The sequence below is a fragment of the Procambarus clarkii genome, chromosome 67 (genome assembly GCF_040958095.1).
Source record: "Procambarus clarkii isolate CNS0578487 chromosome 67, FALCON_Pclarkii_2.0, whole genome shotgun sequence".
Lineage (NCBI taxonomy): Eukaryota > Metazoa > Arthropoda > Malacostraca > Decapoda > Cambaridae > Procambarus > Procambarus clarkii.
This window is the reverse complement of record NC_091216.1, coordinates 20,788,401-21,076,758: the sequence shown is the minus strand read 5'-3', so window position 1 is coordinate 21,076,758 and position 288,358 is coordinate 20,788,401. Positions and strand designations below refer to the sequence as shown.

Genomic DNA, 288,358 nt, shown 5'->3' with positions numbered 1-288,358 from the left:
GTGCTGCTACCATATTCTATATGACGGAGATATAGACAAACTGATTTTTTTCTTTTTTACTTAATTTAAGTAAAAACTTACTTTTTTAGTAAAAACTTACTAAAGTTTGAATGTACCTATATACCTAATATATTCATTTACGTACTATAATCCTTTAATGATAATGATAATATATGTGTAATTAATTTGTTTACTTTATTGTGTCAGTGTAGAGGCAGTTGGTGTATGATAATGTTTATTCAATTGCCTGAAACGTTATCCGTGCTCTGTAATCCTTTACACCACCGCCCACGGGATGGGTATGGGGTGCATAATAAAGAAAGCAGGCAGGAATTCATACAGTTGAGGAAGCTAACAGCAGTAGGGTGTTCTGGCTCGCAGAGGTCAATATTAAAGTCCCCTGCGATAATTAGGTGGTTTTTGTTCAGTCTGAAATCTAATACTTGATAACAGACTGAACAAAAACCACCTAATTATCGCAGGGGACTTTAATATTGACCTCTGCGAGCCAGAACACCCTACTGCTGTTAGCTTCCTCAACTGTATGAATTCCTGCTTCCTCATACCCTTAATCACTAGACCTACTAGAATCACTGATAGCACTGCCACGACTCTAGATCACATCTGGACAAACATAACCTCTCCGCTTACTTCAGGTATAATCACCGATAGCACTACAGACCATTACCCCACATTTCTCTTAACTAACATTAGCAAACCACCTCTTGAGTCAAGAGAGATACGTTTTAGACTACACAATGAAACTGCTATAGACAATTTTATAACTGCTACTGATAATGTCAACTGGGAGTCCGAGTTAGGTAACATAGAGGACATCAACCTAGCAGTTCAATCTTTTCTTAAAAAAACTCTTAGCCTTTATAATACCCACTGTCCTATGCTTACAAAACAAGTCACAACCAAAAGGCTTAACAATCCCTGGCTTACAAAGGGAATACTTAAATCTATTAATAAAAAACATGACCTTGAGAAGAAGTATAGGTTAGGAATTGTCTCCAAAGAATTCTCAAAGAATTACTCATTATTGCTATCTAAGATAATTAGACGAGCCAAAACTAAATACTACGAAGATAAATTTACCCAAATAAAGAGCAACATTAAACAAACTTGGAGAACAATTTCACAAATATTGGGATCAAAGAAGTCTTTAAATAACAAACCGACTCTCCTGTCTAATAACGATGGTCAGCTTTCAGCCTCTGATTCTGCTATTGAGTTCAATAGGTTCTTCTCTTCCATTGGTTCATCCCTTGCTAATGATATTCCATCTTCCAGTACTGACATTAAGGACTATCTTACAGGGAACTATCCCCAGTCTCTGTGCCTAAAGCCTATTAATTCCATTGACGTCAATGAGATAATCCTTTCCCTTAAAACCAAGTCTGGTGCCCTTGAGGAGATACCAACTTTAATCTACAAAAAAGCCTCCAGATCTTTAGCCCCTGCTATTGCTTTGCTCTTCAACAAGTCACTTGAACTCCAAACCTTTCCAGATATTCTAAAAAAAGCGAGAGTAACGCCTGTCCACAAATGTGGTGATCTCACAGATGTTAACAACTACAGACCTATATCAATCCTGCCAAACTTGTCAAAAAATTTTGAAAAACTAATCTATAAGCAGCTTTACTCATATCTAGCCAAACTCAATATACTTAGCCCTTGCCAATATGGCTTCAGGCCCAAAAAAAGAACTAACGATGCACTTATTAGTATGCTTAACTCGATTCATACAGCTCTTGATAAAAATGAGTTCCCTGTTGGGTTATTTGTGGACCTGCGTAAAGCTTTCGATACTGTCAACCACCAAAACCTTCTTCTTAAATTACATCATTATGGTGTCAGAGGACACTCCCTACAATACCTCAAATCCTACCTTACTGACAGGCTCCAATGTGTTTCTGTGAATAATACAATTTCTCCCACCCTACCCATCAACATTGGTGTTCCCCAGGGCAGTATACTTGGCCCTCTCCTCTTTCTCATCTACATTAATGACCTTCCAAATGCCTCCCAACACCTCAAACCAATTCTATTTGCTGACGACACAACCTTCATTTACTCCAGTCCTGATCCCCTTGCTCTAAATGCCACAGTAAATACTGAGCTAAATAAAGTCCATCTGTGGCTAACTGCCAACAAACTCACCCTTAACATTGACAAAACTTTCTATATTCTGTTTGGCAATAAATCCTCTAATCAAATAAATCTCAAAATAAACAATACCCAAATTTGTAACAAATTAGATGGCAAATTCCTTGGCATTCTCATTGACCACAAGCTGAATTTCCAGGGACACATTCTAAACATATAAAAAAAAGTTTCAAAAACTGTGGGCATTCTTTCTAAGATCAGATATTATGTACCACGCCCTGCCCTGGTGACTCTCTATTACTCCCTTATCTATCCATATCTCAACTATGGTATTTGTGCTTGGGGCTCTACTACCCAAAATCACTTACGTTCTCTAATTACTCAACACAAAGCTGCTATTAGGACAATATCCAATTCTGGCCCCAGACATCACTCGGTACCCCTACTCAAATCTCTGAATATGTTAGACATTAAGTCACTGCACATTCTCTCGTGTGTATTATACATATATAAAACGCTAAACTATAATGCCAATCCTGATCTCAAAAGCTTCATAGAAGGTTGTAACAGAACCCATGAGCACCACACCAGAAATAAATACAGTTTTGATATTCCTAGAGTACGACTTAATCAAACCAGAAATGCTCTACAAATCAAGGGGCCCAGAATGTGGAATGACCTTCCCAACCATGTTAAAGACTGTACCTCTCTCAACCAGTTTAAGTTAAAAACGAAGCTATACCTAATAAATTCCCTGTAACCTACCTTACCCCTCTATTGTCAACCCATGTATGTTTTTTGTTTTTTTTTGTTTTTCAAATCAACGCTGTTTGAATGTAATTTTCTGTAATAATTTGTAATTGTATTTGTGCTGCTTTTTCAACAATGTTCCCCCCTCTTTTACCTCTATTTTTATTTGTACTCAACGCATTTTTTTCTTTTTACCCATTAGTTTTAAGCTTTAGTCATTAATGTTTTTTCCTGCCCGAAACGCTTTGCGTAATAGTGGCTTTAGGCATTGTATGTACTAGCTCTATCTATAAAGCCAACAAACTTTGTAAAATCTCTTTATGTATGTACCTTTACCTAAATAAAAATTATCATTATCATTATCAAAGAAATTAATTTTTTTTTTAATTTTGCCCCGTTCTGGGAGTTCTACTCCCCAAGCCCGGTCCAAGGCCAGGCTTGACTTGTGAGAGTTTGGTCCACTAGGCTGTTGCTTGGAGCGGCCCGCAGGCCCACATACCCACCACAGCCCGGGTGGTCCGGCACTCCTTGGAGGAAACAATCTAGTTTCCTCTTGAAGATGTCCAAGAGAAATGTCAGCACTGTGGAGAAATGGTCACTGCTTGATCGCAAGCGGGGATTTTTCTGGCGGGGGAGAAAGAAACAATTGCGCAGCGCGTCCCGCGGCGTTGCGCGGGCAGTTTGGGGCCGTATAAATACGGGCGCACACTGGGGCTCTGCCTCACTCCGCCTGCCCTCGCCGCTGCCCTCGCAAAACCCCACCCTCCCCCTCCTTTGCAAGCAGCTGCTTTTGTATCCCCGTCATGCTTTGCACAGTTGTCCCGATTGTCTCCCCACTGCATGTGGGAAGGGGGGTGCAGCGCCGGTCCCCAAGTGTCCCGCTGTCCGCAGCTAATACTTTGCCCAGTCTAGGTGCTAGTAAGCCCTACTTGTAGTCACACCCCCTTCTCCTTATCCATTAGGTCTTTTACGGCCTCTTGGCCGGGTACATTACGTGTTATGTGGTCTCTCACTTATTAGTTATTCTTTGTGTCCTGCCTGTTATATCCTAGTGTTATATAATTACTACACATTTGCACTCGGCCTTAATTCTAGTACCAGTTAACCTTTAGGTTTCTGCAGAATTAGTTTCCATGTCACTATAGGCTAAGGTCTCATACTTACTACGGGTGTACCTTAAGTTAAATCTAGTCCTCGGACTTGGAATTGTTACTGTTAATTCTTATTTTATATATTTACTTTATATATTTTGATATAAACGTTATATATTTACTTTATATATTTACATGTTCAATATTAAGTTTAATAATATCAAATATAAAATATAATAAAAATTATAATATAAAATAATGTAATATAAAATTACTTTATATATAATGTAATATAATGTATTATAATGTAATATAAAATTACTTTATATATTTACTTTATATATTTTAATATAAACGTTATATAGTCCTTAAATTATATATTTTGAAACTTTATATATTTACATGTTCAATATTAAGTTTAATAATATAAACTTTGTTATAAGTCTATAATATAAACCGTGTTTAATATAAACTTTATATAATTACTTACTTTATATTTGAACTTTATATATTTACATGTTCTGCAGAATTTAATCTTCAATAAACTTTAACGCCCCATACTGCCAGTATCTTTCTCCCCCTGGTCAGAAAATGCCCGACAGACCACTGGAACATTATCTAACACAGTTACAAAGCCATTAAGATTTCAACTTAGATTCAACAGAGCAGAAGTTGTTAAACACATGGGACAAAATCTTACTGAAGCGACCATACGAGTCATAAATACTCATACTCCGCCTAAGTAAAACAGAAACAAGCAACACTTAGTGGACCGGCCAGAGGTTTAGGGCCCGCGCAGGAATATCCCTGAAAAAACTTATTAGTCTCCCTAACAATAGGCTGAATACTCTAGAGAAAATAAAAAATGAAGCCATGATGATAATTCTTGGAGCTCCCAGATGCACAAGAATCATCAACATGAGGGAGGAGCTGAAACTCCCAACCATATGTGAAAGAATTGAGCAGCCAGTACTACCTTCTGTGTGAAGGTGATGAGAGAGCAACTATCACCCTTACTACTTAAGAGAAAAACTGACTAGTGCTGCTTGTAGGCGGAAAAGTGTTGCCAACACACCAGCGGGCAACCTATATGCAAGCTGGTTGAGTAGAAGTTGCCAGTCTCATTAAACTAAATATTCATATTGTATGCAAAGTATTAGCCAATGATATTCCATTATATCTGTACCCTGAAAAACAAGTGTCTTACACGCCCATCAGCAAAAAGAAGAAGGAAAATCCAGCACTCCTGAAAGCAACAACACTTGAAACTATTGATTCTTTTATAAATAACTTACGACCTCGCGAGCACTATGGTTACGCTGATGGGTCTGTTCAAATGTCAACAGGTCGCACTGCAGCAGCCTGTAGAATATACAGACATGTGTACACAGACCACAAGTGTGCGAGACTGGATAACTGGCTTAGCTCCACACACATGCAGAATTAGCTGCACTACAACTTGCCACTAACGCACTGAAGAACAGTGGAGGAGTAATGTTCTGAATGTTCTCAAGCCATGTCATTAAGTTCCGGCCCCATGGGGTAAGAGGCCTTCAATAGTACATTCTTTGAGACCACTACCCAGTCATCCAATCCTCAGAGTAGTTGGTCTTTGGTTACAGGTAACAAATTGCACACTCTTAAAAGTAACATAGCCCGTTGGTCTTCCTCCTACCACCGAGACGATGGGAAACGGCTTTATCTAGGTTACATATTAGAGAATGTACAAGAATGTAACAACTCTTGTATATATCTCAAAAAAAAAAAGAAAAAAAAACATTAGCCATACATGTTTAACTTGAACTGCATTCGGCATGCTCGTAGATAGGACCACAGCGACACCCAAGCCCAAACCACCTACCTCGGAAGACTCTTGACTCGGACTAGGAAATCCACGTAGGAGGTACACCACACCAACGAAACGACACCCACAACCCGCAAGCCTCTTCAACGACCACGCACGACAGACCTGCCATGTCAACACGCAGCTAGTACTGCACACACACGAAGAACTAGAAACATGATCACCTCTTGTCCAAGAGGTGTAAAACTACATTCCTCTCATTAGGGGGGGTAGGGATCTAGATATGCCCGTTTAGAACATCGAACGAGGATCAAAATTTCATCTCCATCAGAAGAACCGCCACAATTCGCCCTTGAAGACGACCTTCCCCGTCTCGCCACAATGAAGTTAATTAACATAGTCATCCCCTGGTATGCAGCTCGGTTAAACCTTGGCTCTTTCTATTACAACTTGAGCGCTTCCTCTCACCGGCTTCTCTTCAATGCTCTCCTGAATGGGTGCCTTATCTTGTATCATCGTCGTCGTCGTAACTTGGACATTTAAGCCCAACCATTTGGGCTGGATGGTAGAGCGACGGTCTCGCTTCATGCAAGTCAGCGTTCAATTACCGACCGTCAAAATGGTTGGGCACCATTACTTTCCACCCGCCCCATCCCATATCCTGACCCCTTCCAAGTGCAATATACATGCACATGCACTCGGCCCCAGGTCCAGACTCATGGAATTCAATATTTATAAAGAAATGCAAAGTGCCGGAAGCACAGGCACTCAGTATAGTGTGGAGGAAGAGCTTGGACACGGGGGAGATACCAGATGCACTTAAAGTAGCAGACATAGCCCCTCTACACAAGGGAGGGAGCAAAGCATTGGCAAAGAATTATAGACCAGTTGCACTAACATCGCACATCATAAAAGTATTTGAGAGTGATTAGGAGTCAGGTCACCAATTTCATGGAGACCAATGACCTTCACAACCCAGGCCAACATGGATTTCGAGCGGGAAGATCCTGCCTCTCACAGCTACTTGAGCACTACGACAGTCACTGAGGCATTAGAAGAAAAACAAAATGCTGATGTGATATACACGGACTTCGCAAAGGCTTTCGATAAATGTGACCATGGCGTGATAGCACACAAAATGAAGTCAATGGGAATAACCGGTAAAGTAGGACGCTGGATACTCAGTTTTCTGTCAAACAGGACTCAGCGAGTAACGGTCAACCATATAAAATCTAGTCCAAGTGCAGTTAAAAGCTCTGTACCTCAGGGTACAGTCCTTGCACCGCTGCTTTTCCTTATTCTCATATCAGATATAGACAAAAATACAAGTCACAGCTTTGTATCATCCTTTGCAGATGACACAAAAATCAGTATGAAAATTACCTCGGCTGAAGACATTGAAAAACTTCAAGCTGATATTAATAAAGTTTTCGACTGGGCATCAGAAAATAACATGATGTTTAACAGTGATAAATTCCAGGTACTCAGGTACGGTAAAAATGAGGACCTTAAACTTAATACAGAGTACAAAACACAATCAAATGTACCCATAGTAGGAAAACAGCATGTAAAGGATTTGGGAATAATAATGTCTGACGACCTAACGTTTAAGGAGCATAACTAAGCAAATATTGAGACAGCCAGAAAGATGATAGGATGGATTACGAGAACTTTCAAATCCAGGGATCCCATCACAATGGTTGTACTCTTCAAGTCCCTTGTGTTGTCCCGTCTTGAGTACTGCTCAGTACTCACTTCCCCCTTCAGAGCAGGAGAGATTGCTGAAATGGAGGGAATACAGAGAACATATACGGCACGCATAGACGCAATAAAGCACCTAAATTATTGGGATCGTCTCAAAGCCCTCCAAATGTACTCACTAGAAAGAAGACGAGAGAGATATCAAATAATATACACCTGGAAGATACTGGAGGGCCAAGTACCAAATCTACACAGTAAAATAACAACGTACTGGAGTGAACGATATGGAAGAAAATGCAGAATAGAACCAGTGAAGAGCAGAGGTGCCATAGGCACAATCAGAGAACACTGTATAAACATCAGAGGTCCGCGGTTGTCCAACGTCCTCCCAGCAAGCATAAGAAATATTGCCGGAACAACCGTGGACATCTTCAAGAGGAAACTAGATTTATTCCTCCAAGGAGTGCCGGACCAACCGGGCCGCTCCAAGCAACAGCCTAGTGGACCAAACTCTCACAAGTCAAGCCTGGCCTCGGGCCGGGCTTGGGGAGTAGAACAACTCCCAGAACCCCATCAACCAGGTATACAGTAGTCGTAATGGCTTGGCGCTTTCCCTCATACATTTAATAGATCGTCGCCCTGCTACTTACTGTCCAAACAGTATCCTCCCACTTAGTCGTGCACCACCTTGTGGAATGTGTCGGTTATCAGGACATCGTGTCTAGCTTGCCTAACGCTCAGACAAAATCCTTGGTTACTCCGAAACCTTTGATATTGCTCGCCTTGTGTGCTCTTGTTCTCATATTTACATCCTCGGTGATCTTTAGCGCATTTTGAATATCTGCGACATCGGTGGTGCTACACGGCACCACCAACACACTAACGTGGGTGCGACATCAGCTTTATGTCCCTTAGCTTGGTGCCTTCTTTTGATAATTACTTACATTCCGGAGTAGACATGCAAGAAAGGTGGGTCAAACTGCATCCCCCACCAGACACCAATACATGGGCTAAAGCCCCCAGCAAGCACAACTAGGTGAGTACTTAAAGGGGTAACGAACAGTATACATGGGCCATCATGAAGAGCCCGAAATGTATCCCAGGGACAGGATACTAATGACCAAACCACACAGTAAAAGATGAAACTACGACGTATCGGTCCATCCTGGACTTGATAATGGTCCAGGATGGACCAAACGTCGCAGTCTCGTCTTCTGGTGTGTGGTTTGGTCGTCATATCTTCAGACACATTGTCTCGTCTGACAGGTATACTAACCCTCCAGTGCCGATAATGGCTCTGTAAAAACAAATGTTCTGTACTTTCTCAAACCCAATTGTACCTTGTATATATAAATAAAACAAAAGAGCTAGCTAAACTACCAGTCAGTCTGGTGGACCACACTGAACCTCACGTTTTACCTGTCCCTCCCACAAGCGTGTTTCCCTCCAGGGGCTCCAACCACTGGGAAGGCTAAACAACTAGATGAAGGAACATTGGGAGAAAGGTGGGTCGAACAGCTTTGCTGTGCATGAACAGGTTTCCGTGAACAGCAAACACATGGGAGTGTATTTTGCATGTGCACTGGGACTGATACAGCAAGCAGAAGTGGTAAAAACCTGCATAGATAATGGTTTAGAAGCAAGATCGATTCTTAAAACAGATTACTTTGTTTAATACATGTGGCTCTTTGTATTAATACAAAAATGTACTAATACATGTGGTTTAAAACCTGATTTGGCTCAAGCATAGGCTAGCCACACACTATACAGTATAAATAAGAGCTGTGTAAAGTAAGCTAATAGATTTTCTGCAGTTTCCATAATTCTGATGTTCTATGTGGAAAGTGGTGACTGGAAATACTTTCCTATTGAAGGTAAAAGAGAGGGGAACATGCATTTTAATTCCATAAGCCATGTTTAATTTTTCCTTCAATATAGTTATCATATATTATTCAATATATATGACAATACTGTAATATACTTGAAATTATAACCTGTCAGATACACAGGATATAGAAAAAAAGTTATTCTCTTTTCTTTATTAACAAAAGTTTATTCAGTTGTCTTCTTAGCAACATTGTGAATCCTACGGCGGGCTTTCTTGAATGGTTGAGCACGCTGAGAACGGAGAATAGCAGAAGCACGTCGAAGGGCAGCCTAGTGGGATTGATTATTGTCATTATTATTTACATGAATAAGCATGTCTTAAAAGACAAAATAATAAAAACCAATAACTGAATAAAGATCCACTAAATATTAAATGTTCATATAAAAGTAGCCTTTACTACAGTTTCTGGAGTGTTGGTTGAACAAGAATGCAAGATGTCTTATATAATCATTCAAGACAGATAATGATAGGTGGTGGTAGTAAAGGCAGAAGCGAGGTGAAAGCGAAGTGGGGGTTAATAGATAGTTTTGGAAGCCAAGCCAAGGGGCTCACACTTGTCTGGTGATAACCTGATATCTTAAGTGCACTTCCATTGCAACCCTACTGACCCAGCAATTCCTTCAAAAAGTGTTAAATTTCTTTTAAGCTTTTATTTATTTCTCTCTCCATTTCACCTGTTTTGTCATTTGGCCTTCTGCAGTTTTGTGTTTATATACTTCAACCTTATTCATTTACTTCTTTGTTATATTTTTACCTTATTCTTACATTTGTACATTATTCCCATACTTCAATTGTATTCCTATACTTTAAACTTATTTCCATACTTCAACCTTCTTGCCTATTACCTTATTTTCCTTCCTATCATCTCGCTCTCTTACCCGATAAATTTACTTAAATTTACTATTTTTCCATTACACAACTTGATAATGATCCAGGACAAATCAAAATGTAAATTGCTACATTTTCAGATTTGTTGATTGGGTGTCTAATTTTCAGCCAAGTTATTGTGACTTGCTATTTGCACTGTAGTAGTATCCCTGGATTTATAGGTTCCCCATCATCATCTATCTCTAGGCTTGAGGCTATGCTTGCCATTGCCCGATATGCACTAAACTTCATGTTGCCCGACATCATTGCGCCTAGTTATTTCGCACGTATAAGTGACCGGTTTTTGTCCACTCAAAATGTGCACAAAAGGAATTACCGGCAAATTAGAAAGGTGGATCTTTAATTCCCTACTGAACAGAACCTATCTTGGTTAGCGCGAGATGATTTCGGGGCTTAGCGTCCTCGCAGCCTGGTCCTCGACCAGGCCACCTTTTTGTTACACCCCCAGGAAGCAGCCCGTAGCAGCTAACTCCCAAGTACCTATTTACTGCTAGGTAACAGGGGCATCTGGGTGAAAAACATTTTGCCCATTTGTCTATACCTCCACCGGGGATCAAACCAGGAACCTCAGCACTACAAATCCGAAGCGCTGTCCACCCAGCTGTCAGGCACCCTTGTAACTAGTGTAATAGTTCAATAATGTAGAATCTGGATCATCCACTATGAAAAGGCCAGTCCCCCAAGGTTCTTGCTCTGATACTTTCCTCATACTGGACATCAACAAGGATGCAAACTATAGCTCCTTATCATACTTTTGCAGATAACACTAAGATGTGAAAATAGAAAATACAGTATAGAGGACACAGGAAACCTGCAAACTGATTTAAATTGGGTCTTTCAATTGGCCACAGAAAATAACATTTAATGAAATTTCAGCTCCTGTGCTATTATAAAAACAAAACTACTTAATTTCAGGTTGGATAATGAGTATCTTTCAAACAGGACATGCAGATCAATGATTATACCATTCAAGACACTGAAGCGCTCTAGAATGGAATAGTGTTGCTAGAACGGCGCTCTAGAATGGAATAGTGTTGCTAGAATGGCGCTCTAGAATGGCGCTCTAGAATGCAATAGTGCACACTAATAGTTCAATTTAAAGCTGGAAAAATAAAATTATTGGGAACTTACATTTTTAAATCTGTATTCTCAAAAAGCACAGGTGAGAAATGCATAATAATTTAAATTTGAAAAACACACTGGTTCCAAATCTGCACACGGAAATAACTAACTCTACATGAAACCAGGAGGCATAGCAGAAATTGCAAAAGAGAACACTGAAGACTGGAGGTGCAATAGGTATGCTAAGGGACAATTCTATCAACATCAAGGGCCCAAGACTGTTCTATCAAGACATAACTGTTCAACCTGTCATGGTGTTAAAGAATTTGTTAAAACACCAGACCATCAACCAGGCCTTTTCAGAAACATTGCTGTAGGGACATTGAGCCATGGAACCACTACAAAGGAACCACAAGGTAAGGTAACACTCCACTACCTAACCTGTTTTTGTAAAATATGATCTACCAACAATTTTACAAACAGGTCTCCTATTATTGCTAAGTGCACAGAACCAAATGGTAAAGGATCAGTGCTGAATCATTTTGTTTTGCTTAAGACTCTTACCTCAACCATACTTATATGATCAGTGGATACTTGCATAACCCTAAAATTGCCATTATACCTAGATGAAAAATAATTGGCAACTATTGTAAAATTCATTAGCGAAAAACTTGGAATAGAGTCAAGGAGTCGATACACTACTGTATTTACCTTTTTTAGATCCTTCCTGTAGTGGTTATAGCGAATGAATCTACGAATGGAGTTGAGAGCTCGGCGAGGTCCTGCCTTAATGGTTGTCTTCACTACATTTTTTGCTGGTTTGTTCTGCAATATAAAATATAAAAATTAAGCCTAATAATGTTATAACAGGTTGAGAAATAATTCAGAGTAGACCAATGAAGATTCATGAAATGCACTTTAATCATCCAGATAAAAATTTATGGTTATTTGTTGTTCCAACTATACTACCTTCTCTAAAACTTAACACTAGCGCCCTCTTCCTAACGCCCCTGGCGTCCAATTTTTTTTCGCAAGTCTGAGCATCGGACTGTGGTGGCGTCCGATAAATTGTATAAAATTCATTTGTTAATCCGATCGACTTCGGGATAGTTTCAAAATACGCTCCTTTAGATTGGGCACAATTTGATACCAAAATGAAAGATAACATAAAACGACGTCAGAACACTGGAAAAGATTATAAATACGGTTTTGGTCAAAATTTAAAAATATTTGTTAAAATTCTATTTATTGTGCTATTATTATGGGACTAGTTTTAAAATGTGTGTCTTTAGATTGCGAACAATTTGATACTAAAATGAAAGATATAACAAAAATTTATGTCAGAACACTGGAAAGAAATAATTTTATGATGAGGAGCGTCCAAAATTAAAATATTTGTTAAAACTCCAGTTATTGCTCTTATTATTATGGAATAGTTTTAAAATACGCACCTTTATATTGCGAACAATTTGATACCAAAACGAAAGACGTAACATGAAAATTGATGTTATCAAACTGAACGAGTATACATATTAGGCTGAGGTGTGCAAATTCGTGCTCGCACACGGGTAACTTCAGGCTTTGCTGCGGGGAGTCATGCCAGGCTTTTGGACATTATATGCATATACACCTGCAGGGAATTTAATTACGAACACAATGATACCAAAACGAACGACGTAGCACAAGAATTAAAGTGAGAAAATTGAAACGAGTATACACATTTTACTGATTTTGTGAGTTCACAGGTAACTTTTGCTGACTTTAGGCTTTGCTGGGGGGGGGGGGGGGGGGAGTCATGCCAGGCTTTTGGACAATATATGCATATACACCTGTAGGGAATTCTATTGCAAACAGAATGATACCAAAACAAACTACATAGCACGAGAATTAAGGGGAGAAAACTGAAATGAATATACACATTTCGGTTGCCACGCGCCGGGGGTATGACCTCTTAAGTTAGAGGAGCGCATGCCCAGGGCGTGAAAGTGTTAAGCGTCCCTCCTTGACTTTAAATTATACAATTTCTCAATTCTTTAAATAATACTATTAATCACAACACTGCACCAGCTGACATAATGTGTGTGGTGGTGTGCCAGCCAACAAGTGATGATGATAGTATATCATAAGATTCAAAACTCCCCATGCATACAAGGGGCTCTCATTTGCTTCTTCAGCCTCTAGTCCCTCACTTTTCTTCTATGGCCTTAGTAACGTGGCCTACGTTACCAAGGTCTACATAACGTTCAATTGACCTTAGGAACATGAAGGGGAGCCATACTATGAGGTAATAAAATTTAAAAAACAGCAAGTGAGTGATTATCATTATATATTTCAGACAAAATGTGTGTCATGTCCAATTATAACATAAGTGGTCATAATTGGGATTAAGGCCCTGCCTGGATGTGTGTTGTATGCCAGTATCTTTACAAGAATGTAAAAACTCTTGTACAAGATTTAGATGTATATAATTTTCTGTTATACATAATGAACAACGTCTGACACATTTAACTTGTTTCAGTGAAAAAAAATAACTAAGCGAGAAACATTGAAAAAAAATATACGTTATTCCCATGCAGCAACGCCTCGTTTTTACCAAAAACGTAACTGCTCCAGGCCACTACAGCTACTGTATTCTACAACAGGTAGAGACTTTTTACAAAGGTTTCATGCTTCCTGGGTGCTAATTAACAATGTCAAAAGAAAAAATTATTTAAAATTTAAATAATTTAAATAGCCATTTAAAATTACTACAGTATGGGGGTAAATTGTAAGGGTTAACAGGTGGCTTTTTTTTATGTAAATATACTATATTTAACCATTCTTACTATATTTAAAACTACAGTGGTACCTTGGGTTACGAACGTCCCCGTTTGCGAACTTTTCGGGTTATGAGCCCAATTTGTTAGGAAAATTTACATCAGAATACGTGTTTGTTGATACGCGTACGGCCAACCTAGTGCGTGGTGGCACGGCGATCGCGCCTCAGTTTACCAGTGCCTCGCGCTCAGTGACTATCATGCCTGGATTCTTCACAAGAATTTACAGTTTGTTGTGGAATTTTTGGCCATTTGAGCATAAAAGTTATTATATATCTTGCTATGGGTCCTAAGAAAGCCAGTGGTAAGGTTCAAGGCAAGAAATCACGTGAGAATGACCATAGAGGAAAAACAAGAGATCATTTGTAAGCATGAAAATGGTACTCATGTTGTTGAACTAGCTAGGCAATGCAACAAATCTTCAGGGGAGGCAGTAGAGAATGTTCCTTCCTCATTAATTAAGAAAATGTGTGTAGTATGGGAAGGACTGCAAAGTTTTGCTGAAAAGAATCACCCAAATAAAGCTGTAGTAGGCCATTGCAATGGTCTTTTTAATGACAATGTGATGCCTCACTACAGACAGGTGTTGCAAAGAAGGGAAAAACAATCTTCAATGGAATGTTTCCTTGTGAGAAAAGTGAGAAAATCAAGCAGTGAGCCACAACCAGGACCTAGTGGTATGCAGGCAAAACGTGCCAGTGTGCACTCCAGAGAAATCTCCACTGCCTGATGTTATAATGGAAGGGGACTCACCTTCCAAACAGTAACACCTCTCTTCCTTCCCCCTCCTCACCATCTTCCATATGCCAACAGGAGTCATCAGCAAGGGTAAGTAATAACTTGAACATACTTTTGTACAAGATTTGAGTGAATTAGGTATAAAATTTACTTTGAAGTGAAGTTTTTGGGGAGTCAGGAATGGGTTAATTCATTTCACATTATTTCTTATGGGGAAATTCGCTTCGGTTTACAAATTTTCAGGTTATGAACCGTTTCCAGGAACGAATTATATTCTTAAACCGAGGTACCCTTGTAATTGTTTCTTTTGAGATTGTGAACTAACCAAATAACCAGCCTGGTCCTCCTGCATCCTAATTTAACTCGCCCCCCCCTTCCCCTAACCCATTTGATCATGTTAGTTCAAAAGTTCCATTTGCAACCAAAAGAACTACACAGAATACACAGCTCATCGCCTGCAGAAAACACAAGCAATCAGGAAACTTAAAATTTATGGTGTAATTTTGCTACACCTGATAATTTGTTATGATAGCTCTAAATCCTCTAATCCAGGATCAATAACAGGAAGAGGCCTTCCTTGCACCACCACAGGTAACTTGTAAAGTTGGACGTTGACATCTTAATGCATTTTACAGATTTTAGATTACAAATTTACAAGAGAAACACGTACTGGGAATACCTAAAAATTTGAGGAGAGATTACCTGGTATTTTGAGGTCTTGTGGGAGAGAATGATACCCTTTCCACCTGGGGCAGGTTCAATGCCAATGACCTTCTTCTTGCAGAGGCCATTATAACGAGGACTGTTAACACACTTCAAGTTGTTTGGTTCCTGTGTAAAAGAATAGTTAAAAACATATACTGTAATTCAACATTGTTGCAAGATTCTAAATGGAAAAAATTTAATTTCTGTACAACTCAAAATAGTATTTATATCATGACTCAATAACCCCATCACAAGTCTGCATTTGGAAGTTTGAACGTAACCAAGGATAAGCCATCTGTGTAACTACATGTACAACAGGGGAAGAAAATTAAAGCATATCATAGCCATTACAAACTACATTTTTTAACTGCAATTGACAATAGTATCCCCAAGCTAGATTATTTTAACTAAAACAGTGGTGCAATAAATACAATGGCTGTAATGTTTAGTGCTGGAATGAAGTGAATTAGAATGACTGCATCCAAGCATAAATTGGCAACAAATATACCAGCTAATTTCAGTGACCTACTCTGGTACAGGTAAGCATGTTCAATCTTCTGTACCTACATTGCCATATCATAGCATTGCACTATTTATCTTCTAGCATCACATCACTTGCCTAACTTGCTTTTTATCAACCCCTATACCATATTTTGTACCAAGGCCTGTCCTTTTCAACTGCTTGGCAATGTCTTTTTGCTAACATCTGGGACAGTTTTCTTTGATGGTCAAACCACAAAAATGACTATGGTATCCATTGCCTTGCAGTTTTTTCCTGATAACTGGAGCTTTTAATGACCAATGACATTCTCTATAATTCATCCAAAATGTAAACTTCGTGCATAACAAGGATCAATGTTAACTGTAGTCTGACCCACTAAATCATACTTTAAAGTCATTAAACAAGCTAAATAGGTCTCAATTTTTACTCTATATAGATATGGAAACAATGTAACTGGAATACTGTTTATATTACAGCACAAAGTACTATGGTATAAAAATCAAGTCATGCAAATGAGATTTTGACTTACAGTGGAAAAAGGTTTCTTGACATTCCTCTTCTTGAGGAGATGTGCATGATTATCCCGAATGATTTGCCAACACAAGTCTGCAGACATCTTGACTTTTTACCTGCAATGCAAAAATTACAGATTAAGTCAAACAAAATTAAATGTGCTTCAATGAAGAGAAATACTAGGGATGGCATTATTATAAAAGAAATAACTAGGCGTTTTAACTGTAGCTGACCAACAGAGGTAGCCATAGAATATCAATCTTCAGGACACAGAAGTGCTTTAATGTACAGGGGTGCAATGATCACCTTAGGCCTATAACGTAAATAATGTTTATGGAATATGAATAGCATAGGCTTAACTCTCCACTGCGCGACATGCTTGTGTCGTTAACGAGGCTAATTATCTGCAGTCACAGCCAGAGCCGTTTTAAAGTACAGTGGAACCTCTATTTTCGTATGCCTTGTTAATATCACCAATTAAATTTGCGACATTTTGAGGCAAGAAGTGCAATAACTGGATCACTGTGTATAGGAGGCTGATATGCCAGCAAACACACTCCAGGCAACAATACAGTACAGTATTTCTTATGGGAAAAATTGTTTTGGTTTTCATAACCTCTCTGAGAATGGATTAAATTTTAAAACGGAGCTACCACTGTACCATGTAAGATTTAAAAGTCCCACATAAACAGGGCTTACATTTTTTTAGAAAATAAACTTGTGGGAAATTATTAATATTCATGATTTAGTGACAGGGTTCTAATATCAATAGCAATGCTGTGAGTAGTTAGCAATGTGGAATTTTGCAGTGTCAGGTGGCATCATCTTCTGGAGTGCCACTTTGTGCTTTAATTTTATTAAGCTTGTGCTTTGATTTTATTACCATACCTACGAGAACTGCTTATTGGTTCGTTATGGTGAATAAATGACTTGTATATATAATATGAAACTTATTGGTCCAGCATGTTCTCTTTTCTAGTTGGTTCTACTATTTGCTGGTTTAACCCTTAAGCTGTTAAGGGGTCCCTAAGGCTTTAACACCATGCGCAAGAAAATTTTTTTTTTTTTTTTTAAATGTTTGTGTTCCCTGAGCACAGGGAAAAGTCAGCCTTGGTGACATTTTGGCCGTAATAGGTTGAAGTCTGGCAAAAAGAGGCGTTGACAGAGCAGGCGTCAATAGAGGTTTGCTCTGCCCGAGATGTCAGGCGGGAGTTGCCACAAAGGTATTACCTGTATACACATAGAAATCACAATAGCGTGATATATCAAATGAATAAATCCACAAGGGCCATGATGAGGGTTCGAACTTATGTCCAGGATGATCCCAGATGCACCTTAATCGTCTGAGCCATAACATGGTAAAAAATCCAGCACTATTCCAGCACTATCCAGCACCCAGCACTTGGGAACCAGACAAGTTACAGCCCCGCTCCTGTGCCAGGTAAGTCCACTACGGGCTCACCATAGCCTGTGCTACTTGGAACGTTTTGTTCCCAGTAGCTGAATCTTGAACAATAGGAACCAGACACTAAGAATTCCAGAGAACAACATAGAGCACATAGTGTGTTTAGAGACGAAGTGGAAAAAATGCTCAAGGAGCTAAATAAGAACAAAGCAGTTGATCCAGATGGAGTTTCACCATGGGTTCTGAGAGAATGTGCACCCAAGCTCAGCATTCCACTTCAATTGATTTTTCAGGTATCCCTGTGTACAGGAGTTGTAGCTGATGTGTGGATAGTTCCAATCTACAAAAGTGGCAGCAGGGAAGACCCCCTTAATTATAGACCTGTATCATTGACAAGTGTCAATCAAAATATTGGAAAAAATAATTAAAACTAAACGGGTAGAACACCTGGAGAAAAATTATATAATATCAGACAGTATGGTTTTCAATCTGGAAGATCCCGTGTAACGAACTTATTCAGTTTTTATGATTGAGCCACAGAGATTTTACAGGAAAGATGGTTGGGTTGACTGCATCTATCTGGACCTAAAAAAGGCTTTCGACAGAGTTCCTCATATCTGACATAGACAAGGACACAATCTATAGCACTGTATCATTTGCAGATGACACTAGGATCTTCATGAGAGTAGGCAACATAGAGGACACGGCAACCCTCCAATCAGATGTTATCTTGAGGTTATCTTGAGATGATTTCGGGGCTTTAGTGTCCCCGCGTCCCGGTCCTCGACCAGGCCTCCACCCCCAGGAAGCAGCCCGTGACAGCTGACTAACTCCCAGGTACCTATTTACTGCTAGGTAACGGGCATTCAGGGTGAAAGAAACTTTGACCATTTGATTCTGCCTCGTGCGGGAATCGAACCCGCGCCACAGAATTACGAGTCCTGCGCGCTATCCACCAGGCTACGAGGCCCCCCGATCTACGAGGATGTAGATCAGGTCTTTCTATGGGCTACAGAAAATAATATGGTGTTTAACGAAGATAAGTTCCAGCTCATGCGCTATGGAAAAAATGAAAATTTAAAAACGGAAACCACATACAAAACTCAGGCAAATCATAACATAGAACGAAGAGGCAATGTAAAGGATCTGGGTGTACTCATGCCGGAAGACCTTACCTTTAAAGAACACAATAAAGTAGCCGTCACAACTGCAAGAAAAATGACAGGTTGGATAACTTTTCACACTAGAGATACTGTACCGATGATGATACTTTTCAAAATGCTTGTGCTCTCTAGAGTGAAGTACTGCTGCACAATGACAGCCCCTTTCAAAGCTGGAGAAATTGCTGACCTGGAGAGCGTGCAGAGATCCTTTACTGCTAGAGTCCACTCAGTAAAACATCTAAACTACTGGGACCGACTAAAGAGTCTAAATCAGTATTCCCTTGAGCGCAGGCGGGAGAGATACATAATAATCTATACGTGGAAAATAATTGAGGGGCTGGTCCCAAACCTGCACAGAGAAATAACATCACATGAGACCAGAAGACATGGCAGGATGTGCAGAATACCCCCATTGAAAAGCAGAGGTGCAACAGGTACTCAGAGAGAACTCTATCAACATCAGAGGCCCGAGGCTGTTCAACACGCTTCCATTACACCTAAGGGGCATAACAGGCAGTTCCTCACGGTGTTCAAGAGAGAACTGGATAATTCAGTTATCCATTACAGCAAGTTGCAAGTTATTCAGTTATAGCAAGATGATCTAAATAGGGTTTTGAAATGGTCAAAAGACTGGCAGATGCAGTTTAATGTTGATAAATGTAAAGTTCTGAGGCTAGGTAATAATGATAGTTACAAGATACAAGTTTGATGGTGTTGAGATTGCGAAGTCGGATTGCGAAAGGGATCTGGGAGTTATGATTAGTAAGAATTTAAAACAAAAGGATCAATGCCTGAATGTTCGTAATAAGGCAAATAGGACACTGGGATTTATTAATCGAAGTGTTAGTAACAAGACACCTGGTGTTATTCTTCGGCTATATCTTGCTCTGGTTAGGCCCCATTTAGATTATGCAGTTCAGTTTTGGTCGCCATACTATAGAATGGATATAAATTCACTTGAACGTGTACAGCGTAGGATGACCAAGTTAATTCCCCAAATTAGAAATCTTTCATATGAAGATTAACAAAGCTTAACTTGCATTCACTGGAAAGGCGAAGAGTTAGGGGTGACATGATAGAGGTTTACAAGTGGATGAATGGACATAACAAAGGGGATATTAATAGGGTATTAAAAGTATCGACACAAGACAACACGAAACAATGGGTATAAATTGGAAAAGTTTAGATTTAGGAAAGACTTGGGTAAATACTGGTTCGGTAACAGGGTTGTTGATTTGTGGAACAAATTACCGCGTAACGTGGTGGAGGTGGGGTCCCTCAATTGTTTCAAGCGTGGGTTGGACATGTTTATGAGTGGGATTGGGTGGTTGTAGATAGGAGCTGCCTCGTATGGGCCAATAGGCCTTCTGCAGTACCTGGTTCTTATAAGCACCTCCAAAGGATACCCGATCAACCAGGCTGTGACTCATACGTCAGGCAGTGAGCAGCCACGTCCAACAGCCTGGTTGATCAGTCCAGCAACCAGGAAGCCTGGTCAACGACCGGGCCGCGGGGACGCTAAGCCCCGGAAGCACCTCAAGGTAAGGTAACCAAGGTAAGGAAAGTGCAATTTATTTAAGAAGATTTGGCTTTCAGGAAAGCACTTTCTCCTGACATACAGTCCAACCTCCATATAATCAAACAGGGTCCCCTATTATTTTCTCAACCTCCCACCTCTGTGAATAAAGACTTCCCTCGCCCTTTTAACTCACAAGGCAATTTATTATGTTTTTGCAGTGAATGCAAACAGTCAAGGCACTTCTTCACTCACATTCTCTATTTAATTGAAAATTCTGAACACCAGCTGGAAATGGCGTACAGTGTGCATTACATTGTGCGTTTAATTGAAAAGTTAAATTGATAAGTCATGTAACAAAATGGGTCAGGATAAAGCAGTGGGTTGATAATGCTGTACAGGCATCGTACAGGCAGAAGCAGGATGAAATAAAAAGTATAAGACAATTCCCATAAAATAAATTACCATTGAGGGGGGGCTTGTAGCAATGGATGAATCTTTTGCAGTTCAACCTAACTCCAGTATCAGAAACTAAAGTTTCATTGAATGTTTCCACAACAACCACTTTCTCCAAACAATAATACTAACTCATTCCAAGAGCATTCAAGGAGAAACATGTTGAATATGAGTTAGTATCTTTGTTCACTATCAAAGTCCCCGTGGCGAAGTGATAACACACGCCTGGCATTTTGCGAGCACTTTGGCCTGGGTTCCTATCCTGGCCAGGGAGGATTGACTGGGTGCCAATCTTTGATTGTATGCCTCTGTTCCCCCCCAGCAGTGAATGGGTACCTGGTTGTTAAACGATTTGGCGGGTGGTATTTCAGTGAAAATTGTTATCAAGGACCTGCCTGAAACACAATGCATGTTAGTGGCTGTACAAGAATGTAAAAACTCTTGTATAAATAAAATAATAAAACATTTAAAACACCTCACTAAAATAGTAAAACACAACAAAAGTCTGACGTGGTGTAGTGATTAAGATGCTCGCCTGGCATTTTGCGAGCACTTTGTCCTGGGTTCGGATCCTGCCCGGGGAGGATTTACTGGGCACAAATCTTTAACTGTAGCCTGTTTAACTCAACGGTAAAATGGATACTTGGTTGTAAACGATTTTTTAAGGGGGTGGTATGCCAGGGAGCATAGGATTAAGGATTTGCCCAAAATGCTACGCGTGCTAGTGGCTGTACAAGAATGCATGAACTCTTGTATATATAAAAAATAAATAAAAAAAATGAATTAGTCCACAATTTTCAAAATTGAAAAAACTCATACTGCAAAGTCTAAAAGCATTAATATTTATATCACGGGTTAGATCACGTTTAAAAAAAACATATAAACTGTTTTCTGTATGAAGGTGTCTTTGCTCACTACTACGGGACAAGTTATCAATACATACAACATTTCCACCCACCACCACCATCATCATCTGTACGACACATGTGGCAGGCTCCACCTCACTTATATATCTATTTATTTTATCCTTTTCCAAGATTTGAGAGCCGATTATTATCTAAAACATAACTTAACAGCTTCCTGCAATTCAAAACGATATGAACAAATATGTAACCATATAAAAAAGTGTTCGAAAAATGGGGGTAAAGCTGAGGGCAGGAGCTCACCGCAGACGGCGTGTGGAGGTACACAGAGAAGGGAAGATGGCGGCCGTGTTGTGCACCGCCTGCCACAAACTCGCACGACATCCACACTGATACTTACATCGATAACAATAATTTATTTATAACATTATTACATTTATTAGTTTGTATTTATTTTTATTTTATTTTAAAGGCCTTAATCATGCGCAGCATTTTAGGTAAACCTTAGAATTCGTATGTGGGTATAATACTTTTATGGTCCAACTTAATATTATAAATAAATAAATAAATAAATTTTTATTCAAATAAAATTACATACATACAAGATGAGTTACAGACAGACTGTTGGATTTGTAGATAGAGCTAGTACATACTATGCCTAAAGCCACTAATACGCACATTTTCAGGCAAGATGTGGGAAAAACTCTTAAAAACACCTAAAACTTAAAACTAATTGAGATCAATGCATAGATTATTGTATTCCCCCTAGTTGTATTCAACTAATATTTTATTTGTTTTATTTAAATATTCAAGAGTTCAAGGAAATATTCAAGGAAAATTAGGTATACACAGCAATGTGCTGCTACCCTCTTCTATATGAGATATTACACATTGTACATCAAGAACTAGTTATAGGTTCAACTATTATTCCCATATCACAGGATGTTTAATTATACATGGAATTAGGGAAGATAATACCTACCTTAATACAAAAACAAACTAGCTCTGACTAATCAGCTAGCTATAAGTTCATCTAATATTCCCATCTTACAGCATAGTTAGTCATACATGGAATCATGAGAGAAAACTTCAATACAAAAACAAATCAACTATGACTAAAAAACAGATGAGACCATAAAATGTATGGCTGATCTATTAGTCCCCATTAGCAAAGTCTGGGTACAGCACAAGAATATCCTCCAATATTCCTGGGTGTATGAAGTAATTACAGAACTCAAAGTACCTCATACCATTAGGTCTGAAGTCACTTATAACAGGGCAATCACAGATATAGTGTTGGAGAGTATGTCCCAGCTCTTGTTCACATAGTTTACATCTGAAATGTTCACCGAGAACTTCAACAAGATCTTGTAGATCTGAGGCAAAGTGAAATTGACACCAGTAATTCCATCTATCATCATACTATCATGCAAGAGGAGCCACACATCTATGGATCATCCAATAAAATCAGCAGACTTCTAGATGTTACTACTGCTAGGCTTAGACTCGGTTACAAGTATCTCTGGGAATTCTCATTATCTGCTGATGTAGACCTGACCAAATGTAAACTGTGTCAACAAAATTATTCGCACACCCTCCGTCACTATGTGATGGAGTGCGAAAAGATACGTGAATTTAGAGACAATTTTATAACCAATGTTCCAGCGATGTGTAAATATTTTATTCAAAATGATCTGCTACCAGAAATTTTAGCCAAATATCCCCAGTTTGCTAACTGTAGGTAGTAACTAAGTGATTGTAACCTATCCACCGCTGCCCACTGGATGGGGGGCGGTGTGCAGGACAAACATATAAATTTTGACACTAGCTCTCTACATATGTCAGTTGTTTAATTTAGAATCTGTACTTGAGGTCGATCTCGAACCCATTGTTGATGTGACGACTTATATTGAATTTTGTAACTAGCTCATCAAGATTGTAACTAAATGAATTGTGGGGTTCAGTCCCTGAGCCCATTATGTGCCTCTGTAACCCTTTCCACTACCGCCCACAAGATGGGTATGGGGTGCATAATAAATGAACTAAACTAAACATTGGGGGATTCATTACCTGCAGCCACTTGCTATATAGATATCGATATCGTGCTTGTAAAGCCACAAGTACGCATAGCGTTTCGGGTAGGTCCTAAATCCTAATTTTCCCCGGAATACGACCCGCCAAATCGTTTAACAAATAGGTACCTATTCACTGCTGGGTAAACAGAGGCTTCAGTTAAGGATTGGCGCCCAGTCAATCCTCCCAGGCCAAAGTGCTCCCGATGCGCCGGGCGAGTGTTTTACTACTGTGCTACTGGGACTGCATATATTCCCTTTATATATTTACCTGAATTTATCTGAGGGCCACTAATACTAGTTGCCTCGACGAGGACAGGAATCCGGCGGCTTGTCAAAGGTCCCCCATTTGCACTGATGATCTTTTCCAGCTGTATTTTAAAACCCAGCAGAGTTTTGGCATTTACGGCTTCGGTGGGTAGGCTTACTACCTAGTGGGTAGGCTTCACTATAAACCACGGGTTTATAGTGAAAAAAGAATCTCCTGTTTTCTATCTTACATTGTGGCTTGTTGATCTTGAAACCTTGCTTCTCGTTCGTGTTACATCTGACCTTTTGAAGAAACTATCTGGATCGACATTCTCCAAATTGTTTAGTATTTTAAAGGCTTCGATGAGATCACCCCTGTCATGCCTGGATTGCAGTGTTGTTAGCCTTGTGGCCCTCAACCGTTCCTGTACGAGAAATGACTAAGCTCTGGTATGATTTTTGTTGCCCTTTGTTGCACCTTCTCCAGAGCAGCTATGACTTTCTGATGATGAGGTCTCCATGTCTGGGTGCAATTATTCAGGTGGGGCGCACCAAAGACTAATACAGTTGAACGACTACTTTCTTTTTCTCGAATGTAAAGGTACACTTGATTATTCCCAAGATTTGATTTGCTTTTTTTTACTGCCGCTCCCACTTGTGCAACTTTTATTGAATGATGTATTCTGATTACAAGGTCTTTTTCTTCATCTATCTGTTATAAGGTAGTGAAATCAGTTTGGTAGTCGTGACGTGGATTGTTATGCCCCACATGCAAGATCTTGCATTTATCGACATTAAAAATCATTGGCCAGTCATCTGACCATTTGTAGAGTTCATGTAGATCTCTTTGTAAAGTCTCAATATCACTTTCACTTTCCACTTTATCATAGATCTTAGTGTCATCTGCAAATTTGGATGTAGTTTGTAATGTCATCTGCAAATTTGATGATGTAGTTTGTAATATTCTCATCTATGCTATTGATGTATATGACAAAAAGGGTTGGCCCCCTGTGGCACCCCACTTAGCACATTTCCCCCGTCAGATTCATGCCCATTTAGCACGACCCTTGTTTTCTATGTTTTAACCATTGTTTTATTCATTCCAATATTCTCCCATTTATTCCATGTGCCTCTAATTTTCTTGCCAGTCTCTCATGTAGTACCTTGTCAAAAGCTTTAGCAAAATAAGTATGTCTATCGGAAGTCCTTTGTCTGAATAGACGGTTACCGTTTCCTGAAATGTGAACATATAAGTGAGGCAGGATCTATTCTTAACAAACCCATGATGCGTTGATTTTACAAAATTATTCTCTGTGAGATGTATGATTCCCTCCCTTAGGATTCTCTGCATGCTCTTGTAAATGTGCAGATAAGTCCACTATGGGCTCTCCAAAGCCCGTGCTACTTGGAACTTTTTGATCCTTGTAGGGGAATCTAAAATTACAAGCAACATGATGATTTATAAGCCGCCAGCTTCTTTTCCAGCTGCTGAATGCGGCGATCCAGAAAGAAAATGCCCTCTCCATCCTCGGTTCATGCCCAGCGTCAGAGGGAGATGATATGTTGGGAGATTTGGGAAAATTTATGTTGGGATATTGGGAGATGGTATGTTGGGATATTGGGAAGATAATATATTGGGGAGATATGTTGGGATACTGGGGAGATGCTATGTTGGGATATTGAGAGATGATATGTTGAGATATTGAGAGATAATATGTTGGGATATTGGGGTGATAATATGTTATGGTATTGGGGAGATGATATGTTGGGATATTGAGAGATAATATGTTGGGATATTGGGGTGATAATATGTTATGGTATTGGGGAGATGATATGTTGGGATATTGAGAGATAATATGTTGGGATATTGGGGTGATAATATGTTATGGTATTGGGGAGATGATATGTTGGGATACTGGGGGTGATAATATGTTGGGGAGATGAAAGTTGGTATATTGGGAGATGATATGTCGGGATATGGGGAGGTGGTATGTTGGGATATTGGGAGATGGTATGTTTGGATACTGGGGAAATAATGTTGGGATATTGCAAGATGATATGTTGGGATATTGGGAGATGGTATGTTGGGATACTGGGGAGATGATATGTTGAGATACTGGGAGATGGTATGTTGGGATATTGGGATACTGGGAAGATGACATGTTGGGATGTTGAGGAGATGGTATGCTCTAATATTGGGGAGATAGTATAATAATTAATGTAGGGATGTTGGGGAGATGGTAATCCGTACGTAGTTTGGGAATAAGGGCGTAATGTGGACATGGGGTATTTATTTATTTATTTATTTATTTATTTATTTATATATATACAAGAAGGTACATTGGGTTTGTGAGAATACATTGGATAGTACAGTATTTACACTCTTGTAAAGCCACTAGTACGCACAGCGTATGTTGTTGTATGTGTTATATTCAGCTACTCGGAGCAAAAGTTCCATGTTTACGGGCTCACATGGGGTATTCTGGCCGGGAAGATAAAGTGTTGCAGAGCTGAGGTGTGGGATAGATGGGGTTTTATGGGTATGTGGTGGGAGTGTGAGGCAGGAAGGATGAGGGGGAGCTCGAGGGCACGTCTGGGACAAGGCGGATGGGGCGTGGGAGAGGCTGAATGGGGAGTAATGGATAGGGGGGGGGAAGGGATGGCTAGTGATGGAGAGGCTGCTGGGAGAGTCGGGGTTGGGAGAGGTGAGGAAGAATTAAGAAATTGGGGAAGGGGGATACTTGAGATGGGTATGAGAATGAGTGACTGGGGGGTGGGGGAGAGAGGGAGGCTGGTGATGGGGGTGGTGGGGGAGGCAGGTGATGGGGGTGGTGGGAGGCTGGTGATGAGGGGGGGGGGAGGCTGGTGATGGGGGGTGCTGGGAGGCTTGTGATGGGGGGTGGTGGGAGGCTGGTGATGGGAGGTGAGTGGGAGGCTGGTGATGGGGGTGGTGGGAGGCTGGTGATGGGGGGTGGTGGGAGGCTGGTGATGGGGGGTGGTGGGAGGCTGGTGATGGGAGGTGAGTGGGAGGCTGGTGATGGGGGTGGTGGGAGGCTGGTGATGGGGGGTGGTGGGAGGCTGGTGATGGGGGGTGGTGGGAGGCTGGTGATGGGGGTGGTGGGAGGCTGGTGATGGGGGGTGGTGGGAGGCTGGTGATGGGGGGGTGGTGGGAGGCTGGTGATGGGGGGGGTGGTGGGAGGCTGGTGATGGGGGGTGGTGGGAGGCTGGTGATGGGGGTGGTGGGAGGCTGGTGATGGGGGGTGGTGGGAGGCTGGTGATGGGGGTGGTGAGAGGCTGGTGATGGGAGGTGAGTGGAAGGCTGGTGATGGGGGGTGGTGGGAGGCTGGTGATGGGGGGTGGTGGGAGGCTGGTGATGGGGGGTGGTGGGAGGCTGGTGATGGGGGGTGGTGGGAGGCTGGTGATGGGGGGTGAATGGGAGGCTGGTGATGGGGGGCGAGTGGGAGAAGGCTGGTGATGGGAGGAGGAGGGAGGAGGCTGGTGATGGGAGGAGGAGGCTGGTGATGGGAGGAGGAGGGAGGAGGCTGGTGACACAGATGTCTGAGCTACACAACACAGACTGTGGCCTGGCGCTCCTGCACGTGCTGCTCCTACTCCCTCTCTTCCACCACTCTACACACTTGGTGTTCTACACCAGCAAGTAGGAAGGTGTCAGTGTGTGTGGCTACAAGTTGGTGGCTGTGGGGTTTGTATATATTTTTAAGTAAATATAAATAAAACAGCCTGATGACTTTAAGGTAGAATACAGGTCACTTTGCACCGAAGACTGTTTGCCAACATTTTTTAACAGCTTCTTTTATAAGTGTTTGGCTGGGATGTGGTTGCTTTAGTTAATGTGGTTACGTTGGTGAACTGTCTTGGGTATGAAGCTAAATATTTAGTGCATGCAACATAGGGGTCTTCAGTTATTGGCTGGGTCAGTGTTTGAGAGTTACCAGTCTTCACACAAAATAAAATTATAGTACTATACAATGTTGTAATTATATTAAGTTAGGGGAGGTGCTATATTGTACAGCTGGGCTATGTCTATGGGGTTACCTTGAAGTTACCGTGTGATGTTTTCGGGGCTCATCGTCCCCACAGCCCGGTCCTCGACCAGGTCTCCTCGTTGCTGGACTGATCAAATCCTATATAAGATAGTTCAACAAAGCTCATTTTCTGATTGTTGAAATAGTATATATTCTTAGGTTAGGATATTGGGGAGATGTTAGCTCATATCTCCCACATCAGGGTGTATTAGCTGATGATCGGTTGGGTTTAGTTAGGTGAATTTGGGTTGGATTGGACTGGGTTAGGCTAAACAAGTTTTAGAATCTGTTGACAAACTATTGTATCTATACTGTATTGTATGGAGCCGGTCGGCCGAGCGATGGAGCCGGTCGGCCGAGCGGATAGCACACAGGACTTGTGATCCTGTGGTCCCGAGTTCGATCCCGGGTGCCGGTGAGAAACAATGGGCAGAGTTTCTTTCATCCTATGCCCCTGTTACCTAGCAGTAAAATAGGTACCTGGGTGTTAGTCAGCTGTCACGGGCTGCTTCCTGGGGGTGGAGGCCTGGTCGAGGACCGGGCCGCGGGGACACTAAAGCCCCGAAATCATCTCAAGATAACCTCAAGATATCTAGTGTGACTTGTATCTATATTGTATCTGTATATAAGGACATAAAAATCAAGGAAACTGCAGAAGGCTTATTGGCCCATTCTTGGCAGCTCCAATTTATATACACTCAAACTCATTCGTATACTGTATATATATGTCTAACCTATGCTTGAAACAATCAAGGAATCCTACGTCAGTTATGTTATGCGGTAATTGATTCCACAAATCAACAACCTGTTACTGAAACAGTATACTGTATACAGATGTATTTTAGAATGTTATATTTGTTGTTCTCTGTATCAGAGAAAGTATTATGCTTTCTCATAAGTAATTAAAGGACCTAATACTGTATAATGAATCTTTAACAAGTACAGATAAAGGTTATGAATATGTTGAATATTATCAGGTCAACTACAAACTATTTCCAAGTTGTAGTACACTAAATCTTAACAGTTTTATATAATAATACAGCCCATCCTCCTATTTAGGCAGTACTGTACTGTCCTTATAGTAACGATGAGGACCTTTGTACATATATTGACATAAATGACAATTAGAGTAAAAATCAGTACTGTTGAATTTGGACAAACCATTTTTGTACAACAGAGTTTTTGTACAAGTTTTTGTACTGATGCTGCAAAGAAAACTTAACCTAATCTAACGTTCCTAGGCCTAATACATCCTATCTGAGGCTTAATATTGTACATATATGTGCTATACAGTACTAGGTCTAGGAATATTTAAGTTTGGTTTTTAGCTTTATTTATTTATTTATTTATTTATTTATTTATGCATATACAAGAATGTACATAAGGAATGTGAGGATACAATTATGGTAATTACAGTCTTGTAAAGCCACTAGCACGCGCAGCGTTTCGGGCAGGTCCTTAATCTAAGAAAATTTTAAGGAGGTAAATACTTGCAAAATTTATAGACAAAAAAATGATAACAGATTACATGGAATGAAAAAAAAAAAGATGAGAGAAAATTATAGGTACAGTATATTAAAGCACATAGGTAGCTATGATTGATTGCAATGACAGCTTAAAATGGTAGTTGACAACAAATTGGTAGGCACAATACAGCAGAAACAATATAAGATTGATTGCAATGACAGCTTGAATGGTAGTTGACAAAAATTGGTAGTCACAATACAGCATATGGCTAGCACATAAAAGAAGACAGCAATGAACACAATGATAAGGTTGTTTGATATTACATAAAAATTAGGAGATTGGGTACCACTAGGTACAGAGCAAATTTAAAGCTCAGTGTAGGAAACTAAATAGATGAAGTTAGGTACTTTTTGGTTTTGCTTTTAAATAAGGCAAAAGTTTTACAGTTTTTCAATTCACTAGGGAGTGAGTTCCATAGACTAGGTCCCTTAATTTGCATAGAGTGTTTACACAGATTAAGTTTGACCCTGGGGATATCAAAGAGATATTTATTTCTGGTGTGGTGATAATGGGTCCTATTACATCTGTCCAGGGAGAGTTTCAGAGCATGGTTTGCATTTAAGAACAGGGTTTTGTAAATGTAGTTGACACAAGAGAATGTGTGGAGGGAGTTAATATTTAGCAAGTTTAGAGATTTAAACAAGGGAGCTGAGTGTTGTCTGAAAGCAGAGTTAGTTATTATTCTGATAGCAGATTTTTGCTGTGTGATGATGGGCTTAAGGTGGTTTGCAGTGGTAGACCCCCATGCACAGATACCATAATTAAGATAGGGGTAGATTAGTGCATAATATAGTGAGAGGAGAGCAGAGTTAGGAACATAATATCTGATTTTGGAGAGTATACCAACTGTCTTAGAGACTTTCTTAGTTATGTGTTGAATGTGGGTGCTGAAGTTGAGTCTCTTGTCTAGGAATAGGCCAAGAAACTTGCCATCATTTTTATTACTGATGTTAATGTTGTCTATCTGTAGCTGAATTGCATTTGATGATTTGCTTCCAAATAAGATGTAGTAAGTCTTTTCGATGTTTAATGATGTTTAATGTTAGTTTGTTCGTTGACATCCATAAGTGGACTTTTTTTAATTCATTATTCACAACATTATTTAGTGTATGTGGGTTGAGGTTTGAGTAGATAAGGGTAGTATCGTCAGCAAACAATATAGGTTTGAGAATATTAGAGACATTAGGCAGATCGTTTATATATATAAGAAATAGAAGAGGTCCTAAGATGCTGCCCTGTGGCACTCCAACGGTAATTGGTAGAGTGGAAGAAGTTGTATCATTGATGGTTACATATTGGTGTCTGTCACTAAGATAGGATCGGATGTAGTCAAGGGCAAGGCCTCGGATTCCATAATGCTGGAGTTTAAATAAGAGGTAGTTGTGATTAACAGTATCAAAGGCTTTTCTTAGGTCAATGAAGAGTCCAATCGGAAACTCATTTTTGTCAAGGGCTGAGTAGATAATGTCAAGGAGACTAATGATTGCATCATTGGTACTCTTTTGGGACCGGAAGCCAAACTGGCAGGGGCTGAGTATGTCGAATTTTACGAGGTAGGAATAGAGCTGTTTGTAAATAATTTTTTCAAATATTTTTGATAGAATGGGTAGATTTGATATTGGTCTATAATTGTTTATGTCCACCGGATTGCCTCCTTTATGGACTGGCGTTACTCTTGCTTTTTTGAGGATATCAGGGAAGGTGTGACACTCTATAGATTTGTTGAACAGTAGTGCTATGGGTGGGGCAAGGGCATGGGAGGCTCTCTTGTACACAATGGACGGAATTTCACTGGTGTTCCCTGCCTTGGTTTTTAGAGAGTGTATGATGGACACAACATCTGCCGGGCTGATTGGTGAAAGGAGAAGAGAGTTTGGATAGCTGCCTGAGAGATATGTGTTAATATGTGTCTGAGTCTGTGGGATTTTACTGGCAAGATTAGCACCAACCGATGAAAAGAAACTATTAAATTCATTTGCCATTTCTAAATCAGTTGACGGTATATCCCCATCCTTGTAGAGTTTTATTTGGTTATGTGAGTGTTGTTTAGTTCCTAGGATACTAGAGATAGTTTTCCAAGTGTTTTTCATGTTGCCTTTTGCTTCATTGAATCTATTCACATAATATGCAAGTTTTGCCTTTCTTATGATACTGGTAAGCATTGATGAGTACCTTTTAGCTACTTCCTTTGAAACTAGGCCAATCCTAACTTTCTTTTCATATTCATGTTTCTTGTTGATTGAGTTGAGAATGCCATTTGTGAGCCATGGATTGTTTAATCTTTATTTTTTCAGACATAAAGTGAATACCATCAAATTCTTCTGTACTAACTGTCCATTACATATATGTATGTATGTACAATGTTCCACAGAGTTACAGAAAGTACTATACAATCTAAGCAGGAGGATGGGTTGTATAATATTGCAGCATCACATATTAGTATGTATCCAGTGAATTGCTCCATAAATTGAGCTTGTATCCAACACAACCACAAGTCTGGTTAAATCAGGGGTTTGCTAAATTAGAATATATTGTACTGTACTGTTAACTGCATATGCTTGCAATAATTAAAAACGAACACTTAACTGTTGCATTGAAATTTGCCACAAATTGGTATGTTATGACTTGGGAGTTATGTATTTTAACACAAAGTAAAGTACATAACTTGAATTATGAATAGTGCACTGATGTATTTTAGAATTGATACAGATACTGTACTGGTTGGTGATCATATGAGTGTTTTGTGGACCATGAGTAACCAGTGTATGTTTATATTTTAGGCTAATGTGGGATTTCACTCTTTGGCTGTGTGTTTGCTTTTGTTATTAAGGGCTTAGGTGAAACAAACTAATATTTCATGTGGATATAGTAATAATTGCATGTATGGACATAATGTATATGTACATAAAACTCCAATAAAAAATTAATTTTATCCTTATTTCTTTTCAAGATGATGCAGATGTCCTTGGGAAGTTTTGTGTCGTTTTCACTGTGGTGCAGTTAAAAGTTAAAAAAATATATTGGATGAACAGAAATTTGTGATAACGCTTCTGTATATTGTAGTATATATTTATGTATATACTGTATACAGGTACTGTATGTGATTTGAAGATTAGTTAACTGTTTAGAAAAGTAAAAAAAAAAAGTTATGGAACTGATGTGGAGAATAATATGGTGGTTATATGCCTTTGTCTTTATGGTGCTTCTCTTATCAGCAACAGTTCACCATCACCTTGGTCTACGCAAATATTACATAAAATTTCTTTTAAGGCTGTTTGCTTTTGGGCAAGAGCGTGTGGAAAGGAGGCGCCCTAACAATGAAACGGAAGAGTCAGAAACACCTATGAACGAGTTGGATAGACCACTACTATCTCTTAATCATCCAAAGGCACTAGGAATTAAAGAAAACATCAAAGGATTTCACCTTGATAATGTACTTGAATACATAAGTGCAGGAATGGGAGCCATCATGGAAGATGACCTTACAAAATCTTTTCTACCAGAAGAGCTTTCTTCTTGGAATCTTCTCTCACGCACAAATAACCGTTCATATGAATTTGTATCATTCCGTCTTACTGTCTGTTGGGTAGTTGGCTTTCTTGTTCGCTATCTCCTGTTGTTGCCCATACGTATTGTCATTCTCGTCTTTGGCATACTGTTATTTTGGACATGTATGATAGCTGTTGGACTGCTGCCTGCTGGTAGCTGGAAATCTTGGCTTAATGAGAAACTCCTTGTGTTTTGCTTTGATTTCATAGCAGGATCACTGTCTCTAGTGGCAACCTTCCACAATGAAGAGAATGCTCCCAAGAATGGCATAGCTGTTGCCAATCATACTTCACCTATAGACTCCATGGTGCTGGCTACTAACAACTGCTATGATATGGTAAGTGTGATTATGTTAGCATTATGAGCATATAACAATTTAATTTTTTTTTTTTTTAAATTTTAGTTAACAGTGATAAGGAAAACTTGGTGGACTTAGGTGTAAAAATTATACAAAAGTACTGTACACTGTATCAGACTGGTAGAAAGAACTACTAATGTCTGCAAGCACAGTCAACTACTTAGCCTCATAAGCATGCACATGCATTTAAATGTACCCCACACATGTATCAACATATGTAATACATCCACATGTTAGGACTATGACACATGTATACCCATGCACATGAAGAGAGACATGAGTGCATATGCATGCAGACGTGTGGACACACATCTTCTATGTATGTGCAAGGATGTACACATGCATGCCTTGTACATAAGAGGATGCACATAGATATGCCATTTACATTTTAGAAAACACAGTTTCATGCTTTGAACATGCAGTGCTGTAAACAGTTTGATTTCACCTTATTGGAGACAGGGTTTATTAGGCATAATGAGATTTCCCCTAAGCCAATGACTGACGATATCGAGGATGTAACCCCACAACAGTTGCCTAGCTCCTGGGCAAAATACCACTACATATTTACTGATATGTTAACAGATGAAAGAAAAGGAGTTCAGTTGTCTGCATTCTGAGTGGGAATCAAACCAGGGACATCTTGGTTGTGAACTGACTGTGCTGACCTCTACACTACAGGTTGCATGTCACTTACATGTTGACTTTGTTCTCGACTCAAAATTGGGGATTCCAGGTTTGATCTCCACTCAATCAGGAAATGGTCGGGCATATTTCTTTTCACCTACTGCCTCTGTTCATCTAGCAGTAAATAGATACACAGGAGTTAGGCAATTGTTGTGGGGTTGCATCCTGGGAAGAGTCAGCAGTTCAACCTTGTAAGGGGACCTTAATGCAAGCTTAAAGTAGATATATATAGACTGCCATCTTGTCCCTCTCAAAATTATTTAAATTAAAATTAGATGTCATGGACATATTAAAAAATACTTGCACAACATGTACGTATGAGGATGCACACAGGTGCATACCGTGTATAGTACTGTACATGTGAGGGTTCACAGAGATGCATTATCATGTACATGTGAGGATGCACAGATGCATCCTCACTGGAAATTTGATTTCCAGATACAAAGGTACAAGTACAAAGACTAGATGGCCCCAGGCCATCTACCAAGCCACACCTTAACCAGCGGCTTGTTTGATGGAAAGACACCACCAACCGTCGGCTATTATTGGCTTAGCAGAAGCGAGGTCAAGTCACACGACCTCACCACTGGTCGGTTTGTAGTCATTAACACTAGATGTTTGAGTTCTTAATTACTGGGGCCAGACAACGTGGTGCCTCTCAAAATCCTGTCTGGCTGACTCATGTTCTATGTATACAGTGTATATTAAATACCAAACACCTTTACAGTGTTACAACATCTGTTCTCTGTAACAAAGATAATAAAGTTCACATTCAGTTACATGAATAGAGCTAAACTTTATATTTTCATAAACATGTACAGTACTGTATGTGGACAAGATGAATTTACTACCTCCACTTTACAAATTCTTGGGCAAGTAACTTAAGGCAAATTATATAATAATCATAATTTATTCACGAAAAAAGTATAATGTATTGGTGAGATTACATAAGATTGGTATTTGTACATTCTTGCAAGGCCACGAATATGCATAGCATTTTGAGCAGAGATATGCTCTCGAATGTACAGATTTAGTTGCAAAAAATTACAAACCCATATAAAGAGGCATCACATTGGTCAGTCAGTCAAGAGGCAAGACCCAGAAGCTAATACTCATTCTTCATAAATGCAATTAGGTGAATACAAGTGACTTTCATTAGGATTGAAGCCTTAGTAATTTAATATACCTTGTAAAAGATTCAGGAATTTTGGCATGATTTGAGCATTTGTGCCACCACATCTCTTACACATCACCACACCTCTGACCAATCACTGCTCCACCACATCTCTTACACATCACCACACCTCTGACCAATCACTGCTCCATCACATCTCTTACACATCACCACACCTGACCAATCACTGCACCCAAACCACCACTGCTCCACCATACCTGTGATGCATCTGTTCAATTTTCAGTGGCCTGATTTAATTCTAGGGAGTTATATATATTTTAAATAATTCAAGAATTCATATGTATTCTGTATCATTTTCATTTCTGTTTAACATTTATATAGCAGTTCCAAGAGAGAGATGTAGAGATGAGTGAGCATTGAGATGGGAAGAGCATTTGTGTTTTCCGATTATTTATTAACATTGTTCTATCAAGAGGACAAAATGCTGAAGGATAATTTGCATAAAAGACTAGATATCTACCTCAATTACCTCAAATGTGATTGAATCATATCTGCTTCCTTATATTCATTTTACAGGTTGGCCAGAAGCAAGGTGGATTTCTGAATATATTCATGTCAGCATTGAGCAAAGCGTCCACTCATATCTGGTTTGAACGTTCAGATGCCAAGGATAGATCACTTGTTGTGAGAAGGTAGGTAATGGACTTTTACAGATTGCTGGGGTAATATTGTGTAAAGAAGTTATTTATAAAGTTCCTCTGGTTCTATGTTAAATGGAATATGGGATCAAAATATAAATCCCTATAGTACTAGTATATGTTTTTATATAGGGATTATTATAGTCCAATTATTTATAGTCCTAAATCTCCAGTGCCAGCTAGCTTGTGTATTTGTGATAACCCATAGAGATTGTACTTCAAAGTGTTTCATCTGCAGTACAGTATCTGTATTTTCATCCTTTTTTTCTCATCTGCATTTATGGCTGCACACTGTTTCCCATTAGGCCATGCTTGACTTTAAGGCTTCGCTTTAGTTGCAGAGGCTGGGCATGTTAACTTTACGTTAGGGAATGCTGATACAGTATCTTTTTCTGAAATCATTAACAAAAAGGTATATACCACTACAGTATATTCAAACACCCCATGCTAATTGCCCACCTGACTACTACTACTACCCAATACCAGGTTGCAGTGCTTGTCATGTACAAAGGTCTAGACAACACTTACATTCATCTACACACACTTCAAGGGGGAAAAACCCACAGAATGAAAGACCAGGGAGAGACAGAGTAACTAGTTCAGAAAAGGGTATTATACTTTACAGAGCTCAATGTTTTATTTCTGAGCCAAAGCTACTCTGTCGCTTTCTTAGGCAAAAATAACCATAACTACTTAAATGAAGGAAAGAAATTCAACATTAAACAAATAGGTGAAATTTTGTGTGAATCTCTAAGTATGAGAAACATGAAAAAAAATGAATATAAACACTCAGGAAGCATCTTAGAAGAAATGGGCCACAGAGCAAAATAACCGTACTAACATCTCAAGATGAAGAAACTGTCACTGAACTGCACGAGGGGTTCTTGGTAACCTTCAATTTATACATGGGAGAGCACAAGAAGAAAGCACCAAGAGTGCTGGTTGCCTACCAGTGATGAGTGGCAATAGAAGCCAGATGGGCAAGTAGCAAGAGGGTATTTAAACAGTTTCAGCATAACATCTGGCAACATATTCGATTAAAATATCTGTGTCACATTGACCCCAAGCTGGTTTGTGATCTGACTGGAGGAGCATACATTTTTTTTTGGAGCAATCAAGTACCTTGGCTTAGAAATAAACATTTTATTAAGATACCTCCCCACCACCACTTCCTCAACAATCACCTTCCACCCATATTCTTTCCCTTTCTGTTACTGTATTTTAATACAGTACAGTACTGTACATTCATACATGTGGGGTAGGGATTTTTGCTTTTAGAATATTCATTAATTTTTTAAGAACAATACCTGTAGTATGAGATGTTGGCATAGGGCAGAGGTATTACCATTTAAATTATGATTTTCAGTCACAGTCCTCCTTTTATTTGAACATTTTCAGACTAAAGGAACATGCTTGCAATGACCAGCTTCCACCAATCCTCATCTACCCTGAAGGTGTGTGTGTCAACAACACATCAGTTGTGCAGTTCAAGAAGGGAGCATTCGAGGTAGGTATATCGGGGCCATACCTGAATTCAGGCCATACCCGAATTTTTTTGTACAGCACTTTTTGAGTTAGGTGCTGACATACATTTTCAGACTTCTCTTTGTCATACCAATTCACATAGAAATTAGTTATGGATCTTATGGAAAAGATAGGATACATCCAAGAACCAAGGATTGTTTATGTTAAAATTAAATAATGTTTCTAGAGAATTGTACTGCAAAGTAAAGTGTCATTGCCCTTACTCTGTAAAACAATACACTGCATAATAAACTTGGCAGGCTTTAAATAAACTGAGAAAATGTTATAGGTAGTCGAATATGGTTTTGTTGTTCTTGAGGTTTATTATCATTATCTTTTGAATGCCTTATTGTATTGACTTGAAACTTAAATACATAAATTTGACCATAAAACCAGCATTGAATGTAATTAAACAAATGTAATTTCTGGGTGAGCTCCAGAGGCTCCCTGAAGCTGTCTGAACTGGTATGTGCTATATTAGTTTCGGTTCATCAGTCACAGAAGTTCTTATGCCTACCGGAAACCACGAGTCAGAACCTGGTCCCCTCAGAGAGGCGCAGGAAGCAGTGGCCTATGAGCACTTTACATTTAAAGTATGTCATAATTGCCATCGACTGGGAAAAGACCCAGAAAGGCAGGTGAATCAAAAACAGACCATTGTCTGGTTAACCTGTGTAATCTACATCCAAAAATATCAAAATAATTCCCCTAGACAGAAACTGAACAAGCAACGCTTCATGAAACACAACTGTAATGCATACGCTATTACAGTATTTATCTATACTGTCGAACATTCATTTCCAAGTATGTACTAGTAATTATAACTCGAAATATAACTTGAAAACTTAAGGAAAAAAGAGGTACAGTACTAAATAAATATTTCACATGGTACTGAACAAAGTAAGAAGCATGGTAATTATCAGAAGAAAGTGCAAAGCCAGATCATTACCAGTCTGGCCTAGAGGTAAATGTCTGTTTTGTAAGAACTCTGTACTGTAATTTGGTTTCAGGTAGCCTGAATATCCTAATAATCAATTGAATTCACATTTGCATTTTTGACCTTTTAACCTGAATAGGAATTTGGATTATTGAGATTTCTGCTGAATGAAAACCTGAATAAATTCAAGTTCGAGTTTTTAACCTCTTCTCGAACACAAATTTGGATTACTTAACCTAAATGAATTTGAACTTAAATTTTTAGACACTCCAGGTAAAAATTCAGCCAACTCAAAATGGGTGGGCCACATAGTAATTTGAATTATCGAGCATAGACAACATGTTATGTTGGATGCAAGGTCAATTTTACCCATTGCCATATTTTCTCAGACCATATGGATAAAATTTTGTTTTTTGATCCTCTGTAGATTAGTAAATATTATATATGTTTTGAAAGATTAATTTATTGTATTCCATTATTTCAGATCGACTGTGTCATTCACCCTATAGCCATTCGTTTTGATGCACGTTTTGGTGACCCTTTTTGGTGGCAAGACAAGTTTTTTCATTATGTTGTGTATATGATGACATCCTGGGCCATTGTCTGCAATGTCTGGTATCTACCACCAATGAAGAGAAATCCTGATGAATCTGCCATTGCCTTTGCTGACAGGTAAAACACCCTAGACAGTACAATACAGTACTATACTGTAAACATGTATAATATGAGAGCAATAGATTAATAATACCTATATACCAAATATAAATGTTATTAAAAGATAGAAGTTAAGATCAAAGTGTGAACAATGTGTCCTGTAGGTTGCTCACCACCATTCATAATAGAACTGGAAGTGCAGATAATATACCTAGGTAGAAACAGAAGCTTGTTGAAACTGAATGATATGACCATTGGTGGCACTTTTTCCTTAATTCAAATATTTGTCTGAATGTAAAAAATAATTAAAAACACACTGTAATTGGGTTCTGCATACTATATTCTGTAATAGAAAAAACTAAATGTAAATATGGGACGCATGACTTATAGTTTCTTAACATCCCAGTAAGTCCTAGTCCCTGGCAGTTAAGCATACACACACACACACAAACAAATTTTACTTGCGTTGCTTTCACATAAAATGAAGAGGTGGAGGTGGGGGTGGGGGGGTTAATCATCAGCAGCTATTAAACTGAATCATAAAGTTACCTCAAAGTCAGCTGGTGCTATGGGCGAACCTCCTTCATAAAAGTTTAGTTCTGTACTCATATTTAATCAATTAGCCATCATTCGATTTATCAACCCAATTATCTGTTTTAACAACTGGCAAAAGTGATTATGTATTTAACATTACCTCTTCTTTACAGAGTCAAAGCAAAGATTGCCCATCAAGGAGGTATGATTGACTTATCATGGGATGGATTTTTAAAGTGCAACCCAGTGAAATCTGAATGGAAAAAGCGTCAGCAAGAGGAATTTGCAAAGCACTTGAAAGTAGAAGAAATAAATAGTAACGAATCAACAAAAGAGAAAGAGGAATAAAAGACAAAAACCATTGTTATGGTAAATTATGTGTATCAATGTTAACAAGTGTTTGTAATAAAGAAGAAAAGCTGCTCAGGCACAATTTAAAACACAAAGACACAGGCTTCATTGCCCATTAAAATTGTAACTGGATCATGAAATGTGTCCTCTTCAACAATGCTACAAATCAGTGCCTCACTGAGTTTATAATATAACCAATATTTACTATTGCTAACTATATGGCCTATAGTTAGTGCCATGATACTTGTATTGAACTGGTGTGAGGTGTGGTGTTACAGGCAACTTTGTGTGTGTATGTGTGTGTGTGTGTGTGTGTTGGGGTGAGGATAAGTTCCTGGCCATACTGAGATAATATGAAGCAATTATAAGCATGTATTTCACAGCTTTAAATAATTCCCATAGTTTATGACTAGCTTTTCACATCTGGTGTGGTATGTAAACAATGCCTCATTGCTTACTATACAATGGTTACATACAACATATTGCATGTTCTACTGTGGGGTATATGATAATATCTTAAACTGGACAAACAGCATATGACACGGTCATGTCTGGTACTGTATGATAGCCCCTTACCCAAAGTGATGAATAGCTCAGAATATAGGCGATGAGAACTCACAGTAAATGTGGCAAACTTCCCACATGATGGACTCCTTGCGCTTATGTTAAAATCAATTCTTTTTCATTACAGTTAGAAGTGTCAACCTCCAGAAATTATATATATATTTTTTTTAGTTGTCTCACCATATTTTCTTAATTTTATAATAATCAATGCATGTAGTATAACTATAAAACACTGATAGCTACCAATTTTTGGGTTAAAATAAAAAAAAAAATTAAATTCCACTGGGCTCTGACATAACCAAACATTGCAGGGTTAATGGTAGTACATGTAATTTAAAGTTCTTTAAAACAAAACAAATCATTGATGACAAATATTTTGGTAAATTCTTTTTACCCTATTTCACCCACTTGCACTTGTGTGACCAATTCAAACATGTACAGTGTATTTTAAAGAAATGTGCATTTATATTTGCTCATGAGAAATATAAATATATTTGCCATTAATGGCTTGTTTTATGTTTTAATTAATGAACTTTAAACTATCATCATTAAAATTATTTCAACAAATTAGTTCTACAAGTTTTGATTGTGTCAGTGACTATTGGCATTTAAATTTTAAAAATTTTAACTCATAATTCCTACCCACCAGTGTTGTATACATTTTGAATGAATGTAAATAAATGAACTTTATAATATACATAGACAGTTTAACAGCAAATCATCTAGGCAAGACTGGGAAGTGCCACATGCTGGGTAATGTGTCCCATGCACTCAAAGTAATAACTGAATTGTACTACTGTACAATATCAAAATTATTTTCGATCAACATCCCAGCAACTGTCTGGAATGGTTTGTGGATCATTTGTATATCATTGTTTCTATACAGTAAATAGGCTTTGTTTATTACATGCACATATAGTACTAAAACTACAAATATAACTTTGTATTTTAGATAATCAACTATCATATGCCCAATACTTGCTCAATGCAGAAAGTCACACTTTCCTAAGTGTGTGTAAATTAAGTTGAGTTAATTGTTCAAGGGTTACAGGATGTTATAGGAGTTACCCTATTACTAATCCCCTAACCAATGTGATCCAACATACAACATAATCTAATCCAGAAAGTCTAGGACAATGTGGTAGCTGGCAGGAGTATACTGTACAGTATTAGGAAAGGGGCAACTCGCCGTAATACTGCTTTGCCTGGAAATAGGTTGTATGTTTAAATTTTACATGTTACTATTTTAGTGATTGCTAAAGCATTCAATATCAAGGAATACAAGAGTTGTTAGAATTATGAACCCTGATCTAAACTTGTTGATAGAGATATGCATATAGGCTTAAAAATGCTGTATGTAATTCAAGTTTATGTATCTTTGGAAAAAGTAAAGTAAACTGCCCAATCTCTGATATGGTGCACTTCAATGTTGTGCAGAACAGAAACACCATCAGTTGCTCTGTTTCTAGCATTTATCTCCCAGTTAGCTACATTATTTTGGACAGCTTCTATCACATTAGGTTATTTGGTTCCCCATTGTATGGTATAGGAAGCCAGTTGGACATATCTAGATCTTCCTCCTCCAGGATGCTACTCACAACAGATGCCTAACTCCAGGCACCTATTTACTGCTGTATATGGCACATTTAAAATGTATAGTTATTAATCACAATTGCTTAGGAAGCTGCTCCATTTTTCTTGAAAAGTTGCTGTGCTTTTTGCAGCAAGTTGTAGTGCTTTCCAGTTTCTTGCTTGGATAATTTACTGTTTAAACTCTTGAAGTGAAAGATCATTAATGTAACAAAAAAGTAATGATGACTATAATTAGATAAAATTTTAGATAATTACTGACGTAATCAAAAGTTGCACACAGCCTTGCATGATTAAATAAATTGTCAAAGTTTGAGCAGTTAGAAAAGTTTATTAACATGATTGTTAGCACACCTGACTAACTCAAACATGTAGATTTGCTTATGAAACATTTTTCAATGTACTATAGTTTAAACTATATTTATATTTAGGAAACTCTGTAAATGTTTTTGATACTTTGCACATTTCTGGAGGTTGACTCGCACAGAGAAACACGTATGGCCATTTTGTGCCAAGTTATTTCACCAAAGGTTACACACTCATTATACAATACTGTATATATTATAATTTATTCACCATTTTATTTTTAAATCCCTGATATATTTTGTTTTTTTAATTAATGCCTTGCTGTAAAGGGGTATTTGGGTGTTTAAGATACAGTATATTAATTATGTACAAGGCATGATACTCATACCTCATGAAATTTATGCTTGTGAAATAGTTTTTAATGGAGCTTTAAGAATTGTAGTGATTAAGTTAAATGAGGAATTGCTTATTTTGTATTAAGAAATACATTAAAAGGCAGCTTTTCATTGCATTTTTTTTATCAAAGTATTGTTTTGTTATATTTTTATAAATATAACATTAGTGTTCATAATAGAAAAACATGATAAAAAATATATACAACCTCAAATAAATACAGCACTGCTGTAGTTCAGTACATTTAAGTAATTATCAAAAGCACTAGGCCAGCATGGCTAACACAAAGCCACAGGAAAAAGCATGGTACTTAAATATTTCTCAAGATGCTGAGAGAAGAGTAGAAAGATGCAAGTGTAGTGTAACAATTGATTTAAGAAGATTGGCAAGAAACAATATATGGCTGTTTTGAAATTCTGTGAATGTACAGAACAAGGCAATTCGTATACCAGTGGCGAAACAAAATTTCATATTTTGATGATACAGCGGCCATGTCATGTTCATTAGTACGGAGTATATTATTGGATATATACTTACCTATTTTTATTTCTATTGCATAAATAAGGCAAGTCTGAGAAAACTAGGGTCCCAGAGGAGGAGGTAGACTATTTTAGGTCAATACCAATATGACAAGGTACCCAGTAAAACCCTTTGTTTGCATTGACTAAAAAATAAAATACAGTGCATCAAATAAAGTACAGTACTCAATTTCTATAAGCACGGAGTTGAGGAATTAATAGATCTGATAACCAGTAAGGGACTTGTAATCTACAACAATGAAAATTACATGTATTTTAGTAATAACTTCTTACTAGCATATAAAATTACACATAGTATTTCAGCAGTAAAAACACTTCATTCCAAGGAAAGGTCACATACTTTATACTGCATATGGAAAAACTACCAAATTTGACACCAGTCATCGATTTAGAGCCATCAGTAAAAATAGCAAGAGACTGGAAATGTGTACTGAAATGTTCAAAATAAAGTTACTTTAGGCATCTTCATTAGAAACTGGCGTTGGTTGGGTGTCAGGGTTTAAACTGCTAGAAGACTGGTACAGCAATGTATGTATTTGGGGAGAGAAAGTACAGAGGAGGCATGCTGGCTGAAGGAGAATTGTAAATACAGTACAGTATGATAATCATGCTGGGAAAGTGGCTGAAAACTATTTGGTTGTTTTATGAAGAATTCTCAAGATGGTGACAACAGAAAGAGTAGCAAAAACATAGCATTGCCCTTAAGGTATTTTTTGGTAGGCTGATTGAAACAAAGACACAGGATAAATTTTTTAATTACAAGTAAAATATAAAGTAAATTAACTATACACTAAATGATAATATAACAGATGTATAATTAATGAACCACAAAAAAAGATTAAGTGAATTAACAGTAATTCTCTCTTGCTGGTAATAAGCCTAATGATAGAAATGTGTAGTAGCAGCTGTTAAAAGTATGTGATGAATAAAATAATTGTGCCACAGGAATAAGCATAATGAATTATGAGATGATTAAAAGTTACTGTAAGAAGTTCCTATATAATGCCTAGGTAACAGGTACAGAGGCCAGATTGTCCCCTGTATATGTAGTAACGTGAATGAGTAGCATGGGCCAGGCGTCATGGCAGTATAGTTAACAAACATCTTGGGCTACTAACAAAAGGTATATGCATGGCCCAAGCATTCGGGAAGGCACAGTGAACAGCAACTGAGAAACAGGGCACTATAGGAATAAGATGCCAGCAGCTACTAGCGTGCATGGCCAGGGGCTTGTGCAATGGGCACCAAGATGAACAAATACATAAATCTAATATAGTACTTCCCCTCCACATTAAGTGAGGGAGCATGCTAGAGCTAGGAATGCTTAACGTGAGTGCTTTGAATGACAATATACAACAAAGCTAAAGAGAAAATGGTGTGTGTGCTGCAGAGTCGGGGATCCAGAATAGCACCCCACCCCAATGCCAAGAGGCCCTGGCAAGAAGCCCCCAACCTGCAGGGCAGTCAGGGCTAGTTGGTGGCCCCGCCCAGAGGGCAGGAGAGTAAGGGCACTTTGATGTAGATAACCGTGGAAAGTGCCACTCGTCCACCACCCCACAGTTTTTATATTGACCTCGATGTGGTTATCTCACCTCAGTTGGGTTGTCCTCCCAATCCTCCCAAAAGGAATGGGGAGGGAGCGTTGTCCAAGGCTCGTGTAAAGTCAATGCGCATGAGTTTGCATCCTTGTATATGAAGTGGGGCTTGCACATCGTAACAAAATGTTGGATGGCCTGCACCGGGCAGTACCTTAAGCTGAGAATGGTGTGCATTTTCAACAGTGGCACCTCACCTCTGCTGTGCTTGTAGGTGTGGAATCAAAGTTTAGCCCAGTTGCGAGAAGCCTTAAGCTGGCCATACAAGCACACAGTGTTGTACTCAAAGGGGAAGGGGGGGGGAGCATGAAGCATGTGGGATTAAATTTTCCATTCTTTATCTGTACATGTTCAGGTGAATTTATTTATATTCTATAGTATGGTGCCCAAAACTGAACTGCATAATCCAACTGGGACCTAACAAGGTGGTGCAGAGGACGTACCAAGATTTGGGCCACCAAGTTAATTTACAGAGCTCGAGCTTCTCGTGTATATTATAATAATGCCAGAGCAGAATACTTCCTCACATATTTTATATCATAGAGCCTTGTAGTTCTTGCATGCAGAGATGTAGTATGACCATAACACTTTTAAGCTACTTGTATGTTGTCATACAACATAAAGCATCAGTACTGGACATCATAAATGGTTGCAAGTCTATTATCTACCAAAGAAATAAGCATACAGATCCTTTGTAATTATCTATTATGAGCATGCCAGACTGTTGGAAACATTAAGACCCACGTTCACAAACAGATACCTGTACCCTGTATAAAGCTTATACAGTAAATTTTAGAAATGAAGAAAAATAACTTGCAAGGAGAGCCAGTGGATTTGGAGTGGATGGCACATACTTAGTAGCTTACTCTTATGAGGTCCACTCCAAAACATTTTGGATTCAAGACTGTTATAGCTATATGTACTGTATTAGTGAGCTGTCATGACCAAACCACACAGAATATGAAGAAACGATGACGTTTCGGTCTGTCCTGGACCGAAATGTAGTCACTTCTTCATCTTATGTGTGGTTTGGTCATCGTATCTTCAGCCACGTTATTGTGACTCAGCATCTGCAGTGAGCTGTCATAACATGACTACTGCTACCAACTAATATAGTGTGATGTGCGTATACACACGCACAAAATTGGAATATGCAGCAGTTGTATGGTGCCCAAGCCTCAAGAAGCACAAAGAAACTGGAAAAGGTGCAGCGGCATGCTACAAAATGCCTTCCGGAATTGAAAAACATGAGTTACGAGGAGAAACTAGAGGCGTTAAACATGCCAAAACTAGAAGATAGAAGAAAAAGAGGTGATATGATCACCACTTACAAAATACTAACAGGAATCAACCAAATTGACAAAAAGGAATTCCTGAAACTAGCAATTTCACGAGCAAAAGGACACAGATTCAAACTATGGAAACAAAGGTGCCGAAAAAACATTAGAAAATTTTCTTTCAAACAGAAAGAAAAGTAGACGGCTGGAACAAGTTAAATGAGGAAGGTGGTGGAGGCCAAAACCATCAGTAGTTTCAAAGCATTATACGACAAAGAGTACTGGAAAGACGGGACATCACAAACGTAGCTCTCATGCTGTAACTACACTCACGTAATTACACACACACACACACGTCATACCTAATAGCAAGAACGCACTACTCTGCCTAGTATGCAAGAACCAATTTGCCTAATCGGCAGTGATTTTCATTAGATTTAAAAAAATTACAATGGATTTTATATTATATTATATTATATATATATATATATATATATATATAATCATAATTTCTTATGTTACAAAGCCTGACTACAATCAGTATGAAAACATGGAATTTTGTTATTCTCTCATTCATGTGTCGTGTAATAATATTTACATACTATACTTTATAAAAATAAATAATCCAGTATAAAAAGTGATAGATGATGTGTAGGGTCAAGCTGCCCTTACCTGTGACAGTCATTGGGTAGCATAATTAATAATTGTCACATGGATTCCCCAAAATTTTCCCAAGAAGAAAATACTTTATTGCAATGAGGGTGGTGTAAAAACCCAGCATTGAATGTAATGAAATGCCTCTTTCTGGTAGAGCTTCCGTGGCACCCTGAAGCTGTCTCGTTGAGATTGCTCCATGCTAATGGGTCACATCATTTGCACAAGTTCTGTCTGGTCTACCAGGACCAGAGCCAGAATGGGGACCTCTCACAGAGCCACAGGGAGCAAGTGACAATTCTCCACCCCTTTGGGAAAGCATCCAGAAAGTCAGTGAATTTATACTGACAATTGGAGGGTTCACATAAAATGAAGCCTAAAAACTGCTAAGTAAGTCTGCAAACACAGAACAAGACATTTACTCAAACTACAGTAGTTGGAAACTCGTTAGTGCTGACTGCCACCATCTGGAGGCCTGCAGCTGGCTTCCCAGGGTCAGCTCTGGAGCTGAGGAACTGGAGGGAAGGGAAGGAATCTGGGAGCCACTGGGGTTTACCAGAAAAAGGCATTTCGTTACATTTAACGCTGGGTTCCTGTGGGAGCCCCTCAGTGGCATCCTCAAGCTAACCACACAGAACAAAAAATGGGACCAAGGAAGGAAGGAAAGCAGCAGGCACTAGGATGAAGAAGAGACCCCAGGCTGGGGGAGACAGCTCAAACCAATACACAACCAACTGGGACCAGGAACACTGACTAAATACAGGGCCACAAGAACCCTGTTACAACGCCCAAAATCTGAATATCAGCCCAGATCATGTTGGAGAAGACTGCAGCTAAAGCTGAGTATTTGCAAACATCATGGCCCCAAGACTAGACCCTGCTGGTTAGTTTTGAGCTAGTTTGAGTGAATGTCTTGTTCTGTATGAATTGTTTGGCAGAATTGGTGGTGAATTATTACTCAATGTGGCTCTCTGAGGAGGAGGAGGAGGAAGGGGGGAGGGGAGCACACTGTGGCTCTGGTCTCCGGCAGGCAAAACGAACTTTTGCAATTGATGTGACCCATTAGCGTGCAGCAATCTCAGCAATATAGCTTCAGAGAGCCGCTGGGGGCTCTACCAGAAAAGTAGCACAAGCATGAGGAAGAAGTGACAGAAGAAACTTCATAACTTCAAAGAGCACCAAAATGTTAGGAGGAATAACTGAACTACCAGTAGGTACAGTACCTTCAAGGCCCCAAGTGAAGGGCTTGGGAGGCGACTCTGATTTATGCTTCCCTAGGGTCAAGAATGCTCATAAGTAAAGACAAGATTAAGGCTGATAAACATAGAAGTGATGACAAAGAAAACAAAAAAAACAAGCTCTCAGTCTAATGGAGAGGACAGGTAAGTAGAGGCCAAGGAAAGGTTCCAATAGGGAAATTATTTAACCTCTAAAAGAAAACACATTTTCTCTGTATAAAAGTGTAATTTCATGTCATTCCTGCAAAAGGTGCATGAATGAAATATTAAATAAACTGAGGTTCCTGCTATAGACAATGTGTTTTTCTTGTTATTCTCCATTCCTTTGCAACCAGTACTAAAAGTCCAACTTCATTTCTGAAAAAAAAAAAAAAAGTTACAAACTGGATGACAAAAACTGAACAGTAAATCAGCTGAAGGCAACAAGTATTTGTATTTAGGCTTGTCCATGCAACTATGGTATAAAAAAGCAAAGTTAACAAAAATGCTTATACTAAAGGATCCTTCATCGCATATAAAAGTTAAAGTTAGTTAAAAAATCATAAATACTGTAATTGTGGTCAATATGAAAACAGCACGTTGTATACAAAATGCTATATTGAAACCTAGGTTATGGGAATCATTTATATTTGGTTTCCCGTTGTTGGGTACAGGAAGCCTGTTAGGTTTATTGAAGTCTTCTTGGAAATGACTGACCTTTCGTTGTACCAATTTACGACTAGGTGAACAGCGGCATCAGGTGTAAGAAAACATGCCCAAGAAATGAACCCAGGACCAACTTTGCTATACACATCTCCTGTTCTGTTAATAAACTTCTCCCAATGAGCGAGTGCCTTTCAGAATATGTAACCTACTTTTCTTACATTGCTCTCTTATTTTTCTCCAGGTTGTTGTTGTTCTCCTACAAACCAGATCAGATGAAATGAGAATCTGTATGAATGATTGAGATATTTCTTACATTTTGTGTAATAATATAATCTACGTGTGTTATTGACTTACCATTTTCATCTCTACGCCGGGAAGCATTTTCCTTTGCCAAAGCAGACAGGAAGGATTCAAACACAGCCATAGATTCTTTCATTGATGTTTTTTTATATTCTGCCACAGCTCCACGTTCCTCATCTGTCTTTCCAGCATCAAAACTGTTGATCTCTTCTACTAATTGACTGCAAATAAAAAAAAATTATGCTGTATGATTATGAAGTGCTTAAAATGGAATATCTGAAGATTTTTATAAGAACTTAAGCAACCCACTTGTTAAAAAAAAAAAAAAAAAAAAAAAAAAAAAAAAAAAAGCCGTGCCGTGTATACACAACTAACCTTAAGTTTGGAACAGCCATCGGATCGAACTGTTCAGCTTTCTGCGGGTCAAAGCAAACACACACACGTCCAGTCTTTGGGTGGACACAGAATGGTGACTTCAGTAAGTGGTTAAGACCCTTTGTAACATGTATGTCCAATCTTGGATAAACAAGCTGAAGGATGATCTCTGTCAGAAGGTGTGGTCGAAAACCCTTTTTGTGGTCAGCCTAAAAAGGGAATATAAAAATAAATATATCTTGATTGTAATAAAAAGGTTTTCCAATGCCATTATTTCTAGATAAAAAAAAAAAAGTTTTGAGTGTATGTACAAGACACTTTTCTGAGCAGTATACTCAGCAAAATTCTAATCCCCAGTTAAGATATTGTGCAGTTAGGGCAGGGTGACATTCTACAATGGTACGGCAAATATAAACTACTGTACTAGGTCACAGGTTTTGTACTGTACAGTGGTACCTCGGAATGCAAGTGTCCCTGTATGCGAGTTTTTCGGAAGACGAGCAGGATTTACTCCAAAAATATGTCTCGGAAGGCGAGGGTTACCTCGGGACGCGAGTTTGTTGATACGTGTACAGGCCGACTGGCACGTGGTGGCATGGCGATCGCGCCTCAGTTTACCAGTGTCTCGTGTCCAGTGACTATCCCACCTGAATTCTTCACAAGGATTTACAGTTTTTTATCGTTTTTTTGGCCATTTGAGCATAAAAGTTGTCATTATATATCTTGCCATGGGTCTCAAGAAAGCCATTGGTAAGGTTCAACCTAAGAAAATAGCTGTGAGTAGAGGCAGTAGAGGATGTCCCTTCTTGATTAAGAAAATGTGTGAAGTATGGGAAGAACTGCAAAGTTTTGTTGAAAAAACTCACCCAGATAAAGCTGTAGCAGGCCGTTGCATTGACCTTTTAAATGATAATGTGATTTCTTACTACAGACAAGTGCTAAAATGTAGGGAAAAACAAGTGTCATTAGACAAATTCTTAGTAAAACAAGCAAGTCCTAGTGGTATGCAGGCAAAATGTGGCAGAGTGTGCATACCAGTGAAGTCCTCACTGCCTGATGTGATAATGGAAGGGGACTCCCCTTCCAAACAGTAACTCCTCTCTTCCTCCCACCTCCTCACCATCTTCCATACGCCTACAGCATTCAACAGCAAGGTAAGTAATAACTTGAACATAGTTTTGTAGGTTTATTTAGATGAATTAGGTATAAAAATTTAGTTTGATGTGGGGGTTTGGGGGTAGTCAGGAACGGATTAATTCATTTCCCTTTATTTCTTATGGGGAAATTAGCTTCGGAATGCGAGTTTTCGGAATACGAGGCGTCTCCAGGAACCAATTAAACTCTTAAACTGAGGTATGCCTGTACTGTACTTATGCTCGTAAGGTCAAACTGTCCCTATGGAGACAATTGGTACAACTAGAAAGTGCATTCTTACAAAACAAAAAGCTTTTAAATGCAATATTTGGCATCACAAGAACTGCTTGAAGATGGGAAGTAGTGTTCATGTTCTCGGAATTCTCAGTTGTGAGTCGAGAATGACCCTGACTGTACTACCAGGACTCTACTACTAACCAATCATATCATGATCACCTAATTGAAGCAGACTGTGGTATTTCCCTCTAACCCTAGGAGATATGTTAAAAGAATATTATTTGAAAATATTTGTTGAATACCTTATTAAGTGCTCTGGTAATCTCTGTTTGGATAGTGTTCCATCGCTGTTTTGAGTTGCTGCATTGTGGCATAGTCTTCTCTAAAGACTCGCGTAATGTTTGGTCAGGAATCAGGGAAAGAATTTTACTCCAAAGCTCAGGAGTGCCTAACAGATCTTGATCCTCTAAAATCAGATCATTAAAGTACTTCTTGGCAATTCCTTCAGCGCGTCTGTAAATTTAACAAATTTGTTCATTACTTCCTAAGGATACAAACTTGCACATCATAATATAAGTATTTTTTATCATAAAGTTATGCAAAATTAACATGAAAATACAATAATGAACACTGCAGATGTGTAACAAAGAACAAAAGTTTTAATCCAGTGTTCCTTAAGAACTTACTTGAGAGAAGGATGAAGCTTTTGAGAGATGTTAACTTTCTTTGTCATATTTTCACCTCCACGAATCAATTGAAGGTATTCAGCTAAAGCTGATCTAGCTGACTGTGACAATGTGCGGGCACTTTCATCACACACCCAACAATGTATGCCACGACGACCAGAGTACACCCACAGGATGTGCTGGTACCCAAAATCCTCTGTTAATAGTGATCAATATTAGATGTAAAGTTAATTTGTATGTATTCATTACAACATCTCCCATTAGCTAAAGAGTAGTTTATGTAAGCTCATTCATGCACGAAAATGTTTTACACAATTTTGATCATGGTGTCAAAGATGTGTAGAGACCCAACTGTGTGGTGCAATAAGGCAAGTATCACCTGCATCATTCCATACAAACAGCAAATTCTTTCACAATAATAATTACCAATTGTCCTGCATAAGCTCACCTATTCCATGGTAAACCCATCAAGAAACTCAAGATGGCATTTACCTGGCTGCACTGCTAAGTAGTGTTCATGTTCCTTAACTGTTTTCATTTACTATATTTCATTTCTTACTATGATGGATTGATGCAGTGGATGAGACTATACAAAAACAAGAGTAATTTTGATTGTATGTGGTGGGTGAGAATAGGTAATATTTAACCACAAAAGTATATTTCCTAGCATAAACTGAGAGTTCAGTATACTCCAGATAACTAAATCCCTAGTTAGTTAGAGCGAACATGACCTGGGATATCATAGCAAAAGATATGGTATGGCTCAGTTAAGGTCTCTAACTTCCACTGTACAAATATTTGTTGTGTAACCCAGGTTTTGAAATTGCCTCTGGCAAAGCTAATACACTTGCAATGGGAGGAGAAATGTTTTTCACAAGATTTTGTTAGCACATCCATGTGGAATATATTTAATAAAGTATTGAAGTCTTACCATGCCTTATGGTGAAATAATTATTACACAAATTATTGTGGAATTAAAAAAGAATGAAGGTTTCTTGGTATTTCAAGGAGTTTTATTTTAGTTTTGTTTTATTAATTTTTAATTTTCTTTTAATTTGCATTTGTTTTTCTTTTCAGCATGGACAAAACCCTTTCTTTTAGTGTGTGTTGACAATCAGATTCTCAGGGTAACAGAAAATCATGCTGCTTTGTTGGGAAGCCTGGCAATCCATGCCTCGTCTCTCTCTCTCAGGAGACTGTGATGAAGGTGACTTTGAAAGGAAATGAATGATGAATTGAGACTCTATAGTTCACACATTTAAATAAATGACAAATGTTTTAGGCAATAGAGAAAGAAAGTAAATTAGGTAAAAGCAATGGTAATGTGTTAGATATGAGCAACACATTTTATTGGGAACGATAAGTGGAAGAATGGTGAAAATATGGGATATGTATTTATACGTGTATATAATCCAGTGTGTAAGGAGAATGTTAAAGGAAAGAATGAGATGAAAGTATTATTGAATAAACTGAATGTGTAAAGAAGCTAAAAGATGGTAGGAAAGTTATTATACTGGGGAATATGTATGTTGGTGTACAAGTTAAAAATACATATTGGGAAATTGCATGAGGTTGTGTACTGCATGTGTTTTGTATATCTGCCAGCTGAGTAACCAGGGCAATGAGTGGCAGCAAAGACAGACCACATAATGTTAAATGTAATGTACATGGTGTGGCAGGAATGGGAGTTCCCAAATGATTGGATTAAAGGTTAGTAGAGAAGACTGAAAACTATAGGGAAATGAACTTACCTACTATCATAAGAAAAGTGAATGGAAGGTTGCAGACTCAAGGAAGAGTAACAGAGATAGCAGAATGTAGGATAGGGGAAGAACTGCCTAGTTTAAAAATGGAAAAAGATTGCACAGATCAAATGTTTAATGTGAGAATAGGTCTCGAAAAGTTTCTACCAACAAAGAGATGAAAGTTGTATGCTGCCTTAATTAATTTAAGAATATTTAAAGAATATGACTGGATAGATTGTGAAGCATTGTGGGAGGTATCAACGGGAGTTTATTAAGAAGAGTGAAATATGTTTATATAAATAGCAGAGGATATGCAAAAGTAATTAACAATATATAGAACTCATATTTAAAATTACACAATTCAAAATAATAAATTAATTCATCGCAAGTGAATAACTTACGTCTCAGAGCAGAATCCAAGATCTTGACAGCAATAGTCATGAACTTCCAACACTTGTGACAAATTTCTGCTCCAGAGCAACAAGTCCGTACCTGTGGAGTGTGTTTCTCTCAAATGCTGTACAGTGAACCCTCATATTGTGGAGGGTTGGTTAAGGTGAAATATAAATAAATATTATATTATATATATATACTGTATATATAATATATATATATATATACACACACACACACAGTATATTTATAAAAAAAAGCAAATCACAAAGGATTGTTTACTGTAACACTTGTCTTCAGCCATACAAATTTTCTTAGTGTTCAAATTGAATACGAATAAAATGATTAGCATTTTGGAAATGTCCATAGTTAGGAGGAAAAAAAAAAGAGTAGTTAATTAATAAAATGACAACAATATAGCCTGTAGTTACAATACTTTCTGATACATCACCTAAAGAATATAAGTGGTCTCTCACCATAATTTCACCCTCAACTTTTACACACAGAAGGCATAATTATGCTATGTTATAAATTTAATTGTTGCAGTATTAACTCTCAAACTGCGCAAAGCGTCATGTGTGTGACATTGAATGGGGTGTAATTCGAAAAATATTCATATTATGTAAAAATTTCTTACAAATGTTAAACAAATCTCCAACTTATTGGCTTCAGCTTTGTGAAACTTTCATCAAAATATTTTCAGAAATTAATTTTACATGAATATTTAAAAAAAAATAATGTTTTGTTTATAAAGAGAACAACTCCTATTAACTGGAACTGATGGATAATACAATAATAGAGAGATGCAAGCACCTGTCCACCGCACAAAGAAGAAGAATAGTAGTAAGAAGTGTCCACAAAGTAGATATACAGCTGGTGCCTTTATAGCATTGGTGAGTAATACATAATAACACAAATAATAATGAGTAATTATGTTATGCTCTATTTTGTTATTATATAAATACATTGCCCAATGTTGTTATCAGTTACTTTCAACAATATCCAAAAAATATTTTTTTTTTTTTTTTTTTTTTAGGATTTTAGGTTTTTATTCCTCCTTTGTTTATTATTTGAATTTGTTTTAACCTTTGCATCCTGGAGAACGCATACTCGTCCCTAACTATGTGAAGCCAGAAATAAATTGGTCAACAAATAATTCAGTCACAACTCTCAGAACTTGGGACTTTGAATTTTTTTGGGTGGATTTTTTCACAGATTTCAAACTCTATTTTCCTTCTTTCTTTAGGTTGTTTTGATGATTAGGGACCAGATTAGGGCTCTTTTACTTATATGAACATAAATATTGTGGCAATAAGTTGAGTGATGATAGAGGGTGGGAGGGAGAAGCAGGTTTCATCAATAACAGTCACCCTCGCATTAGGCAATACTGTACTACACTTTCTCATATTTTGGTTGCATACTGAAGACAATGGCAATATATTTAAACTATTGTCAACCTTTTACGTATGCTTCAACAAACTGAAGCATAATCAAACACCTTTCAGTAACACTACCAAAATCACAACACACACTGGCTCTGAACAAACAAAAGACCAGTAATAACAAAAGATTAGGGGGGAGGGGGGGGAAGGAATGTTATTGCTTTGACTGTTTTATTGTGACTTACCTCATCATAATCTGTCATGTCAATATCAAACACAAGTTCCTTCTCTTGGGGTGTAAATACTGAGACTGTGCGATGGTCCTTGGGTCTGAAATCGTGAAAATTTATTATAATACTGTACTGAAATTAGCAAGTACTGTACAGGTACATTTAAAAACAAATAAAAAATTATACAGTACTGTATGTTTTGATCTTAGTCAATCAAAAACCAGTGTTAATGTAATGAAATGCCATTTTCTGGGTTAGCCCTGGAGGCTCCCCTGGAGCTATCGGGCTAATATGCAATACATTAGACTGGGGCATTAGTCTATATAGTTCAGCCTACTGGGGACCACGAGCCAGAACCTGGCCCTCTCAGAGGTGTAGGGAACAATGACCCCTGGAAAACACCCTTGCGGTTGGGGGTTTTCCTTATCTGCCATCGACCGGGGTTAGGCACCCAGAAAGGTAAGCATAACAAAACAAACCACACATGGAAAGAAAAATTACAACTAAAAACTGAAAAGAAAGGCAGAACTCCCTCCGATCCCAGGGAAACAAGCAAATGTCACACTCCACCGGTGTGTTGCTCAGATAGTCTGGAGCCCAATAGCTCCAGGGAAAAGGAGCCATGCGAGCTCCCCACAGAAAAAGAACTAAAGTATAACAAAGCAATGATAGTAAGTAGTGCAAGGGTTACAAATAATGCAGGATGCAAGTGGTGCTTACCCATCAGTGTTTACAGGAAGGAATAATTAGTTTATATTAGTTCTTTAAACTGTCATCTCATTATCCCGATTTTGTGATATAAAGCGTGCCAATATCTGCCTTACTGGTCTAATGGCAAACTACACTTTATTTTTCTAAAATATGTAGAACCTTTCAAATTATAAGCTGAAAATGTATATATGCTGGTTAGTCTTGTAAAAGTATAACCACATCGTGCAATGTACATATAACCACAACCTCAATGGCTACCAGATATGATTTTTCAATCCAACTTAATATATTTTTCAGATTTGACCAGACTTAACAAAATATCAAATTTTGGGGGAATTTCTTGACATTTGATACCTGGATTCCAGAGCCTCGACTGACTAATTTTTAACATTATAATACATGATAGTCTGGATCATTATATAACTATCATGGTGTATTTAAATGGTTATATAATTATTGTTCAACTATGATACACAAATCAATATCATACCTGAACGAGTAGACTGCTCCAATATCAATCTTATGGGGACAGTGCTTCTTAATCTCCTTCTCCATGTCTTCTTCATCTTTAAATGACTGATAGCGCAGATATATATCATCAGCAAGGGTGAAGGAGAATTCACGTTTTTGAAAGTAGTTCTTAGGAGCTGAAAGAAAATGAGAAATTTATTTTGTTGGAACAGTTGAAATACAATCAAGATATCATCTAAGACTCATTTTAAAGGTTCTGCTACAACAGTTAGAAGGGCCAAACAAACACCACTCAACCCAATTTATGAACAATTGCTTTCCTAGCCACAAAATCTTCTCAAACACCAATACAGTGGAGTCTTAAAATCTGGTTCAACAGATTTTCAGATCTAGTGGAATGATCTGCTTCTGCTGACAAAAATGAATGGGTTCAGTTGCACTGGTAAACAGAACAACTGTGGTCAATGAGATAGTGTATGCCTGGACCAGAATTCCTGAAGAAAGACAATGTGTATTGTACTGTATACAAAAATTAATTAAACAAGCTATCACATACCCCTCAAAGAAGTAAAGTTTGATAAAAAATATTATACAGTGAAACCTCTTTAATATGCATCTCCATATAACAAATACCGTACTTCCGAATAACACAGAATTCCTATAGGCTCACCTCTTCATAATCAAAGTTAATCCATATTTACATTATCAATTCCAAATACTGTACTGAAGCAATTTCTAGCAGACTATCTTTCAGTACAGTATTTATACTATTCTCAGACTTTTAGTAGTACTGTACTGTAAATATTACAGTGGACTCCCACCATTATCTGGCTCCTTATTTTCAGGATTCTCATTATACAAATACTGTATATTAGTTCTCAATTTTACACCCCGTATTAACTGAAGGTTACAACATAGATAGGTACTGGAATATATCAGGTGAAGTTTTTTAGTGGAAAGGAATAGCATGATTTTATTTCAGGGAAAATTGAATGCTACTGTATAATTAGTGCTAGGTAAGTATGCAATTTTGTTGTTATTTATAGTGCTGATGATTGAACTGAACTGATACATTTACCAACTACCAGTATGACTGGCCAGTAGCCTAGAAGGGACTGCTGAGAAAAAACATTAGGAAAAGGGAGAAGGCAGCCTTGATAGGCCTGTGTGTGAATGCAGAAGACATGTACAGGACAGTTGTAAAAGTCTACAGATTTAACCCAAACAAACTTAACCTAATGCAACCTAGCCTAAACTACCATATTCTAACCTAAGTTATAGCAAGCAGTTATAGTTATAACTATAACACAGTTATAGCAAACAGCAACAAGCTTTTTCGAAATGTCTTGGGTATGATTTTTCTGTTCCCCACATGGAGGCACATGCATGGGGTGCCGACCTATTAAAACTAGCCCTAGTATGATTTATTTGGATATAGGCACATAAGCCACGTTTGGATAGACTCATAGGGCACTGCACTTCATTGTTAGAACTATGGGGTGCTCAACTACTTATAAAATTTCATATTATTATAATATAGGTGTTCAGAAAATTTATATGAACCTGAGATGCCTGAGCTAATTTGGTATAGGCCTACGAAATGCCTGTACTAATTTGATATAGACCTACGAAATACCTATACTAATTTAATACAGGCCTATGAGATGCCTGTGTTAATTTGATAATGACTTATGGGGCCTGTGCTATTTTGGACATGGCCCCAAAGACATTTTATTTGCCAATACTCGCATCAGTTTTTATCTCTAGTGACTCATAGAGCGAGTCTAAGACCAGCCAACACGCTCGGAAACCCTTTAATGATGTCATTGCTGACCTTGTCCATAGGTGAGCCAGGTGTAGTATTGAGAGTATGGGAAAAGCCTCCTGTAGTAGACTGGGAGGAGGTCAGGGAGGAGGTCCGGGTCATAAGACTGCACCATCGCCATGCTCACCATGTGATACAATAACAACAACACAACCTTCCCGCCAAAACCTCGCACAGTTACTCCACTCTCCCGCCACTTACACAGTACTCTTCCCACAGTTTATTATTTATTTATTTATTTATTTATTTATATATATATATATATATATATATATATATATATATATATATATATATATATATATACAAGAAGGTACACTGGGATTGTGAGGATACATAGCATAGTAATTACATTCTTGTAAAGCCACTAGTACTTACAGCGTTTCGGGCAGTTATACCTACAGCATTTGTGTATTATTAGCAAATTTAAGAATTCACAACAGTGTGCTGCTACCTTATTATATACGAAGGATTACAAAGTGTAAATAAAAAACTAGCAATAATTTCATGTAATAAATCCCCATATCCCTAGTTTAGTTCGTAAATTATGCACCCCATACCCATCTTGTGGGAGGTAGTGGAAAGGGTTAACTTACAGAGGCTCATCATAATGGGCTCAGGGAACATAATGGGCTGAACCCCACAATTCATTTAGCTAAGCAAGTTACAATCTTGATGAGCTAGCTACAAAATACAATTCACATCGTCACATCAACAATGGGCTCAAGACCGACCACTACTACATAGAAATAGAACACCAGTGAGCAAAGAAAGATACCAGAGCGCCAGGAATAAACACGTTAGAGCGAGAAGAGAGGCAGAAAGACAATATGAAAATAACATAGCAAGCAAGACAAAGACTCAACCTAAATTGCTGCACAGCCACATCAGGAGAAAAACAACAGTGAAGGAACAGGTAATGAAATTGAGGATAGAGGTAGACAAATTCACTACAAACGACAAGGAAGTGCGCAAAGAAAATAAGAAATTTCAGGAGGTCTTTACAGTAGAGCAAGGGGAAGTCACAGAGATAAGAGAGGAAATATCTAACAAAATACCACTAGATGAGTTTTGTGATTACCAGTGAGGAGGAAGCATCTGCTAGAGTTGGAAGTGACAAAGGCTATATAGGACTGGCTGGAATCTCACCTTGGATACTGAAGGAAGGAGCAGAAGCTATGTGCCAGCCACTCTCCATGGTGTACAACAAATCACTGATAATAGGTGAACTGTCAATAATTTGGAAGACGGCTAATGTAGTCCCGATATTCAAGAAGGATGATAGACAGGAGGTACTGAACTACAGGCCAGTGTCGCTAACTTGCATACCATGCAAGGTGACGGAGAAGATTGTGCGAAAAAGGCTAGTGGAACATCTGGAGCGAAAGAACTTTGTATCACAACATCAGCATGGGTTCAAGGATGGTAAATCATGCCTCACAGGATTAATTGAATTCTATGACCAGGCAACAAAACTTAAGCAAGCAAGAGAGGGCTTGGCAGACTGCATATTTTTGGATTGCGAGAAAGCCCTTGACACAGTACCACATAAGAGACTAGTGCACAAACTGGAGATGCAGGCAGGAGTGAAACGGAAGGTACGCCACTGGATAAGGGAGCACCTAAGCAACAGAAAACAGCGAGTCACTGTGAGGGGTGAGGTCTCGGAGTGGCGAGGCGCCACCAGTGGAGTCCCTCAGGGATCATGCAGTTCTTGGACCTATACTGTTCCTGATATATGTAAATTATTTCCCAAAGACAATAGACTCGTTTCCCTCAATGTTTGCCGATGATGCAAAAATTATGAGGAGGATTAAGACAGAGGAAGATAGTTTGAGGCTACAAGATGACCTTAACAAACTGAAGGAAGGGTCCAACAAATGGCTACTAAAGTTCAGTCCAAGTAGCAGCCCCCGTGGTGTAGTGGTTAAGACGCTTGCCTGGCGTTTCGCGAGTGCTTTGTCCTGGGGTTTGTATCCTGGCCGGGGAGGATTTACTGGGCTCAAATCCTTAACTGTAGCCTCTGTTTAACTCAACAGTAAAATGAGTACCTGGTTGTTAAACGATTCTTCGCGGGGGGTCGTATTCCAGGGAACACAGGATTAAGGACTTGATGGTGTTGAGATTGCGAAAGGGATCAGTTATGATTAGTAAGAATTTAAAACCAAAGGATCAATGCATGAATATTCGTAATAAGGCAAATTGGACATTGGGATTTATTAATTGAAGCGTTAGTAACAAGACTCCTGGTGTTGTTCTTCAGTTATATCTTGCTCTGGTTAGGCCCCATTTAGATTATGCAGTTCAGTTTTGGTCGCCGTACTATAGAATGGATATAAATTCACTTCAACGTGTCCAGCGTAGGATGACAAAGTTAATTCCCCAAATTAGAAACTTTTCACATGAAGAAAGATTAACAAAGCTTAAATTGTATTTACTGGAAAGGCGAAGAGTTAGGAGTGACATGATAGAGGTTTACAAGTGGATGAATATTCATAACAAAGGGGATATTAATAGGGTATTAAAAGTATCAACACAAGACAGAACAAGAAACAATGGGTATAAATTGGATAAGTTTAGATTCAGGAAAGACTTGGGTAAATACTGGTTCGGTAACAGGGTTGTTGATTTGTGGAACCAATTACCGCGTAATGTGGTGGAGGTGGGGTCCCTCGATTGTTTCAAGCACAAGTTGGACATGTATTTGAGTGGGATTGGGTGGTTATAAATAGGAGCTGCCTCGTATGGACCAATAGGCCTTCTGCAGTTATGTTCTTATGTTCTTAACGAAACGAGGTAGAGGAAATAGGAGTCCAGACACTGGATACCGAATTGAAGATGATGTGTCCTTCACGAAACGGACAGAGAAAAAGATCTAAGAGTTGATATCACGCCAAACCTGTCTCCTAAAGCCCACATCAAGAGAATAACATTAGCGGCGTATGCGAAGCTGGCTAACACCAGAAAAGCCTGCAGAAACCTGTGTAAAGAATCTTTTCAGAACCTTGTTTACCACGTATGTAAGGCCAATCTTGGAGTATGAAGAATGTTTGAAATAGAACATTCTCTGTAACTATAAGGTGTGACATTGTAACACATTGTAAAGATGTGAAGGATAGATGGAATTGTTTATGTAATAATCTAAGATGAGGTCTGATAAAGACCTTTTATGCCCTCTGTAATGCTTTATGCGCTACCACTCACAGGATGAGTATGGGGTGCACAATAAACTAGCCGCCTTCGGCGGCATCAATAAACTACGGGCTCACCATAGCCCGTGCTGCTTGCAACTTTTGGTTCCCAGTAATTGAATCTAAAACATCAACAATAACACTGTTGAATTTATACATAGCTAGGTGAGTACTGTCCATTCTCGAACCGAGAACCCGATACGTGTGGAGCCGAAACTCATCTTCTTCTTCTTGAGAATAGGTGCAGTTTGCATGAAGGGTTTACCCTCCCGATGACTGCACCAGGACAGATGTAGGGAGACGCGGTGACGTTGAGGACGAGAAGAAAGTCAAAAGTGTTAGTTGTGGCGGGCCGTGGAGAGAGGAGTGGCGACGAAAACAGAAGCGGACGCTAGAGGGAGACTCGCCGCACCGTAGGGCGGTCTGACCAGTTCACGGCGGCAGCTGATCCACGCACGGCGGAGCGGGGTGCCCAAGACGTCAACTAATATTTCTCCGGAAACTTATGTAACGGAAAGCGCAAGCAATACGCATCCCAAATCACCCACGTGTCAGGGGACACCCGGCGTGCCCTCGGCTGAGACATCTTATCCGGCACCCTATAAACAAACTCCTTCACCCGTGACACCCAGACAGTAGACGAGCACCACGGGATCGGAAGCACCCGGGCATCCCGATAAGGGCCCAACACCTGACCCTCACAGGGCACGACCCCAGTAGTCGGAACTAGGCAACCACCAGACCGGGGCAATGAAGGAGGGGGAACTGGAGGGAATGCAGGCGCAGCATCGACCCCACCACAGGGCACAGGAGCCGAGGCCCCCCGGCGCACATCTTTCCGCAACACCACGATGAGGTCCCGATCATCAGGGGCAACCCCCCACCGTGGGGATCCAACAGCAGAAGACGCAGGAGGGGGGGGGGGCACGGGCAACAACTTCGTAGCCCCGCACAGCACCATCATCCACGGCGGGGGACGCCAGCTGAGCACCATACTCCCCCACCTCCTCCCAAGGTACACCACGAAGGGGGGACACTCCAAGCCCGCCGCGAACGCTTCGAGACAGGCCGCACCACACCACGCCCAGCAGGCCCCTCCCAGGCACGGCCACCATCTTCACATCCACACCGTCCGAAGAGGCGACAGAGGCCACATCGCCCACACTGAGGGAAACAGCCTCAGAACACATCATCCAGGGAAACAGCCTCAGAACACCGACGCGCACGCTTCTGCAAAGGGATGGAAGTAGCAGAACTACAGTCGCCAACACACACAGGCACGGCAGGCACCTCCCCCTGCCGAAGCCCCCCTCCAAAACAGCAGAACCCGCGTCCCCGGGAGCCGGTACCACTCCACAGGTGGGGGTGGGACATGAACCTCCACTGGGACATCCTGCACTACACGCAGCGCAGGCGACGGTCCAACACCCACACACACCGGCTCAACAACCCCAGGGGCCACAGCAGTCACCAGACGTGTCGCACAGGCCAGAGAACTCGCCTCAACAGGCGGAGCAGCAGACAAACAATCAGGCGCCTCAGGCGCAGCACCTACACCGTCCTCAGAACTGTCCGAACGCAACAGGGGCAGAAAATCCTCCACACGAAAAAACATGCACCCTACCAGTCGCTCCCACGTCGCACGCTGCAGCCAGATGACCCTCATCACCACACCGATAACAGGTGCGCGGTTGACCCCGATACAGGCAGCGGAGTGTGTAACCCAACACGGACATCGACGACGGTACTTCACTTCAGCGACATCGTCAGGGTGCGGGTGCCGTCAAGCATACCAACACAGTGCCCGGCAACGACCTTGTTCCAACGAACATTTAACACTGTCCCAAATCGTTCAAAACAGGAGGTCAAGAAGTCGTCCTGAAATTCGAAGGGGGCACCATGCACCGTCACGGACGTCAAGGTGACACTAAGATTCACTACCTTAACAGAACCAGCAGTATCAGGGTGAGGGTAAACACGCCCCCTCACACCGCTCGAGAAACGCCTGAAAGGCAGCCTAGAGGTGGAACTTGACCACATCACGGTGGCCCTGAAGCAGCTGGACGACCACCAGGTCCGACAGCTGCACATGTAGCACGTCCACCAGGGCGACACCAACCAACGGATGGTCCACCGGCACCGTAAATGCCAGACCAGCTGACAATGTCTTCTTCACTGGAGGGCGAGAAGTCCCCATGGCTAAGTCAAACGTCACCCTGTCAGTGGCAAACCACCACCAGCAGGGCAAACCAGCAATCACCCAACGTAAACACTAGCCAGGAGCGGAGAGACCTCAGGAGCGTCCGACTTGGCCGGTGGTCACCACGCAACCGGCCGAAACTCTATCGACCGAGGTAATGAGTGGTAAGACGCCGTGGTGTGGTGGTAAGACGCTCGTCTGGCGTTCCGCGAGCGCTTTGTCATGGGTTCGTATCCTGGCCGGGGAGGATTTACTGGGCGCAAATCCTTAACTGTAGCCTCTGTTTAACTCAACAGTAAAATGGGTACTTGGTTGTAAAAACGATTCATCGCGGCGGGGATCGTATTCCAGGGACCTGCCCGAAACGCTACGCGTACTAGTGGCTGTACAAGAATGTAACAACTCTTGTATATATCTCAAAAAAAAAAAAAATGAGTAGACTAGCGGCCGCCTAGCAGTTACAGCCCCGCTCCGTACCAAGTATCAGGTGCTACTTGGAACTTTTTGTTCCGAGTAGCTGACTCTAAAACATGCAGCGGTTGGTCGCCAACGGGTGGTCCCCGAGAAAATGTTGATGGTCCGCAGAAAAATCCGCACATTATTTGTAGAGAGCCCCATTACCTAATGTCCCACAACTCTGATGAGCCTGTCGGTCGCCCAGACGGAATCACGGTGAACCCCTGGAAGAATGGCAGACAGTTGGTGTGGGACTACACTTGCGTTTCAACTTTAGCCAACACCTATGTTGACTTCAGTGCTACACAAGCAGGAGGTGCTGCCAATCACCGGGAAGCAGCCAAGTCACGTAAATACAGAGACCTTGATCACCACTACAATTTTGTCCCCATTGCCTCAGAGACACTTGGTGCCTGGGGTAAAAGTGCTGCTAGTTTTTTGAAGGAGTTGGGGGTCTAAGCTAATTGAAACAACTAGAGACCCTAGAGCTGCCAGTTTTCTCTTTCAGCGCCTTAGTGTGGCGATCCAGAGAGGAAATGCTAACTGCATCCATAGTTCCTGCCGCCATCTGAGGAGCTGGAGGAGCTCTACAACTTGTGACAAGTAGCCTTGTACCCTGCATGTAACCAATGTTGTAACCCTTTTTGTGTAATGAAATTTTCAAATAAAGTTAGATATATATACACACATACCAAAAGAATAGGGGTGGTAGGAGAAGAAAATATCAGTGTTCAGTGAGGATCCACAAGGTCTTCTCTGTACTCTTTATTTTCTTCTCCGAGGCTATGGGTCCCTACACTTGCACCCCTTCTTGGTTAAAAAAATAATAATATTTGGTAACTGTTATATTTAATGGCATCAAATAGTTTGACTTAAATAACTATCATTTCTTGTTTGGTTTCAGATTCGAATGCAATAAACCCATAATGAGTGAAAAAAGCAAAGGAATATTTTGCATTTCTGTAATACTACAATGAAACTAATTATACTAGTAACAAAGGAATAGTTGAGTGGATAGAGCCTTTGCCTCACACGCATGAGGTCCACAGTTCGAGTCTCCTAGAGCCCCAGCTGAATGAACAGTAATATGTGTACTTCACTTAACCGTGAGCTGACCAATGACTGAGAGCCTCTACAGTCCTCGTCAGCCGCCATTACCAAGATCATTCCAACTGGAGGCGGAGGGATGAAAAAACTCAAAGTATATATAAAAAAAAAGGTTTCGAAGTACTTGAAATTTGTATATATTCCAGAAGCTGGTAGTGAGCTGCATCATCCCCGGTCGCCATGTGTTGTGTGTCCTGAGCCACCAGCCATAGCAATATTGGAAGATATTCTTGGCCTGTACCTAGGTTTTGCTAGTGGAGGCTTAATAGCTCATGAGCAGCTATTAAGCTCCTCTTAAAAATAACGTCGCTTTTGGCCGTTTGCCCGTATGACCGAAAGTGGACGTAATTTGAAAATGGAAAAAATGAAAATAAAGTTGGGATTTTTTTTTCAACAGTAAGTTAAGGGTCCTCTAGTAGGTTAGGTGGGCAGGAAATTCTCATAAAGTTTTAAAACGTTAATTGAAAGTTTCCTCTCCTAACCTGTCCGAGTAGGCCGGACGACTCAAAGAGAAAACGGGACAGTACGTCACTTTTGTGAGTTGATTTCATTTCAAATTACGTCTACCTTTGGCCATAGCGCGCATACGAGCCAAAAGCGACGTTATTTTTAAGAGGACGGGTTGCTCATGATACTATTATCATGGTCACTCAGTGGTCACACATGGTCATGGTCACCATGTGTGTATACCATGGTCACAAATGATATACACACGCCTTACATTTCATGTTCTCTCCTGATTTTTAGTCAGAGTTGATTTGTTTTTGTATTGAAGAAGGTATTTGCTCCCCTGATTTCATGTATGACTAAGTATCCTGTGAGATGGGAATATTAGATGAACTTAGAGCTAGTTTTTGATCTACACTGTGTAATCTTTCATATAGAATAGGGCAGCAGCACATTGCTATGTGCAGCGGGATCATATTAATGGTCCGCGGGATCATATTAGTGGTCCGCGGGATCATATTAGTGGTCCGCGGGATCATATTAGTGGTCCGCGGGATCATATTAGTGGTCCGCGGGATCATATTAGTGGTCCGCGGGATCATATTAGTGGTCCGCGGGATCATATTAATGGTCCGCGGGATCATATTAGTGGTCCGCGGGATCATATTAATGGTCCGCGGGATCATATTAGTAGTCCACGGGATCATATTAGTGGTCCGCGGGATCATATTAGTGGTCCGCGGGATCATATTAGTGGTCCGCGGGATCATATTAATGGTCCGCGGGATCATATTAGTGGTCCGCGGGATCATATTAGTGGTCCGCGGGATCATATTAGTGGGCCGCGGGATCATATTAGTGGTCCGCGGGATCATATTAGTGGGCCGCGGGATCATATTAGTGGTCCGCGGGATCATATTAGTGGTCCGCGGGATCATATTAGTGGTCCGCGGGATCATATTAGTGGGCCGCGGGATCATATTAGTGGTCCGCGGGATCATATTAGTGGTTCGCGGGATCATATTAGTGGGCCGCGGGATCATATTAGTGGTCCGCGGGATCATATTAGTGGGCCGCGGGATCATATTAGTGGTCCGCGGGATCATATTAGTGGTTCGCGGGATCATATTAGTGGCCCGCGGGATCATATTAGTGGTCCGCGGGATCATATTAGTGGTGGTCCGCGGGATCATATTAATGGTCCGCGGGATTTAAATTTATGAATTTAGTTGTCAGTGAGGTCCGAAAGTCTACTACTGAGTAGACTACTCAATAGTTTGGTCGATAGAGCTTCGGCCTGACACACGTGGGGTCCAGGGTTCGAGTCACCTGGTGGATGGATGGACGAGTCGGCCCAAGTGAATGGAACACTGTCCATTGATGCCATCAGGAATCGACCAAAGTATAAATTAGGGCCATACAGGTAATACATAGATATGCATCAGCCTTCGATGTACATTACAATGCTGTAAAGCCTTTAACCGTCTTATGTGATTACTGAACTGATGTCATGTAGTCATTCCCAAATGAAATATCAAAATTAGTTAATCTAAGTATCAGTAAAATAGTACACACCCGCTAGACGAGCTGCATATTTCTATCACTTAACTTCACTATGAAGTTAAGTAATAAATAATAAGTAATAAGTAATAAAATAATATGGTTCGTGATATAATGCACTATATCAGTCGATTGAAGGTTCAGAGACAGTGCACAAGAGCTGAAAATCAACCTTGCAATCACAACTATGTAAGCACATTATAACACATTAGTATCTGTAATGTCTCGCGCAACACCCCAACATGATGTGACTTTCATGTAGTATGCCTGGGTTACATGCAACTAAAGCAATGCCAATATGGGTCAGTCCAGCAACATATAGGTCAATACGGTGCTGGAATGTGCGGGACCGTCTACAGCTCACCGGCTTGCATCCCTGTGTCCGCCCAGACCACTGGAGATAAGAGGCCAACAGGTAAATTCGGGTATCTGTTTTTAACTCTTCACCATCTATAAAAATGACATTTTAAGTCAACTTTATTATATATATTGGTTTGGTTAATATAAATCCAGTAAGGTACTGATGTCAGCGTAGAGACTGGGAGATGAGCCAATTACATGTAGAGTAGGTTAGATGAAGGCTTATTTGGTTCAAACCCGGAAGCTGTACCCAGTTCCAGCTTATTGATAGCCGTATACAGCTTATGTTGGCAGATTCTGATGTTTTATCTGATTCTACCTCCGTGCTGCTTGACATTTAGAAAATTCCAGAGAGGGAGAATGCTTTAAATGATTTTCAAGGTTTCTGCAGCTCCCTTACTCGTTGCTAGATCATTGAATTCATTGATATTTTCTTAACGAACAATGCAGAACTTATGGCTTCAATTATAATATGTCTAGTTTATAAAATAATTTTTTACCTGAAGGTGGTTGAGTGCGCATGATTGTGTGGTGTCCACCGGGGCTGCCAATACCAGTCAGTAGAGGCGAGGTGGCCTGCAGGACGTGTGCTCCTCCGTCGGGACATTCTCCCTCATACACCTCTGTAATCCTCCACCACCTCACCACAGGCAAATATTTTGTGGAATACCTGCTGGTTATTGTGCATTTGGATTTTTGCTTTTGTTTCTGAGCAGGAGCGTTATTTCATTAAAAGCCTAAAGCTTCATTAAATTTTGCTATAGCAAATAGTGTAGCTCTAGCAAACTTAAAACTGTTGTCTTGTTAAATAACTCACAATAAAATATATATTAATATTCAGGCAGACATTAGGATTAACAAATTATATAATAGCCAGTATATAGATAAACTTCGTTAAATATTTTAATTTGTTTGTAAATTAAGATTTCTTAATTAGGTATTTTTTATTGCAGCGTATTTCCCAAGTAATAAATGGCTTTTAGTTTAGTACCGAGTATGATATAAACACATAAGATTACCATTATAATGTAAATGCGTATTTAAGTGCTACCAAAATTTTGTTCGATATGTGTATGTGGCCATAAAAACAATGTTTTTATCAGGAATTAAAATGTTTTAGTCCCTGAAATATTATATTTAACGAATAATAAATATATAATGTTTTATTAGCTAATTCCTTGGCAAACAGTTGTATGGGTCTTCCTGTTCTGCAGTGTACACATGGACAAAATGAGCGCCCCGCGTGTTCTCAAGTTCAAGTATGTTTATTGAGACAAGAAAAAATACATCTCAAAGGGATAGAGTAGCTTAGGCTATTTCTACCCCCCCCCCCCCCTTGCCGCGTGTTCTCTTCCTAGGCTTCCACTTGACGTGGCTATGCATTATTTTCTTTATACTTGTCACTTTAATGTTGCTTTAGAAAGTTAAAAATAGATCCAATGTTGTAGTGAGAGGTGTACTAGCTGCTAACGAGAGTGAGTGCGTTGATGAGCTGGTGTTGCAGGCGGAGCAAGCAACGGAGGATTACTGCAAGTCTGGAGGAAGGTGCAAGAAGATGTTCAGGACGCCTGTTGAGATGGAGGAGGTGCAAGCCGCCGCCCTCAGGATTCGTCCCTTTGTCCACGCAACGCCTGTCCTCACATCGACCTCCCTCGACGCCATCGCCGGCAGGCAGCTCTTCTTCAAGGCGGAGAATCTCCAGAAGACAGGCTCCTTCAAGGCCAGAGGCGCCTGTAATGCGGTATGTCAAGTGATGTTATGAAGTTAGCCTGGCCATTGCCTGCCTGGGAGCAGGTGCCGTCCCGAGCCTCTAGGACGGTAAGATTTTTTTTATTTGTAATTATTTGCTACTTACGTATACTGAATGGATATACACATAACAAAGCCTAATTCTAAATTAAGTGCGACTGGCTTGCAACAATTTGCTTAATCTTCTTGGCCTAGCCACCAATATCAGGTAGATTCCTGTTTTATGGGCACCAAACTGTTGCTATACATCTTAAATGTTATTATACAGTTTAAGCTTACTTTGTTTACTTTATGTATTTGGTATACAGGCAACGCTTTTCACTTAAGACTTGTAGAAGAACAACTCATACATAACAGTTTACAATAATACACTTGTAGCACACACTGGAATATCATTGTCGGGTACACGAAGACTTAAGTATATCAACAATTCTCTAGCCATGTCTCTCCTAGTCGTCACCTATCCAGTCACTGGGCAGACACAACGGTGCTTAACCTGACTGGCTAAGTGACGCGCACATTTGCGCCACTGAAGGAAACAGAAAAGGTAGACTAGAGCAGCCTTTTATAAATAAGGTATATCTAGACAAGAGAACGTGGATGGAGGTTAGAAACACCTGGATTATAGACATAATATTCTATATAGAGTAGGTGTGAACCAAGTGTTTGTGATACACTGAGAGAACTTGTGCATGCCCTGCAACCTTCATTCACTTCTGCAAGAGCAAATATAACAGTGAACTACAACTTTGACACTTAAAAACACCTGGAATGAAAATAAGATACCACAGAGTCCTATCTTTCTGTCTGTACCCATTGATCTATAATATAAAAGAAAATGGCTGTTTGCCTTTATGGCTGTTCAAGGTTAAAGGCCAGATGCTTGGGGCTAATCTCACTCACTTTTCGAGATTACACATGGGATGGAGGGGAGGGGGGGGGTTATGGGAGTGTCATAGGTAAGTTGGGATCGGCCTCAGTGCCACTCTTTAAGATATATCGGCTCTTATAGCGACCCTCTACGATTTCCACGAAGACTGAATAATTTATTAACCCTAAAACCTCCCCAAGTACAACATAATACTTTACCATTTCGATCATACGTTACACCTCTGACTCCATCTAGGCAGGAGACGAGATTCACATACAGCAAACTAGTGTAAAGTCTACTTTTCCTTAAGGGATAAAACACTTAAATGAGTATAACAATATCAGACACGTGTTCAATGGCAAGTGCCTAGATTGAATTACATGGAACTCAAGGGTTTGACCAGGAAACACAGACAGAATTACACTTAGAACCAAAGGGTGGCACGTGGCATGGGTTACTTAACTTTGTTATAGTAAAGAAGTAGAGGAGGAAAGGAGGAAGGGTCGCCCAGCCAACGTCCGACCCAGCCCAAGGTTGCTGCAGAAGTGTAGCGCTTGTGTGCTTGTTCAGCTGATCATACAGTAACCATTGACTTATCCTCTAATACAATATTAAATTGCCACCATGCAGTTATAAATATAATTATAGCATCCTAGTTTTACAATACAATACAAAATTATTACCACAGTGTAACTACAAAACCAGCAGCCTCAAATTGCTCCTACGTCTGGCAAGGACGCAATCGCCCGCCATTTTGGGGTGAGCACAGCCTGTATATATACATATACACACTCTTTCCTTACACACAAACCTAACTGACTAGCCCTATCATATAATTATATATTTATTAAAACATTTGCACCACATAATCTCTCCACATTCAGGGCCTATCACACTAAAATTAATAATAATAATAATAATAATAATAATAATAATAATAATAATAATAATAATAATAATAATAATAATAATTTATTTACAAGAAGGTACAATGGGTTGGTGAGAATACATTAGAGTGATATTTTGACATTCTTACAAAGCCAGTAACACGCATAGCGTCTCTGGCAGGTCGTTAATCTAACATATCAGGTAAGATGAAAAGGTACATTGTAGAGAGGTTTTATATCAACATATAACTACAATATAAGTTGACACAAGTGACTACACTAGTGAAGATATATATGTGTTAAGTACTAATATTGGGAAGTGGGTAGTACAAGATACAGTGTGAGTTTGAAGCACAAGCTACGAAACTATCAGGATCACATTACCTACTTTGGGATTTTACTTTTAAATAGGGCATGAGCTGGACAAGTTGTTAATTCATCAGGGAGTGAGGTCCATAGACTGAGTCGTTTTCGCTGGGTGATCATGGACTTGAGGTAGTTTGCAGAGGATGAGCCCCATGCACAGATACCATATGTGAGATAAGGATAGATAAGCACGTAGTATAATGAAAGGAGAGCAGAGTGGGGAACATAATATCTGGTTTTAGAAAGTATACCATCGGTTTTTTGAGACTTTTTTGGTTATGTGTTCTATGTTGGTGCTGAAGTTGAGTCTCTTGTCATGTATAGGCCAAGGAACTTTCCAGCATTTTGATTGCTAATGTTAACATTGTCTATCTGAAGTTGAATTTGTTTTGATGAAAATAGTTGTTTACATATTTCACATGATGAAATTTTTTTACATATTTCATATGTAAATAATTGCTAACCAACCAATTGTCACAGTGCAATACTGGCCCCAGGGACGTAATGGGGAGGATGCTGGGTGAGAGGGAAGGATGCTGGGTGAGAGGGAAGGATGCTGGGTGAGAGGGAAGGATGCTGGGTTAGAGGGAAGGATGCTGGGTTAGAGGGGAGAAAGGTTGAGAGGGTGGGGTAGAGAGGGGAGAAAGGTTGAGAGGGTGGGGTAGAGAGGGGAGAAAGGTTGAGAGGGTGGGGTAGAGAGGGGGGGGGAAGTTAAAGTGGGGGGTGAGGAAGGGAAGGTTAGAGAGGGTGGGGCATTTGGGTAGATAAGGGAGGAAAGGAAGACAAGAGAAGAGGGAGAATAGAGGAAGAGAGGGAGAGAGAGATGAAATAGTGGGGTAATTGAGAGAGATGGATGACCAAACACATCATAAGATGGAGAAACGACGAGATTTCGGTTCGTGCTGGACCATTATTAAGTCGCATGTTAGCAAGGACTTGGTAGTGGTCCAGGACGGATGGAAATGTCGTTGTTCCTTCATCTTGTGGTGTGTGGTTTGGTCATTATGTCCTCAGCCACGACACTCATCGTCTGCGAGAGTGAGAGAGAGAGGGGAGGCGGAGAGGAGAAAGGTTGAGAGAGGGAAGAAAGAGAGGGTGAGATAGGGGAAGAGAGAGGGAAGGGAGGTGAGAGAGAGGGAAGGGAGGTGAGAGAGAGGGAAGGGAGGGGGAGAGAGAGGGAAGAGAGGTGAGAGAGAGGGAAGAGAGGTGAGAGAGAGGGAAGAGAGGTGAGAGAGAGGGAAGAGAGGTGAGAGAGAGGGAAGTGAGGTGAGAGAGAGGGAAGAGAGGTGAGAGAGACCGAGGCAAAGCCGGATATCCCATTAACTATGGAAATAAATCATATAAATCTCGGACAACTGTTTAAACCAGTGAACACGGCCTTACGTAGGAATTCTAAACCATTTTCATCTTGTCGCGACGAACTGTTCCCTTGTCCTCCAACCCAGAAAGGTAAATAGATAAAGCATGTCTACCTCAACCACATCGTTTTACTGGAAAACATTTTCCAGTCGCCAGTTAGCACAAACAATACGTAAGCGACCTATAGTGAGGAGGCTAGGCCTGTTTATTTGCCACCAGTGACTCATTCCAGGGCGCAGTGTTCGATAGGAAGGGGGGTGGGGGGGGGGTGGGGAGGAGGACGCTCTCATGACGTCCTTGGGCCTGAAGCGTCCGCGGGATGGTGTTCAATACTGCAGGGTGTTGGGGACGCCCGCCCGCGGAGGAGAGGGGGCATGTAAACATCAGAGGGAGGATGTGAGCACAAGTAAACATCAGGCGGCTTTATACTCATATGTTTGTCACTGTTGCTTAAACACAGCTGACCGTGGCTCAATGTACAGCGCTTGGGACTCGTCCGGGTTCGATCCCGGCCGCCGGCGGAAACAGATTGGCAGACTTTCTTTCACCCTGATGCTCTTGTTACCTAGCAGTAAATAGGTCCCTGGGAGTTGGACAGCTGTTGCGGGCTGCTTCCTAGAGGTGTGTGTGTGTGTGTGTGTGAAAAAAAGGTAGTTAGTAACAGTTGATTGACAGTTGAGAGGCGGGCTGAAAGAGCAGAGCTTTTTTTTTAAGAACTCCTTACTAGTCAGTATACTACTATGTAAAATCTTAGTACTTGCGAGTTCGTGACTATTAGTCATAGTAGGTACTATCTAAACAGGAGGATGGGTTTCAGCTAAACTGAAGGGAATTTCGAATGAGTTGACAACAGGGCAGTGATACCTGAGACATATAAATTTAACCGCCGACTGATGGACAACAGGTGAACCTGACAGACAATACCGATCACACTGACTTCACCTTTATAGAGCGTGGCCAAGCTGTCACTCTGCCGTGAGCAGACATTAATATAAGGCACCAACAAGAAAGGACTCGGCAATATGATGGTTTAGCAGCCACGGTGCGCCTGGGATGTGTGACTATCTCCCACCTTTCCTAAACTCACGTCAAATACGTCATGTGTCAACTGTAACCTGTAAACACACAAAATACATCCATACTTATACTCGTTTTGGGCGAGGTGATATGGTACAAAAGTTTTAAGTGAGGTGATTGACATTTGCACATGATAGAACATGAACCAATGGGTATAAAAACATAAGAATGGAAGTAACTGCAGAAGGCCTATTGGCCCATATTTCCTCTTGATGCTTCTATATTGGTACGGGGTCTTGAAGTGGGTAGAATATAGTTGTGCATTAATTGGCTGTTGATTGCTGGTGTTGACTTTTTGATATGTAGTGCCTCGCTGATGTCGAGCCTCCTGCTATAGCTGTATCTATCGATGATTTCTGTGTTGTTTGTTAAGACTTCTCTGGTGATGGTCTGGTTGTGAGAAGAGATTATATGTTCCTTGATGGAGCCCTGTTGTTTGTGCATTGTTAATCGCCTGGAAAGAGACGTTGTTGTCTTGCCTATATACTGAGTTCTTTGGGGCTTACAGTCCCCAAGTGGGCATTTGAAGGCATAGACGACGTTGGTTTCCTTCAAGGCGTTCTGCTTGGTGTCTGGAGAGTTTCTCATGAGTAGGTTGGCCGTTTTTTTGGTTTTATAGTAAATTGTCAATTGTATTTTCTGATTTTTGTCTGTAGGGATAACGTTCCTATTAACAATATCTTTCAGGACCCTTTCCTCCGTTTTATGAGCGACGGCTCATAAAACATATAACACGTATACGTTTACATAGGTGATGTATGAGTCACAGCCTGGTTGATCAGGTATACTTTGGAGGTGCTTATCGAGTTCTCTCTCGAACACTGCGAGGGGGTCGGCCAGTTATGCCCCTTATGTGTAGTGGAAGCGTGTTGAACAGTCTCGGGCCTCTGATGTTAATAGAGTTCTCTCTCTGGGTACCTATTGCACCTCTGCTTTTCAACGGGGGTATTCTGCACATCCTGCCATGCCTTCTGGTCTCGTGTGATGTTATTTCTGTGTGCAGGTTTGGGACCGACCCCTCTATTATTTTCCACGTGTAAATTATTATGTATCTCTCCCGCTTGCGCTCAAGAGAATGCAGATTTAGGCTCTTTAGTCGGTCCCAATAGTTTAGATGTTTTACTGAGTGGATTCTTGCAGTAAAGGATCTCTGCACGCTCTCCAGGTCAGCAATTTCTCCTGCTTTGAAAGGGGCTGTCATTGTGCAACAGTATTCCGCTCTAGAGAACACTAGCGTCTTGAAAAGTATCATCATCGGTATAGCATCTCTAGTGTGAAAGGTTCTTGTTATCCAACCTGTCATTTTTCTTGCAGTTGTGACGGCTACTTTATTGTGTTCTTTAAAGGTAAGGTCTTCCGACATGAGTACACCCAGATCCTTTACATTGCCTTTTCGTTTTATGTTATGATTTGAATGCGTTTTGTACGTGGTTTCCGTTTTTATATTTTCATTTATCCGTAGCGCATGAGTTGGAATTTATCTTCGTTAACACCATATTATTTTCTGTAGCCCATAGAAAGACCTGATTTACATCTGATCGGAGGTTTGCCGTGTCCTCTATGTTGTCCATTCTCATAAAAATCCTAGTGTTATCTGCAAAGGATGATACAGTACTATAGATTGTGTCCTTGTCTATGTCAGATATGAGGATGAGAAAAAGTACTGGAGCAAGCACAGTTCCCTGGGGGACTCTTCACGGTATATATTTAAAACTGAACTGTAATGCCAATCCTGACCTTAAACGGTTCCTAGAAGGTTGTAATAGAACCCATGGGCACCACACTAGAAACAAATGCCTAGCTTGATATCCAAGCGTGCGCCTTAACCAAACTAGAAATGCTCTACAAATCAAGGGACCCAAAATGTGGAATGACCTTCCCAATCATGTCAAAGACTGTATCTCTCTCAACCAATTCAAGAGAAAAACTAAGTACTACATAAAATCCATGTAATCTTCCTTACCCTCTAAATGTCAACCTATGTATTGCTATTTTCAAACAATATTGATTATTGACCAACTTGTATAACTGCTGATATCCGCCATGTATCATCTTGAAGAAAATTTTAGTCTTCTATTTATTTAGTTAAAATTACTTCTGCTGTTATGTTTCAATTTCTGCTGTTCCATCCATCATGTAATTATTGTCATTATTTTTTCTTCTTGTTTTCATTTTTCAATTCAATTTATGCATTTGATCTCAATTAGTTTTGTTTTAGTCTAAGTGTTTTTCCGAGATCTTGCCAGAGACACTGAGTACTAGTGGCTTTAGGCATAGTATATACTAGCTCTATCTAGAACTCCAACAGTATGTTTGTAACTCATTTTGAATGTATGTACTTTTACCTGAATAAACATTATTATTATTATGTTATATATTTGCGGGCTATTCAAGCCCATGCCACCTCTTGGGTGGCTCGATCTTTATCAATCAAGGGGTTATATATTCAGTTGCTCAAGCTTATACACCAGATAAATATAGTCAGGCAGAATGCACTTGAGATTCGCTTTCCTCTCAAAACAGAACGCATCCTTATACAATAACTAGCGCTCACAGGACGAGTATGGGGTGCACAATAAACTAGCTGCCACTGGCGGCAACAGTCAAATCAATAGTGTTGGTTTATGTATTCTAGCTCTTGTTGAGGGTTGATGACTGTTGTGGCGGCCTTGTGTGTTTACCTGCAGGCACCTGACAATCGATTGACTGTATATCAGTCAATCCCGGCCTGATTGTGGCAGCCACCACACCACTGTTTGGTCGGTCTTGTGCGCTCTTTGTACATATTGGTCTCACTTATCATCATATCTCAGCTGCTACTTTATTCTCATGCTCTCTCTACCTGGAATAGTGCGATTTTGACAACAGAGACTGGAATACCTATATCTAGTTCAATTTCAGATTCATTACATGCAGCTTTAGCTACCCTGCTTGTATCAGGTAAATTCAGGTAAATAATTATGTTGGATACAAACCCAATAACTGTACAATTCTAGTAATGGATTACTGCGAGTACAAGATGTAGTAGCCTATGCCATAGGTGATACTGCCGCTGGTGAAGGCAGCATTCAATTCATACACAGTTGCCAGAACCTAAAATAAAATTAAATTGATATATACTTGCTCAGTGAAGCGAGAATAGTAAAGGAACAACACAGGCGTTTTTGTAAGGTTTTATTGTGTCTTCAGGTGCTTCTTGAGAAGGAGAGGAACCCTGAGAGTGTGGGCGTCGTCACCCACAGTAGCGGTAACCACGCCCAGGCTTTGGCATACGCGGCTAGTAAGTTCCACGGCTTTCCTCCTTACCTCTCCTCGCCACATTCTTGTATATGACAAGTGCTGTACTTGTGTATGACAAGTGGTGCACTTGTATATGACAAGTGCTGTACTTGTGTATGACAAGTGGTGCACTTGTGTATGACAAGTGGTGCACTTGTGTATGACAAGTGGTGCACTTGTGTATGACAAGTGGTGCACTTGTAAGTAAACTGGAGACAACAGTATTGAAGGTACATATTTGAAATACATTATGCTGAATATGAATAATGCTTGATTTTTTTTTTGCAAAGTGTGTGGGAACAAATATTGTTCCCACACACAAAGAATTGTTAAAGTTATGTTAATTATTATTGAACATTTCATAGCAGATCAAGAGATGTCAGTGCATTAAAGCCTATTATGGATTAGAGGTTACTTATCCAACAGGGAGTCATCTATATATTGTTCCAAAGGCATAACAGTGTAACAAGACACTTTGTACTAGGCACCTCGGAGGGAGGAGGAATCTTACATACAACTTTATTAAATAATTTTAATAAATGCGCTGCTAATCTCTGTCTGTAGTAAACTTAACTTTCTTATTAATATGCTTAGGCACATACAACAATGTGCTGCTACCCTATTCTACGTGAAGTTTTGCAAAATATAGATTAAGAGTTCATCTAATATAAACATCATCTATTCTGACCTGAGCTTATCTAATATGAGTGGTACAGTAGGAGTCCTTCTCGCTCACAATCGAGAATTCCGGACGGTACAGAAATAGTTAGGCGTGTTTCCTATGACCTAATGGCTATTCTAGCAGTAAATAGGTTCCCAGGGGTTAATTTGTTGTGGGTTGCATCTTGGGGTGGCGGAGGGTCTGTGATTCATCACTTATTGAAATCCAACGGAAAAATATGAAGGCAAATAGAGGAGCTTTTGACAAGCCGCCAGCTACCTGTCCTCGTCGAGGCTACTTGTGTTAGTGGCCTCATGTAAATTCAGGTAAATTAAGAACGGCAGAGCAATTTCTGGAGACGATGGCATAATATACAATAGCATGAGGCTTCTTTCCGACATACCTAACAGTCCGCTGCAAGAACTGTAGAGACTACGGCTAGGTGCCCTACCAGATCGCTGGACTCAGGGCCTCATACTACCTATACCGAAGCCAAAAACGAACAATCTGTAACTTCCCGCATGTGTAAGGTCCTTGAGAGGATTTTCTCAGTAGGCTAATAATGCAAATCAAAGGTCAACCCACTTCAAACTTGTATGGCTCTCTTCCTGGGAGAAGGACATAATCTTGCTTTGCGGAGTTCTTCATCAGACAGGAACCAAAGACTCGCGTAGCCTTTCTTGACCTTCAAGCTGCTTTTGACAAAAATAATAGGAAACTCATCCTTTCCTAGAGCAAATAGCTTTTTTAGAGTCAGGTGAGATTTGTTGAAATAGATTAGGGGTTATTTGAGTAACAGAACTGCTGCAATCATCTATAAGGGGGGGGGGAGTTAAGAGTAGCTATAATGCTTCCTTTGAATTGGGCAAACCTCAGGGAGGAGCCCTCAGTCCTACGGTGTTCAATGTGCTGATGCATACTTGCTTGATCGGGTTCTGGGAGTTCTTCTACTCCCCAAGTCTGGCGCGAGGTCTGGTTCGAATTGAGAGAACTTGGTCCAACAGGCTGGTCGGAAGCAGCCCACAGGCCCACATATCCACCACAGCCCGGTTGGTCCGGCACTTCTTGAAGAAAACTATCAAGTTTTCTCTTGAAGATGTGCACGATTGTTCCGACATTATTTCTGATACTCGCTGGGAGGGTGTTGAACAACAGTGGACCTTTGATGTCCACTGGAGTGGACATCAAAGCAGAGGTGCCTATGGCACCACTGCTCTTCACTTGTTCTATTCTGCATTTTCTTCCATATCGCTCACTCCAGTATGTTGTATGCATAGACTAATAGCTGACCTACCTGCACAAGTCGATGAGGCTGTCATCTGCTATGCAGACGACATTTGCGTCATTGCAAACAGTGACAACCGGCTGCAGCCTCTCCTTAACACACTCCCAAATAAATGTATTGAATGTGGGCTTATTGTCTCCACAGGGAAAACAACGACATTATGCCGCCCAAAAATCAATAATCCTCCTGTTTTTAATGTCAATGATAAGCGCATTGAAAACTGCAGGCAATGCAAATACCTCGACGTGAATATAAATAGACATTGTAAGTGAACTACAGTTTAAGCTTAAAGAAAGGCTAAGTCCTCTTAAAACGCTTGCTGGAAAGCACATTGGTATTAATGTCAAATATGCCAGAATGTTCTACATGATGTTCATTAGGTCACTAGTCGACTACCATGCCCTGCACCTTATTAGTCACCCTAGTAATAGGCTGAAAGCTTTATAGAAAATTCAAAATGATGCCACGAGGATAATTCTTGGAGCTCCCAGATTCACAAGAATCATCAACATGTAGGAGGAGCTGAAACTCCCAACCATATGTGAAAGAATTGAGCAGCCAGTACTACCTTCTGTGTGAAGGTGATGAGAGAGCAACTATCACCCTTACTACTTACAGAAGAACTGACTAGTGCTGCTTGTAGGCGGGAAAGTGTTGCCAACGCACCAGCGGGCAACCTACAGTATCTTGAGGTTATCTTGAGATGATTTCAGGGCTTTTTTTTAGTGTCCCCGCGGCCCGGTCCTCGACCAGGCCTCCACCCCCAGGAAGCAGCCCGTGACAGCTGACTAACACCCAGGTACCTATTTTACTGCTAGGTAACAGGGGCATAGGGTGAAAGAAACTCTGCCCATTGTTTCTCGCCGGCGCCTGGGATCGAACCCAGGACCACAGGATCACAAGTCCAAATATGCCAGAATGTTCTACATGATGTTCATTAGGTCACTAGTATATGCAAGCTGGTTGAGTAGAAGTGTTGCCAGTCTCATTAAACTAAATATTCATATTGTATGCAAAGTATTAGCCAATGATATTCCATTATATCTGTACCCTGAAATACAAGTGTCTTACACGCCCATCAGCAAAAAGAAGAAGGAAAATCTAGCACTCCTGAAAGCAACAACACTTGAAACTATTGATTCCTTTATAAATAACTTACGGCCTCGCGAGCACTATGGTTACGCTGATGGGTCTGTTCAAATGTCAACAGGTCGCACTGCAGCAGCCTGTAGAATATAGATTTCAACAGATGTACACAGACCACAAGGGTGAGACTGAACACCTAGCTTAGATGCATACAAGTAGAATCAGCTGCTCTACAACTTGGCACTAACGCACTGAAAAACAGTAGAGTAATTTTCTGTGATTCAAAGTCAGCTCTTCAAGCACTTGAAAACTCAACATGGAATGTTATAACATTTATTATATACAACAATTAATGTACAGAGCAAGAGTTTCAGTACCTACTCAGTGCTATCAATATTTATAGCACTGAGATCTATGGTACACAACTAAATGCAAATTTCCAACAAATAATTGGAAGATGTTGTAGGCGTGTGTTGTTAAGAAGGTGTAATTTAACAGAGTGCGTGAAGTTGCCGTGCACAGTGGTGGTCCCCAGAGGTACTCCCAAAGTCAAGTGTGAGGCTATCCGCAGGCTCGGGGCTGACCTGGTCTTCTGTCACCCCACACCGCATTCAAGGTACATATATTTACCTGAATATGTATACACACATGGAGTTACGGGCTCACCATAGCCCGTGCTACATGGACATTTCGTTCTGAGTAGCTAAATCTAAAACAACAACAACAGTATACACATGTCTCTCAGTTACAGCCCCGTTCCATGTAAGGCAAGGTATAAGCCAGGTAAGTCCACTCCGGGCTCACTATAGCCCGTGCTACTTGCAACTTTTTTTTCCCAGTAACTGAATCTAAAACAACAACAATGTCGTCCAGTACCCATAACGAGGGAATCATTCCCTTGTCCTTTCCCAGTCATTTTCTCTATATGTTTTAATTTTTTGTTGTTGTTGCCATTTTAAAGCCAGGATCATTAACTATATTTTGAGCTATATTTGAATAAAATCGGTCAACTTTAAGTATTTTATTTATATTTTTAGTCACCAGTAAAGATGGCAATTAATAATGGTACGTTTCCAATTAGTAATATTTTGCTATTCAAGCATAAAACATTATCAGATTAATTAAATACAAAACACTGGAAACTATTATTCCTGCATTTATCCTTATCTCACATATGGTATCTGCAGTGCCTGAGGATCTATAACCTTATACTACCTCCTACCCCTAACCACTCAACATAAATTAGCAATTAAAACAATTACAAACTCCAGTCTCAGACAGTACTCAGCTTCCTCTCAATAATAATAATAATAATAATAATAATAATAATAATAATAATAATAATAATAATAACAATAATAATAATAATAATAATAATAATAATAATAATAATATATATTTTTTAAATGTACAAAGGAATATTATACAGTGGTTTAATAATTGTTACAGAGAATGTTTATTTCATAAGGCCACTTATAGGCAAAGCGTTTCGGGCATAACTTATAATAAATCAGTTCCTTCACTAAGATTTTTGAACATGTTAAGTACCAAGTCACTGCACATCCTCTCAAGTGTGCTCTGTATCTATAAAACTTTGCACTGCAATGCTAATCCTGACCTTAAGTACTTCCTGGAGGGCTGCAGCAGAACCCATGGACAACACACGAGAAACAAATATCTTTTTTATATTTCTTCAGTGAGACTTAACCAAAGGAGACATGCTATGTAAATCAAGGGTCCCAAATTGTGAAATTACTTCGCAAATGTAATATTACCTCCCTGGGTGGATGACCCATGCAGGATTATCATCAATGAGATGACAACCAAAAAGTCCAACATGATAACTCAAGAAATGAGGCACAATTATCTTGAGGAAATCTATAAAGAAACTGGAAATGAATTAGATCAAAGCTACACTAATGGGTCATCTAACCCTGTCAATGGCAGGGCTGGTGCAGCATACACTGTAATTAGGAATAATGTCTTTCAATGCTCAAATGAAGGAAAAGCACGTATTGAGAACTGTTTCTTCAACGCAAGCCGAACTGCCATTGTTATGGCGTTAAGAGTCGTTGAAGAAAACACTAAGAGTCAAGGAAACACGTTGAAAGAAACGTTAAGAGTCGTTGAAGGTGCAGTGATCAGCACTGACTCTAAAGCAGCGCTACAAAGCCTTAGTAAAAATCGGACAGAAAATCCTGCGATAGTCGCTGAGATCAAGAGAGTTATGAGGATACTAACCAATCAAGGAACAGTCGTCAAATTTATGTGGATTCCCTCCCATGTTGGAATCTGTGGAAATGAACGAGCAGATGTGCTGGCTGCTGAAGGCGCTGGAGATCATATTGAATACTTCATACCCAAGACCTCTACAAATTAGAGGCAATATCACCATGACAAGGTTACTGAGGAAAGGAGGATAGAATAACAAATCAGTGAATCTGTACGCTGGTACAATGTGGCTGCAGCTGGCAATCCCAATCATTATGGACGAAGAGGAGGTGGCCGCCGGAGAGAATTAGTAATAGCAAGAATCCGTCTTGGATACAAATATCCATTGAGATTCGGAATAGAAACAACAGTTGAGCAGCGGGGTTGCAGAATCTGTGGTGAGAGTGATGGACACCGCCTAGACCACTACCTGAGAGTGTGAACATTTAATAGTCATTACGAATATGTGTAGAATAATAAACCCCACATTGTTTGAGTTAGAAAAACACTATTTGTCAAATATTGATACTGTTCTTAAAAGATTCCCCCATATTGCACCCACAAAATAAAGTAAGTATTTAAGGGTTGACGAATGTTAATCTTCTTGTTTGAGGAGCTGTTCACTTAAGACAGTTACGAAGTTCCAGCTGTGTCTGGGTACAAGTGACAGGATGAACAACCCAGCGGGTTTTCTTCCTATTGGAGAGTGTTGTACATGCTGCTATGGCGGTATGTCCACTCACAGGATTGATTGATTGATGAAGATTAAGTCACCCTAAAGGTGGCACGGGCATGAATAGCCCGTAAGTGGTGGCCCTTTTGAGCCATTACCAGTATCAAGAGCTGATACTGGAGATCTGTGGAGGTGCGACTGCACCCTGCGTGACGGGAGATGTCTCCCCTGACTCACAGGATGAGTGGCGCTGCCTAATAAACTCGCCCCTCGGGGAAAAAATTTAATTTAAAATCTCACCTCATATTTCCCCATCGAAATTTGTTTTTGTGTGTTTTACGGTTATCTTAAATTTAATTTACTAAAAAAAACCCTATGCTATTCATCATTGTCATCTGATTACTGTAATGTATTAATTTTTTCTAAATTGCTTATTCAATTCATATATATTATCATACTTCCTGTTTATTATTAAATGTTTACCCCAATAAACATTCACATTTTACTGATTTATTTTATGTTACGCCCGGAACGCTTAATGTTCTAGTGACTTTACTAAGATGCATCTTTGTATATAAAAATATCATTGTTGTTATTAATAATGTTAACAACTATTTGTGTACTGTTGCTAAAACTACATATTCTATAATGTAGTAGTCTACGATATTATCATTATTATAAGTATCACCTTTATATTGTATTTCATTTGTTATATAAATCAAGGACATAGGTATTCCCTGTTCAAGAACATTTCTTGAACATCAAGAGATGTTCAAGAAATGAACAAATTAATATTTCTTGAACATGTCTCATATGTAGCTTACTTCTCAGTAAGTATTAAGTCTTTACCCATTATACCTATAAATTATTTGTATCTGAAAGATTCTAAGTTTTGGCAGAAACTGCGTACTTGTAGCCTCATTTTAAGTGCCACTCTTGTACATTGAAATAGACCTGTCATATGTTTTGTGTGCATACTTTTGTGAATAAAGTAGTAGTAGTAGTAGTAGTAGTAGTAGTAATAGTAGTAGTAGATGTGGGGAATTCTGACTCGTGGGATTTTATTATTTATTTTAGTTATTAATTAATTGATTAATTGAATGTATTATAATTTATAATTTAAATTTAATTATTATTTTATTTTTTACAATAGCTTAGCGGACTGTATGTCATAGTGAGTGGACTGTATAAATTTAAATTCACCCGTGAGTCATATCCCTATACAAGTTGAGGGGGTTTATTAGATGTAGCCTATCAATCGAGAATTATCGATTGACAGGAAAATTTATACTAATTATTTAATTGTTAATCTACTGAAGTTAGTTTGAGTACTCAATCACTTGATCTGATTTGAAGGCTTCAATATGGATACAAGTGTTGGACACGTGGACACACAGCCAGGTATATGGGCCTCGTGGCTATGTGTCACGTCCTCACCTCCCGCCACAAGTAGATGTCGCTAATTTCTTCGGGTTGCCACAAAATATCTCCTGGATGGATAGAATATAGCTACTGCAAATACCTTCTTAATCACAGATATGGCACATAAATTATTAATTGTTACGTGATTGACGCCCGCCTCATCACTGGCTGTCTATTATATTAATGAGCTCAGTAATAAAATGTTAATGTTTTACCCAACCGGAAACGAGGTACTCCCGTTATTTTGAGGTAGCGGCAGCAGAAGAACTTGAAGATGGCTCGGGTCACGAGTATAAACGTGGCTGCCTACAGAACTTCTTCACGAGAGATTTGCTGGTTAAACAAAAGGCGTCCCCCTCCTCCTTGCACGCTCTAGTGACGCCACGAGGAACGGTTCATTTTTTTTTAGATATATACAAGAGTTGTTACATTCTTGTACAGCCACTAGTACGCATAGCGTTTCGGGCAAGTCCTTAATCCTATGGTCTCTGGAATACGACTCCCCACGAAGAATCGTTTTTACAACCAAGTACTCATTTTACTGTTGGGTTAAACAGTAAGGATTTGCGCCCAGTAAATCCTCCCCGACCAGTACGAACCCATGACAAAGCGCTCGCGGAACGCCAAGCGATCATTTTTGTTCTTTTTTAGGTAACATAAATTATAAATTTCCTTAACCCAAATTATAAAACCTAGACCGAATGATACGATCAAAATGACTTTGCAATAAAATTGTTCAAACTTGAACTGAAAAATATTAAAATACTTTTGTGTTTATTATTATTTTTTAAGCTCAGTTTATAGTATCCATACGTATGTTTTGAGCCTAATACAAAAGAAATATAAATGTTAAAATATCTCTCACGAGTAAATTAGTTGAATCTGCCCCTTTATATATAAGATAATGAGTGTTGTTCATATTTAATATCATAAGAAAATGAAGCAAATATATATTGTGAGATTATACCTTCCTCACAGACTCTCAGTAGCACCTTGTTGGGCGCCAGAATGTGAGATTACAGGGTATTAGGGTGTGGACTCAAATGTTTGCCTTGGCTATTGTTGCCCCTCTACCTGCAACTGCATGCAACCGCACCAACACTAGTGGGAGCCACGCTGTAAGAGGTCACTTGGCAGTGGTCACAACAGCCAAGCGACGAACAAATGAATACACTCTGGAGGCGTAAGACGCCAGGGTAGTCCAGGTGGGGATGAAGGTCTTCTACTGCACATGCAATACCAGACCTTGCACACTTAGGTCGTTCGCTCTGCAACTTGCTTGCAAGCAAATCTAGCAGGTAGCGGATGGGTCATCACATTGAATTTGTATTCAATGCTTGAGGCTCTAGGCTGGATCCTGAGCCAACTCAAATTGATGACAATGTCAAGTAGCAATGTAGATGAAATATAGGGGCAGTACTTCAGCATGACGCCAAAGGCACGTGTATGAAAATAAATTTATTTAACAATTTAGTTACTAATACACAGTGAGTCACGTTCGTTACGTTATTGAAGAGTGTCACCTCAACAACTGTCAAACACCTGCTCGCAGCAGGAACCCGTTCCCACCACTCTCACGTGTGTGAAAGAGACTCCAGTCTCGACCCACTTGACAGGCTATGAACAAAAGTGAACTAACTGAACACTTCTTGAACACTTTTAGCAATTACTACACCCGCCACTGGCAGTATCAAACACTTCACCAACACAACAAATTTGCACACGTAAATGAATACAAAGAACACTGTCACAAGATGTCACCAAGACTGTCACCAAGACTGTCAAAACAATAAGTAATAACTTTACTTTAACAATGTCACCAATACATTAAATCACAATGAATTAATTAACACTCAATTAAATTACGTTAATCACGCTGTCACTCACACAGTCAACAATCAATTAATTAACAATTTACATTAATCACACTCTCACTCAGACAGTTAACAATCAGTTATAATCTTTCAATAATTATAATACCTTAGTATGGTTTTATCACACAGACGAAACAATAACAAAGTGTCACTTGACAACACAACAACACAATTGGATAATCAGACAATAATAATATGAAGTGTGCCGCACAGACAACCTCCTCTCATACCACTTACGTGCCACCAAGACGACCGTAGTAATCAATCACTGCCAACACTTGCTGTGACAGATGGTAACAACCTATCTCAAATGTGTATCATATAACTTTGTTCACACACACACATCCGTCGCTGGTCACTCACTAGCGACGCGACACTCGCAAGGTTAAGACCCGTCACTCCCTGAGCTGACACTTTAACACTTCCACAATCTCCTTGGATCCCAACAGGGAGGAAGCTCGTTGCCAGATATACTCTGATCGATCCGAGATTGGGTGATTACTGATCACCAAAATTAACATGTGCAAAACAATTTAACCCGGGTTTTAGTACTTATATTCAACCACCTCATTCATATTGTTGGCGACGATCAAGGTGACAGGCAGACTGCGGATTTAAGCGAGGGAGACCAACACTGTATCCACAACAATGTTGGATCAAGCTCGGACCTCCAGCTTTTTAGATGACAAGGTAAATCCAGGAGATAACTTGGTTTGCACCACCCGAGCTGGTCAATCACCTTGACACGATCATCAGTTACCACCCTCACTCCTTCAGTCTTTAGAATGCCGGTACAGTTAACCCCACTTCCTGAGAAAAGAATGTGCATGCCTCACGCTTCCTGCTTCTCCTTTTGCACCGCGCGGCTGATAAATGCATGAACGTGCGCACACACACACACACACACACACACACACACACACACACACACACACACACACACACACACACACACACACACACACACACACACACACACACACACACACACACGCACACACACACACACACACACACACACACATCCTGGGCAGGGCGAGACAGCTAGGCGCGTCTCCTTGCACCCGTTGCCTCTGTTCACCTAGCAGTAATTAGGAACTTGGTTGTTAGTCGACCATTGTGGGTCGCTTTCTGAGGAATGGTCAAATACCGTTCATATTCGAGAAAACTTCGAATTTCCCACAAAACATGGAACGTAGACAGAAGTACTAAAGTACAGACACACGCACGCACGCACGCACACACACGCACGCACGCACGCACGCACGCACGCACGCACGCACGCACACACACACACACACACACACACACACACACACACACACCGGGCAAGGGATACCACCTCACCTCCTTCTGACCTAGATAGCGAACCACCACACGTTCACTCTTTCAAAGCTCTTCACACTTCTTAGGATATTTCACAGTTGGTTGTCATCAAAGGTGTGTTTACGGGCTCACCATAGCCCGTGCTACATGGACATTTCGTTCTGAGTAGCTAAATCTAAACCAACAACAACATCAAAGATGCATCACTGCTTCACCGACAATCACTGCCTCTCAAACTCACACCTGACACTGAGTCTTACCAATGTGAATCAAGATACGAGCACAGGTGAGTTACACTGTTTCCCTTCGTCGATTACTCGAGCTTTCACCTCTATCTCGGGCTGCTATCTCTGCTTCCTGTGAAATCACACATGCAGGTATTTCACACTGCTTGTGCCTCACGTACGACACATGTGGCCTCGAACCGTTGCTGGTGTCGTAGATCCTGTATCCTTCTGACGGTAGGTAAATCCTTTGACACCTGGAATACCCAATGATTCGGATCTGGTGTATTACTGGTGTTAGGGTTAACTGTTACTCTAGGACTTAGGAGATAGAGGCCTTGCTTTTGAGCCCTTTAAAGCAATCCTCCTCCTCCTCCTGTCGCTGTCCTCGGCCGAATAACTCCTGGAGTGCCTCGAGGGAACCGCCAAGAATCCGTGACGCTATCACCTGGTAACCAATCACAGCCATAGGCGTCTCCCACCTTTTCTGAGAACTCATCTGATTTGTAGCGGCATGTTGGCACCTCGTAACGTCATTCCTAGTTCCACGGTGTCTCGCCAGTGGACCATACTGACTTCGAAGGGGATAGCCAAGCCTTGTGGTCAGCCTCCAACCGTTTCGGGAGGGGGGTGGGGGAGCCTGTCCTGCCCCCCCCTAAAGTTGTATCAAGAATTTCCCCCTTGCCAGAGGGTACCTCATCCCTGGTCTTATGCCTATTGCGACTCCAGTGCAACAGATCCAGATGACCCAGGTCAGAACTGTTGACCTCTGTAGACTCCTCGTGAAGAGAGGAACCCATAGATACCCCCACTTGACACACTTGGGATATAAAATAACAAAGTTGTGTCTTGCAAGCACTTATGCAAGCAATAAATTTGTGCACTGAGAGATTCAACTCTCACATATATGAATAGTTAAATTAATTTTACCAAATGATATACAGGTTTCTAAAGTACGTGAAAGACATAGACTATAAGCTGTATAAGCTTACATCACATACGTCTTGATAATGGTCCGGAATGGACCGAAACGTTGTCGTTTCTTCATCTTGTGGTGTGAGGCTTGGTCAGCATGTCTTCAGCCACGTGAATCATCGTCTGTATAAGCTCTGCCTCTCGCAATCACCCGATCTCTCCATTGATGATTTATAAAGATTAAGCCACCAAAGAGGTGGCACGGGCATGAATAACCCGTAAGAGCTGATCTATTGATTTGCCACTCCGTAAATATGAAACTTTTGAAACGTACCAACCCAGGCGACGTACCAAACCAGGCGACGTACCAACCCAGGCAACGTACCAACCAACCTAACCTATCGAGGCCGATGCATAGAAAACATCAATAATTCACTACCTCAATGTTTACCAATCCGGCACATTTTAACAGATTGCTCGATTCTGTAAAAAAAAGACGAATTAGGTGTGAGGACAGGTTGGCTTCACTCTGCCACCTATCATCTTACATCTCTAGTCACTCAACACGCTACAAACCTCCTCATAAGAAGACGTGAGTTAACACAATACAATACCTTTACACATTGTTTATGGTATGTAAATGTGGTGATTGTTTTTGTCTCCCAGACATGCGTACTTGTCCATGTGCTTGTCCTCAGGGTTGACACGTGCGCCAGTATAGCAGAAGAAACTGGAAAAACAATAATTCATTCATCTGACAATTACGATGTCATGGCTGGACAAGGAACAATTGCCCTGGAACTTTTAGAAGAGGTATGATGTTGTTCTTCTGTTTGCTACAATGTCGATGTGTTGTCAAGTTAGGTGTTAGTATATAAGGTATGATGTGTTGTCAAGTTCAGTATTAGTATATAAGGTATGATGTGTTGTCAAGTTCAGTGTTAGTATATAAGGTATGACGTGTTGTCAAGTTCAGTGTTAGTATATAAGGTATGACGTGTTGTCAAGTTCAGTGTTAGCACAAGTAATGATGTGTTGTCAAGTTCAGTGTTAGTATATAAGGTATGACGTGTTGTCAAGTTCAGTATTAGTATATAAGGTATGATGTGTTGTCAAGATCAGTGTTAGTATATAAGGTATGACGTGTTGTCAAGTTCAGTGTTAGCATAAGTAATGATGTGTTGTTAAGTTCAGTGTTAGTATAAGGTATGATGTGTTGTCAAGTTCAGTGTTAGTATATAAGGTATGATGTGTTGTCAAGTTCAGTGTTAGTATATAAGGTATGACGTGTTGTCAAGTTCAGTGTTAGCATAAGTAATGATGTGTTGTTAAGTTCAGTGTTAGTATAAGGTAGGATGTGTTGTCAAGTTCAGTGTTAGTATATAAGGTATGATGTGTTGTCAAGTTCAGTGTTAGTATAAGTAATGGTGTGTTAAGTTGTGTTAGTATAAGGTATGATGTGTTGTCAAGTTCAGTGTTAGTATAAGGTAGGATGTGTTGTCAAGTTCAGTGTTAGTATATAAGGTATGATGTGTTGTCAAGTTCAGTATTAGTATATAAGGTATGACGTGTTGTCAAGTTCAGTGTTAGTATAAGTAATGGTGTGTTAAGTTGTGTTAGTATAAGGTATGATGTGTTGTCAAGTTCAGTGTTAGTATAAGTAATGATGTGTTAAGTTGTGTTAGTATAAGGTATGATGTGTTGTCAAGTTCAGTATTAGTATATAAGGTATGATGTGTTGTCAAGTTCAGTATTAGTATAAGATATGATGTGTTGTCAAGCTCAGTATTAGTATAAGGTATGCTGTGTTCTCAACTAAGTATGATGTATGAGTTAACATCATACTTCAATTTTGAAGGAATTTCAAGACTTATGAACGCCAACTCCTAGAATCGTGTTCAGAACATTGAATACAGCATCTTGAGAAAGGATTTAGGCTGCATCCAAAAATTTGTTTTTTAATACCACATATACTGAGTCTTTCCTTCATCTCCATTCAAGCAATACGGCATTGTAGTAAGTTTCTCAGTATAAGGAATAAAGTGTTGTCAAGTTCAGCATTATTATAAAGTGTAAGGTGTTATCAAGTTCGGTAATAGTATAAAGTATAAGATGTGTTGTCAAGTTCCATATTAGTATAAGGTGTAAGGTGTTATCAAGTTCAGTAATAGTATGAAGAATGAGATGTATTGTCAAGTTCAGTAATTTCCTGCATAGTTATTCGTTTGAACTTTGATTTATGCATAAATTTTCAGGTTCCAGATCTTGATGCAATAGTTGTAGCTACGGGTGGTGGGGGCATGTTGGCGGGCGTTTCGGCTGTAGCACAAAATATACAACCAAAATGTCAGGGTAAGATTTTTGTCTGTGGGCACCAGAGTTGTATAAGGTGGCTACCACTTCCACCTAGACGATACTACCACCAGTATAGATGATGATAACAAAAAAAATTGAGCTTGTGCGTCAAAGAAACATTTAGTTAAAGCATTTCAAAGCTTAGTATTATTGTAAGAAAATTGAAGTTCTATATTTTGACCAAATTATACTTACAATAGGTAAGGGTAACTAAAATATTTGTATCATTACTCTAAATTGAAATTGAAATTGAAATAAGTTTATTGAGGTAAAATACACACAAAGGAATGAGGTAGCTCAAGCTATTCTCACCCTGCTCAGTACATCGTGTTAATATATACATAGACACACATCACAAACAATAAACATATTACCAAACATTCTGAGAGATAAACATATACATTTCCTACATTACTCTAAGTCTTAGCCTATAAACTGCTAAGTTTGAGAGTAAAATTTTTGCTGTATGAACAGAGTGAGCACTAATTGGCAGGTTAGACTTAACCCAGATGTTTACGTTGTGTGTGATTATTGCAGTGTATGCTGTTGAACCAGTGGGGAAAGACCTCCAGAGATGTCTTAAGGCAAAGCAGAGGCTATGGCCAGAGCCCTCGACCTTCCTCCACACCGTGGCAGACGCCATCAGGCTGCGAGCGGTAAGAATGTGCAAGTTGCAGTGTAAAATTGAATTGTAACTGGTTTCATTAATGTTTTTCTTGCAAAGGTTATTTTAAGTGATAACGGTATGGCACTTATAATATAACAAGTATAAATGATACACGTTACAGAAAGTTACATTTTGGTTTTCATTGTCGTTGTTACTTTGTCAGTATTATTACACTATTGTTAGTACGTCAGTATTATTACCTTAGTGTTATTACGTCAGTATTATGAAAGAAGGTATTAGCAGTGTGTAATTCAAATTCTTTGAAATTAGAAATGAAATTCAAATTTTCTTGATAAATTTGATGAGTGAGGCACCGTAAGGTTCAATCCTCAGGACCAACCCTAGTTGTCACATACATCAATGACATAGATGAGAGTATTATAAAACACATCATGAAATTTACAAACGACATCGAGACTTATAATAAAGTAGGAAGTGAAAATCATACTGAGGTCTTACAAAGAGATCTACATGAACTCAAATGGTCGGAAGATTGGCAAATGTATTTTAATATTGAAAATTGCAAGACCACATCACAACTACCAAATCAACATTACCTTGCAGCAAAATGATGAAGAAAAGGACCTAGGAGTCAAAATTTATCAGTCATTGAGAGTCGCACAACTGAGAGCTGTAGTAAAAAAATGTATAAGGAATAGTCAGACGAACCTTTGACTTCAAGAGAAACGAAAGTAATTTATTCAAATTTACAATTCTCTGGTGCGCTCCATTTTATTTATATTTATATGTACAAGAGTTCTTACATTCTTGTACAGCCACTAGCACTCATAGCTTTTCGGGCAGGTCCTTAATCCTAAGTTGACCAGACCACACACTAGAAGGTGAAGGGACGACGACGTTTCGGTCCGTCCTGGACCATTCTCAAGTCGATTGTGAGAATCGACTTGCATGCGCAGGACCTCCTCTCTCTCTCTCTGTCTCTCTCTCTTTCTCTGTCTCTGTCTCTGTCTCTCTGTGTCTCTGTCTCTCTGTGTCTCTCTCTGTCTCTGTCTCTGTCTCTCTCTCTCTCTCTCTCTCTCTCTCTCTCTCTCTCTCTCTCTCTCTCTCTCTCTCTCTCTCTCTCTCTCTCTCTGTGCCCATATGGATAGAAAACGTTCAAAATTGACCAATTACCTGTTAACCCATAGCGATGTATGTGTGCCAGGCGTCGCATCAGTCAGGGTTTTTGAAGAGTGATGCCGTCCGGCAGTATCAAACCCCAGCGGGCAAAGTTACACAAGAATGTAACAACTCTTGTATATCTAAAAAAAAAACAAAAAGGGGGGGGGGGATCGTGACCTGGGGAACCGGTCGGCTAAGCGGGCAGCACGCTGGACTTATGATCCTGTGGTCCCGGGTTCGATCCCGGGCGCGGGCGAGAAACAATGCGCAGAGTTTCTTTCACCCTTTTACCTAGCAGTAAAATAGGTACCTGGATGTTAGTCAGCTGTCACGGGCTGCTTCCTGGGCGTGGAGGCCTGGTCGAGGACCGGGCCGCGGGGACACTAAAGCCCCGAAATCATTTCAAGATAACCTGTTTTCCAGCGACCCTTCAGGCGCAGCAGGAGTCAGTTGTTCGTCCAGCGTCAAAGTTGGACCAGGCTGTCTAATCAGTAGAACTATGAAGATCTCCTTCGCCAAAATACTTTGTTGACATGCAGGTGCAAACAGTCTCCGTGGTCGTGGTGTAGTGGTAAGACACTCGCCTGACGCTCCGCGAGCGCTATGTCATGGGTTCGTATCCTTGCCGGGGAGGATTTACTGGGCGCAATTCCATAACTGTAGCCTGTTTAACGCAACAGTAAAATGTGTACTTGGATGAAAAAACGATTCTTCGCGGCGGGGATCGTATTCCAGGGACCTGCCCGAAACGCTACGCGTACTAGTGGCTGTACAAGAATGTAACAAATCTTGTATATATCTCCAAAAAAAAAAAAAAAAAAAAATCTAGTGATGGTTACACGTGTCTTCCTTGCTCCAGCATGACCCGGTGAGGATGGTATAAAACATCTCCACACCGGGCCGAAACGTCGATTTGCCTGCCTGTATTTTTACTTGAAGGCCACTATCGTTCTGGTGTCCTCAGTGAAGACCAACCCGTTCTCGCAAATTCGTAAAGTCAATATTGACTTATTAACTACGTGCATAGGTGATATACTAAACATAACAGATACCCTTAAAAAGATTCATAGAAAACACCGACCTTACCTAACCTTGTTAGTATCTTAAGATAAGCATCTTATTGCTTCGTAATTACAATTATTACTTAACCTATACCTATTATAGGTTAAGCCGCCAGCTTCCTGTCTTCACAGGAAGCTGGCGGCTTTTCAAAGGTCCTCCCTTTTTCCTGATGATTTTATAGAACTTGATCTTGAATTGCAGCAGTGTTTTAACATTTACGGCTTCGGCGGATAGGCGGTTCCATGGGTTTATAATCCTTTGGGTGAAAAAGGACCTCATGTTCTCAGTCCTACATTGTGGCATTTTGAGCTAGAAACCGTTGCTCCTTGAAAAAATCCACAGTTGTGAAGAAGATTCGAACCTACGCGCTGGGCTCCAAACGTGCGCTCTAAACGCAGTCCTCATCACGGCTCCTCTGGATTTTCGCATTAATATATATCAACGACAATGTGATCTCTCCCTGTGTTCCGTTGCTCCTTAGTTGTGTTACATCTGACCTTTTAAAGAAGTGGTCTGGATCAATATACTCCAAAATGTTCGGTATTTTAAAAGTTTCGATGAGAATCAGCCTTGTCATGTCTGGTTTGTAGTATTAACCTAGTTGTACTCACCTAGTTGTGCTTGCGGGGGTTGAGCTCTACTCTTTCGGCCCGCCTCTCAATTGTTAATCAATCAAGTGTTACTAACTATTTTTTCCCCACACACACACGCCCCCAGGAAGCAGTCCGTAACAGCTGTCAAACTTCCAGGTACCTATTTACTGATAGGTAACAGGGGGCATCAGGGTGAAAGAAACTCTGACTGTTTTGTTTTTGCCATCAGCGGGGTTCGAACCCGGTCCTTAGGATTACAAGTCCAGAGCGCTGTCCACTCAGCTACCAGGCCTCCAGGCAGTGTTGTTAGTCCTGCGGCCCTTAACCTTTCCTGGTATAAGAGTCAACTTAATTCTGCAACGATTTTTGTCGTTCCATTTTTAGTCATAATATTGCCTAACGAAGGAACTAAGTGATGCAGGAAACACCTCTTTGTAATAAATTATCAACAAGATTTGTACACTCATCTCTAAATCTAACCATTTTTTAATATTAAAATTTTGTTAACTCTCTGATTTTACTTAGTAACTTGTTCTTCACTGATGTTCCATATCAAGATTGGCCACCTAGCATTCCCCATCATCTGCAAGTATGCCAGCCCCAGAGTCTTCACTGTGACTGATCACCAAATGATTGAAGGCATGAAATTCGCTTTCGTACACATGAAGGTTAGTGGAACTTTGTTGAGGTTTGTGCCTCTTGCACAAAGGTGGACAGGACCGATTTCGAAAAAAGACCGAATTTCTGGGACTCGGTCCATTATGAGGACTGTGATCCGTAAAATCGCTCCTTTTTCCATACAAAACATAAATGGTGATAAGAGGTATATTTTAATGGGTAATGGGTGGGGGATCATGGGTAATAGAACCCATGATTAATACACCAGAAATAAATATATCTTTGATATCCCCAGTCAAACTAAATCTGTGCAAATACTTCATGTAAATAAAAGGAGCCAGTCTATGGAAGTCACTCCCTGATGAATTAACAACTTGTCCAGCTCATGGCCTATTTAAAAGTAAAATCCCAAAGTAGGTAATGTGATCCTGATAGTTTCGTAGCTTGTGCTTCAAACTCACACTGTATCTTGTACTACCCACTTCCCAATGTTAGTACTTAACACATATATATCTTCACTAGTGTAGTCACTTGTGTCAACTTATATTGTAGTTATATGTTGATATAAAACCTCCCTACAATGTACCTTTTCATCTTACCTGATATGTTAGATTAAGGACCTGCCAGAGACGCTATGCGTGTTACTGGCTTTGTAAGAATGTCAAAATATCACTCTAATGTATTCTCACTAACCCATTGTACCTTCTTGTAAATAAATTATTATTATTATTATTATGATTATTAAAGCTATACCGTGAAGTTCGATGTCCGTCTATTTTTTTTTAATTTTGGAGAAATAGAGGAATAATGGGGATGTCAATCAAACATTGGGTTATACGGTGGGCGAGGAGAATTCGGTAGAGATGTCAACATTAACATTATTTCCCGTTGTTGTTGTTGTTAGATTCAGCTACTCGGAACAAAATCTCCACCGGGTGAGCCCGTAAAAATTACCATTTCATCCCTTTGTGTGTATTTTACCTCAATAAACTTATTTCAATTTCAATTTCAATTCAATTTGATATTTCATGTTCTGTGACTTAAACTTGGACTAGATGAAATAGTTGACCACATAACCGGAATGCACTCGGGCATGGGGTTGAAAGAGTTCATAGTCTCCTATGCTTTTATTGGGTGGTGGTACAGTGGTACAGCACTAGGCTTTGCATAACGCGAGCGGAGGTTCTAGTCCCATCAAAGGTATTTGGAACTTTCAAGTATTTAAAGTGCGGCCTGTGTACTATTCAGGTTTATTATTTGATATATACCTAGGTGTAGATACAGGATGAGAGGTACGCTCGTGGTGTCCCGTCTTCCCAGTTCTCTTTGTAGTATAACACTTTCAAACTACTGACGGTTTTGGCCTCCACCACCTTCTCACTTAGTTTCTTCCAACCGTCTACCTCTGTGTTTGCAAAAGAAAACTTTCTAATATTTTTTCAGCACCTTTGTTTCCTTACCTTAAATCTGTGTCCTCTTGTTCGTGAAGTTGCTGGTTTCAGAATTCCTCTTTGTCAGTTTGGTCGATTCCTGTTAGTATTTTGTAAATGGTGATCATATCACCTCTTTTTCTTCTATCTTCTAGTTTTAGCATGTTTAACACCTCTAGTTTCTCCTCGTAACTCTTGTTTTTTTCAGTTCCGGAAGGCATTTTGTAGCATGCTGCTGCACCTTTTCCATTTTCTTTATGTGCTTCTTGAGATTTGGGCACCATACAACTGCTGCATATTCCAGTTTGGGTCTCACAAAAGTCATGAACAGTTTTCTTCAGTATTTCACCATCCATATAATTAAAAGCAAGTCTGAAGTTGGAAAGCGACGCATACGCTCCTCTCACAATGTTCTTTATGTGTTCCTCTGGTGACAGCTCACTATCTAAAATCTCCCTAGTTCTCGTTCTTTATTAGAGTTCTGTAATTAATTTCCACATAATTTGTAAGTTGTGTGTGGTTTATTTTCTCCGAATCCACATTCCATAACATGGCATTTATTCACATTGAATTCCATTTGTCATTTGATGTTACTAACACTTATTTTATCTAGATCATTTTGAAGGGCATGACAATCGTCTGATGGCTACTTATTGGTGTCTGTCACTAAGATAGGATCGAATATAGTTCAGGGCAAAGCCTCGGATTCCATAATGGTGAAGATTAAGTAAGAGCTGGTTATGGTTTACAGTAACAAAGGCCTTTCTCAGTTCAATGAAGAGCCTAATTGGGAACTCATTTTTGTCAAGGGCTGAGTAGATTATATCAAACACAAACATATTGTGTAGAACACAAACAGACTAATAATTGCATCGTTGATACTCTTTTCGGAGCGGTAGCCAAACTGACAGGGACTTAACATGTTGAATTTTACGAGGTGGGAGTAGAGCTGTTTGTAAATAATTTGTTCAAATATTTTTGACAATATAGGTAGATTAGATATCGGTCAGTAATTGTTTGTCTGCAGTATCGCCTCCTTTATGAACTGACGTTACTCGTGCTTTTAAAGGATATCAGGGAAGGTGTGACACTCTAGAGATTTGTTGAACAGCAGAGCTAATGGTGGCGCAAGGGAATGGAAGGCACTCTTGTATACCATGGATGGTATTTCACTAATGTTCCCAGCTTTGGTTTTTAGTGAGTGAATGATTGACACATCTGTAGGGCTGACTGGTGAGAGAAGAGAGTTAAGATACTTAAGATAGCTGCCGGTAAGATATGTAGTAACATGTGTCTGTGTCTGTGGGATTTTTCTGGCAAGGTTAACACCAACTGATGAAAAGAAGCTACTAAATTCAGTTGACGGTTCTAAATCTGTTATTTAGAGAGTTTTATCTTGTTAAAACTTGTTATGTGATTATTGTTTAGATTCTAGGATGTCAGAGATGGCTTTTCATGTGCTTTTCATGTTTCCTTTTGCTTCTGTGAATCTACTCTCATAATAGGAAAGTATCGCTCTTCTTATTTTACTGGTAAACATTGATGAGTATCTCTTAACTATTTCTTTTCTAACTAGGCCAATCCTAAAGAACTGGCTTTATCAGTTAGCACCCATCCATTCAATTATCTCACTTTACATTTATATCTACAGTAAGGGGCTATAATTAATTACTTATTATTTAAATTATATTATACATTATAAATTTTCTGGTTTTCCACAGCAAGTTGTTGAGGCAGCAGCTGGAGCCGGAGTGTACGCCGGAGTCAAGTTAATGGGTGAAGTGGCTCCAGCAGCACACAAGGTCGGGGTCATACTGTGTGGCGGGAACGTTGACCTGGACAACCTCCCCTGGGTGACCCCTCTCACTACTTACTAGTCCACCGCCACCTCCTGCTAGTATAGTCCAGGACCCACCACGTCCTACTAGCCTAGGACCCACCACGTCCTACTAGCCCAGGACCCACCACGTCCTACTAGCCCAGGACCCACCACGTCCTACTAGCCCAGGACCCACCACGTCCTACTAGCCCAGGACCCACCACGTCCTACTAGCCCAGGACCCACCACGTCCTACTAGCCCAGGACCTACCACGTCCTACTAGCCCAGGACCCACCACGTCCTACTAGCCCAGGACCCACCACGTCCTACTAGCCCAGGACCCACCACGTCCTACTAGCCCAGGATCCACCACCAACTAGCACAGGACCAACCACCTACTAGCACAGCACCCACCACACCCAACTAGCACAAGACTTACACGTCCTACTAGCCCAGGATCCACCACCTCTTACTAGCCGATCGGCCAAGTCTTATTAGCCCAGTTACTACTACAACAACTACTACAACAACTACTACTACTACTACCAAGTTACTACCATTAACCCGCGACGCCGCACACGGTACTGTACAACCCAGCCTCATATTTAGCTTGTGTAACTGTGTGTACCATAGTTACAAACATTGACGTACTAAGCAATCAGACAGTAGAATTTGGTGCTATTCACTTTAATGCGTCCGAAAAAAATGAAGCTAAATAGAAACTTAAATTTTCCTAGACCTAGTATAGCACATATATGTACTATATTAGGTTTCATATAGCGTATATTAGGCCTAGGAAGGTTAGGTTAGATTAATTTGTTTTTGCATCATATATACAAAGCCTCTTCCGCTCTTTCTAAATTCAACAGAACAGAGTTCTTTCTAATTGCGTTGTACGTCGATATATGTACTATGGTCCTCATCGTTACTGTAAGTACTACCAAAATAGGAGGATGGGTTGGCTTCTTCTATTTAGGTATTTTTGGTATTTAGGTATTTTTTTCTAGAGCAGTCAAATCAGAGCTGTTTTTATGATCTTATAGTGTCAAATGTATGTCTAACACGCTCAGTCTTGCAGCTATAGCATCTATTATAATAATTCTGGGAATAGTGTCATTCACCTTCAATTACAGATACATCTTGCAACTTTCCTTATCTTCTTCCTCAACATCAGGATGATAATAGATAAAAAAATTGTATTAAATATACAGTACTAGATTTAAATTTTTAGGCTTACTCTTTATTGTATGTGTCAGCAATATACACAAGACTTGTGTGTGAACGTGTTGTGTAGAATATCTGACGGCTTTTGAAGTGTGCGCTACAAATACAGTTTCTGACCACTATCCTACCTTTAACATAGCACATATGGACATAACACCACCAGATACCCAGAAACTTGCATTCATGTTACACAGTGAAGCAGCAATGGTCAACCTCACAAATGCACTTCACAATATAAACTGGGAATCTGAATTCAATAATACACAGGATATAAATTCATTAACTAACCTCTTTCTTTCCAAAACTCTAAGCCTGTACAACACTCACTCTCCTCTCCTCACCAAGCAAGTAACTGCTAAAAGATTAAACAACCCCTGGCTCACAAGTGGTATACTCAAAGCAATCAACAAGAAACATGAATATGAAAAAAATAGCATTGGCCTAGTTACAAAATAAGTAGTTAAGAGATACTCATCAATGCTTTCCAGTATAATATGAAGAGCGAAACTTTCCTATTATGAGAGTAGATTCAAAGAAGCAAAAGGAAACATGAAAAGCATAAGGAAAGTCATCTCTAACATCCTAGCATCTAAACAGCAAACACATAACAAGCACATTAAACTCTCTAAGGATAGTTATACATCTGCAACTGATTTAGAACCGGCAACTGAATTTAGTAGCTTCTTTTCATCAGTTGGTGCTAACCTTAATAGAAAAATCACACAGACTCAGACACATGTTACTACATATCTTACAGGCGGTTAGTTTAGTTAGTTAGTTTAGTTCATTTATTATGCACCCCATACCCATCTTGTGGGCGGTAGTGGAAAGGGTTACAGAGGCACATAATGGGCTCAGGGACTGAACCCCACAATTCATTTAGCTAAGCAAGTTACAATCTTGATGAGCTAGTTACAAAATTCAATATAAGTCATCACATCAACAATGGGTTCGAGATCGACCTCAAGTACAGGTTCTAAATTAAGCAACTGACATATGTGGAGAGCTAGTGTCAAAATTTATATGTTTGTCCTGCACACCGCCCCCCATCCAGTGGGCAGCGGTGGATAGGTTACAATCACTTAGTTACTACCTGCAGTTAGCAAACTGGGGATATTTGGCTAAAATTTCTGGTAGCAGATCATTTTGAATGAAATATTGACACATCGCTGGAACATTGGTTATAGAATTGTCTCTAAATTCACGTATCTTTTCGCACTCCATCACATAGTGACGGAGGGTGTGCGAATAATTTTGTTGACACAGTTTACATTTGGTCAGGTCTACATCAGCAGATAATGAGAATTCCCAGAGATACTTGTAACCGAGTCTAAGCCGAGCAGTAGTAACATCTAGAAGTCTGCTGATTTGATTGGATGATCCATAGATGTGTGGCTCCTCTTGCATGATAGTATGATGATAGATGGAATTACTGGTGTCAATTTCACTTTGCCTCAGATCTACAAGATCTTGTTGAAGTTCTCGGTGTACAGCTGCTCTCAGATTGCTCATTGACAATCCAAGGTTACACTCAACGGCTCCTTTAAAGGCAGATTCTTTGGCTAACTTATCAGCTCTATCATGCATTCGGAGGCCAACATGAGATGGAGACCACATGAAATGGACTCTGTTACCATCCTTAATAATTTTGTTGTATTTGTGTCTAGCTTCGGACACGAGCATGTTACAGTTATGTCTTAAAGAGTTGAGAGCATTTAAGGATGACAAGGAGTCACTTACAATTAATGTATCAAGTTTTGAGACTTGTACACATTTCAGTGCAAGGATCAAGGCAAATAGTTCAGTCTGAAGGGTAGAGGCCCAGTTGTTTATACGGACTCCCCACTCAAAGTATAGGCCATCGCCCATTGTCAGGACAACTGCACTTCCAGCTGCACCCGTGGTGCGGTGTAGGGAACCATCAGTGTATATAATTTGAGAGAGAGAATGCTCTGTGGACAGAGCATCAATATGGCTTAAGGCGTTGAGCTTTGCCTCAAGACGAAGCTTGGGCTGATCTCTAATTTGCTTCTTGGGTGGAAAGGGAGGGATTAAAACTGGAAAGGGTGTAACCTCCCACGGTGCAGGAAAGTGCCGCTGTTGTTTCTCTTGGTACAAATCATGAACCTGATACATTCTGAGTTGAGTTCCAGTTTTTGTTATCCATTTGGAACAATGCTGATCTTCAATAAAGAAATTCTGGAGGGCTTCTGCGCAAGGATTAGGATGAGTTAGCCTAAGCATTTTTATACCAATTTGACAGTTAATTTCAGTAACACGATCAACAACGCTCAGAATATTAAGTTCCTTTCTCATATTAAGTATCTTTGTGGTACGAGGGCACCCAAGGATTATCAGTTTAGTTCGTTTAATATGCACCCCATACCCATCTTGTGAGCGGTAGTGGAAAGGGTTACAGAGGCACATAATGGGCTCAGGGACTGAACCCCACAATTCATTTAGCTAAGCAAGTTACAATCTTGATGAGCTAGTTACAAAATTCAATGCACATCGTTACATCAACAATGGATTCGAGACCGACCACAAGTACAGTTTCTAAATTAGTAAGCAAGTGACATGTGGAGAGCTAGTGTCACAATTGGTATGTTTGTCCTGCACACTGCCCCCCATCCAGTAAGCAGCGGGGGATAGGTTAGAATTACTTAGTTACTACCTACAGTTAGCAAACTGTGGATATTTAGCGAAGACTTCCGGTAGCAGATCATTTTGAATTTTGAATTTTGAATGTGAGTAAATGGTATACAGTCTGTTCCTTTTTTCTCCCCCAATATCCCACGTTCTCTTCCTGTTCTTAAACATCTGTTGGACTCCTTACCAGAGCCAGTGCTCCTGTTGGGTGATTTTATATGTCGCCATACCATCATGGGTTATGTTCTGATAAACACCCGGGGCCGCCTTCTAGAACTATTTGCCCTCTCTTCTTCCCCGTCTCTTCTGAATTCTGGTGAACCCACTCATGTTGACTCTCGCACTCCCACCCTCTCCTGTCTTGATCTTTCTCTCTGCTCGTTTTCTCTTTACTTAGATTTCACATGGTGGATTCTTGACGACCTCCATAACGTGACCATTTCCCCATCCTTGTCACCTTTTTCTCTTTTCACCTTCCCCTCTCCTTCCCTAGGTGGCAGTTTACCAAAACTGACTGGAATCTATTCACCCTCCATGCTACTCTTTCTGACCTCTCCGAGGTGCAGGTCTCTTTGCATTATACCCCCCATCAGTGTAAAACAAATGTATAACACTGAAATTTTGAGCTGTATAACACTAGTAGATATTGACAGTCATCTTCAAAATCTCAAACCGACTGAATCCTATGCCTTTACTGATGGTTCTGTGCAGTTAGGCACTGGTAGAACAGGTTGTGCATGTGCAGTATAGAAAGGGAATGAAATGATCATTTCTAGTACACAGAGATTGAACAACTGGGCAAGCACGACACAGACCGAGCTATTGGGCATTTATCTACCCACTGAATACCTTAAGCTCAATGGTGGTGGAGTTATTTTCTGTGACTCTAAAAGTGCCCTGCAATCCTTAAATACCCCATCACAATGTATGTCTGAAGTAGCTTGTAATATTAAATGGAATGTAATTTTTGCCAATGATAATAACTACTGTATAAAATTTGTGTGGATCCCATCCCATGTTGGAGTTGGAAAACATGACTTTGTAGAGCGATTGGCCAATGAGGCTTGCAGGAAAGAAAACATTGATTATGACTTTGGACTATCTAATGCAATTATTAGAAACATACAAATTAAAGAAATTAATTCAGATTTAGAAGAACTAAGAAATGCCCAGAAACCTGAAAGCTGCAGTATTAAAAGTCATGACAAGTTTTGTAATAATAGGTATTTGTATGGTCAGCACAGTAACCGGACCAGACAATGTGATGTAGTCATTGCGCGAATTCGCCTTGGCTATAGGCACATCTGGCAGGTTAGTGAGGCTGAGCCACTAACAGAATATTCAGATTATAAACTCTGTGATAAACCTTTAATGCATTCCCTAGAATACTATAGTGTTGAATGTGAAACCGTAAAAGACTTTAGACCTCCTGGCCTCTTGTACCACCAACTGTGTAACTATTTCATTGACTCAGGTGTTCTGGACGACATCCTAACAATTTATCCAAAATTTGCTTGTCCATTTTAAAAAATGAACAATTTTTATTTATATTACTTCTAAGCTGCATCACTTATGAACCCATCCCTGCCCTTGTGTGGCAGTGCACAATAGAAAGTTGTTTTCACATATCCATAAATTAAAACATTGATTGTAACATATGTGCTTCCAATTCAATTCATTTGTTTTCTTTATTATGCACCCCATACCCATCCCGTGGGCGGTGGTGTAAAGGATTACAGAAGCACATAATCGGTTCAGGAACTGAACCCTCTAGTTCGTTTAGCTAAGCAAATAACAGTCTTTTGACGCCAGTTACAAAACTATTAATGTTATATATACATGTACACATACTCATGCATACATATACATACGTATAAATATATACATACGCATACATATTTAATCACACAAATACACACATCAATAATCTTTTGTGTCACAAGTGATTCAACAAGAGGCTCACAACAGTCACTATACAAGGCACTTTACATCTATAGTGAGTCACACAGTTACTAGTCTTGCTGCACACCCACCCAACTGGGCGGCAGCTTTACAGTCATGTGCATGCATTACCTACAGTATGTGCTACCGCCTACAGTTTAGACCTATTGTCTTGTGTATGACCCTGTCCTGCGTGACAGTGAATACCAGGATTATTCTCACTTTAATAAGACCTAATCGAAATCCTCAGATTAGGCAAATTTGTAATTAATTTTGTCAATAAAGATGTTAATAATAATAATAATCCCCTCGCGCAAACAAGGGTTCTTATTCCCCATTCTCTTCATGTTAACTATACTGTTAATGGAGTGCCCGTGGAGACTTGTGAGTCTGACGTTCGTTCGATAACGAACGAACGTCAACAACACCTGTCGGCCCTGCCCTCCCTCCTCTTTTATCAGCTGATCCTTGAGCTCTCGGCTACCAACAAATGATGTAGCATCACCCGAAGGCAGCTAAGTACACAGTGACCTATATGTGATTGAAAAAAACCAACAAGACCAACCCGTAATTCTCTCATTTCGACCTCATTAGTGTTGCTCCCTGGAGCTAAGAAGCTGTACCCGACGTTCACTGCTGCCTATCAACGAGTCTTCCCTATTTGTTCCTGCCTACATTTATCCTGCTATCATGCAAAGTAAGGCCGGTAAGACCCTTAAGAAAGATAGCACACCTAACAAGAATAACCCTACTAGCCAGGCTAACAACATGATTAGTTCAGCTATCTCCCCCTCGGTGGCCGCCGTGGGGGGTACCGACTCTCCCTCCGTCAACAATAACAAACAATCTCAGCTGGGCGCAGCGCCGTCTCTGACACGGGCCATGCAACAATTAGGTAGCCATATGGATCAACTTAAACGAGCTACTGCCCCTTGTTCTGACTTCAAGCGCTTTGCTGATAACCCTTGGCTCAAGTTATTAACTCAAGTACATGAAGATCAAATGACAGTAATCAAAGAGCAGTCGGCCTTAATAATGAACCTGCAAGGCTCATTATTATCTTTGCAGAATGAAGTTGTAGACTTAAACAAGAACAATCAAGATCTATCTACCACAGTCGTCAACCTCGAACAAGAATTAAACCTTCTCAAGAACACAGTTACAAACTTTAATCCAGATGCAACCACTAAAAAACAGGAAGAAATATTGCAACAGTTTGAGAACCATCTGAACAACCTACAACAACAACACACTGTTACCCAAGACGAGACAGACCAACATAAACTACTTGAATCGGTAATTATCTCTTCACGTGATTTTCCCCAAGAAACTGATGGTGAAGACTGTGCTGCCATTGTGATCAAAGTATTGCAGGATAAGTTAAATTATTCGATCCAAAAAAATGACATCAAAGCAGCTTATAGAGTGGGTACCAAATCATCTGGTACTAATAATAGGCGTATTCGTTTAAAATTAGATAGCTGCTCCCGCAAGACTGATCTTATCTCATCTGCAGTTGCTAGTAAATCCACTGTTTATGTGAATGAATGTCTGACCAGGTGCAGGCAAAATCTCTTTTTTAAACTGCGTGGCTTCTGCAAAAATTCCCCTACAATTAAACACTGTTTTGTGCGAGATGGTAAAATTATAGCTAGGAGGACTGACACTGGAAAAACCTATTCAATAACCACAGAAGCTCACCTTAATTCTTTCCTCAGTGACTGTGGGTTAGCTGCTGTATAGCCTGAATTCAGATTATAATCTCATATAACTACCTTTGTGTACTCTAGCTCTGCCTTTCCCTTCAAAAGGTTTTAACTTTAGTTTAAAAAAGAAAAAAAAAATAATAAAAAGAATAATATTGTCATCTTTATTATTGTCTTTTTTTTCTTTTTACTCCCATGTTCCATAGTACACTGGCTTTGCCTGTGTCCTCTAGTATTAACTTCATTATCCAATGTTCCTGAGTGTATCTCTATTTAAACTACCTCAGTTTGTTTTAGTGTAACTTTAGTATTCAATTATAGTGTACTTATAATAGTATAGTAAGCAAGCTTATTATCTTATAGATTTCATAATTGTTTTTTTTTTTTTTTACTTTTTTGGTCATCTATTGTTATTAATTATTCTAGTTAATTTTTTACATTCCTAGTTCCCATTAAGTTTTTTTTTTTTTCTTTTTACTTAAAATTACCATTAAGTTTATTTTACTTTAGAATTTTTAATCTGCTTTTTTCTTTGTTTTCTATTTTGTAATTTGCCATTCTTACCTTGTTTTCCTGCAATCAGCCTTTTTATGCAGACAAGTATAGACCCAGAACTAAACCTCTTATCCACTATCTATGACAATCATCACTTCAATGATCAAAATTGCAGATATTTTACAGCAAATGATGTAAACAATGTATTATCAGATAATCTCAATATCTCTGTAATCAACTTGAACGTTAGATCCCTAGGTAAACACTTCGATGATGTTAGTGCCTTGATTGAAACTATTGACAACAAATTCTCTTTTATTATACTTACTGAAACGTGGTTGAAAGAGGATAATACTCAACTCTTTAACATGCCTAACTACTCGGCAATTCACAACTGTCGTCAAATGCAGAGAGGTGGTGGTACTGCTCTTTACTACCACCAAGAACTAACATGCTTAAAAATAATTAGAACTAGAGACTGCTGTGGGGAGTATATTTTTGCCAGTTTCAGAGTCAAGGGTGCCGAGTCTGTCCTGTCTGTGGGTGCAGTCTATAGAATTCCTAACACTGATGTGTCTGAATTCAACTCAAACCTTAGAAATCTAATACTAGATAACAGATTGAACAAAAACCATCTAATTATCGCAGGGGACTTTAATATTGACCTCTGCGAGCCTGAACACCCTACTGCTGTTAGCTTCCTCAACTGTATGAATTCCTGCTTCCTCATACCCTTAATCACTAGACCAACTAGAATCACTGATAGTACTGCTACGACTCTAGATCACATCTGGACCAACATAACCTCTCCGCTTACTTCAGGTATAATCACCGATAGCACTACAGACCATTACCCCACATTTCTCTTAACTAACATTAGCAAACCACCTCTAGAGACAAGGGAGTTAAGCTTTAGGCTGCACAATGAAACTGCTATAAACAATTTTATAACTGCTGCTGATAATGTCAACTGGGAGTCCGAGTTAGGTAACATAGGGGACATCAACCTAGCAGTGAAATCTTTTCTACAAACAACTCTTAGTCTTTATAACACCCACTGTCCTATGCTTACAAAACAAGTCACAAGCAAAAGACTTAACAATCCTTGGCTTACAAAGGGAATACTTAAATCCATTAACAAAAAACACGACCTTGAGAAGAAGTATAGGCTAGGAACAGTCTCCAAAGATTTCTCAAAGAATTACTCGTTATTGCTATCTAAAATAATTAGACGAGCCAAAACTAAATACTATGAAGATAAATTTACCCAAATAAAGAGCAACATTAAAAAAACTTGGAGCACAATTTCACAAATATTGGGATCAAAGAAGATTTTAAATAACAAACCAACACTCCTTTCCAATAACGTTGGTCAGCTTTCAGCCTCTGATTCTGCTATTGAGTTCAATAGGTTCTTCTCTTCCATTGGGTCATCCCTTGCAAATGATATTCCATCTTCCTGTACTGATGTTAAGGACTATCTTACAGGTAACTATCCACAGTCTCTGTACCTAAAGCCTACTAGTTCCACTGATGTCAATGAAATAATCCTTTCCCTTAAAACCAAGTCTAGTGCCCTCGAGGAGATACCAACTTTAATTTACAAAAAAGCCTCCAGATCTCTAGCCCCTGCTATTGCATTGCTCTTCAACAAGTCACTTGAACTCCAAACCTTTCCTGACATTCTAAAAAAAGCAAGAGTAACCCCTGTCTACAAATGTGGTGATCTCACTGATGTTAACAACTATAGACCTATATCAATCCTGCCTAACTTGTCAAAAATATTCGAAAAGCTAATCTACAAGCAGCTTTACTCTTTTCTAGCCAAACACAATATACTTAGCTCTTGTCAATATGGCTTCAGACCCAAAAAAAGCACTAACGATGCACTTATTAGTATGATTAACGTAATTCACGCAGCTCTTGATAAAAAGGAGTTTCCTGTTGGGTTATTTGTGGACCTGCGTAAGGCTTTTGACACTGTCAACCATCAAAACCTTCTTCTTAAATTACATCATTATGGAGTCAGAGGACACTCCCTGCAATACCTCAAATCTTATCTTACTGACAGGCTCCAGTATGTTTCTGTGAATAATACAATTTCTCCCACCCTACCCATCAACATTGGTGTTCCTCAGGGCAGCATACTTGGCCCTCTCCTCTTTCTCATCTACATTAATGACCTTCCAAATGCCTCCCAACACCTCAAACCAATTCTATTTGCTGACGACACAACCTTCATTTACTCCAGTCCTGACCCCCTTGCTCTAAATGCCACAGTAAATACTGAGCTAGAGAAAGTCCATCTTTGGCTAACTGCCAACAAACTCACCCTTAACATTGACAAAACGTTTTATATTCTGTTTGGCAATAAATCCTCTAATCAGATAAATCTCAAAATAAACAATACCCAAATTTGTAACAAATTAGATGGCAAATTCCTTGGCGTTCTCATCGACCACAAGCTGAATTTCCAGGGTCACATTCTAAATATATCAAAAAAAGTTTCAAAAACTGTTGGCATTCTTTCTAAGATCAGATATTATGTACCCCGCCCTGCTCTGGTTACTCTCTATTACTCCCTCATCTATCCATACCTCAACTATGGTATTTGTGCTTGGGGTTCTACTACCCAAAATCATTTACGTCCTCTCATTACCCAACACAAAGCTGCTATTAGGACAATAACCAACTCTGGCCCCAGACATCACTCGGTACCCTTACTCAAATCTCTGAATATGTTAGATATTAAGTCACTGCACATTCTCTCTTGTGTATTATACATATATAAAACGCTGAACTGTAATGCCAATCCTGACCTCAAAAGCTTCATTGAAGGTTGTAACAGAACCCATGAGCACCACACCAGGAATAAATACAGTTTTGATATTCCTAGAGTACGACTTAATCAAACTAGAAATGCTCTACAAATCAAGGGACCCAGAATGTGGAATGACCTTCCCAACCATGTTAAAGACTGTACCTCTCTCAACCAGTTTAAGATAAAAACTAAACAATACCTAATAAATTCCCTGTAACCCACCTCACTCCTTTATTGTCAACCCATGTCTGTTATTTTATTTTATTATTATTATATTTTTTTTTAATCAACACTGTTTGTCAACCTATTGTATTTGTGCTGCTTTTTCAGTCATGTTCCCCCTTTTTTTATCTTTATTTGTATTTGTTTTCAACACTTTTTATTCTTTATGCTCAATTAGTATTAAGTTCTAGATATTAATGTTTTTCTTGCCCGAAACGCATTGCGTAATAGTGGCTTTAGGCATTGTATGTACTAGCTCTATCTATATATCAATCCATTAATGTAACATCACTTGTATGTATGTACCTTACCTGAATAAACATATTTATTTATTATTTATTTATTATAAATATCTCGGAGTTGAGGTTAATGATACATATCTCATCAGCAACCTTCGCAAAAAACTTGTTGAGTGTCATAAACCTCTCAAAACTCTTGTGGGCAAAGGATTTGGCATTAACAAAATATGTTCGTAGTTTTTATATTGCCTTTATACGATTTGTTGTTGATTATTATGCGTTGCATCTTCCTAAAATGTTTCTCCTATACAGTTACAAGGCCTAGATGTAGTACAGAATGATGCCATGCACATCATCCTGGGTTGTCCTAGAACCATCAGAATTGTTAACATGAGAAAGGAACTAAAATTACCTTCTATTTACGAGAGAATAGTTCTACTTAATTCAATGTTTTGTGCCAAAATTTTGAAAAATAATGGTCCCCCAGCTCTATTCAAATTAAATTGAGATCCATTCTAAACAATTCTGACTGTTCACTCAATCTGCCGCAAAAAACTCATTAGTGTGTGGCCCAGTTGTTGTGCCTATAATCTTCTGAAACTGAATGTGTCTCTTAGTTCTGATAAAACTGTTCACTATATTCCCCTCTTGGAAGGATGTGCAGGTATCTATACATTATACCCCCATCAGTGTAAAACAAATCTATAACACCGAAATTATGAGATGTATAACACTGGAAGCTATTAACAGTCAACTTCAAAATCTCTAACCAACTGAATCCTATGACTTTACTAATGGTTCTGTGCAATTAGGCACTGGTAGAACAGGTTGCGAATGTGCAGTATATAAAGGGAATAAAATAATCATGTCTAGTACACAGAGACTGAACAACTGGGCAAGCACGACACAGACTGAGCTATTGGGTATTTATCTAGCCACTGAGTACCTTAAGCTCAATGGGGGGATGGAGTGATATTTTGTAACTCTAAAATTGTTCTGCAGTCCTTAAATAATTCATCACAATTTATGTCTGAAGTAGTTTGTAATATTAAATGGAATGGAATTTTTTGCCAATGATAATAACTATTGTATAAAATTTGTATGGATCCCATCCCATGTTGGAGTTGGAAAACATGACTGTAGATCGATTGGCCAATGAGGCTTGCAGGAAAAAAGTGATTATGACTTTTGACTGTCTAATGCAGTTATTAGAAACATACAAATTAAAAAATTACCTGAAATTAAAGAGACATGAAAGCTACAAGATTGAAAGCTATGAAAACTTTTGTAATAATAGGTATTTGTATGGTCAGCACAGGAACAGGACCAGGCAATGTGATGTAGTCATTGCGCGAATTCGCCTTGGCTATAGGCACATCTGGTAGGTTTATAGGTAGGTTCTGTATAGGCTGTCACTACCAGAATATTCGGCTTGTAGACTCTGTGACAAATCTTTAATGCATTCACTCGAACACTATATTGTTGAATGTGAAACCGTAAAAGATTTTAGACCTACTGGTCTATTGTACCACTAACTGTGTAACTATTTAATTGAATCTGGTGTACTGGACGACATCCTAACAAAATATCCAAAATTTGCTTGTCAGTTTTAAAGAATGAGGAACAATTGTATTTATATTATTTGCAAGCTTCATTTCTTATGCCCCCATCCCTGCCATTGTGTGGCAGTGCACAATAGAAGGTTGCATTAACATATTTTTACATTGAAACGTGTATACAGTCTAATGTAGTTGATTGTAACTATGATATATATGTGCTTCAACCTACAGTTTAGATCTATTGTCTTGTGTATGATCCTCTGTCCTGCGTGACAGTGAATACCAGCATTATCCTCATACTAATAAGACCTAATTGAATTCCTCAGATTAGGCAAAATTGTAATTAATTTTCCTCAATAAAGATGTTAATAATAATCCCTCGAGCCCTCCTCCTTTTTCATTACACCATATTAGACGCTGCCCTCGGCTCTGTTCTTCGTTCAGCCTCCCGGGGCACGCGGAAGAGCGTTCCCTGGTGGAATGCAGACTGCTTGGGCGGTCCGCTGTAAGCATGCAGCATGGAAGAAACACCGACGCCGGCATGCAGACGGCTGCTTTTTTTCTTTTGTTTCGGAAGGCGAATGTGGTGACCCGTAGGAACAAACATGAGAGTTGGAAATCTTATATCTCCACCATTACAACCGACACTCCTCTGCCCCAAATCTGGAAGAAAATCCGTAAGATAGCGGGTAAGTTTGTTCCAGATGTCTCGCCAGTCTTCACCTCCGTGGTTCTCTTGTGTCGGATCCAATGTCGGTCGCGACCGAACTGGGTTCCTACTTTTAAACTGTTAGCTCCGGTTCTCATCTTCCTTCTTTCCTTACTCGTAAGCCTCTTCTTGAATCTTGTCCCTTAGAATTCCGCACACATCCCCAGCTTCCCTATAACGATCCCTTAATTCTGTTTCTCTCAGAACTCCAGTCTTGCTGGACCTCTGCGGTTCTGCGGCAGCGGGCTCAGGTGACATGCGTTATGAGATGATTCACCATCTCCCTCCATTTTCATCACCTACCTCTTTCTGTGCGGTTGTCTTGCTTGTAAGGTTCTCTTTCGGTTCGTGTTAACAATATTTCTCCTCGTGTTGTTCCATCCTTACCCCCATGGAAGTTTTACAAAGTCTTGTAAAACTTTGACTCGCGTGACGAACCCCTAGCTCCTATGGTTCTGAAACGCCTTTTCCTTGCACACTTTTCTCACACTCCCGCTCCATCTTCACAGATGGATCCAAGTTTGGAGATGGTGTAGGCTATTCTGTTGTTTTTCCTGACCACACCTATATGTCGCCTGCCTCTATGGAGACTTATCATCTTCACGGCAGAACTTTATGCTTTTCGGAGGTTTCAGCAAAAGCCAAGAAGGAGTTAAACATCTGAATTAAATAATTTATAATTATTTCCTTGTTAACATTTGTAAGACTTGAATTAACATTAATAAATAATAGTAACCATAAATCGTAATTTGAACAAAAGTTGACTTGTCTTCCAAATAATCCCACTGTACTTCTCAGCCTGGCCATTTCCTCTAGGGTTGTAAGGAGTCGTACGGCTAGTTGCTACCCCTTTTTATAGTAGAAAATCTTTCAACTCCTCAGACATAAAGGAAGTTCCCCTATCAGAGTGTATATATGCAGGCATACCAAAGATTGCAAACAACTGCACCAGGCACTGAATTACTGTACCAATAGTCATATCTGAACAAGGGAATGCAAAAGGGAATCTAGAGAATTCATCTACAACAGTAAGGATATATTTATTCCTTGAATGTGATGGACGTGGTTCTTTAAAATCTATGTTGAGTCTTTCAAATGGCTGAGTAGCTTTAATCAAATGCCCAGAGTCAAACTTGCAAAACCGAGGTTTAAGTTTAGAGCACGTAGAGCAAGAATTAGTCATCTTCACTTCTTCCACAGAATAAGACAGATTTCAACATCGGACAAAATGAGCCATATGAGACACTCCAGGGTGACACATTGTCAATAAAAGCAATTCCTCTAATTCACCCACACTGGTGGCACCACATACACGTGAGAATGCATCAGCTGGTATGTTCTTTTTACCCGGGCGATATACAATGTCATAGTGGTAACAGGAGAGTTCGACTCGCCATCTAGCAATTTTATCATTTTTAATCTTACCAGCTGATTTAGAGTTAAACATAAAAGCAACACTGCGTTGGTCAGTCACAAGACGAAAATGGCGTCCAATGATATAGTGTCGCCGCTTCCTTAGGGCTTCCACAATGGCATACGCTTCCTTCTCCACTGATGAGTGCCTTTGTTCACTATTTGAAAGTGTTCGGGAGAAGAAAGCTATTGGTTGTTCATTCTGGGTTACGGTAGCGGCAATAGCATGATCTGAAGCATCGATTTCCACAGCGAAAGGAGCTGTTGGGTCGATTGCTCGAACCACTGCCTCAGCAATGTCTTGTTTCAATCCTTCAAAAGCTTTCGCAGTGGCAGCAGATAAAGGAAAATCATTGGCATGAGAGAGAGGACGGATCTTCTCAGAAAACCCCAGCACCAACGGGAGTAATATGCAAGCATTCCCATTGTTCTGCGTAAAGAACCTGTGTTACTTGGTAGTGGAAGGTTTAACAGTGGCTCGAGGCGTTCTGGGTCAGGTCTAATTTCTCCTTCTTGTATAAGATATCCCAACAGCTTTATACACCTGAGTCGAAAACTACACTTTCAAGATTCAGGTTCAGGTTATACCTTCTCGCAACGTCCATAAAATGTTTCAGATTTTTATCATGGTCTTCCTCAGAATCTCCACACACACAGACATCATCTACGCAAGCGAAGGTACCCTCCACTCCTTTTTTTACATTAGAATTACATTACATTAGAATTACATTTCACTTTTGTAAATGTACATTAATGACACTATGTAAAAGACACATCGAACACTTTATGTAGGGCATACGTAAATCTGTATATCTATGTATTTACGTATGTAGGTTAGCTTAGCATTTTAAAAGCACCAAATCACCTTCTGTGGTTGAGTGTTCAATAAACCCTTGAACTATATGTTTAACACATCTCTAACCATGTCCATGGAGGACAGACGAAAATGTATATATGCTGGTTAGCATTGTAAATGTGTGGCCACGTCTGTGGTAAAAAATAATAATAATAAAAAAAAAACTCCTTCTTTCTCAAGGATGCCATCAATTACTCTTTGAAAACTGGCCACTCCATTAGTGACCCCAAATGGGATACGATTAAATTCAAAAAGCTTCCCACAAGCTTCAAAGGCTGTATAGGGTTTTTCTTCCTGTTAAACCCACTTGATGGTAAGCACTTCTCAAGTCTATTGTGCTGTATACTTTAAATCTAGCAACATTATTCACAATCTCATCTATATGTGGTAAGGGGGAGGCATCCAGCCCCGTGAATCGATTGTTTGTGAATAATCTACAACCATTCTTTTCTTGTGATGTTCTCCTTTAGTTACTAATACCTGGGCTCTCCATGGAGAATGACTGGGTCTAATTATCTCTTCACGTAGCATCCGAGCGGTCTCAGATTCAATAAACAACTTGTCAGCCTCAGAATAGCGTCTGGATTTTACAACAATCGGCTTGCAGTCTGGTGCTAAATTACTGAAGAGAGATGGAGCCGGAGCTTTGACGGCAGCTAATCCACATATTCTAAGGGGAGGTCTATCTCCTCCAAAAGCCATCTCGAGCACAGAATGATTTTGTAAAAAGTTATGGCCTAAAATCATATCAGCACACAAATCGGATAACACTTTGAGATTCACACCATGGTAAGTTTCTCCTTGCAATTCTAAGTCTACAGAACACTAACCCAGGAATTTTGAAGAGAACAATACAGTAGCCATAGAAACTGCCCTATTGTCAGGATAGACGAGTAACCCGCTCTGCTCGGCAATATTCTTATGAATAAAGTTCTCAGAGCTACCAGTGTCAATCAGTGCACTGACTGGAATACCATTGATCTTAGAGCTAAAGACTGATTTATTGAGGCATGAGGGCGAAGTCCCAGCTAAAGTAGCGAACAAAGCAGCAAAATGTTGGGTGTTTGAAGCACTGTTAGTCTGTTTCAGAGATCGGCAGACCTTAATGACCCATTTTCTTGCAATTCATACACAGAGCCTCTCTAGCTGGACATCGACTGCAAGGATGTCGAGTGTGACCACAAAAGAAGCACTTTAAATCACTAGTTGTAGCTGCAGAAACTGTGTCAACTTTTTCTTCTACACTTTCTTGTCCTCCTGAGTCCTCTAGGTCTAATGAGAGTGCCATTGCAGCGTTTGTAGCCCCTGGCTGAGCATAAGAGGCAGAAAGTTTCTGTGCCGTTTCTAGAGTGTAAGCCTGGTCAAAGGCTGACTGTAAGTCTAAAGTTTTACTTTCAAGAAAGCTCTGCCTTATTGTGGCAGAACCTAGCCCATTAATGAAAGCATCTCTCACATAGTTATCACTGGCTTCTACAGCAGTCATACTGCTTTGAACTGGCAATCTTTAGCTAATAACTTTAAAGCCTGAAGAAACTGATCAAGCGACTCACCGGGTTCTTGGCGTCGTGTTGCAGGCACATACCTTGCGAATACTTCATTCTTGGGCTTCACAAACAGTTCTGTTAGGGATTTTTCAGCAGCATCATACGTAGCGCAGTCAGCTATGTAGTCGAACACACGTGGAGCAACGTAGTTTATTAAGAGACGCAGCTTGTCCACGGTGGGAGTATTTTCTTCTACTGCTAGAGTGAAGTTTTGGAACATCTTGAGCCAGTGACGCCATTCCTGAGCGGCGTTGGTGGCGTTTGGGTCAGTAGCAAACCGCTCGGGCCGTAGTAACCGCTCAATGTTCACTGGCTGAATTATTTGCTCAATAAATTGAGGTAAAGGAGAAGCATTGCCAGACATGTGGCTTTATTCAACAAATAATTACAGTACAGTTACATCCTGTACACATGCACGACACAGCTGATCTGACAACAAAAGTCAAGCGAGCATCCAAACGAAAGTCAAGCGAGCATCCGTCCGGGTACAATAATATAATAACACTTTTACTACAATAATACATTAGCATATTGTGCATATATAGGCATAGGTTAGGTTAGGTGTTTAGGTTCTGTTGGCGATTATTTGTATTTGTAGTACGTGGGTGAAGCATTTCAACCCGTCCTCGACTCGTCCATTACATCCAGCAGTCGACCCCACAGACGCATTCATAAATTTGTACATGCTGTTCATTCAAAACTGGAATTTTCTCAAGTATAAATTAATATTATAATATATTAGCATATTGTGCATATATAGGCATAGGTTAGGTTAGGTGTTTAGGTTCTGTTGGCGATTATTTGTATTTGTAGTACGTGGGTGAAGCATTTATAGCGTTGTGATTCGAACAAAATTCGTCAGTGAAGCACTTGTTCCGGATATGTTCGAACGTCAGCAGTTGTGAGTCGTGTGTAAACCGCTTTTCATTCATAAACAGGGGGTTTGGCGGGTGCATGGAATCACTTTTGGATCTTTGTTTGGAGGACGGGCTGGGTTCGAATATAATTCGTCAGTGAAGCACTTGTTCCGGAAGTGTTCGAACGAAATTAGTTGTGACTCGTGTGTAAACCTTTTTTTCATTCATAAGCAGGATGTAATGGACTTGAGTCGAGGACGGGTTGAACTGTGGGCAAACTGGATTGACTGATGAAGATTAAGCCACCCAAGATGTGGCACTGGGCCGGTGGCACGGAGCCGGTGGCTGAGCGGACAGCACGCTGGACGTGTGATCCTGTGGCCCGCAGGCCTACATACCTACCACAGCCCGGTTGGTCCGGCACTCCTTGAAGGAAACAATCTAGTTTCCTCTTGAAGATGTCCACGGTTGTTCCTGTAATATTTCTGATGCTCGCTGGTAGGACGTTGAACAACCGTGGACCTCTGATGTTCATACAGTGTTCTCTGATTGTGCCCATGGCACCTCTGCTCTTCACTGGTTCTATTCTGCATTTTCTTCCATGTCGTTCACTCCAGTACGTTGCTATTTTACTGTGCAGATTTTGGACCTGTCCCTCCAGTATTTTCCATATGTATATTATTTGGTATCTCTCTCGTCTCCTTTCTAGTGAGTACATTTGGAGAGCTTTGAGACGATCCCAATAATTTAGGTGCATTATCTCGTCTATGCGTGCCATATATGTTCTCTGTATTCCCTCAATTTCAGCAATCTCTCCTGCTCTGAAGGGGGAAGTGAGTACTGAGCAGTACTCAAGACGGGACAACACAAGTGATTTGAAGAGTACAACCATTGTGATGGGATCTCTGGACTTGGTAGTCCAACACTATACCTGTGATTGCCCCTGTTATTATAAGTGACTTCAGACCAAATGGTATGAGGTACTTTGAGCTCTGTAATCACTTCATATACTCAGGAATATTGGAAGATATTCTTGTGCTGTACCCAGATTTTGCTAGTGGAGGCTAATAGATCAGCCTAACATTTTATGTTGTCTCCTGATTTTTAGTCAGAGTTGATTTGTTTTTGTATTGAGGTTGGTATTGTCTCCCCCCTGATTCCATGTATGACTAACCATCCTGTGAGATGGGAATATTGGATGAACTTATAGCTAATTTTTTATCTACACTGTGTAATCTTTCTAATAGAATAAGGTAGCAGAACATTGCTGTGTATACCTAAGCAATTGTTAACAAAAAATAAAACAAAAAAATATAATGTTCCTACTAATTTTCTTCAGATTTTCTTACACATGTACCTGTTAACATTTTTCAATTATGCTACAAATTACCTACTTAAAATTATCTTCTAGCCTGAAACGCCGGACCTGCCTGAAACGCCATGCATGTTTCGAGCCCATTGTTGATGTGACGACTTATACTGAATTTTGTAACTAGCTCATCAAGATTGTAACTTACTTAGCTAAATTAATTGTGGGGTTCAGTCCCTGAGCCCATTATGTGTCTCTGTAACCCTTTCCACTACCACCCACAAGATGGGTATGGGGTGTTTAACTATTGAACTAAACTAGAATTTAGCTGCGCGGGAATCGAACTCGGGACCATATTTCAGTTAATTGTGAACCGCGTGCGCTAACTACTGCCGTTTTATGTGTTTTACGTTTCGCTCAAAGTTCGTTTTCAGATTTTAATGAATTTATATCATTTGGGTTTGCTGTTAGGTTGGAACCATCTCTCACTGTCACAACAACTGCACTTCCAGCTGCACCATAGGACTGATGCAAGGATCCATCAGTGTAAATAATCTGGGAAAGAATGAGTGTGGAGCGGGTCTAAGTAACTGGGCCTCCACTCTTCAAACAGAATTGGTTGCCATAATCCTTGCACTCGAGCGCGTATATGAATCCAAAGTTGACACGCTAATTGTAAGTGACTCCTTGTCATCCTTGACTGCATTCAGCTCCCCAAGGCATAACTGTGACGTGCTTATCTCTGAAGCTAGACACAGATATAATGAAATAATGATGGAGTCAGAGTCTGTCTCCTATGGATTCCTTCCCATATTGGTCCCCGAATGCATGATAGAACTGATAAGTTGGCCAAGACTTTTGCTCGTAAAGAGGGAATTGATTACCATCTTGGACTGCCTTTGAGCAGCCTGAGGGCAGTAATATTCCGGGAACATCAACTAAATTTCGGAGACTTGAGGCAAAGTGAAATTCACACCAGTTACCCCATCTATCATCATTTTATTATGCATGAAGAACCGCACGTCTATGGGTCATCCAATAATGTTAGCAGACTTCTAGATGTTACCACTGCTAGGCTACAAGTACCTCTGGGAATTTGTAACACCTGCTGATGTAGATTTGACTAAATGTAAACTCTGTGAGCAGAACTATTCGCATACTTTGCGTTATTATATAATGGAATATTAAAAAATCGCACGAATTTAGAGATAATACCATGAATAGTGTCCAAGAAATGTGTAAGTACTTCATTCATAATGATGTGCTGCCCGAAATCTTAGCGAAGTATCCAAAATTTGCTTACTGTAGGTAATGCATGCACATGACTGTAAAGCTGCCGCCCAGTTGGGTGGGTGTGCAGCAAGACTAGTAACTGTGCGACTCATCATAGATGTAAAGTGCCTTGTATAGTGACTGTTGTGAGCCTCTTGTTGAATCACTTGTGACACAAAAATTATTGATGTGTGTATTTGTGTGGGTGATTAGAAATGTATGTGTATGTATATATGTATATGTATGCATATGTATATGTATGCATGAGTATGTGTACATGTATATATAACATCAATAATTGTGAAACTATCGTCAAAAGATTGTTATTTGCTTAGCTAAACGAACTAGAGAGTTCAGTTCCTGAACCGATTATGTGCCTCTGTAATCCTTTACACCACCGCCCACGGGATGGGTATGGGGTGCATAATAAAGAAAGAAATTGAATTGAATTGTTAGGTTGGGTTAGGTGAGGTAAAATTGGTTGGTGAACCTTCAGGTGTACTAGGAAGTACCTGCATGATTCTAGAGCTTACCTTAGGAGAGTTGTCGCTCCTTGTATGCCAAGGACAGATGTCCGTAGCGCCCCCCACTCCCGAGTCATAGATCTCGATCTACAGGTTCTGGATAGTATATAAGAATTGGTCAGCTAGTATTGTGTTGATTTAGGGGCGACGACTATCGTGGGGTCAGCTAGTGTGACTTCTGCGTCATTGTATGGTTATATACGTTCCAGTTTATTAATTTTTCATAATTTATACAGCATACTCTCTGTTTAACATAAGATAAAGAAAATATATATACAATTTAATATTTATTGTCGAATAGATAGTTAACATTGATATTATTAATATATAGAGTATTACAGGTTAATTGGCAATGTTGGTAGACGTGGGCGTGGTGGAGAGTGGCAGGCCTGCGAGCAGGAAAACAAAGCTGGACAATTCATCAAATGTTAAAGGTGTGCGGCCCTTAACCCGGCCAATATCCTTGCAAGGAAGTGTTTGTGTGAGTAGCTGGTATAGTGGGTATGTGTGCGGGTGTGGTGAATGTGTGTCTCGTGGCTTGGGGCTCATATTACACAGAGAGTGTAGAGTGTCAGAGGTGAGACGTGAACATCACCTGACCCGCCTCTGCTGCAGCGTCTCCGAGAGTCATCCTCGGACAGCTGACTTTCCCACACCTAACCCTGTCTCTGCCATGGTACTCTGTCACGCCTGGCACTACTTCTGTCCCCCTGACATATCCCCACCGTGCAGCTGTTGTGACATCTTTCACATTCGTGGCCAGGCATCCACACACTTGATGCATCTTCTGCGGTGATGCCTCGATTAGTTGTTCCGAGGCAGGTGCTGCTCATGTATCTGACTCACACCTGGCCATGCAGGTGTTCTGTCTGAGCAACTTGTCAGCAACACTTGCAAACTTTAACCTCCTTTGTTGAATTACTGCAGTCTTTAACAGTGTCTCAGTGGAAGTGGATAATGACAGTTTTCAGCAGCAAGGTGCTGGCTGACAGTACAGCATATTTGAATTTGCTTGTTAAATACTGTACAAGAAAATATGTAATACAATTTGAGTTCTAATAAGTGATAGTATTTACATTCGACATACATTTATGGTGAATTTTGCAGTGCTATGGATAATGCATCTCAGTTCTGTGGTAAGATAAATTAATAGTTTTTGCTGTATATTGCAATTTTTTGTTTTTATGCAGTGTTATATTCTTCTGTATATGGGTGTTTGTGTTTGTCTGTGTTTCCCTTGTCATGTGTCTCATAATATTTATTTAAAAAATGCATAATAATTTTATGTACAGTATTTAAATTTTTTCAATTAAGACTGGCTCTTCTCTTTCAAAGACCATCCCACTTTTTCATTCATCCACCTTTCTCTTTTTTCCTCAGTTAACTACACATTTCTCCTTGCTCAAGCTTTTTTCTCTGCTACATTGTGATGTGCCAATAGATTCTGTGCTACATGTTTATCTCTTTGGTGAGCTATTTTAGGAAACTCCTGGCTCCTGGACAAGGTTTGGGTTATGGTGCACTTTTGTCTCTGGTGTGGGTTGAGCTGACAATACCTTTTTTATTGTCATGGTTGGTGCCTGTATGAAATTTGGACAGGTTTGGTGGGTGATGAGGTTTCACCCTTTTGTGGTAAGCTTCAGTGTTGGGATAGTGAGTGGACATATCCTGGAGACCTTATGGTAGGCTAGGGTCTTGATTCCTTGATTGTGCTTGATTTTCTCTTCCTTGAAAGATACCACAGGTTCCTTCCCAGATGTCTATGCCTTTCATTTGGACAGTCATTCACAGTTTGATAAAGGAGTCATTGCTATTACTTCAACTATTAGAGTTGTGTCTTGGCTGTTTCCAGTCTCAACGGAAGGCTCTCCAAATCCTTGCTTTGTACTCCTCTTTTTACTTTCTCAATAATCACATTCTTTGACTAACTTCGTGGATCACCACTTTTTCCTAGGTTTGCCAGGTTTTTTCTAGTCAGTCTTGGCTCATTTCCCCTGGAACAGTGGGATGCTTACTGGCTTGCTCTGATATACCAGCAGTTCAGGAAGTGGCTAGGAATCAAAAGTGGGCCTCATCTACTACCACTTTTGGGCTCATCTGCTTAGGCAAGGTTTACTTGGGGGGTGCCTCATCATATCTGGATCCTCAGTGTTGGGCTCTGGAACACTTTGATGACTGACTGGTTTGGGCATCAAATCATTAGAGTTGTTTGCCAGCACCTAGTTGTGCTTGTGTGTGTGTGGGGGGGGGGGTTGAGCTTTAGCTCTTAGGTCCCCCCCTCTCAACTGTCAATCAACTGATGTACAGACTTTCGAGCTTATTGGGCTCTATGAAATCAACATTTGAATCTGTGTATGGAGTCTGCCTCCACCACATCACTACCTAATACATTCCATTTGTTAAACTACTCTAACATTGTGTCCTTTCTTAATTGGCAAAGTCTCGGGTGATTCCTTCTCTGTAGTTAGGGTTGGCATGGGTCTCCAGGATTTTCTCTTTTTTTTTTTTTTTTTTTTTTTTCTCTCTTGGCGAGAATACTAGAGGGCTCTTGGTGTGCTGGACCATCTTTAGCAAGTGTTACAGGTCCTCACTCTTCCTGTTGTGGCCTCAGTATTTTTTTTATCAACTGAATATTTTCCGAGAGGTCCTCCTGATGGGCTGGATTTGATGAAGGTATTGTATCACTTTCTGGTTCAGCACTTCACTTCACTGCAGCCTCTGTTAGTCTTGTGTAGGATTTTAATTCAACGTCTTCTTCTTGAGGCTTGGTGGGTTCAGTTCATGGCTCCCTTCCCTTTCATTGCTTGAGTTGTTCATGGATGTCTCAGGCCTTGGCTGGGGATTTGTTTCCAGGTTTCATCATGTTGGCCAGGAGTTGTGATCTCCCTGCCTGTGGTTGACATATCATGATGAGGTGGTTCCACTCCCTTCTTTTATGCATGAGGGTGAACTCTTTGGATATTGTCCTTTCTAGCATCTCTAGGTATTAGTCCTCAATGCAGTTTATATTCATGGAGTGTACAGTGTTCTCATACAGTCTTTCCTATTTCTGTCTGATTTCAAAGGGATGGAAGGTGGACAAGGCATCTTTCCATTGGCTCTCCTAAATATTTGGTTGTCCTCACTTGGATTTATTTTCCTCTGTATGGAGTCAACAGTTCTCTTTTTGTTGCTTCTTTTCTCGCTCATGAGGCTTTTCTTTTGGAATAGATTTGGTGGGACGTCCTTTACTTCTTTCTTCTACTCCATTCTGTGTTGATCAGGTTTCAAACCTTTGTGGTCTGTGTTGTTCTTCTCACTCCCATTTGGCCAGTTCTACCTTGGTTTCCAGTCGTTCAGACTTGTTGACCCTGTTTTCTTCAGTTCCTGGATTTCTGCCTTTTTCCAGATGCTTCATGGGCTTGCTTACATGTATGGTTCGAGCCTATCCACTGATCTTCACATTTGGAGATTTTGAGCTGTTTGTGACATTACCGTTATGGGGGTTCAGGTGATGACTCTTTTTAGTGTTGCATTTTTCATCTTGCCGCTAGTATGAAATGGCTTGGCAATTCTTCTGAATTTTCTTTCATTTTGTCATTCGTCCTCTGTTTCTGTGCCAGTGGTCATGTCATGTTATTTTTATTCAGGCTCTTTGTGACGTGCTCTCTCGTACCTAATACTGTTGCTTCCTGTTGTTCATTATTGCTGGAGGCCCTCTTCCTTGCTTTTTGGGTGGATGTTTTTCCATCTTTAAGTTGTGTGCCATTTTTCAGCTCTGACTAGCTTTCATACTTCCTGAACCTTCTTGGTCATTTAGCTTTTTGGCCTTCCCTCATTTTTTGTCCCTCTCAGCAAAGGATTCCTTGTTAGTTCATGCTTCTAGTTTTCACATTTTTTGACTTAATATTCTTTGATACAAAAGATGATTTTGTTCCATTCATCCTTGATAGCTTGCTCTGTATCTCCTGCAGTGTTCTTTTTGGCTGAGAATGAGTCCCATTCTTTTATTAGGATCCACTACTGGTAGGAGCCAGTCGGCCGAGCGGACAGCACGCTGGACTTGTGATCCTGTGGTCCCGGGTTCGATCCCGGGCGCCGGCGAGAAACAATGGGGAGAGTTTCTTTCACCCTATGCCCCTGTTACGTAGCAGTAAAATAGGTACCTGGGTGTTAGTCAGCTATCACGGGCTGCTTCCTGGGGGTGGAGGCCTGGTCGAGGACCGGGCCGCGGGGACACTAAAAAGCGCCGAAATCATCTCAAGGTAACCTCAAGGTAGATACTAAGTCTGGCCAGAGGTACATCATATTCTCTGTCCTTTTGCTGCTTTGTGGTATTATTTGCATGTTACCCATGCTTCTCAAGCTGTGGTTGTCATTGTCAATCATGTTTCCTTGGTGCCTTGCTCCAAGACCAGACTCTCTTAGGTTATCTATTTGGTGATTCATTTCAAACAGCCTCATAGTATCCAAGTACTTGTAATGTTCACAAGCATGTAGCCATTATCCAGTATTACATTCTTTACTAATGTGACTTGACAAATATCTGAGCTCGGGGGCTCAGGTAGTCATTTGTTAGAAGTTACCAATCTCCACTGTGCCTGTGTAGATCATCAGCACCTTTCCAAGCACTCGGTTCCTTCCTTCCCCAAGCCCTGGGTTTCGTGCTTTTTTCCCCGGTGGGTCAGCTCGTCTGTCTTGTACCTTGATTAATATTGTATTGCATTTCTTTTGACCCAAAAATGGTTTCCTCTCCCATTGGGAGAGGAAACCTGCAGTTGGGATTACTGCAGAGTTACATACTCCCAATGCAGAGTTTCCTGCATTGGGAGTATGCACCAGGAAGCTACTAAGAGGAAGTCTAGAAATTAAGTGCTGAATGTAATGAACAACCCTTCTCTGGGTATCCCCAGTAGCTCCCTGTACTGCCTATATTGTATTGTAGGCCCTGTGTTGATCTACATTTTGTGTGGGATTCGAGTGTACCTTGAAGGCAGTATGTGATTGAGGTTGGTTGGACTCCTAGGTGATCTGAGCTGCCTTGGGCACTTGGGTACTAATTCATGATTTGTTGACCTTCTTGAAACTACAGTTTACCACATTTCCATCTTTTCTCTTTAATAAAGACATTTTTTTTCTTCACCTGTAATCTCTGGCCAGTTTTACTGTACTTGGGTTTTGGGTCGATCGCATTCCCATATTTCCTTTGCATTTATGATGTTTGAAGAGTATTTTGATTAATGCATGATAATAAAATGTTGGCAATAGTCTGATGGCCAGCAACCATCTGGAGACCTTTCATATTTCAATGTGTTTTAGAAGTACAGTTGTCCCTCCATTTACGAATTTAATCCATTCCCAGAGACGGTTCGTAACCCGAAAATTTGTAAACCGAAGTGAATTTTCCCATAAGAAATAATGTAAATTGAATTAATCTGTTCCACACTTCCAAAAATATTAACGTTAAGGTAAATTTTATACCTCATTCACCCAAATCTTTAGTACTAAAGTATGTACAAGTTATTGCTTACCTTTATTGATGACTCTTGTTGGCGTATGGAAGACGGTAAGGGCTGGGGGGAGGAGAGGTGTTAGCAATTACCTAAGTATAATTACAGTGGCACCTCGATTAACGAATGTAATCTGTTCTGGCACCGAGTGCGTCACGTGGAAAAATAGTCTTGCGAAACAACAACACTGTCGTCGGAGGTGTCCGAGAACCAGCGGGAATGCTTGCTAATCGAGTGAAAGTTCGTCAGTCGAGAAAAATTGTCTGTTAAATCTATGACCTCTTGTTCTTGAAGTTCCAGGTCTCAGGAAATCTTCCCTATCAATTTTATCAATTCCTGTTACTATTTTGTATGTAGTGATCATATCACCCCTTTTTCTTCTGTCTTCTAGTTTGGCATATTTAATGCCTCTAACCTCTTTTCATAGCTCTTGTCTTTCAGTTCTGCGAGCCACTTAGTGGCATATCTTTGCACCTTTTCCAGTTTGTTGATGTGCTGCTTAAGATATGGACACCATACAACCGCTGCACATTCCAGCTTTGGTCTAACAAAAGTTGTGAACAATTTCTTTAGTATTTCGCCATCCATGTATTTAAAGATTTCTCACATAATTTATAGGTTGTGTGGGGTCTTTGTTCTCCTATTCCACATTCCATAACATGGCATTTATTTACATTAAATTCCATTTGCCAAGTGGTGCTCCATATACCGTACTTATTCTGTCCAGGTCTTCTTGAAGGGCATGACAATCATATAAGTTTCTAATCTTCCCTATTATCTTAGCATCATCAGCAAACATGTTCATATAATTCTGTATTCCATTTAGTAGATCGTTTATATAGACAATGAACATTACCGATGCAAGAACTGAACCCTGAGGTACTCTGTGACATTTCTCCAATCTGATACACTTCCTCTGATTACTGCTCTCATTTTTCTATCAGTCAGAAATTTTTCATCCATGTTAGCAGCTTACCTGTCACCCCTCCAAAGTGTTCCAGTTTCCAGAACAACGTCTTTTGTGGAACTCTATCGAAAGCCTTTTTTAGGTCCAGGTAGATGCAGTCAACCCAACTATCTCTTTCCTGTAAAATCTCTGTGGTTCGATCATAGAAACTGAGTAAGTTTGTTATACAGGATCTTTCCAGATCGAAAACCACACTGATGATCTGATATTATTTTGTTTGTCTCCAGGTGTTCTACCATTTAGTTTTAATCATTTTTTCCATTATTTTGACTACAGGTCAATGATACAGGTCTATAATTGAGGGGGGGTCTTTCCTGCTGCCACTTTTGTAGATTGGAACTATGTTAGCCTTTTTCCACGCATCTTCTACGACTACACAGGGATGTCTGAAAAATCATGTGAAGTGGAATGCTGAGCTCGGGTGCACATTCTCTCAGAACCCATGGTGAAACTCCATCTGGGCCAACTGCTTTGTTCTTACTTATTTTCCACTTCGTCTCTAGACACTTCTGTGTATTCAATGTTGTTCTCTGGAATTCTTATTGTCTGGTTCCCTGAAGATTTCATTTTGTACAAACACACCTTGGAACTTTTCATTTAATGTTTCACACATTTCCTTTTCATTTTCTGTGAATCTGTTTCCCATTTTCAACCTCTGAATATCCTTTACCTATAATTTGTTGTTTATGAATTTGTAGAATAGGCCTGGTTCTGTTTTACATTTGTCTGCTATCCCTGTTAGTGTTCGGAAGGGAAGTCCCATTCCATTATAACATCAGGCAATGACGACTTCTCTGGGGTATTCTCTCTGGTACATTTTGCCTGCATACCACTAGGACCTGCTTGTGGCTCACTGCTTGTTTTTCTCACTAAAAATCTATCCATAGAGGCTTATATTTCCCAACATTGTAACACCTGTCTTTAGTGAGGCATCACATTGTCATTAAAAAGGTTAAGGCAACAGCCTACTACAGCTTGCTCAGGGCGAGTCCTTTCAACAAAAGTTTGCATTTCTTCCCATAGTCTACACCACTTCTTAATTGTTGAGTAAGGGACATTCTGTACTGCCTCCTCCTCCCCTGAAGATATTTCCTCAGCTACCTCTTGTTGCTGCTCCTTGTGAAAGGCTAGGAGTTCTTTGGTGGTCAGTTCTTCGCTGTGTTCCTCCTCCAACTCTCAACACTCACAACTCTCACAACACTATGAATGCCACTTCTTTTTCTAAATTTCTCAAACCATCCCCTGCTTGCCTTAAATTCTTTCGTATCTGCATCACTCGTTCCAGTTTTTTTTTTTTAAAGGTCTTCATGCAATAGCCTTGCTTTTTCACAAATGATGACCTCCGAAATGCTATCACCTCCTAACTTCTTGTCGTATAATAAAATTATACGACAAGTATAATTAAAATTAATTATATAAATTAATAAAAACTTTTCAACATCCTCAAATGTTTGCATTCTTTGTTTCATGATCGCTGATACACCTTTTGCCACTTTAGCACTCATAAAGTCCTTTTTCTTAGCAATTAAAGTGCATGTTGTTGACATAGATTTGTTGTACTGCCTAACTAGTTCAACAACCCGTGTACCATTTTCATGTTTACGAATGATCTCTTGTTTTTCCTCTATGGTAATCCTCACGTGTGTTTTCTTGAATTGAACCTTACCACTAGCTTTCTTGGGACCCATGGTGAGATATGTAATAATAACTTTCATGTTCAAATACCCAAAAATCTGAAAAACACTGAAATTCTTCACAAAGAATTCAAGTGCGATTATCACTAGACGGGAGGCACTGGTAAACTGAGGCGTGGTCACTGTTCCAAACTGCTAGGTCTGCCATACGCATATCAACAATCTACTTTACCTGAGGTAAAGTTCGCAACCCGATTCGGATTTTACGAAGAAATTGGGCTCGTAACTCGAAAAGTTCGTAAAAAGGGGCATTTATAAGCTGAGGTGTCACTGTGCAGTGTAATAAGAACGGTTCCAGAAGTTCCTTTTAATAAGTTATAATAACCAGTTGTTTATTCACAATGTATAATATTGCTGACCATGCAGTCATCTTTGCAGATGACTCTTAATGCCTAACCTTATGGGATATATATCATATTTATATTTAAGCAGACTTATTTAAGACAGCCTTATGTCTGCTTATATTTAAGCAGACTAACACTGATGTACAGATTGACATTATAAAACAAATTAATAAATAAAAGGGTCCCAGCATGGTAGCACTCAAATATCATATACAGTACAGTACAGGTATCAAGAAAAATGCATAATTTCAGTACTATACAATAATTTCTTGTACTTTTGTTTTTTGGTGGTTTGCATGAATGACTTTAAATGTTATTTTTTGACATTTGAAAACGAATGTGGTTTGTATGTACAGGGAATAAATTACTTTAGTTAGGCATTTTACTTTATGGTAGACACTTTAATTCTAAGGCAAAATTTACTTTTACACTATTCTTTCAACCATTTTTATATAAAATAAAATAGCACCATTGGTGAACTTGTCCTAGACTTGCCCGAAACTCTCTGTGTAATAGTGGCTTCATAGTGTGTGTAACTCCTGTCCCTTCAACTTGTACATTACTCCTATGTTCTTTGTACACACACTCTTTTGAATAAACATTGTATTGTATTGTAAGTGACTGATAAGAATGCTGTGGAGAAACCCTTCAACATAGCAGCCATATAAGTGGCCGTTTGTGTGAAATGACTTGGCAATCGCCTGCCATGACTAAGTATTGTACATTCAGTTTCTAACTGCTTTTAATAATTTCATATTTTTTAAGGAAGCTGCTGGACACACAAAAGCAGGTATACATTAGTGCACATAATTTCCCCCTAACCTGTCATTCTTTAATTTCTTTCTTTCAGCAGTACCTTTCCTTCCTTTATTGTGTGGTTGTCTTTCTTTGTGTCATTGTAACTTTATCTGTCACTGTCTTTCACATTATCTTTGTCACAGTCTAACAGTTTGTCTCTTTGACCCACAGCCTTTGTCACTGGCTATGTTGCTGTGTAATAGTCTGTCTGTCACAGCCTGTCAGTCGTGTCTATCTGTACTTACCTACCAGTACATACATGTTAGTGTTTAGAGGGGAACCGAGTCTAGCTCCATATGCTGCACCTAGTAACCTTGCTGTACCTGGTGCATTATTATTTAACTACAGTGTTTTGACATTCAAATGCTTCTGTTGAACCTGACTTTAAAGTTATGGATAGAGGTGGCTTCCACAAGGTTGTAGAATGCACTGAATGAAGAGGTGCAATGCATTCTGCTTGTTGCTTCTGTCATTCTGCTTCTGTCAATGCATTCTGCTTGTTGACCACCCATACATGGTACAAGTATATCCTTACACTTCTTCAACATATTTGCATTTCCAGCTTTCATGTATGTCCACTTGCCCTACTTTCTCTCACTTTAGAGAGGCTGTCCATGTCCACCTTGTCACTTCCACTTAGTATCCTGTATGTTGCAGTCATGTCCCTACTGTTTCTTCTCTCCAGAGTCATGAGGGTTAGCTCCCTTAAAATAGCTTAAGTGTTTTTAGATCTCGGACTAATCTTGTTGCAAACCTTTGTACTCTTTCAATTTTGGTTCTATGCTTCACAAGGTGTAGATTAGAGGTCAGTGCTGCATATTTTGGTAATGGTCTAACAAAGGCTACAGGTGTATATTGCCCTGAAAGAACCCTGGTTTAGATTTCTAAATGGCATTCTAATGTTTGCCAGTATCCCATGTGCTGCTGATGCTATCCTGTTTGTGTGTGTGGAGATACTGTTGGAATTATCCACTCTCAAATCATTTTCTCTACAAGATTCCTGCAGTTGCTTTTCCCTTATGGTGTATATACCTTATGTTCTCCTTTCTCCCTTTCCTATCTTTATTATTTTACACTTGTTTGATTAAAGTCTAGCAACCATTTTTTGCCCACTCCTAGAGTTTGTCACAGTCATTCTGTAACCTTTTGCAGTCCTAATTGGTTTTTTACATGCCTCACTATTTTTTTTTTGTCATCTACAAATATTGACATGTGTGAGCTTACACCCTCAGGTAGGTCATTCACATAAATTAGGAATAGTAGGAGGGCCTATTACTGACCCTTAAAGAATGTCACTTCTTACTGTTAAATTATTATTATTTATTATAAATTATTCCCCCTTCCTCCATGATGCCTTATTTCTGACTGTGACTCCATTTTCTGTCCTTCTGGTAGAGCCTTACTCAGTTCAGTGTCTTCCCAATTATACCCCTCTTGCTTCTTCATCTTGAACACCAACCTTTCACAAGTAACAGTATCAAATGCTTTTTGACACTCTAGGAAAATAGTCTATCCAGCCTTCATTTTTCTTGCCTTATTTTAGTAACCTTGACATAGAACTGAAGTTTGCCAGGGACAATTTTTCCTTTATAAAACCATGCTGCCCATTTGTTGCAAATTTGATTCCATAATTCATTGTGTTGGGGTACAGGAAGCCAGAGTGTATTCATACACTTTAGGATGCCACTCCACAACAAGCTGACTAACTCCTGAGTGCCTACTTACTGCTAGGTGAACAGTGGTATTAGGTGAAAGGAAATGTGCCAATCCATTTCTGTCCTGCCCAGGACTTGGACCTGGAATTCTTGATTATGCGTTGAGAACGAACCCGACTGTACTACCGGGACCCGAAGATACTCTCCAGATGTGTGTAATTCACGAAATTAACACTCTCCAGATGTTCAATTATTCTCAACTTGATTATTTTTTGTCACTACACAAAATACTTGTCAGTGACACTGGTCTGTAATTTATTGCCTCCTTTCTGTCTCTTATTTTATATATTAGGACTATATTTGCCTTTTTCCAAAATTTGGGGAGGTTTCTAATATCGGGTGTTCATTGAAAACTTTAGCTTCTAACAATGTGTGTGCACAGTCCTTACCATGAGACCTCAACCACCCACAAACCTCTTTTAATGGTATGAGACATCTCAAACCTTGGAAAGTTATCTAGATATTTATGATGGTCAGAAAGTATATTACGGTTCCAGTAATAATCTACATGGAAACTGGCAAATGAACATTTGTCATAAACAGATATTGTTCTCAACTTGTATCTTTAATGTAACATAAATCGTTGGTTTAAAATAAAAAGTGTATGCTAAAATCCATTTCTTTGAAGAATCTGGGTTTCTGTAAATGAAATTTCCAATTTTCAATCTCTGAATATGATCCTTTACCTGCAATTTGTTGTTTATGAATTTATAGAATAGACCTGGTTCTGTTTTACATTTGTCCACAATCCCTTTTTCAAAATTTCTTTCTTCCTCTTTCCTCACTGCCGTGTAGTTGTTTTTTGCATCTTTGTATCACTGGTATGCTTGGGGGTTTGGCCTCTTTCTATATTGATTCCATTTTTGTGTCTTTTGGTCTCTGGCCCTTTCGCAATTTCTGTCGAACCAATCCTGTTTCCTGGTTCTGCATCTCTGCTTTGGTATAAATTATTTTGTGCCTTTATCATATATTTCACAAAACTTGTCATACATCTCATTTACTTCATATCCTAACAGCAGATCTTTCCAGTCAAATTCCTTAAAGAAATGTCTGAGTTCCCCATAATGACCTCTCCTGAAATCAGGCTTTTCAACTGCTTCAACCTCATATTCTTACAGATTATAACGCATTGCATACTTTGTTCCCAAAAACACATGGTCACTTCTACCCAAGATGTAATGTTTGAGTGTGTAATACAGTATGTTACTGTGTAAATAGTGTGTGAAACTGTACATAATGTAATTTTTGTGAATTTGTAACAAGTAATATTGCGACTAAGCATTTATTGTGGACACATTACTGACACATGTCATAGTTCCATGGAACATTATGAACATTCTACTGTATACATATTGTAAAGGACACAAATATGCATCATACAGTAGTTTCAAAGTGTTATATGACAAAGAGTATTGGAAAGACAGGGCACCATGAGAGTAGCTCTCATCCTGTAACTACAGTACACTTAGGTAATTACACATACATATATTAACAAGAATACACAAGCTTCCTGTCCCTGACAAAATGAATTACAATACTGTACTGTAATTATTATCTATCTCCCATTAATATAATTAACAATATAAATGCACCATTGCTGCCTCTTTGCTTCAGGTCTACCACATGCCTCAAACTTTTTGTACAGTTGTTCTAGAATGATTCAAAAGTTTCTTTCAACATTGCATGATGTAAAACTTGGGAATGAATATTTATGAAAATAAATATTCTACTTTAGTAAGTACATTTAAGTATTTAATAGTTTGGAATACTGTGTTTGTTTCACTAGATTTGTTATATTTGATGATTATTAATTATTCCTGGTATACATTTGATTCATGAATTTATATGTTGATCAAACCACACACCAGAAGATGAGGAGACAACAATGTTTTTGTCCGTCCTGGACCATTATCAAGTCGATTGCGATGGGAGCGAGGGAGGCACAAGCATAAGTTAGGCAAAAGTGAGGTGAGGAGCAGGTGAGAGGAGGTAATTTCTAGGGGGAAAAAGCAAGGCAAAAAGGTAAGAACTAGAAGCAAAAGGGGTACGGATGGAATGGGTGTAATAATAGGGTGGCGGAAGAAAGGGAACGTAAGAATATGAGGGGAAGAAAAAGAAAGAAAAAAGGGAGGTAAGCTTGTCAGGTCATGTTTGTTAGAAGATTAGAGCATTTGAGTATGTACTGTGAATAGGAAGTCAACAGCAATAGACCCAGGATTCAGGTTCATGTTGGGTACCTTGTGTATCAGAGCCGATTCGACAAGATGGCATCTGTGAAGAGCAGAGGCATGACATATTATTTTAGAAAAAGACCAATCAATAGCTTGATTCGAGTCCCTAACATGACAGAAGAGAGCATTGTTTGTGTCTGTCTGTCGTGTGTTCCTTAAATCTGTCATTTAGTCTATGGCCAGTTCCCCCAAAGTATTGGAGAGGACAAGATGAGCAGGAAATAGAGTAGACACCAACAGCATTGGAAGCAGGAGCGGCAGTGTGAATCAGATTACTGTACTATGAAGTGTTAGTTTGTTGAAAGGTGAGCTTTATGTCAAGACGACAAAGGAGATTAATGAGATTTTCGAGTTCAGATATGAAGGGAAGGCAGAGCACAGTGCTAATAGTGTTAGAAATAGGTTTGGGATGAAAGAAATTTCGTTTAGCTTAAAAATAGGCACAGTTGATAAAATATAAGGGGTAAGCAAGGCAAACCACCTCTCTCATGCCTTACGTATGCCCGTGCCTCCTTTACTCCAATCACAATCGATTTGATAATGGTCCAGGACGGACTGAAACGTCGTTGTCTCCTCATCTTCTAGTGAGTGGTTTGGTGGTCATATCTTCAGACACGTTATGGTAACTTATCGTCTGCATATGAATTTATATGCGTAGTGCGTATGTTTTTTTTTTTTTTTTTTTTGCTAGATTTCATTCACCGAGATTTGAGAATCCATAAATTTTGCACATCATGCTATGACTCTGCTGTTGGTGTGGCAATGCAAGGGTGTTGCGTATTTAGCTGCACCTGACGCTGTTCTTCTTATAAGGATTAGCAGTGTGCTGTATTCATCATCTGTTCTCAGTATTCTGCCTCCCACACAAGGGCATGGATTGTTTTTTATGCTCGTCTGGCAGAAGTTGTGCATACTGTAATTCCATTAATGTGGAATAGATGTACATTTTTTGGCTTTTCATATATAAATGGGGACCCGAGTCTTTTTCAAAGAGACTTGTGTTTATACGGTCATTATTTATATTAGTGTGTTCATGTTAGCATTTTTATTTTGTGCAGTTACAATATTTAATGGTTCCAATACAAAAATATTGCTTGCAAGTTTGAGCTTGCAGAAGTGAGATTTCCTTACAGTTCTCAGATTTTGTATTTTGGAAAACTATGAAAACTAATTTGGCATACCTGTACTGTATTTCACAAATAAATTGATGCAGCAGTAAGTTATAAATAATGTAATTAATAATGTGTTTTGTGCGGAAGAAATATGAGAAAATTCTCATTCACAAACAGATTGGTAGAAAGTTGGAACAAGATAAGTGAGAATATGGTGGAGGCCAGAACCGTCAATAGTTTCAAAGTGTTGTATGACAAAGAGTACTGGGAAGACGGGACACCATGAGTGTAGCTCTCATCCTATAACAACACTTAGGCAATTACACACCTTTGATCGATCTTTGAGGATCACCCTAAATGGTGACAAACAGATGGAAGAAGTACTAAGGAATGCTAGAAAATTACAAAGTGATGAGGAAGGAAAAGTATGGTCGTTAAGACGAGATCTTTCAAAAGAAGACAGAGAAGCTAAAACTGAACCTCGTTGAGGCAAAACGTCTAAATGAGAGCAGGAATGCAGAAGAAATCAATTCTTTTCTGGGGGGGAGCCCCGTCGGCTCCCCGGAGCTATTCAGGCTGAATGGATATGTATAACTTTCTGGCATCAGTCAAAGTGCTAGGAGTTCTTGCTACCAGGAATCGCAAGCCAGAACCTGACCTCCTCAGAAGAGGCACGAGGAGCAATGGCCTATAGAAACCCCCCTGTGGTTGGGAACATTCTATGTCTGCCATCGACAAGGACAGGCACCCAGAAAGGTAGGCGCCCCAAAACAAACCCCTATTCTGGTAAAACTATTGCTACCGAATGCTGAAAAAATGGACAGAACTCCCCAAACGAAAATTAGCAAAAGAGCATGACGTCGTCATGTTGCCGCGCCGCTGTCTGCGCAACCCCCACTCTCCCCGGGAGGGGGAAGGGGGAGCCCCAGACCTCTCACGCCGGCGACCCAACACTAGTTCTTGGCTGATGAGTCGGGTGTCGTAACATGCCTCTGGCTTCAGAATTCTTTTGTCTCAGTCCTGTGTCTGGTGGCGTGGGCTGTCTCTCCAGGGGGAGTTGTGAGCCAGGAGTGATATTCCAAGGTACTCGGGCTGCATGCGCCTAGGGTTACCTTCCCTAGCTGTCCGGTAAGTACAGTATAGTACAGTACTGCCCTTGGGGCTTGCCTCCTTCTACAAGTCACCTTGGGATCTGCCCCCTTGGTGCTTTTTACTGATCGGTACTGGGCCACTCTTGGGTTCTGCTGGGGTTTTCTTGTCCTTGTGAGTCCCTGGGTAGGGGTAGTTTTCGTCACTGGTAGGGACACTAGGTACTGCACATCTAGTCATCTAACATTATAGCGGCCGGCTCTGTTCCGCCCGGGTACGTTGTCCTCTTGCGGGGTTTTTCTTTTGTTTTGGTTTTCTGCCTGGTGGGAGGGTCTCCCTGTTATTCCCTTCCGTGGTCGGGATTTACGTTTTATATTGTTTTGTTGGCGTCTCCCGCTAGGTCCCCGTGAGTGGTCATGTCCTGGGGGTTCAGCTTTTAGAGGTTTGTTGGTAGACTTGGGCGCTGGTTCACAGTACCCTGCCTGGGCTTACCTTAGCATGACACCAAGGCTAAGGGCCCTGGGAAACCCCGCGGGGGCTACGTGGTCCGATGGTTGTGACCCCTGAGTCCCCTTCACGTCTTGCGAGGTTGAAGGCTGCTCTGTCCCCTTGTCTCAGGGTGACACCCACCGGTTCTGCCTCCGCCATGCTGCCTGTTGGGTCGGTGATTCCTTTGACTAGGAGTCATGCGACGTTTGTTGTCTGTTCGTGCTCCAGTTCACTCACGCCTCTGATACTGATATGAGGGTGCAGGCAGCAACTGCGTTGCATGCTAGGTTTAGGTTGCTGCAACACGCTAGGTTACTTACAGCCCCGGATACCCCGAGACTGTCCCATTTTGGTTATAGGGACCCAGACTTGGGGGGTGGGGGTTGCTTCGGCTCTGGTTCCGTCCGCTCCTCCTAGTCCTTCCCCTTCCGTTGTACATTCGGTTCCTTCCCCCATGCTTCCAGCCCCGAAACGTCTGGTGGTTTCTGGGTCGGGGCAGGGTTTAGTTGGTGTCGAGATTCGGGCAGAGGGACAGGGTTTAGTTGGTGTCGAGACTCGGGCAGTCTTGAGGGAGTTCCCTTCTGGGGTTGCAGTGGTGGCATTCGAGCCTGGTCCTCGCCAGAGCTTCTGGGTCTGACCAGTGGGCCTTCTTCGTTCCTGCTTTTGCGGCTGCTCCTGCTTCTTCTTTAGGGGCGGGGGATTTGGAGAACGGCTCGGCCCCGGGTCCTCTGGGTGGGGTTCTTGGGGAGGGGTTGACTTGGGGGCCTTGGGCCCCGTTGGACTCCGCCTGGGTTTTTCTACCCTCTGAGCATGGCTTAGTGTTACAGGGTAAGGGGTTCTCTTTCGATCCCTCCTTCTACGAATTGGATTTGGTGTTGACCCCTCCCCGGGCTCGGTTCCATGATCCCGTGGGTTCTTTGGTTCCATCTTTCTAGAGGTTTTCGGCCTCCTGCTTTCTGTCCAAGGATTTGCGGGTGGCCCTTGAAGCTTACCTCCTGCGCAACCTGGATTATGCCTTCGTGATGGATCCGCGCTCCTTCGTGTATGGTTCAGCTTGTCCGTACTGGGTTCGTTATGAGGTTCCAGAGTCATTCTGGTTGGCAGACTGCCCTCTCTTTTTGTTGGAGGCTTTGCGCATGTTCTGTCGGTCCTGGGTGCTTGAGTGGTGGGAGGTTCCTACTGCGTTGCAGGTTTTCCTGGGGGGCGAATTTGAGCACCTCGATGCGTGTTTGTTCGCTTCTGCCCTTCTGCGGGAGGTGGGTGTGATGCAGCTTCATGTACAGGTTCCCTCCCTTTCGGCTGCTTTGGTGGCAGAAGATTTGTGTACTCGGGGGTCTGCTGGCTGCAGCTCTGCATTTCTTTTCCCTCCTCGAGCTGTCCTCAGATTGGCTTGAGTTGGATGTGGGAGCGCTGGGGGCCATCGCAGGTTTGTGCAGTCGTTGTCTGCCTTGTTGAAGCTGTTTGTGTCAATCCTGAAGGATGTGGTTTCGCGGTTTTATGCTTCTCGCCTCGCGTGTCGGCAGGCGGTGCTTGCTTCTTCCTCGGAATCCACTTGGGCCCTGGCACTTAGGTTGTCTTCTTCTTTTTATCTATTGTTGTTTGCAGAGTCTGCGGTGGTGCAGTATCTTCAGGCGGCTTTGGTTAGTTATAGGCTGTTGTCGAACTTGTTGGTTCTCCAGGGGGCTTGTTGGGGGCCTTCCCGTAAAGGTCGTGCCAGAGCTCAGGGTTCGGTCTCTTGTGGCAGGCCAGTGGTGTCAGATTCACGGCTGGCGCAGCCTTTGGTTCCGTCTGTTTCTACTTGGCGTGGGGATTGCCCTGTGCGCTGCTTAGGTTTTCGTAAGGTGTGTCGGCCCTTTCTCTGTTCGCTTCGTTGATAGGGAGATGGGGGGAGGCTAGCGCTGTTCGCTCGCGCCTGGTCCCACGATTCATGGGCTTTTCGGGTCGTTTCGCATGGCCTGTAGTGGCGTTGGGTGGCTTCTCCTCCCTCGGGGTGTTAGGGGCTCGCGGGGCAGGCTTCCTCTCCTGCGCTCTGTCAAGTCATCTCGGAGTCGATTCGCTTGGGCATAATCGAAACGACTTTGTCCCTCTGGGGGGTTTCCCGCCTGTTCCCAGTCTCGAAATGGGACTGCGCGGACTTCCGGTTCATTTTGGACTTGTCCTGTTTGAACCCGTGGGTTTTTTGCCCGTCCTTCAGGATGACTACTCTATCCCAGGTCCGTCTTCTCTTGGAGCCAGGCGCTTGGATGGTGTCCCGGGACCTCAGGGCCGCGTATTGGCACATCCCGGTTCATCCGGGGTTCAGGGACTGGCTCGGTTTTGTTGTGGGGCGTCAAGTTTTCCGCTTTTGTTGCCTTCCCTTCGGCTTGAATCTGGCGCCTCGGGTGCTTACTCGCCTTACTCGGGTTGTGGTGGCCCAGCTGCATCTTTTAGGTGTGTGGGTTCTGGCCTACCTCGACGTCTGCTTGCCAAGGTCTTATAACAATAATGAGAGAGATTATAGCGAGAGCTGATAAAGATAGATCACGACTGTTAGTAGTCGGCGACTTCAACTTGAAATCCATAGACTGGGAGGCATATGAAGCTTGAACAGAAGATTTTTGGACTTGTAGATTTGTAAACCTCATTGGAAACATTCATGTTTCAACATGTTAAACAAGCTATGAGGATGAGGGAAGGGGACATTCCCTCCATGCTGGATTTGATATTTACCAGGAATGAGGAAGAGATATTTGACATTCAGTACCTTCCTTGGGTAAAAGTGACCATGCCTTTTTGGGAATAAAGTATGCAATGCGTTATAGTCTGAAAGAAAATATGGTTGAAGCAGTTGAAAAGCCTGATTTCAGGAGAGGTCATTATGGGGAACTTGGACATTTCTTTAAAGGAATTTGACTGGAAAGACTTGCTGTTAGGACATGAAGTAAATGAGATGTATGTCAAGTTTTGTGAAATGATAAAGGCACAAAAAAAATTATACCAAAGCAGAGATGCAGAACTAGAAAACAGGATTGGTTCGACAGAAATTGCAAGAGGACCAGAGACCAAAAGACACAAAAATGAAATCAATACAAGAGGAGGCCAAACCACCAAGCATACCAGCGATACAAAGATGCGAGAAACAACTACACGGCAGAAAAGGAGAGAGGCAGAAAGAAATTTTGAAAAAGGGATTGCGGACAAATGTAAAACGGAACCAGGTCTATTCTATAAATTCATAATAAACAAATTGCAGGTAAAGGATAATATTCAGAGGTTGAAAATGGGAAATAGATTCACAGAAAATAAAAATAAAATGTGTGAAACATTAAACAAAAAGTTCCAAAGTGTGTGTGTACAAAAAGAAATCTTCAGGGAACCAGGCACAATAAGAATTCCAGAGAACAACATAGAGCACATAGAGGTGTCTAGAGACGAAGTGGAAAAAATGCTCAAGGAGCTAAGTAAGAACAAAGCAGTTGGTCCAGATGGAGTTTCACCATGGGTTCTGAGAGAATGTGCTTCTGAGCTCAGTATTCCACTTTAACTGATTTTTCAGGCATCGCTGTGTACAGGAGTTGTAGCTGATGTGTGGAAAAAGGCTAACATAGTTTCAATCTACAAAAGTGGCAGCAGGGAAGATCCCCTCAATTATAGACCTGTATCATTGACAAGTGTAATAGTCAAAATATTGGAAAAAATAATAAAAACTAAATGGATAGAATACCTGGAGAAAAATTATATAATATCAGACAGTATGGTTTTCGATCTGGAAGATCCTGTGTAACGAATTTACTCAGTTTCTATGATCGAGCCACAGAGATTTTACAGGAAAGAGATGGTTGGGTTGAATGTATCTATCTGTCCCCAAAAAAGGCTTTTGACAGAGTTCCACATAAGAGGTTGTTCTAGAAACTGGAACATTTTGGAGGGGTGACAGGTAAGCTTCTAACATGGATGAAAAATTTCCTAACTGATAAAAAAATGAGGGCTGTAATCAGAGGCAATGTATCAGATTGGAGGAATGTCACAAGTGGAGTACCACAGGGTTCAGTTCTTGCACCAGTAATGTTCATTGCCTACATAAACGATCTACCAGATGGAATACAGAATTATATGATCATGTTTGCTGACGATGATAACATAATAGGGAATATAAGAAACCTAGATGATTGTTATGCCCTTCAAGAAGACCCAACACAACCTATAAATTATGTGAGAAATCTTTAAAGAATTGTGACAAAGAAAGGGATCTAGGGGTGGTTCTAGACAGAAAACTGTCACCTGAGGACTACATTAAGAACATTGTGCGAGGAGCCTATGCTACACTTTCTAACTTCAGAATTGCTTTTAAATACATGGATGGAGTAATATTAAAAAAATTGTTCACGACTTTTGTTAGACCAATGCTGGAATATGCAGCAGTTGTATGGTGCCCATATCTTAAGAAGCACATCAACAAACCTGAAAAGGTGTAAAGACATGCCACTAAGTGGCTCCCAGAACTGAAGGACAAGAGCTACGAGGAGAGGATAGAAGCATTAAATATGCAAAAACTAGAAAATAGAAGAAAAAGAGGCGATATGATCACTACGTACAAAATAGTAACAACAATCGATAAAATTGATAGAGAAGAATTCCTGAGACCCGGAACTTCAAGAACAAGAGGTCATAGATTTATTTAAACTAACGAAACAAAGCTGTCGGAGAAATACAAGAAAATTCACTTTTGTAAGCAGAGTGGTAGACGGTTGGACCAAGTAGGTGAAAAGGTGGTGAAGGCCAAAACTGTCAGTAATTTCAAAGCGTTATATGACAGAGTGCTGGGAAGACAGGACATCACGAGTGTAGCTCTCATCCTGTAACTACACTTAGGTAATTACGCTTTTGTCGAGGGGTCACCTAAAAAGGTCGAACTACTGACGCAACCCAAGATGAAACCAGACAACATTTGCCTAACTCCTAGGTACCTACTATATTTACTGCTAGGTGAACAGAGGCTTTAGGTGAAAGAAAATGTGCCCACCGTTTAACACTTCCGTCCCACCTAGGGATTGAACCCTGGATCCTCAGATGGAGTCAAGAACATAGCCACTGAACTACCAAAACCCATTATCTTTTATGCAGAAAATGTTAAGGAAACATCAGTGATATCACACTTTGGTATTAGTAACATTCACAGTTTATAATAATTGCATGCAGGTGTAAAATTATATTTGGTACATGTGTTGTTAATCTCAGAATAGGAAGACACTGTGACTCATTTACCATTCACAAGCTATTGTGTGATGCACGCTACAGTACTGTCTTATATTTCCTTTGCTGTATTTTTGATTTGCAGCACTGTCTCTGTTGAAATATCTCTTAGATAAAAAATGGTATTATTTTTTAGTTTTCTGCTGGCCATGTATTGCTGAATGGGTTGCCTTTTCTTTGGAACATCTTAAAGAAATGTTTTTTTTTTCCAATACTGTATTTGAGTTTTTCAAGGAGGCAAATGTTAATTGAGACAAATTACAAATACAACAGAATACAGTACTTTCATATACTGTATTTAATATTTTAATTTATTATTGTTATTATGTCTAGTCTATTCCAATATTTGAACAAAATTTATTTTTCAGATTTATAATATGAAGAAAAAATGAGTGATCAGAAATTGCAGGAGACTTGGACCTCCTTTGCTCAGACAGAACCAGGAAATGTTTTGGTGAGTTGGTGTGACTTCTTGTGGTGGGTCACAATATAAACATGGTTACTTCGTGTCTCCAAAATGATTGCACTAAAGAACATTGTTAAAATTCATAATGTCTTGGAGGTAAAAATTTCAAACTACATATTGCTGAAAGCTTTAATAGATGCTTGTGAGAAAGTGTTGAAATATGGAATATTGCAAACTTGTCACTTAGATTAATTACAGTATAGTGTATCATATTTATTCTTTTCTGTGGAGAGTTCCCTGAAGCTATAAAACTGATATTGGCTATCATATTCCTTATAAAAAAAATGAAATTTCTGCTCATATTCTTCTTTATGCTACTGATCATCCTCCTCCTCCACACCCTCCCCCTTCATCCTCATCTTCTGCAACATCATAATGCAATTATGAAAACTATTTCTTAAAAGACTAGATTTGTCTTAAATCAGATAGAAAGTTACAGTTAACCATAATAGATGAATGTGCTTCTTATTGCTGATATTTTTAATTTTCTGCACAATATTTTTAAAATACACAATATATGAATTTAGTATTTATAGAATATTTGACCACGAACAGTTATTTATTAAAAAAAATATTGTTAACAGGAGCGTCAAAGCCATCTGGATGAATTTTTGGGACTGCTGTTGTCATCGACCAGTGAGGAAACTCCTCTTTCCAATCTCCTCCACTTCAGGTAGTGTGGTGGCCTTTCAATTACTGTTTCAAAATCTTGTTTTATAGCACAGAGGTACCTCACTCTAATGGACTAATTGGGATTGGACCAGTTCCATTTTACCAAAGATTTGGGACCATTGAGAGTTTTGCAATTTTCTTCTCTTTCTTACAATTTTTTTGTTCTTTCTGCAATGCAAACTAAATGCATACAGTATTAAATATGCATAATGGTAAAGTTGGGTAAGAAAAGATAAAAAATCTGTATTGTTTATTTGGAGGACCGCTGATTAATCCATGTTGATCTTTGTAGGCGGAATGTGGGTATATAGAACCAGTTTGTACTGTAATATTGTATGTATTATAAAATTTCTTCACTGTACTATTGCATAAACCATTTATAAGCTGCCTCATTGAACTCCTTATGCCTCGATTTCTTGATTATTTTTAACTGTGAACTATTGCCACCAATTCTTTCACTAGGCACTTCCCAGGCATGCTCGCTTCTCTTAATCTATTTTACCCTTTCTTCCATGTTAAGATATCTCCCCTTGCCCCTTCCTGGTTTAGCTGTACTGCTCCTGTTAGTAGACATCTTTTCCATTCACAAATAATGAAATAGCTGAAGAAAAATGGATAAAAATCACTTAGAGTATTGAGAAGTCCTAACACATGATCACAGGTAAAAAAAAAAAATGTGGCTAAGATACATCCAGTTATAATAGGGCCATTATAATTATTATTATATTATATCACAAGAACAAAAATCACATGAGTAAGATCTTATTGCAGCATTTTTATAAAATATGCAAGTAAGGAAATACTTTGCAACATACATATTTCTGGGCGGAGCCCCGTCGGCTCCTCGGAGCTATCCAGGCTGAATGGATATGTATATCTTTCTGGCATCAGTCAATGCATGGAGTTCTTGCCTACTGGGGACCTTGAGCCAGAACTTGGCACCCTTTAGAGAGGCACGAGGAGCAATGGCCTATAAGAGACACCCCCCCTCTGTGGTTGGGAGCATTCTATGTCTGCCATCGACCGTGACAGACACCCAGAAAGGTAGGCACCCCAAAACAAACCCCTATTTTGGTAAAACTATTGCGACCGAAGGCCGAACAAGTGGACAGAACTCCCCAAACAAAAGTGAGCAAACTAGCATGACGTCGTCATGTCGCCGCGCCGATGTCTGAGCAACCCCCTGTTCCCGGAAGGGGGAAGGGGGGGCTCCAGACCTACCCGCCGGCGACCCAATGTTCAGTTCTTAGGCTGATGGGATCTGGTGCGGTCGTGCCTCTAGCTCCAGTTTTCATTACAGTTCTGTGCCTTGTGGTGTGGGCTGTCCCTTCAGGTGGTGTGTGAGCCGGGAGTGAGATTCCATGGAACTCGGGCTGCATGTGCCTAGGGTCACCTTCCTGAAGTGCCCTGTAAGTACTGCCCTTGGGGCTTGGGGCCTCCTTCCACAAGTCACCTTGGGATCTACCTCCGCTGTGCCATTTACTGCTCGGTATTTGGCCGCCCTTGGAGTCAGCTGGGTTTTTTTCTTGCCCTTGTTTGTCTCTGGGTAGGGGTAGTTTTCGCCACTGGCAGGGGCGCAGGGTACTGCACAGCTAGTTTTCACCTATCACAGCGGCTGGCTCTGTTCCGCCTAGGTACGTTGTCCACTTGTGGGGTTTTTCTTTTGTTTTTCTGCCGGGTGGGGGGTGGGGGAAGTCTGCCATTGTGGTCCCCTCGTTGCTGTTCTTGGGGAATATATATACTGTATCTAACTCTGTTGGTGGTCCTCCCTGCTTGGCCCCCGTGAGTGGTCATGCCTCTGGGATTCAGCTTTAGCAGTTCGTTTGGTAGACTTGGGTGCCGGTTCTCAGTACCCTGCCTGGGCTTCCCTTAGCGTGTCATCATGGCTATGGACCTATGGACCCTGGGAAACCCCACGGGGGTTCCATGGTCCGATGGATGTGACCCCTGAGTCCCCCCTCGCGTTTTGTGAGTTTGGAGGTTGCTCTGTGTCCTTGTCTCAGGGTGACACTCACCTGTTTTGCTGCCTTGCTGCCTGTTGGATCGATGCTTGTTTTGACCCGGAGTCGTGCGATGTGTGTTATCTGTGCGTGCTCCCATTCACCCAAGCCACTGATAATGATGTGCGGGTGCAGGCAGCTGCGGCGTTGCATGCTAGGTTTAGGTTGCAATGCTCTAGGTTGGTTGCAGCCCGGGATGCACCCTTGACTGCTTCATTTTGGTTCAGGGGTCCAGACTTGGGGGTGGGAAGTATGCTCTGCTGTGCATACTTCCTTTCCCTTGCTTCTGGCTCCGAACTGTAGGTGGGTTTCAGGGTTGGGGCAGGGTCTGCTTGGGTTGGGACTCGGGCGGTCTCAGAGCTTTTCCTCTTCCGGGGTGGCGGCGGAGGCATTCGAGCCTGTTCCTCCAGCCATGCAGTATAGGTCTGACCAGTGGGCTCCCTTCCTTAGTGATTTGTACGGCTGCCCCGGCTTTTACTTGTGGGGCTGGGGCTTTGGGGGAACGACTCGGCCCCGGGTCCTATCGTAGGGGTTCCCGAGGTTGGGAAGGGGTTGTCTGGGGCGCCTTAGCCCCGTTTTTCCCCGCTTGGGGTTTTGTTCCCTTGGTGCAGGGCTTGCAGTTCCTCAGAGTGGGGTTTTTCTCTTCCCCCTCTGCGTTCGTGTTGGTCTCGGGTCTACCCCCTCCCTGGGTTTGGTTCTGTGTCTGTTTGGGTCCGTTCGGTTCTGTCATTCCCTTCGTTTCGAGATTCCTGCACGTCCCTTGGTCTGGGGTGGCTTTGGGCCTGTATGTGCTTGTTTGTTACGGTTCTCGTTGGTTCGCAAACCTCATTCGTACTTTCACTGTTCTTGGAACGTCTGTTGACTTACAGTGCGGTTACCCTCCTGTCCTGCTTTTGTATTCATATCGTCTCTCCTTTCTGTTTCAACATTCCTCTTCTTCTTTGCCTAGCCTTGTACGTCTGTACATACGCCTTGCTGGTGTATGTACGAGGTGTACATGCGACTGGTGTACAAGCCACGCCGCCCGAAAGACAGGTGGTGTGGTTTGTACCTTGGGCACTGGGATTGGGGTGTTTGTTTTGTTTCTGGGGAGTGTGCACGTGTGTTGGTGTTCCGCGTTCCTTTTTGTGGATTCTATGCTGTTTTTGCTCCCCTTCTCTCCAGTCATAACCCCTGGTTAATCGGTGTTCTGGAGCGAGTGTGGGGCGGCTCTGAGTGGCGCCTCCTCCGCCTCTGTACTGCATGCGCCTCATCTTCTACTGGGCCCGCACCTCTGGACGTTCTTTACTAGGGATGCTCCTGTTACATTGCACGGCTCGGCTGTGTCGTGACACGATGGGGTGTTTGTATTGCAGGTGAGATTGTACTGTCTGGCGATTCTGTCGGCCAGGTCTTGCTGTTGGTGAAGTATTCGCCCCGTTGTCCTCCCCTTGTGCTTGCCGGGGTTGAGCTCTGGCTCTTTGCTCCCACCTCCCCACATCATCGGGTGTACAGATTCCTGAACCTACTGAGCTCTATCTTCTCTACATTAGTGTCTGTGTATGGAGTCTGCCTCCACTACATCTCTTCCTAGTGCATTCCACTTCTTGCCTTCTGACACTGTAACAGTTCTTTCTATGTCTCTGTGGCTCATTTGGGTATTCCGCTTTCGCCTGTGTCCCCTTGTGCGTTGCCACCCGTGTTCAATTCTCCGTCCTTGTCTACCCTGTCGCTTCCCCACTTGCCAGGGTAGTGTCTTTGGCACTTAACAGAGGTGTTCGGTGTTGTGTTTTGCTTGGCCACTTTGCGTGTCTTACGGTGACTATTTTGTCTGTGTATCTTGTTCTTGTTATCCTGTGGGGCACTGCTCCGTATTTTGGTGCTTTTTGTTTTGTTTTTCGGCGCCTGGGTCTTTTCTCAATATTTGGACACTCCTTCGTTTCTCCGGCCCGTGATTTGTATCCTCCTTCCTTGACTTGGTCTCTGGTCTCTGGATACTCCTTCCTTGCCTATCTTCGATGCCTGGGTGCTCCTTGGGGAGTTCTGTCCACTTGTTCGGCTTTCATTCGTAATAGTTTTACCAGAATAGGGGTTTGTTTTGGGATGCCTACCTTTCTGATTGCCTGTCCCGGTCGATGGCAATGCTCCCAACCACAAGGGGGGTCTCTATAGGCCATTGCTCGTTGTGCCTCTCTAGAGGTGGTCAGGTTCTGGCTCGTGACCCCCGGTAGGCAAGAACTCCATGCATTAACTGATGCCAGAAAGATATACATATCCATTCAGCCTGGACAGCTTCGGGGGGCCTCCAGGGCACACCCAGACAATGGCGTTTCATTACATTCAACGCTGGTTTTTTGTTAAGATTTTCTACTAAAGGCAGGTGAGTAGTAAAAACTTTGAAAAATCTGAAATACTGTATGGGTTTTTTTTTTTTTTTTAGCCGAGTCAGGTCAGTGTACCAAGACCGCTATGTGGTGCAGACACCATATTATGATTCTCTTCCTCGGTACTTCCTCGAACAGTGGACCAGAAGCCTTGGTGGGCCAGAACTGGCTAATAGATATATTAGCCAGTTCTGGCCCACCAAGGTTGTTCGAGGAAGTACCATTATAGTCGCAATTTTTTATTTTTTCATGATTATGATGTAAGATCTTATAAACACGACTAGATTCATACACGATGAAATCACAATGTGATACATCTATGAGAAAATCTTTGAAGCAGGATGGTGAATCCAGGATGCTGGATGGATCCTGCTGTCCTGCTTCAAAGATTTTATGAAGACTAGATTATCATAATGTGTTTGCAGCCAGCATATTACTTCAGTTAGTGAGTGCTCTTTACATTATTTGTTTATTTTAAATTATAGTGAAGATAACATTTATTTTTGCTGTAGAAAAATAAAAATAAATACTGCAAAACCAAGTAAGATTTTTTGGAAATTAGCCAAGTTCTTTATTGTGTACCAAATATAAAATAATGCAGTTAATTTTTAGCTGAATAAAATTACTATTAATATTATAATGTAAATATTAACATTCCACAATATCACTCGTGATATCTTTAAAGTGGCCAACCCAGCCTCAGCACATCATCTTCTCATACATTATCAATATATCACAGGGAAGCACCTTTAATTTGATTTTTTATATCAAGGCAAACTTGTGTACTTGAAATTTGCCAGCTGTCACTTATTGTGTCACTTATTTCTGTTAATAATGATAATTGTACTCTTTGCAGTGATGTTGAAAGTGTTGTGAGTCTCCTTGGTGGTCAGTTCTTGGCAGATATTGAACACATTTGCCTTGGTTCAGTAAGCTACGATAGTGACGCTTCCTCAAGTGCAACATCTCAGTCAGTTGAATCTATTATCAGTGATGCTTCTCAAGTGAGCGATAGTTCAAGAGGATGTCGGCCGAGAGTGACCAAAAAAACAGGAAGTGGGAGAAGTCATCCTTACAAAACTGCAATAGGCCTGTGTCAGGCATTGCAAGAGAGTGATAATGATAAGTGTCATTCAGAACTTGTGCAGGTGAATCTAGAACAAGCCAAAGAAACGGCTCATAATTCTTATGAGTGCCTGGAATGTACGAACAATGAGACACACAAAGATTCAAATGCTGCACAAGTGGAAGATAGCAAAAACAAGGAAGTAGAATGCTTGAAAGATGTTGATAGTGGACAGAGCCAAAATGAGTCGTGCAGTCAAGAAACCCAAGACAAAACTCAGGACACTCATAATCAAAGTTCTTACCTAAAGGATGGTGAAAGTGCAATAGGTGTAAATAATGAATTATCTTTTGTAAAACCCGAATCTACATTAGGAGTAAAAGTGACTGACAGTACTGAAACACATGGTGTAACACAGTCTTCATTCTTGACTCATAAATCCTACCTTCATCGATGTACTCAGTTGTCTTCAAGTTCCGTCAACAGTGGACAAGCACCAGTTACATCGTCAACAAGTGCAGGGCAGGAGCTTAATCAGGGAAATGAAGCACAGAATGCAGTCACTCTGAAGCAATATCTCCTGTATGGATGTGGAGCGAAGATACTAGTAGCTCTTGATCAGCTGGGAGTGGCAGTAAGTTCTTAACATTTTTTTGTTTCAAGTGCTCATTGTTTTCTGATGCTTTAATGCATTAATACTCTATTATATAGTGTCTTAGAACTTATGTAGTAGATAATATACAGTGGAACCTCGGTTCTCGTATGCCTCTGTTCTTGTAGTTTTCGGTTCTCGAAGTAAATTTATCTGAGAAATATGATTTGGCAGCCATAGTTTGTCTTGGTGGTCGTAGTTTGTTTATACGTGTATGGATACACCGCGAGCATGGTGCTTCAGTTTACCAGTGTCTCCCGCCTAGTGATGATTGCGCTTGGATCCTTTGTGAAGAATTTCATTGTTTTTGTGCTTTTCTGGGGCGAGCCCCTTTGGCTCCCTGGAACTATCCAGGCTGATACGTATATCGTTAGACTTTGGCATCAGTCAGTGTGAATGGAGTTCTAGGCCTACTGGGGAACACTGCCAGAACCTGGCCCCCCTCAGAGAGGCATGAGGAGCAATGACCTATAGAAATGCACATGGGATTTGTAGCATTCTATATCTGCCATCGACTGGGACAGGCACCCAGAGAGGTAAGCACTTCAAAACAAACCCCTATTCTGGTTAAAACAACTAAAATAGACAAACAGTGGACAGAACTCCCCAAATGAAAACGAGCAAATGAGCATGACATCACACGAGCCGCACCGCATGTCTGCACAGCTCCCCCTTTCCTGGAAGGGAAAAGGTGGAGCCCCAGACCCTCCACGCCGGTGATCCACTCACCAGTTCTTCGGCTGATGTGATTGTGGCATGGTCGTGTGGCTCCAGCTCCAGACACTCTCTGTGTTGTGCTGTACCTTGGGTCCAGTACTGCTCTTACGGTGGCGTGCGAGCTGGGAGTAATATTCACAGGTACTCGGACTGCATGTGTTTAGGGTTCCCTTCCCTGAGTACCGCCCTTGGGGCTTGGGGTTATCTTCCACAAGTCACCTTGGGGTCTACCTCTGTTGGTCTTTTGCTGCTCGGTGATTGACTGTCCCGAGTTGGGGGGTTTCCTCCCTTGTTGACCTTGGGGTAAGTGGTAGTTTTTTAACTGGTACGGGGTACTGTGCAGCTAGTTTTCACCTATAACAGTGGCCGGCTCTGTTCCTCCTAGGTACGCTGTCCTCTTGCGAGTTTTTTTTTTTTTTTTTTTTGCCGGGGGGGGGGGGGGGGGTTATGACTTGGTATCTCTTCCCCCAGTTGGATTAGGATTGACCTTCTGTTTCGGTGGTACCCCCCTGCTTTGCCCCCGTGAGTGGACACGTCCCAGGGGTTCAGCTTTAGCAGTTTGTTTGGTAGCATTGGGTGCCGGTTAGCAGTACCCTGTCTGGGCTTACTCTTAGTGATACCAGTCTAGGGTCCCTGGGGAAACCTCACGGGAGCAGACGGGGTCCGATGGATGCGACCCCTGGGTCCCCTCTCACCTTGCGCGAGTTTGAGGGTTGCTCTGTCCCCTTGTCTCATGGCGACGCTCATAGTTTTTGCTTCTGTTATGCTGGCTGTTGGGTCAGTGACACCTCTGACCCGGAGTCCTGCGAGCGTTGTTGCTTGTTTGTGACTCAAGTCACCCAATCTACTGGTGACTTTACTCGGGTGCAGGCTAGGTTTAGGTTGCTGCAACATGCTAGGTTGGTTGCTTCCTCGGATGCCCGAGGCTGCCCCACTTTGCTTATAAGGACCTAGACTTGGGGGTGTTGGTTACATCGGCCTTGATTCAGTCCTCACCCCCTCATTCTTCCCCAATTGTGGTTCATTCTGTCCCCCTCCCCTACTTCCGGCTCCTAAGTGCCTGAGGGCTTTGGGGTCCGGTCTGTGACTAGACCACCTGGCTGATGGTCTGGTCATCCAGGCTGTTGGACGTGGCTGCTCACAGTCTGACGTATGAATCACAGCTGGTTGACCAGGTATCCTTTGAAGGTGTTTATCGCGTTCTCTCTCGAACACTGCGAAGGGTCGGCTAGTTAGGCCCCTTATGTGTAATTCTAGTTTAAAAACAAGTAAAGCTATTGAGCTAATTAGCTCCTAATAAATGTATTGGTGTGATTTTAGGTAGAGGTAATAGAAATATCCACATCTTTAGAGTAGATGTAATTGGGTTTTTGGCTCAGTTTACTTTGAAAAGTTTAGGGAAGATTACCACTCAAAAAATGTAAATTTCACTCCAGGAATATTATATATTATACATATACCGTAGTTAGAAATAACAAAGTATAGTATGTAAGATAATTTGTTTTGATTAATATTTTATTGCTTTGTCTACTATGGGTCCTTACATCTTGATAAGGACCATCCAGAATTTACATCCAGAATCAACATACTTCGGCCAGTTAAAACCAAAACCTGTTTTGTCTATCAACATGATCAGTCATCTTTAGTTTGTCTGATTATTTACCAATCCACAGTTTTGTGTCACGAACTCCTTAATCATTTTACAGCTCTTAGTATCTAAATCTATGTGATGTAGATTGTCGAGGTGGCCTCAAACGTTTGACTTGTCAGGCACTCTTGACCTTATTTTAGCACTGTTAATGAAAGTTTTTGCAAAATTTTTAATCACCAAAATAGTGCTCTTAAGTAATATATATAAACTCTAATAACAAGTTTTACTCATACTTATTGTTATTTTTCAGGGTTTGACAGGAGGAAGAGAAATAAGTCATGTGCTAGCTTTCATCTTTACTTTTATGCTCAAGAATGCTACAGTTGATGAAATCCCAAAGTCGTCTTATTCCCAAATGAAAAGTCATAAAGGGTTTCAGGATAAATTTGTTACAGAAGCTCACACACAGAAGAATGATGGTATAAGGAACTCGATCCACAGTTGTAATCAAGGACTGCTTCATGAGCAGTCTTGCTTCAGATATGAACCTTCTGTCAATCTATGCTTGAATGATATTTTTTCTGCAAACATTCAATCATCCTATGCTAAGGGATGCAATTCATCTGTTCCTCAAATGTGGATTCACACATCTGGTTCAAAAAGCAGCAGCCTGTCAAGTTGTCAGAGTGGAAAGAAGTTGGGAAAGAGACGGCGGAAGAGATACTCGGCATGCGTACCCTTGGTTCACTCCGATTCAGAAGGAGAAGAAAACCACAAGAGTACTAAACTTAGTAAAGCCATTGTGAAATTTACAATGAACCCTAATGACTTCGATTATTTTACACGAGCGGTATACAGTGATGATGAAAAGTGCCATGAAACGGAGACAGATCAGACAAGTGGGGCTTCTAGTGAAAAAATCTGCTTACATGGAAATTTGCTCTGCCTGTCACTTGTAGAACTGCTTCAATGCATTATATCAATACAAACACAATTGACAGTACATGAGGCAGAATTAAAGCATCTTTCCTCACCACTTCTTGCTACTCATGATATTCTGCAGTTTTCTCTTGATACATTTTCTTCCATGGTATCTGAATTAAGGAATTTTGAACCAAAAAATGGTGAATTAATAGATATGCAGTTGCTGTTATTGGGTATGCTGAAACTAATGTTTTCATCTGTACAAAGGTTTCTCAAATCTAGCGAATTGTTAATTACAGTAACAGAACTCTCCGTTGTACCCAAGCTACTAAATCTAGTGTCTGTTTTACTGGATTACAAAAATAATTTGGACAATTTTATTGCAAACAATGACTCTGGAGTAGGAACAGCTGAAGCTGAAAAAAATCCATTGAATGCTATGAGAGCTTGTTTGGCACATGAAATAGTTGTTGGGTTACTCTTTATGCTGCAGAGTTGTACTTGCTTGAGAGTTGAATGGAAAGATGTGTGGCAATGCCTTAATCTTCACAAAATCTTTCTTCAAAATAATGGGCCAGAAATCACAATGAAAGTTGTATTTTTGAGCCCACTTTTGCCTGTTAGTAAGCGATGTGAAATTTTATATTCTCTCAGCAAATTGGTGCTGTTCATGAAGTGCTGGCGCGAAGATATTTACCATTCTGAGAAATGTGATAAAAAGAACCATCGATTTTGTGAGTACCAGGCAATGCAAAATCACCATTCACAGGTCATGGGAACAAGTGCAAGAAGTTTAAATACAACTGATCCCAGTGCCTGTATGATTTCTAATTTTGTGTGCATATTACTTGACTGCTTTGCTGGTAGCCAAGAATTTGATATTTATGTTTGTGCAATCAGAGCCTTATCAAAGTGTGGTCTTTGCTGTTGTATGAGCACTAGGATGATACTCGGTAAGCTCTTAAAAAAACTGGTTTCTAAATTGCCACATACAGTTTCATATGTCACGTTATTTATTGAAAATATTGTGTGGAGTGATCTTAGTGCTTTGATGGTGTCAGATAATATCCGATGTGCTGTCTGTCAGATGCCAGAAACAAGTGAAAATTTACTTTGTGCTGAATACACTCCAGAGGAATCCTTTTCATTATCTTTTTGTTCAAAACGCAAGGGATGTTCCAGTCAGTTAAAAAAAGACCATAAAGAAGTGCAAGATCAAAATAGTTCACCTTTCTTGTCTCAGTGGGAAGGTGTTGCTTTGTATAAAAGATTTCTCTTTCAAGCAAGTGTCTGTTCAAAAATTATAAGCCATATTACCAGACTTGTTTCACAGAGCAGCACAGATGTCAAGTTAGAAATGTGTGAACATCTGATCATTCCTGTCTTGAAACAGATTTGTGATGAAGGCATTAATAACTATTTAGCTAGTGTTGGACAGGAGAAGGATGTGCTGGTTGGTCTTGTAAAGTCCTATAGACTGACATTGGCTGAATCAAATGATCAGAAGGTAATGCAGTTTCTCCATTGTTATGGATCTGGTCTTATATATGCATGTAAAGAAATTCCAGGTTTAAGACATGAAGCCTTTTCCTTATTATGTCACATAGTCAAAAAAGAACTTAAAACAAAACGTGGCTTACTAGCTTTTTCAGATCTGGACGAGGAAAAGGATTCGGTTTTTACCAAAGAGTTTGAGCATGAAGTTATTGAGCATGATGAGTTTTGGTCAGCATATTTTGGAATGAAAGCTGAGGAAGTGAGACAGAGGTTCTTCATTCATACTCGCTTTCATATAGATGTAAATTTGCAAAGCCAGGAAAATCCGGAAAAACAATCTGGAAAGAATCAAGGTAATGTTGAACATAAACGTGGTTTTAGTTATGCAAATGAAAATTCCTCATCATCTGAAGAAGTAGTTGAATATGAAGGAAGGAGATGTGTATATCCAAATAATGTGCATGAATTAGGAAACAGTACAAAAACAGGTACTTCCAATACACACCCTCCTCAAGCTTTTACCAGCAAGTACCTGTGTATGAATGCTATAGAGATGAATAAATTGGATGGAAATGGTAGTGAGGAAGTTTTAATTAAAAGTACATACACTCCAGAACCCTCTACAGGCATGTCAGTGTGTGTAGATAATATAAAGGAAGATGTAAATACAGGTAACACAAAGGAATTGATAGTCAATAAATGTTCATCTCAACCCTCTAGCAGAAAGTCTAGTTCTGCAGATATTGACAATGACAATAAAAATGCATGTGTTAGAGGAGAGTCCCCTCAGCTTTCTAATAGCCAGTCCACATCTGTAGACACTGTAAAGGAAGCTGAATGTGGCACGAAGAAAACACCAGTAACTGTGGGATCTCCTCAACCATCCACTGATGAGTCTGAAGAGGACGTCATAAAGGTATGTGATAATTATAAATGAAGTTTCAAGACATTGAAAACAATAATGACACTATTCCTGAAGAAATTGTATATATTGACTCGATATTATTATTTTAATCTATACTTATTTTAATCTTTTCTCAGAAAATGAACAAGGATATCCTAGTAGTAAAGTATACTGGTCTTGGTGAGCTTTGGGAAGCAATAACAGAAGTTTTGCAAACAAGTACTGAATTTCAGGCATACTTAGCAGCATCTTCATTGAGATCTCTTGTGGCACCTCTGTTGATCAATATTACACAAGATCTGGCACGTTCATCCTCAGGCAAGTATTATTAACAGGAGATGAACTAGTGTAAAGCACAGCTAAAAGATATATACAAACGATAAATTATATGTAGAATAAATGTTTAGCAGACTGAGAAGAATACAGTACTTGTATTTTCTTTCAGGTACTCTGAGTCTCAGCAGTGTGGTTTTAGAAGAACTTTCTGTCACTTTTTCTCTTGTGCATTCACTACTGACTTTTGTAATCATCACATATCCTTATGCAGGTAAGCCCTACTTCATTTACAACATTCTCAAAATGTAAATACCTGGCATGTTCCCTCATGTGGTATATAGTGTTAGGTATGACACATTTTTACTAATAATCTTCCTGTCATTCCTTTGATGTTTCAATTTCTAGAATGGTCTTGTATGTGAGTCTTTATTGAATATCTGCTTTATATCCAAATAAATGCAGTCTGTCCATCTATCATTTTCTTCCAAGACCTTGGTGACAGTCACAAATAGCTGAAAGTTGATACATATGATCTTCCAGTTTAAAAGTCAAACTGCAGTTGTCTGTAGAGCTTCACAGACTTTCTGGATGCTTTCCTGATGCTTACCTCTCAGTGGTTATCTATCACAGACTTCATGGTAGTGAGATTTAGCTCTTGTGCCCCGTTTCCTAATAATTTATTCCTGACATGCTAATTACTCCTCTTGGTATTTAAGTTCTCATACAGTATTACTTTTAAAAGTTGTGGACGAAATTGGCTTCAACAACCTCTTCCTTTAATGCATTCCACTTTCCTACCTTCCCCAGTCCCCTCAGACGAGTGGGAGGTAGGGTGAACGAGCTCATGCTAGTTCCAAGAGAATTTGATAATCTGTTTACATATAATAAAATAATTGATAATACATATAATAATTGATAATCTGTTGGTAGAGTTCTTTAGGTGGATTTTGAGGCTTCAGTTTCTTTTGAAGTACTGTACTCTAAGTAGTGTATTTTGACTCGCTGGCTTTCTGGTTGCCTTCCCCAGTGAGGGTTGATCTTCTGTATCGGTGGTACCCTCCTGCTTCGCCCCCATGAGTGGACACGTCCCAGGGGTTCAGCTTTAGAAGTTTGTTTGGTAGACTTGGTTCGCTGTACCCTGCCTGGGCTTCCCTTAACATGTCACCAAGGTTAAGGGCCCTGGGAAACCCCACGGGGGCTATGTGGTCCGATGGACGTGACCCCTAAGTCCCCCCTCCCCCTCCTCGCGTGTTGCGAGTTTGAAGGTTGCTTTGCCCCCTTGTTTCCAGGTGACACTCGGCGGTTTTGCCTCTGCTATGCTGCCTGTTGGATCGGTGATTGTTTTGACCCGGAGTCGTGTGATGTGTGTTGTCTGTACGTACTCCAGTTCACCCAAGCCTCTGATACTGATATGCGGGTGCAGGCAGCTATGGTGTTGCATGCTAGATTTAGGTTGCTGCAACGCACTCGATTGGTTGTGTCCTCTGGATGCCCCGTGACTGCCCCGATTTGGTTATAGGGACCCAGACTTGGGGGGCGCAAGTCGCTTCGGCTCTGGTTCCATCCGCCCCTCCTAGTCTTTATCCCTTCTGTAGTTCATTCGGCCCCCCTCCCCTCCCTCCCTTCCTTGCGTCCGGCTCCGAAGTGTCTGAGGGTTTCGGAGTCGAGGCAGGGTCTAGTTGCTGTTGAGACTCGGGCAGTCTCGGGAGTGTCAACTTCTGGGGTTGCGGCGGAGGCATTCGAGCTTAGTCCTTCTACTGGAGCTTCTGGGTCTGGCCAATGGGCCCCCTTCGTTCCTGCTTTGTCGGCAGCTCCCGCCTTTTCTTTGGAGGTGGCACGTTTGGAGGCCAGCTCGGCCCCGGGTCCTCAGGGCGAGGTTTCTGGGGTTGGGAGGGGTTGGCTTGGGGGGCCTTGGGCCCCGTTGGACCCCGCCTGGGTCTTTCTACCCTCCGAACGGGGCTTGGTGTTACAATTAGAGGGGGGGGTTCTCTTTCGCTCCCTCTGTGTACGAATTGGATTTGGTGTCCACCCCTCCCCGGATTCAGTTCCGTGATCCCATGGGTTCTTCGGTTCCGTCTCCGGAGGTTTCCGGCTTCCCAAGTCTTGTGTTCTGAGGTGCAGGAAGCCTTGGCGGCTTACCTCCTGCGCGACCCGGATCATGCCTTCGTGATGGATCCGCGTTCGTTCGTGTACGGCTTTTCTAGTTAGTACTGGATTCGTTATGAAGTTCTGGAGTCGTCCTGGTTGGCAGACTGCCCTCTTTTTTCGTTGGAGGCTTGGCACACGTTCTGTCGGTCCCGCGTGCTAGAATGCCGAGAGACTCGGTCGGCGTTTCAGGTTTTTCTTGGGGGGCATCTTTGAGCATCTCAATGCTTGTTTGTTCGCCCCTGCCCTTCCGCAGGATGTTGGTGTCATGCAGCTTCATGTGCAGGTTCTTTCCCTTTCGTCTGCCTTGGTGGAGGGGGATTTGTGTACTCGTGGCCTGCTTGCTTCAGCCCTGCGTTTCTTTCCCCTCCTTGAGCTGTCCTCGGACTGGCTTGAGTTGGATGTGAGGGCGCTTGGGGCCACTGCTGGATCCAGTGCGCTGCCCTCCACAGTGCAGGCATTGTCTGCTTTGTTGAAGCTCTTTGTGCCACTCCTGTGTGATGCGGTTTCGCGGTTCTATACTTCTTGCCTCACGTGTCGGCAGGCGGTGCTGGCTTCCTCCTTAGAATCCTCTTGGGCCCTGTCTCTTCGGTTGTCTTCACCTTTCTGTCCATTGCTGTTTGCTGAGTCTGCTATGGTGCAGTACCTGCAGGCAGCCTCGGTTAGTTGTCGGTTGATGTCTGAGTTCTTGTTGCTCTGGGGGGTTCGTGGGATACGTGGCGCCTTTTCCCGACTGCGAGGCTGTCGGGTGTTGACGCATTCAGGCAGGACTGGGCGAGGTGGGGTTACCTGTACCTCTTTTTCTTGCTCCAGGTCCTTGCTTGCTTGGAGACTTACCAGGGAAGAGTTGTCCTTCTGGCTCCTTGGTGGGTGACCCAGCCTTGGTTTCAGGCGCTGCTTGCTCGGTGTCCGAACCCGAGGGTCTTCCACGGCTCCGCCTATTTCAGCGGATCGGTCCAGCCCAGTTCGAGGCTGGATCAGTCTTCTCCTCGAGTCTTCGCGTCTAGAGTTTTTGACTCGGGTTTATCATTACTTGTATGGTGCGCAGGTGGCTTTGTTGTTGGTCTCCCACCTGCGTGCTTCGTATCAGCGACAGTATGTTTCCTGGCGGTCCTTCCTGTTCTTCCTATCACTGCGCTGGTATTCTTCGGTCTCTGATAGGGTTGTTCTGTCCTTTCTGTCTTGGTTGTTCCAGGACCGTCATCTTATGCTGAATACTGTCACCTCGTATTGTGCGGCGTTGGCAGAGTTGCTTCAGCTTGCTTTCGATGTTGATGTTACTTCTGCCTCGTTCCGCAAGCTGTCTCAGGCATTGTTTCACCTCTGGCCTGCTCATGCGCCTCCTGAGCTGTCCTGATCTTTGGACCGGGTGCTCTCATTTTTCTCTTCTCGGTTTGTTGTGGCCCCTTCAGTTCGAGATTGTTTTCCTAAAGCTCTTTTCCTGTTGGCATTGGCCTCTGAGGGTCGGGTCGGTGAGCTTCATGCTCTCCACCGGCAGAAGGGTTTCTGCTCCTTTGGTCCTGGTGGTCGTTTTGTTCATTTGCAGCCGTCTCCTTTTCTGGCAAAGAATGAAATGGCTGCATTTTGGAGGGGGGCCTTGGGTTGTAGATGCTTGGTTGGTCAGGCTAGGGGTGCATCATGTGTTGTGTACAGTTGCGGCTCTCTGCCGTTATTTGCGTGCCACGGCTTCGGTGGCCAGGGATGCACTTTGTATTGACCCGATTTCCCTTCTTCCCTGTTCTCGGGCTCGGGTCTTTCAGGTTGTCCGCAGGGTTATTAAGTCTAGCCAGCCTGCAGTTTATCCCCATGCCCACGACGTGCGTAAGTTTGCTGCTTTGGCTGCCGTCTTTGGCAACATGTCTTGGGTTGACATTCTGGGGGTGGGGGATGGGGGGGGGGTGGAGGTTGAACAGGGTTCTGGCTGCTCGCTACTTGGTGAATATTGTGATAGGTCAGGGTAGGGGCTGCGTTGCCTTGGGTCGGCAGTTGCAGCCAGTTGTCTCGACTTCGCGTTGAGGAGTGAGGACGGACCGCCTCCCGGGTAAGTCCCTGTTTTTCTTTATCTTTGGGTAGTTAGCTCCGGGGAGCCGATGGGGCTTTCCCCAGAAAACCAGCATTGAATGTAATGAAACGCCATTTTCTGGGTGAGTCTCAGAGGCTCCCCGGCATCCCTCCCTCCCTCCGGTCAGCGGTGTTTTTTGGACTTTTTGACATCTAGCCTAAGAACTGTAGGTTGGGTCGCTGGCGGATGGGTCTGGGGCTTCCCCTTCCCCCTCTCGGGGAGGGGGGATTGCGCAGACAGCAGCGCGGCGACATGATGACGTCATGCTAGTTTGCTAATTTTTGTTTGGTGAGTTCTGTCCACCGTTCGACTTTCAGTCGCAATACTTTTACCAGAATAGGGGTTTATTTTGGGGCGCCTACCTTTCTGGGTGCCTGTCCCGGTCGATGGCAGACATAGAATACTCCCAACCACAGGGGGGGTCTCTATAAGCCATTGCTCCTCGTGCCTCTCTAGAGGGGGGGCCAGGTTCTGGCTCGTGGTCCCCGGTTGGCAAGAACTCCATGCATTGACTGATGCCAGAAAGATATACATATCCATTCAGCCTTGATAGCTCCGGGGAGCCTCCGGGACTCACCCAGAAAATGGCGTTTCATTACATTCAACGCTGGTTTTATAAATTATAACATTTAGAGTTTACGAAATCTATGAATCTCAGTCCAAAAAAGTTATAAATTATAATTTTCTCTTACCACTTTGAATTCATTAGAAGAGGGAAAATCATTTCAAGTCGTAAGGAAATTAATCTGTTAAGTGGTGTTGTACAAGTGTAATATAGAGTAACTTTGAAGATTGACTTCATATTTTCACTGTACACAGTGCATATTATGCTTGTTAATATTTGTTTTTTGTACTATGTATGTTTTAGGATTGAGTATCGAGACACTGTTGAATGAGTTGCGATCTCCCTTATTGAGGTATTCCCCCCATACCTGCGGAGATGTTAAACACCTTGTGTCTGTCATGCTCCAGTGCTGTGTCCTCTCCACTTCCTCTAGCATTACTTATCCTCTGCGACATCCAACTCAAGTATGTTGATTTGTGGTTATAAAAAAGAAATATTTAAAAATTCCTATGATTGCTGGCTATTGCTCAAATTGCTCTTATAATAGATGGTCCAGTCAAGGCAGCCATCACACTGAGTTTGTGATAATTTCCTGCAGGTGGTAGTTGAGGGTTGCTGTTTTGTGTTTATTTGCATATTATTTAATTCATTCTACTAACAAACTCTCATATGACTTAATCAATGCAACTCTTATTTAGAATAAAATGAAAAAGACAGTTTACATCAGGCCTACCCAACATAGAGCTACCATTGACAGATTCAGTTTACACACCATTCTTTCATTTTCTTACTCTTCTTTTAAAATATTTACTCCAATTTACCGATGAATCTCATTTTGTTTCAGCACGTTTCACATGAACGTTACACATTAAACTACTGCTTTATAAATTTTTATGAAATTCAGGTTTGTTTGTTTCCTTACTTATTTGTCATTTCACACAGCCAATACAAACCAGCTTTTGTATACTGGAGCTTGGATAGGTGTGAGTGTGAAGGGGGGGGGGGGAGGGAGACCAAAGGCCAATCTTACTCTTTGTGGGGAGGAATTTGGAAAGCTTGGTATGCAGCTCACTTCCTCAGCCCTCTATTGCACAGGTGGTTGCATGGCCTGTTAGGCACACTACACCATATTTAAAGTACAGTATATTTACAACTTGCTGTGTTTCTATTTCTTTTAAGTCATACAAATATCTATAGTGACTACATTATACAAAAACTCCAAGTTGAAAGTTGACTACTGGGGATAGAACTTAGAGGCAAAATGTCATTCAAAGTAAATTTACTGTCAACTTGAAAAATGATATACTGTACCCATATCTGGTCAACTTGCAGCTCAAACATATCTGGAAATGGCAGTTTATTATAACTGTACTGTATTTCAGAATACCGTTTGGTTCAATTTTTAGTTATAAATGTATTATCTAAGGATTAGTTACAAAAATCACAAAATTTGTTTTTAGCGTGCCCTTGAGGTGTTGGATGAAGACATCGGACCAGCTGGTGACGCAGAGGAGCAGCAGCAGGATGAAACAGACGGGTATGAGGCCGACACTGAGCAGCTGACAAATGCTTGCCCATCATCAACAAGGTATGGTAGCCAGGAAACACTCATCAACATATATTTTGCATGGTATGCTCCTAGTGTGGTCAATAAAGTGTTATAACACACACACACTTATAGGTAATTACACACTTGGGTAATTACACACACACAAGAGTGCTGGGGAGACAGGACACCATGAGCGTAGCTCTCATCCTGTAACTACACTTAGGTAATTACACTCACACACAGACACAGACATGCTACTAAAGACATGCTATTAAGTGATTCCCAGAACTGAAGGACAAGAGCTACGAGGAGAGGGTAGAGGCATTAAATATGCCAAAACTAGAAGACACACGAAAAAGAGGTGATATGATCACTACGTACAAAATAGTAACAGGAATTGATAAAATCGATAGGGAAGATTCCCCGAGACCTGGAACTTTAAGAACAAAAGGTCATAGATTTAAACTAGCTAAACACAGATGCTGAAGAAATATAAGAAAATTCACTTTCGCAAACAGAGTGGTAGACAGGTGAAGGTATAATAGAGAAATGTAAAACAGATCCAGACTGTTTCTATAAATTCATTAAAAGCAAGCTGCATGTAAAGGATAAAATCCAGAGATTGAACATGGGAAACAGGATTACTGAGAACGAAAAAGAAATGTGTGAAGTACTAAATGAACAGTTTCAAATTGTGTTTATACAAAAATTAACTGTCCTGTCCTGTCAAAAATGTAATCCTGTCAAAGTAATCCTGTCAATTAACTGTCCTGTCAGTAATTTAGATCAGACACTTTGCTCTAAATGTGGTTAAACCTCTACAGTTTGGTTAAAATGGATGTTTTCTATCATCATTGTTATTATCTAATTATGATTAGGGATGAGTTGTGTGCTATATTTATTATTTAAAAAATTGAATCTTTTTATGCGAGTCATTAGTGAAGTCACATATTAATTGATAATTGATTATGTTATTTGTTCTGGTAGGTTTTTGCACGAGGACGAGGATCTGCAATGCCCTGAGCTTGTTATTCTGGCATTAGACCTTATGATCAACCACCACGAGAGGTTCCTCGAGTCAAGAGAAGAAGCTCGACAAGAAGCAGAATCCAGGGCACAGGATCCTTTTAAAACAGACAGGGAAGCTGTTCCAGAAGACCAACAAATAGCTCAGAATCACTCTGAAGCAGATGACTACTCCTGTGATAATCACTCCTTATGTGATGATCATTCAGGAAGTGAGGGGCATATCTTGTTTGAGGACAATTCAGAACATAAAGATTATTTGAGGTCTGAGGGCCATTCTGAACCTAAAGACCAACTGATATCTGATGATCATATTGTAACTGAGGACCAGCCCATGACTGATGATCAGCCCTTAACTGAGGACCACTTTATCATTTCTGGTCCGTCCATAGCCGATGACAAGTCTGTAACCGAGAATCACTTCATAGCTGAGGACCAACTTGTCGGTGGCAAAACCATGGCTGAGTACCACCTTGTAGAAGTTGATCAACTTGGTGTTGATGGCCAACCTGTAATTACTGATGAACCTGTTGTGGAGAACCAATGTTTAGCTGGAGACCAACCTGCAGATGAGGACCAACCTGCAGATGAGGACCAACCTGCAGATGAGGACCAACCTGCAGATGAGGACCAACCTGCAGATGAGGACCAACCTGCAGATGAGGACCAACGTGCAGATGATGATCAGTCTGCAGTTGAGAACCAACATGCAGATGAGGACCAGCCTGCAGATGAGGACCAGCCTGCAGATGAGGACCAGCCTGCAGATGAGGACCAGCCTGCAGATGATGATCAACCTGCAGATGATGATCAACCTGCAGTCGAGGACCAATATGATGCTGGGGACCAACTTGCAGCTGAAGACCAACATGATGATGAGGACCAACCTGCAGATGAGGACCATCCTGCAGATGAGGATCAACTTGCAGATGAGGACCAACTTGCAGATGAGGACCAACCTGCAGATGAGGACCAACTAGCAGATGAGGATCAACTTGCAGATGAGGACCAACTTGCAGATGAGGACCAACTTGCAGATGAGGATCAACTTGCAGATGAGGACCAACTAGCAGATGAGGACCAACTAGCGGATGAGGACCAACTTGCAGATGAGGACCAACTTGCAGATGAGGACCAACTAGCAGATGAGGACCAACTAGCAGATGAGGACCAACTTGCAGATGAGGACCAACTTGCAGATGAGGACCAACATGATACTGGGGACCATCCTGCAGGTGACCAACATGGTGCTGGGGACCATTCTGCAGTTGAGGACCAATTTGCCGATGAGGACCAACATGATACTGGGAACCAACAGGATACTGGGGACCATCCTGCAGATGAGGACCAACCTGAAGATGACCAACATGGTGCTAGGGACCAAACCATAGCTGATGAAACTTACTCATTTAGACTGGCTCAGCAAATAGCAGAGAAACAATCCAAAGTTAATAGTCAAGTGCTTGCTGAGGAAGTGATAATGAAAAGAAAAAGAGAGTTATCTGAAGGTATAAAATCTAAAGGAAAAAAGTCACAAACTCCTGGTGCATCCATGGCAGAGAGTAATTCCTCTGCCTCATCTGTGTATCATACACTTCACTCGGATGAAGATACGAGTGCTAGTACAGGGGAGCAGTCATTGGAATGGGAGGATGGATTATGGAGAGACGGAAAATCAGAGGTTACAAGTAATACAGCATTTTCTAACGTGGCAGCAAGTGCAAATGTTCAGTCGCTGAATAACTCTTATGGTGAAAGCGTGCCTTCTGTGTCTTGTAACAATGGCTCAACAAGCCTTCAGTTGACAGCTGAATCACAGGGATCCATCAAACAAAATACGAATAAACATTTGGGTATACCTTGCTCAGAAGGAACCTCTCCACAAGTCTCTAGGAGCAGATCATCACGCTCTCTATCTGGCATTGGACTGTGTAGCGAGAGTGAAGTGGCCCACAGTGCTTCTCTCACACAGTGCGTTCATGCACTGTTGCTCCTGTGCCGCTCCTCTGCTGGTGTCTGCCGTCGTCTTCATGCCTTAGGGTTCCTATCAAGGCTTCTTGATGGATTTAATGGTCTCATCTCTGCCAGCAGTTCTGACTATCTAGGTAAGTCTTTATTGTGTGTGTACCATGTATCAGGCTACTTAGTCTTTGAATGGGTGTATAGTTGTTTTGATTTGGATATTGTTTGGTGGTGTGGGAAGCTGGTGAGCTGGTGGTGTAGGAAGCTAATGACCTGGCGTCTTGAGAGAATGGTGACCTGGTGTCATGAGAGAATGGTGACCTGGTGTCATGAGAAGATGGTGACCTGAAAGTATGGGAGGCAGTTGACCTTAGTTGGTGTGGGGGATGGTGTTGATGACCTAGTAGGCTACCTGAAAGACTGATGGTGTGTGAGGCTCTTGAAGTTTTTTTTCACTCATTTTTCAGCATGAATTTTAATCCTCTGCCTGTCCCACTATGTGTTACTCATGTGAGTAACTATGGCTGTTGGTGAGTATTTATATCTTATATGTTAACGTCGATGATTTCGGGGCTCGACGTCCCCATGGGCCCGATCCCTGGCCTGGCCTTCAACCAGTGTTGTGTCCAGTGTGTTTTACAGCTACGTAGTTGTTAACCCCTTGCACTGCACCTGTCATCCCACACAATATTCCATGGGATAGTACTTACATCTGCAAATGATTTAACCCAGTATGGACTGCTTACAAGTCTAGTTGGGTCTATGGTATATATATATCATTCCATAGACTTAATGTAGTTGGGAGTTGTAAACAAGAGACATCATAAGTATTCCTCAAGGACAGAGTGACCTCAATAATCCTAACCACAGGTAAAGTATATTGAGGTCTTCTGTTGCAAGCGCACACATTATCTTCCCTCGGCTACCAATTTGTACTCAAGCTCACTACTTAAAATACATTCCTCCTCATCACAGTGGAGATTCAAGAGCAACAAAGCACTGCTAATCCTGTGTGAGGTCAATGAATGTTTACATGTCAATGAGCACTGACTTCCTTCACATATTTTGGCTACTACATGCTACCCAGATTGTACACTAAGACATGCTAGAATTGTCAAAGATGGTTTACAGTGTGGTTTAATTGATATAGAAAGTAATCAACGTTTGAGAGTGAGGATGATGGCAGAGGAGTGTGATGTTGCTCCTAGCAGTTTTTGAGATAAAGGTGAAAGTACAAATTTTAGTTTTCTGTCTGGAAAGTCCGTTCCGAGGGCAAAGAATGCGAGAAAAATGCTCGATCTCAAATTTCGATGCATTAGATCAGAGAGTTTACATGACAGCATTTTACATGACATATAGAAGAAGGTAAGTAAGTACAAAAATAATAATATATTTGTTATAATTTAATTTTACATTAGAAAATTGTTTAATTTTGTTTGAATGTGTAAATGTGCAAAAATATGTATTCTATTATTTTTTACAGTTAGAAAATATTACAGTACTGGTACAGTAATTCAAAATATTTAAAGGTATGGAATATTTGAAAATCCAGTATATTGTTTGGCAGATGTGGTGGGGACTGTGGTAGCGGTGTGGGCTGAGGTGGGTCGTTGGTGTCTCACACCCACTGACCTTTCCCAGTTCCTGGCTCTTTTCAAATCTTCAGCACCTCCCCTGGTGAGTATCTGTAACCCTCTTTATCTGGTATCTGTAGAGGGTATCTGTAACCCTCTTTAACTTTACTCTATTCTGACATTTCTACTACCAAAAGTGAGCTATGAGACTATACAGTGGTAATTATGTTTGAGGAATGAAGCTGGGAGTACTTCAGAGACGCTGTGTTTAACGCTGCCATGTCCGCCTTTGGCAAGAAGACCAGCAGGTCGGCAGACTGGTTCGAGGCTCACTTGGAAGAGATGACACCTGTCATCGAAGAGAAGAGAAACGCCTTGGCAGTCTACAAAGCCCGCCCAAATCGGCGCAACTTACAGATCCTTCGGGCCGTCCACGGGTCTTTTCCCTCAGACAACTGCAGGAGAAATGCAGGGAACAGAAGCAGCCACTCTTCGTAGCCTTCATAGATCTGACGAAGGCCTTCGACCTCGTCAGCAGGGATGGCCTGTTGAAGATCCTCCTAAGATTGGATGTCCACTCAGGCTCCTCAGCATCATCAGATCTTTCCATGAGAACATGAAGGGCACCGTAGTCTTTGATGGCCTAAAATCAAACGCCTTTGACATCCGAAGTGGAGTAAAGCAGGGCTGCGTCCTGGCTCCAACCCTATTCGGGATTTTCTTCACAGTTATGCTGCAGCACGCCTTCGGATCTGCCACAGAAGGCATCTACCTCCGGACCAGGTCGGATGGAAAGCTCTTTAACCTCGCCAGGCTGAGAGCCAAGACAAAGGTTCGACTGAGGTGTCTGCGCGACTTCCTTTTTGCTGATGACACAGCAGTCACTGCCCACTCAGCCGAAGACCTCCAACGGCTCATGACCCGCTTCAGCGAGGCCTGTCAGGCTTTCGGATTCACCATCAGCCTGAAGAAAACACAAGTCATGGTACAAGGAGTGGACTCCCCACCTGACATCGGCATCTCCGATTCCAAACTGGAAGTCGTTCACTACTTCGAGTACCTGGGCTCCACAATCTCTGACTCCCTCTCTCTCTTGATACGGAGCTAAACAAACACATCGGTAAGGCACCTACTACCATATCCAGACTGACAAAGAGAGTGTGGGCCAACAATAGGCTGACTGAGTATACAAAGATTCAGGTTTACAGAGCCTATGTCCTGAGCACTCTCCTTTATGACAGTGAGTCTTGGACACTCCACGCCCATCAGGAAAGACAGCTGAATGCCTACCACATGCGCTGCCTTCGACACATCTTGGACATCACCTGGCAGGACAAGGTGACAAACAACAATGTCCTGTGGAGAGCTAGAATCACCAGTATGTACGCAATGCTGAAACAGAGACGAATGCACTGGTTCGGGCACGTGGTGCGAATGGGCGACAGCAGGATCCCCAAGGATTTCCTGTATGGAGAGCTGACACAGGGAAAGTGTCCAACAGGCATACCCCAGCTACGGTACAAAGACGTGTGCAAGAGGGACCTGAAAGCCATGGACGTCGATCTTGCTACATGGGAAACACTGGCCGCAGACCGTTCAGCCTGGGGCAGTCTGTTCATAGAGGTCTCTCCAAGTTCGAGGAGTCACTTGCCATGAAATTGGAGGCAAAAAGACAGGGAAGGATAGCCAGTAGTCAGGAAGACAAACCAGAATCGGACTTCGTTTGTGCTCAGTGTGGGATGGACTGCCATTCTCAGATTGGCCTCATTAGTCACACCAGACGCTGCACCAGGATTGACAATCAGAGCGCAACTCCATAGTCTCCTGAGACTGAAGGATGCCTACTACTACTAGGTATCACTGACTATAATTCCACGTATTACATGCATTGGATGGTGCAAAGGTATAGCACATACATGATATTCGCTGAATATTTCTGTGGAGAGCCCCTTTGGCTCCCTGGTCCAAAACCCTCAGAAGTTTGGGAGCCTGGAGCAGAGGGGGGGGGAGCAGGATGAACTACAAGAGGGGAAGGACAAGGGGGGTGCGGTTGAAACCAAAGTCGAGGTGAACATTGCTCAAGGGGGACTCAGGGGACTCCTCCATCAGACCAATGAGCCCCAATGGGGGTTTCCAGGGGCCCTTAGGGTGATTGCTAAGGGAAGCCCAGGCAAGGTACTGCTAACCGGTTATCCCAGAGCTACCAAGCAATCAAACTAAAAGCTGAACCCTCTGCGATGTGTACAACCATGGGGGCCAAGAGGAGGGCCACCAAAAACACAAGTGGAGTGATAGCCACATAAGGCAGACCTCCTGCCAGGCAAACAAAGCAAAAAGAAAGAAAAACCCTGCAAAAGTACGTCTCCAAGGGAACAGAACCAGGGGACTAGACGTATGACGTCTGCCTCTCTGGGAAATCAGGGAGCGGTGATTTGCCAACGGCCTCGACGGCCGAGAATGACTGTGTTGCCAACATGGCAAGTCACTCCACCCTTTGTCCCACGAATAACAGAACAACAAAGTGGGCATATTTATAACAAGTCCAAACAGATATACACAATATAATATACAAAACCTCATGGTACTTAAGCATGTACGTCAATATGTGTGAACACATAAGGAAGTCATTTTTATATACAGTTGGTACACTTGCTGGAGACATTCACAAAGGGTCAGGGGCGGGGGGGGAGGGGATAGTGGAGAAGTTCCAGCAGTTACGCGGTCACCAGTTGTTATGACTTATTCACTGTATATACATACCTTCAATATATGTGTGTATGAACCTAAACTTCTGTTATTCCGTACAATAATAGTAAGAGAGAGGCATAAGAGTAAGCTAACGAAAAATATGTGACTGAGCTTATGACCTCCACATACAATAACACCAATATTTACATGACGTATGTGGGGGGTCATAACAGTGCCTGACCTGGTAGATGGCAGACAGACTGCTTCCAACTACATGGGGGTGTCTATAGGCCATTGCTCCTCATGCCTTTTTGAGAGGGCCAGGTTCTGGCTAGTGGTCCTCGGTAGGCCTAGAGCTCCATTGATTAACTGCTGCCACGGTCTAATATATACACATCAGCCCAGTATAGCTTCAGGGAGCCTCCGGGTCTCACCCAGAAAATGGCATTTCATTACATTCAGTGCTTGTTTTTTTTATGTCAATATACCTCTTCTTTTCAGGAGACTTTACTCCATGCTCTGTCTCGTGTCCTGGAAAGCAGTGGATGTGAGCCACAGTGGGCTTTACCTTACCCATGTCATGGCACTTCTGCTGCTGCTTCTATCTCTCCTATCCTAAATGCATCACACGGCTCGCTGACAGAGAGTCTAGCATCCTTTGTCAACATACGTGTTCCTTCATCTCCAGTTGTTGAAGCAATAACTAGACTTCATGAGAGCCATTGTAGACATGGTAAGTTTTGTTAAATATTTTTAACTCATTTGGTGTTTTCATCCTTTTTATTTGTAGTGTACACTTCTGTCAAACAAATTTGTTGTGTGGAGTAGCTTTTTGTTTTTCTCTTGGCTATTCATATATGAAGACTTGATATTAGCAGTTTGTATATACACTCTCAGGGTCTGAAGATAGCAGCCCTTTTTTTTTTAGGAATGACCTTTATGGGACTATGACTTATATCAGACATCTCAATAATTATACAGTATCTATTTTTAAGTTTCCATTGCAGTACTAGCGCACAGTACAATTTGTAATGAAAATGAATATCATGTCTTTGTCAGGGATCATGTCCTGTGTGGCAGTCTCGTGTGTAGTGTGCCCAGTGCCTCGGACTCTTGATTGGTCACCTTACAACTCTGGACTTGCCAGTACGTCTTGGATTTGTGTGCGTGACAGGTAATGAAGACTAGAAAAAACACTCCCTCAGTTTACTGATTATATGCATATGCAATAAATAAATGTCAATTCCAATTTATTTCTTCTGACAGTCCCTGAACAGAATAATTTTTCTTGACATTGGCATTAGGTGACATTTCCTATCACATAATGCCTGTGTTCACCTAGCACTAAATATGTACCCGGGAGATAGTCAACTGTTGTGAGGTCGCATCCTGGAAATGGTCAGTAGTTCAACCTTTGGGGGACCACGATATAAGCCTAACGTATATATTTATACAGCATACAGTATATACTTCATAAATGGCTGCCGTCCCTGACGACATGAATTATTAATCTGAATTATTTGTTTAATATTTCAATGATGCTTAAATGACATTCTTAAGTTTGCTGCTTGTTGAAATAGAGCATTAAATTCTAGAACTTACAGCTCCCTTATTTCAGCAAATGAACTAAGGCGTATTTAAGGAAAAGCATCTGAAGTAAGGATGATAAATTTCACATTTTCCATGCAGATCAGGACCAGAAAACAAGCAACGTTTTTCGTCCCAGTCAAGTTTGGTTGTGAGCTGTAGATCTGAAGGCTACTTTGATGCTGGAGCCAGATGTACTTTATCACGTAAGTCATACTTACCTTATAAAAGTATCTTAGTCATTAATGACACCCTGTATAGGCTATATAAAGGTGTCTTTCAAACAAATTGCCATAGTCATACCTGCATCTCTCTTGTTATGCCTTGTGTGGTTTTATTGCCTCCCCTAATTGGTTATATTTATTTTAAAAAAATTATTTATCAGTTTATTTATAAATTTATTTAAATTTATTTATATACATTATCAATTGATTATGGTTTATATCTCAGTGTATCATCTTGTTCAGTTCTCCTTGCTAAAAATCCAATGCAACATTGTCACTAGCCAGCATGATTGTGGTTTTAGTCAAACTTGACATGGGTAAACCTTTTGGCAGTGCTAATTGGTTTTTCTATGGGAAGCCCCTTTGGCTCCCTGGAGCTATCAGGCTATTATGCAATTCATTAAACCAGAGCATTAGTCAAAGGAGTTCAGCCTATCGAGTACCACAAACCAGAACTTAGTCCCCTCAGAGAGGCACAGGGAGCAATGACCCTAGAAAATTCTCTGTGGTTGGGTTTTTTTTCTTAACTGCCATCGACCGGGATTAGGCATCCAGAAAGATAGGCATAAAAAAAAAAAAACCACATGGTAAGAAAATTGCAACCGAAAACTGAACAGAGATGCAGAATACCCTCAAATCCCAAGGAAGCAAGCAAACATTACACTTCGCTGCTCATCCACGTAGCCCTCCCCTCCCCTTCCCTGGAGAGAGACCCCCCATGCTGGCTACCCAGCAACTCCACTTCGGAGGCTAAGCATCAAAACAACGCGAAAACCGCCAACTGGAGGGAGGGAGGGTGCCAGGGAACCTCTGCGGTTCATCCAGAAAATGGCTTTTCATTGCATTTAACTCTGGTTTTCTGTGGGGAGACCCTCTGGCTCCCTAGAGCTACATAACCAAAGATAAGGAAAAGAGGGGACATTCCCAGGAGGCAGTCGCCACACGCTCCTTAACTCGAAGGCGAGACAACTGACTGCAGCCTGCGACCCAAAGCCACACATGAACGCCCAGGACCACGAATGATGACCAAAGAATGGGTAGCTACAACTCTGTTCGACCTCCAAAATCCCTGTGCCTGAATATCAACCCAAGACATGGTGCCGAAGATAGCAGCTAAAGCAGCAAACTTCCGAACATCATGGGCATGAGGATAGACCGCAGACTGGCTAGACTTGAGAACCCTGCAGACGACCTGGGAGACCTGAGCCCTGGAACAGTGAACGATGGAAACCGGATAAACCCAAAGCTCATACCCGGCCACAGAAGCCGAGGCGCGCAGGTAATGGCGAACAGCCACAACCGGATACAACAAATGATGCACCCCTGGTTTGAACAACCGAGCATCAATGACCCAAGGACCCCTTTGGAAAGTAGCCATCGCATTCTTTGCCAGAAAAGAGGGCTACAACCAAACAAACCAATTACCAGGACCGAAAGAGCAGAAAACCCCTACGCTGGAGGAGAGCGTGAACCTCACCAACCCAACCCCCAGAGACCAATGCCAGCAGAAAAAGCCTTGGAAACAAAATCTTGAACCAAAGGGGCCAACACGAACCGAGGAGAAGAGATAAGAGAGCACCCTGTCTAAGGACCAGGATGGCTCAGGCAGTGCATGAAAACCTACCCCCCTAGTAATCCTACCCTCCTAGTAAACCTATCCCTCCAGGTGCTCCGCATTTGGGAATCCGTGCCACATACATCGGGTAACGCCAAGACATCGATGTGAAGAGGTCCACCTCCAGGAGCCCATATGTCCTATAGAGCCAACAGGAGGAGTCGGCGTCGACTGTCCAGTCCATGGACAGGGGAATGAACCGAAACAGGCCGTCCTCCAGGACATTGGACTCTCCTTAGATATGAACCACACGGAGAGCCAAACCCTGAAAAACAGCAGACAAGCCACTTGAAGCAACCAGTCCCAAAGAGGCAAGAACTGAAGGGAATCCCCGTGGTTCAGGCAATGAACCACTGGAGAACAATCTGAATGGATGGTCGAACCCTGAGCGACCCGAACCCTCCAAAGTGACAGCCAAGCCGCCGCGAATTCCTGCACCGTGCTGTGAGCCTGACGGAAGAATGGACCCTACTGCCCCTGGCCAGTCTGTTTAGTTTTGCATTAAACCGTCTTTTTTTTTTTTTAGATATATAACAAGAGTTGTTACATTCTTGTACAGCCACTAGTATGCGTAGCATTTCGAGCAGGTCCCTGGAATACGATCCCCGCCGCGAAGAATCGTTGTTACAACCAAGTACACATTTTACTGTTGCGTTAAACAGAGGCTACAGTTAAGGATTTGTGCCCAGTAAATCCTCCCCGGCCAGGATACGAACCCATGACAAAGTGCTCGCGGAATGCCAGGCGAGTGTCTTACCACTACACCATGGAGACTGGACGACTTTTGTAGACACTATGGCTGATATAATTTATTTTGGAGAGTTAAATGGAACTACTAGGGGGTAGTGATTTACATGTGCTCTTGGTGATTACATGTAGTATTGTAGTACTGCAACTTAACTGCAGAGAAAGTTATTATACTAAATTTTTAAACTTTTGAAGACATCTTCTTGAATGATTTGCATTTGTGGTAACTTCTTGAGTCATTTGGGATAATCTATTGCATTAATCATAAATAATTATATATTTTTGTTAGTAATGATGTGTTATACTTGGTTATAGCTTAAAGCTGAAACCCATTTCAGGTGGTGCGATGTCGAATGCATCTCTTAGTAGTGAACTTAGCTTAAACAAGCTCCATGTTCTATCTGTTGGAACTCAACATCTGATGTTTTCTCTTTGGCTTGATCCCATGAAAGGTGAGCCCAGTTTGATTCTTTATAAAATTTAAAAAGTACTATAGTTGTATATGTTATCCAATACGTGTTTTTGTGACTAGAAAATGTTAAGAAATATGGTTCGAGAGTCAATATTCGAAACTATAGAGAACCCTCAATACGACATCGACCACATTGCTATTCACTTCAAATTCAAAATCATCTTTGTTATGCATTTATGCTGCCATGTTGCAGTTGTAAATCACATGACTATTGTTTCTTATTTGTGTGGTGAGCGTGGGAGTGACTGTTGGGTAAGCCATAGTGAGACTGCAATAATGTCAATCCATCCTCCAAAAAATAATACCTATGGTGACTGAGGAGGAATGTACAAAATATGGCCTTATGGCCTTTTTGGGCTTCAGTAGAAACTATCCATTTCATCAATAACCCAGCTGAAACTTCCTAGGCCCAAATAAGTAATGTGTAATTTAGTATAAACAGAATACTGTATGATAAATACTAGATTCTGGTTAGGTTTGGTTGTTGCAGTCTTTCTCTGGCCTTTTACATAATTAATAGAACAAAGCATGACCTTTGATTGGTGTCTTTCATGAGCCTTTTTTTCTTCTGTCTTTACATGTAAAATAAAAGACAATGGACATAGTTTATAACAGTGTTTTTTAAAGTTTCTCTTGTCTGTTTCTTTTTGCAAGATTGCCTGCAAGTATGTGTGTCACGGGAGGTGGACAGGGAGAGTGTTTCACTGAGTCATGGGGCGGTGGTGAAAGCTGGATTGTGTGATGGTAGCTGGCACCACCTGGCATTCTGTGTTCCCACAATCAATGTCAGGAGAGGAGGGAGTCTAAAGGTAACATTAGTGAAGACGATTTTATTTTGTTCAACATGTGATCATCTACTTGTGTTTTAATGATAGACCTCTGCCCCTCTTACTTTATAAATATTAATTTATTAGTTAAGAATAATAATTATAAATAATAAGAAAGTAGTAGTATTATTATTACGCAGAGAAATAACAATAACGTGATATATCAATGAACAAATTCACAAGTGCTTTGATGAGGATTTGAACCTATGAGCTGGATGGATGCGCAATGCGCGCATCTGGGAACATCCAGCGCGTAGGTTCGAATCCTCATCAAGGCTCTTGTGAATTTTTTCATTATTATTATTATTATTATTATTATTATTATTATTATTATTATTATTATTATTGAACAAATCCACAGGAGCCTTGATGAGTGTTCGAACCTATGCGCTGGGTATTCCCATGCGTGCTTTAATCAACCAGTGCATAGGTTCGAACCCTCATCAAGGTTCCTGTGGAGTTGTTCATTGATATATCACATTAATGTTATTTCTCTGTGTATTATTATTATTTTTTTTAATATATATATATAAGCATTCTTACATACTGTACTTGTAAAGCCACTAGCGCGCATAGCATTTCGGGAAGGTTCTTAATCCTAATTTTTCTTGGAATACGACCTACCAAATTGTTTAACAACCAGGTTCCCATTCACTGCTTGGTGAATAGAGGCTACAATTAAGGATTGGCACCCAATCAATCCTCCCAAACCAAGATACAAACCCAGGCCAAGGCGCTCGCGAAGTGCCGGGCGAGTGTTTTACCACTGCGCCACGGGGACTGCTGGACTATTATTATTATTATTATTATTATTATTATTTATAGAATATGATTACAATAAAAATATTATTTTTTGGCATTTATATTTGATGTATTGCTGTGGTGAATTTGTTATTAATTGTGGTGAGAAGTGAACTTCATGAGAGTTTGTAATTGTTTGATACCACTCAAAACTTTGGGGCGTTTAATTTATTTAAATTTTACTTGGTTTGAATTTAGGTAATCTAGTCAATTGTGGAACATTTAGGTTCCAATTTAATTCAAGGTATTAACTTTACTATTCTGGTCTTAATTCCAAGGGCCAGCCACTTGGCTGTTCATGCGCCCTGCACAAACACTGTGTAGGTGAATGGCACACCAGACAACATGTAAGACAACAATAACTGACCTTGGGAGCACTGCTAAGGAATGAAGACTAGAATTTATTTCAGGCATTGTGCTTATTTTAATTTAGGATTGATTACTGGGTAGTATAAATTTTGGTTACTGTAATAATATTTAAAATGTAGAACAGTAGCTGGCAAGAAGCATAGGTGTGTCTCAAACTCAGGAAGGTCCCAATATGGCCACCGTGGCATTCTTCCTTTGTGGGCAAACTGATGTTGTTAGACTTTCTTCTGCCAGCAAAGTTTAGGCTACAGTGACAGTAAAAACATATAATTATATCATAATTATTTGCAGTTTGGGATGAGACATAGTTCAATGCGCTTATTGATTATTGTTTTCATTCCTCATAACTGCACCCAACAATCCTCTATACTATATAAGTACAACCTGTGGCCAAACAAGACAATGCAACTGGTAGTTAGAGTTTCACTTGGCTTTGATTAAATTTGTGGCAGACAATGACCATAGTTGAGGTCTTAGAGGATGTCTAATAGCTATGAACAACAGGAAAGCTCCCCTATTCAATATAGCTTATGAGTGAGCCTTCTATTTACTCTAATGGAAATGTGGCTTTTGAGTGTGTCCCCCATGTGATGCCTTCCCTGTCACAAGAGACTATATTGTTCAGTAATTATTGGCTTCATAACATTATTATTGAAATTTACAAATCGTCAATATTTTCTCTGACTAGTCATAGCAGAACTAATTGTGTTTCTATTAAGAGATAATTTTAAACTATTATTAAAGTAACATTGACAGATGATTTGACTGCTATGGTATGAAGCCTTGAGCAATTTGTTGACATTGCACTTAGGGCTTACTTGCGCAGTTATATGTAATGATCTTTCTTTTTCTTATTTAGGAACTGAATTTAATTCTCATAAAGGATTTATAAATTTCTATAGATATAAATATAAATTTCTCAAAGTTTATATAAGGCTTTTCCCACAAAGTTCAGAAACTTTAAGCCTTTGTAATTTGTAATGTTCTATATACAGTATATCAGAAGAGTTGGGTATTTGAATTTTTCCTCTGACATGTAGAAGGTAGGCATTGCTTAATTACAGTGAAAAAGAGTATATGAAAAAAACTAGATTTCCTTAGCAGGTACAGTATACAGTAGCCAAGTTAGAAAGCAGGAAGAATGAAGCAGAAGCCTGTAATGCATAAATATGGAGAAAGCCATAAAAATTATCCAGGTGAATGTAGCAAGAACAAGAACTTTCAATAAAGGAAAAAGAGAGAACCTTTATAATATATGCAGTAGTGCTTCCTGTTTCTATTAAATATGTAATACACTTTCAGAGGTGTATGTAGAGAAATGTGGTAATAATAAATACTCATTATTTTCAGGTCACAATATTTGTAGACTCGCTATCTTGTCACTCGGTGAATGTAACTGTGCCTGCTGTTGGCTCCATCAAGAAAAGTTCTCCATCTTACCTTCTCCTCGGTCACACACATTACTTTTCCACTGAGGTAATTTATTCAGACAGTTTCAGTGTCACCATTAATTACAAAACCAATAGCATTTTTGCTGTTGATAATAATTTATCTCCTATTTTCTTTAAAGGCTGTTGCCTCCCCATATCATGAGATTTAGAAATTTGATAATGATAATGATATAATGCGTTTTATAGTACTGTATCGCTAATCAAAATCACCCAGTCACTATCTTGGGCATTCTTTCTGCTCTCCATTCAGCCTTTGTTTCGTAATCCAAAATGAGGGGCAGTCATTAAGTTTCAAGACTAAATATATACTGTGCAAGTAAACACCATGGGTTGGAAAAGTGTAAGTCATAATCTGAAGGTGTGTTGTCTCACTTTGAACTCAGCTCCTCAGAGGGTGTTACATCATCTCTTTCATGTTGTGGTGTGCAGATTGCAGGAAAATTGACTCAACACTATGGGTTGTTCATTAGACGATGGGATAGTACTGCAGGGCGGGATTCATAAGGTCTTGCAGTAGTATGAGTTTCAATTACACATCCTCTCTTGGACATTGTAAATGAGTTACATAAAAAGCTATAGATTGATTTTGGCCTTATTGAACAAGTTTGTGGTGTGCTACCATGTAATGCACCATGTGTCATATACCTGTTGATGATTCCAAAGTTTAGCATCCTGTGTTGCCCAGTGTTTGACCGGGTCTTCTGGTTGGTGGTGTGGTCAACCAAGCTATTCGATGTGGCTGCTTGCCACATCAAATAGTTGCCCAAGGTTGCCCGACTTGAGTATTTCTAAATATTTTACATTGCTTTTTCTTTTAATATTGTGTTTTTTACTGCATTTTATATGTGGTTTATTTTGCATTTCATAGTGTAGTAAGAGAAAAATATCCACATTAAACATCACATTATTTTCTCTGGCCTATGAAAGACTTGATTGTCTACTCTCATAAAAAATTCTAATGTTGTCTGCAAAGAATGATACAGTACTATAATTTGAATCCTTATCCATGTCTGGTATGAGAATGAAAAAAAGAACTGAAGCGAGCACAGTACCTTGAGGAACCTCACTGAAGTACTTACAAGCCTAGCTAAGCAGCAAGTTTAAGTGGTCACCTCAAATATATATTTATTTAATTAGGTTATTTAACTAGAATATTTTAATAAGGTCAGTGTGTCTTGGGGACGTGACAGAGTTCAGGTATGTGCGGGGTGACTAAAAAGGGCTTACCACCTCGCCTGTAGTGTTCTGAAAGCAGCAATCTTAAAGTAAAGTGCTGTGTTTCTGAAGTTATATGTAGTGCTGGAAATTACAGCCAACTGTGTAGTGCTGGAAATTCCAGCCAACTGTGTAGTGCTGGAAACTCCAGCCAACTGTGTAGTGCTGGAAACTTCAGTCTGCTGTGTAGCACTGAAAACTTCAGTCTGCTGTGTAGTGCTGAAAACTCTGGCCTACTGCATAGCTCTGGAAAAAGTTGATGTAACATCCTTTGAAATATGTTCTTAAACACTAAGCATACAACACATAATTTTGAAGCCTTTAGTTCTCATAAAATAAGATCAATCTTGGAACCTATTGAAAAGCCCTTGTATATTATCTCACATGTACAGTATGCACTCTTCGTTAATGGGAATTTTAAGACATTTTTTTCTTATCAGTCACATAGTTTTATTTAAATGTATATTGTATATTTAAGACTTACCTAATTATATTTTCCAGGAACTAGAACCAGAAGATGGATTTGACCCCCTCAGTTTTCAGAGGACCAGAAGAGGCAGTCTTTGCAACAGCAGTTCACACAGGCTGTTGATGGGGAACACCTTTCTCTTCCGAGAACCTATCCTAAGCCGAGAGCTGTGCCTGTATCTAATTGCTCTTGGTAAAGACTGTACGAGTCTTTTGCCCCTTACAGACAAAGATGAGAGAGTTCTCATGACTCCATTCATCACGCCAAAACTTTTAACAGCAGGAATAGATCTGTCTGTCTTGTACGGTAATATGGAATCGGCAATTAGACCAGCACAGGAATCATTATTGCTTCTCCATGCAGCCAAGCATCCATCAGAGTTCCTTTGCTATAAACCACACATGCCAACACTACAAGGTATGCATCATTAGTTTATGTAGTTATTATCACTACCTTGTTTCCCACTATCATGGAATAAGGAAGAGCTACAGTACTTAGTTCTCTGTTTATTAACACTTTCGCACCCCCTTGGATGGTAAAAAAAAAAGCGGGATGTGCGCGCGGCGTTTTTGCCGCATAAGCGTAAAAACAAAAATGTGTATACTCTTTTTACTCTCCTGACCTTAGTTCTCGAGCTACGTATTTCATTTTGGTACCAACGTGTTCGCAATAAAATTCTCTAGAAGAACATCAGTAAAAAAAGTCACGAAACGTATAGGGATACCAGCACCAAATAAATAACTACGAAGATGACTCGCCGTGAGCGCCCAACAGCAACAAAATGTTTTTACTCTTGGGATTGTTATCACCTCCACACTTGTCCTACAGCGTTAATTTTGGTATCAATGGACTCGCAATGAAATTCCCAACACGGTGATATGAATATAAGCGTAGAATAATGATTGCGGCCCACCCGCAAGAGTGTGGGAAGTGGTGAAATTGTTACCCGGTATCGGTGACGGGACGACACATGTGCGATACAGCGCTTTGAAAGTTTATACTTATTTCACTCTCATGACATTATTATTCTATGTACGTCATTCATTTTTGTGTCAATGTGTTCGCAATAGAATGTTCTATGAGCCTGTAGGTAAAAAAGATCAACAAAGCGAAAGATAGAATAGCGCCAAATATAAAACAACGCTGGAACATATCAGTGAGCGTCAAACACACACAAAATGTTTTTACTTTTGTTATGTTTGTCAAGTTTATACTTGTTGCACACAGTTATTTTTGGTTGTACATTGATCGGAATAAAATTCCCTAAACAGACATATTCATATAATACATGATATGGGGGAAGCATTACCAGTATAAACGGCTAAAGTCACCCACCTGCAACCCGTTTGGGACACTCATGCAGACACATGCTACACCCAAAAAAAAATCTATGAAGGTTCGAGTCTACTTATGGCAGTTTATGTGATACAGTGTTCATTCTGGTATCAAAATACAAAATACATTACCAGTATAAATGGCTAAAGTCACCCATCTGCAACCAGTTTGGGACACTCATGCAGACACACGCTACACCCAAAAAAAATCTATGAAGGTTCGAGTCTACTTATGGCAGTTTATGTGATACAGTGTTCATTCTGGTATCAAAATACTCGTTTCAGTTTGTAGTTCATGCGATTTTCAGAATCAACTGAATCGCTGGAGGTTCAACATTTGAGTCAGAGTCATCTGACAAAACCGTCTCGTCAAATGGCAGTGTGCCAGACATCTCGGGTTCTGATTCGGTTCCTGCTTCAGCTTGAGGTGTTGAAGTGAACAAGGGCCGCCTCACACCAGATGGTCCAGGAGTTTGCATGGCGTCAGCATAGGCAGGACCTGGGTCATCATTTATGTCTGGAGCGTGCCGCAAGTGTTGAGATACTGTTGCTGTTTGAGGCCAATCTTCCGGGTCCCAGCACAATAGGGCCCAATTTGCCACCTCGTGGAACTGTAGCAATGTTAGCTTTTTTTGATCAGTTGTGTTGTATTTGTACAAAACAAAGGCATTATGCAAAGCCATTTGCAGGAAATAAAACTTTATCTTTTAGGTCCACTTGTGAGTTTTCCGGGTAAAATGGTAATACCATTTGATCGAAGTGGTCCACACCTTTCATGAACTTATTGTACCATGCAGCCTAGTGGTGAGAAAGAGAGCCTCATGGCGCGCAGTTTGAAACAAACCCAAAGTAAATCGGATTAAAATTGAATTTTATACAAATATTTTAAAAGAGGACATAAATTTATGTCCACCATGCGGGAGCGGTGAGGCGAAACAGGACGCCGGGAGGAGTCCTCATCCGCAGAAAGTGTTAATGTGAAAACTGACTTGAAGAAATATGCATGTGACTGAAGGAAACAACATATAATGGATTATTGAATTAGTGAATGGATTATTACAGTAATATCTATTTATTAAATCCCATTTTATGGTATGGGAAAGCAGAAATAGTTTGGATGGTTTTGCACTTAAATGTTTGTGTAAAATCAGGTGCAGTATTGTTTTGCAAGTTAACCCTTTTGAATTATGTCCTGTACAGTACTATATAGGTACATATTTGGGTTATTTTGGCTTTTTTAAAGCTCCATATGGGTAAATTAACCATTTATATATATATGGAATATATTCATAGTTAAAACAACTATATGTCAAGAATGAAAAAATAGCAACAACAGTGCAAACATTACTAATGTCGTGCAAAGCGTTTTGCATGACATTAACGTCACGTACAAAAAATTGCATGACAATGTTGTTGATTTTAGGTATTATCAGGACAAAATGTGTGTTGATGTATACAAAGAACATACTATACCTAAGTTATGCACACTTTACAATAAAATTTAAGGTAAACCACATAAATGCTAATGATCTTCAGACTGTCTTCAAAATAATAAGCATATCAAACTCTACAAAACATTGTTAAACTTATTGAGATAGTGATAGAAAATAATTCACTACATTAAGAATGTTGGGCTAAAGGATAGTAAAGCTGCACAGGAGGGCATCATATGACTAATTACTGGACAAGACCACGTATTAAGCTTTGCACATTTTCATGACATTGCTCTTGATAGAGTATATATATAATGTTTAATCAATGTACAATAATTATAAATTATCTGTTATATGGATAAGTTAATATAATACACATTTATGTTTACAGATACGGGCAATCATTACCCATTGTCTAGTACGCAGACTGCAGTGTTATTTGGGGACTTGTCTCCTCTGAAGAGTCAAGGCTCTGATGTAGCTCTCTTGCAGATGGGAGGCATAGTGCATATTCTCTATCTCTTTGCTAGGGTAAGTAACAATAAAGATTTTAAAGCTAATTATACATGCAACTGGAATAAGCCTTAAGAATGTAAGTGGCAAAAGAGTTTATTGGTAAGCAAGCCAAAACAACTAGTGCAGAAAGTGAAGCATGGAAAGGCTTAATGAAATGCAACATCCAGCATGGATTTTGAACAAGAGTAAAAAGCATTTGAATCATGGCTTATATTGTGTAAAGTTTCATCATACTAACTTAATATGTGGTAGGTCATCAGGAGAACAAAGTGCTGACACAGTGTAGAGAAGTACCAAGATGAGAGTAGACTAATAGTTGATGACATCTCACATGTGGCATTGTGAAGCACAGGCAAAACCTCCACTGCTCTACTGTGTTAATAAAGTTAATGATAATCTTGGTGTTTGTCTACATTAAATTATGGTAATTTGGAAATTTTATTTATATTTCTTATTACAGAATGATATTGGTTTTAGGTCATTATTTTAGAATCCATAGTACAGAATTGCATAAAAATCTGTATTGCACAATTTTAGATATAGTATAAATTTTTAGCCTTATTGTAATATGGTTAAAGTTTATATAAATGTATACAGTATATATATACTGTATGTACAGTAATGTTCATTTATTAAATCCCATCTTATAGTATGGGAGAGCAGAAATAGTTTGGATGGTTTTGAACTTAAATATTTGTGTAAAATCAGGTGCAGTATTGTTTTGCAAGTTAACTCATTTGAATTATGCTACTGTACTGTACTGTACTGTATAGGTACATATTTGGGTTATTTTGTCTATATAAAGCTCTGTATGGGTAAATGTTGGTAAATGGTTGCATCCCCATAGAGGTTACTTCAGACATGAAGGAAACTTTTTTATAAATACATGTAATTGTAACACGTGAATTCTCAGAAGTCAAGCCTGGCCCCAGGTGAGGCTTGGGGGAGTAGAACAACTCTCAGAACCCATCCAGGTACAGGTACAATTCAGAGAACTACATTTTTATGTGTATTAGGTTAAATTATGACAAATATTTCTGTAAGCAAATATATTTATTATATAAAAAAGTGTGTACTCTCCCGACATCCCTTGATTTAAGTAGATCATGCATTCCTGGAAATCATTACATCCCTTAAGTTGAAACTTAAAGTACATAAATAAAAAACTGTTACTGCATTAGACTCAAATAATATGGGAATGCTTTCCTTGGTGAAATATTTTTTCTGATTATAGTTAACCACTGCACTGCTCTGCCTCCAAATATGGCAAACCCCTTTTGTGTAGAAAATTAGTTGTTCGCAACAAATTTTTTGGACTTCTAAAATTGTTAAATACCCTTCCCTGATCACACACATTTGTTGAAATAAAATCATAAATGTACTTACATTGGCCGCAGTGGTGTTCAGAAAAGGGCGTGTGACGTCACGGTTCGGTGGTCGCCCGTGGCGTAGACTCAGAGCCAGTTGTGCACCACCTTCAACAAGCGCGAGTTGCCACAAATATTTTTTTGTTCATTTTTTCTGCACAATTGCAAATGCATTTATGTTGTTTTTCCTGGCTAATTTTATGTATATTGAACACATTCACAATATTCTGGCAGTAGAACATCCGTATTGTTCCAAGACACTTTGTTACATGTATCACAAATGTGTACACAAACATTGATCATATTTCTAATATCTCATGTTCATATACAGTATGTACATTCCATGATATATTTACACACTGTACAGTATCACACACTATATACATCCCCTGTCAACACACTTAGAACTGTGCGTGTGTGTGTGATAATCAGAGAAGCAGTCGACAGGGCATAGGAGAACTTTGCACTCAACACACCAGGTGCAGATGCAGCTTCGCTTGCATTCCCTACGTTGTGTGTTCTTGCAGACAACGCAGGCACGTTTACCCTTGTCCCGTGATCCTCTGCCTGGCATATAACCAATCTTGTGTACACCCAGAATTTCCTTACCCCGAGTCTGTCTGGAACTGCGTGTGGCATTGTTGCTGGCACCCCACGTGTTACAACACAGCCCTCCATCACAGACTTCACGAAAAGTTGTGACACTAGAGCAACACAATGTACGTATTAGGGGTATCTTGCCAGATTTCACGAGATACATATTGAAACAGTTCAGCACTGCAGTGTCAATGAGGTGGAAAAAGAATTTTTGTCCACTTCACAGATTTTCGTGCGTACTCGACGGCACCAGCCATTATGTCACATTTATCAACTAGCCACATGTTTACATTGTAGTCAATGTCACAAATCAGGTTTATATATGAGGAACATTGTTGCAAAGTGCACTTTGCCACTGTCCAACATGGCATCTGTGTGAATAGTTGTCAACATATTCATCTCACGTCTGTCCCTCCAGTGCACCGATAAGATTTTTTTCACACTTTCACAGCTGTCAATCACCCACTGCAATACCAATGCCAAACACTGGCATTTCCCTCCTGTGGGCCTTGACAGTACCACATAGGCCAGTGATGTGGTGAAGGAGGAGTCTGGTCAGCAAGGGGCTGGTATAGGGATGTTGGGGAGCCTCCGGGTCTTGCCCAGAAAATGGCGTTTTATTACATTCGACGTTGGTTTTCTGTGGAGAGCCCCTTCGGCTCCCCGGAGCTACCTAACCAAAGATAAGAAGAAAAAGGACTCACCCGGGAGGCGGTCGTCACTCACTCGCTCAACTCAAAGTTGAGACAACTGGCCGCATCCTGCGACTCAAGGCTATACACGCCCGAGAATGACTAGGAACATTAACAGGGTAACGTGCAGCCAGGACCCTATTCGACCTCCAAAAGCCCCGTGCCCGAAAGATAGGCCAGGACATATTACCAAAACAGCAGCTGAACGCCGAACTTAGAACGATGTGGCCACGGGAATAGACCGCAGGCTGGCTTTACCGAATAATCCTGCGGACAACCTGGGAGACCCATGCCCTGGAATAGGGAAGAAGGGAAACTGGATCATCCCAAAGTGCGTCCTCTGCCACAAAGGCCATTTCGCGCAAATAACGACGAAGAGCCACAGACACAAAACATGATGCTCTCCTGGCTGAACCAACCAAGCATCCCTTCAGAAAGCAGCAGACTCATTAGAAAAGACCACCAGGCCCGAAAGAGCAGAAACCCTTGTGCCGGAGGAGAGCATTAAACTCTCCGACCCGACCCCCAGAGGTCAATGCCAACAAGAAAAGAGCTGTAGAAAAACAGTCCTGAATCGAGGGGGGCCACCACAAACCGAGGAGAAAGGAGAAGAGAGCACCTGGTGCAATGACCAGGAAGGCTCAGGCGGCACATAAGCAGGCCGGAGGTGAAAACAACGCCCGAAAAAGCTTGCAGAACGGAGCAGAAGTGACATCCACCCCAAATGCAAGCTGCAGCGACTCCGCCAGCGCCGCCCCAAAATGAGGCGACAGTATTTGGCATAAGATGACCGTCTTGAAACAACCAAGAGAGAGAGGACAAAACAATCCAACCAGAAATCAAAGACTTCCTACGAAGAGACAAAGTGCCGACCAAAGGACTGCCAGGAAATTTCATATTGCCGTCGAGACGAAACTCGCAGGTGGGACACCAACTAAGCCACCTGATCACCATACAAGTGGTGATAAACTCACATAAAAAAGACGAGACGCGAAAAGTAGAGAAGATCACACCAGCCATATAACAGAAATGACCGATCTGCTGAAAGAGGTGGAGCCGTGGGAAGAGACCCTCAGGTTCGGACATCGAGCAAGAAGCGCCTGAAACCAGGGCTGGGCCGGCCACCAAAGAGCCAACAGGATTACTTGTCCCTGCTAAGTCTCTCCAAGTGAGCCAGGACCCGGAGCAATAACTGAACCGGAGGGTACAGGTAACCCCAACTCGACCAGTCCAGCTGAAAGGCATTGACCCCGATGGCCTTGCAATCTAGGGAAGGGCGCCATATAAACTGGAAGACGCCTCAACCATGTCAATGCGAAGAAGTCCCCCTCTAGGTGCCCGTACGTCCAGCAGAGCCAACTGAACGAGTTTGTGTCGACCATTCATTCTATGGATAGGAGAATGAAATGAGACAGGCCATCCGCCAGATCATTTGCAACCCCCCCTTTCTGAACGTGAACCGCCAGGAGAGCCAAATCCTGAGAACTCGGCAAACGAGTCACCTGAAGCGACCAGCCCCAAAGAGCCTAGGACCACATCGAAACCCCGCAGTTCAGATAGTGAACCACCAGGGAGCAGTTCGAATGGAGCCGATCGTTGCTCTGCAAGCAATACGAACCCTCTGAAGTGAATGCCACACCACCGTGAACTCCTGTGCCGTGCCGTGCTGTGAGCCCGAAGGAAGGACGGACCCTAGTGACTCTGGCTGGCCTGGTGAGCACTGGTCACAAAACCCCAGCCAAGAGACGAGGCATCCGTGAACACATCGAGCAAGGGCTCATGGAGGTGTCAGGGCATAGAACCCCACTAAACCCTCAGAGGAAGCCGGCGACGCAGCAGCTGACTCAAGTTTCCCGGGATCCGGACACAGCGATCATGAGAGCGACAGAAGTGATGCCCCCGAAGAAACCAGAACATCCATCAAAGCCAGATCCGATCCGATGGGTAGACCAGCACAGCGAAAATCTGGCTCCCGCACCGTCGCTTAAACAACCGTCGTGTGACCCGGGTGCCCTCCAAAAACAGTCGTAAGCAGGACCGCAGCCGCAACAACGCCGCCAGAGGGAAAGACAAGGAAGCGGTCCGAGAGTCCCACACAAGACCCAGCCCAGTCCAAACCTGAGAGGAAACCAAATGGGACTTCTTCCAGTACACCAAGAACCCAAACCCGGCGAGCTGGTAATTAACCAAATCCCTGGCGAGCAGACACGCGGATTGGCTGGGAGTCCACACCAGCCAATCGTCAAGGTAAGCCAGAACTCAAACGGGTCACCACGACCCAGTTAAGGTGTGTAGATACGCGAGGTGCCAGATCCAAACTGGAAGGAAAACAACGAAAGTGGTAAGTCTGTCGCCCCATGACAAAACCGAGCCAGTCCCTGAACACGTGCTAATAATCGGGACGTGCTAATATGCATCCCGGAGGTCCAGAGACACCATGAGGAAGTTACTAACACAAAGTACATAATTTTAAGGGCACATTGATTATAAATGGATGCAGATGACTGTGTTTTTCTAAGCCAGTCTCAAATATATGTTATCTTTTGAAACACTGTTGACTGCAGGTTATTGGGAGGCATTTTTGTATTTGAGACTTTTTCATCATGAGCTGTGTGTGTGTTAGAAGTGCATCATCTTCTCTACTGTACCTTATTTAAATCTCTCTTTGGTGTTTAATATTTTTCTTTTCTTGGCCAACAGTTAGTAGAATTGCAGTGTGAAGAGCGAGAACAGGCAGTGGCTCTTAGGTTACTTGTGCACTGTGTCCACACGTCTCCTCAGTTGGCTGCTCAGTATGAAGGATTACGTGGCAGCTCTCTTGTATTTCGGATTCTCCTGTCCCCTTTATCTTGTCCAGGAGTTCAAGCTATTAAGGTATATTGTTTAGTTTAAGAAATGTATAAATCTACACCTAAATAACTATTACACTGTAATTGTATGTATCTTGGATTTTACATGCATTTAATCTGAAAACTCAATACAGTACTGTAAAGATTTTTCAACCTTCCTCAACAGTATTTCACTGCTTCATAATTAGTATGTCTAAGTTTTTCATTTACTTTCTTATATTTTACTGTATTGCCCAAGTATATTTTGTCCACAATTGGGATCATTATTAAGTTTAACTTCAGAGTACTGTTACCAGAGATTTGTTAAAAATCTTCATTGTATATAGATGTAAGAAATTATATCTCATACATTTCTAATTTTAAGAAGTGATCAGTGCTGTCATCTTTGAGAGGCTTAAACTTTAACTACAGTACAATCTTAATTTAACGAACTATATGGAACTGACCCCAATTCGTTACAGTGAGGGATTCATTGCAGCTGGTGATGGCTCCAGGATGCATTTCCCACACCTATAGGCTGATATCACTTAGCGGAATTTTTATTTCAACCTATAATAAAATAGACAACTACCAAATGAACATTTCTGCAAAAATAATCAAGCACTTCTAGCATATTTCTAACATTCCCAGCTTCAAAACTCATTTTCTAATGGTACCAGGGTCATACTTGAGTGATTAAAAAAGAATCAAAATGGAAACCACTTTAGAATTGGGTATGAAATTATCCTCAGTAGCATTCCACAGGCTCCAACTGTTTCTTTTATTATTGAGTCTCTCTACAAAAATCATGAAAAATTTAATTGGAGCCATATTAAGGGAGTTACCATTCATACCCTAATATTTCCCACATTCTATGGGCTGATTTCACTGTGCGAAGTTTTAATTCCAATGCATCATATAATGGACAACTACTATGTGAACCTGTCTGTAAAGAAATTAACTGCATCTAGCATATTTTGCACGCCCTAGCCTTGAAACCTTATTTTCAAAGGAAAAAAATCATATATTTAAAGAAAAACTAGCAAATCTCAAAATTAAAGTGAAATATAAAATTTGGTTTTAAATATACTTAAAGTCTTTCCCAGGGCCAACTATTAATTGTAATGTTGCCTTCATTCGTAAACTTGATCTCAACATTTTAAGCAAATGCACACATCGGCTGCTTCTTGTTTGTCGAATTGGGTGAGCAAATCTAGCATGGAAAGGGTGTGTTGCAACCGGAGATTCGCTGAATTGAGGTTTGTTGAATCCAGGTTTTACTGTATTTTTATTAACTGTGACAAGTCACATATCTTTTAATTTTTCAGGCTATTTTGGATGGGTGTACATACCCTAGTGTCGTTCAGTACTTGGCCTGCAGGGATGTATACACCATTGCCCCGCACGTACCAGCAATATTGGTGGATCGAGATCTCATGAATTCTCTCATTAGCAACTGGAGAACTTTCCTTAATGATTTCTCAATGCAACAAACGACCAAGTAAGTGAAGTACAGTATCTCATTCTATATTCTGTACCTGTTACCTTATGCCTGTCTTGGTCATGAATGTCTTACTTGGGATGTACAAGGTAAAGGAATGTGTTAAATACTGTATTGATAATATAAGCTATGAAGTGATCTGTATATAGAGACAGAAGAATTCCTTGAGAGTAAGGTGGTCATAATTAGGATTAAAAACATTGTTTGTTTGTTATCTTCTTGGCTTCTATTCTGATTTCAGCATTTATTAGGTTTTGCATTTTTAATGTGAAAATTTAGTAACATTTGTTGTCCAGAGAAGAACTATAGTACGTATATAAAAGGCTGTACAGGTAGTTTATTATAAATATACCAATACTTCCACTTCTTAGGACCAATATTCAGACATGTGGATCTTAATCATTTGTCCAAGGTAGACTTAGTTATGTAAATTGTTGTGAAAAAAAATATTTGGCTGCAGCATCTAGGCTTTCCTTAACCCATTTCACTGCACATCTGATATAATGCAAAAGCAAATGTTACAAAAGTTCAAAATGAATAACAGTTATTCTAAGCAGACAATGAGTCACAATAACGTGGCTAAAGTATGTTGACCAGACCACACACTAGAAGGTGAAGGGACGACGACGTTTCGGTCCATCCTGGACCATTCTCAAGTCGATTGTCTTGAGAATGGTCCAGGACGGACCGAAACATCGTCGTCCCTTCACCTTCTGGTGGGTGGTCTGGTCAACAACAGTTATTCTAATGAGGAAATACAATATTATTTGTTATACAATTTAGAAATATCTTACGAACCATCCTTTTATTTATACCTCAGGTACTGCGTTAATGAGAGTGGTGAGCGAATTTCTGTGCTTGGAATAATGATGTCCGTCCTGAAGGTTTTGTTGGCTGAAAATCAGCCGTACAGAGATTTTAACTTATCACAGCTGAGAGACATTGATGCTCTAGACAAGATCTTATTTATATGTAAGGTAAGTAGGATATTACCATAAAGTGAAATGAACTGTAACATCTTGGAGGATGTTGCCTTCCTATGTAATGTTCACTTAAGTTGTATATTGTCTTTAAGATAATATACATGTCCTGGGAAGAATTGGGCATTGCCCAATGAAGTAATTGAGTGATTAGAAAGGTGACTTTTATCTTCTCTTAAGACCTTATTTTTAATACTTTTCAGTATTATTTTCCCTATTGTTCTCTTACCTCTGGCCCAATGCCATCTCATCCCATGACAGTGATGAGTGGGATAATGATGATCTTTTATATTTTTCTTGACAGGAACTTGAATTAACTACAGGCTCACTAGATGGGCTATGTTCAGCGGACCTTGTGGTAAGTGTAGTGACTGGACTTGTCGGAGGACCAGGACCAGTGTCGTGGAGAAATATTTCTTCTGGTGTTGGCTTAGGATTATCTGCCCAGGAGTCATACTCGTCAGGATTTTGTTCGGTACCATCTGCAGTTGGCATGGCAGCTACACCTACTAGTAAGTGGCACTTGTACAAAATTAGAAACTTATTATATTCTGTATATTTAACTAGGCACATAACTGTAAATTACACAATCTGCCATTTGTAACATTTTTAAATTATTGAATAAATAAATAAATATACAGTACAGTATATATGTAACCTTGGACCTTGCATGTAACCTTTGTTGTAACCCATTTTGTGTAATGAAGTCTTAAATAATATAAAAAATTAATTATAAATAGTATATATAGGGGGTTGTAGAAGACAATACGTCCTACAGACAAAAATCAGAAGATACAATTGACGATTTACTATAAAACCAAAAAAACGGCCAACCTACTCATGAGAAACTCTCCAAACACAAAGCAAAACGCTTTAAAAGAAACCAACGTCATCTATGCCTTCAAATACCCACTTGGGGATTGTAAGTCTCAAAGAACTCAGTATATAGGCAAGACAATAATATCTTTTTCCAGGCGATTAACGATGCATAAGCAACAGGGCTCCATTAAGGAACATATAATCTCTTCCCACAACCAGACCATCACCAGAGAAGTCTTAACAAACAACACAGAAATCATCGATAGATACAGTGATAGCAGGCGGTTTGACATCTGCGAGGCACTACACATCAAGAAGTCAACACCAGCAATCAACAAGCAATTAATGCACAACTATATTCTACCCACTTCAAGACTCCGCACCAATATAGAAGCATCAAGAAATATGGGCCAATAGGCCCTTTGCGGTTACTTCCATTCTTCCGTTTAATTTACCCAATTTATACCCAATACACCGTGTTCTGTCTTGTGTTGAAAGTTTGCTCTATCTTGTGTTGAAAGTTTTGTTCACCTCATCCAAAACTGTTGTAACATATCACCTCACCCAAATGCGGGTATATAAGATGAAAGCTGTTTAAATGATAGCATAGTAGAACTCTGTTTAGTGTTTGCAGGTTATAGTTGTGTGTGTGTGTAAACTAAAGTCTTTGAAAATGTAATAAGTTATTACGAAACGCGTTAAGTGTCACGTCAGACTAGAAATAAAAATGAATTTTGGAGAATTGATTTTTCAATTACCATCGACAGTGAAAAGAAACATAAGAAATATTGAGAAAATTTGTGTTAGAATTATTAATCTTGCTTTTTCGGTCATATTTAATAATATATGTTTACAAGAAAGACTGTTACCAAAATATACTAATATATATATATATATATATATATATATATATATATATATATATATATATATATATATATATATATATATATATATATATATATATATATAAATAAATAAATAATGTATGTCGTACCTAGTAGCCAGAACGCACTTCTCAGCCTACTATGCAAGGCCCGATTTGCCTAATAAGCCAAATGTTCAGGAATTAATTGTTGTTCGACTACCTAACCTACCTAACCTAACCTAACCTAACTTTTTTGGCTACCTAACCTAACCTAACCTATAAAGATAGGATAGGTTAGGTAGGGTTGGTTAGGTTCGGTCATATATCTACGTTAATTTTAACTCCAATAAAAAACAATTGACCTCATACATAATGAAATAGGTAGCTTTATCATTTCATAAGAAAAAAATTAGAAAAAATATATTAATTCAGGAAAACTTGGCTTATTAGGCAAATCGTGCCTTGCATAGTAGGCTGAGAAGTGCATTCTGGCTACTAGGTACGACATACATACATATATATATATATATATATATATATATATATATATATATATATATATATATATATATATATATATATATATATAAAATATATATATATATATATATATATATATATATATATATATATATATATATAAAATATATATATAATACACACACACACACAGTATAGATAAATAATTTTTTTAAGTGAAAGAAGCTGAAATTCCAGACTTTTGGAAAATGTTTAAGTCTTCCCTCACACAAATTTTGACACCTGAATCCAGGACATGTCCAGGAAAATGTGGAGATATGGCACCCCCCCATTCTCTGGGCTCGGTCCTCCCCCACCTTATTAATGTGAGAAACAGGATTATGGTAATAAATGTATTTAGATTAATTTAGTGTTTCAAGCAAACATGTGTTTAAACAATAAATAATAAATAATGATTGGAATGTTAATGGCTTTTAATTGTTCCAACAGGCATTACATCATTTGGAATAAGCTCCCCAATTGTGCGTGTTCGGGATGTGGCAGCAGTTTATGGCTTCCTGTTGTTAGCACATCCAGCTCACCTGACATATGCTGCTACTGAACAAAGCACAGCTTATTACCTTCCCCATATCCCCACCTCCTCTAACAACAAGACAGGTTAGTATATAAACACCACCACCAAATTATGTTATATATATATATATATATATATATATATATATATATATATATATATATATATATATATATATATATATATATATATATATATATATATATATATAATTTATTGAACCTATTATTTATTTATTTAAATACTACAATAATGAAAAATGAATTCATTTTTATTAATGTGGCATTCCTGGGGATTTATGAAGTCAAATTACCAAGCTAATAAATATGAATATATTTATTAGCTAGTCTTGATGCTTATGTTTTTGGTGCCCCCACAGGATCATTTGTTGCTGTAGGAGTGGATTTAGCTGCAGAGCTTATGGATTGCCCTAGTAAAACACAATGTGTATCACAGTTTGAAGTAAGTTGTTCACTTATTTATCTTTTCTGTGGAGAGCCCCTCCGGCTCCCTGGAGCTATACTGGGCTGATATGTACGTATTAAACTGTGGCATCAGTCAATTTGATTGGCGTTCTGGCCTACTGGAAACTACGAGCCAGAATCTGGCCCCCTCAGAGAGGCATGAGGAGCAATGGCCTATAGAAACCCGTATGTGCATTCTATGTCTCCAACCCTCATGTTGGAAGCATTGTGTGTGTCTAACCCCCATATTGGAAACGTTCTATGTTTCTAACCCCAATGTTGGAAGCATTCTGTGTCTGCCATCTACCGGGTTAGGCACCAAGAAAGGTAGGCGTCTCAACAACAAACTCCACCTAGTTAAAATTGCTACCGAAAAGCGAACTATCAGGCAGAACTCCACAATCTAAAAAACAAGCAAACAAGCATGACGTCACAACTGCCGCCGCCCTGCTGTTTCTGCAGCTCCCCCTCTCTCCAGGAGGGAAAAGGGGGAGCCCCAGACCCCTTGCGCCAACCATCCAATTCCAGTTCTGAGTCTGATGTGTTGTGTGGCAGTTGTTTGACTCTGGCTCCTGTCTCTGAGCAGTGCTGTACCTTTGTGGTGGTGGTCTGCTATGTGGTGGTGTGAGAGCTAGGAGTAATTCTCAGAGTACTGGCGCTGCATGTGCCTAGGGCCACCTTCCCTAGGTGCCCTGTAAGTACTGCCCTTGTGGCTTGGGGGTTGCCTTCCACAAGTCATTCATGAACTACCTCCATAGGGGTCTTTTGCTGCTCGTTGATTGCCTGTCCTTGAGGTCAGCTGGGGGTTTCATTTCCGCTGTTTGACCTTGGGTAGGAGGTAGTATTGTCGCTGGTAGGGGTGCAAGGTACTGTGACCTTGCACCCCTATTAAACCAGCGTTGAATGTTTAGTGAACCAGCGGCCCACTAAGTGTTGCTTGTTTCTGTTTTACTTAGGAGGAGTATGAGTATTTATGACTCGTATGGTCGCTTCAGTAAGATTTTACCCCATACTGTATATTTAACAACTTCTACTGCTCTGTTGAATGTAAGTTGAAATCTTAATGGGTTTGTAACTCTACACTGTGTTAGATAATTTTCCAGTGGTCTGTCGGGCATTTCTCCACAATGCTGACATTTTCTCTCATCTTCTAGAACCTGTAAGCCTATTTCCCATGCACATGGGTATCCAAGTCTGATGCAATGTGAATGTACTTCTGTCTTTTTACTGCTCCCTTTCATCAAAATAGGTGGTTCATAGTTGGTTGAATTCTTGTACCAACTCAAAGATCCTGATGTTGCAACTTCTGAGTTGTGGTCACTGTACATCTTCTGCATTGCTCTATTTCTAATTACTTTCTTAATCTATGATAGACTCTGTGGTATGTAATTGTCTACATTTCTTCTCTTAGTTGCAAGTTTTGCAGTCAATGTCATTTCCTATTATTCCCACATGACTTGGCAATGGGGGAGCTGCGCAGACAGCGGCGCGGCGGCGGTTGTGACGTCTTGCTTGTTTTTCAGATTGTGGAGTTCTGCTTGATAGTTCGCTTTTCAGTAGCAATTTTAGCTAGGTGGAGTTTGTTTTGAGATACCTACCTTTCTGGGTGCCTAACCCAGTAGATCTCTTGGTTATCTTGAGATGATTTCGGGGCTTTAGTGTCCCCGCGGCCCGGTCCTCGACCAGGCCTCCACCCCCAGAAAGCAGCCTGTGACAGCTGACTAACACCCAGGTACCTATTTTACTGCTAGGTACTGTAACAGGGGCATAGGGTGAAAGAAACTCTGCCTATTATTTCTCGCCGGCGCCCGGGATCGAACCCGTGACCACAGGATCACAAGTCCAGTGTGCTGTCTGCTCGGCCGACCGACTCCCAAGGACATAGGCTCACTGTTAGACCATTACTCAAGTATGCAGCATCAACAAGGAATACACACCTTGTAGAGCACATTAAGAAACTTGAGAAAGTTCAGAGGTTTGCAAGAGAATAGTACCAGAATTGAGCTCAGCTATGAGGACAGGTTGAGGGAACTGGACCTTACAGCCTTAAACGAGAGAAGAAACAGAGGTTCTGAAAAAGCATGTGAAGGAAGGTGAAAGAAAGCCTTTCCCAACTTGAAAAAAAAAGGCATATCTAATTGAAACTGAAGCATAAATGCTCTGATAGTACAAACCAATATGAAGCTACTATATAGGTACTCGAGGAACAACCATGTATAAAAAGACGAGAACACTGCCGCAGAGATGGGCGATGACTGGCGAGTTTTGGTGTACATAGTGATAAAGTGCCCATCAAGCCACCACATGCCACCACAAGCCACCACCACATAGATGGCAGACATAGAATGCTTCCAACCACACGGGGGGGTTTCTATAGGCCATTGCTCCTATAGAAAGAACCTGGCTCAAGGTTCCTTGCTCCACAAGGAACCTTGAGCCAGGTTCTAGCTCGTGGTCCCCAGTAGGCTAGAACTCAAATCGAATTGACTGATGTCCCCGGAAGGCTTCTGGGGACTTGCCCAGAAAATGGTGTTTTATTACATTTAACGCTGATTTTATGAAGTATCATAGAGTTGTCTATCATAAGCTTGATATATGTAGATCCACTTTGTAAGAGTCACAATATCAATGCTTCTGAGTCTTATGAAAGCTCCTTTTTGAGCCGTTTTATTTGGGTGTTTGCAGACGTAAGTTCCCCCATTCTGTGTTTAGACAGGGATCATACAGTCAGAGGCAGCCTACATACAGCATGGTACTGTAAGAAACTTTCAGTCATTCCAATGGGATCACAATACTCTGAGGAAATTTTGCTCCTTTGTACTAGCATAACCTAATGCATCCTGGTTCCAGGGTAAAGCACTATGGTCATTAGCTCATGTTGCACCTTCAGATGGAAGAGTTTCTGGGTAGGGAAACTGTCATAATGGGCTCTAGGAATGCTTCACATGTGGTTTGTAACAGTTGTAGTCTTTGGGGATTTGGTTATGCAGCTAGTAGCTGTCTTACTACAATAATGGACTGTAGCTATATGTGCTTTGTGTTTTTCCTCACCCTGGATTTTCCATGCTGCTTGCATGCTCACATGTTCCTATTGCAATGGTGCTTGGCTATATTTAAGCTTTGCTTTCTCCCAGCACAGGCTTTAAGTTCATCGTATCTGATTAGCATCCTCTTCATCCAACAGTCATCATCCTGCAGGATACTTGAGTATTTTCTTTTTTTCTATTTTGCCTGTCATTTTAGACTCCTTACATAAGACAGCAGCTTAATGTGAGTTCAGAAATAAGGCATTAAACCTTAGTGACAAACTCTTTTTCTAAGCCATGTCATTCGACTACCCCCTGTCCCTCCGCTTTACTTCCCTTTTCTGTGCACAGACTCCATTGTTTGTCAGGCTGTATGTGAGCTAGCTCAAACTGTTCAGTTTGTTTTCAGTCAGAAAATGTATCATGTCCATGTGCAGAGTATAGTATATATACGTACCACTAGTATGTGTCACTTGCATCTTTTTAGTTAATAATATAAGCAATAAATTTGTTCTCATTTGACAGTGTTGAATACCAGTCATCTTCAACTTGATTCTTTATTTATCCTACATATGTTTGTTTGACTAATCAGTTGGTAAAATCTTTCTTTAGACTGCTGATTGGCAAGTGGTTGACAGTAGCAACCCTTTTCTTCAACTACAACAGATACGACAAGAACAAAAGGAAGAAATTAGAAAATTGCGAATGGAAGGTAGTATTGTAAAGAATGTGTACGAAAGCTCAGAGGAAGAGGATAACACTGATGGGGTTATGGATAAGAACCTAAACATTAGTTCAAATTTGCATTCTTTGGCCGCAGCTGAGGACCATGTAGATGGGGGCGTTTTGATGTACCGAGATTCTGTTGCTCCGGCAGTTGAAGCGCTCTCTGAAGTGATCCAAGATGATTTAATTGAGAAAGATTTTTCTAATGAGATACAAGTACCTTTACTAGGGGAATTAATCATTGACAAGAATATTGTAAGAGAAGAAAATGTAACAAAAGCATTTAACCTGGAGAATGAAAATGGAATTTCAACAGACAGTGAAAGAACAGAAACAGAAGATTCAGTTAGAAGAACAACAAAATGGACAGAAGAAACAGGAGAGACTGAAGAAGATGAAACTGCAGAGGAAGAAGAGAGTGCCAGTTGTGCTAATCTTTCATGCCTCACACAGGTAGTAGTGGGGCTTTTAGAAATGCTGGAGACGGTTCTGAAGTATTCCTCAGATACCACGACTCGAACACTTTTGGCTGAAGCGCTCTATATGGATCAGGCAATTGTGATGGCAAATCACCCCCATCCTGTCATCCGATGTGCTGTTCTCAAGGTAAGCCAAAATCCTCTATATATGTTAAAAAAAATTTTGTTTTGATTTAAAGGCAGCTACTTACAGTACTTCATAATATTTGTTATGAAATTTGTATGAAATAGAGATTTGTATTCATACATTTTTATATATACATGCAGGGATATATATATACATTCATATTCAAGGTGTAATCCTAAAGATTTGAGACATGGTATATTTTCTCTTCTTTTGAATCTAGTAGATGGTTTCTGAAATCTTCTTTAAAGAAGTTTCCTTAATAGTTCAAACGTATTTGCTAAACTCTGCACCTTCTGGAAGAATCAAATAAAGTTATCTTCTAGAGTAGTTTGCATTTCTTTTGTTAGGGACAGTTTGAATGTTATAAAATCTGTGATCATTGTGAGGTGTAACCGGATTGGGCCCCTCAGTAGATTCCCTGACCCAACTTCACTGGCATTATAGCCTCCTTTGACTCTGCCTTTCATAGGGGCATGAAGAATGTGGAGATTATAGGTCAATCCACTACTGCAGTAACTATCCTAAAAGTTGAAAGGAAGTCACAAAGCACTTAACCTCCTCACTTTGAGAAATGTTTGCTGATTACCAAACTAACAGACAAAAATTATATAATGAGTTTCCTGACTCAACTTAATCCACTGCTTCTGCTTTCTATTCATGGATCTTGCAGAGACTGATGTAGTATCTGTCTTTTCTTTGAACTTTGGAGATTGCTGTGGGCCCCCTATATTTTGGGGACTGAGTGATCTTTGTGGGTGGTTTTCAATTTATTTTCCCCATCTTGTCCAGGATTCAGATGCTAGCCTGGAGTTGGATTCCAACACAAATTGTTTGATGTCTCAGACAATGTTTCAGGGTGTCTGAGATTGTTGAAGGAGGCTTTGGTGACTGTTTACCATCTTGAGGTCTCATTTCTAGGGCCAATTTGTCCAGGTAAGGGTTCTTTAGTTTCATACAGCCTGAGGAAGTTTTTTCTTCTCTGTGCCCCTAGGGGCATTTTCAGAATCTTCTGGCTGCTTTTATTTTGCTCCTATTTTGCAGGTTTCTGCAAGCCAACATAGTTTTTGTGCATCCAAGATGGGCCTGACTGGTGTTTCTAATGTGATACTGGGGGCCATACATTGATGAAACAAATAGTGGATCTGATACTGTTGCCTGGTTGCTGCTTGGTTCTGGTTATCTCTAGGGTAGTAGACATGCCTCATCTTGTTGCTAGATTCTGTGTGCTTTTGCCCTATATTCTATAGGTGTATGTGTGCATTCAAACACAAATATTTTGTACTATAGTATGTACAAATTATGGCTTACCTTTATTGATAACTCTTGTTGGCATATGGAAGATGGTGAGGAGGTGGGGGGAGGAGGATAGGTGTACAGTAACCCGTGCCACCAGGAACCACACACTCGGTTGACCCATACATGTATCAACAAACTTGCAAAGCGAGGCAAAGCTCGTAAACCTATTCAGATTTTACAAAGAAATTGAGCTCATAACCCAAAAATTTCTAAAGAGGAACGTTTGGCAACCTAGGTTCTACTGTATATAGATATAATAATATCGAGCCTGGCCTCAGGCTGGGCTCAGGAGTAGAACAACTCCCAGAACCCTCTCCAGATTTATGTAATTTTGCTATTAATGCTAACTACCTTTCCCACTCTCAGCTGTTTGCAACGATGCTGGACAGATGTTCACCTGAAGATAGTGTTCTACACCTGCGCCAAAATATTCCTCTAATAATGGGGCAGCAGTTGCACAAACACACTTCCATATCCACTCATCTGGTCTTGGCAGCGTTTTCCCTTGCTCTAGGACGTGCATTCACGTTTGAAGATTATGCCATTGACTGTGATCCTAGCCTTGCTCTCCCACAACAGGTGAATATTGTTTGTATTATGTCTTGTGTTTTTATGGGTTTTTGTGTAATTGCCTAAGTATATGTACAGGATGGAGAGCAATGTTCGTGGTGTCCCGTCTTCCCTGTAATCCTTGTTATGTCATGCTTTGAAACTACTGATGGTTTTAACATCCACTTCCTTCTCACTTAGCTTGTTCCAAGCACCCACAATTGTTTGCTTAAGATAATTTTCGGATATTTTTTTGTGTGTGTATACAGTACAGTATATGTATTTTTGTATATTGTGTGTTACATATGGTTACTCACTTAGTTGTGCTTGCAAGGGATTGAGCTTTGGCTTTTGGTCTTGCCACTCAACTGTAAGTCAACTAGTGTACAGGTCCCTGAGCCTTCTGGGCTTTATCAAATCATCATTTGAAACTGTGTGTGAAGTCTGCCTCTACCATATCATTTCTTAGTGCATTCCATTTATTAACTACTCTGACACTGTTGAATGTGGAAGGCTTTAGGTTTGAATATTCTCCAAAAAGCATTATATCTGTATAAGTTAATTTTGTACTTGCATCTGTATGGCACAGTGCTTTAAAGAAGTAAATTTATTGTAATTTTAAACATATAGTTACAGGATTGCATGAGAAGTCTTACTACTGTAATGAATTTTTGCTGTTATTTCTAAAAAAAAAAAAAAGTTAAGTAAACCATTTGTTTATTAATTTGTAATACTGTACTAGTGTTATATTCAATAATGTGTTATATATTATAGTGTAAATAAATGTGATTGAATGCATTATATAAATTTATTCGTACCAGCAAATTGACAAAAGCATAATTAAATTTGGCATGAATTTAAAAGTTTGGAATACTGTACTGTACAGTACTATATATGAAAGGCTTTGAGAGCTTATGAATAATATAGTCCAGATTTTTTAGGTCACACTGGATCAGCAGTCTATACTTATTGTATACTATGTGTTTAAATTTTTTGATGGGAATTCTTACAAAATATTACTAAAGGCCTCTTTTATTTCCTCATTTGAACAGTCGTATTAATTTCAGGTGGTGTTGTTCATCCCCTTGATGGCGTTGCTTCCCCATGCAGCACAGGACATTGCACTCTGCCATAATTCCTTGATGGTCATGCTGGACTTGTTGCACAAGGTTAATTATTGAATTGATTACATTTCTAATTTATCACATTTGATTACTTCCTAAGATAAGATCCACTATGTATCTCATGTAATCAGGTAGAATCCCTGTGGCTCTATTATAAAAACTAAGTAGATTTGTTACACAGCATCTTCCTGTTTGAAAACCATACTGTCTGTCCATTATTATCTTATTACTCTCCAAGTGTTCTACCCATTTGGTTTTAACTATTATTTCTAGTGTTTTGACTACTGTACCATGCTTGTTAATGATACGCGTCTGTAATTTAGAGGTTCTTCTTGGCTACCATTTTTATAAATTGGAACTATGTTTGCATTTTTCCATATGTCTGCTAAGATTCCTGTGCACAAGGCTGTCTGGAATATTAATTGGATATGGTGTGTGTGTGTGTGTGTTTGTTGGTGGGAGGGGGGTGGGGTGGAATTCTGTGCTCCAATAGTTCGGGTAACAGTTGTTAGGTTAGAGATAACCAGTATCTCATGCCTAATCCTGAGGTGTTTTCCAAATGCTGTGGTTCATGTTGGTCAACGTGGCAGCCTGGTTTTGGTTTTTAAGAACCTTGGTTTGCATTCTGATGCTTGGGTTGATGAGTAGGATGAAGTACCTTGGAGATATTCATAGTTGTTTAGAACAGTATACATACTAGACCTTGCTTTGCATCTCAATGCTTGTCTGGTACAATATGGTGACACATCTTGGAGATAGGCAATATCTACATGGGCAGCATAATGTTTTAGGTCTTCTAAACTTTTGGGAGACCATGTCTTATTTCTCAAGGTTGGGTTTTTGTTGAAATATCTTGGCAGTAATTCAAAGGTCATAGTTCAGATTATGACCATTGGAACTAAGATTGCCCTCAGTGAACTTGCAGACCAACATCACCACAACACTAAGACAAGAATCACCAAAAAACTGATGTATTTATTTGGGGAAATCCCAATGTTGTAACTTAACCTAGAGATGGCTTCCTAAATGTTGTTGGAATCAGCATCACTTAGGACTAAATCACTGTTAAATCTAGGAGTAAACTGTCACTTTATGGTCAGAGCAAGTGAGATGGCCGAGTAAGTGGAGTGGAACATGTTGTACAACGTATTCGACCCTACGAATATATTCCATACGAGTCTTCCCTCTTGTGGACCAGATCCGACCCTGTGCAGATTTCAGTTCTTTGCATTAGGATGTATGTTGATTGGTTTGAATCGGGGACCCTAGTTGTGCTTGTAGTGGTACCACTTCATAGGTCAATCATTGTAGGTAGTAATGCATGCCATCTGGCTGTTAATAATATTTGGCAGTCACCTATGTGCCAGAGAGGATTTGAAAGGGTTTCAAGCTATTAATGGAGCATGTCTCATTCTGGGCTGGATTGATTATTCTCCAATGAATATTTAGCATCATTGGAGAATACCAATTCTTACTAAGTCACTAAGTAGCCTAGGTCACAAGAATACCAAGTCACAAAGTAGCCTTAGTGACCCTACATGAACCTCTGGAAAAGTTTGCTGTGTGGCTAGTGTCAATATGCCAACCCACTTGACTGTCCTACAGTGATACTTACCCTGAGCAGCAGCTGAATGATTAGGTTTAAAAGATAATATTCATATTAACTTGAAGCCTTATTTTTTGTGTGCATATTGGACTTTTGGTTTACTTTGAAATTCTGTGTTTCTAATCATTTTTCTTCTTTATTAGTGACAGTTTAATTAGTTTTCTAAGAATAGGTAATTAAGCAACCATCTGAATTCCTAGAGGCATTGTAACTGCACAGTCAGGGCTTCCTACTCTCAAGTTTTGCTGAAGTTAAGAGATTGCACTGACTCATAGTGTTGTTTACAAGGTACCTGAGGCAGCAGGAGCTTGCTTCAGCAAGTGACTGAATGAGCAGCTCAAAAAAAAGAATTTCATATACAGTATATACTAACGCTCTATTTGTTGTATCATGTGCCTATTCAGCTGTAGTAATAGTTATATTAATACATAACAGCAAAGCTACATATCTGATTATTTTTTTAATTAAATACTGTATACTCTTTTCAGAACACAGAGCTCATAATTCCTCTTATTTACAAAGCCCACTTTGTGGATTCCCTCTTGTGTACCCTGAAGAAATCACTGCACACTGAAGGTGTGGGTGTGAGCGATGTGACGGGGGAGAGCGAGTGTGAGGTGGTTGTGTCGGATATCACCGAGATTCTCTCGTGGGTTATCAACTGCCTTGTAGCATCACCCCAACATAAAAACTTTATGGTCAGTACAGTATAATGACATGTGGACTTGTAGATTTGAGTAGTTAGATCCCAAATGTATATTGTTATTCAATTAATATTTGATCTACACAGTTTAAAAAAATAATCTTGATAATTCCCATAAGCATTGTTCAATGTAGCCAACCACTTAAGAGTCAGACCTTTGACTATTTTAGCAGATTTATTGTCAATTTATATTGTAGTTATATGTTGATATAAAACCTTGCTACAATGTATCTATTCATCTTATCTGATCTGTTAGATTAGGATCTGCTCGAAATGCTATGCATGTTAGTGGCTTTGCATGAATGTAAAAATACCAATATTATGTAATCTCACAAATCCATTGTACCTTCTTGTGAATCAATCAATCAATCAATCAATCAAAACAAACGTACTATTCGATCTTCAATGAGAAATTACAAATTACTGTTTAACCCTTAAACTGCTCAGCATAAGGGAGCATAATTCAAAAAATATTTGAATTATGTAAAAATTACTTAACACTTTTGCTTGGCAACAGCTTCGCATTGAATCCTCCATTAAATAGAAGGAAGTTCGATAAGGACTAAGCATTGAGTCCTCGGCAGTAATCAGCGGGCGGGAAATTGGCGGCGGCTTCTGGAGGGGCGTGCTGCGGTTTTGGACATTATATGCATATACTCTTGTAGGGAATTTCATTGCGAATACATTGATACCAAAATGAAAGACCTAGGACCAGAATTGAGGTAACAAAGTTGAAAAGAGTATAAACCTTTTAGTGCTCTTTATTAGCGCTCGCTGGGGTAGTGCTCCGTCACTTTCTCTGTTTGCTGTGGGTGGTATACCAAGCTTTTGGACTTTATATTTGCATATACTCCTGTAGGGAATTCTATTGCGAACACAATGATACCAAAATGAAAGACCTAGGATGAGAATTGAGATGTCCAAAGATTAAAGAGTGTACACATTTTATTGCTCTTGCACGCTCCCGGGTAACATGCTCTCACTTTCTCACTGGGCTTTTGGGCTTTATATGCATTTAGTCCTGTAGAGAATTTCACTGCGAATACATTGATACCAAAATGAAAGACCTAGGACCAGAATTGAGGTAACAAAGTTGAAAAGAGCATACCCATTTTATTGCTCTTTATTAGCACTCACGGGGGTAATGCTCTGTCACTTTCTCTGTTTACTGTGGATGGTAGGCTGGGCTTTTGAACTTTATATTTGCATATACTCCTGTAGGAAATTCTATTGCGAACACAATGATACCAAAATGAAAGACCTAGGATGAGAATTGAGGTGACAAAACTGAAAAGAGTGTAAATATTTTATTGCTCTGGCGCACTCCCGGGTAACTTTCTCTCACTTTCTCTGTTTGTTGCGGATGGTACTCCGGGCTTTTGGACTTTGTATGCCTTTAGTCCTGTAGAGAATTCTATTGCGAACACAATGATACTAAATTGAAACCCTAGGACGAGAATTGAGGTAACAAAGTTGAAAATAGTACACGCTTTTCAAAATTACCGCGCGCTCCCGCAGAATGCCCAAACCCACCCTGGGTAGTGGGGTGCACGCGTGCCCACAGCATCAAAGTATTAAAAATGTTAAACAAATCTCCAACTTATTGGCTTCAGCATCGGGAAACTTTAATCAAAATATTTTCAGAAACTGATTTTAGATGAATATTTAAAAAATGTTTTGTTAAGGAGAACAGCTCCTATTAACTGGAACTGATGGATAATGCAATAATAAAGAGATGCAAGCACCTGTCCGACGCACAAAGAAGAAGAATAGTAGTAAGACGTGTCTACAAAGTGGATATGCAGCTGGTGCCTTTATAGCATTGGTGAGTAATACATAATAACACAAATAATAGAGTAATTATGTTACTATGCTCTGTTTTGTTATACAGTATGTCATATAAATACATTGCGCAATGTATTAAGTTACTTTTAACAATGTCCAAAAATATTATTTTTTAGGGGAAGTTTTTTTTTTTTTAGGTTTTTAGTTTTTTCCTCCTTTGTTTATTATTTGAATTTGTTGTAACCTTTACATCCTGCAGAGTGCATACCCGTCCCTCACTATGTGAAGACAGATATAAATTGGTCAACAAATAATTCAGTTACTACTCTCAGAACTTGGGACTTTTATTTTTTTTGGCAGATTTTTTCACAGATTTCAAACTCTATTTTCCTTGTCTCTTTAGGTTGTTTTGATGATTAGGGACCAGATTAGGGCTTTTTTACTTATATAAAGTATACCCTAAATATATCCCCTAAATCATTATGATTATTATAATTATCCCTATATATTTGATTTTGTGAGGGGGGGGTATTATTTCTTGACTTCATTTCAACACATAGTGACCTACAACTTTCACATATTCGAGTACAAATGCCAAACAATGTTTATTAAAACATACAAGTAAATTCATGAATTAGAACTGCCTTATTCGTTGTCGATAACTTCAACTTCAATTATATCTACACTTAGAATTTCAACTTACTTCAGTATCCAAAAATCTAGTTTCTGACCGATTCTCATCATTTTTACATATAGTGTGCACAGCTGTCTGTTCTACAATCCCTATAGAATTGATTTTTCATCAACTTTTATCGTTTGGAGTTATAAATTTTTTTGTCTAAATTTGGCATATTTCAAATGCCATATTTTTTTTTTTTTTTTACTGTAAACTATACTGAAAACCTATACTGTATTCTAAATATATGAAATGAAGATCATGTGCTATTCTGAGACCATAACAACACCAAATGAACAATTGGTGATATTTTATATTTTTGCAGCTGATTTCAAAAACTGAAGTTTTCAATATTCAATTTTATAATTATTTTTTATTTTCTTGTTTTTCAAGTTACGCTGGTATTATTTAGACAAAGTTGGAGCATTTGCCTAGTAGTTTTATGCACAAAACATTTGAAAGAGTTTCAGAAAATTTAAAAAACTGAACTCAATGTCACATTTTATATGACGTTTTGTGCAGTTTAGGGGTTAAGTCACCTAGTGAAGGTCACCACACACACTCTAACCTGTCAGTTGTTAAATTTATGGCCTCTCAACACCTTCCTTCCCTATATGTCTCTGTGTTTGTGTCTGTCTTTTTAAATGTCTTAGTGTATAATCTTCCAGACTTGGTATCTTCTTTTGAGAATTGCTTACTTTTTTATTGCTTTTGTGTTATTGTCACAGATGGCCTGAGTTTTAGACAAAGTATAGAGGGAGACTATGTGACAGAGAGAAGCTTGTATTGATAACAAATTTCATCTTTACAGCTGAGTTTGGAGGTTCTTCATCACTTAAATTTGCTGTGCCGAGGGGAGTCTGCTGTGTGTGGAGGCCAAGCAAGCTGTGTAGGTCACCTTCAAGGCACAGAGGCAGCAATCCTGCAGGTAGCTTTGTCACGTATCCAAGCCACTGCTTCCACTCACCAGCACACTTTGCCAAAAGATGTTACTGAAAACCTTAAAAGTAAGTTTTTATAAGTGGTTTTATTGTAGCATATTTTTGTATCTGAATTTTAGAGTTTAAGTGCAATTGCATTATCTGCTTTGGAAAAGGACTTCTTTAGGAAGCCACAATAGTGATGCTTTATGATCTTGGTGTGTGTGTGTGTTTCTCAGGATTTGTTTAATATCTTGAAAAGGCATTACTCTAATTACAGAATGCTTAAAATATTTAAATTAAACATCAAAATTGTAGACTACTTTTAAAATTGTATGTTGTAACGTAGTAGCAACTACAGTATTTCTTCAGTTTGTGTGATATCTTGAGGAAGCCTAATAATCTTTAACTGAAACTGAATTCATATATTGTATGATAAAACTGAGCTAACATTCTTGTATATTTTTGAGCATTATCAGCTCAGTTGCTTCTGTAAGAAATGTGCGAGTCCCACGGACATTGCATAGTACCAACCAGGGTAGTTCAACCTTTACTCCTTAATACAAAGGGAATCGTTTCTAAATATTCCATCTGGGTAATTTCTGAAGGAAGAGAGAAAGTGGAGCTATCTCTACCAACACAGACTAACCCCTGAAAGGCTTATTCATTTGCACTTGCAAAACTACCTCCAGGCAAATATTCAGTTTCAGATAGACCACCAAGTATTGCTCTGCTAACTGCTATTATTGTATGTGGACATTATCCAACACACAAGCATGTGTTAGCATCTATTCTTTATACAGAGGCTTTGGGGACACCCACCTTTCATCCCTGACTTTCACTGGTGATGTACCAGTAATGTACTTTCCTGACAAGAGACTTATTTATAAAATGAATAGTGTGTAACCTGAAAGAGTAGTTTCATGTACAGTGGACGTATGCTTGAAGTGGACACTTAAGTATATGCACTCTACATACACTGTTTTGTCTTTGTCTTTAGCCATGTTGGCTGACTTTGCAGAGTTCTTTACTTGATGCTTTTTTGGTAGTAATGCAATATGGACCTTTCTCCTTTGAGTTTACATTTACTTTAACAGTTCCCTGGACTAAGAACATAAAAATAAAAGAAAGCCCCGAAGGCCTATTTGCTTGTGCTAGGCAACTCCTATTTATGCCAGCCTAAACCCGCTCATATATATGTCTAATCTTCGCTTTAAAAATCCAGCAATCCCACATCTATTATGTTAACAAAAATCAACAGCCTTTTTTTAAACCAGTATTTACCCAGGTCTTTGTGAATCTTGATTATCCAGTTTGTATCCATTGTTTAGTGTTCTATTTTGTGTTGGTTCATTAATATCCTCTTTATTATACTCTTTCATCCATTTCTATATTTCAGTTATGTCTATCCTTACTCTTTACTCTTCAAGAATGTAAGCTAATCTTGTTTAATCTCTCTTCATAAGGAAGGCTTCTAATTCCTGGGATTAACTTTGCCATCCTTCTCTATACACGATAAAGTAAATTTATATTTATTCTATAGTACAGTGACCAGGTGAATTTAAACAAATTGGCAGTCCTTTTAATACCAATTGGGTTTGTAAAGATTTGTCACTCTGGGCTGGATTGAGCTTTTTTTTCTAGTGTTTCTCTAACACCAATATGACTATGGAAGTGTGTTGGCATCCGTATTGTGTCATGACAGAATGTTGTCCTTCCCTGACTTGGATGGTTTTTTTCCATTTGGATCAGCAGTAATCTTGTTTGAGGCGTCATGCTCAGAAAGGAGCTTTTCATATTCACTCAAAGCTTGAGTCTTTTACATTAAATATACTTTTTGAGGATCAATATTCATTTCATACTAATGAAATTATATGAATATTGTATGAATATAAGAATATATGAATATAGTATGAATATTTCACACTAATGAAATGAAAAATACTTCCGTATATAAAAAAAATTCATACGTTTGGAATTAAAGATGTATGGCTTATGCAATATGTTTTATTATTTAAATACTTTTTGTTATTGACCTTAAAAATAATTCAGTAATTGGTTTGTAAAAGATAAAAGACACAAGTTCCTTTGTCTCCAAAGTATTCTTCCTGTTTGGATGCTTTGGACAATTCAAGTTCAGTAGTATACAAATGTATGGCTTTAAATTTGACTAACATGGAATAAAGGTCATTCATAAAATAACAATGATACATTGATATCCTAAGATGCATTTGAAATGAGTTGGGTTGCAATACAGCATCTGATTTTACATAAATATGTTTCCAAACACCATCTGAATTATTTCTGCTCTTCTCTACTAAGTGTTAATTTCATGTGACAGTGGAAAAACCTGGTGTGTCTGGATCAACTAGCCTGCACAACATGAAGCTCTTCTCACCAGCTGGCCAGCGTGAGGACAGCGACTCAGGGGTGGGTTCGGTACTGGCCAATTACTCAACCATACCGTTCACTAAAAGGTAAAAAGTGGTGTGGAACCATAGATTACTGAGCTAGTTTTCCTCAGCTGCTCCCTGTGCCATGTACTCATATGGTCCTCCAAGATCACAAAACATGCCAGACTGTTGAGCTCACTGTGTTGAGCTCACTGTGAGTCTTTACTACAAATGGTCTTGCCATGTAAATTTAGGTGGAGAGAAAGTGGAGAAGTCTCTTTCCACCTCAATGATTAGCTCACTATTAAGCAAACTGCAGAATTAAATATTTGAATGCCCCTGTAAACGAAACCTTAGATTCAATAAGAAACTAATTATCACACTGATGGCTACTGAGTAGACCACTAGTTATTACCTGCAGCTGCCACTAGAAGGCTGCATGCTACATATTAACAGGGTCAGGGGAGCAAGCAGCCCTCACATGCTGCCTGGCATCCTTCCCGAAGCTCTAGAGACTGATTCAGTTAAGTTTTCTCAGTGGGTTGTTCTTTGAGAGATTTTTATTCCTGCATAGAGTTCCCACGCTGTAACGTTCACTTCATGGACATGAATACATAGTCGTTTAACTATCTCTGAATTTAGTTTTCTGCTTCAGCTTTGTTCTGAGTTCTTTCCTCTGAAAGTGATTGTAGAAGGCCATCAGCTTTCAGAGCTACCTTCTGTCATCATTTGACATAGCATTGCAAAGAACAAAAAAGTGCCAGAAGGGCCAGTACAAGCAGAAAGCATTAGTATGGAGGGAGCCAGCCGGCCGAGCGGACAGCACGCTGGACACATGATCCTGTGGTCCCGGGTTTGATCCTGGGCGCCTGCGAGAAACGATGGGCAGAGTTTCTTTCACCCTGATGCCTCTGTTACCTAGCAGTAAATAGGTACCTGGGAGTTAGTCAGCTGTCACGGGCTGCTTCCTGGGAGTGGAGGCCTGGTCGAGGACCGGGCCGCGGGGACACTAACGCCCCGAAATGAACTCTAGATAACCTCAAGATAAGATGGAGGTTGCAGGAGACAAACACCCAGGTCATATATAGAAGATAGCTCTGAAGGCTGTTGATCCTTGACAGTACCAGGAAAGATAATTCTGATGCAAAGGTGAAGTGAGGGACACTAACCACACAATGTGTGAAGTGAACATCAAGCAGTGGGCACAATGCACAAAGATGGCAGTGATAAAGAACAACCAGTCTATTTAAATTATTCATCTATATAGCTTGAGAGAATGTGTCTGGACTGTCAGATGACAAATGAAGGGTGACATGCTACTCTAACCTTGCTGTGGTGGTGGTGCAAGTAGTAGCAACTGGAGTAGGAAGTACTGTAGGCAAGTGAAAGTTAGCAGAGAATTAATTGGCACAACTGGCATTGTGGGTCCAGTTATTTTCTGCATTGAGTTTTAAAATTTGCTCAATGGTGTATTAGTAAGTGGTCTTTGTTTGAGGTGGATTTAATTTTATTTGCTGTTTCCCTTCCCCTCCCCAGCTACCAGGCAAGACCATTTGGAAAGTTCTTTGTTACCATCAAGCACAGTTTACCAAGATCTTGATGGGAATGTTATGTCCAGGGTGGACTTGTCATGACATGGAGAGCATCTGAGGGAGGGGCCCTTGCTCAGAAAGAGCATGTTTTGTAGGTTATACAACATTCTGCTATTGCAACATTTTAGTTTCATTATTTATAATGCCTTCATATATTTTTTGTATTATTTGAGACCTATTAATCTGAACACTTCATTGGTCTTTTAGCCTTCACAACGTCTCAGAGCAGCTATTTATCAACCAGAGTCAAAGCTCTCCTACCTTGACTTCAGATAATGTCAAGAAAGAAGAAAAAGTTTTGGCACACTCTGAACTAGTGGATAGGTTCAAGGTGCTCATACAAAAAGCAACAGATTTTTTATTTATGTCGGGTAAGTTTAATTTTTGTACCGTTTCTTTTATCAAGGTAGTCGTACTGTATTCAAGTTCCATGTGTTTTCACATACTATATATCTGTTTATAAGACAGTTTCTGCATAAATATATCATCATTACCTGGTTTTCCCACTTTCACAAGATTGGGAAGCATCAGCCCAGAAAAACGTAAATACTGTAATAGTGAACCAAGTTTATAGCTATTAAAGAGATCTCATTCACACTTCAGTATTTAGCATCATAATTAAATAATCAGCACTGCAGCAGCACCCACCACTACATTAGATTGGGTGTCCAGCTCTTCTTATCAAATGTCATATACGGTACAGTACAATGAAATACAATAACTGTAAATATACAAAACATTTGACATACTTCAAGTAAACCCATTTGCATTTATATGGAACTACAAACTTCATGTTTTTGGCATTGTTACCCAATGCTGCAAACACAAGGGTGCTCTGTTTTTCTATTGGAAGTAGTGGGATAACATTTACCTGTTTCCTCCAGTCTGGATGATGATGTCCAACCTGTCAAAGCTGGAGAGTTTGTTAGCAACATATTACACTCTGCTTTGGCTGGTTCAGCCCTAGTTTTTCCACCCTTGCTTTCCAAGTATTCCAATTCCCCTTTCTTGTTGTTCTCTCAGAAAATCACCTCCAGAAGATTATCCATTGATACGCTGCTTCTAGAATCTTTAACAATCTTTACATGTAGAATTTCTGGGACAGATCGATTTCCATCTATGGAAAACAGATGGTGGGGCTCCTTATATGGCATCCTTGTTCTTCATCATCTTGTCAATATGATGCGTCTTGGCATGTTTACAGGTATAATATACTTCGACAATCTTCAATACATGTATGTTCCTGTCTTGGATTTTCATTGAAAGACAAGTCATGCCCAACACCATTAAATGATATTGGTTGCTTTAGCAGAGACACTTCAGAACTTTGTCCTAGATCTTTCTAATTTCTTCTCTATAAAATTTGGTAAACCACTTTTTATATGTATTATTCCCAAGTCCAATTGAAAAACAACTGGTCTTTAGGTGTTGTTTTAAAATTGGTGTGTCTTGTCAGGTTTTGGGTGTCCCCATCTTTGAGTATTTGATGCTCAAAGTACTCTATTTATTGGCCCTGAGCTTCCTTAAGGTATGAGGAGGCAGGCCAACTTGTATGTTTTCAATTGCATAGTTTTGTCTTTCTCCTGCCATGTCTTAACACAATTGTTGGTCTATCCAAGTTGTTCCAAACTTGGTACGGGCAACCAGATCTACAGTATTGCCACTTTCTGCGATAAGAAGCAAAAGTCTGAAGCTAACAAGGGTATTTACATTGACCTGAACTCCCCACACACACAGACAAGGAAACAGATAACTGGACTTGAAGTAGCAATACAAAATGCTGGAACTCCTTTCATGGTTTGTGGTGTTGAAGTGGTATAAAATTCAAAGGCTCCCCAATGCTATGTGTCAGCTAGGTATGTTTACTCAGAAAAAATTAGGAAACAGGCTATAAAACAGCAGGGACATTCAAAGACCTGTAAAATCATTTATTTCAATGTAAATTTAAATAAATTTAAGTTTATTAACTACAGTTCACTAGTTGAAAACCGCTTGCAGGATACAAAGGTCAAATCAACTGAAAAACAGGCCTGCATGTTTTAAATTGGTTCCTGTCTGCCAGAAGGAACTACAGTATATGTAAGGTGGCTCAAGTTGAAGATCTGGAGGTGTACAGTGCTGCCACCTGGTGGCAGTGGTAGTTGAAAGTATCTAAGGTGGCATTCACTTACTTCCTAGTGGGGTTTTATAAGCTTGGAAGTTTGATGAATTAATGACTTTGTCATTGTTATTGGATTGATTTTTCTCCACAGTGACTAGCACCTTTAATGACCATGGTGGTGAAGCATGTCATCCTGCCTTACTTCGTGATGCTGTTCAGTGAACACAATGGAATATAGTGTAACAAGCAGCAAAATGTGATGCTCATTAAATTTATTAAATATAAGTTTTTGCATTATATGTTCTTGAGTTTCCTAATACTAAAAGAAACATTAATAGATACTATACAAATGGCACAGTTTTCATTGTATTTTCCCGTACCACCATGAATATTTAAATGTCAAATACTTATCAAATACTTAATACTAAAAAAAAGTCAAGAGCCAAAGCTCAACCCCTGCAAGCACAACTAGGTGAGTACTAAGGGTCTGATGTAGTGTAGTGGGTTAAGGCGTACTAGTTATGGCAGCTACTGGAAGGTAGTTGTGCTTTCTGGGTTCGAGGCCCACTGGTGGGTGTTGTCCAAAGATTGTTAATCTTCAGACGGTTGAGAGGCGGGACCAAAGAGCCAGAGCTCAATCCCCGCAAACACGACTAGGTGAGTACAACTAGGTGAGTACTTAATTATTAGGTCGCTCTTCTGTGACTTGTCTTTATTATTTCTTAAACCTATACTGTAGTTCATTATTACAGATTACTGAAAGATACTTAAATTTGGAAAACTTTATGGGGACATAGAGACAGAGGGGCAGTCAGTATCCTGATCATTCCTAATTTCACAGTTTCATGGGTTAGGGAGGCTCCTTATCTAAGTGGAGGAAATGGGTCACCCTTTATCACATCATTGTGGCATTACAATACCATTTCCACCACTAAGTGGTGGTTATCTGGATTGCCTCATCTGTAAGCTGCAAAGAGCTGAAAAGATTTAACTTTAATATTTTAAACTGGCTAGGGTTTTTTATGTAATTGTAAATTCTGTTGTTATTTTCTACATTTACCTGATCTTTACCTTTTCGATATTTACCTGATATATGTAAGATCTTAAACAACATTCACATTTCAGCCTGGTCATCAGTTGAGGCAGTAGCGAGTGCCTTGCCATCTGCCAGTGCTCCAGAAACCTTTAGTTTATTTCTGCTAGAACTTCTCTTGTGTGCAGCTGCCACCATTACCCAGCGAAAAGGTCACATTTGTTGTTTCTTTGTAGGTTTTGGTTTGTGACCTTAGTATGGTAGAGTTGATGATAAATATTTTCCCTTTTGCATCAAACATGTAAAATATTTGAACATATATATAAGGAAAAATTACAAATTGTGCTTATACCTTTAACTTTGATTTGCACTTTGTTTCTCAGAACTGCATCCTACATGCACATCAGGGGACACCCATATTATTCTTTGTTTTCTGCCTTGAATTCATTTCTTGTAATGTCAATAACATTCATTGTTTTTTGCCTTGAATTCATTTGTTATAATGTCAAGGAATCTGATTGTGTTTTATGTAATTCTGTATACAGCAGGTAATGGTGAGCGTTGTGGCTGGGAACGTATGGTGTGGGGCTGCCAAGACATACTACGAATGCATCTTAATCATTTGTTGGCATTGGTGACATCTCCCAGAACTCACACTCACACACGTATTCGTGCTGCCCAAGCCTTGGCTTCCCACCCTAAAGTTCATGCTATTATCTCGTATAGTTCAAAAGCAAATCCACAGGTGAGGAAATTAGTAATACATACAATATGCACTGTACTTGTTTATTATATATATATATATATATATATATATATATATATATATATATATATATATATATATATATATATATATATATATATATATATATATATATATATATATATATATATATATATAATATATATATATATATATATATATATATATTATATATATATATTATATATATATATATATATATATATATATATATATATATATATATATATATATATATATATATATATATATATATATAAATCGGTATAAGTTTTAAACACAGAGGTTTTAATATATTATTCACCTATAATGGAAGATGTGTGTATATATTTTCTGGGAGGGAGCCCCGTCGGCTCCTTGGAGCTATCCAGGCTGAATGGATATGTATATCTTTCTGGCATCAGTCAATACATGGAGTTCTTGCCTACCGGGCACCATGAGCCAGAACCTGGCCCCCTCTAGAGAGACATGAGGAGCAATGGCCTATAGAGACCCCCCCCTGTAGTTTGGAGCATTCTATGTCTGCCATCGACCAGGACAGGCGCCCCAAAACAAACCACTATTTTGGTAAAACTATTGCGACTGAAGGCCGAACAAGTGGACAGAACTCCCCAAACAAAAATTACTAAACTAGCATGACGTCATCATGTTGCCACGCCGTTGTCTGCGCAACCCCCCTTCCTTCCCGGGAGAGGGAAGGGGGAACCCCAGACCCACCCGCCAGCGACCCAACCTTCAGTTCTTGGCTGATGGAAGTCTGGTGCAGTCGTGCCTCTGGCTTCGGTTTTTGTTTCAGTTCTGTGCTTCGTGGTGTGGGCTGTTTCTACAGGTGATGAGTGAGCCAGGTGACGTATTCCACAGTATTCGGGCTGCATGCGCCTAGGGTTCCCTTCCCTAGGTGCCCTGTAAGTACTGCCCTTGGGGCTTGTGGCCTCCTTCCACAAGTCACCTCGGGATCTTCCTCTGCTGTGCCGTTTACTGCTCGGTACTTGGTCGCCCTTGGGGTCAGCTGGGGTTTTTCTTACCCTTGTTTGTCTCTGGGTAGGGGGTAGCTTTCATCACTGGCAGGGGCACTGGGTACTGCACAGCTAGTTTTCACCTATGACAGCGGCCGGCTCTGTTCCACCTGGGTACATTGTCCTCTTGCGGGGTTTTGATTTTGCTTCTGTTTTCTGCCTGGTGGGGGGAAGGTCTGCCTTTGTGGTCCCCCATCACTATTCTTGGGGTATATATATTTATATATCTATATTTCTGTGTTTAATGGTTCTTCCCACTTGGCCCCGTGAATGGACACGTCACGGGGTTTCAGCTTTAGCAGTTTGTTTGGTAGACTTGGGCACTGGTGGCAGTACCCTGCCTGGGCTTCCCTTAGCATGTAACCATGGCTAAGGACCCTGGGAAACCCCATGGGGGCTACGTGGTCCGATGGATGTAATCCCCGAGTCTTCCCTCACGTCTTGCGAGTTTGAGGGTTGTTCTGTCCCCTTGTCTCAGGGTGACACTCACGTGTTTTGCCTCCGTCATGTTGCCTGTTGGGTCGATGATTGTTTTGACCCGGAGTCGTTTGACGTGTGTGTAGTCTGTACGTGCTCCTGTTCACCCGAGCCACTGATAATGATGTGCGGGTGCAGGCAGCTGCGGTGTTGGATGCTAGGTTTAGGTTGCTGCAATGCTCTAGGTTGATTGTGAACCCCGGATGCCCCGAGGCTGCCCCATTTTGGTTGAGGGGTCCGGACTTGGGGGGTGGGAGTCGCTTTGGCTCCGGTTCCGTCCGCTCCTCCTTGTCCTTCCCTTTCTGTTGTACATACTTCCTTCCCCCTTGCTTCTGACTCCGAACCATAGGCGGGTTTCGGGATTGAGGCAGGGTCTGGTTGGGTTGAGACTCAAGTGGTCTCGGGGGTTTTCTTCTTCCGGGGTGGCGGCAGAGGCATTCAAGCCTGTTCCTCTGGCCGTGCCATATGGGTCTGACCAGTGGGCTCCCTTCCTTAGTGTTTTGTACAGCTGCCCCGGCTTTTAATTGCGGGGCTGGGGCTTTGGGGGAACGACTCAGCCCCGGGTCCTGCCGTAGGGGTTCCCGGGGTTGGTTAGGGGTAACCTGGGAACCTCGGCCCCATTTTGCCCCGCTTGGGGTTTTGTACCCCTCGGCACGGGGCTTGCATTTCCTCAGAGTGGGGTTTTCCCTTCCCCCCTCTGCGTTCATTGATCCATCCTTGTCAGTACTATCACTTCCTCACTTGATAGGGTAGCGTCATTGGCTCCTAACAGGGGGTATTAGGTGTTGTGTGTTTTGCTTGGACACTTTGCATGTGTCTTACAGTGACTACTTTGTCTGTGTATCTTGTTGTTGTTGCACTGGGGGGCACTGCCCCGCATTTCGGTGCTTTTTGTTTCGTTTTTCAGCGTCTGGGTCTTTTCTCGGTGTTTGGACATTCCTTCGTTCCCCTGGTCCGTGTTTGTGTCCTTCCTCAACTTGGTCTCTGGGCACTCCTTTCTTGCCTATCATCGGTGCCTGGGTGCACCCTGATATCCGTGGTGTCCTTCTGTGTATGTGCGATCCCACACGCCACACGTTGTAGTTGGTAGTGTACCATACGTTACCGGCTGCTACTTGGACCGTATTCCGGTCTTTTCCCTTGCCTATTTTTGTTTTCATCCCCCTCTATGCTACACATGGCTATCTTGGTCGGTGCTTAATTTGGTACCGAGTTCAATTTTTCCTTGTTCTCCCTGCAGGCTTTTGTGTTGCACTGTCTGCAGGAGGTTGTAGACTTCCGGTCAATTGCTCCTGCCCTCCTGATTCCTTTTCTTGGGACAGGGGTAGCTTAGATTCCGATCCTGGCTACGACTTTTCTTTGTTCTTTTTCCGGAAAGTGCGTTTTTGTGTTCTTGCTGTACACGTCCTGAGTAGTTCTCCTCCTGTATACCTCGGTGGCTTGTGCCTCATTCTTCTCTGCTGGAGGTGTTTGCGCTGCTCCTTAGGGTTGCGGGGTCACTGCTTTTCGCTTCTCGTCGCGCGCTTTAGTTCGTGGTGCTCGGTTTCCTCGTTGGCCTCTGCCTGGGCCCTGGCTCTTCGGTGTTTGGGCTTGTTGGTCCTTCCATGGTCGGGGGGGGGGGGGGGGGAGGTTTCTCCCGGACGAGGCATTTTTGTTTGTCCGGGTTGGTTCCTTTTTGGCTCGCCGGGATTGGGTTCCTGGTTCCCTGGCGGCCGTTCCTTCTGGTTTTTGCCAGCCTTGTTTGGGGGGCTCTGCTTTCCTCTGTTCCGATCCTGAAGGGCTTCCCGCGGCTCCGCCTCTTTTTGCGGATCGGTCGGGAAGGATCGGTTCGTTCTTCCTCTCGTGTCTTCGTGTCTGGGGTTTTTGTCTTGTGTTCTCGTTGCTTGTGGGGGCACTAGTGGCTTCGTTGTTTGTCTCCTGCTTGCGTGCTTCGTCTCAGCGGCAGTGTGTGGTTTCCTGGCGGTCCTTCTGGTTTTCCTATCACTGCGAAGGGTTCTCAAGGTCTTTGATAGGATTGTCTTGTCTTTCCCTTCAGGGTTGTTCCAGGATCATCTTCTGGTGCCGTGTACTGTTGCCTCATATTGGGTGGCGCTGGTGGAGCTACTCCAGCTTGCATTCAGTGTTGCTGTTCCTTCTGCTCCATTCCGCTTGCTGTCTTGGGCTTTGTTTCACCTCAGGAATGATCTTGCGCTTCCGGTGCTGTGCTGGTCGTTGGCACGGGTGGTCTATTTTCTTCTCCTCGGTTTGTCGTGTTCCCTTCGGTTCTGGTGTATTTTGGTTTTTCCGGTCTCCTTCTTCTGTTGGTGTTGACCTCTAGGGGTCGTGTTGGGGAATTTCCGGTGTTTTTCTGCCTCGTTGGTCCTCATGGTAGGTTGTTCTTTTGATGCAGTCTCCTTCTTCTCGGGTGATGTGTGGGTCTGCTGCTTCCTGAGGGGTCCTTGGATTGCTGCTTGGTTGGTCAGGCCAGGGGTGCTTTCTTTTGTTGTTCGGTTGCGGCTCTTTGCTGTTCTCTGTGCGTCTTGGCCTCTGGGACTGTGAACGTGTTTTGGTTTGCCCGGGTTCCCTTCCTTCCCTCCTTCCTGTTCTGGGGTTCAGGTCTCCCGGGTCGTCGGCAAGGTCCTTTCTTTTAGTCTGTAGTCTTGTTTTATGTTAGGGCACGTGGGTGTCTGCCTCCTGGATCCTTCCCTCTTTTCCTTAAGTGTGGTAAGGTACCTCCGGGGAGCTGACGGGGTTCCCCCCAGAAAGCCAGCGTTGAATGTAATGAAACGCTATTTTCTGGGTGAATCCCGGAGGCTCCCCGGAATCCCTCCCTCCCTCTGGTCGGCGGGGTTTTCCTCACTTTTTGACATCCAGCCTAAGAACTGAAGGTTGGGGTGGGTCTGGATCTCCACCTTCCCCCGCCCGGGGAGGGGGGGGGGATTGTGCAGACAGCGGTGCGGCGACATGATGACGTCGTGCTAGTTTGCTAATTTTTGTTTGGAGAGTTCCACTTGTTCGGCCTTCGGTTGCAATAGTTTTACCAGAATAGAGGTTTGTTTTGGGGCGCCTACCTTTCTGGGTGCCTGTCCCGGTCGATGGCAGACATAGAATACTCCCAACCACAGGGGAAGGGTCTCTGTAGACATGCTCCTCGTGCCTCTCCAGAGGGGACCAGGTTCTGGCTTGTGGCCCCCGGTAGGCAAGAACTCCATGCATTGACTGATGCCAGAAAGATATACATATCCATTCAGCCTGGATAGCTCCGGGGAGCCTCCGGGACTCGCCCAGAAAATGGCATTTCATTACATTCAATGCTGTTTTTTTTTTTTATCCTGTATGACATGATTTGCATTAAGTATTTATTGATGGTTTATTTTCTTTAAATTCAATAGTTTTGTGTCATATTTATAAATACTTTTGTTTAGACACATTCTATTATATGTACTGTACCTGCTTTCGGTCCGTGCATGCTATTAGAGTATTCCTCAATATGTAATTATAGTATAATATTGAAAATAATATCAGGGTATTTACAAAGTGTTAATGCTTTTCTATATTTGAACTTGGAATGATCTTGAGGTGTTCTTGATTGGGATGATTGGTTCTTGTGGTGAATTTATGGTAAATTTGAGGCTTCCTGTAGAAAAGTTAGTGGAGATGTTGCATGTTTTTTTTTCCTTAATACCATGGCATCTGTTAATCCTAAATTGGTAAGATATGAAAATGAAAAACTTATACAAAGTCATGAACATTAAAGTATACAAACGTGACAAGAGTACACCAAAATCACAAATAACAAAATAAAACTATTTTCTTTACAGTTGTTATACAAAGTGGGAATCTTCATGCACGAGCTCCGCTATCAAAATGAGAACAAGCTAGAAGATTCGGCCATTAAAAGCTGTGAGACAGTCTTGCAAATATTAGAAGAATGTTCCATTCAGCTACTGCCAGCTCCTGAGGTAAAAAAAAACTGTTTTTTCTCTTTTTCTGATAATGAGGAAAAAATAATTTGGTCAGTATTGATTGATAATTTATAATTTTCTTGTTTAATAAGAATTTGGGATTTGCTAGTTCCTTGTTGAGCAGTCAGTTATAAATACTTCTGTCTATTCTTCAATTTTTTTAAGGGTTCAAGAAAATATATACTTAGTAAACATGAAGGATACACTTAGCACATAATAAAGATACCCTTATACTATTTCTAAAAGATACCAATAGTATTTAAGCCTTCTATCATATTTATAGTAATTCAATGCATGTACTGTACCTATAATTTTCAGTTATATCCACCCCATGGAGCAATGAAAGAATGGAGTGTTGTGAGCGAGGAAAAGAAGCAGTGGCAAGACGAGTCCTCCAAAATTGCTATCCTTGTTGTAGACCGCTGCAATAAGCAGGATAAAAGGTTCATAATTTAACCTTCCTACATCTTTCATATTAGTAATGCATCATGGAAGTTTCGGCTTTTGTCCCTCTCAAAGCCACTCGGTAACAATAGTAGTGAATGAATTAATAGTGTAATGCCCGCAAAGGCATGGTCAAGCAATATGCAACAGGATTATTTGCCTTTTCCAAATGAAGACTTCTAAACTACATTCACATCAGAAATGTTCTGTTTTAATTTGTACTTGTTCTAAAGCCTTTTAATAACTCTTCACTGGTTACCGTTGAAATTTAAATATTATTATTTTGAAGATATCATGGTAATCACGTGTATTCCAATAGCAGCTTGTTGTATATTAGTTATTACGTATTCGTGGTTAGCGAATACCTGTGCCTTATTCATTTAATAATAGTAGAGCCATGTAATTTTTATCATGTTATAAGCTCAGATTTAGTTTATTTTTGTATTCATGGTTTGAGTCCAAATATATAAATGCTAATTTTTCTTCTATTTTCAGACTTTTAACAAAGAACACTCTTATTTTTGAGGATGTTGCAAGAGAATGTAGCCGTATTTCACGAACAGTAGTTGATCGTCAAAATATTGAGCGGAAAATTGTCTTGGGAGGCATTAAGCACTCACAGTGTCGTCATGTCCATCTGACACATCGATGGAGGGGCCTGGTTGAAATCCTAACACATGAGAAAGGTACATGGCATGTACTAGAATCTTATCCAAGGTGGGTACAATTTTGTTTGGTTTTGTTGACAAATCATTAAAAGTTACTATTTAGAAAGCCACAGAACTGCTCCAAATGTTAATAATGATCATTTTAATCACGGGTTATGATAATTAATGACTGAATGAATACCATAAGAGTGATTCGTGTAAAAATCTAAACTACATTAAATGTACTGGCATTTAAAATATCAATTGCACAGAGTGCCTTATGTTTTTTATTAAGGCAAAAGTAACCTTATTTTCTCTTCCTGCTACTCCCGTGATCCTCTGGGTAGATAATACAAACCCCATATCTTTGGTTACAAATCCATGCTGCACTTATCCATTGTCTTTTTGACTCAACTGCTTGGGGGGGGTGAGAATATCTACTTTGCTAATTTGCTGCACTGTTTACATCACAAAAATTTTCCACTTTGGTATAATAATTCTTATTTATTTTATGATTTCTATATTCATTATCTAATTCATTCTTGTTCATTCAGTCATTAATTATCATAATCCTGTTTCCCAATTTCTTGATGTGAATCGCGAACTTGAAGAAAATGGGTGAATACCGGCATGCCCCATTTAATTCGAGGAATGTATTGAGTGGAATCAACGTTGTATTGGTCAATTGTAGCATAATTCCTAAATGAGTTGCATTCTGGTACAGTAATTTATTACCTTTGACTAAAATATTAGAGGCTCATTGGGTTATACTACATTACAGGAACAATAATTCATGTGATAAATATGATAAACAAACTAGGAGGAGTACCTGGAAATTCCAGGAATACTCTCTCTATCCTCCCGTTCCACCTCTCTCCTTCCCCTTCCCCCTCTTTCCTTCCTCTCCTTTTCCTACTTTCTCCCTTTTCCTTCCCCCCTCCCCTCTCTCCTTTCTCTTCCTCTATATCTCATCTCCCTCATTTTCCCCATTCTCCCCTCACTTCCCTATACCTACATCTCCCTACCCTCTCCCTTACATTCATGTCCCTACCTCCCCCCCCCCTCCAACTTTGAATAGCCAGACATTACTATTTACTGTATATATATATAAATCGTAAACCTCTCGGACGTAGGTTCGAACCCTCGTCACGACCCTTGTGGATTTGTTCATATAAAAGGGGGAGTGATTTCATTTCTTCATCTCCCCCATCCCTTTCCTCTTCTTCCCCACTCTTCACCCCATCTCACACTTGACTCCTTCATCCCCATTCACTTGGTCTCCCCTTGTCCCTCTCCCCCCCTTCTTTTTTTCCTTATCTCAGAAAATTTCTTATTAAGATGCACTGAAACAACTGTATGGGTCTCAAAAAATATGTTACGATCTCAAAAAACTCTAGTGGAATTGAACCAGATATTTCACACTTGACTATAAAAATCACATGGGAGGGTTTCTATAAATACCAATATTTCTTAAAGCATTTAATTTAGACCTATCCCAACCAGTCTATGTCCATTTTGTACCCTAGACCATTTTCCCTGCCAAGTTGGGTGAGACTAGCCCCAAGTATCTGGCCTCCATCTTTGGACAAACAGGCAGACACACAATTTGTTTTATAGTACAGTATTGATACTGTATGCTCTCTTAATTGTTTGCATAAAAACAATACTACCCCAGACTATCTTCTTGAGGTTATCTTGAGATGATTTCAGGGCTTAGCGTCCCCGCAGCCCGGTCCTCGACCAGGCCACCCTTTTGTTACACACCCCCAGGAAGCAGCCTGTAGCAGTTGTAACTCCTAGGTACCTATTTACTCCTAGGTGAACAGGAACATCAGGGTGAAAGAAACTGCCCATTTGTTTCCACCTCCACCAGGGATCGAACCCGGAACCTCAGAACTACGAATCCGAAGTGCTGTCCACTCAGCTGTCAGGCCTCTTTCATACACACAAACACACACACGAGTGGTAGACGGTTCAAACAAGTTAGGGGAGAAGGTGGTGGAGGCCAAGACTGTCAGTAGTTTCAAAGCGTTATATGACAAAGAGTGCTGGGAAGACGGGACACCACGAGCGTAGCTCTCATCCTGTAACTACACTTAGGTAATTACACTTAGGTAATTACACTAATTTCTCAACTAAAGAATAACTGGGGTGGTACAAATGAATGTCACTCAATTCTCCCACATAGTTTTTCATGAAAAGGTTCAAATGATGGCCTTGAGCTGGTGTTCTTCATGCTTTATGTTTGATGCAGATATTGCATACACAGGTTTAATATCTATCAATTTGTACCATTTGCATACACATTTATAAACTTCCAGTTAACACAATTTACTTGCCGTTCTTAGATCATGGCAGCTGGACCAAACTGAGGGCCCCATGAGGGTTCGCAAGAGGCTGTCCAGGGGTCGTCTTCATATTCATGCTCGCTACCTCATGCCCGAGTACAGTCAGAAAATAGGTAAGCTACTTTACTAGTGATGAGCACATATTCTTACATTCTTGTAAAGCCACTAGCATGCATAGCATTTCGGGCAAGTCCTTAATCCTAATTTTTCCCTGGAATATGACCCACCGAATCGTTTAACAACCTGGTACCCATTCACTGCTGCGTGAACAGAGGACTACAGTTAAGGATTGGTGCCAAGTAAATCCTCCCCGACCAGGATAGGAACTCAGGCTAAAGCACTTGTGAAGCGCTGAGCGAGTGTTTTACCACAACACAATAGGGAGTGCACATTGGTACTGATTCTCATTGCATTGCTAAATTATTTTGCATGCTATCACATTATAACGTGGGTAGTTAATGTGTTATCCATCATAAAATATTTACACAATGGACTACTTTTCTAGTAAAAGATTTGAATATTTGCCTATACTTGTAAATTATTTGTTAGTTTTTTGCAAAAAAAGTCATTACTATTTGTATTATAATATTTAAATGTATAAAAATCATTAAGTTAATCTGTGGGAGTATTCTTGAAGGGTAATTATAGAAACATAAAAATGCAGGGCTAAGAGAAAATTGGGTGGGGTAAAGGCATTTACTGTACAAAATAATTATTTATTCAGCTTGAACAGATAGCATTGGCACTGTGTGTGTGTCCTTCATTTCAACAAGTGCTCTAGTGTAAATGTGTGAGAGTTCAATAAAATAATTCATTTGTAAAAGTTGACAACAACTGTGGCTTGCTGGGCCACCTGATAAGTCCCTTGCAAATACAAGTTTTCTCGTGTCCTGAGCTGGTTTAATTGTGAAATATACTATTATATCTATTAGTAGCTCAGTTTTCTATAATGTATTTTCAAACTTGTAAATGAAATTTCATTCAGCTGCTCAGTTACAAGCAAGACTTCTTTGAAATCACCAGATGAGTGACCACCATTGGCTGTGGTGCATGCCCTAAATACCACATAATGTAGTTACCTGTAGAAGTCTTCATTACAAACACCTCACTTGTCACAAAGCTGTATGAATAGGAACTTGTTCTCTTAGGAACAAGGCTATTCTTTAGTTCACAAACTAAACATCCTGACAATATGATACAGATCTAGACCTAGATTCACGAAGCTCCATGTATTTCTTGGTAAGTATGTGTGCTACGAAGGTTCCTAAGTACCGGCTAAGAACGCGCCAAAGGGCAATTCAGAAAAGTATACTTACGAAGATTTTTAAGTAGTTGACTTGGGTCTCGCTAGATGTCACTAGGGCTTTTAGTTTGGCCAATCAGAGAGCAGGTAACATTTTTCATCTTACAGCTGTAGCCAATCACGACGCTGGCATATCTGAGCGTATCCATGAGGCACTTGCCACTTATTTACGTCAAATTTTCTTTTAAAATTAGTATATTTTGAAGTAAAACTTTTTTTTCAACTTGAACAGTCAGCACCGACATTGTAGTAAACAAGTATGTTACATTTTTTGTTTACCTACATAATTCTAAAAGATGGTGTATAGCTTTCCTTGTCGCTCCCAAGATTTGAGAAGCGATGGTATTTATTTATTTATGTATACCTGTATATTTACCTAAATTTACCCAAGGGCCACTATCAATCTAGTGGCCTCGACGAGGACAAAAAGCCGGGGCTTGTTAAGTCCCGCTAATTGTCCTAATGATATTTTTTAGCTGGATTTTGTCATTTACAGCTTCAGCGAGTAGATGGTTCCATGGGTTTATAACTATCTGGGTAAAAAAAATCTGTTTTCAGTCTTACTTGAGAGGACATACTATACTCTCCAATACTATATCTGTGATCGCCCTGTTATCAGTGACTTTAAACCAAATGGTATAAGGTACTTTGAGCTCTGTAATTACTTCATACACTCAGGAATATTGGAAGATATTCTTGTGCTGTACCCAGATTTTGCTAGTGGGGGCTACTAGATCAACCTTTCATTTCTTATTCTCTCCTGATTCCATGTATGACTTGCCGTCCTGTGAGGTGGGGATGTTGGATGAGCTTGTAGCTAGTTTATGATCTACACTGTAATCTTTCATATAGAATATGGTAGCAGCACATTGCTGTGTATACATAAGCTTGTTAATAAAAAAATCAGTAATAAAGGTTTTAAATTATAGCTTGTAATATTGTTATTACCAGTATTATCCTTATTAAATCATAAATGTTAACCATGGATCATTAAGATCTCATATTGATATGTAATGTTAGTAATGTTGACCAAACCACACACTAGAAGATAAAAAGAAGACAACAATGTTATTGCTATTTCTTGTGAATCATTAAATTGTGCAGTATGTCTCAATTTTTCACTTCTTTGGATATACTTTACATTAGAAGAAAATAGGATAAGCAATCCACAAATATTTGTTTCATTGTATTTTTTATTTAAATAACTGGATCAATATTCTTACAGCTGACAGGATTTGTTTTACTCACAAGTGCATTATCTCTTAAAAAAAAAATATTGGTTTATTGTTACACACAATGCTGCTACACAGCCTTCCCGGCTTGGTGCCTTCTTTTGATAATTACTTATTGTTACACACAGCCAAATTGTGTAACAGGAAGAGGTCTTGGACACAAATTTGTTCATGCTAAATGTAGAGGAATCAGCTGAACATTCCTCAAATAAAATAGCCTGCCTCAGCTTATAAGGTAAATAAAATAAAATAAGCATTCCTCAAATAAGTAGCTGCCTCACCTCACTGCTACATAGCCTTCCCAACTTGGTGCCTTCTTTTGATAATTACTTATTGTTACATAGCCAAATTGTGTAACAGGAAGAGGTCTTGGACCCCTACTTTCCCCCTCTCTTTTTTAACAGACCATAATAGTCCATATAGTCCTAATTATAGGTTTAAGTATTCAATGAGAAAAGTTTTTGAAGTTTTTACCCTTATCCTTACCTAAGATCATTTGTGCAGCATATTTTTCTTTTATGTCTCACCCAGATTTAATTTCAAAATAAAAACAAACAAAATAAATTAAAAAGGGGTATGTCTAGTTAAGCTCCACCCCCCAGCTATACTTATTACTAGGTGAATAGGGGCATTTGGTGATAGAAATGCTCCCACCAGCCCAGGTTCATCACCTTCTATCTTATTTCATATTCACCAGTGTTTATTTACTTAATAACTACTGGTATAATATCTTGCTATTATAAAACTAATTCAAATATCATAAAAGACATTTACTACAAGTTTCAAGCAGAGAATGCATATACAGTGGAACCTCTATTAACGAGTGGCTCTATTAACGAGTTTTTCCAGTAACGAGCAAGCCACTCGCAGCAAATTTGTCTCTATTGACGAGCTCGCCTCTATTAACGAGTGAAACCACATGGCGCTTCCTAGCGTCTCGCGGGTTCTCGCAAATTCTCGGACGCCTCCGACGCCAGTGTTGTTGTTGTATCTCACACGACAAGCATCCCTCTGGATTTATTTGAGCTTTTCTTTGGGTTTTTAGTGGTTTTGCGACTACAATTTGTAACACACGATGTCTCCAAAGAAGCTGCTTGCTAAAGATAGTGTTTTCAAGAGGAAGAAAGACACAATTATTATGGATTTCAAGAAGGAAATTATAGCAAAGCATGAGTGTGGTGTCTGTGTGATTGATCTCACAAGGAAGTATGGCAGGTCCTCATCAACAATTTACACCATTAGTAAGGGAATGAGGAGGTAAGGGAGGATGCTGCCTCTTCCACTGAGATCAGGGAAGTGTTTGGAATGTTTGAAAAGGTGAACGCATTCTTGGAAAAGCTGCCCTGATAAAGCAGTGACAACTCAGTGTGTGAAAATGTTTAATTAATTTATCACTTTGTGATAACACTTTATGAAAGTGTTATCACTTTCGCCGGTATATGTCGCTTGAACGTAACACACTTTTTCTCTTGAATGCACCCAAACACCGCGCTCAAGCATCATTTGAGCAAATATTTCTATAAAATCCAATACTTATCCGATCGACTTGGGGATTGTATACATGTTTGCCATGAAATTTCCGTTTTCTTTAATAACCACATTGCCTATTTGAGAAAACGGCATTGTATTGTATCTTCGTGGTAAGACTATTATATTGTTGACACAACGAGTGTAATCAACGTAGTTTTTTTATTTGGTGCTGGTCTAACGCATCCTTGTGTGACATTTGAAATGAAATTTGGGTAAAATTCCCAAGAAGAGAGAGTCCGCCTGACTCAGAGGTGAATTCTCCTTCCACACCATAACCCCTCTCCTCCTTCCCACCTCTCCATCGTCTCCCTCAAGCCAGCAACTACTCTTCATAAGGTAAAGTAAATATTAAAACACTACAACAAAACATTTATATTTACATGTGCAGTATTATATTTACATAAAAAAAAGTCAAACAAGTATGGATGTTTTTGGGAGTGGAACGGATTAAATTTATTTCCTTTATTTTAAATGGGGAAATTTGTTTCCAAAGACGAGTTTTCCAGGTAACGAGCTCGGTGCCAGAACGGATTAAACTCGTTAATAGAGGTTCTACTGTATAGTTAACACGAAGGACTCCGTCTTGAAACTCGCCAGCTAAAATGTTTTGTTTATAAGAAAATTGATCCTCCGTGTTGTGTAGTAGAGAAAAATTGAGTTATATCCAGTTTACGTAAAGCTACGAGTGGTCGAGGCCATCCTTAAATTGAGGTGTACTTAGAAGATTTTCCTTCTTAAATGCCTACCTGACATAGCCGCTACAAAGGTGCTAAGAAGAAAAACATTCGTAAGTACGTACGTACGTACGTAACTGCTTCGTGAATCTGGCCACTGCATCCTTTAAGAAAATGATGTAATTTTGGTACCTGTATATGATTATTAACCATTTATTTTTTATTTTTAGATGTTAATGTAAACATGGTAATAATCAAGATTTTTAAGATAATTAAGGTTAGGATGTTAAATATAGTAATTAAAATTTTAAAATATATATAACTAAGTTTTAACTTGTTAAGGTTTTAATAACAAAATCCCTGCTAATTTATGTACTTGTATTTAAATGTTATTAACCAAAATTTGTCCTGCCTGATCTTTTATCATAATGTTGATGCCATTCCCATTTGGTGTTTACATTTAAGCCACATAAAGGAAAACATAAAGATGAGCGAGACACGAGTGAAAAAGAACCACAAAGGAATACAGTAGTATTCTCTTTCCTTGTGGAAGCTATTTTCAACTATTTTTTGTATTCTCATATTTTATTAGGCTCATGCCTACCCACAACAACAAAAGTGGAATATGGGCAAACTGATGATGCAGGTGGTAGAGATATTTGTTTAATCTAAATAATAAGCCATCTAGCACTAAGAAACTTTTTTTACTCTTTGCAAATGATCTTAGCTAAGTCATTGTAGAAAAAAAAAATGTGTTTATTAAATTTGTTACATTATTTTTCTCCTGGGGTCTTAAAATTCCTTTGAATTTGTTTTATTGTTCCCAGATATAGAAAACCAGCTATCGCCCCTTGAATCAGTTCTCAAAGGTTCGGAGACAGAGTCTGCAATGGCTGTGATGATAGAAAGACTCAATGTCAGTGAACGCATTATCCATATGTGCAGTGCATCAGTCGTGTCTCCTGGCATGGTTCAACGTGGGGAAATACTAATCAGCAGGACAGCTATGTATTTTGTTGGAGAACACGTTATGGTTGATATGAACCAGGTAAACTTAACATAAAATATTTTTTTTTATTTCCTATGAACTGTACCATGTATATATCATTGCAAAATGCATTTATGCTCTTCATAAATGAAATTTTTGTTAGTATGTACATCAGTGTATCTTTTCAAAATACAGTACCAAAGAATATTTCATTGCCATAGTTATAATACTTGCATGACTTCCCGAGTCTGTCTTGTTGCTTCACCCAGTTTGTCCCACTACCGACTCATATTTTTGCACTCACTTTTGCATTTTCCCCCACATGTCCATATCATCCCATTATATTTGTTTTATCAGCTTTATCTGTACAATAATATTTCCCTTAGTCCTTATTTCCTTCTTTATTTTATTTTTGGCCCTCAAAATTTTGTATTTGATGTTTTTTCTTCATTGACTATAATCCATTGGATTGATAACTTAACCCTTAATGTGGGGCTATCATCAAAGGTGCCACTCAGACTATTTGTGTAGAAAACTTGATTATGCACTATAATTAATATAATTGACAAAAACAATGATTGAATATTGTTTATTGGCTTGCAATGTAATATGTATATCTATGTTGCATAGTCAACTTTTCTGGGCACAGCTCAAAGGAAGTGTCTTGTAACCCACTCCTTTGCTGCTCATCTGTTTGGAAACATTATTCAGAAATAGATTACTGGATTACCCAAGGGAGTGACTGAGTGGCTGTTCATCTACATTCGGACACTTGGGCATTATTAAAATTTCTGTGCATTTAGAGGATTTGGTTGCCAGTGATCTGTTATTTACAACTTTTAATCTTGTATAACATGCCTTTCAATATCTTTATTGCAAGTTATTAATAATGGTTTAGTTTTATAATTTGCTTATAAAACATTAATACATTTAATACAACAATGATCATATTATTTATTTCCAATTATTACCTTTCTTATTGAAATTTAATTTAGCATGTTATGTTTTACAGAGCGGCAGTAGTAGTGAGGTAGTATCTGTAACCTGGCCTCTAGATAATGTCCGAGAAATACACATTCGAAGATACCAACTCCAGGACTGTGCTCTGGAGCTCTTTCTCACTACAGGCCACTCAGTCTTATTAGCATTTACTAACACACAACATCGGAATCAGGTGAGACTGTGCAGAATAGATATATATGAACATGATGATAAATAAAATATTTTATATACAGTATATATATGTATATTTAGATAGATGTTGGGTCCCGGTAGTACAGTAGAGTTCGTTCTCGGCCCACAATCAAGAATTCCGGGTTCGAATCCAGGTTGGGACAGAAATGGTTGAGCACATTTCCTTCCACCTAATGCCTCTGTTCACCTAGCAATGAGTAGGAACTCAGGAGCTAGTCTGCTGCTTGTGGGGTTGCATCCTGGGCGGGGTCAGTATTTCAGCCAAGGAAGGGGGGGGAGACCTCGATAAAAGCCAAACATGTACGAATACACACTGGCTTTCGGTCCCCCGAAACAATGAATTATTATTATTATTATTATTATTATTATTATTATTATTATTATTATTATTTTGTGAAACCTTGTACCCCTGTATTTATTGTACCTGTATTTCTTACTTTATTTAGAATAAAATAGTATTTATGGGTTAGTTATTCTGTATGAAAACAGAGGAAAGTGGTGAGAAAAGTGAAGAGGCAGTAGAGTAGAGATGAAGCTGGTGGCGCCATTTTCAGTTTGACAAGGCAGTCTACAACTCGAATGAATAATAAATATTTAAAAAAATAAAAAAATAAAATACTTTTTTTTTCCAAGCTAGGCTCCTTGGTTGATTCCCATGCTTAGGACACTGACGATGCCAGGCTACAGAAACAAGTACTTAATTAATTTGATGGGGACAAGAAGTCTGTGTATTAATATAGCTTATATTGAGGTCCCTCCTATGTTGAAATATTGACCTTTCCCAGGATGCAACCTCAAAACAGTTTCCTAACTCCCTGGTCTTCGGTACTTACTGGTAGGTGAACATAGGCATTAGGTGAAAGGGAACATGGCAAACCATTTCTGTCATGCCTGGGAATCAAACTCAAGATCCCTGGGTCACTTGCCAGATGGTCACATTTGTTGTTCAGAGGACACAGTCAGTTTTACCTTAATAAGGGGCTGCCAAATTCAATAAGAAAATGCTTTTCAAAAGAATCAAAGCCTTATTTATTGTCTATTTTGATTAACTTTTAATAAATGCTTCATTACAGGTGATTGGAGTACTTAGTATGTCTGATATGCCAAACTTATCAAGCAAGGCCACTCTCCCTGAAGTTACAGCTCTCTGGCGAGAAGGTAATTATTGTTGTGTTTTATGACCACTATTGTACATCTTCTCAGATTTTTATGAATATATGAGGAAGCATGTATTGAGCATGGGGGTAGCATAATAAATGATAAGGACAAAGCTAGGGGAAACATATTGTGAAGAGGGAGTGAATGTGTGACATGTTTGTTACTAACAAGATACCTAGTCTTATGTAGGAGGAGGATTTGCTAGTGTTGCACTGGTTCTCTATGATGCTGTTCAGAATGGTAGCAAAGTTAAATAGTTAGGTGTCATTTGGAATATTGTAATATGCCTGTCTTGTTTCGCATTTGTTTCTGAGCTGATACCTATCTGGTCCTAGAAGGTGGGAAATGGCAATGATTATGAATAATAAAAATTGTTATTTTGCTTATTGATTTTTATCTATCAGAATTTGTGACTAAGATGATGTAATTCCCAAGGATGACAGTAATCGGTCTAGTCATTTAATTTCCTCCTCTTTGCAGGGCACATGACAAATTTTGAGTACCTGACACAGTTGAATAAGTTAGCTGGTCGTTCATTTAACGACTTGATGCAGTATCCTGTCTTTCCCTTCATTCTGTCCAGTTACACTACAAACATTCTTAATCTGAATGATCCAGCTAATTTCAGGTAAGAACATGGATACAGTACAGTACAAAGTGTTGGAAATTTTGAGTTTTTTTAATATGTTAAATTATTATTATTTATTAAATTATTAATAATACAGTATTAAATATTATTTAATACTTTTAAATTATTAAGAGTTTCATAAAAAAAATTTGCCAGCCATGTTTGGCAGCTAAATTATACTCATTTGTATGTACTGTATTGAAAATACTTGTGTATTTTAATATATTGCAGGAATTTAAGAAAGCCTATAGCTGTTCAGAATTCACTCAAGGAAGAGCACTACATTAATAATTATGAGGTAAGTGTTCTAGAGAATTAGCACAAATATTACACTGACAAGCTCTTAGTGATATATTTTGTAAGAATAATCATTGGTGACAGTTTTCAATCAAATTTTGATGTTGATACGAGAATCACAATATCATACTCATAATTGCTTGATTTTCAGCATTTTAATCTATCTGTACCTTGCAATTTGCATGTGTTATTATATAATGAATGTGCAGCTTGTCTATCACTTAAAATATTAATGAGGTCATAATGGGCAGATAACAGCACAGATTAGCCAAGATGCTGGGGATGGACCCTACCACTATGGGTCTCATTATAGCAACTCTGGTATTGTTCTCCACTTTCTGGTGAGATTGCCTCCGTTCACACAACTCTTCCTTCGATATCAGGGTGAGTGTCTTCACAATCTTCTCTTGTGTTGGTGTAAATTAATTCATAATTACTTCATTGTGTCGGGGGACAGGAAGCCAGTTATACATACAGTACATGTTAGGCTTATATTAAGGTCCCCCCCCCCCAGGGGTTGAAATACTGACCCTCTCCAGGATACAACCCCACAACAAGCTGACTAACTCCTGGGTACTTATTTACTGCTAGGTGGACAGCGTTTTAGGTGAAAGGAAATGCGCCCAACCATTTTTGTTCCGCCCGGGATTTGAAATATGAATTCTTGATTGTGAGTTGAGAATAAACCCGGCTGTACTACCGGGACCCTTAATGATGTTTTTAACCACCGTGCTGCGCCAAATTTATTGTGAAATTCCCCCTGTGCACATGAAATAAAGAGTTCCCCAAAAATTTCTTTTTCTTCGTAAAATGATAAATTTCTTTCCCTGAACATGTCTATGTAAAAATAAATACCAAATTCCACTTACTATGGCTGTGGGGACGTGCATAAGGTGTGCTGTGACGTCATCAGGGGCTGGTGCTGGTCGCCCGTGCGTGACTCGCCCAGACACGGTCGCGCGGGCCATTCAAGCACCGGCTGTTGCCACAAATATATTTTCAATTATTTGTTCTAAGTATTTCCAATGCGGTTTTATTTGTTTTTTTATCGTATATGATGCATATTTGTGTCCTTTACAATATGTATACAGTAGAACGTTCATAATGTTCCATGGAACTGTTTTTCAACATTAACCACTGCTATTTCTCCCTACACAAGGGTCTCTCTCTTACATACTAAATTAAAAGAAAAACTTGATTCAAGAACAATCCTTTATTATAGACATGTTTTTCTTGAGATAAACTATTTCAAGCCTTATTTAAAAAAATATACTGTACAGTATAAAGAAAAATATTAAGCCAATTATATTACACTCCTGTTTCATTCCATTAACGTTTTTATTTTGGTTATAAATCCTGTAGTATTTAGGAAGTTTAAGAGAATTGTTTAATTTTCAGATGGTAACTTTGACATACCTGATCGCACCTTCCATGCTGTACAGACAACGTGGCGGCTTGCTTCCTCTGATTCCACAACAGATTTCAAAGAACTTATTCCAGAGTTTTTCTTTCTTCCAGAGATGTTTTTAAATTCAGAGGGTAAGTATAGAGTAAACTTCCCGTAATGCATCTGTTGTACATTTTGACCGAAAAGGAGCTTTGATTGATGAAATGTACCATATTTGTCAGAGAATAAGACGTCTAATTTTCAAAGATATTTTGTGAAAAATTTTGTTTTTGTATGTTTGATCTTATATACAATGAAATGGATTTTGAAGGGATTTAGTAGGAGAGAGCATATGATTTTATGTATGTAAATACAATTTTATATTCAGTTGGTGATAGACCAATAACATGAGTCCTATCTGCCAGGAAAATGTTATATTTTCATCATATAGTTTTGTGTGATTAACCAAGTGTAATTACCTAGATGTAGTTACAAGACTATGCTATGCTTGTGGTGCCCCATCTTCCCAGCACTCTTTGTCATATAATGCTTTGAAACTACTGACGGTTTGGCCTCCACTACTTTCTCACTTAACTGTTCCAACCGTCAACAACTTTGTTTGCAAAAAGAAGCTTCCTAGTACTTTTCTGGGGGGAGCCCCGTCGGCTCCCCGGAGCTATCCCAGGCTGATATGCTAATGTCAGACTTTGGCGTCAGTCATGTGTAAATAATGTCACACTCTCTGTCACTCCCTGCGGGGAGTGACAGAGTGTGAGTGAGTTCTTTATCTTCTAGTTCGGGCATGTTTAATGCCTCCACCTCTCTTCATAACTCTTCTTTTCACTTCTGGAAGACATTTTGTTGCATGTCTGAATTTTTTCCAGTTTATTGATGTGCTTTTTGAGATATGAGCACCAATAGAACTGCTGCATATTCCAATTTTGCTCCACAAAATTCCTGAACAGTTCCTGTAGTAATTCACCATCCAGGTAATTAAGTCATTCTGAAATTGGAAAGCGCAGCATATACTCCTCGCACAATGTTCTTTGTGTTCCTCTGGTGTCAGTCTACTATCCAGAATCACCCATAGATCTCTTTCTTTGTTAGTTCTTTAAGTCCTTTCCACATAATTTGTAGGTTGTGTGTGGTCTATTTTTTCCTATTCCACATTCTATAACATGATATTTATTCATGTTGAATTCTATTTGCCACGTGGTGCTCCAAGGACTTATTTCACCTAGGTCAATTTCAAGGGTCTAGGGTCTTAGCATCAGCATCATCAGCAAACATGTTTATATAATTTTGCATTCCTTCTGGTAGATCATTTATGTAGAGAATGAACAGTACTGACACAAGAACTGAACCCCTGTGATACTCTTCTAGTAGCACTCCTCCAGTCAGATACATTGCCTCTAATTACCTCCCTCATCATTCTGTCAAACAAATTTTCATCCATGTCTGCAGTCTCCCTGTCACCCCTCCAGCATTTTCCAGTTTTCAAAACAACTTCTTGTGTGGGACTGTGAAAAGACATTTTTTTAGGCCCAGATAGTCAACTGAACCATCTCTTTCCTGTAGAATGTCGAAATTTATGTTTTCATCATAAAAACTAAATAGATTTGTTACACAGGATCTTCCTGTTTGAAAACCATATTGTTTGTCCATTATTATGTCATTACCAAATGGTGTTCTACTCATTTTGTTTTAACTTTTTTTGTCTAGTGTTTTGACTACCACACTTATGATATGGGTCTATAGTTTAGAGGGTCTTCTCTGCTTCCATTTTTGTAGCTTGAACCATGTTGCCTTTTTTCATATTTCTACTATTATTGATTCAAATAATATAATAGGAAGTTTAGTGGGAACAAGTACAAGTTCAAAATACAACTACATTAGTTGGAAGGATAAGTTTGGTACAGTTTTGTCTTGTGAAGTTTTATTATATACAACTATTTGTAATTATTTACACAGTTACTGAATGAAATTGTTTTAATGGGCTACACTTAAATTTTCTAATTGCATAATGAACAAATAAACACACCAGATGTAAATCAGAATTGAAGATTATTTACTTACTTGACTGTTTTTATAAATATATATTGAAAATGTATTAAAATAACTCATATGTGATGATTGCTTTTCTGGCAGGTTTTAACATGGGTATAAGACAAAATGGTGAGAGAGTTCACCACGTCCAGTTGCCTCCCTGGAGCTGTGATGACCCACGGAGGTAAGTCTCTTAACACAGTGTTTACCATACTTACACTCATCAACTCATATTCCTACCTCCTCTTTTATCAACACACTCTTCAGGTTTTAGTGACAAATTGCAAATTACGTCTTGTTAACATATTACAAGCTAATATTTATTGAAGAAATATGATGACGGCTCCCTTTGGCCTGCTGTAGCTTCAATTTATGACCTCTAAATGCCTCCTCTCCTGCCTCCCCATTTGTCTATTTTTCATCTGTGTTTCTATTTGTATCACTTTTTCTTTATTATGATCTTTCTTGGTCACCATCTCTTTATATCTTTCTTTGTATCTGCCACAATCTGTCACTATGTTGATGTCTGTTTTTATTCATGACTTCTGACTTTTTACAGGCACTATCACCACCACCAATTTTTTTGTCTTACAGTGACCACAATTGTCTTCCTGTCTGTGCATATATAACTGTGATCGATTCCTGGGTGGGACAGAGATGGTTGAGCACATTTCCTTTTACCTAATGCTTCTGTTCACCTAGTAGTAAAGAAGTTCTGAAAAGTTAGGAAGCTGTTGTGTGATTGCATTCTTTTTAATTCATTTGTTTTACTTCCCCTAATGTGGACATTCTGGGGAATGTCAGTAGTTTCACATTGGGGGGGGGGGGGGACCTTTCATAAGCCTGAAGTGTGTGTAATTACCTAACTGTAGCTACAGGATGAAAGGTACACTTGTGGTGTCCCATGTTCCCTGTACTTTTTGTCATATGATGCTTTTAACACTTTGGCGCCCCCGGCCGTTGGCCATAAAACTTTTCCCTTGTGCACCCGGCGTTTCGGGCGATCGAGCGGCGACACTAAAAAGTGTATACGCTTTTCAGTGTTGTTACCTTGATTTTCAATGTACATGTTTCATTTTGGTATCAAGGTGTTCGCAATAGAATGTTCTAGAGGAAGATATGTATAAAATGTCACTAAAGCATGTGTGAGACCGGCACCAGATAAAAAACTAGGTCGCTCGTTAGCCGTGAGCGCCAAACAGCGATTAAATGCTTTTACTCTTTTCAGGTTTGTCACCTCCACACTTGTGCTAAATCGTTCATTTTTGTATCACTGTGATCGCAGATAAAGTTCCGTACGCGGACATATTCATATAAAGTCAAAATCATGGGCACGCCCCACCCGCAATAACGTGGGAAGTAGCCGAAGTGTTACCCGTTACCTCACGCCCAACGACACATCGGCTACACCCCTACTGAAAAGTGTGTAATCTTTTCAGTGTTCTGACCTTAATTTTCAATGTACATGTTTCATTTTGATATCATGTGTTTGCAATAGAATGTTCTAGAGGAACATATGTGTAAAATGTCACTAAAGCAGGCGTGAGACTGGCACCAAATAAAAAACTAGGTCGCTCGTTATCCCTGTACGCCAAACAGTGGTATCAATGTGATCGCAATAAAATTCCCTACACAGACATATGCATATCAAATCCAAAACATGCGCGCTCCCCACCCGCAACAACGCTGAAAGTCGCCAATGCGTTACCCGTTAGCGTCCACCCATTCCAACACCCGGTACACCCGAAAAACACATAAAGGAGATTATCGTTTGATAACACTATTTTCTGGGGGGAGCACCTACGTCTCCCCGGAGCTTACTAGGCTGATATGCTAATGTCAGACTTTGGCATCAGTCATGTGTATGGAGTTCGTATGAGCCTACCGGGGACCACAAGCCAGAACCTGGCCCCCTCTATAGAGAGGCAAGGGGAGCAATAGCCTATAGAAACCCCCGTGTAATTGGAAGCATTCTATGTCTGCCATCGAGCGGGTTAGGCACCCAGAAATGTAGGCGTCCCAAAACAAACCCGTATTCTGGTGAAAATTGCAACCAAAAGCTGAACGAGTGGATAGAACTCCCTAAACAAAAACGAGCAAATTAGTATGACGTCGCCCGTCGTCACGCCGCTGTCTGCACAGCTCGCCCCTTCCCAGGAGGGGGAAGGGGTAGCCGCAGACCTACTGCGCCGGCGATCCACACCCCAGTCTGAGGCTGGATGTCAAAACACGCGAAAAAACTGCCGACTGGAGGGAGGGAGGGATGCTGGGGAGCCTCCAGGACTCGCCCAGAAAATGGCGTTTCATTACATTCAACGCAGGTTTTCTGGGGGGAGCCCCTACGGCTCCCCGGAGCTAACTACCCACAGAGGAAAAGAATAGGGACTTACCCGGGAGGCAGTTGCTGCTCACTCCTCAACCCGAAGTCGAGACAACTGGCTGCATCCGCCAACCCAAAGCAACACAGGCCCGACTGGGCCCAGGAACGTTTACAAGGTAACGAGCAGCCAGGACCCTGTTCGACTGCCAAAATCCCCACGCCCGAAAGTCAGCCTAGGACATATTGCCAAAGACGGCAGCAAGAGCCGCAAACTTGCGGATGTCATAGGCACGGCGAAACACCGCAGGCTGGCCAGCCTTAATAACCCTGCGGATGATCTGGGAGACCCGCACCCTCGAAAAGAGAAGAACAGAAACCGGATCAACCCAAAGCGCGTCCAGGGACACAGAAGCCATGGCTCGCAAATAACAGCAGAGAGTCTGACAAAGTCAACAGCAGAGCCACAACCGGACATAAAATATGATGCACCCACAGCCTAACCAACCAAGCATCAACAACCCAGGGACCCCTCCAGAAAGCAGCAGTCTCATTTTTTGCCAGAAAAGAAGGAGAAGGTTGCATACGAACAAACCGATCACTCAGACCGAAGAAGCAGGACCCTCTGTGCCAGAGGAGAGCATGCAGCTCACCCACCCGAGCCCCAGAGGCCAATGCCAACAGGAAAGGAGCCTTCGAAAAGCAATCCGGAACCAAAGGGGCCACAACAAAATGAGGAGAAGAAAGAAAAGACAGCACTCTGTCCAATGACCAGGATGGCTCAGGCGGCACATGAGCAGGCTGGAGATGAAACAACGCCCGAGACAGCTTGCAAATCGGCGCAGACGTGACATCAATACCGAAAGCAAGCTCAAGCGGCTCCGCCAGCGTCGCACGATACAAGGCGACAGTGTTAGGCAAAAGGAGACAGTCCTGGAACAACCAAGAGAGAAAAGACAACACCACCCTAACAGAAAGTAAAGCACAGTACATTGACGAAGACATAGAAAGAACCAGAAGGACCGCCAGGAAACTTCATACTGCCTAGCAGAGGCAGAACCCAAGGAACTTGTGGAAGGTGGCCCCAAGAGCAGTACTTACTGGGGACCTAGGGAAGGAAACCCTAGGCGCATGAAGCCCGAGTACTGAAGAATAACTCCTGACTCATGCACCACCTAAAAGACAGTCACCACACACAAGGCACAGTGCTGAAACAACCACTGGAGCCAGAGCACACGACACAACTGAGAGATGGATTGCCGGCATGGGGGTCTGGGGCTCCCCCTTCCCCCTAACGGGGAGGGGGGAACTGCGCAGACAGTGGCATGGTGATGTGTGACGTCATACTCATTTGTCCGTTTCTGTTTGGGAAGTTCTATCCACTTGTTCGGCTTTACGTTGCAATTTTCACCAGAATAGGGGTTTGTTTTGGGACGCTTACCTTTCTGGGTGCCTGACCCAGTCAATGGCAGACATAGAATGCTTCCAGCCACACGGGGGTTTCTATTAGCCATTACTCCTCGTGCCTCTTCTGAGGGGACCAGGTTCTGGCTCGTGGTCTCCGGTATGCCCCACAGAACTCCATACACCTGGCTGATGTCAAAGTCTGACATTAGCATATCAGCCTGGATAGAGCCGGAGAGCCTCCGGGTCTTGCCCAGAAAATGGCGTTTCATTACATTCAACGCTGGTTTTTTTCTCTTGGGAAGTAGCTCCGGGGAGCTGAAAGGGCTCCCCCTAGAAAACTAGCATTGAATAAAATGAAACAAAACAATGAGACCCTCCAGGTCTCACCCTTTTTCTGGGTGAGACCTGGAGGCTCCCCAGCAAACACCTTTTCCCCCTGCCGGTCGGCAGTTTTTCACGCGTCATGTTTTAACATCCAGTCTCAAACTGGGGTGTGGATAGCCGATGTGAGGGCCTGGGGCTCACCCTTACCCCTCCCACGGAGAGGTGAGCTGCACAGACAAGCAGTGCGGCACATGTGACATCATCATGCTCATTTGCTCGTTTTTATTTGGGAGAGTTCTGTCCACTCATTTAGCTTTCATTAGTAGTGTTAACCATAATAGGGATTTGTTTTGGGGCGCTTACCTTTCTGGGTGCCTGGCCCAGTTGATGGCAGACATAGAATGCTCCAAATCACATGTGCAATTCTATAGGCCATTGCTCCTCGTGCCTCTGTGAGGGGACCAGGTTCTGGCTCGTGGTCCCCGATAGGCCTTTGAACTCCATTCACACTGACTGATGCCAAAGTCAAATAGTATCCATATCAAGCTGAATAGCTCTGGGGAGTCGTCGGGTCGCACCTAGAATATGGCATTTCATTACATTCAATGCTGTTTTTTTTATTTTCAGGTTTGTTTTAGTACACCGTGCAGCACTTGAGTCTCCGCTTGTTACGCAGAGTTTACACCACTGGATTGACCTGGTGTTTGGTTACAAACAAACTGGCCGAGCAGCTGTAGAATCTATCAATGTATTTCATCCTGCGGTAAGTTATTGGGCACTCTACATTCCAAAATTTAAGCAAATTACATGAACATTACATGTTCTTTTATTTTTTATCTAAAATCATAACACACTGGAGTTAAAGATATGATAATAAGTGTAAAATAAATTGAATGTAAAGTCAAGATACAGTAAGCACAATTACAAAACACAATATCCATGCCATGACACTTTAACTTCCTGCTCAACAAGTGCTTACCTGTTGGTGACTTCAGGGGAGTGAGACCTAGTTCCTTATACCACACCTCCTAGCCTGGTGTGCTTATTACTTTTCACAACATTAATGTTCTCATTATTATTTTTTTCAAGTTGTGAATTCAATTGGCTTCAACAACTTCTTTCTTCAGTGCATTCCACCTGTCAACCACTCGCACAGGGAACAAGAACTTCATTACATCTCTTTGACTCAGTTATATGTCTAGCTTCCAACCATGTACCCTCTTTTTAATTTAAATAGGCTTCCTTTATCCACTTCATCAGTTCCCCTCAAGATCTTGTACTAAGATATAATATCACCCCCCCCCCCTGTTTCTTCTTTCCTCTAAGGTTGTGAGATTGCATTCTCTCTTCCTGTCCTCATAGCTGAGGCTCTTCAGTTATAGTATTATTCTAGTTGCAAACCTCTGAACTTTCTCAAGTTTCTGTTTATGTTTTACAAGGTGTGCTTTCCATGCTGGAGCTGCAAACACAACTAATGGTCTCTCATAGACAGTATGCATGAACTTGAATGCCTGCTTGTTTAGATTCTTAAATGAAGTTTTTGTGTTTGCTAACTTCCCATATGCTGCTGATGCTATCCTGTTCATATAAGCTTTTGGTGTTAATGTTATGATTACGTCTACACTATGGTCTTTTTCTCTTATTGTTCCTTGTTATTGCCTTTTCCTTATGGTACAGTTAATACAGGTCTCCTGTCTCTCTTACACATTTTCATTGCACTTATTTGGATTGAATTCCAGTAGCCGTTTTTCTCCAAACTCCTTAGGTTTGTCAATGTCTTCTTGTAGCACACTGCAGCTCTCTTCAGTTTCAACTTCCATCATTAATTTTGCATCATATGCAAACATTGACAAGTATGAGCTCATTCCCCCTGCAAGGTCATTTATGTAAATTAAAAAGAGCAATAGTCCTATGACAGCCATTTTCCACTCCTCTCCAACCAATACTTAAATTATAATGCAACAGGTACAGCAGGGCTAGTAGGCGAGACACAGAGAGCCAGACCTCACTTCCTCATGATAGGCAAGTACAGCAACCATCACTGTTAACCCCACCATTACAATTTAGCCAATACTCCCACCATAATCACTGGAACCATTACCATTGCAGAGTTACCACTACCATCACTGCAACCACCACACCTTAATCAATGTCACTACCACCAGAAGCTCATATAAGAATCTAAACAAGTCCATACACCTGACTTTCAAGTCCATATGCACTGTCCATGTGAGACCATTACTTGAGTATACATCACCAGTATAAAATCCACACCTTGCGAAGCATAAACAGACTTTTGTGAACGTTCAGATGTTTGCAACTAGATTAGTACCAAAATTGAGAGACCTCAGCTACGAGGATAGACAGGGAACTCGCTCTCGGAACCTTAGACGAGAGAAGAAACTGGGGGAATGTGATCATTACATACAAGATCCTAAGATGAATAGACAATGTGGACAAAGGAAGTATTTAAATTAAAGAGAGGTAGGACAAGGGGACATCAATGGAAGCTGGACATGCAGTTGAGTAGGAGAGATGTATGGACGTTCTTGTTCCCTGTATGGGTGGTCAGCAAGTGGAAGGCACTGCAGGAAGAGAATGTTGAAGCCAATTCCATCCACAACCTTAAGGGAAAAATATAATGAAAATGTTAATGTTGAAAGAGGTAATTAGCATGTTAGATATAAATGGCTAGAAGGCGAGGCATAAAGAAGTAGATCTCACTCCTCATAGTCACTGATAAGTAAGCATTACATGCATCATAATCACTCATTGCACACCTGTAATCATCACCACTAGTAGGACAATCTATGAAACCACATCCACCTCATTACCCTGTGCTCATTTCATTCACTGAACTCATTATACTCTATTAAACCACCTTGTTTGCTTCCTGAGATATGCCTTTTGAAATATTTTCTGTTCTTGTAAAACCCTTTTCTTTTTCTCCAATGACTTTTGCAATGAAATGTTCCTAGATTCTCTCTAATCTTGTCTAATTTTTTAAGTTTAAAATTTACTGTAATATGTTTGTGTTAATTTAAAATATGGGTATATTTTGGCAATCTAAAAATATAAAATTATATTTAGCAATATTTTTTGGTAACTAGGCCAATATGTAAAGAAATTGTAGTTAAATTTTGTCTTCAGACATATTTTGGCTATGACGTCGAGAGTGGCATTGATGAGATCAGTCGTGAGGCTCGTAAAGCAATGATCAAGACCTATGGACAAACTCCTCAACAGCTTTTCATGAACCCTCATCCAAGTGTGAGCAGTAATCTACACGCACAAAATCCTCAGGCAAGTATATTGCATGTCTTTTATTAACCTTTTGGCTGCATGTTTACATTTTGACATACATTATTGCTTTGGAGGTTATAGCTAATTGGTAAATATGTTTCCAGGTAAAATTGATAGGATAGAGGCTTATATTGACCTGTGGCTCTATGCCTGCTAACAGAAGTCAGGAAACATCTACTACTACAGTATAATCATCTTCGCCCCCCCAAAAAAAAAAATACTGGCATTAATTGCCGAAATTTTACTTATAAGTATTGATATAATACTCCAAAAATAGAATTACAGTACAGTACTGCTAATCATTGATAACGGTACATTGGTGGTACTCTACACTGGTGCCTGGGTGGTGCTGCTTCCTGAGGTTCTTTCTTCATTATATAAACACCAACAATGTTTCATATCTTTCCTAGGAATCATGCTCTGTTTCTCTGGGGTATGTCTCCCTCATTTGTACTAGCATTTGTGGATCCAGCCTAACTCTCTTGCCTTTATTCTCATGTCTGATAGGAAAGGGTGCATATGTTATTTTTGCTTTGTGTGTGGGGGGGGGGGTTCCTTCTTTCCTGGAGGCTTCAATGTTTGGTCAGGTTGTTTTCACCAGGTTGCCATCTTGTCCTTGGTGTCTGCCTTTCTCCTCCTCTTACTGTAGTTGAGGAGTATACTGTTTTGAGACTGTTTCCAGAGGCCCTGTGTGGGTGCTGTGGCTTCTTCCATTTGGGGCCTTGGATCTTGGATCTGAGTTCTTGCGTCTTCCTAAGTGGGTCCTCGGGTGTGTCCTAGTATCCTTGTCATTGTCATTTGTTCTGATGCATGGGTCACTTCTTTGCTTGTATTGTACCCATAGCAGACTCCTCTGACCCTTGTATTAGAGTTGTTACTGATGCATGCCTGGTGGCTTTCTGCACTACCTTTCGGGGCACTCTAGGGTTGCTCTGGCTTGTTCTAGCTGCAAGTCCTCCTTTCCTGTTTCAGTTGCTTGCATGATTTTACAAGAAGGCTTTAGGGTTTTTTTTTGGCCAAATGGTAACTTAGTATGACTCGAGTCAAGTTTTTAATGATTTTTGTTGATGGGCGCAGCATTTAAAAAATAGTAAGGGGCCTTGGGAAATCCATTGAGCACATTTAAAACCATATTCTATGGTTCATTTTAATTTTGAGATTCCCTAGTTTTCGTTCACCAATATTAGTCCCTTTTCCTTTGAAAATGACATTTCAAAACTAGGGCATAGGAAAAATGCTTTGCCCTTTAAGCATAAGAAATATTAGGTATGAATGGTAACTATTAATATCACTCCAGTCATGGTTTTGCTGATTTTTCTAGATGGACTCAACATAACGAGAAACAGTTGGCGCCTGAGGAAGTCTGTTGAGGATATTTAAAAACAAAATCTGTGGTTTGTTTTTATTCCGAGTTGGCAAGTTCACTCAGATGTGACCTTGCTACCTTCTGAAAATGAGTTTTGAGGCTGGAAATATGAGAATTAAGCTAGAGGTGTTTAAATATTTTTGCAGACATTTTCATTTAGTAGTTGTCTCTTATATTATAGGTTGAAATTAACATTTAGCTTAGTGAAATCAGCCCATGGGGTGTGGGAAATGCACCCTGGAACCATCTCCAGGTGCAACAGACCCCTCGCTGCAATGAATTGTGATTGATTCCATACAGTTCATTGGCTTGAGGATGTACTGTATTGTCTGTATTGTGAGGTGAGATAAGAAAAACTTTAGAATAACTTTATCTTAAACTATCTATTGTACCTGTACCAAATTTGTGCACACATGTCCTAATGTCATGGAATAATGCACATGTTGTGTTATTTGCAAATAATGACCTAAGAAATTTAATAAGAGTCAATCATTTTTATTGTATAAACTGTATATCATGTGAAACATATCCTGATAATTATTAATTTACAATTTGTTGATAGCTCTTCATATACAATGATAAAAAATGTCAGCCTCTGATGAACATATACATTATAATCTAACTTGCAGAAGTTTTCAGAATCTACATAATTATGTTTTATGCCTTCTACATAAATCTACAACTGTTTTCAGACTTCTGTCCAGATAATGAACTATGTGAAAAAATAAGCCCTTATAGATAGTTAATGAAATGAGAGAGGATCATTCCCACCAGTACACTTGTGTTATTGCCCCTGCACCACCACCACCACCACCACTGTTCATCACTCACTGGCAGGGTTGAGGACTCAAGAGCTCAGTAGTGTTTTTATGATTTGAGAGGAATAAACAAGCCATATCACAATGAATAAGTGCTTACAAATTGAACGTGGGACAACTGTAGAGGAAACAACAAAGTCACTGATTGGTATGCACTAGCAAATTACATGATTCCATGAGCTCATTATTCCTCCTGTACTCATTAGGCTACAGAACCCTAGATTTGTTATACCCCTTGTAGCCACTGGCCATTACACCACCCTACTCGTATCCTAAGTTATTCCGGTATTGGCTTGGATATCTTTCTCGATCACACTTATGAATTCAAGACATGTTTAGTTTTATGAAGAATTCTTATATTAAAGATGAGTTCTCAAATTATTCTATCATTAATCAAATTTTTCGGTATGAACCAGGCCCCTGAGGTGTTACATGAAGTGCGAGGATTACGTTGGGGAATATATGCTGGCTCCCCTGCTGATGAGCGCCCCATCTTAGCTTTAGTACAAACTCTGAAGACTCCTGCTGCTTCCGTCACCAGCATATCAAACAATGAACTACTGCTCATGCCCCCATACACGCATGTTCTTAATGCTGGCCTAAATAAAGGTACTATATCTTGAGTACAGTGAAGTCTTGATCATCTCTATCATTATTGAACTTCTCCCAATACATCTTGACTTTTCTCTTAATCACACTACTGTATTTAGTTTTTTATTATATTTTCCCAAGTCATTTATTTGTTCAGAATTATCACATTTGGCTGCTCTTCAAGGTATGATCCACTATGTCTACAGGACAGGATTATGCACAGTAACCATGACTGCCTGCTACTGAAGGATGTATTGAAGTATGAAGAATGTATTGGCACTGGCACCACATAACTTGTCAAGCTGTCTCTGTAAGGTCTTCGTAGATGCTAGACTCACTAGAGAACATTCAGTCCAGACCAAAGAACCTACAGAGGCCTATTCATAAAACCTCAAAGCCCTTCCAAACCCTACCTTGGCTTAAAAAGTGACCACCAATGGAGGGATCTTACTAACTACCAATTGATCTGGCTGACCACCTATATCAACCCCCTTCAGGCATCAGCACCACACCCACCTCTAGTTTACTTAACCTTGAGCCACGTCACGTTTGTTCCCGACTGTCTCGTGCTGGTCAGCAGGTAGGGACTGTAGTTTACGTTAAGTTTGGCAGTGCAGCTTTCACTCCTTGCATCCATGTGGTCATTAGATCGTCTTGTTAGCAGTTTCTAGAGTAGTGAATGTCTTTGAGTGTCCATTAGTTTATTTTCAGATTGTGCTACTTTCAGGGTTTAAGTTTACAGTTCATGTTCATTAGAATGTCTTCCAGAGAGTTCGGTGCTTGTTGCACTGTGCACTTTCAGCCACACTATCATAGTATGTATGAATATGGACTGTTCACTTTACACAAGTTGTTCCTTAACAGAATTATGTGACCATTTATTTTTATTTTAGTCTTGCATGTATCTTTAGCCATTTTTGTCTATCAGATGAGAAGAACTAGGTTAGTGAACACTGAGAACTCTTGCTTTTACACCCAGACTTCCTACTTGAATTTTGGTCAGGGTTGAAGAACCCAGTGACCTGTCTGTGTCTAGTGTTGAGTATTTTTGTGCAGGAAGCACTACAGAGTTTGATAAATCTGTTCCTAATGCAGTATGGAAGGATGTCTTATAGAGTTATTTTACCCTTACAAACATTATTTGTCTCCTGTATTCCTACTGTTGGGCTCAGCAGTGATTTCACTCTCAGTAGTCAGTTTTGTAGCATCATATCTGGTCATTATCTAGATGACCACTCTGGTTAAGCCTTCACCACAGCAGACTGCTTATGAAGCCACCATGATGTTGCGAAGCTCAATCACAAATATATCTGGACTGACACGTCTAATTTCTTGGATTTTGCTGACTTCAGTGACTCGATCTGAGTGTAGGCTGTAGGATGGGATGGGCTCTACTAGATCTCTATTTATGGTGTCTCAGCTGTGGGAGCTCTGGGTCCTTCAGCAAGTCAACTTTAGGCTTCACATCCTCCCCAACTGGCTGTGGGTTGTAAGAAGCTTTAGTTTTTCTTGCTTAAGTGCTGGTTGGCATGACAGCTCCTTCCTAAGCATGAGGGAATCCCTTCTTGCTTTTCCAGGAATGAATAAACTCCACCAGAATCTCACACACTTGGTCTAAAGCTTGTTTCAGCTTTCCTGCAAGGCTTAGAGGCAAGTCCTCTTCCTTGTTTGAAAGGCGATGAGTCTTCACCAGAGATGATGATTTAAAGAATCATGTTGACCAAACCACATACTAGAAATTGAAAAGACGACGAAGTTTCGGTCCGTCCTGGACCATTATTAAGTCGATTGTGATAAGGGAGGCAAGGGAATTAAGTAGGCAAGAGAGAGATGAGGACATGGAAATCTTAGAGGAAGATAAGAGCAAGGCAAAAGGTATGGGAGGTAAAGTGTAATAAAGAGTGTAATAACAGGAGTAAGAATGGGAATGCAAGGGAAAACAAGAGAAAGAAAAAGAAAGAGAAAAGGAAGTATGTAAGGTTACGTTTGTTAGAAAGTTTAGAACATTTGAGTATGTGCTGTGAAAGGGAAGAGTCAACAGCAACAAAGCCAGGACTCCGGTTCATGTTAGGTAGGTTGTGTATCAGACCTGATTCGACAAGATGGTGTCTGTGTAGAGTAGAGGCAGGAAAGATTATTTTAGAGGAAGACCAATCAATAGAATGATTGGATTCCCTAACATTTACAGAAGAGAGCATTGTTTGTGTCTGCAGACTTAATACTTCTTTTGTGTTCCTTAAGTCTGTCATTAAGTGAACGGCCAGTTTCACTAAGGTATTGGAGAGGACAAGACGAACAGGAAATAGAGTAGACACCAGCAGCATTAGAAGCAGGAGGAGCAGTGCAAACTAGATTGCTACGAAGAGTATTAGTTTGTCGAAAGGCGAGCTTTATGTCAAGAGGACGAAAGGTATTAGTAAGAGTTTTGAGTTCAGATATGAAGGGAAGGCAGAACACAGTGCTAATAGTGTTGGAAGCAGGTTTAGGATGAAAGAAATTTTGTTTAGCTTGAGAATAGGCACAGTTGATAAAATGTAAAGGGTAACCAAGGCGAGAGAAAGATTTGTAAATAAAGGAAATTTCAGAATCATGAAACTGAGGTTAGCTGTTGCGTAGAGTATGGAGGAAGAGAGAGACAAGGACACTTCTCTTAAAAGGAGGAGGATGGTTGGAAAAGAAGTGAATGTACATGCCACTGTGCATGGGCTTGCAGTAGACAGAGAAAAAGAACCTAGTCACAGAGCGGTGACTATTCGCAACAAACGGAGAAAGTGAGAGCGTGTTACCCGGGAGCGTGGCTCAAGAGCGATAAAATGTTTACACTCCCTTCATTTTGGTCACCTCAATTCTCGTCCTAGGTCTTTCATTTTGGTATCATTGTGATCGCAATAGAATCCTCTACAGGACTAAAGGCATATTAAGTCCAAATGCCCAGTGTACCATCCGCAACAAACAGAGAAAGTGAGAGCATGTTACCTGGGAGCGTGGATCAAGAGCGATAAAATGTTTACACTCCTTTCACTTTGGTCACCTCAATTCTCGTCCTAGGTCTTTCATTTTGGTATCAATGTGTTCGCAATAGAATTCTCTGCAGGACTAAATGCATATAAAGCCCAAAAACCAGGAGAGAAAGTGAGAAAGTGAGAGCGTGTTACCCGGGAGCGTACAAGAGCAATAAAATGTGTATACTCTCTTCACTTTGGACATCTCAATTCTCGTCCTAGATCTTTCATTTTTGTGTCATTGAGTTCGCAATAGAATTCCCTAGAGGAGTATATGCAAATATAAAGTCCAAAAGCCCGGCGTTCCTCCCACAGCAAACAGAGAATGTGATGGTGCGTTACCGCAGTGAGCGCTAATAAAGAGAAATAAAATGGGTATACTCTTTTCAACTTTGTTACCTCAATTCTGGTCCTAGGTCTTTCATTTTGGTATCAATGTATTCACAATGAAATTCCCTACAGGTGTATATGCATATAATGTCCAAAACTGCGGCGCACCCCTCCCGAAGTCGCCACCAATTTGCCACCGGAAACGACGCAATCCTGCGTCATTACCGGACTACCCCCGAGTAAAAGAACGATGCAATGCTGCGTTGTTACCGGACTATCCCCGAGTAAAAGAACGATGCAATGCTGCGTCATTACCGGACTACCCCCAAGTAAAAGAACGATGCAATGCTGCGTCGGTATCGGGCCAAAGTGTTAATTTTCCTATACTGCCAGAATGCTTTTGATATAGTCTCTTACAAAATACTTTTACACAAGATGGAGAGAGATGCAGGGATAACAGGAAAGACACTGGACTGGTTATTGGAGTACCTGATGGAGAGGAAACAAAGGGTCATAATCAGGGAAGACATGTTTGGCTGGAAAGTGATATTCCTCAGGGTTCTTTTGTAGAGCTGTTGCACTCTCATTTATGTACATGACCTACCAAGAGAGAGCATGTTCCTGTCAATGTTTGAGGATGATGTACACTTAATGAGAAATGTAAGAAATGAAGAGGACTGGAAGGTGCTGCAAGAAAACTATGACAAACTTCAGGAGTGGGCAGATACATGACTGCTAGAATTAATTTCAAATATAGGTAAGGTAATAGAGATATGTAATAAAGATGGGAGACTTGTAGGTAACTACATCATAAGGGAAATTCAATTACAAGAAACTAAGAGGGGAAAAAGACCCAAGAGTTGATGTACTGTAATCATCACACTAACACTGGAAACTCTTGTGAATGACTATCAGCAGCAGCATATGGGACATCAGCAGCAAACATAAAAATATCATTTAAGAATCTAAACACAGAGGCTTCGAAGGCAACATACGCTGCCCGAGTAAGATCATTACTTAAGTATATAGCACCAGCTTGGAACCTGCTTTTTGTGAAAAAAAAACTTGAAAAAGTTCAGACGTTTTCAACTAGAATTTTACCAGAATTGAGAGACCTCAGCTATGAGAACAGGTTGAGGGACCTCTCCATGACATCCTTAGAGGAGAGAAGAAACAGATGATAACTGATAAATGATAACTATATACAGGATCCTGAGGAGAATAGACAGTGTGGACAATGAAATCCTATTTAAATTAAATGGACATAAGACAAGGGGACATCAGTGGAAACTGGACACACAATCGAATTGAAGATTTGTAAGGGAATTTCTTTGTCCACATTGTCTATTCTCCTCAGGATCTTGTATATAGTTATCATATCCCATCTGTTTCTTCTCTCCTCTAAGGATGTCATGGAGAGGTCCCACAACCTGTTCTCATAGCTAAGGTCACTCTGGGCATTAAGAGTTAGGCATTAAGAGTTAGACCACACTTCCATAGCCCCTTCCCACCCCACCACAACCACATTCATTCTCTCTAATTTCCTCCATGTCCATATTTTAAAATATCTGTACAGAGGAGTAATTTTTCTGTTAAAACTATTGATGATAATTTTAATATTGTATTGTGAGATATGCCTTGAATAAGAACCAGGAATACTTCACTTGATTGTCATCCATCAAAATATATATCTAGTTGCAAATAATGAAGAAATACATTTCAGAAATTAACACTTGCTGTGGAATTGACATACTTCAGCATTGTATTCCTGTACAATGCATTCTTATTTCCCAACTTTTATTTTGTTTAAGGTACAAACAGTGTTTATATACTGTCATCTCACTATCACGACGGCATCATTCGGTGTAGGCGCCTTAAAGACTCCACGGCTCACCCACTAATATCTGTGCCTCATTATGATGAAGTAAGATTTTTTGGTTTGGTTTATAATTGTTGTGATGACATAATACTTAAACTATCCTTCTCAATAAATATGAATTCAACATTGTAATGTGCTGAAATAATGCTTTTGTTTAAAGATAGATAAAAAAAAAGGCACAATGGAAATATCTCCTCCATATTTTTTATTTAGAAAAGTCAAAGACAGATTTTAACTAGTTTTCAGATTCTTGAGTTTCAAATGGTTCAAAGGGAGCTTTTCTGGAGGGGCCAAACCATGGCTCCCTCTTGCTAGCTGCATGAGATACTGTAACTTCACACTTGTAAGTCACATCAGCCCTTGTGAGTCATTAAAAGCCTACTGGGGACTGGAGACCAAAACCTGGCCCCCCTCAAAGAATTGCAGAGAGCTAGGGATTCTCTCTGATATATTGCTGATAGACAATAAACCGATTCGTCGATTTATTGTCTATCAGCTCCAGACTGAGCATTGGAGACTGCTGTGGATTCGGGTTTAGGGGGTGCCTTATCAGTAGTAGTTTAGAGTGATTCATTGGTTTTGCTTGAATAGTTTGCAGAGTTGATAGGCTATTTCAATGCTTCATTTTCTATACAGTTGTCTGTAAACAGACATACAGATAAAGTCTGTATTTTAACATTTTTCTGTATAGCTTCACTGTCTTCCTTGATTCTTTTCTTGTGATGGATAATGAATATAGTCCCCCCCCCCCTCCCTGTTCTCTCTGCCTCTGTGACAGAGCCAGATTCTGGCTCCAGTTCTTGATAAGCCAAACAGGACTCCTCCGATAGATGTGACCCAGGTAGTGGAGAGTCATCTCAGCAAGATAACTTCAGGGAGACACCAGGGCTCTACCAGAAAGAGGCACTTCATTACTTTCAATGCTGGTTTTTCTTCTTTTTTTCAGGTAATGTGGTGTAGCTGTGGTAACAGTCAAGTGTGGGTTGGGATGGCATCTGGTCAAATCCTTGTGTATACAATCAATCCTAGTCTTGTAGGGGATGAACTGACTGCAAGTGTGCCCCCAACATTCCTCTTGGCACACACAGCTCCACTCACTCATATGCACATATCGGAAGCTTTCAGTGTGTGTATTTCTGGTGGCAAGGATGGAATGTGTGTGCTCTGGGATACAAACAGGTCAGATGATTTTGATCTTATGCTTTCATTTAGTTTCTTTTGATTCTGCTGGCTGACCTGTTATCATGACTTGGTATTACTGTAGTCTGTTAACATTTTGTAGTCAATACTGTAACCATATTAAGAAAAATTGTGTTGGTTTATCATGGAGCTATATTATTTGTTTATATTTTAGACCCTAAAAGAAAATACTTTATGGCTTCTCCTTTTTCTTGGCTGGGCCATCTTGACAGCTTCCCATGCAACTAATTTTATTGTATGATAGAGAAAACAGATTTCATAATGAATTTAGTTATTTCTCTAAAGATACTGAAACAATTTTTATGGTCACCATTTTGAAATTTATTTTGAACCTGTTGCTTATTCTACGCATGCACGCACACTTTAAATATGCCAAAACTAGAAGACAGAAGAAAAAGAGATGATATGTTCACTATATACAAAATAGTAACAGGAATTGATGAAATCGACAGGGAAGATTTCCTGAGACCTGGAACTTTAAGAACAAGAGGTCATAGATTTAAACTAGCTAAACACAAATGCCGAAGAAATATAAGAAAATTCACCTTCGCAAATAGAGTGGTAGACGGTTGGAACAAGTTAAGTGAGAAGGTGGTGGAGGCCAAGACCGTCAGTAGTTTCAAAGCGTTATATGACAAAGAGTGCTGGGAAGACGGGACACCACGAGCATAGCTCTCATCCTGTAACTACACTTAGGTAATTACACACACCAAAAAAAAAACTTGAAGATGTTATTTTAAATGAGGTTATATTCCCAAGGGGTTACTCAATTTGGAGATGGGACAGAAAAATTAGGAAAGGCAGTGGCATTGCTGTGCTGGTGAAAGAACACCTAAAGGTGAACGAAATAATGACTGCCAATTCACAAGAAGTTGACATAATAGCACCAGAGATCTGCCATGAGGATGATAAGCTAATGATCATTAATGCATATAGTCCACTGCCAAGCAGCACATGGTCAAAGGAGGAGCTAGATAGTAAACGAGAAGGTCTTATAACAATAATGAGAGTGATTATAGCGAGAGCAGATAACAATAGATCACGATTGTTGATAGTCAGCGACTTCAACTTGAAACCCATAAACTGGGAAGCATATGAAGCTAAAACAGAAGATTTTTGGACCTGTAGATTTGTAGACCTCATCCTGGAAACATTCTTGTATCAACATGTTAAACAAGCTACGAGGATGAGGGAAGGAAACGTTCCCTCCATGCTAGATTTGATATTTACCAGGAAGGAGGAAGAAATATTTGACATTACCTTTCTCCCTTGGGTAAAAGTGGCTGTCTTTTTGGGAATAAAGTATGCAATGCATTATAATCTGGAAGAAAATAAGGAGGTTGAAGCAGTTGGAAAAACCTGACTTCAGGAGAGGACATTATGGCGACCTTAGAAAATTTTTTAGTGAGTATAATTGGACAGACTTGTTGCTAGGCAAGGAAGTGAATGAGATGTATGTCAAGTTTTGTGAAATATATGATAAAGGCACAAAAATTTTTATACCAAAACAGAGATGCAGAACTAGGAAACAGGATTGATTCAACAGAAATTGCGAAAGGGCCAGAGACCAAAAGACACAAAAATGGAATCAATACAGGAAGAGGCCAAACTCCCAAACATACCAGCGATACAAAGATGCGAGAAACAACTACACGCCAGTATGGAGAGGCAGAGAAGAACTTTGAAAACGGTATAGCAGACAAATGTAAATCAGATCCAGGCCTATTCTATAAATTCATTAAAAGCAAGCTGCAGGTTAAGGATAATATTCAGAGGTTGAAAATGGGGGACAGATACATGGAAAATGAAAAGGAAATATGTGAAACATTAAACGAAAAGTTCCAAAGTGTGTTTGTACAAAATGAGATCTTCAGGGAACCAGACACAATAAGAATTCCAGAGAACAACATAGAGCACATAGAGCACATAGAGGTGTCTAGAGACGAAGTGAAACAAATGCTCTTGGAGCTAAGTAAGAACAAAGCAGTTGGCCCAGATGGAGTTTCACCATGGGTTCTGAGAGGATATGCAGTTGAGCTCAGCATACCACTTCGGCTAATTTTTCAGGCATCCCTGTGTACAGGAGTCATAGCACATGTGTGGAAACAGGCTAACATAGTTCCAATCTACAAAAGTGGCAGCAGGGAAGACCCCCTCAATTATAGACCTGTATCATTGACAAGTGTAATAGTCAAAATAATGGAAAAAATAATAAAAACTAAGTGGGTAGAACACCTGGAGAGAAATAATATAATATCAGACAGAGAGTATGGTTTTCGATCTGGAAGATCCTGTGTATTGAATTTACTCAGTTTCTATGATCGAGCAACAGAGATTTTACAGGAAAGAGATGGTTGGGTTGACTGCATCTATCTGGACCTAAAAAAGGCTTTTGACAGAGTTCCACATAAGAGGTTGTTCTGGAAACTGGAAAATATTGGAGGAGTGTCAGGTAAGCTTCTAACATGGATGAAAAATTTTCTGACTGATAGAAAAATGAGGGCAGTAATCACAGGCATTGTATCGGACTGGAGAAATGTCACAAGTGGAGTATCACAGGGTTCAGTTCTTGCACCAGTGATGTTCATTGTCTACATAAATGATCTACCAGAAGAAGGACAGAATTATATGAGCATGTTTGCTGATGATGCTAAGAATATAGTTAAAATAAGAAACTTAGATGATTGTCATGCCCTTCAAGAAGACCTGGACAAAATAAGTACAGTATATGGAGTACCACTTGGTGAGGTGGTGCTTTTCTTACCATGTTGGGTTTGTTTCTGTTATCCCTACCTTTCTGGGTGCCTAACCCCAGTCGAAGGCAGATAAGGAAAAAAAAAACAACCACGAGGGTTTTCTTGGGATATTGATCCCTGTAATCTTTCTGAAGGGGCCAGGTTCTGGCTTGTGGTCCCTGGTAGGCTGAACTCCATTGACTAATGCCCTGGTCTAATATATCGCATATTAACCCGATAGCGCCAGGGAGCCTCCGGGGCTCACCCAGAAAATGGAATTTTATAGCATTTAACGCTGGTCTTTTACAAACGGATAACATTCTTTCTTTTTTGTTCTTTATCATTCAATTAAAATAAGACATTTATATGTTTGTCATATATGAAGGATTTTAACAATATTGTGGCCATCAAGACTTGAAGGCTGTAAAAATACTTAAGAGTTTGAATGTTAAAATAGTCTAAAAAAAAATGGTAGAATAAAATTAATGAAGTGTAAGTACAGTATAGTATAATAAAGTAGATCACCCCCAAACTCGTGCACAAATTTCACAAACACTCTTCTTTCCACCTAACGTGTGATTTTCTTCATAACAGGTAGAATTAAATTGTTGTGCATAAAATTTTAATGGTCTCATTTATTGTCATGTAGAATATTACTGTGTAAAATCTAAAATCCATTTATTTAACATTAAGAATTCTTTAACCAGCTAAAAAAATGGTGATATTTTATCGATCTGTACAAGATTTTGGCTGTTTATGAAGTGGTCATGTTTTTTCTTTTAACAGGTTGTCATACATCCGAAACATTGGCTCCAGTGGTATTGAAGTTTGTCTACTGGCTATGAGCGAGACACTGGGAGACTGGGCTTCTGTCAGCCCCCTTGGGTCTGCTGCTTCTGTATTGCGTCTTTATACAATCAATGGGGCCTTGGTTGACTCAGCAGTCACTCCTGCACCCGTAACTGCTATTACATTCTCCTCTGCCCCTGAGGGCACTGCCATCAATGTTATTGCAACAAGTTTGGCAGATGGCCTAATTAGGTATGCTCTTTTCTCTTGTACAGCTTCTTTGTCCAAAGTCATAGGTTCACCCAGGTTACTTCTAACATGCCATACTCTGGTTGACGTTGACTTTGAGTCCCACAAGAACAAGCAAGTTTACAAATGGTCTTGTACTTGAGTTTAAGGAAAGTGGAGAGTATACCTCAATGCACCATTGGGAGATGGTGCATTGAGGTATACACTACACACACACTGTGTAGTGAGTCTACACATAGTCTGTAGTCTACACTCTATGATAGCAAAGAACAGATCAAAATACCTGGTGCTCTCTTCAAATGATCATTGCTGAAAATACATGACTAGCAAACTATTCACTGTATCGAATGCCGAAATCGGAGGAGGCAGCAACCTCAAATTTGTTCCTGGCATCTACTTCTAAGCACCCAGATCTGCAGGGGTCAGTTTAGTTATGTTATTGGTTATGCATTAAGATTTAGTCTGCACAGAGTGTTCCATGCTATAGGGTCTATTTCACAACATGGTGCTTGGTAGTTTTTGCATGTCCCTGGCATTTGCTATCTACTTCAGCTTAGTTTCAGGGTTCTCTTTCCTGCCACTGATTGTAGAAGACAATGGCTTGTATAGTCCATGACTACCCTCCATTCTACATCATTGTTTGTTCAGACGTCAGTGAGACTACACCAAGTACACTTCGATACAGCTGAACTTCTGCATTGGGGTTTAACTGTGTGCTTGATTTATCTCCTCCTTTGTTTTTGTTGTTTGAGGTGTGATTGAGTCCCCATCCAATTTTGAAGCCTGATTTTGGTGTGTGTGTGTGTGTGTGCAGTCTTCAAGGTATACCTCAGTGAATATTGCTCTGAAAGCCATCCCCTGTTGTCTCCAGCACTCCTCTTGTTGAGTGAGAGATGATTTTCACCCATGTATGTGTGTGATAAGCAATAGTGGGACATCGGTCTTGCTCAAGCCTCCTTCCTGTACTGCAGCTTAAGAGGCTGCAGGTCATTTGTGGATTCATGCACTTTGTTACAGGTGCCTTAGGTCTCCTGTATTGACTGGTTTGGAGTCTGAGCAGCTCCCCTTATTTTATGAGTTGGACATTGAGGATTGATTTTGCCAATGATTTTGAGAGTTCTACACCTGTAGTCTTACCTGGTGATTGCCTGGTCTCTAAAGCAATTTGTCTTCGTAGCCCAGACTGATCTGGAAACTCCAGCAGAAACTTGCCCAATTCTCTCCTAACTTCATTGTTCCAGCTGAGGGCTCTGATGTTTACATTGTGTTCTCTAATTGTGGCCCTTTCTCCTGTTTCATATTGGTGCCCCAATTTTACTGGGGCAATTCACTTGTGTCTACCCAGCCATGCAGGTACTAGCTGGAGTTGCACTGGAAACTTGATGTTTCAGGATCTGTTCCCAACAATGTTTGGCCTAGAGGTGGGCCAGGTTCCACACCTGGACTCTCAGGTTCTCACATCTTTGATATGGTAGAGACCTTCATTCCAGGATGAGTCAGAGGCTTTTCTTGATGGCACTTAAACTTTTCCTTCCACCCCGTGTTGGAAGGCAGTGTCTGGGTTGGGATCAAAAGCTAGTAATTTTTCCTTAGCGGAGGAGGGTATCCAGTTTGTGGATGGGTCTGAGGGGGTCTCTTGGTTCCCATCAACTGCTCTTCAGTTTTAGTAACTGTCTGACGAGACCTATTTTAAGATCGGAGCAGTTGTTTACACTTTGTCCCAGTTTAAGCTTGATGCTTCCTTGGGTCTCTTCATCTGGTCCCATGCATGTAGTCTTGGAGTAGTTTTTGTTTGGTTTATGCTTTGTGTCAGTATCTCCAAGCTTCTTGTATTTTGATGCTCTTTATTAATCCCCAAACTATGAGAGGGTATAGAGTGGTTTAATTTGTTATTTGATGTTATAGTGAGCAGTCTCTCTCTTGGTGGTTTATTGAATTATGCTCTGTACAGTATCATCCCCTATTATGGGATAGGACCATTTGAAAATTGACTTGTTCCAGTTGGGCTCAAAGTCAACCAGAGCCTAGAACTTTTAGTGTACTGGGTGGATGACCACTTCACTCTTGACCAGTGAAACAACTGAAGGACTGCCAGTGTTTAGTTTCATACGGATTAGTGCCTTATTTTCTGTGGGGAGCCCCTCTGGCTCCCCAGTGCTATCAGACTGATATACAGCATATTAGTCTGGGGCATCAGTCAATGGAGTTCTGCCTACCGGGGACCACGAGCCAGAACCTGGCCCCCCCTCAGAGAGGTACAGGGAGCTATGGCCTATAGAATCCCCCCATGTGTTTGGGAGCATTCCATGTTTGCCATCAACTGGGGTTAGGCACCCAGAAAGGTAGGCATAACAAAACAGATCCCACCTGGTAAGAAATTGCAACCGAAGACAGAACTCTTCTGAAAACATAAGGAAACAAAGCAAATGTCACACACCACCGCTGCGCCGCTTGTCTGTGCAGCCCTCCCCTCCTTGGGAGAGGAACAGGGAAGTCCTGGATCTCCCCGCATCAGCTACTCACTCCTTCATTTTGTAGGCTGATGCTCTCTGGGGCGGTCGTCAACTCTGGTCTTGATTTCTTGGCAGATTTTGTGCATTCGAGGTGTTCCTGCTCTTTGTGGTGCAGTGGCCAGGAGTAACTACAGTGTACTGGGGCTGCATGCACTTAGGGCTCCTTTCCCTAGGTGCCCTGTAAGTACTACCCTTGGGTTCTGTGATTACCTTTCATAGAGCCTTCGGGATTCCACTTCCATAGGGGTTTTTGCTGCTTGACATTTACCCCGCCCTTGGAGCCAGCTGGGGTTTCGTGACCTTAGTTTGGCCTTAGGTAGCTGGGTTTTTCTTTTATTTTTGTTTTTCTTGCCAGGAGGGGGTCTGCCTTGTTTGGCTATTAGTCCACATAGGGTATATTGGTGGCCCTCCTTTAGGCCCTCATGCTTGTACGTCACAGGTGTCCAGTTATTAGCTCATCCCCCTTTGTTAGCTTGAATTCAACCGGCTAGCAGTACTTTACCTTGTCTGGGCTTCCTGTAGCAGACAGCCTACGGGCCCTGGAAACCCCCTGTCAGGGCTCGGTTGACTGATGGATGTATCTTCCGAGTTCCACCTTGCCTTGTGCGAGTTTGAAGGTTGTTCTGTGCCCTTGTCTCAGGGTGACAGTCACCTGTTTTGCCAATGTCATGCTGCCTGTTGGGTCAACGACACCTTTGACCCGGAGTCTTGCGAGACATGCTCTCTGCTCATGCTCCAGTTTACCCATTCTATTGTCATTGGGGTTGGGTTCAGGTGGCATCCGCATTGCATGCCCGGTTTATGTTGCTGCAACGCGCTAGATTGGTTGTTCACTCGGATACCTCACGGCTGCCCCGTTTTTGTTGTAAGGACCCGGACTTAGGGGGCATTAGATACTTCAACTTTGGTTCCGTCCGTGCGCTCAAGTCGTTTCCCGGTTGGCATTGTTTACCCTGCTCAAGCTCCCGGCGCCCAAACCTCTGAGGGTTTTGGAGTCGGGGCAGGGTTTAGTTGGTGTTGAGGCTCGGCCGGCTTTGTGGGCTTCCCCATTCGAGTTGTAGATGGAGGCATTTGAGCCTGTTCCTGCCTAAGTTTCTGGATCCTACCAGCAGAGACCCGACATCTTGCTGCCTTTTCCATGGACTCGCAGTTTCTTCAGGGATAGAGGGGGTGGAGGACGGCTCTGCCCCGGGGCCTGGATTGGAGGGTCCCGGGGTTGGGGAGGAGTTGACCTGGGGTGCTTGGGCTCCCCCTTTGATCCCGCTTGGGTTTTGGTGCCCTCTTTACGGGGTTCGTTGTTGCAGGGGGAGGGGTTTTCTTACCCCCCACCCCCCATCCCTGTATGAGTAAGATTTGGGGTCAGCTCTTTCCCAGGTTCTGTTCCGGTTTCTCGGTTTCCCTTGGGTTCCTCAGCTTCTCCTTTCCGGAGGTTTTCTGCCTCCCAAATCCCGCCTAAGGAAGTACGGGAGGCTTTTACAGCTTACCATCTGCATGACTCAGATTTTGCCTCTGTGATGGATCCCTCCTAGTTTGAGTAGGGTTCTTCTCCATTTTGGGTGACATTATGAGGAGTCATCCTGGCTTGCAGACTGTCCTTTCTTTTCGCAGGGAGCATTGGCATGGGTTTTGTTGGACCCGCATGCTCGAAAGGTGGGAGGCTTCTACTGTTCTGCAGGTTTACCTGGGGGGGCGAGTTTGAGTGTTTTTAATGTGTGCTTGTTCGCCCACGTGCTTCCTTGGGATGTTGGCCTTTTACAGCTGCACGTGCAGGTTCCCATCCTTTCAGCGTCCTTGGCAGCTGAGGACTTGCGCGCTCGCACCCATTTAACCTCGGTCTTGAGCTTCTTTTTCCCTTCTCAAGTTGTCCTTGGACTGGCATGGGGAAGAATGTGGAGGTGTTGAGTGCCGGGGCCTTCGTCTGGGGCGCTGGGCTTGGAGGTTAGGGCGTCGGCCGCCCTGTTGAAACTATTTGTGTCGATTCTCTGGGAGGCTGTGTTTCTGTTCTTTGGCTCTTGCCTCGCATGTCATCAGGCCGTACTCGCTCTCTCAGTTTCTGCAGGCGGCCTCGTCTAGTTGTTGTCCTATGTCGGATTTGTTGCTTCTCCTGGGTGGCTGTTCTCGGGCATCTCAGCAGGGTCATACCAGGGCTCGGGGATTCTTCCGGTCTGGTTGGGTCCTTGGTGTCAGTTTCTGAGCCAGCACTTCCTTCGACGCCAGCATCAACTGGTATGCTTGCTCTGCTCGTTGGCCGGCTTCTCGTAAGGGGCATTTGCAGAGCAATTGCCTGCAGAGCAATGCTTGCTCTGCTTGTTGGCTGGCTTCTCATAAGGGGTGTCGGTCTGTGTAAGGGGGGATGGAAGGCAACAAAGCCAAGACTTAGGTTCATGTTTGGTATGTTGTGTATCAGAGCCGATTCAACAAGACAGCGTCTGTGTAGAGTATAGGCAGGAAAGATTATTGTGGAGAAAGACCAATCAATAGGATGATTAGAATCCCTAACATGAGAGAAAAGAGCATTGTTTGTGTCTGCAGACTTAACACTTCTTGTGTGTTCTTTAAGTCTGTCATTAAGTGTATGGCCAGTTTCACCAAAGTATTGAACAGGACAAGACGAACAGGAAATATAGTAGGTATTTCGAATCTGCTCTGACACACAACATACCCAACATGAACGTGAGTCCTGGCTTTGTTGCTGTGGACTCTTCCCTTTCACAGTACTGTCTCCACTCGATCATCCAGACTATATGGGAAGGACCCCCAGCCGGATTATCACATTTTTCGGATAATGGTACTTTTTCACCTACGAGTCCAAAAGTGACAATTTCCAACTACTTTTATACTACAAACAACATAATTTGAATTGCCTTGCCACATATAATTATTAAATATTCAACTAGAAACCTAAACTTACCTTGTTGGTGTTCGTCTTCTTGATTGATGCCACACATCTTGAAGTTAAGAATTCTTAACAATTTACATAACCTATACTAACACAACACTAAAATTAACACTTAAAATTACTGTACAGTTCATTAAGCAAAGTTAGTTTTGACTGCCAGCTGCTGAAGCCTCACTGGTTGAAGGCATTTGGGTTGCCTGTGAGGCCTCGCTTGTTGAAGGCGCTTGCTTGCGCCTCACTTGTTGAAGTACTTGCATGCCCTCATTTGTTGAAGGCGCTTGGCTTGCCTGTGACGCCTCACTTGTTAAAGGCGCTTGCTTGCGCCTCACTTGTTGAAGGCATTTGGATTGCTTGTGACGCCTCGCTTGTTGAAGGCGCTTGCTTGCTTGCGCCTCACTTGTTGAAGGCATTTGGCTGCCTGTGACACCTCACTGGTTGAACAACACATAACTTGTCTTTAATTGCTAGGACAACCTTCTTCCTCTTAACACCTCCAGAACGATTGATGCTGCTACCAGACATAGTCTTGGCCAAAAATGTTCAAAGTTACTATGAAAATAAAAGTTATTTAAAAATATATTTCGCTAATGGAGCAGCACTGTGACGCCGCACTGGTTGAGGTGTATAACAATAACTTGTCTTTAATTGTTAGGACAACTTTCTTCCTCTTAACACCTCCAGAACGATTGATGCTGCTACCAGACATAATCTTGGCCAAAAATGTTCAAAGTTACTATGAAAATAAAAAAGTTATTTAAAAAAATATTTCACTAATGGCGCAGCATTGTGTATAACACGAGGGACGGACGCACATGGGTTGACCAGTGTTGGACGGGTCCACTTGGGGTGGGGCAGCTATAGCACGTTACATAGGCTGCCAGGAGGAAAAAACTCACAATATTTTTGAAGGAAACTTCAGCCTGTGCACATTACTTTTAGGAAACTTATTTATTTGTTAATATATAATTACTAGTACTTATTTCATTTGTTTTTGGCTATGATTAAGTGTTCTAAAATTAATGGTAATTCCTGTACCCAGGTGGTCCCTTCCGATGCACCCCTCCCACCCTCCCAACACCACCCACCCACCCCACCCCCTCCTCCACCATGCATCTAGAGCCACAAACGGGATTAATACGGTATGGCCGAATATTCATCCGGCCAAACCAGCTTTTATCCGGTTCCTGTGGCCATTTTGGCTGGATATTGTGATAACTTTATCCGATCACGATTTTGGCCGTATAAGGGCGTTTTCCGGATGTTTGAATCCCGGATAATCACGGGGTTACAGTATATACTCAAATGCTCTAAACTTTCTAACAAATGTGACCTAACATAAGCCCACCCTTCCTTTTATCTTTCTTCCTTTTCTTTTCCTTGTTTTCTCTCACGATCCCTTTCTTATTCCTATTATTACCCCCTTTGTTACACCTTACCTTCCGTTCCTGTTGCCTAGCTTTTTCTTCCTCGAAGATTTTCTTCTCCACACCTCTTTCTTGCCTATTTATTGCCATTGCCTCCTTCCTCTCATCACAATCGATTTGATAATGATCCAGGACAGACCAAAATGTCATCGTCTCTTCACTTTTTAGTCTGTGGTTTGGTCAATATTTTATAGCCATGTTATTGTGACTCCTCATCTGCATAGAGGTGGGGTTACTTGTACCTCTTTTCCCCGGTCCAGCTGTTGCTTTGGATTCTGGCTCTTTTGGAGTCTTACCGCAGGAGAGTCGTCCTGGTGGCCCTTTGGTGGCCGACCCAGTCTTTGTTTCAGGAGCTGCTTGCTCAGTGTCCGAACCCAGGGCATTTTCTGCTACTCCGCTTTTTTCAGCAGATCAGACCGTTCCGGTACATGGCTGGTTCAGTCTGCTCCTCCCCTCTTCTCATCTGGTCTTTTTGATGCTGGGTGTATCGCCACTTATATGATGATCATGTGGCTTCGTTGATGGTGTCCCATCTTCAAGCTTCGTCTTGGCGACAGTATGACGTTTCCTGACATTCTTATTGTCATTTTCTCTCTTTTTGTTAGTTGTCTTCTATTTCTGATCAGGATTATTGAACTTTCTTTCTTGCTTTTTCAGGACAGTCACTTGATGCCTAATACTGTCGCCTCTTATCGTGCGGCGCTGGCAGAGCCACTACAGCTTGTGTTCCATAAGCTTTCTCGTGCTTTGTTTCGCCTCCGGTCTGCTCATGTGCCGCCTGAGCCGTCCTGGTCCTTGGACAGGGTGCTCTCCTTTTTCTCTCTCCTCCTCAGTTTGTGGTGGCCCCTTCAGTTCAAGATTGTTTTTCCAAGGCTCTTTCTGTTGGCATTGGCCTCTGGGGGTTGGGTTGGTGAGCTTCATGCTCTTTTCCAGTGCAGAGGTTTCTGTCCAGGTATTCGGTTTGTTTGGTTGCAACATTCTCCTTCTTTTCTGGCGAAGAACGAGACGGCCACTTTCCGGAGGGGTCCTTGGGTCATTGATGCTGAGGTCAGGCTGGGGGTGCATCATGTGTTGTGTCCAGTTGCAGCTCTTTGCCTTTACCTGCATGCCTTGGCTTCTGTTGCCAGGGATGCTCTATGGGTTGATCCGGTTTCCTTCATTCCCTGTTCCAGGGCTCGGGTCTCCCAGCTGCTCCGCAGGGTTATTAACACTATCGCACTCCGTTGCTGCCACCCGGCATCACACATTTTTCTCCCGATTCTGATTGAGTGACTATGGCTTGCGTCATGTATTAAAATATTTGTAAAAAATTCAATTTTTATCCGATCAACTTCTGGGGGATTTCAAAATGAGCACCTTTAGATTGCGCACAATTTGATACCAAAGTGAAAGACGTAACACGAAAATTGGTGTCAGAACACTGGAAAGATACAAATAATTTTGTGGTGATGAACATCAAAAAGTGTCCAAAAGTTAAAATATTAGTTAAAAATTCTATTTATTGTTGTATTATTATGGGACTAGTTTTAAAATACGCGCCTTTATATTGTGAACAATTTGATACCAAAATGAAGTACATGACGCGAAAATTAATGTCAGAAAGATAATACTGTAAATAGTTTTGGGGTCCAAATTTTAAAATATTTGCTAAAATTCCATTTATTGTTCTATTACTATGGGACTAGTTTTAAAATACGCGCCTTTATATTGCGAGCAATTTGATACCAAAATGAAACACGTAACACAAATTTTTTTTATCAAATTGAGCGAGTATATACATTAGTCTGTAGGTGTGCCAATTGGTGCTCGTTCACAGGTAACTTGGCCGACTTTAGGCTTTGCTGTGGGGAGTCACGCCAGGCTTTTAGACCTTATATGCATATACCCCTATACCCTATACCCCATGTAGAAAATTCTATTGCGAACACAATGATACCAAAACGAACGACGTAGCATGAGAATTAAGGTGAGAAAACTAAAACGAGTATACACTTTTCGGTGTCGCCGTACTCTCGCCCGCACAGAACGGTGCATGACGTCATTTCTGTGGCGCGCACGAACGTTGCGTGATAGTGTTAAGTCCAGCCTGCCTGTGGCGTATCCTCGTGCCATGATGTGTGTCAGTTTGCTGCTTTGGGTGCCATTTTCGGCAACATGTCTGGGCTGATATTCGGGCATAGGGATTTTGGAGATTGAACTGGGCGGTGTTCGATCTCCAAAAGGCCACTCGTTCTTTGGTCAACATTCCTGATCCTGGGTGTTTGTGTTTGGCTTTGGGTCGCAGGTTGCAGTCAGTTGTCTTGCCTTCGAGTTGAGGAGTGTGTGGCGGCCGCCTTCCGTGTATGTCCTTCTTTTCCTTATCTTTGGTTATTTAGCTCCAGGGAGCCGGAGGGGCTCCCCACAGAAAACCATGTAATGAAACAGAATGTAATGAAACACCATTTCCTGGGTGAGCCCCGGAGATTCCCTGGCAGCCCTCCCTCCCTCCAGTCAGTGGTTTTTGCGTTATTTTAATGCTTAGCCACCGAATTGGAGTTGCTGGGTAGCCAGCACGGGGGTTCTAGGGCTCCCCCTTCCCGGGAAGGGGAGGGCTGCGCAGACGAGCGCACCGCTCGTCTGCGGCGAGGTGCCATCACACCTGGCGGCGAGGTGTGATGTTCGCTTGTTTGCTTGTTGACTTTGAATTTGTGGGAGTTCTGCCTCCCTGTTCGGTTTTTGGTTGCAATTTTTTTACCATGTTGGGTCTGTTTTGTTATCCCTACCTTTCTGGGTGCCTAACCCCAGTCGATGGCAGATAAGAAAAAACCCACCCACAAGGAAATTTTCCAGGAGCCATTGCTCTCTGTAATCTCTCTGAGGGGGGCCAGGTTCTGACTCGTGATCCTCGGTAGGCTGAAATCCATTACCTGGTCTAATGAATCTCATGTTAACCTGATAGCTCCAGGGAGCTTCTGGGGCTCACCTAGAAAATAGCATTTCATTACATTCAGCATGATGCATCAAATGATTGCATCATTTGATGCATCACGTTATTGTGATTTCTGTGTGTAATGAAGTAAGGGCGAACAGGTAGAACGGCCTATTGACATAGCTCGAGTGCATGGGGGAGTTGTGTAAAACCCTGTTTGTGTCTCGTAGAGGCTCCAGGATCCAAGTAAGTTCATTAGAACGTCTGGTTTCAACTCTTTTACCATGTAGTAGCTCAGTCGATTAAGGCAGCGTTTGGGATGCTCTCAGACGCAGGTTTGAATCCTCGTCATGACTCTTGTGGATTTGTTCATTTGATGCATCACGCTATTGTGATTTCTGTGTGCAATTTGAACATTTTTGTTGAAAATAAAAAAAAATCACTCTGCCTATTAGGCAAATTGGAACTTGCATACTAGGCCAAATAGTGCATTCTGGCTATTAAATACAACACACACACACACCCACAAACACATACACTCATACAGTTAAATAATCCAAGTCATAATTTAGTGAATATAATTGGACAGACTTGTTGCTTAGCAAGGAAGTAAATGAGATGTATGTCAAGTTTTGTGAAATAGAGTATATGATAAAGGCACCAAAAACTATACCAAAACAAAGATGCAGAACTAGGAAACAGGATTGGTTCAACAGAAATTGCGAGAGGGCCAGAGACCAAAAGACACAAAAATGAAATCAATATAGGAAGAGGCCAAACCCCCAAACATACCAGCGATATAAAGATGCGATGAACAACTACACAGCAGTGAGGAGAGGCAGAAAGAAATTTTTAAAAAGGGATTGCAGACAAATGAAAAATAGAACCAGGTCTGTTCTATAAATTCATAAACAACAAATTACAGGTAAAGGACAATATTCAGAGGCTGAAAATGGGAAATAGATTCACGGAAAATGAAAAGGAAATGTGTGAAACATTAAACGAAAAGTTCCAAAGTGTGTTTGTACAAAATTAAATCTTCAGGGAACCAGACACAATAAGAATTCCAAAGAACAACATAGAGCACATAGGTGTGTCTAGAGACGAAGTGGGGAAAAAATGCTCAAGGAGCTAAGTAAGAACAAAGCAGTTGGTCCAGATGGAGTTTCACCATGGGTTCTGAGAGAATGTGCACCTGAGCTCAGCATTCCACTTCAACTGATTTTTCAGGCATCCCTGTTTAGAGGAGTTGTAGCTGATGTGTGGAAAATGGCTAACATAATTCCAGTCTACAAAAGTAGCAGCAAGGAAGACCCCCCCTTAATTATAGACCTGTAACATTGACAAGTGTAATAGTGAAAATATTGGAAAAAATAATTATAACTAAATGGGTAGAACACTTGGAGAAAAACGATATAATATCAGACAGACAGTATGGTTTTCGATCTGGAAGATCCTGTGTAACAAACTTACTCAGTTTCTATGATCGAGCCACAGAAATTTTACAGGAAAGAGATAGTTGGGTTGACTGCATCTATCTGGACCTAAAAAAAGGCTTTCAACAGAGCTCCACATAAGAGGTTGTTCTGGAAATTGGAACATATTGGAGGGGTGACAAGTAAGCTTCTAACATGAATGAAAAATTTCCCAACTGACAGGAAAATGAGGGCCATAATCAGAGGCAAGCTATCGGATTAGAGGAATGTCATGAGAGGAGTACCACAGGGTTCAGTTCTTGCACCGGTAATGTTCATTGTCTACATAAACGATCTACCAGTGGGAATACAGAATTATATGAACATGTTTGCTGATGATGATAAGATAATAGGAGGAATAAGAAACTTAGATGATTGTCATGCCCTTCAAGAAGACCTGGACAAAATAAGTATATGGAGCACCACTTGGCAAATGGAATTTAATGTTAATAAATGCCATGTTATGGAATGTGGAATAGGAGACCATAGACCCCACACAACCTATATATTATGTGAGAAATCTTTAAAGAATTCTGATAAAGAAAGAGATCTAGGGGTGGTTCTAGATAGAAAATTATCACCTGAGGACCACATAAAGAATATTGTGCAAGGAGCCTATGCTATGCTTTCTAACTTCAGAATTGCTTTTAAATACATGGATGGCGATATACTAAAGAAATTGTTCATGACTTTTGTTAGGCCAAAGCTAGAATATGCAGCTGTTGTGTGGTGCCCATATCTTAAGAAGCACATCAACAAACTGGAAAAGGTGCAAAGACATGCTACTAAGTGGCTCCCAGAACTGAAGGGCAAGAGCTACAAGGAGAGGTTAGAAGCATTAAATATGCCAAAACTAGAAGACAGAAGAAAAAGAGGTGATACGATCACTACGTACAAAATAGTAACAGGAATTGATAAAATCGACAGGGAAGATTTCTTGAGACCTGGAGCGTTAAGAATAAGAGGTCATAGATTTAAACTAGCTAAACACAGATGCCGAAGAAATGTAAGAAATTCACCTTCGCAAATAGAGTGGTAGACGGTTGGAACAAGTTAAGTGAGAAGGTGGTGGAGGCCAAGACCGTCAGTAGTTTCAAAGCGTTATATGACAAAGAGTGCTGGGAAGACGGGACACCACGAGCGTAGCTCTCATCCTGTAACTACACTTAGGTAATTACACATATACACAGTATGTATGTAATTACCTAAGTGTAATTACCTAAGTGTAGTTACAGGATGAGAGCTACGCTCGTGGTGTCCCGTCTTCCCAGCACTCTTTGTCATATAACGCTTTGAAACTACTGACGGTCTTGGCCTCCACCACCTTCTCACTTAACTTGTTCCAACCGTCTACCACTCTATTTGCGAAGGTGAATTTTCTTATATTTCTTCGGCATCTGTGTTTAGCTAGTTTAAATCTATGACCTCTTGTTCTTGAAATTCCAGGTCTCAGGAAGTCTTCCCTGTCGATTTTATCAATTCCTGTTACTATTTTGTATGTAGTGATCATCTCACCTCTTTTTCTTCTGTCTTCTAGTTTTGGCATATTTAATGCTTCTAACCTCTCCTCGTAGCTCTTGCCCTTCAGTTCTGGGAGCCATTTAGTAGCATGTCTTTGCACCTTTTCCAGTTTGTTGATGTGCTTCTTAAGATATGGGCACCATACAACAGCTGCATATTCTAGCTTTGGCCTAACAAAAGTCATGAACAATTTCTTTAGTATATCGCCATCCATGTATTTAAATGCAATTCTGAAGTTAGAAAGCATAGCATAGGCTCCTTGCACAATATTCTTTATGTGGTCCTCAGGTGATAGTTTTCTATCTAGAACCACTCCTAGATCTCTTTCTTTATCAGAATTCTTTAAAGATTTCTCACATAATATATAGGTTGTGTGGGGTCTATGTTCTCCTATTCCACATTCCATAACATGACATTTATTAACATTAAATTCCATTTGCCAAGTGGTGCTCCATATACTTATTTTGTCCAGGTCTTTTTGAAGGGCATGACAGTCATCTAAATTTCTTATCCTTCCTATTATCTTAGCATCATCAGCAAACATGTTCATATAATTCTGTATACCAACTGGTAGATCATTTATGTACACAATAAACATCACTGGTGCAAGAACTGAACCCTGTGGTACTCCACTTGTGACATTTCTCCATTCCGATACATTGCCTCTGATTACTGCCCTCATTTTTCTATCAGTCAGAAAATTTATCATCCATGTTAGAAGCTTACCTGTCACCCCTCCAATATTTTCCAGTTTCCAGAACAACCTCTTATGTGGAACTCTGTCGAAAGCCTTTTTTAGGTCCAGATAGATGCAGTCAACCCAACCATCTCTTTCCTGTAATATCTCTGTGGCTCGATCATAGAAACTGAGTAAATTCGATACACAGGATCTTCCAGATCGAAAACCATACTGTCTGTCTGATATTATATCATTTCTCTCTAGGTGTTCTACCCATTTAGTTTTGATTAGTTTTTCCAATACTTTCACTATTACACTTGTCAATGATACAGGTCTATAATTGAGGGGGTCTTCCCTGCTGCCACTTTTGTAGATTGGAACTATGTTAGCCTGTTTCCACCCGTCTGCTACGATTCCTGTACACAGGGATGCCTGAAAGATCAGGTGAAGTGGAATGCTGAGCTCAGATGCACATTCTTTCAGAACCCATGGTGAAACGCCATCTGGGCCAGCTGCTTTGTTCTTACCGAGCTCCTTGAGCATTTTTTCCACTTCGTCTCTAGACACCTCTATGTGTTCTATGTTGTTCTCTGGAATTCTTATTGTATCTGGTTCCCTAAAGATTTCATTTTGTACAAACACACTTTGGAACTTTTCGTTTAGTGTTTCACACATTTCCTTTTCATCTTCCGTGAATCTATTTCCCATTTTCAACCTCTGAATATTATCCTTTACCTGCAATTTGTTGTTTATGAATTTATAGAATAGACCTGGTTCTGTTTTACATTTGTCCGCAATCCCTTTTTCAAAATTTCTTTCTGCCTCTCTCCTCACTGCCGTGTAGTTGTTTCTCGCATCTTTGTATCGCTGGTATGTTTGGGGGTTCGGCCTCTTCCTGTATTGATTCCATTTTTGTGTCTTTCGGTCTCTAGCCCTCTCGCAATTTCTATTGAACCAATCCTGTTTCCTAGTTCTGCATCTCTGTTTTGGTATAAATTTTTTTGTGCCTTTATCATATATTTCACAAAACTTGCCATACATCTCATTCACTTCCTTGCCTAGCATCAAGTCTGTCCAATTATACTCACTAAAAAAATTTCTAAGGTCACCATAATGTCCTCTCCTGAAGTCTGGTTTTTCAACTGCTTCAACCTCCTTATTTTCTTCCAGCTTATAACGCATTGCATACTTTATTCCCAAAAAGACATGGTCACTTTTACCCAAGGGAGGAAGGTACTGAATGTCAAATATCTCTTCCTCCTTCCTGGTAAATATCAAATCTAGCATGGAGGGAACGTCCCCTTCCCTCATCCTCGTAGCTTGTTTAACATGTTGATACAAGAATGTTTCCAGGATGAGGTCTACAAATTTACAGGTCCAAAAATCTTCTGTTTTAGCTTCATATGCTTCCCAGTCTATGGATTTCAAGTTGAAGTCACCGACTATCAACAGTCGTGATCTATCGTTATCCGCTCTCGCTATAATCTCTCTCATTATTGTTATAAGACCTTCACGTTTACTATCTAGCTCCTCCTTTGACCATGTGCTGCTTGGTGGTGGACTATATGCATTTATCATCATTAGTTTATCATCCTCATAGCAGATCTCTAGTGCTATTATGTCAACTTCTTGTGGATTGGCAGTCATTATTTCCTTCACCTTTAGGTGTTCTTTTACCAGCACAGCAACGCCACCGCCTTTCCTAATTTTTCTGTCCCGTCTCCAAATTGAGTAGCCCCTCGGGAATATGACCTCATTTAAAATTACATCTTCAAGTTTTGTCTCCGTGAGTGCAACAATGTCTGGTGTCTGCAGCTGTATTACATCACTGAACTCCAGTATCTTCGATCTCACTCCATCTATGTTGGTGTATGCAATCTTCAGGAACTTGTTCCCCCTCTCCTTATTCTTCACTCCCCCTCTCTCTATTGATTTTGTTGGTTTGCCTTTATGTACCACTTTACTGGTTTGCCTACCCCTATCACTTTGTAGAAAAAAGAATTTATTTCTTCTTCATTCCTGCTCTCATTTAAATGTTTTGCCTCGGCGAGGTTCAGTTTCAGCTTCTCTCTATCTTCTTTTGAAAGATCTCGTCTTAATGACCACCCTTTCCCATCCTCATCCCTTTGCAATTTTCTAGCATTCCTTAGTACTTCTTCCATCTGTTTGGCACCGTTTAGGGTGATCCTCAAAGGTCGATCTTTCCCTTTTACGTACCTGCCTATTCTCCTGTAGTCGCACACATTCTCTCTGTTTGTAAGACCTTCCACGAGGCCAACAATTTTATCTACTACTTTAGCTTCTTCTACAGCTCTTTCTGACCTAGATGTTATCGCCTTTTCTTTGCAGCCAAAAATGATCAGGGACTTACTCCGATCAACTGTGTTTTGCACCAACTTCGGGTTAGATGCCAATTCTTTCCTCACTTCTAGCCTAATGTTTGTTTTATCTTGGTTGCTGCAGTGTTTGACTTCCTTTACTGCTTCTTCTATTTTTTCCTTCTCCTTGGCCACTTGTGCATAAGTGAGTTGCATATCTTTCTTGCACTGTTCTATTCCCTGTGTAACTTCCTCCATCTGTGCTGACAAAAGCTGTTTCTCCTGTTGAATTTCCTTGCCTAACCTATTGTAGTCATTTATGTTTAAATTTACTTTAACTTCTTCCAAAGCTATTTTTAAGAGTTTATTTTCTTCTTCCATGGCTTTGCAATTTGTTTCCAATTGATTCTTATCCTTGCGCAAGTCTTTCACTAAACCCTCAAGACATAAAACTTTGCTATTCAAATGGTCATTACTTTCTTTCAATTTACTAATTATTTCTACATGAGAGTTCACTATAGTATCTAAATTTACCAACTTGTTATGTAGACTACTAATATCAATGCTTTCTTCATTGAATCCCTCAAAATCAAGCTCTGTTTTGTTTTTTCCCTTGCCAGTGGCCATCTTGAATGTTCTTCTCTGCACTGTAAACACTAGGGCAACTTTTTCTCATCCGATTTTTCACTTCCCTTAGCACTTTCCTGTTATCTCACCTATTTTTCAAGAGCACTATACCTTTATGTTCTCTGGGACACCACTCACTACCATCAACCTGTACTACAATACTTAGGATTGTTCTTACATCTTCACACATCTGTGTGAATTCATTACACACATTACACACATTACTTCATTACACTTCACACATTACACACATCTTAGGATGTGTGTAATTACCTGTGTGTGTGTGTATATTTATATATATATATATATATATATATATATATATATATATATATATATATATATATATATATATATATATATATATATATATATATATATATATATATATATATATATATACAGTATATATATATATATATATATGTATATATATATATATATGTATATATATATATATATATATATATATATATATATATATATATATATATATATATATATATATATATATATATATATATATATATGTCGTACCTAGTAGCCAGAACTCACTTCTCAGCCTACTATGCAAGGTCTGATTTGCCTAATAAGCCTAGTTTTCATGAATTAATGTTTTTTCGACAACCTAACCTACCTAACCTAACCTAACCTAACGTTTTCGGCTACCTAACCTAACCTAACCTATAGAGATAGGTTAGGTTAGGTTAGGTAGGGTTGGTTAGGTTCGGTCATATATCTACGTTAATTTTAACTCCAATAAAAAAAATTGACCTCATACATAATGAAATGAGTAGCTTTATCATTTCAAAAGAAAAAAATTAGAGAAAATATATTAATTCAGTAAAACTTGGCTTATTAGGCAAATCGGGCCTCGCATAGTAGGCTGAGAAGTGAGTTCTGGCTACTAGGTACGACATATATATATATATATATATATATATATATATATATATATATATATATATGTTGTACCTAGTAGCCAGAACGCACTTCTCAGCGTACTATGCAAGGCCCGATTTGCCTAATAAGCCAAATTTTATTGAAATAATTGTTTTTCGACTACCTAACCTACCTAATTTAACTTTTTCGGCTACCTAACCTAACCTAACCTGTAAAGATAGGTTAGGTTAGGTTAGGTAGGGTTGGTTAGGTTCGGTCATATATCTACGTTAATTTTAACTCCAATAGAAAAAACTTGACCTCATTCATAATGAAATGAGTAGCTTTATCATTTCATAAGAAAAAAATTAAAGAATATATATTAATTTATGAAAACTTGGCTTATTAGGCAAATCGGGCCTTCCTTAGTAGGCTGAGTAGTGCGTTCTGGCTACTAGGTACGATATATATATATATATATATATATATATATATATATATATATATATATATATATATATATATATATATATATATATATATATATATATATATATATATATATATATATATATATATATATATATATATATATATATATATATATATATATATATATATATTTATTTATTATAATAATAATAATAATAATAGTATCTACAATGATATATAAAGATATATTTTATCAAAACTGTATGTATAATTTTTATAATAGACTGTGGAGTGTTTGGGATCTGAGACCTGTACGAGAACTGAGAACTGACCGAGCAAAACATCCAATAATTTCGTAAGTCACTTGCATATTTATTTCATTTGAATCTTTTTTAATATAAAGTTTGATGAAAACAGTTTATGGAAGTTAAATGAAAAAGAATAGCCTGTTAACCTTTTAAGGGGCACAAAATACCATGTATGGGCAAGAAGAGCTTCTAAGCTGTACACTGGGGTAAAAAATATTAAAACCTGTCCTTTACTTCCTTACTTGCAGTACAGTACAGTATATGTACATTAATTCAAATCACAAATACAGAACAAATGTTTATTAAAATGAAACCTCTCAAGCACGAGAGTAAACACTTAGTGATGGGACAACATTTTGAATTGGCTGGACTATAACTCTCGTGTTTGAGGTGTTTCTTTATAATAGATGTTTGTTCTGTATTTCTGATTTAAAGTAATGTACATGTACTGCAAGTCAGGAAGTAAAGGACAGGTTTCGACAGCTTGTATGCCAGTGAACGGCTTAGAAGTTCCTCTTACAAGCATGTAAGCAGAGGCACAAAATAATGATGCCCAAATCATAACTTGGACGATGAAGTGACGACGTTTCGATCAGTCCTGGACCATTATCAGGGCGTGTGATAATGGTCCAGGATGGACTGAAATGTCGTCGCTTCTCCATCTTCTGAGTTGTGGTTTGGTCAACATTTCTTCATCCACATTATTGTGACTCATTGTCCACAAAATAATGTGAGAGGCAGTTACAGATTGACAGAAATGAACATTTCACTACATTCAATGCTGGTTTTTGTAGCTTCTATCATTTTTCTTCTTGATTTAGTCTTATTTTATAGCAATGTTATAAATGTAGTCATGTACGTATATTGTTTTAAATTTTTATGATATATGTTACAGTAACAGAAAATTGTGAGATTATATGCTTTTGCAGTTTAATTTGATTTTGACCTTAAGTTTATGAGTAATACTGTAATGTACCTCAGATTTAATTATATTGCACTGTAAATGTATGTTTGTGTGCGCGCTTGCTAGCATCTATGCATACCTAGTACATATTATTGTGCAGATATTAGTATGTGGTTTCTAATGTTAATGGATACTTGTTCTTTCAGATTGCACTATACTCGTGATAACTACCATCTTTGTGGCATCACAGAAAGTGGTATTCTTCTGGTATGGGAGTCATCCCTTGTTAAGACCAAACTCCCAAAGTTCATTACAGTACCTTCTCTTTGAGCATAAGCCTTGAAGCTCTTTATTAGACAGAGACCAATGACAGAAAACGTTACTCGATGCTAATCTTTCTAGCTTTCAAAGTACACTAAAGAATTATAAGTTCTGTTTGTACTATAAAATCTCATAGACTGCAAGAAACCTGATTTTAGAATCTCAGTTATAATTTTATTTTTTGATTAGACAGTTGTACATTTTCTTGACAATTTTTTTGTAAGTATTGTACAATAATCTTTATATTTTAATGTTTTATCTTCTCCAACTTTTAATATTTTATTTCTATACAGTATTAGTATAGCTAGTCACATTCTGGTTCTCAAAAAGTTAACCAGAACAACTTAATTATTAATATCTTGAATAAAAAAATAAGAAATATGTTTTATTCCAGTGGATAAGAGTTTTACTTAGTACTGTTTTATATATTAATAGGTGTAATGTAGAAGCCAGTATATATGTACTGTATGTATGTGTGTGTGTGTGTGTGTGTGTGTATGAATGTACAGTATATGTATATATATATACTACCTAATTGCCAGAGATGCCTAACAAACATAATTTTCATTAAAATTTAGTCATTCAAGATTGTAACCTATGTATTACTTAATAAGTTAAACTCATTGAACGTATTAAAAATTTTCAATTTGAACCAACACTAACTTTGCAACCTAAACATGCTTTATTCCTTACCTTCCCCTAATGGAAATAAAACTATAATTAAGTAAGCTAATTCCACAATTAATATAATGAATATTCGGTAATAATGTTAACTTCGTTCAATGTGGACCATTTTCTGCAGAGATATAAACCAAAATTGTTTTGCTATTAAGCAAGTAGATCTTACCCTAGTAGACCTAGTAGTGCAGTTTAGGCTATTAGGTACAACGTTTTGTGTGTGTGTGTGTGCAGTTATGTGTCCCTAATATACAGCATTCAAAACATGGAGAGATGTAAATGATTTAAAGAATTAAAATGAAAGAAGGAATGGAAGTGACATAGAAATTAAATATTAAAGGGCAAGTGATTTTTTTTGTTTTTTTCACTTTCTTTAGGGCGTGTACGTACTGTACTTATCGCATAAGTTCAAGCTCCTGGGCCCCCACCTCTTATTGGTGTAATGCATGAGTTTCAGCACATACACAGTCTTGCATAATTGTGTTTATCAAGATTGAGCTTCAGTTCCTGGGTCTGGTCTCTTAATGTAATTGCCTAAGAGTAATTACAGGATGAGAGCTACACTTGTGGTGTCCCATCTACCCACTGCTCTTTGTCATATGACACTTTGAAACTACAGGTATTGACAGTTTTTGGCATCTACAACATTCTCACTTTCCAATTGTTTATGCATACATACATGTGTTTACATAGATGAATAGATGTATTTGGGCATGTTTCTGTTTCTTTTAACCTAGTGCCTCTGTTAATATATCAGTAAATAGGTGCCCAGGGGTTAGGCAGCTATTGTGGATTGCATCGTGGGGGGGTGGGGAGGTTCGTCAATGGTCTAGGGGGACCTTGATAAGCCTAACAGGCTTCTTGGCCCTGACCATGAGCAAACCACGTCCATGTGTGCATGTGCATTTAAGTTCGTGGATAGTGTGTGTGTGTGTGTATAATTAATATATATATATATATGTCGTACCTAGTAGCCAGAACGCACTTCTCAGCCTACTGTGCAAGGCCCGATTTGCCTAATAAGCCAAGTTTTCCTGAATTAATATATTTTCTCTAACTTTTTTCTTATGAAATGATAAATCTACCCATTTCATTATGTATGAGGTCAATTTTTTTTTATTTGAGAGAAAATTAACATAGATATATGACCGAACCTAACCAACCCTACCTAACCTAACCTATCTTTATAGGTTAGGTTAGGTTAGGTAGCCGAAAAAGTTAGGTTAGGTTAGGTAGGTTAGGTAGTCGAAAAACAATTAATTCATGAAAACTTGGCTTATTAGGCAAATCGGGCCTTGCATAGTAGGCTGAGAAGTGCATTCTGGCTACTAGGTACGACATATATATATATATATATATATATATATATATATATATATATATATATATATATATATATTATATATATATATATATATATATATATATATATATATATATATATATATATATATATATATATATATATATATATATATATATATATATATTATTAGTATATTTTGGTAGCAGTCTTTCTTGTAAACATATGTTGTTGAATATGACCGAAAAGGTAAGATTAATAATTCTAACACGAATCTTCTCAATATTTCTTATGTTTTTCTTCACTGTCGGTGGTAATAAAAATAACAATTCTCCGAAATTCATTTTTTAATTGTCTGACGCCTGAACGCGTTTCGTAATTCGTATTATATTTTCAAAGACTTAATTTACACACAAATTCTCCGTACTTATACTATTGGATGAGGTGATATGGTACAAAGTTGTGCACAACTATATTTTACCTACTTCAAGACCCCGAATCAATATGGAAGCAGCAAGAGGAAGTATGGGCCAATAGGCCTTCTGCAGTTACTTCCATTCATATGTTCACGTATCCAATTTATACCCATTGTTTCGTGTTCTGTCTTGTGTTCGTCACCTCACCCAAAACTTTTGTACCATATCACCTCATCCAATAGAGTATAAGTACGGAGAATTTGTGTGTAAATTAAGTCTGAAAATATAATACGAATTACGAAACGCGTTCAGGCGTCAGACAATTAAAAAATGAATTTCGGAGAATTGTTATTTTTATTACCGCCGACAGTGAAGAAAAACATAAGAAATATTGAGAAGATTCGTGTTAGAATTATTAATCTTACCTTTTCGGTCATATTCAACAACATATACATATATGTATATATGTATATGTATATATGTATATGTGTGTGTATGTATGTATGTATGTATGTATATGTATGGGTACCTAAACAACATGTATGTCATGTATGTATATCTCAGTTAATAGATCTGAATTATAAATATGAAAATACTGTATGCCAAATGAAGTTAACGCTACCTCTTAAAGTAATGTCTGTCTGAGTGGGTGCTAAAAGTTACTTGAAATGTATTACGTGTGTGGTTTGGTATCAGAGAATGAAGTTGTAAGCCTAGATGGTGTTAATTTGTTTACTGTACAGTAGTTGCTTTTATTTGTACAAAATATTAAATGTTTATGGTTGAAAATGTTAATACAGAAATTAAATGTTTGACTGGAGTACTGCATGCCTCAGTAATCTGTTGAGTGGCACTGCAACCTGTATTTTTCAAATGTTCTTAATTATCTAAGAAAACTTTCCCTCCCTTCATTTTCTATTTACTTAAAAATGTGTACCTGTTAATTTGGACTATAATGCATTACCAGTGTAACTTTATATTGACCATTCCTCTAGGTCCAGAGAAAGTACTTCAACAAAGGCAGAGATTTGTTAGAGACAGTGATGAAAATATTTCCACTTAGTTTGAATAATTTTTATTTAATGTATAGTGATTTTTAAATACAGTATGTAATAAAAATGGTTTGCAGGATCAGTAGTAAGAATGTTGTCACTGTTCTTCAAAATCTAGGCATAAATGATTAAAAAAAAATCCTGAAATTATTCGAGTTGATTTGTTTAACTTTTGCAGCCTTTACATTGCTACCTTTTCTCCATGTCAGTCAATTTTAGCATTCTGTTAACTCCAAAGGATGATTGAGTCTTGTTGCAGCATTCAAATTGTTAGTAATTATATATGTTGCAGCATTCAAATTGTTAATAATTATGTATGTTGCAGCATTCAAATTGTTAATAATTATGTATGTTGCAGTAGTCATATTGTTAATAATTATGTATTTAGACTAATTATCTTTTGTTTCATTTGCGATATATTTTTCTTGAATAAAGAAGTCATTGCCGCTTCTACATAAATCTGAAATTTATCTCAAATATTGTGATATCAATTCAAAAATGTGAACAGTTCTATTCGTTTACCGTTAACGTAAAGATGCAGAATGGTTTTAATTTTAATAATAAGTATGGAACATTATTAGAGGGTGTGGAGTCTGCTTTAAATTTATCTTAGGTAATTATATTTACCATATGTGCCTGTGTGTTGAAGGTTATACACTAGTTTACTTGGCTTCCTTTTTTGTGATAAGAGTACTTAGATACACCAAAGTTTTCTATTGTTATTTATAACTTTTGATAATTTCATATAATGTGAAGTCTAAGTGAATCATCTTATATTAAGGTAATAATATTTTACTGTGATAATCTTGGAAGATTTTAAACCAACACTTTGAGTGTTCTCAATTATGGTAATGAAGTGGAAGTTATAAGAGCCAGGGTAATCATCATTATACAATAGTATGAAATCTTTTGAAGGGTTATTAGATGTAAGTACAGAACTACCAAATGCCTTTAGTACCAGTCCAGTTCTCTACACAAGTCAAATATCAGCTGAGCTTATCCTTTTTAAACGCTAAAGCTTGTACTTGACTGTGGTAAAAACTTGTTTATATATTTTGTCTGCTCAAGATTTAAAGTGATACTAAATTCTTTATATAAAAGCAAAGAATGATTGTGAATTACCATAGCAGCTTTCTTGTAATTTACTGTAACCTGTAACTTAATTAATGTACATTTAAGAAAGAAGCTTGTTTTATAAACGTAAATGATCAGAGTACTAGTAAGTCTGTATTGTATTTCATGTGCCATTAGGGTTTTGATTTGATTGCCTATGTCAAAACATTGTCATTGCCAGTAACTTGACACAACATAAATGTTGCCAAAGAATCAATAAATGTCTGCCTTGTGTTTATGGCTTCCAGTTGTTACTTAAATACATTAAAGCTCTTAAAAAGTTCTCTCCTTTTATATGTTTGAAATCAGATGAAATTGGATAAATATATTATACTTATTGAAGCAATAAAATCTTAAAACGATTAGAATTATTATTTTTTTTGATGGTGTGTTAATGTTTTTGTTGGATTTATGATAGGAGTGGAAATATCAACTCGTGTGTGAAATATCCATATGAATTTTAGATAAAGTCGAAATCTGGGCCCATGGGTGATCACCTACCTATGCAGCGAGAGGGGCTGAACACAATCCAATGCATATAGGATACTTAATCTTTCCCTCGCCCCCTCCCTTTCCAGTCCATTGTCATTGTGAAGGGGCTTGGTGGGCAGCTGCCAGGGTGTGATACATCATGGGACTCCTCCTCTGTCCTCTTGAAGCCTTGTGCTCCTGCTGCTGTCTTCACAAATTGTGCTGGATACCTTTTCCTCCTCCTTATGTTTCATCTTTCCTCCCCCTCTTCTCCTTTCTGATCCCACCAACTTTTTGCCATTCTTGATTACTCTTTCAGACATCTTTTGTTTTGACGCCTGGGTGTTTGGGGAGGCATACACTCGCCCGTAAAACCCGATACTTTGAGCGAGGGGAAGCTTTTATTGTCAATCTTTGCCTTCATTGCTGAATCCAATCTTGACAGACTGACATTAATAAGATGGCAATTGCAGGGCATATACCCACAATGCACCCCTGGGAGGGTCCCCCCCCTTCCATCTTGTCGGGTGTCCGATCCTCTAATTGTGGCCTCATGGTGGGTATGGGGTGCTTATTCGTGGCTGAAATTATTACCTGTTCGTTTATATGTTGATGACTAACATTCTTTTAACTTCCCAAGCTTGTGGGGTGGGCGACTAGGCCCTCCCAAGTTGGACTGCGATGGAAGGCCGGGCTCTGTAGCCCCAGCTACATTGGGCCCAGACCAAGGCTGCTTCTTTGACCCTCCCAATTACTACTCTCTGCTCCCCGCCCACCTCTGTGGCAGGGTTGAGCCCCAAGCCCCCAGTGGTGACCACCTCATCATATGAAGCAGCAGCTCCTCTCATAATGACAACTGTGCCTTTTACTCCCCCATCTTACTGGGGGTGCTTGGCGCCGTTCCCTCCGCAGATGCACTCACACGATTTCTTTCAGTTCTACTTCGTTTCAAGCTTGCTTTGTTCCTGCTACATGGACTAAATATTTTTATCTGAATCATATTGATTAAACACGTCCTGATGATCTCTCCCTCTATAAACACCTGCTTGATTCGGTGGATACTTTGTCACCTTTAACCTCACCCATACAGGTACCCCGTGTCATTGCAGCCCCTTCTCAGGAAGCAGATGCTCGCTTGACCTCGTTGTCCTGCATTGGGGAGACCCCTGTTTGGATCTTCAAAAATGGTTGGTTAAATGTCAGCAGTGGCACATTTATTCTCCCACACCAGGTGACTGGTGTTAGGGACCTGAAAGACTGCCGTGAGGATATTAAACATATCCTTGAAGCCCAAGGCCATTCTGTCCCCCAGGTTGATATGTTCACTTGACCCCTTCGTGGTCTTCGTCATCAGCTTCTTCGAGTCTTGAAGATCACTTTTGATAGTAGGACCCTTCCTTTTTCCATAGTTCTTGCTGGTGCCAGATGCTCCGGTCAGAATTACATTTCTTTTCCTAGCCTTTGCAATAGGTGCTGGAAATTTGAGCATGGTTCCCTCAATTGCACAAGTGCGGTGTCTTTATGCACCTTTGTGTGGAGACTTGGGTCACTCTACAACTGAGTATTCTTCCCAAGCTCACTGCATCAATTGTGGTGACGCCCATCCTACCTTCTGCCGCTCTTGTATACACTATAAATTTGAGGAAGCTATCATCAATTTGAAACACTGCGATCGTGTATCTTTTCCCAAGGTGAGACGCCATGTACGCTGTCTCCCCTCTTTCACTTCACTGGAATGTCATATGCATGTGTGTTGCGTTCCACTTCTCCTCGCCCTCTCCCACTTTCTCAGTTCTGCAACCGTTTCCGGGCCATTGACCTGGACACCCCCACCACCACCACATCTGCTCCTTTACATTCTGAGCCAGAGGGTCTCCCTCCTGGTTCTCCATTGGGTATTTCCTTCTCGCCCAGTCTTCCCTGTCTCCTGTGCCCTCTTTCCCTTCTCCCCCAATCCTCCTCCTCAGCCTCTGTCATTTGGCCCTCCTCTCTGTCCAGGCTGCTGTCCTTCCTCCTCCCAGAAATCTTTGTGTTGATCGCTCCCGTTCTCCTGTTGTCTCTTGTTGAGACTATGGAGGCTGTCGCCCAGTACGTTGTTGCTGCTGGTACGCCTGTTTCTCCAAATCGGAAATGTAAGCCTGGTTCCTCTCCTTCCTCACAGGCGGGTAAGAAGGTATCGCTCTCTTTCCCACCTTCTGACTCTGACGCTATCCCTGCGTCCCCTCCCATTTTCATGGTCGAGTCCCGTGCCAGCTATGGAGGTTTCCTTGGTCCTTGATCCTCTCGGATGCTGCCTTTGATGAGGTGTACCCCCATTTCTGCTCCCCTCCCCCTTTCTCTATTCCCTTGATTGTCCTTCTCTGATGCCTCCCCTGAACTCTGGACTTTGTCCGTCCGCCTCTGGTCCATCCTTCTGCTTCCTTGACTCCTTTGTCAGTGCTTGATTTACCTATCCCCTGTAACCCAGATTTCACTGACACTGAACCCGATCTTCCTTAGTATACTGTGTTGTTCTTTGCCTCTATTTCTTCCTTGTACTGTTTCTCTCTATTTGTGATAATATCTATTCTTCAATAGAATATTCGTGGATTTTATGCTAACTTCCATGAACTCCAACTCCTGATAATAGTTTTCACCACTGTGTGTCTCAACAAGAGCTGATGCTTGTTGTTTGTCCTAGTCACTTCTTCTATGGTTATTCCTTTCTTTCCTTCCCTCCATCTTTTGCTTGGGCCCATAACCCTACTGCTCTCTTGATTTGTACTGATATTCCCTTCATTACCCTACTTTTTCAGTCACTCATTCAGTGTTCTATGGCCTGTATTTTTGTGAGTAAATGGTATACAGTCTGTTCCATTTACCTCCCCTTTCCCCCCCTAATGTCCTCCTTTCTCTTCCTGATCTTAAACATCTGTTGGACTCCTTACCAGAGCTTGTGCTGCTGTTGGGTTAATTTAACTGCCGGCATATGTTCTGGGGTGATGCTCTGACAAACACCCGGGGCTGCCTTCTTGAACCATTTGTCCTCTTCTTCTGTCTCTTCTGAATTCTGGTGAACCCACTCATGTTGACTCTCAAACTCGCACCCTCTCCCGTCTTAATTTTTCTCTGCTCGTCTTCTCTTTATTTAGATTTCACATAGCGGGTTCTTGACCTTCATAAGTGACCATTTCCCCATCCTAGTCACATTTTTCTCTTTTCACCTTCCCCTCTCCTTCCCTAGGTGGCAGTTTTCCAAGGCTGACTAGAATCTATTCACCCTCCATGCTACTCTTTCTGACCTCTCTGCTCTGCCTCTCCCTCGAGCCCTCCTTTTTCATGACACCATATTAGATGCTGCCCTCTGCTTTACCTCCCGGGGCATGCTGAAGTGCATTCCCTGGTGGAATGCAGACTGTGCTCGGGCTGCAATCCGTTCTCGCACTTTCGTATAGTCAGTATTGACTTATTAAATACGTGCATATGTGACATACTAACTTATTGTGAATATTTTAGTATACCTTGAAAAACTTCATAGAAAACACCGACCTTACCTAACCTTCTTAGTATGTTAAGATAAGCATCTTATTGCCTCGTAATTACAATTATTATTTAACCTATTATAGGTATAGGTTAAGTAATAAGAAGTTAAGTATTATAGGTATAGGTTAAGTAATAATTGTAATTACGAAGCAATAAGATGCTTATCTTAACATACTAAGGTGATTAGGTAAGGTCGGTGTTTTCTATGAAGCTTTTCAAGGTAAACTAAAATATTCACTAAATTAGTATGTCACATATGCACTTATTAAATAAGTCAATATTGACTAAGTGCGAGAACGGGTTGCGGGCTTTCCACTGTAAGCGTGCAGCCTGGAAGAAACAGACATTACTCAATCCTTGCCCATTGGCAGGGTCATTGGTCTTCTATTACTGGTAACAAAGTGCATGCTCTTGAAGAGTAGTGTCCTCTCCTGGCCTTCTTCCTACCACCATAACCGGTGAGAAACGGCTCTGGTGAGGTTATTCATTGGCCATACACGCATAACTCACCGGAACTTAATTTAATGCAGCGCCGCCCTGCTCCTTATTGTCCGAATTGTATTGTTCCTCTTACAGTCGTGCATATCCTTGTTGAATGTCTGTACTTCCAGGACATGCATGCATCTTGCTTCCCAACTCTTCCTCGCGGTTACTTGTCCCTCGATAGAATTCTCGATGAATTGGATACCTTTGATATCGTTCACCTTATGCGCTTTTGTATTGGCATCCTTAGTGATATTTAGCACCCTAGAAATACACCGCACATTTGAAAGTGCTACATAACCTTCCTGGCTTGGTGTCTTCTTTTGATTGATTACTTACTTTCCCTTTTCAATAGGGAAGACTGAGCTGAACAATGATAAATTCAATTAATCTACTCCAGTGCAGACCCCCCCTCCAATCCTCTCTCTGGTGTATGAACACCAGAATCTATCCAAACAGGGTGGCCTTGATGACCCAAATACATGGCGAGTGTTTTCACTCTTATGCCAACAAAGCAGGCAGAAGAGGGATTCAGAAGCCACCTGCACCTGCCCTAAAGTGTGTGTTCCCGTCACCTTATCAAGGCAACACCCATGAGAGGCCACAAAAATTATCACTAAAATAAGAAATATAACTTTAATTTGCCAATTTTGTAAAGGACAATATAATACAAAATTTATTCAAAGTTTTATTGCCAATTATACATGAAGGCATTTCCTGGTACCATTGCAAAATAACAAAAAAGCTTCTAAAACATTACATCAAATAACATTTAACAAATAAAACTTTTAGTGACAAGTAACCAACATTTTGGGATAAGTAGTTTGACAATATTCAATGAGAAAACCAAGCAAGTAAGTTATGATTACACTGCTATGCATTTATTAACTTTTTGTCGCAAAGGTTTTATATAAAAAAAAAAAAAAATGCGCGTACACACACATACGTACATATGAAATAAAGTAAATGAAAAGGTAGGATATGCCAAAACCAGTGGATGTTTCAAGACATCCTATGACAAACATTACAGAAAAGATAGGACATCACAAGCATAACTTTCATCTGGCAATTATGCAGGAAATTATACTTAGGTTATAACTTGGTTTATTACTCAAAATTCAAAGCTTTAATGTCTCGCTTGAAATTGATCTTAAAAATTAAAATCCAGCTCTTAGTGTACAGTAACATATATGAAAAGTTATTTTCTGAGGTGATTACTCAATTGCTCTCAATAGCAAGACCTCACTAGTTCCATGGTTAAGATCAATTTGTCAAAGCAGGTTGACAGTTTGCACAGGCACATCAGGGATCTTTTCAGATTTTCATACCACATCAAGCTGGTGATATGATGTAATTTAAAAAATATAAATCAAGTCTGGAATGTTATCAAAAGATTCATTCATATATGTGTACTGCATACTCAAAGCCTCCCGAGTGCTACTTGGCATCACACAGACCACCAGTGTTCTTACCAACAGTTAGGTTACCTGGTTTCCTCCCTAGATTACAACCAGACGGTGTGACATTCACAGCAACAGAGTTCCCCTACTCAAAGTAATTACTATATCAAAAAGGCTATAAATATCCACCCACATCAACTGATGCAGGGTGGTTGGGGTGTCCATGTCGGCCTGGATAACTCCAGGGAGCCTCTGGGACTCATCCAGAAAATGGGGTTTCATTACATTCAAAGCTGGTGTTTTGGGTCGTATCGTGCTTCCTGCAGTGGCATTGGGTGGCTGCTGCTGCTCTTCCTCCTCCTTCGGGGCTGGCTGGGCTGGCCTCTTCTCCTGTGCTCTGTCGAGTCTTCTCGGAGTGAGTTCGCTTGGTTGTGTTTGAAACGCCTTCGTCTCTCAAGCTGGCTTTTGCTTGTTTCTGGTCGTGAATCTGGACTGGGTGGACCTCCGGTTCATTCTGGACTTGTCCTGTCTGAAACCGTGGGTTTATTGCCCTTCCATTCGGATGTCTCCTCTGTCTCAGGTTCATCTTCTGTTGAAGCCGGGCAATTGGTTGGTGACCCTGGACCTTAAGAGACGTGTATTGGCACGTCTGAATTCATCCGAGGTACGAGGGCTGGCTTGGTGGTGTTATGGGGCGCTCGGGGTTGCCGCTTCGTTGCCTTTCATTTGGCTTGGCTAGCGCCTTGCATTTACACACGCCTTGCTCGGGTCGGGGTTGGCCTGCCTGCATCTGTTAGGTATTTGGGTTCTGGTCTACCTCGACTGCTGGCTGAATTTGGGTTCCCAGCTGGCCCACGTGTCTGCTCGCCGGGGATTGGTTCTTTCCCCGCTCGCCGGGTTCGGTTTCCGGTGCACTGGTGGAAGTCCCATCTGGGTCTTGGCTGGATCTTGTGTAGGACACTCGGACCGCTTCCTTGTCTCTTCCTCCAGCGGCTCTACTTCGCCTGCGCTCCCACCTTTGTCTGTTCCTGATGGGCTCCCAGGTCACGCAGCAGTTGCTTGTGGTTTATGCGGAGTGCTTGAACTTTGCTGTGATGATTTGCCAACCGGGTCAGGCGTGGCTTCATCAGCTGTTCTGGGTCCTTAAAGGACGTCCCTTCCGCCTCTCTCACGACCGCTGGGTTCGGCCTCTGGGGGCTTTGCGTCGGTTGCTGCGTCGCCGGTTTCCTCTTGGGGTTTTTGTGGTTCAGTGCCTTGGCACCTACCTGAGTCCTCGCTCGATGTTCTCATGGATGCGTTGTCTATTGGCTGGGGTTTTGTGACCTGTGCTCGTCAGGCCAGCCTGGCACGGTGGAGTTCATCCTTCCATCAGGCTCACAGCACGCTGCGGGGTTTCGCAGCTATGTAGATGTTGCTCCAGAGGTTTCGGGTCGCTCGCAATTCGACGATCTGGCTCCATTCGGACTGTTTCCCGGTGGTTCCTTGCCTGAATCATGGGGGTTTGGTGCAGTCCTTGGCTTTTTGGGTCTGGTCACTTTGGGTGACTCATCTGTTGAGTTCTAGGGGTTGGCTCTCCTGGCGTTTCACGTTCGTGGGGTGTCCTATTTTCCTGGCTCACTTGGAGCCTTCCAGAAGTGTGTTGTTCTTCTGGCTCTTTGGTGGCCAGACCAGCCTTGATTCAGGCACTGTTTGCTCGGTGTCCGAATCCAAGAGTCTTCCTGCGGCTCCACCTCTTTTTGCAGATTGGCCCTGCCAGGTACGTAGCTGGTTCGTTCTTCTCCTCGAGTCTTCACGTTTGGGGTTTTTGTCTCGAGTTTTTCATCCCTTGTATGGGCGCAGGTAGCTTTGTTGTTGGTCTCCCACCCGTGTGCTTCATATTTGGCGGCAGTATGAAGTTTCCTGGCGTTTTTTCGGTTTTCCTATCTCTGCGTCAGTGTACTTTGGTCTCTGGTAGGGTTATCTTGTCCTTACTTTTGTGGTTGTTCCAGGACAGTCATCTTACGTTGAATAATGTCGCCTTGTATCATATGGGCTGGCAGAGCTGCTCCAGCTTGCATTCGGTGTTGATGTTACTTCTGCTCTGTTCCGCAAGCTATCTAGTGCGTTGTTTCACCTCCGGCCTGCTCATGCGCTTCTGGTGCCGTCCTGGTTGTTGCCCCGGGTTCTCTCTTTTTCTTTCTTCTCTTCGGTTTGTCATGGCCCCTTCGGTTCACGTTTGTTTTTCCAGGTCTTGTTTTCCTGTTGGCGTTGGGCTCTGGGGGTCTTGTTGGGGAGCATCTGATTCTCCTCTGGCACATGAGTTTTTTTTGCTCGTTTGGTCCTGGTAATAGGTTTGTTTGTTTGCAGCAGGCTCCTTTGTTTCTGCTGATGTTTGGGTCTGCTGTTTTCCAGAGGGGTCGTTGGGTTTTTGATGCTTGGTTGGTTGGGCCAGGGGTGCATCATGTGTTGTGTTCAGTTGCAGCTTTTCACTGCTCTCAGTGCTCTTGGCCTCTGTGGGAGCGCTTTGGTTTGCCCTGGTTCTCTTCCTTCCTTCCTTTTCTGGGGTTCGGGTCTCCCAGGTTGTCTGTAGGGTCCTTTGGTTTAGCCTGTTGTCTTGTTTTTGAGTTAGGGCGCATGGCATCCGACTCCTGGGTCCTTCCCTCTTTTTCTTATCTCTGGTGAGGTAGCTCCGGGGAACCGACGGGGCTTTCCCCAGAATACCAGCGTTGAATGTACTGAAACACCATTTTCTGGACGAGACCTGGAGGCTTCCCGGCATCCCTCCCTCCCTGTGGTCGGCAGTGTTTTCGTGTGTATTTGACATCCAGCCTAGGAACTGGAGGTTGGATCGCCGGCATGGGGGTTTGGGGTGTCAGGTTTGATTCCCGGTGGAGGCGGAAACAAATAGGCGAAATGTTTCTTTCACCCTGATGCCCCTGTTACCTAGCAGTAAATAGGTACCTGGGAGACAGCTGCTATGGGCTGCTTCCCAGGGGAAAGGGGGTAACAAAAAGGAAGCCTGGTCAAGGACCAGGCCACGGGGATGCCAATATGAGAACAAACGCATAAAGCGAGCGATATCAAACGTATCCGATTCACCAAAAGTTCTATCGACAGACAAGTGACCGCGAGGGACGGTCGGAAAGCAAGACACACGCTCCTCCTGGAAGTCAGGACATTCAACAAGGATATGCACGACTGTAAGATGGACAATGCACTTGGGACAATAAGGAGCAGGGCGGCGGTCCATTAAGTGACCGTGAGTTAAGCTTGTATGACCAATACGCAACCTTGCCCGAGTCATTTCCCATCATCGGTTACAGCAGTAGGAGGAAGACCATGGGAACACACTATGCTTAAGAGTACACAGTCTGTTACCAACAACAGAAGACCAACAACCCTGCCAATGGGCAAGGATGGAGGAATGAATAATTGGGTAAAAGTTGGAATAAAGTATACCTTTACGGGAGAGGAAACAAGTGCCAATAGCTTCAGTAGCAACAGCGTCCTCATGCTTATTTAAGGAAATGCCAATATGGCTGGGAATCCAGCAAAACTCTATTTGTCTTAATTGGTACAGCAAGATTTACTGTATTATTATTATCCTGAAAATCAGGACATTCTACAAGGAGGTGCAGAGTGAGTGAGTGTGAGCGAGCGAGCGAGCGCAAATGGAAAAACAACAGTTAGAAAAATCTATACAGAAAAAGTGTGCTGGTGCACAAGTCAATATGAATCAGTTTATCCAAATTAAGTGGGGACAAGGTTGAACAGAGGACAAATGGTTTTGAAGATAACCTTGGGATTAGTAGGACAAATCATTCGACTAGGACTCACCCCAGAGGGCATGTCTACTGTTATAATCACCTAAAATGAGAACAGGCTCTGGTAAAAAGCCTAAAAGGTTCTTAAAATCAATAGAACAGATGGTATGCAGTACCA

General features: G+C 40.5%; 7 protein-coding genes across 16 annotated transcripts in view; 3 read left to right on the top strand and 4 right to left on the bottom strand.

Annotated features, from left to right (window-relative positions):
* Positions 1–9,482: 9,482 nt before the first annotated feature.
* Positions 9,483–22,364, bottom strand: RpL28 (ribosomal protein L28). The gene is made up of 5 exons (XM_045757685.2): positions 22,277–22,364; positions 16,587–16,686; positions 15,553–15,681; positions 12,008–12,121; positions 9,483–9,615 (listed from the first exon to the last, which is right to left on the bottom strand). Exons 2-5 carry the CDS (start codon positions 16,671–16,673, stop codon positions 9,511–9,513), a joined length of 435 nt encoding a protein of 144 aa, XP_045613641.2. The 5' UTR covers positions 16,674–16,686; positions 22,277–22,364; the 3' UTR covers positions 9,483–9,510.
* A 5,448-nt stretch (positions 22,365–27,812) lies between these two features.
* On the top strand, positions 27,813–43,257 carry LOC123767733 (glycerol-3-phosphate acyltransferase 3-like). 4 transcript variants are annotated; one of them, XM_045757688.2, is made up of 6 exons: positions 27,813–27,952; positions 32,818–33,753; positions 36,170–36,285; positions 37,690–37,798; positions 39,237–39,424; positions 40,114–43,257. In XM_045757688.2, exons 2-6 carry the CDS (start codon positions 33,016–33,018, stop codon positions 40,286–40,288), a joined length of 1,326 nt encoding a protein of 441 aa, XP_045613644.1. In that variant the 5' UTR covers positions 27,813–27,952; positions 32,818–33,015; the 3' UTR covers positions 40,289–43,257. The 4 variants fall into 4 exon arrangements, with proteins under 4 accessions (XP_045613644.1, XP_045613643.1, XP_045613642.1 ...); XM_045757687.2 differs by having other exon boundaries at positions 27,827–27,982; XM_045757686.2 differs by having other exon boundaries at positions 27,827–27,997.
* Positions 43,258–44,422: 1,165 nt separating this feature from the next.
* Positions 44,423–58,771, bottom strand: Prim1 (DNA primase small subunit). The gene is made up of 9 exons (XM_045757689.2): positions 58,591–58,771; positions 56,776–56,932; positions 55,590–55,674; positions 53,971–54,061; positions 51,825–52,020; positions 51,441–51,651; positions 49,768–49,976; positions 49,447–49,613; positions 44,423–48,804 (listed from the first exon to the last, which is right to left on the bottom strand). The coding sequence occupies exons 1-9, from the start codon at positions 58,709–58,711 to the stop codon at positions 48,785–48,787; spliced, it is 1,257 nt and encodes a 418-aa protein (XP_045613645.1). The 5' UTR covers positions 58,712–58,771; the 3' UTR covers positions 44,423–48,784.
* A 10,686-nt stretch (positions 58,772–69,457) lies between these two features.
* On the top strand, positions 69,458–99,305 carry LOC123767735 (serine racemase-like). Its single transcript, XM_045757691.2, has 8 exons — positions 69,458–69,643; positions 77,401–77,491; positions 81,021–81,138; positions 89,866–89,980; positions 91,423–91,519; positions 92,060–92,178; positions 95,524–95,634; positions 98,736–99,305. The coding sequence occupies exons 1-8, from the start codon at positions 69,458–69,460 to the stop codon at positions 98,889–98,891; spliced, it is 993 nt and encodes a 330-aa protein (XP_045613647.1). The 3' UTR covers positions 98,892–99,305.
* Positions 99,306–120,514: 21,209 nt separating this feature from the next.
* On the top strand, positions 120,515–275,027 carry LOC123767736 (lysosomal-trafficking regulator). Of its 6 annotated transcripts, XR_011223929.1 has the most exons (55): positions 120,535–120,655; positions 141,703–141,788; positions 142,385–142,473; positions 147,692–148,535; positions 151,172–154,198; positions 154,324–154,504; positions 154,632–154,733; positions 159,538–159,698; positions 160,695–160,822; positions 161,771–163,914; positions 165,339–165,448; positions 168,535–168,766; positions 169,093–169,207; positions 169,723–169,826; positions 172,545–172,658; positions 173,333–173,487; positions 176,026–176,151; positions 177,843–178,227; positions 180,969–181,108; positions 186,450–186,623; positions 187,906–188,078; positions 188,899–189,055; positions 189,363–189,570; positions 191,715–191,882; positions 192,179–192,261; positions 195,902–196,621; positions 198,284–198,496; positions 199,534–199,635; positions 201,685–201,894; positions 205,172–205,367; positions 207,622–207,757; positions 209,473–209,636; positions 212,492–212,611; positions 212,945–213,144; positions 218,459–218,599; positions 218,921–219,045; positions 219,542–219,763; positions 222,042–222,154; positions 227,608–227,828; positions 228,781–228,942; positions 230,036–230,120; positions 230,601–230,748; positions 230,980–231,046; positions 231,297–231,429; positions 232,444–232,584; positions 234,581–234,662; positions 239,154–239,289; positions 240,492–240,548; positions 241,677–241,829; positions 244,430–244,622; positions 249,748–249,860; positions 250,762–250,994; positions 254,537–254,791; positions 272,750–272,821; positions 273,885–274,656. XR_011223929.1 is itself a non-coding variant. In XM_045757693.2 (54 exons), the coding sequence occupies exons 2-54, from the start codon at positions 141,723–141,725 to the stop codon at positions 274,006–274,008; spliced, it is 14,166 nt and encodes a 4,721-aa protein (XP_045613649.2). In that variant the 5' UTR covers positions 120,515–120,608; positions 141,703–141,722; the 3' UTR covers positions 274,009–275,027. The 6 variants fall into 6 exon arrangements, 5 of the variants coding, with proteins under 5 accessions (XP_045613649.2, XP_045613652.2, XP_045613648.2 ...); XM_045757693.2 differs by lacking the exon at positions 240,492–240,548 and having other exon boundaries at positions 120,515–120,608; positions 273,885–275,027; XM_045757696.2 differs by lacking the exon at positions 240,492–240,548 and having other exon boundaries at positions 212,948–213,144; positions 273,885–275,027.
* Positions 136,415–137,194, bottom strand: LOC138355384 (proteoglycan 4-like). Its single transcript, XM_069310272.1, has one exon. The coding sequence runs from the start codon at positions 137,192–137,194 to the stop codon at positions 136,415–136,417; it is 780 nt and encodes a 259-aa protein (XP_069166373.1).
* Positions 275,028–283,712: 8,685 nt separating the features above from the next.
* LOC123767737 (tubulin polyglutamylase TTLL5) overlaps positions 283,713–288,358 on the bottom strand; it is an 88,191-nt gene continuing 83,545 nt past the window's right edge. For both annotated transcript variants that reach the window (XR_006774001.2, XM_045757701.2), the window contains one exon: positions 283,713–288,358. This exon is cut by the window's right edge. The gene's annotated coding sequence lies outside the window, so the exon portion shown is untranslated.

Excerpts from the sequence above, each read along its gene's own strand:
- RpL28 (XM_045757685.2), bottom strand. The coding sequence starts at position 16,673 with ATGTCTGCAGACTTGTGTTGGCAAATCATTCGGGATAATCATGCACAT. Across the intron at positions 15,682-16,586 it reads TCAAGAAACCTTTTTCCACT|GAACCAAACAACTTGAAGTG; the intron begins GTAAGTCAAAAT and ends TCTTTTACACAG. Across the intron at positions 12,122-15,552 it reads ACAAGACCTCAAAATACCAG|AACAAACCAGCAAAAAATGT; the intron begins GTAATCTCTCCT and ends TTTATATTGCAG.
- LOC123767736 (XM_045757693.2), top strand. The coding sequence starts at position 141,723 with ATGAGTGATCAGAAATTGCAGGAGACTTGGACCTCCTTTGCTCAGACA. Across the intron at positions 169,208-169,722 it reads TGGATTTGTGTGCGTGACAG|ATCAGGACCAGAAAACAAGC; the intron begins GTAATGAAGACT and ends TTTTCCATGCAG. Across the intron at positions 232,585-234,580 it reads GATGTTTTTAAATTCAGAGG|GTTTTAACATGGGTATAAGA; the intron begins GTAAGTATAGAG and ends CTTTTCTGGCAG.
- LOC123767735 (XM_045757691.2), top strand. The coding sequence starts at position 69,458 with ATGTTCAGGACGCCTGTTGAGATGGAGGAGGTGCAAGCCGCCGCCCTC. Across the intron at positions 77,492-81,020 it reads GGCTTTGGCATACGCGGCTA|AGTGCGTGAAGTTGCCGTGC; the intron begins GTAAGTTCCACG and ends GTAATTTAACAG. Across the intron at positions 81,139-89,865 it reads CACCCCACACCGCATTCAAG|GGTTGACACGTGCGCCAGTA; the intron begins GTACATATATTT and ends GCTTGTCCTCAG.
- LOC123767733 (XM_045757688.2), top strand. The coding sequence starts at position 33,016 with ATGGAACTGATGTGGAGAATAATATGGTGGTTATATGCCTTTGTCTTT. Across the intron at positions 36,286-37,689 it reads AGATCACTTGTTGTGAGAAG|ACTAAAGGAACATGCTTGCA; the intron begins GTAGGTAATGGA and ends GAACATTTTCAG. Across the intron at positions 37,799-39,236 it reads TCAAGAAGGGAGCATTCGAG|ATCGACTGTGTCATTCACCC; the intron begins GTAGGTATATCG and ends CCATTATTTCAG.
- Prim1 (XM_045757689.2), bottom strand. The coding sequence starts at position 58,711 with ATGGTGAGCATGGCGATGGTGCAGTCTTATGACCCGGACCTCCTCCCT. Across the intron at positions 55,675-56,775 it reads GGAGCAGTCTACTCGTTCAG|ACCCAAGGACCATCGCACAG; the intron begins GTATGATATTGA and ends TCACGATTTCAG. Across the intron at positions 54,062-55,589 it reads ACATGACAGATTATGATGAG|GTACGGACTTGTTGCTCTGG; the intron begins GTAAGTCACAAT and ends CACACTCCACAG.
- LOC138355384 (XM_069310272.1), bottom strand. The coding sequence starts at position 137,194 with ATGACTCTGGAACCTCATAACGAACCCAGTACGGACAAGCTGAACCAT.